The 247,282-nt window shown below is 39.2% G+C and overlaps 1 protein-coding gene across 3 annotated transcripts; it reads right to left on the minus strand.

Annotated features, from left to right (window-relative positions):
* Positions 1 to 65,497: 65,497 nt before the first annotated feature.
* Positions 65,498 to 190,520, minus strand: prdm6 (PR/SET domain 6). Of its 3 annotated transcripts, XM_008114062.3 has the most exons (9): positions 190,271 to 190,517; positions 187,414 to 188,010; positions 159,180 to 159,487; positions 106,779 to 106,906; positions 92,808 to 92,932; positions 88,756 to 89,098; positions 83,878 to 83,916; positions 71,085 to 71,261; positions 65,498 to 66,485 (listed from the first exon to the last, which is right to left on the minus strand). In XM_008114062.3, exons 2-9 carry the CDS (start codon positions 188,003 to 188,005, stop codon positions 66,371 to 66,373), a joined length of 1,827 nt encoding a protein of 608 aa, XP_008112269.1. In that variant the 5' UTR covers positions 188,006 to 188,010; positions 190,271 to 190,517; the 3' UTR covers positions 65,498 to 66,370. The 3 variants fall into 3 exon arrangements, with proteins under 3 accessions (XP_008112269.1, XP_003223027.1, XP_008112270.1); XM_003222979.4 differs by lacking the exon at positions 83,878 to 83,916; XM_008114063.3 differs by lacking the exons at positions 71,085 to 71,261; positions 83,878 to 83,916 and having other exon boundaries at positions 190,271 to 190,520.
* Between the last annotated feature and the right edge of the window lie 56,762 nt (positions 190,521 to 247,282).

Below are 247,282 nucleotides of genomic sequence, written 5' to 3' on the forward strand. Positions count from 1 at the left end.
ACAACGTCATTTCTGCTGACATTTTCCAAATTAAAGAACATTCATATCATTTGTTTTAAAAAATGTCGGCACCATCTCTATTTTTCAGTTTACTCTATTATGGCATTTTGTGAAAAGAAATAATGTTCATGTTTTCCATTCTGATTTTTAAAAAATCTTTGAATAATCATTACTAGATAAGTATACAGAGGTCACAAGTGAAATCGAGCTTTTCATCTAGATCTAAAGGGCTTATCAAACAAACGTTACTCATCATCCAACAGTAATCTACCCAGATATGATAGCATTTAGAGCTACCACGAGGCACTTTACGAGTCCAGTGAGTCATATTAATTGCAATACTGTCTCAAATCCTAATTTCATGATTGACTTTTTTTCATTCTCACCTTATATATATATATATATATATATATATATATATATATATATATATATATATATAGCAAGCAAATAACTACTTTCCTCTACTGTTCATGAAGTTTAGGGAATAGATTTAATTCCACCTCTTTTGATTAATTGGGATGGGAATATAACACCATGTGGGTAGTAAAGTACAGCAAACCTTTGGGTTTTGGTTCCAGGACCACCTGTAGAGACCAAAATTTGTGGAAGTTCAAGTCCCATTATATACAGTAGAGTATTAAAATGGTATTTTGGATATAAAATGACACAATTTTTTGTGATTATTATTTTTTGGAATATTTTCAGTCCATAGATGGTTGAATCCATGGATACAGGACCCATGAGTACTACGGGTTGACTGTTCAAAAAGAAAAGAATAAAAAACTAAAAAATCCTGGAAAGTTTATAGGGGAAACACTAGACTTAAAGATGTAAGTTGTGCTCAGATAAACTGGTGGGCAGAATGATGGATAAGTGAAACTGACAGATAACAGGGTGGGTGCTTTTTCACCCACCCTCCCTCCCTCGCTCACATACCAGGCCGGGTCCTAGCAGCAGCGATGGCAGCACCAGGACCTGGTGGGGTGAGTGAGTGAGTGAGAGAGAGAGAGAGAGAGAGAGAGAGAGGGCCTTTTCCGCCCTCCTTCACTTGCTCGCTTACTCCTTTGCCTCGGATAATACGGAGTGTCAGATTAGCGGAACTCGGATTAGTGGGACTCTACTGTATATTCATTTGGAACAAATACCAAGGTTAAGGACTGATTCTCCTTAGGAAAGTAATGTATGGCAAAGGCTAAATCATCCATGCTGTGGTGGCAATCTAGAAAGGCATAAGAAGCTGCACTGCATAAGAGAGACCTAAATCTGAATAGTAGTCCCAATTAAAGTAGACTAAAGAATCACTGAAAGTTGAAATGATCTCTTTGTAAATCCAACTGATACAATTGGGCTGCTCTAGGGTTGGATCATCCATTGGGTTTAGTGACTTCATAGATTTCAGTCTTAATGCTTGCTATATTGAATACCTGCCCATGGACTATATATGGCTCTTGGAACCCCGTATGGCCCTAAAAGCTCCATATTCCTTTTTAAAATGGTTGATTTGGGGGCAATGTTTTGCTCAAAACCACCCAAAATGTGTCCCGACCACATTGGCTTGCTTCCTCTGACCTTCTGAAGTCCCCAAAACACCAAATAAATAAAAATAACTGAAAACTTATCAAAATGACAGCTGAAAATAATGTCTGGTTAGTTTTGGCATGCCAAAGAGCACCTGTGCAGATGTTTAGGTAGGTGCTCAGTGTACAAATTGGCTTCCACCTCTTGCATCATTGCTTCCCCTTGTTCTAGACTGCACTGAAACCATTGTAACATTAATTTACCAATTATAAACATTTTGAGTGGCCTTTCAGGTTCTAACAGATCACAGAGTCAATTGCATGATAGAAAAGGCAAACATTTCATGTACAACCAGTGGTGTCCCTATGGGCACAAGAAATTCAAACTACACTGAATGACACAGTCAAAGGCATGCCATTAAAATGACTCCATCATTTTGTTTAGTGTTTCAGCAGAAATGTATTATTTTTATAGAAATGTCTCTGTAGTTCGATATAACCACGAACATATTTTACTTATGGCCAATTTACACGGACTATACCTACAGATTAAAACACTGTGCTGATCAGCTTTTTGAATCTTCTAATGTGCTAGTGCTCAAGTCAGGGCTGTCATTATTACGTAATTACAATGATAATTGCAATTCTAATCATGTGATTTCGTCTTCATGCTCCACAAAGCCTTGCTGTTGTGTCCATAGCTGCTGGGTGGTGCATGAGGTTATAGTCACTGGTTTTCTGGCATTTTACTACACTATTGTGGTCTGGTCTGGTTGGGGAGGAGGTTGTTGGGTGACACCAACCCTAATGACACCACTATTCAGAACACAGTCAAGCCAGAATAATACTAACTTGGCAAGATGATCCACAACAGAATAGTTCTGTATTGATTTGCAGTGAAAACTAGGTTAAAATCCAAAGCTATTGTCAATTAACTTTTCTCATTTAAAACAATTATAAATGCTGGGAAATACGAAATAGTCCATATCTATTTGTTAAAATTCATAAATATAACTTTATTAAAGGGGTATATTTATTCTAATTTTTTTCTGAGAGCAACTATTGTCATTGCTATTAAGCTACAGTTTTTGTGTGTTATCTTTGCCAGTTAATGTATCTAATTCCACCAGTCTCAAGGGGCTAAACCTGAAATGAAAGCCTGCAATATATTATCAAATCGAAAACGCTTTTACAGAACAAACAGAGGATTTAGCTCGGATAAACAGCAGAGAGCCTTATGTCTTTTATGTCCAGAACTCAGAACTGGAAGAAGAAAATGACTATAAATCATTCTGACAAAACAACATAGCATAAATGTATGTTTATTTAAAACTTTATACAATCATTTATCTGCGCTATTGCTCAGGGTTTTTTTTTAAGCACTCTACTATGATGAGGCAGTGTAGCAAGCAATGACACGGCCAAGAGAGATGGTCCTGCTGCAGAATCTGTTTATGGGACCACTGCTAAAATACTTATGCTCTGAATAGCCTTTGATAGATGGTTTCAACTCTATTACAGTAGAGTCTCACTTATCCAACACTCGCTTATCCAACGTTCTGGATGATCCAACGCATTTTTGTAGTCAATGTTTTCAATACATCGTGATACTTTGGTGCTAAATTCGTAAATACAGTAATTACTACATAGCATTACAATGTATTGAAGTACTTCTTCTGTCAAATTTGTTGTATAACATGATGTTTTGGTGCTTAATTTCTAAAATCATAACTTAATTTGATGTTTAATAGGCTTTTCCTTAATCCCTCCTTATTATCCAATATATTCGCTTATGCAACGTTCTGCCGGCCCGTTTACGTTGGATAAGTGAGACTCTACTGTATTTTTTTTTAAGTTGGGGTTGTGTTTTAATTGCAATGTAAAAGCCAGGTACAATTGTTTTAAATAAATAAATTTGAATTAGAAGATCAAGTATTGCTCAGATTATTTTGGAAAATAAACAGGTGGTTCTATCCTGTAACTTGTTTTTCAATAGGGGGCAGTTGCATTTTTTTTGTGTCAGGAGAGATTTGAGAAACTGCAAGTCACTTCTGATGAGAGAGAATTGGCTGTCTGCAAGGGCATTGCCCAGGGGATGCCCAGATGTTTTGATGTTTTACCATCTTTGTGGGAGGCTTCTCTCATGTCCCTGCATGGGGAGCTGGAGCTGTCAGAGGGAGCTCACCCACTTTCCCTGGATTTGAATCGCCAACCTGTTCGTCAGCAGTTCTGCTGGCACAAGGGTTTTGACGCACTGTGCCACCAGGGGCTCCAGTTGCATATTATTGCAATTCATGAATGGTATAATCAAGGAAAATCACAGTTAACTTGCTGTAGTTCTGACCCTGTAGATTCTAACTTTCTCTACTTTAAAAATTGAGATGAATAGGATGATAGAAAATGTACTAATTTGGGAGTTGTACCAGAATATTTGATCCATAGAATCCATTCAAGTAAATGATAGTTTTGCCTTTTAGGTTCCAATCTGAACAGAGATAAAGCTAAATCCCCATCTGAAGATATAGTTTAACTCTCATTCTGAAAACCTGTATTCATATTTTGACATGGAAATTGGAGCCCTTATTTCAGTATATACCCTCCAATTCAGTCTCCTGAGGAGAGTTTGATTTTCGATTTCATTTCACTCCTAACTATAAGTGTTTCCAGATTCAGATTTGAGCCAAGAATGGCTTTTTCAAACAGGAATGGGAAATAACAAAGGATGGCGGTAGCATGTGCTGGAGGAGACAGAGAAGCAGACACACTGCTATCAGTGGACTTAACAATAGTGTCTGGCAAGCCTCAGAGAAAGCTAATCTCACCACTGTTCAGGTTTTTCTTCTAAGGACAACAATTAAGGAGGCTGCAAAGATATGAGAACTATTTTGATCCATCTTACATACAGCATAATCTAATAGTTTTTCTATTTAAGCACCATTGCAAGCTATGGGGGAGAGGAATTGTTATATTTGACACTAGGTATCTGTTATTGTTGTTTGTACAGATAATTAATGTTTTTGAATACTCTTGCAAATAATTCTGTGTCTAGCTAGAAATTTAGAAGGAGTTTTATGTGTAGTCTCCAATATTTTTGCAGCTGGAAGGAAGGAAGGGCCTCATTTTGTACCTCCCTCCACATAAAAAGTGGATCAAGTTGAAATTTTAAAACTGCAGAGAAATGTATTGCAACCACAAATGCTTTATTTGTTTGATATATTGAATCCTGCTTTACAGAACAAATTTCCAAAGCAGTTTTTAGAGAAAGAAAAAGGATGCATATGTCAGGATTATAACAACGCTTGTGAAAGTTGATTTTTTGGACTGTAACTCCCAAAATTTCTGCCAGATTCTATGATTTGTAGACCAGAAGAGAGAGCCAGTGTACCGTTACACTTAGAGTATTGGATTGAGTCCAAAAGACTGGGGTTCAAATTCCCATTGGGCAGGCCACACTCTCTCAACTTCACAGGATGCCCTTCTGAAAAAATCTCATCAAGAAAACCCAGTAATGAGTTTACCTTCAGATCTCCGTATAACAGAAATGAATTAAAGACACACAATAAGAAGTCCTGAAAAAATGTTTTCCCAAATTCTGATTAAGCCTCGAGGATTATTTTAAAAAGACTGCTGATCAAAAGGTCAGTGGTTTGAATCTGGGGAGTGGAATGAGCTCCCATCTGTCAGCTCCAGCTTCCCATGTGAGGACACGAAAGAAGCCTCCCACAGGATGATAAAACATCCAGGTGTACACTCGGCAACGTCCTTGCAGACGGCCAATTCTCTCACACCAGAAGCGACTTGCAGTTTCTCAAGTTGCTCCTGACAAAAAAAAAACTGTGTTAAACTAAGAGTATGCTTGGAAATCTGCCATGATGAGTGTAAGCATTAGCAACCTGTCTTTTTAAAAATGTATTTTGTTTTGTTAGCTTAATTTAAAACCATCTCTGTGAGATATGTAGTCAAAAAGCAAATGCTTTCAATGATAGTACTGGAAGAGAAAACATTTCAAAACAGTGTATAATGTTAACAAGGTAGTGCTCATTACTGTAAATATATGGAATAGTTTAACTAAAGGTCCAATATCTCAGTGACAACAAATATGAACAGTTATCCTAAGATGACATAAATAAGGTCAAGAGGACTGGTAGCTAATCTCTTTCTTCGTTCTTGCATTTTTATTGTTTTCTTAAAACCAGTTGTATCCTGATAGGTTTTCCCAAATTTCACTGAAATGCTTAAACATAGAAAGGACAGCTCATCACAAACACCTTTGTTTCTAATATATACAAATGCTGGAATGTCTTCAACTTCTTCCGTAACGCATATATTGAGTGCTTCTCCAATGAATGTTTTATTTGCCCCAAGTTTGGGGAAATTTCTCACACTTCAGACCCCTGAGAAAAGCAGTCTAGATTGTTTTTAGAGTCTGAAGAGTCTAATCATTTATATCTGATGGTTTCCAAGTGTGGAGTTATTCCAGGGTTGTTGTCAGATTTTTTGTTTTGAGCGGGGAAGCAACCACCCAAATGGGTTTTTTTCAAAAGCTTTATATTAAAGCTACATCACTTAGTATTATATGAATTATATCTTAACATTTCGATTCTTTCTCAGAAGAATCAGATTCTCAATAGTTCAAGTGATTGAATTGTTTGAAGTCCATCAGTTTTATGTCTGGTACTCATGACTGAAAGTAAAGGACAGAGGTTGGTTCCAACCCCCTGCCCCGGTCCTCATTAGTTTCTGAATCTCTCAATAACTCTGTTATAATCAACATCATGTGTGATACATAAGAAATTGACTAAAATATGAATATGAGTTGTTAGTCTTGCTGAAGTTCAGAGCATAAATGGAGATTGTGTATAAAGATTCCTTTTATTTGCTGCATATTATTTGTACATTGTATTCTACTTAGCATCTATTCATTCATTTATTTAACTAGTTAGTACACAGTATGTGGTGCAGTTTTATTACAGTCCATAGACCCATCAGTGGACAAACAGTTGTTAATAAATTCTCCCATCTCAGGAGAAGTACATTGTCCAAGATTAATATACATGGTTTCGAGTAATATCCCTATCCGAGGTTACTTTCTTCCACAGCCTTGTTGCCACTGTGAGGAATTTTGTCACTATGAGGGTCACCCTGTGGCACTTGTCCTCTAAAAGATATCTCACAATCCTCTGCGGGGCATGGCTGGTCATGCGGGACACAATCGGATATAAAAGTTGGCTACGTTACACTGTAATAGCGGCACTGCAATAAAATGCATTCTATTGTTTCTACTTCTTTTCCCTCACAGGGGCATAGTCTTTGGGAGTAAGGAATTCCAGACAGTCTGCCTCTTAGTAGCTCAGAGAACAGGTGTGTGCAGAAACTGGACCCTTTTTCAGGGCTCAATCAACAAACATTTACTATTGCCCTCGGGTTGCACAGTGGGTTAAACCCATGTGCTGGCAGGACTGCTGACTTGAAAGTTGGGTTGCTGACCTGAAGGTCGCCGGTTCGAATCCAGGGAGAAAACAGATGAGCTTCCTCTGTCGGCTCCAGCTCCTCATGCAGGAACATGAGAGAAGCCTCCCACAAGGATGATAAAAACATCAAAACATCTGGGCATCCGCTGAGCAAAGTCCTTGCAGACAGCCAATTCTCTCTCACCAGAAGCAACTTGCAATTTCTCAAGTCGCCCCGACCCACACACACACACACACACACACACACACACACACACAAAAACAGGTATGAGAGCTAGGAATTTCCCATGTGGTAGAAATGAATTCTGGTCTCCACACATCCTTACATTCACTCACTTTAGTGGGGACCCATGTCATCAAGACATCGAAAGTTCAAAATACAAGAGATATTTTCAATCTGATAAGTTGTTTTGGGAAACTATTTTATACAAGTTGTTTCCCAGTTTAATCTCTACACCATTTCGGGTCTAAAATCCTATTTATAAGCCCGCTTAGACTAGACCCATTCAGTCAATAGCATTTGCCTATAAGTTAACTCATTATTCAAAATTACTTCAAAGTGTCTACTGTAACTGGGACTAAACAATAAAAACTAGAATGGATCAAGGAAAAATCTTTCTATTAAGTGTCAACAATTAGTATCAACTTTGTTGTTGTATTCTAGCAATACTATTTGCAGCTAAAAAATAAAGTGAACCACTCTGTAATCTATTCCTCCCATTCCTCCCATTCCCCAAACCTGGATACTCTATATTAAAGGATGATTGGAGAGACAAACAATAGATACTGATGCTTTCTCAGAACTTTCTTTCTACATTCCCAGTTGCTGAGAAACAAGTAAAGAAGAAAAATAAACCCCATGGTTGCAAGATAGAACTGTATTGGATTTCAATAGTCTTAATCCAGCTACAAATCCCAATAGTCATTGGATACAATTACCAGTAGATTAATTAGGCCCCATTTAAACTGCATTATATGGTTAGGGTAGACTCATATAATGCAGTTAAACTGACTGTATGTATTATATAGTCAGTCTGCACCAATTATACAATGCAGTTTCAAACTGCACTATATGGCAGTGTGAATGAGACTATAAATGTTAACATTCACTTTTGAGTCACTCTAGTCAGGATTAGTCATGGAATTTAATCTAATTCCTGTTAAATGCAGCAGGAAATCCAATTGCAATGTGTCTGGCAAAAATTGTTACACTTCATGGGTCATTTTCCCTCTTCTCCTCACCTTCACAGCCCCATAAGAGTAAAAAGCCTAAGCCTTTTAAATGCATTAATGAGTGCTCCAATGTTTGGGCATGTGTATTTAGTAATGCCAGACTTACTAGAATAGCATTTATATTATGCTCAGCCTCCTATATCTTTCATAAGGGAGTTTTTATGTGTCACTTGGAAGCACTGGATAACACTCTTTATTAGCCTCATGATACTGTAGCCCATCAATACCTGTCTGCACCTGATGAGATCATGCTATGATTGTTAATCAGAGTGAAAGAAAAAGCAAGGAGATGAAAAATATCTTTTAGGAAAAAATCAATTAAGAACTGGAGGATACAGGTAAATAGGCTGAATTTTCTGGATAAGTGGAAGACAGCTGATTGGCTTTATGGATAAAATAAAGCAGGAATTAAGATTGAGACCTATGGTGTTACTTTAGTAGTTTATTGTTTCTTGCAAATATGTTATTTTTGTGGTGTTGTAATACACCTTTTGCACTTTTTCATCTCTGTTACTTTATTAAAAACAACTGCCATTTGAATCATCAAAACATGATCTATGAAATTTAGTATGGTTGGGCTTCTGTCAAAGTCAGCTTGTATAACATATTTTTCTTTTCGTATCAGGAGCGACTTGAGAAATAGCAAGTTGCTTCTGGTGTGAGAGAATTGGCTGTCTGTCAGGATGTTGCCCAGGGGATGCCCAGATGTTTGATGTTTTTACCATCCTTGTGGGAAGCTTCTCTCATGTCCCCACATAGGGAGTTGGCGCTGACATAGAGAGCTCATCCGGATTTGAACTGGCAACCTTCAGGTCAGCAACCCAACCTTCAAGTCAGCAGTCCTGCCCACACAAGGATTTAACCCATTGCATCATTGGGGGCTCCTGTAGGACAATGATTTATCATGATGTCCTTCCATAGGCAGGGTCCAGCTGATTTCCTCTCACGGAACAGAAAAGACAGACAATTTTCCTGTATCACTCTACATATCTGAGAAATGATTTGGATCATTTCTACACTTATTGGAAAACTCCTGTTTAAAGGACTTCAGAGCTGCTCTAATGCAGCTCCAGGGGCCTTTCAGCAATTCATATGACTGGCTAGCCTGAGGGCTTATTGGGGCTGCCACCACCAACAAGCAACTCCTTCTGAGATGCTTGCTGATGATATTTCTGGTCCCATGGCTTAGTGCCCAACATAACCTCACTAGAAATGAGACATTGCCAGGAAGACTCCAATAGAGAGCTGATGGCTGATGACAAGGCTGTAGTGAGCCCATTAGCAGTGTGGTCAGTGGATTGGGCTACATGCAACCTTATCCAGCTGTCCACATCTCCAACACTATGGAATTACACTGGAACTTAGAGGAAGATCCGGAGTAAATCCTGTGTTATTAATATTAATTAATATATTAAAAAGTAACAGCTGCAAATGTACTGCATGTTGAACCTGTGCACCACTCACCTTAGAACTGAGTGGCGAGTCCACATTATTTTGGTTTTACAGATATGACCTTAGTGTATATTGGGGTTGTGCAGAGGGGAGAAGAAGAAAAACCAACCACATTAGGGAGCAGGTACTAGTCGAATTCTTGTGTAAATGTTATCCCCGGGTCATGCTTGGAGATACTTGTGCAATTCCTTTCTGCTGTTGAGTCCTGTAATCACATCCCCTTTGAAACAACTGTTGCTGGTACGAGATAAATGGTACTTATCACCTTTTCTGGAAGGGGCCAAAGTTTATCAGCAGAACAAATGTATTGTATGCTTAATACCCCAGATTCAGTTATGAATGTGGAGATGGGAAAAACCTTTGCTGGAGCACTGGTGTCACCTGAGTTAGACAGACAGATTTTTACCTAGGCTTCCTATGTTCGAATAATAGCGACTTATTATATATACCCAGATGCCTTTTGTCAGGGCCTTAACATCCAGTTTGTTCAATTTTGTTTGTTCAATCTCCAATTGTGGAGAAATAACTGTTTTTACAGAAACACAACAGTTATGTCTTTGGAAAACTCAATTTTTCTCAATAATACCAATGTGCTCAATATGATTTTGCATTACTTCCTTTTCTTCAAGCTCTGCATGAATTATACCCATTAACTATTACACTTCTGCTTGCGTCCCTTGGAGTTTTCTTTAAGATTGCAAACTTTTATTTAGCAGTTAGGCCAAAAAGCCTGAGACCAATGCTTCACAAAATGTTTGAATTTAAAGAGCATTTCATAAGATGTTTGCCACAGGTTTTTTCATAATGAAAAATTAAATCAATTAAATCAATGAAAATGTAATTCGATATTAACGTAAGTTGCACTGCTCCAGTGGGCTCTTCAGTGTTGTAGTTGGGATTAATGAGATTTAGCTCCAAATGTGCTGAATCCAGTTTGCCAGTGAATTTTTCTGATGTAGCTTTAAAAGGTTACTTTTTTAAAAACTTCATTTCTGGTGAGATGTGCTTAGGCTTGCTAGGACTATATATGTATCTCTTGTGGTACACTCTATCCAAATACTAGCTGAAAAAAATAATGGTGAAATTTACGGTTAACTCCATGTATCATAGGCAATAAGTCAATTGTATAGATCTAAGCATAATTTCAAAGACTCTACAAAGGTTAGACATTTTAGCTAAATTGAAAATTACCTGGGTTTCTCTGGCTCAGCAAAATGCCTCTAGAGTAAGGATCCAGCTTATGGACAAGGCAGATATTTTGAGAGCCACCTCAAGTTGTATGTTGAAATGGATTGCATACTTCATAAAGGTAAAGGTTTTCCCCTGACATTAAGTCTAGTCACGTCCAACTCTGCGGGTTGGTGCTCATCTCCATTTCTAAGCCAAAAAGCCAGCATTGTCATTAGACACCTCTAAGGTCATATTTATTTATTTATTTACAGTATTTATATTCCACCCTTCTCACCCCGAAGGGGACTCAGGGCGGATTACAATGAACACATATATGGCAAACATTCAATGCCAACAGACAAACAACATACATTAGACAGACTCAGAGGCATTTTTAACATTTTTCCAGCTTCACGATTCCGGCCACAGGGGGAGCTGTTGCTTCACCGTCCAGTAGTGGCTGTACTTCCGCATTCCTTTCCTCGTGTTTTGCTGGCAGTTTTATGGTGTTGTAAATTAGCCTCCCGCATAAAGCGTCCCTAAATTTCCCTAATTGACAGGTGCAACTGTCTTTCGGGGCTGCATAGGTCAACAGCAAGCCGGGGCTATTAATGGTCGGAGGCTTAACCCAACCCGGGCTTCGAACTCATGACCTCTCGGTCAGTAGTGATTTATAGCAGCTGGTTACTAGCTGGCATGACTGCATGGAGTGCCGTTACATTCCTGCTGGAGTGGTATCTATTGATCTACTCACATTTGCATGTTTTCGAACTGCTAGGTTGACAGAAGCTGGGACTCACAGTGGGAGCTCCCTCCACTCCCTGGATTCAAACCGCCTGCCTTTTGGTCAGCAAGTTCAGTAGCTCAGCAGTTTAATCTGCTGCACCATTGGGGGCTCCTTTTGTTTAAGACTCTTAACTAAGTCTTAAACTAAACAAGAAAGTTTCCTGATGATCAGTTAAATTCTATGCATGTTTAGTTAGAACTCCTAATACGTTTTAAAGCTTAAATCCTTCAGATACCTTAGGATTCCCCCCCCCCCCCACAAGAAGCTGCTTGTCACTACTTCACACCCCATCCATCTCCTTGCATTAGTCAGTGGAAGATTCATATGAAGAGGAAACAGCAGTTGACCCACTTGGGAGTATACATTCCTCAGGAACAGTTTCAGTACTATGGGCACCTTACCCCTTTTTTCCGAATTAAAAATATGAGCCTCTACAACCTCTCAACAGAATCAAGTGCCTGCTAGACAAAGCTCTTTTCAGAAAAGTCAGCCAAGTTTCTGCAAGTATGCATTCACTTCTGTTGCTTTCTGCTCTCTGCAAAGATAGATTCTTCCAGGGCTCAATTGGTAGGGCATGCTGGGAGCCACCCAGGAACTTGCATCTTGCATAAAGTGAACTTCCTTGATTGGATGTTGACTGGTCTGACCTGACTTGAGCTGCTTAGGAAAGTCTCCATTGATCTATTTCTTGTTCTCCTTTATATGTTGTTTATTCGTTCAGTTGCTTTGGACTCATCGTGACCTCATAGACCAGCCTACACCAGAGCTTCCGGTCGGCTGTTGCCACCCCCAGTTCTTTCAAGGTCAAGCCAGTCACTTCAAGGTTACCATCCATCCATCTTGCCCTTGGTCAGGCTCTCTTCCTTTTTCCTTCCATTTTTCCCAGCATCATGATCTTTTTCAAGCTTTCATGTCTTCTTATTATGTGGCTAAAGTACTTCATCTTTGCCTCTAATATCCTTCCCTCCAGTGAGCAGCCTTTATATACAGTAAAAGGTAAAGGTTTCCCCTGATGTTAAGTCCAGTCGTGACCGACTCTGGGGGTTGGTGCTCATCTAAGCCAAAGAGCCGGCGTTGTCCATAGACACCTCTAAGGTCATGTAGCTGGCATGACTGCATGGAGCGCCGTTACCTTCCCGCCGGAGTGGTACCTATTGATCTACTCACATTTGCATGTTTTCGAACTGCTAGGTTGGCAGGAGCTGGGGCTAACAGCGGGTACTCATTCAGCTCCTGGGATTTGAACCTGGGACCTTTCGGTCCGCAAGTTCAGCAGCTCAGCGCTTTAACACACTGTGCCACCAGGGGCCCCTTTATACACAGTACATATTGCTAAAAGCCTCAACTATTATGGAAATTACACATATTTGGGAATAATTCAAGATGAGGATATATTATATTAGAACATGAGAGAGACAGTCATTAGAGTAAAAGTATAAATAATATTAAAACAATGCAAAGTCTCAAAATTAAAACAACAATGGAAACATAATATTGGCCATAAACCCCTGGACCAAACAGTTATTTGATATAATCTGCAAAGAAACAGTGGAAATATAAGCCTGAAAAAATGTTGAAAATAATGTAGTAAAAATCTTATGAGACATTAAGTTTTAAACTGAAAAATAATTATAATATGGTTGGAAAAAGAAAGCTTGGATTTATAGATGAGTAATCACAAGGAACATTAAAGACAAAGAGAGGGAAATGTTGTGGAATAAAAAACTTACAAATTGAGAAAGAGTGCCTTGGGGAAGGGAAAACAACTGTTGATCTAGTAGTTATTGGTATTCTGGGAACAATTCTAAACAGACTGGCAAAAACCTGAATAAAATTGCCATAGAACAGACCACAATGCCACAATTACCAAAAAGAAAAAAAAAGATTTTATTTGGAACATGCCAGATTATTTGCTGATACCCCACTTCCAAAATTTGTAGACATTATCAACATCATTAATGATCCAAGACTCCACTAAGGACTCCACAACACATGGGACCTGTCTGGGTTATTACTGGGGGAATCCAAATGACACCCCCAGTTAAAAAAGAAGAAGAAATACTTTCAAATAACCACAGCTATTTTGAATTAATTCCTGAAAGACCTGAGTCTAATGGGGTATTGGGCCTGTGGGGACACATTTCTGGGTAGTCCAGATACTACCCGGGGGTGACACCCCATTTGCTATCCTGAACATTTTGGGCTCTTGTGGCCAAAGGTCTGGGATGGTGCCCAACCCCTCTACCCAGCTTCCAAAGTACCCCTAAAAACTAAAGAAGCCATTCCAATTGCTATCAGGATGGCATGGTAACTGCCGCCGCCACCACTCCTGGGGAAAGCCTGGGTTTTCGGGGTGCAGTGGGGACAGAAATGCACACTAAAGCAGGTTTTAATAATCTTGACGCACATTTCTGGCCTGTCTGGAAGCGACTTAAGTAACACCTTGTAGACTATAAAACCAAGAATAATATAAAATAAAAGATTAAGATAAAACGGAAATAATTCTATCTACTATTTTACATGTAGATATTCCATGCATTATGGCATCACATTCCTGGAAGTTTTATATTTCCAAACATGCAGGTTGGGTGCCATACATGGATATGCCAAGACTAGTTTCTGGCTTCCAAGACAGTTGAGGAAAGATTCTAACTTGGTTCTACTATGCCTTTTTGTGTGGTGATGATCTGGCAAAATGACAACCAGACCCTTAATTTAGTGGACAACTAAAGAAAGAATGGAGATTTAATTTGATTTCAGAAGCAAAGTTAAAGAAAACAATACAACTGAAAGTGAAACAGAAGGTTTATTGAAATACACTAAGCCAATTTTGGCTATAGCACGCAGAAATAACATGCATGTGTTCAGATTTATTGCTTTAGTCTTTAATTTTGTTGTCCGACTACCTGGAGAGCTTGTTTTTTGTGGCTAACCTCTATAAAACCAAAACACATGAATTGCTATTTCTGCAGAAAGGCATTTCAGAATTACACATATCTACATTCCTCAGGGTATCCATACTCCTGTGTGTTAGAGATATTAATGGGTAATCTGAAAAATGACATTCCACTTGTCTTTGATTTCCTTCCATTTGCTTACCTCACAATATGTAGCCCATACTGAGGAAAGTCTAAAGGGACAGCCAGCAATTCATGCAAGCAAAGTAAAGATGACATCAGGCTAATATATTCATAATACGCAATGCCAGGCAGTAGTGCAACATTGAAAATAAATTAGATTAATATGCCGCTTTGGGGCCCTTTTACTGCTCAACATTGAAAGGTTTTTAAGTGTCAGTGACTCCCTTAACATTTGAAGCAACTTAACCTCTAAATGAGGGACAGGTATATATATTGCACATCAGCTGTTTACTAATTGCCATTATAGATATAAATCTTGAAATTTGCTTGTCAAATGTATGCAGAAGGGAAGCGAAATATAAGCAAGCCTTCAAAAGCGGTCTTCAAATGTTTAGCTTAAAATTAACGTGGCTACTGAATTCAGCATTAATCCTAATGTGATTTTCTCAATGCATCCTGTATGCAAGTTCTATTTCCAATTTAATGTTATGTTACTTTATTTTATTTTCACTCCCATCAAAGTCTCCTTTGGACATAGTGTTCCAGACAGCAGAGGGACACCAAATACTGGAGATAATAGTCTCAATGATACAAAATAAATTGGGTCAATTATACAAAATGGACAGGAAAAAAACAACAAGGAGAGAGTGACCCAAAGTCTAATGAAGAGTGTATGGGAAATAAACAAGATGCATCAGAAACCTTAACACAGGAAGGCAAATACGATTTAATAGGCAACTTGGAGGGATTAGTCTCATTACTGGAATGTGTTAATAGAAGTGTATTACGTATTTCAAAGATATAGACCAAACAAGAATGGTGAAAGAAATATGTCAATAATGTGTGCAAATGTGTATGAGAGTCTTTGGGTAAAAATGAAAACTGAAAGAAACAACGCTGACAGACCCCTATCCATACCGATGATGTTGACAACGCCTTCCTGAAACAAAAGACCAAATATTTGAAATTTCCCATTACTGATATTTTTTGGAAGTCACACTTTTCCCAGAGTGTAAGGTTTAACCAATTCCTTACTCCTCTTACATATAATTTCAGGGTAGAAAATGTAGGGGAAGCAACAAGGCTGGTAAAGAGATGGCAGAAAATGCTTTCCACTCTGCAGTATGTAGCCCAGACCTAGATTGCTGCTCAAGACTTCTGCCTGAAACCAAGGTAAGTAGAAAGTAAGAATGCTCCATAATCATCGCATGAAATACTTTACATGCATACACTTAGCATGCTTAAAAAGCATCTTCTCATTTTTTTTGCAACTTGGGAAATCCCATACTACCATTTTATGTATTGTTGTTTTACAAGAATTTCCTACAAGCAGTTGATCTCCAGATATAGTAGACTAAAGTTCCTATTAGGTGTGTCTACTGACAAAAATCAGAGTAGTAATTTAATACATATCAAGGGCAACAGGACAAGGAAAATTTACTCTATAACCTGAAAGCTCATTCAAGAGATCTTATAAGTGATGTTCTTCCTTCCCACCAATGAACACTGTGCAGATGACAACTGAATTTTCAGAGACATACTTCAATTTGTTTCCTAGCTATTTCATTTATTTTAATGTATGTTTCCAGTGTTAAATATGTAACTGTATATTGTTACAGTGTTTTATTCTTGCAAATTGTTCTTGAGTAAATATTTAATTTCATTATAATTTATGGGTGAGCCTTCAAAACTTAACACATAAAAATTAAAGAGACTGTAACGCAGCCAGGGCCAAGAATGTAATAATAAAGGATTGTTCCATTTGTTTATCTTTCTTTTTAAAGAAAGGGTAACAAACTCTGTTTAAATTCTCTGTCGCATTCTGTTTTACCTTTCTCCTGACCCATGCAATACCAATTAATGTCAGTTTAAGGACATACAGTTTCTCTGGGGAAAATTTCCGCACCTTAAAAACATTGGAGACTGGGAAGCAGAAAGGATAACTGACGTTTCAACCACCATTCTCACCACCAGTGCCCAGGGAGTTCAGTGTGTGGTCACCAACAGTCGGTCATCTTCATCCATCAGATGGGCAGCCATTACACTGTTGTTCAGAAATTTTATGCACAGAGTGTGTTTGCATTTCTCATTAATTTGTCAGCTTCCATTTCAGAGACATTCTTGTTTAATCAGAGAAAGTCAGAAGGTAAACCAAAATATTTTTGCAGACTGTATCTAATGAGACTATTTAGTCAGCTGTTGACAGCAAGTGTCATGGGTGACAGGAATAGAAATGGACGCTAAAGAAGATTTATTCCATTTTATACAAGCACATGCTGTTTAACCCTTTGTAGGCCTATTGCCAACGAAAGTACCAGCACAAACAAACATTGATGTTGCTACTTCTGTTAATTATATCTGCCTTGTTTACAGTGGAGCCTCCAGTAGCACAATGAGTTAAACCCATGTGCCAGCAGGACTGCTTATCTGAAGATTGGGTTGCTGACCTGAAGGTTGCTGGTTTGAATCAGGGAGAGCTTGGATGAGCTCCCTCTGTCAGCTCCAGCTCTCCATGCGGGGACATTAGAGAAGCCGCCCACAAGGATGATAAAAACATTAAACATCCAGGCATCCCCTGCGCAACGTACTTGCAGACGGCCAGTTCTCTCACACCGAATTGCAGTTTCTCAAGTGGCTCCTGAAATGAAAAAAAAGTGGGAGGTTTTGTGGTTTTGCAGTTATTACTGGGTAACAATTCCCATAATCTCTCTTTTGGGTATGCTGGATGAGGCTGATGAACACTGTAATCCAACACCATTTTGTGGGCTGCCTGCTCATATCTTAATTGGAGTTTCTGGTCAAATAGTGCTATAGGTTGAGTCCCCATTTTCTGGAAATACAAAATCAAGAAGGCTTCAAAACACTGAAGTTTTTGATTCCCTTTGAATATCAAGGAAAAAGGGCTGGTTACACATCCCACCCCTACTGAGGTTTTCTCAAGGAGCTTTTGGAAAAAGAATAATAATAAAATAATAAAACTTTATTTCTATTTCACCCTATCTCCCAGATGGGGACTCAGGGCAGTTCACAACATACAGTGGCAAACATTCAATGTGGTAAAGTGTGACTAAAAACAAATAAACAAACCATAAATCAACTAATAACACATTAGATATAAACATAAGACAATGGTGAAATATTACAACAAATTAGACACCACACAGCTAAAAGACATGTTTAAACAAATAAGCATGTGAAAACAAAGCTTAGAAATTAAAACTAATAGGATGTAGACATTTAAAATTTACAGGCCAGTATAACATGCCATTTCATATTCCATTCCATTATATTTGTGCCAGGTATTTTATATGTTCTCTTCTCTATATGCTTGTGAGCATAAAAAGGTCTTTAGTTGTTGTTGTTTTCTTGTAAAAGAGTGCAAGGTGGGCATCGTTTTAATCCCTTCAAGGAGGGAGTTTCAAAGGCAAGGAAGTTCCAAAGAAGCAGTTAGGACCCTGGGTTCAGCTGCTAGATTTACAGAATTCCCTGTTAAAAACAGGCATCAAGAGAAGGAAAAGACCAAATATATCTACGTCAGAAAATATTGTGCATGTATGATGTTTTTGCATTTTTAAGTTAACTGTTCATGTTTGAATGGCATTGAATTGTCACCTATTGTTAGCTGCTCTGAGTCTTTCTACAGGGGAGAGAGGGCGGGATATAAAACAAAGTAAGTAAATAAATACAGCAAAGCTTTGGCTACCTGGCAAATCTATGTCCCACAGTCATTATGATCTGTTCCATTTCCCGGACGGACTCCAAAAGCGGGCCTAGACAGAGGAGGATAGTTCATTTTATGAGGGTGTGAGCTGAAGGAGGAAAACCATCTTCCCCATTATCGTTGGTTAGTCCCCCTCCCCCTTTCCCATATCATAAACGATGGTTGTTTGACTACAGCGACATGGGTGGGAGGAATAATGGGAAAACATAGGGAAATGGTTCAACTCCTTCAACCCTCTTCCCCCCCTGTAAAATGGTCTATGCTTCTCTAGCGCCCCCTTGTGACCTTCACCCTAATAATGGAACAGTACCTTATGGTCATGTTAGTTGTTACGTAGAGATTATGCTGGTGGAGGATTCTGGAAGTTGTGGTCTCAAAAAGTAATAGCTTCAATCTCTGCAGATTCTTATATCCTGAACATATGGCTTTGAGCATTTCTCAATATGTGTTTTCTGCTTTTTAAAATATCAGGGAGGTGATCCAGTTTATCAACTGCTTTGGGGTGAATATTCATGAAAAATTATGTTGATACAAACTAAATGCTCTGTTAACTTTTGATATGCAAAGAATTATTTCAAAAATGTGAATGTCATTTTTGGGCCTCGGGCTAAAATCTTATTTCAGAACTCTCTTGTTCTCATGTCACATTACAAAAAGAGAGAGATTAATGTCTGAAATTTCAACCATATTTGTTTTACAAATTTGTTTGACTCCCTTGAGAAGAATTATCTTATATCATTTAAAGGCTGGTAATTCCATTGGAATGACCTCTTGTGTTTTAATTATAGTAACAGAACTTGCATGTCACCAGACCAACTGAATATTAATGGATTCATTTAACTAGCCTTGTTGTTTTTCTATTATTATTGAGGAAAAAATGGGAATTGGTGGATAAACAAAACGGGAATTGTTGAGGAAACCAAAAACACATAACAATAATATAACCTGGAAATTGCCCAGAATCCTATATGGTAGGTATGTATAACCTGAAGTTATGCACTTGTAACTTATGTCTGCAACTTCTGCTGTGTATATTTTGGATCCTTGCAATTGCCAGTAATGGCCAGACTTCTACTGAGAATCTAAGTATTCATACTCGCCAGGGTTTGAATCTTTGCATGGTCGTGAAACCCACTGGCAAACCTGGGCAAGTCACACTCTCTCAGTTTCAAGGGAAGCAATGGCAAACCTCTATTTAACAAATCATGCCAAGAAACTCCAGTGATATGGTCATATTAAGGTCGCCATAGATTGAAAATGACTTGATGGCACAAACAAACAACAGCAACAACAAAGCATCCTATGTTTAAGCTTTGTTCTATGTATTTTAATATGCACTTTGTAGTAATATGTTTTAATGTGTGCATTTTTCTCAAGCTGGTCATTGACCATAATAAAGTGAACTTGAACTTGAACTACGTGTATTTTGTAGAATTATTATTATTATTATTAGTAGTAGTAGTAGTAGTAGTAGTAGTAGTAGTTATGTGGTTCTATCCAGAGAATGATGATTCCAACAATTCCCACTTCCTGGGAAGCATCTGGTGTGATAGATGAAGGTCTATTCTGTTATTTAGGAAGCAGCTGATGGGACATTTTTAGCCCTTGCCATGAGAAAGCCCTTGTGCAACAGGCAAAAGCATGTGCTGGAAATCCTTCACGCAAAGGGTGGTGGAATTGTACTCTATGGGGATAGTGAATACAAACAAGTAATGTGTTATACATTTTAACTGTCCAATAGGATTTTGATGTTTTTATATATTTTATGTATTAATTTTGGAATGTAATTTTATGCTATGTATCATTGTGTTTTTAGGGCTTGATCCCCATGTAAACCACCCCGAGTCCCTTCAGGAGATGGGGTGGGATCAGGCCCGTAGCCAGGATTTTGTTTCGGGAGGGGGGGGGCTGGGATTTTGGTTCAGGGGGGCTGAGTCTGAGTGAGAGAGGATCTACCCTAGCAAACCTTTTGTATCGTTATCCTAATACCCCCATGCATATGGGATACATTGAGCATGGCGATTAGATCATGATATGAGTAAACATAACAGTTTAAATAATAAATGTAAGGCCTTCTTGCGGACCACACTGAGAATTTCGGGGGGGGGGGCTGAAGCCCCTCAAGTCTCCCTGCCCCCGGCTACATGCCTGGGTGGGATATAAGAATAAAGTTATTTTATTATTATTGATCCTGGTGGTTTTTGTTAGATGTGGAAGGTGACTCCACACTAAGACTTTCAGTAAAAGAATCTGAAGAAAATCAAAAATTGTACTTGAACAATAACAAGAAATGTTTTGGATTTGATAAAAATGTAAAGGGAAGGATTCAAAGTACTTGCTGTGTTAACATCAGCTGACATAAGAATCATTTCCAGAATTTCATAGTCCCAGATTCACACAAAAATCAGTAGGAAACTTGAACAAAGCCAAAGAATGTAAGGTTTGGCAGAAGGAAATGAATGGGAGAGAAAAAACTAACTTATGTTTGGCTGGGTTGGACACTTCTCTTCTCTTGCTGAAATTGAGATATTAATAAACTATTGGATAATACTGGAAGCCAAGAGGGATCTTGAGATTTTTTTAAACTGTGAGTTTCATGACTGTCCTCTCTGTAAGTGCCAACCCTGAAGAATCCTGGCTCATTGTTATGTTCACCCACCCAAAGGAAGCCTGAATTAGTATTATTCTTACTGTTGAACAATCTGCAGTGCAGAATTGGGATTGTATTGTGTTTTAAAAATTGCATTGAGTATTGTATAGTTAACATTTTAATCAGCTTCCTTCAAATTGTGCCTCAAGGAAAAAAATTCAAAAGAAAGGAAATAATTTACTACACTTGCATAAGCAAGGGTCATTCTGTTTAGTGCTCTGGTAGTGATGCAATGATGTTCATGCAGCTGCCATGCAGTGGCCATATCAAATTTCATTCTGTGATGGATACCACCACACGCCAACTCTTTTAACAATTTGCCTGACATTTCTGTGGATTGTTTCTGCATGACTGATTTTTTTTTTAATGCAAGTGCATATGGTAAGGGAATATAACATTACACGTTAAATGGTTTCCAGGGAAGAAGCACTAGCCCATGAGAATCTGTCAAAGTGTACCCCACATGTAGCTGATTTAGCTGTTTTAGGTACGCAGGTTCCAGCTCTGCAGGCCCAACCATACTGAGCTGGAGTCCCATTTGATGACCTACATAGAAATGAGCTGTGGGAGAGGGGCATTGGCACCTGAGAGGGAGAGGTGGAGCTTGGGGGAGCTGTTTAGGGAGGGCAACTTCATGACTGTCTCTCTAATCTTGGTTTTGGCTCACCCACCCACTTCTTCAGCAGTGTGAGTCTGAATGGTTGTCTACAGGATGGGTAGGATTTTCCCCCCTGTTGAAGGGGGGGGGTTGCCTACCCCACACTCTGAGCTGGGGACTGAGGAATTGGCTTTGAGTGTGGTCTGTGATTAGGTTTTGGTCACTGGCAGGTTTTTGTGGAAATCAGTGATGGAAATCAGGGTGGAATGGAGTCCTCTGGAATAGCCTTGGAACTGGGGAGGTGAGGATAGAGACTCTTCTTAGGGGTGACCTTGAGTGTTACTCCCCTGATCTTGGGGTTTGGGCTTGAGAAGTGTTCCATGTGTGTGTAGTCTGGGGAACAAGCCTAGTTTGGGTTTACCTTGGAGCTCTGGTATCTTCACCCAAATTAGGTGGCAGGGAGGCTAACAGGATACCTGCTGCCACCATCTTTTCTACATCAGTACACTCTTTTCCTCTTTTTGCTTAGCGATATCTCTGATTCACAGTGACATTAACTAGCTCAATAAAGATGGCCCAGTTCACCCAATGTTCTGGTATAGTCTTATTATTTCACTGGTGGGTCATCAAATTAACCCTGTTCTGAAGGCTCCAGATCCTGTCTGATCTTGGAGGCTAAACAGGGTCAACCCTGGAAAATACTTATATGACAGATCAACAATAAATAATATGTCAAGTGTTTTATTGTAAGCCGCCCTGAGTCCCCTCTTGGGTGAGAAGGGCGGGATATAAATGTTGTAATAAATAAATAAATAAGTGCTGTAGGCTGTACTTCAGAGGAAGAATGGGCAAAACTATCTATGAGTATTTCTTGCCTAAGAAAACCCAATGAAATTCATGGGGTTGCTATAAGTCAACATGCATCTGATTCTGCTTCATGTTTGATCCAGTTACTCCAACATAATATATTCAGCATTGCTTTTTATCAGATTTAATAAATGAAGACCATCATCAAACAAGGTGTTGGATCAAAATGTCATTTTAAATTAAAAGTAGCCTTATTTTTACCCATTTTTTTCTAGTTGGCAAAAAATATTGAACACATTACCTCATGTGTGAAGTTTTTGTTTCATTACATTAGACTCTGATCGTGGAATGATCATCTGTTTTTGAAATCTGCAGGAAAAAACATTACCTATTTGCTGAACTTTTTTTTGGCTTCTTAGGGTGCATCTACACTGTAGAATTAATTAAATTTGACACCACTTTAACAGATGACTAAATGCTATAGAATCATGTGGCTTGTAGTTAAGTGAAGCACCAGAACTCTTTAGCGGAGAAAATTAAAGATTTGTAAAACTACAACTTGTAAGATTTCATAGCAGTGACCCATGTTAAAGCCAAAGTATTCTTAAATTGCATCAGTTCTACCGTGTAGAGGTACCCTTGGTTTGTTAGTTTTGCACATTGTAACCCCAAAAGAAAGCTTTTTCAACAGATCTAAGCTATTTATGATTGTGTGGTTCCATAGGTGTTTAGTAGCATAATTGTGATGAGTGACTGTGAGATTGTTTTGTACATTCTTGGAAGGGCAGCTACAGACAACCTGTGGCTCCTTAGACAGCCTTAGTGACCAAAGCAAGTCTCCCTCCCTCAGGAACCTCTGAGTGGGAAGGGGGGGAAAGGCAGAGGGAAAATAAAGGAAATGTCAAATGAAATCTATCAAATATTAAAATACTAATTGCTATTTTTCTTTCAGGAACATAATATGCAGAATGAGCTAAACATACCCTTTGCTGAATTCTGTGCTAAGACAATTATTTACTCCCCTGCATCCTTTTTAGAGTATAGTGAGTGTACTGTACAAGATCTCTCTCTGTGTATGTATGTATATATACACACGTACGCACACACACTTGTCACAACAGTGGTTCACTTTGATCATGCAGGTAATTTTAGTCCTCAACCCCCAAAACCTCCTGGTAGCACAGCCAGTGGTCACAGATTCTGAAAGATGAAGTCCAAAACAGAGCCAGTCCAACAATGAGGCGAATTAAGCGGTCGCTTGGGGCGCAAAACATACGGGGGCACAGTTGAGACTGCTTTTTCTGTTGATTTGTTGTAAAACATGATGCTTTAGTGCTTAATTTGTAAAATCTTAATGTAATTTGATGTTTAATAGGCTTTTCCTGAATTCCTCCTTATTATCCAACATTTTTGCTTATCCAACGCTTTTATTTTTCAGTGATTGGTTTGGGGGGGGGGGTGCCAAAATTCTGTTCGCCTACACTTGAAAAATACCTAGGGCCGGCTCTGGTCCAAAAATATGAAGAGCCAAAAGATGTGAAACAATGAATAGGAGCTCTAGCTAAGGGTGCTGTAACTATCACTCAAAGTACAATCCTTATTGTCACTACTGTAAGGAAGTAAATCAAACCCTGTACATCCTAACTCTCATTTAAAAACTAAGCTTAGAAGTTGGTGTCCATCATCTCCCCTGCCTTTCAGAAATATCTGTATTTGATCTGGCCCTTCTGCATACCCTATTAATGGAATGTGTTTAAATAGGAATATATCTAGAGGACTTTGAATGGCCTTATAAACAAGTAAGACAAAAATATGTCAGCCAAATTAATCTAATAACTTATTTGTAATGAATAATACCACCAACACAGTTCTTGTTTACATCTAGCTTTGTATCTTTCGGTGGCTGACTTTGCAGATGGCAATGACAGCCTGCTGATCAGCCTTCAAAGTATTGTCCTCTGACCATGATTCAAACCTTTAGATTGTAATGGAAATGGAACCTTAAATTATTGCTGGGTGGCTGATTGGAAGTTGGTGTACCTGTTTTCCAAAATGTTGTAAGTTAAAATGGATGGGATTTTGAAAATGGAAGACCATCGTAGGAAAGTCTTTAGCAATGAGAGAGCTCACTGGAATTAGGCCATAAGCTGCATTTATTTCAGTCAATTTTGCATTAATCAGCGTGCCTTGAAGATTATGTTCTATGTTTTTATATTTAGTGATTCATATATTATAAAAAGTGCCTTTAAGTGTTTGGAAGAACACATTAAAAATCCACTGTAGTGCCCTGGTAGCTGACAATTGTAATGTATTGCATATACAACCTGCTTCTGAAATCTGAGTAATCTAAAGGGAAGTAATGATTTATTATTTTTTTTAATGTCAACCAACAAAAAGCAAGTCAATTGCATTCTAAAGTAATAATGAATATTTTCAGAAATCCCTGCAAATAAATAAGTTCCTTTCTTTGGTAAAGGGGGAAGTGAAATATAGTAGAGGATTGCTTGAATTCTGTGTTCTGTATAATGTGTAAACTATGGCAAGAAACTAAAAGGTGAGAAATACACATCAACAGTCTGCTGTCTAATGTCTGATGTCTAAGATTCACACACACACACACACACACACACACAGGCATTTTATTAATAAAACTCAAAATCCAGAAAAATGAGTTCAGCTAAATAGGTAGAGATCTGAAGCTTTTACCACAACCTTTTCTTAAAAATTAATGTGTTTCCTGTGAGAAAGACAGTTCTTGCCCCAGCTGTGCCATTAAATTTACTGGGGAGTGATGGGTTAGGCATTCTTTCTCAGCTGAACCTATCTCACATGATGGTGGTGAAGATAAAATTTCCAGGATGCTTCAGCCATGGATTTTCTGGATCAATATGTGGATTGTTGTTGTTGTTTATTCGTTTAGTCATTTCCGATTCTTCGTGACCTCATAGACCAGCCCATGCCAGAGCTTCCTGTCAGCCATCTCCGCCCCCAGTTCCTTCAAGGTCAAGCCAGTCACTTCAAGGTTACCATCCATCCATCTTGCCCTTGGTTGGCCCCTCTTCCTTTTTCCTTCCATTTCCCCCAACATCATGATCTTTTCCAAGCTTTTCTGTCTTCTCATGATGTGGCCAAAGTACTTCGTCTTTGCCTCTAATATCCTTCCCTCCAGTGAGCAGCCGGGCATTATTTCCTGGACTGGTTGGATCTTCTTGCGGTCCAAGGCACTCTCAGAATTTTCCTCCAACACCACAGTTCAAAAGCTTCTATCTTTCTTTGCTCAGCCTTCCTTATGGTCCAGCTCTCGCATCCATAGGTTACTATGGGGAATACCATTGCTTTAACTATGCGGACCTTCATTGCCAGTATGATGTCTCTATTCTTCACTATTTTATCGAGGTTGGCCATTGCTCTCCTCCCAAGAAGTAAACCTCTTCTGATATCCTGGCTGCAGTCTGCATCTGCAGTGATCTTCGCGCCTAGAATTATCCACATTTTCTCCCTCTATTTGCCAGTTATCAATCAGTCTGATTTCCATAATCTTGGGTTTTTTTTATGTATAACAGCAACCCAGCTTTTGCACTTTCTTCTTTCACCTTGGTGATAAGGCTCCTCAGCTCCTCCTCACTTTCAGCCATCAGAATGGTATCATCTGCATATCTAAGGTTGTTAATGTTTCTTCCAGCAATTTTAACTCCGGCCTTGGATTAGATTATAGAATCATAGATCATATAATCATAGAATAGTAGAGTTGGAAGAGACCTCATGGGCCATCCAGTCCAACCCCCCGCTAAGAAGCAGGAAATCGCATTCAAAGCACCCCCGACAGACGGCCATCCAGCCTCTGCTTAAAAGCCTCCAAAGAAGGAGCCTCCACCACAGTCCGGGGGAGAGAGTTCCACTGCCGAACAGCCCTCACAGTGAGGAAGTTCTTCCTGATGTTCAGGTGGAATCTCCTTTCCTGTAGTTTGAAGCCATTGTTCCGCGTCCTAGTCTGCAGGGCAGCAGAAAACAAGCTTGCTCCCTCCTCCCTATGACTTCAAATCAACACAGATTGGAATAATGTGTTGTTGAAGGTCAGAATCACTGGGTTGCTGTGAGTTTTTTCAGGCTGTATGGCTATGTTAGATTAGAATACTTTTGAGACCTAGTCTTCAATGCTATTCCATTTAGGAAATGGGAACAAAACTGTCCAGCGAAGCTGATATGCCACATAATCTTAGTAAGAATGCTTGGGGAAAGTTGATTGGAAAACTGGAAGAGGAGGGAGGTGTTTTGAATGTGATTTCCTGCTTCTTGGCAGGGAGTTGGACTGGATGGCCCATGAGGTCTTTTCCAACTCTATGATTCTATGAGATCAATGTTTCAGTGTAGTTGGGAGATTGCTGTACCTATACATGCTTGTGCAATTAAATTGGGTAAGGTGGGAGAAATCCAAAGCAGCCTAGTGTGAACTGAGCTATGTGAGGCTGCCTGTGATATGATGGTAAAACAAATTCAGTGATCTCTGACAATTGCAGAATATCTTTTCAGTTGAAAGAAAGATAAAGGCAAAGTAGAGATAATTATGTAAGTCCTTAAATAGTCAGAATTTGGGAAAATTCCCTTTTTGGATTATAGCTCCCAGATTCCATTAGCCAACATGTTCATGCCAGTTGATGAATTCTGAGAACTGACTTGCAGTCTTCACAAAACTGGCACTGATGTTGATTTGCAAAAATCAACTTTTTCAAACTCTGCCAATAGTTTCAAATTGTTCGAAGATCATAGCAGGCTCTTGGGATTCCTGGATTGGGGAATGCTGCAATTTTTACAAGTGAAAACATAATTTTCATCTATGTAAGATGAATTGATCTTGGCCATAATGCATACGTACCTACTGAGCATGCCCGCAGAATTAGTGTCAGTCTTGTGAAGACTGCAAACAAAATTGCCACAGCTCAGGGCTCTTGGTTTAGGTAGTTTTTGATTTTTATGTTTGGTTTCCCTTCTGGTTTCATTTAAGATCTTGTTATTATACCCAATGGATCATGTCCTATGGTGCCCAGTCTTTACTCAGGCTAAATGCCCATTGGGGTGTCAGGAGGAATTGTGCCAGAATACAGACTGAACAAGGAGCTATATTCACACATGCAGTGGTCTGTAGATCTTACATTTTCTTCCAAACAATCATTTATACAGATCATAATTTGGAGTACACCAATCAAAAAATCCCTCCACATTTATACATTTGTTTTACACCAGGAGGATTTCTAAGTAATGAATGCATAGCAAAGAAATATCGTGTGTGTAATATATTAGGAGAAGGCAGTAGGTAAACAAGCTGTGTCTGGGAGTTGGTCGGTGAGAACAAGTGGGAATTTATTTCAGAGAACAGGACCACACAAATTCATGTGTATGACAAATCTATCTATGTGGATGACCGTAATTCATTACATTCAGTAAAACTATCAGTATTTACTTGGGCTCCTGACCCACAGCAACGGTCAAGAAAAATACAGTGTTTTTATTACACATGCAATATGAAAGAGTATAAGGAACTGGATATGTAGGCAGTACAATCCTATGTATGTTTACTAAAAAATGTAAGGCCCATGATGTTCCATGGGATTCTCAGGTAAGTTTGCATAGGATTCCATCTTTTCAGTGAGGACACGGGGAGATCTAAAGGTAAAGGAACGACTCTATTGAAAACCCAGCTGAACTTCTGCAAATTCTCTCATGCAATAAATGTGGGATGTAAATAAAATAAATCGAGGGCCCATCTACATAGGACTAAAGCCCGTGTTTGCTTCTGGATTAACTTGAGTCTAATTTGGTTTACTCCAGGTTAAAAAAATACCTATGAAGGCGCAGACCTTTCAGGTCTGCTTCTCCCCAGGTATGGGCCCTGTGGGGATTGACTCAGAATTTCCTTCCACGATTCTGAGGATCAATCTCCACAGACATCTTGATCTCCGAGGAAGCAAGGTGGAACTGCCACTAACCCCTCCCAAACCCCATTTTTAGAAAAACGTATCAAGGAGCCTACAAATGGCAGCAGGTCTCTGGTACAGAACTGCTGTCCTATCAAAATGACAGGACAGGAGCTTTGGAAAGGGGAAGAGGGATTTCCAGCTTCCACTCTCCAATGCTCTTGTCATGTCATTTTGATGAGACAGTAGCTCTGTAGCAGAGACCTGCCTCTGTTTGCAGGCCTCTCCAGTACATTTTTTTAAAAAATTGAGGGCTGTGGGTTGGTGGTGATCAGAGCCGGCCCTAGGTATTTTTCAAGTGTAGGCGAACAGAATTTTGGCGCCCCCCCAAACCAATCACTGAAAAATAAAAGCGTTGGATAAGCGAAAATGTTGGATAATAAGGAAGTATAAAGGAAAAGCCTATAAAACATCAAATTACATTATGATTTTAAAAATTAAGCACCAAAACATCATGTTTTACAACAAATCAATAGAAAAAGCAGTTCAATACATGGTAATGTTATGTAGGAATTACTATATTTGCAAATTTAGCACTAAGCATTGAACAGGGATATAGGGCAGTGTGGACTTAGATAACCCAGATAGCCCTCAGTATTAAAAAAAACCCTCTAAAATCAGGACAATAAATAAAGAACAACACTCTGAAAACAGAAGAAATCCAGACAGTAAACAATCAGGGACAGCTAACTCCTCCCAAAAAAAGATTCTCCCAGGCAAGAAGAAGCCAGGCCTTGAAGCCACAGGGCCATTAAATGCTAATCAAGGTGATTAATTACAACATTCACACCTGCTTCAAAGAAAAGTTCTTTCTCCCACCCTGGACCTTCTACAGATATATAAACCCCACATACCTAGCTTCCAAGTTCCTACAGACCTCACAATCTCTGAAGGCCCCAAAGGTGGGCTTGCGTGGTGCGAAGGTGGGTCTGTGCTGGCCGGAAGGCCCAGCGCGGCCGCTGGAAGGCCCGAAAGAGAAGGAAGTGGAGAGTGGTGCCCTCCTCCCAGGACGATGGTGCCCCCGGGACAATGGCGCCACAGGCAAATGCCTATTTCGCCTTATGGTTGGACCGCCTCTGGTGGTGATATCCCCTGAGTTGATATCTGATCGATCTGGGAAGGTATCTAGTCGCTGCCTCCACCCCCACGAAAATTATTGGGTTTGGGCCACTGTTTGACTGCAAACCTGGCATGCCAGTTTCTATTGGGATTTAACCCTATCTGGAAGGGCCTGAAGAATGGAGGCACACATAAATTATGTCTACCTGTTCTGAATAATCTGAGTTTTGATGTTGTGAAAATGCATCTTGCAAAGATTAAAGATTTGTTTTGAGATTGGTTCTTCCTCATAGTATCTCAGCAATAGTCATATTTAGATTGGGAAGAATAGTCCACCATGTCAGTTTAGATGTGGAGCCAGAGAAATTTCCACGCTGCATGTCATGCAATTTCTCCTAAGAGCGTGGAAAGAAGGGAGCCATAACCACTGCTTTGCTATGTTAGTCCTCTAAGCACGGCCATTCCAAGATGGGTCCTTCTATCCTTTTCAGGCTTGAGGAAACAACAAACCAGTGTTGGATGGAAAACCATGATGAAAATAGTGTAGAGTCTTCCCAATCCTTTTACACACTGAATTCCCATTCTGAAATCGTCTGTATGCTAGTATCCCATAAAGCTTTGTTTTCACCAAGTATTTGGTACTGCTAAATACTCTACCAAAGACAGTGAACAAAGAGGAGCTGTGTGGAGATACCTGGAGTGAGATAGAACCAATTCAGTACACACTATCCTTTCACAAGCTGCTCTTAAATTTTCTTTTCACATTTAGTATCCTTATAATCTTCCAAGCTTTTCTTCTTTTTATTCAGATTTCCTATTGCAGCCAAAACCCGTTTAAGTTTGCATCTTGAATTATGCATGTTAAATAAATTTAGCAGAAAATGCTTGATTTGCATAAATTATTCTGATCACATATTTTGAATCTGAATGGTATGGAATTCTAAACCCCCTGCAGACCCAAAGCTACAAAATACATTCTTTGTTGAACAGTTTCATGCCATTGTCCCTTCCAAGGAACAACCACAGATCTCAAACTGCCAAATATTAAAAAAACAGGATTCGTGGAATTGGTTACTAATTTGAGCAGTAATGTTGGCAAGCAAGATACAGTCAGGATAAGAAGTGGAGTGCCTAAAGAAAAACAGGAAAGCCAATTTGAAAGCACTTTCATGCACTGTTCTGCCTTGGTTTTATTTCCTGAACTGATCTGTCCACAGTGGGGGAAAACTGAATATATCTGGCTACACTAAATGTTTTTAAAACACACAAAATATTGCCGACCAGACTTATTTATTTAATTTAGCCCATCATTGTGGTTTTGTGGATTTGTTTCTTGGAGGTTTTCAAAGTGATCAATGAATACTTTCTTAATACTGAACCCCTATAGATCCTTAGTATGTGTCATGATCAAAGCTTGCTGATCAGCACATTCTGCATTGTAAGATTATGTCATGATGACTTAGTGGACTTCTGAGTCTACAACTGCTGGCATTATATGACTTACTGATATGACGATATACTGTTAGATAAAAGGAATTGGACAGGGACTTTAAAAGCTGGTTATATCAGAAAACATGTAGCCATTTGGATATTCCTAGACTATCATTCCCATTGGTTCTGATGGGAAGTGCAATCCAAAAGACAATAGATGTTTATCACCACACCCCAAAAACTGGGTTAAACTAATGGTTGTAATGTGCTACTCAATCTCTAGCTGCAATCAGTTTAAAAGTCTGAGAGAATAACTCTGCTATTATTATTATTATTATTATTATTATTATTATTATTATTATTATTAATGATGCTAGGAAATACCTCCACTTTATCTAATCAGACAACAGCCATGGAAATGCTGAGTTTTTAAACACATCAGCCAAGGCAGAAATTCAGTGTTTGTTTCCACAATTCAGAAAGAATGAAACTTATAATAATTTACTGTTGAAAGTGGCTCTCACTTGTATTCCGTGTTTCCCTGAAAATAAGACATTGTCTTATATTAATTTTTGCTCCCAAAGATGCTCAAGGTCTTATTTTCAGGGGATGTCTTATTTTTCCATGAAAAAGAATTCACATTTATTGTTGAACAAAAAAATAAACATTTATTATATACTGTACAGTAGTTGTCATCACAAACCAGCATGACCAGACAAACTGTGAAGAATCAAGAATTTCTTGTTACTACCATTATTTCCATGTAAGACATTCTATGGTACGTACATTTACCGATCCTGCATGCTCTGGTGTTCTGTTCGGCAGGCATGCTTCCAAACAAAAACTTTGCTAGGTCTTACTTTTGGGGGAGGCCTTATATTTAGCAATTCAGCAAAACTTCTACTAGGTCTTATTTTCTGGGGATGTCTTATTTTAGGGGAAACAGGGTAGTACTGGACAAAATAGGTGCCTTTATGCAGGACTTCTGCCTATCTTCCCAACTGCTTAGAATAGATCTTGAAGAAAATCATGTCCAGTTCTATTCATCACATCTGGTACCAATTCACCATTTGGGGGTCCTGGCCTGTGTACTATTTGCTATTCTAAAGTTGCATCCAAAGCTCTCAATAAAAACCTCACAGATGAATATTTTCTTGCTTGGACCAACCACTGATATATAATATCAAGGTTAACGTCTAATTGTTGAGTGCCTCCAACAGACCTTTTGAGCCCCAGAGAGTGCCAAATACTTGTGGAGGGGGTTAATACACAATGATCAGCTTTCCTCAACTTGGTGGTCTCCAGAGGTATTAGGCTATAACCCTTAAATCTAAGCTGATATGGCTGTTATCCATGTTGGCTGAGAATGCTGGGAGTTGTGGTCCTAATATGATGGTAAAATGAAGTCTTAGAATGTAGAAAATAAGGTTTTCATTCCAGGAATTGGCCAACATGTTTCAGCCAAGAATTTCCAGGAAGCTATGAAAATGAGGAGAAAAACATATACATTAGAATTTAAGCAGGCAATAAATTGAATTGAGACAAAATTCGCATGTGAATATTTGCCTCAGATTAGCTTCAAAATGAAATAAAATCTTTAAAGATTATTACAGTAAACCAAACAGAGATAAATACTAGGCTTGATCGATCCACGAAAAATTTGATTCTAAACTCATTTCAAAACTAGAGGGGGGCAGCGTTTCGTTTCTGAAGGTATTTCCGAATTTTGCCCCCCAAAAAATTCGAAATTAACGAAAATTCGTTATCTTCAAAATTAATTCGTTAATGGCGGACGCGCATGCGCAGTGGCCAAAAAAAACAGCACGAGGGGAGATTTTACAGGACTCTCCCGCCCTCATTTTTTGAGTGATCTTCTTCAAACTTGGTACAGTGGTAGAACACATTTAACACTGATAGCTCGGGGGACTTCCGGTGAGCCACGATGGCGGCAGGACGGACTTGCTGAAGCTCCTCCAGCAAGCCACTGACAAAGCGGTTGGGTCAGAGCTTTCAGCTCCCCTCTCCCCGGGGATTGAACCGGGGGGGGACGCAAGCCTTCGTAGGGCTACTGGACCAACGGGGATACCTTGGAAGAGGTATGGTCTGAAGGTTCTAGTTAGCCGAGAAGGTCCGCGAACCGCGAGTCAGGAAGCGGGCGTAGCCACGCATTGACTGCTGACCGGGCTCATTTTAAACTAAGAAGAAAGTAGCGGAAGAAACTGAGAGCTTAACAAAAAAGTCTAACCTTTTGGGGACATTAAACTGATTGGAAGACGGTAAAAACTTACACGGAATATAAGAAAATCAACGCGGAGACTCAGGACGCTTATGCGTCGGAGCACACAAGGCAAAACTAACTTGCAGGAGAAAGACAAGATATAAACAAACAATCCGGAGATAAGGAACACCTGAAGACAAGGAAGTGCTTACAGAGACAATTAAATTGACTATCGGACAGGAATGAGCAGCGCGGTTGGGTAGAGCAAAGAAGCTCCCCTCTCCCTGGTAAATCGAAGGGAGGAACGCAGGTACCCGAACGGCTATTTGTGCTCTGCCGCTAGCCTCTCGGAGGAGAGACGAGCCGAAGAGCAGGGATTAAAGCCGCGGGATTCGCGGACCGCAGGCAAGCGAGGAGAGAGGCGAAATAAGAAGGAACCAGGCCGTGACTGACCTTGACGCCATATTGTTTTGACTACGAAGGGTCCTTCTTGTAAACAAGCAAGGAGCCGAGGAGGACTGTGGGAAGAAACGGAAACAGGAAGCGGACGAAAGCGGAAAGACGTGTCGGGAAAGACGGAAGAGGAGGCGGCAAAGAAGACGACGAGGGCGGAAGAAGGGCAAAGGAGGAGAGGGAGTGCGGCAGGAAGACCGGAAGAGGTGGAATTAGGAAGGGTAAAGTAATCACACCGAGCGGAAGGATCTAAACCCGGACTCAAAGAAGGACAGCTCAGAATCCGGAAGGTAAAAACTCCGGAAGGAGGGCAGCAAAGGAGGACTAAGGGAACAGGCTAACGGAAAGTGATTGGACCATTGGAATCTTTGGGGCTAAATAAGATTGTATTGAAGAACATAATCCAAGGATAGCAGTAAGAGGGATATAGAGAGATATAGGTGGAAACTGCGTATATAAAGAAACAGTAATATAAATACTAAATTGACGCATTGTGAAAGTCCACTCAGCGACCTACATAGTCATAACCTACAAAGCTACAAAAACAGCGACATATACGGAATAGGAAAGCATTGCAGCTACTGCTTTGACAGAAAATGGCAGGGCCAAAATTTAAACAAGATTTGAAGGACCTTAAAGATACTAAGGGTATGGCAAGGAGAGGCTCCCAAACAGAAGACCTAACCTTAAAAGATATTCTCAAAGAGATTCAGAAAATTTCGGATAAACAGGACGCGAACATGGAAGATCAAAGAAAATTCCAGAAAGAAATGCACCAAGAGATGAGGGAAATGAAAAGAGAAATAAAGGAAGACATCGTCCAGATAAAAGAGGAAATGAAAGAGATGCACGAAGAAATTCGTGAACTGAAAAAAGCAAGAGGGACCATGGAAAAGATGCAAAATAAAACCCAAAAGCAGGTGGAGGACTGCCAAAATAAAAGTTTAAAATTAGAAAAAATGCAAGAATTAATGGACTTGAAAGAGATGGAATCTCAACTTAGATTCAGGAACATACAAGAGGAATCTAATGAGAATATAAGACAAATAATAATACAAATTACTGCAAAAATATTACAACGTCCAGAACAGGAAATGGAAACTGATCTGGACAGAATCTACAGAATTCAAACCAACTATTCCAAACGCAATAAAGTGGCGAGAGATGTCATAGTACACTTTGTAAAAAAGAGAGTTAGGGATGAAATACTGATGGCCAACAGTCTACAATCAAGTTACTATAAGAATGATAAAATCACGATTTTAAAAGAAATTCCTTTACCAATATTGAATAAAAGGAGGAATTATTTCTTCCTTACAGAGGAACTAAAAAAACGTAAAATCAGATTCCGATGGGAAAAGGCGGAAGGCGTCATGGTTTCGTTTAACAACGAGAAATACTGGCTCACATCACTGGACAAGGCAAAGGAATTCTACAAAAATCTGATGGAGGACAAAGGTATGGAGCCTCAAGAGACACCCCTACCACAAACGAAAAGGAAAAGATTTCTCTCACCCTTAGGTACAGAATTGATAACAGTGAAGAAAGCAACGGAACCAAGTGTAGCAGTGGGGAAATCGGACACGATTTCAGAAGAGGTGGATGAGACGGCAGTCGAAGAAGAATTGGGAATTAGAACTTTAGGACTTGAAAACGAGCATTATGAATGAGTTTACACGTCAAATAAAATGCTTCTCAAATAATGTTAATGGTCTTAACTCTCCAAATAAAAGGAGGGCACTCACACGTCAAATTAAAAAAGGAAAATTTGACATTATTTCATTTCAAGAAACACATATCTCACAAAGACATGGAGCACTTTTAGCTAACAAGGTTTACGGCAAAGAATTCTATTCACTAGACATAAAGAAAAAAAGAGGGGTGGTCACATACATAAATAACAGCATCCCAGCAGAACTGAAATTTAAAGACTCAGAAGGAAGAGTAGTGGCGGTGGAAATTACAATTGGATCTCAAAAAATATTAATATGCAACATTTATGCCCCAAACGGTCCCAAAACACAATTTGCAAAATATTTGAAGGAACAGATTGAAAACACACATTTGGACCAGGTCATAATCTTAGGAGACTTTAACGGGGTACTGGACACAAAAATGGACAAATCAACCAAAAAGAGATGTAATAAAGATATGGTAAGCTCTCTACCAAAAAACTTTATTCGGCTGAAGGAAGATTTTGATTTAATTGACGCTTGGAGAGTAAAAAACCCATTAAAAAAAGATTACACATTCTATTCGCACAGACACGCAGGATGGTCAAGAATTGATATGATTTGGACAACCAGAACAATATTTACAAAAATTGATAAGATTGCTATTACCCCTCGCGACAAATCTGATCATTGCCCCATGGAAATGATCATAAACTATAAAAAAGTAATACCCAAATGGAAATTTAACGAAAACTTGATGAAAAAAGAAGAAGACATAGAGAGATATAAAAAGATATCCAAGGAATATTTTGACTTGAATCGCAGCAGCGACATTAAAGATGCAACGGTCTGGGATGCTTACAAAGCGGTGATTAGGGGTCATTTGATACAGCAGAAAGCAAGAATAAATAAAGAAAAATGGAAGAAAATGAAGGAAATAAATTTACAGATTGAAAGTAATGAGAAGATTCTGAAAATCTCACCGAATAATAGTAAGGTAAATAAAGAACTCAAGAATTTAAAAAGAGAGAAAAGTCGAATGGAATTGGACCAGACCGCCAATCAACTAAGATTCATCAAGCAATTCAACTTTGAGAATGCTAATAAACCAGGGAAATGGCTGGCGCGGAAGATTCGTAAGAAAAAACAACTCCAACAAGTCACACAAATTAAGTCGGATAAGGAATGTATTACTAAAGATGAAGATATTTTACATGAATTTAACAAATTTTATTCACAATTGTACAAGGATGACGGAACTGATAAGACAAAAATATCACAATATTTGGGAAATCAAAAATTGGAGAAGATTAGTGATCATCAAAGAGAAATTCTCAATAAAGAAATAACAGAAAATGAGATAAAGAAAGCAATAAGCTCTTTAAAGCCTAACAAATCGCCGGGGCCGGATGGTTTTTCAGCAAACTTTTATAAAATTATGCAGGACATAATCGTTACTCACCTGAAAAGGGTAATGAATGAGGCATTGCAAAACAAAGAAATACCTGATTCATGGAGAGATGCAGATATAATTGTAATACCAAAAGAAAACCAAGACTCTTCAGATGTAAGAAATTACCGCCCCATATCTTTATTGAACACAGATTATAAAATATTTACGTGTATATTGGCCAATAGATTCAAAGAATTTTTAAACAATTGGATTAACTCAGAACAAACAGGCTTTCTTCCGGGAAGGAAAATGAAAGAGAATGTGAGATGTATACTGGACATAATAGAATATTATGATTGGAACCATCAAAAGGAAGTAGCATTGCTCTCCATCGACGCGGAGAAAGCTTTTGACAATTTGAATTGGTCTTTCTTCAAGTTATTGTTTAAGGAAATCGATATCGGATATCAATTTTACAATGCAGTAGACACGATCTACGACAAACAAAGAGCCAAAATTCTGATTAACGGTCAACACTCAAAGAATATGAAGATCGAAAAAGGGGTAAGACAGGGGTGCCCACTATCCCCCTTAATATTTATTTTCGCCTTAGAAATTTTGTTAAAAAACATTAAAAATGATCAAGAATTGAAGGGTACAAAAATAAAGAAAAATGAATTTAAATACAGAGCATTCGCAGACGATATAATCTGTGTCATCGAGGAACCGAGAGCACAAATATCCAGGTGGATAACAAAGATAGAAGAATATGGAGAGATAGCTGGTTTCCGCTTAAATAGGAAAAAAACCAAGATACTAACAAAGAATATGACTAAAACCAATCAAGAATTGTTGGGAAGCATGACAGGAATCTCGATAGTTAAAAAGATTAAGTATCTAGGAATCTGGCTTACAGCTAAGAATGCGCAGCTACTAGAAAACAACTATAAATCAATGTGGGGGGAAATAAAGCAAGACTTACAAAAGTGGCAGAATTTAAACATCTCACTATTAGGAAGAATCGCATCAATTAAAATGAACATCTTACCGAAGATGCTCTACTTATTTCAAAATCTACCCATAATAAGATCGACGAAAACGATTGCGGAATGGAATAAGGATCTTTCTAAGTTTATATGGAAGGGCAAAAAACCCAGAATCAGGTATGCAACAATGACGGAGAAAAAAGACCGAGGCGGATTTGGCTTGCCGAACCTACAGCTGTATGCGGATGCCTGTGCTTTGACGTGGATTAAAGATTGGTGTAATCTCAAAAAGGAAAATATACTAGATCTTGAGTGTTTTGACTTGAGAAGGGGATGGCATGCGTACATATGGTACGATAAAAAGTGCATAGAAAAAAACTTTGGAAATCATTTTATACGCTCATCTCTGAGCAAAGTTTGGGACAAATATAAATTACATATGTACGACAAAACACCACTATGGATCTCTCCACTGGAAGAGAATAATAGGAAACTATTAGGCTGGTCACAATGGCCTACATACAAAGACATTCTAATTAAGGAAAATAATGAATTTCGAATTAGACCTATAGAAGACTTAAAAAGAAGATACAAAAATTTAACGTGGTTACAATACGCTCAAATTAAGGAAAAATTTGTGAGGGATAATAAAGTGGGCTTTTGCTCCAATGAGAAATTTTGGGATAAGATCCTTCAAACAGACAAGAAAGAGATAACTAAAATTTATGATAAACTACTTGAATGGACAAACGCCGCAGAAGAAGTGAAAGGATGTATGGTAAAATGGGCACAAAATATTGGACATACGATTATGATGGCGGAGTGGGAAACGTTATGGAAGAAGAAAATAAAATATACCTATGCGTGGGATTTAAAAGAGAATTGGCTGAAATCTTTCCACAGGTGGTATATTACACCCCAAAAATTAGGGAAAATGTACAAAGGAACTCAAAACTCCTGCTGGAAATGTAGAGACCATATTGGATCGTACTACCACGTTTGGTGGACATGTCAAGAAGCGGGCAAATTTTGGAAAATGATACATACAGAGTCCCAGAAAATATTAGGGAAAAAGTTTCCAATGAAACCAGAATATTATTTACTAAATCTGACAGATTCAGAAACACAATTCAACATAAATGATGACAAACTATTTACATATATAAACACAGCTGCAAGGATTATCTTTGCAAAACACTGGAAATCACAACGAATTCCGGGAAAGGAAGAATGGCTTGAAAAAATGGAGGACATAAGAGACATGGATGAATTAACCTTTTTATTGAAAATGTATAAGGGACATTCAATTAAAAGGACAGATTGGGATCAATATAAAAAATATATGGACGCACAGTAAGGAATAGACCTTGTCATAGAAGTAACAAATAGAAAAATATCAATACAATCAGAATAGAAAAATAATTACAAAAACTGAATAAAATTAGACTCCCCAAGAGAGAGGATGGGAAGTACTACAAGTATGTAAATGGGAGTGTGTGGAGGGGTTTTTTTTTTTTCTTTTTTTCTTTTTTACTTTGTATTGATTTTAGTGTGATGTGTTGTAGAAACTCAATAAAAATTATTTTAAAAAAAACACTGATAGCTCACCAAAATTTGGAACGTTTCCCTTATCCTCTGATTTTTGGCGAATTTTCATAGCTTTTATAATAAACCATTTTTTAATAATTGCAGAAATCTGTTCCTGGTTTGAAAGTCTTATTTCCTGTTAAATTGGGTTGTCTTTACTGTGAAAGTCATTGTTCTACTTCAGAAACTTTGTTTTTGTGGCTGAAACTTTGTTAAATTGGTGTGTGTGTGATATATACTGTGTATATATATATAGTCCCTGCATATGTGTGTGTGTGTTTGTGTGTGTGTGTGTGTGTGTATATAGGTAAAGGTAAAGGTATCCCTTGACGTTAAGTTCAGTCATGTCTGACTCTGGGGGTTGGTGCTCATCTCCATTTCTAAGCCCAAGAGCCAGTGTTGTCCATAGACACCTCCAAGGTCATGTGGCCGGCATGACTACATGGAGTGCCATTACCTTCCCGCCAGAGCGGTACCTATTGATCTACTCACATTGGCATGTTTTCAAGCTGCTAGGTTGGCAGAAGCTGGAGCTAACAGCGGGCACTCACTCTGCTCCCAGGATTTGAACCTGGGACCTTTCGGTCTGCAAGTTCAGCAGCTCAGTGCTTTAACACACTTCGCCATCGGGGCTCATGTATATATAATATACATACACATACACACAATGTGGAGAATATGTGGAAAGGTAGATACTATAGATAAGTTGGGAGCCACAGCGAAGGCACCTTCCTGGGAGCAAGGTCTAATAATAATAATAATAATAATAATAATAATAATAATAATAATAATAATAAAAAATCCCTTACAATATCCAAGATGGCTCACTGCTACAGAATCTTGGGAGGTTTAGTTTGGTATGGTACCATTATTGGCAGAGAAAGCTAAGCTGTAGGAGTTGAAATCCAATCATTTATCCTCCCTATAGAATCAATTTTATATGCATTTTTAGCTACAGAAAAGCTAAAATCAGGACAGTAAAAGAACAACACCCAGAAAATGGGAATTCCAGACAGGAAACAATCAGGGCCAGCTAATACCTCCCAACAAAGGATTCCCCCAGGTAGGAAGCAGCCAGGCTTTGAAGCTGCAAGGCTATTCAATGCTAATCAAGGTGACCAATTGCAACATTCACACTTGCCTCCCACAGACAAGAGTTCTTTCTCCCACCCTGGACCTTCCACAGATATATAAACCCCACTTGCCTAGCTTCGCACAGACGTCAAAACCTCACCGCCGGGCCCCTCTCTGTCTCTCTCGGTCTCTCCATTCCCGGCTCCATCCGCCGCCTTCCCGCCTCACAGAGAGACACCAGGCCTGAGCTGAGGCGAGGCGGCCGCGGCGGCGGCCATTTCCCCCCTCCGTCTTCCTCCTCCTCCTTGGCCTCCTTCCCCCTCGCCCCCTCCCATTGGCTGAGCCCGTGACGCCCCTTTTGCTGAGGGGCAAAAGGAAAGGGCCTGAATGGTGGGAGTTTGGGTGATTTGCAAAAGCTTTTTTTTCCTAACGAAAAAAACGACGAAATAAGAAAAAACGGCCTCTCGCGATTTGAAACCGCGATATCCAGACGTGTGGACAATCAAGGCCGTATATTGCTTCAAAACTAACGAAAATAACGAATTAATAACGGGTAACGGGGAAATCGAATTATTTGAGCAAGCCTAATAAATACCTACTTATAAAGCAGGAGTCTATGTTTACACACAATGCTGATAATGGATCTCTAGGGATTGATTGTAACTGTTATTCTGTCACTCTGAACAAAGGGATTTTTAAAAAAATAAATCTCTAAAGTTTGCAGAGTGATTAATACTTCTCAGAATACAGTGGGACCTTGTTATTTGCTGAAATTTGGTTCCATGATCCACTGCAGATACCAACATTTTTGAATAGTCAAGTCCCATTATATACAATCTAATAGTTTAATGGTGTCCCTTATATAAAAAAGCAAAATCAAGTTATGCCTTTTGGATTGGTGGGAGGGGGTATTTTCAAGCCATAGATGGTTGAATCCATGGATTCAAAAGGCTGACTGTACAAGTTAAGAGTATTTTAAAATTAAGGCCATTGAGAAAATTTGGTTTTTCAAATAGTATTAGCTAATTCTTGAAATACAACTTCTTTTTTTAACACCCTGAGAGTCCATCTCTCTTTCACATCAGATTTCTGCTTTGAGGGCTATCAAACTTATCGGTCAGCGTCAAATCAAGGAGGGCTGAATGAAATTAATATTTACATGCAATTCCTTCTCCAATGTTCATAGACACAAAAATCAAGAGAGACATATGAGCTGTTTTTCAATTTTTACAGTTTTTAGTTTCTGGTTTTTTGTTAATTTACTTTAAATCTGGACATTTCTATTTTTTTCCGAGATTCTATGTTGCTATATTATTTTATTTTTTATCTATTTCTGAACAAAAGTCTATCCTTATGAGTTTCACTCTTAAATGAAACCTTTTCTTTCCCAATACTTATCTGTTTATAGCTGACTTGAAAGGAAATAAGAGTATGAAAATGATTGAAGCTGCTAGAATTAAATTATATTCCACATATGGTACTGTTTAATCTCATGCATAACTGTGGCATTTCCTCTCAAAAAGATCCAAATTAAGCATAGTTTGCAAAAAAAAAAGTTTTATTTTTAGTATTTTAGTGTGACAGGTCAAGAAGAAATTATTTTTAAGGGTAAAGAGACAGATCTAAGCATGCACCAGATATCATGACTGTTGCAAGTTTTGCAAGATCTTTTAGAAGATCTTTAACTTGTATAATGAATGCTGTTTGACACTACTTTAATTGTCATGGTTCAATACTAATGAAATCCTGGGAGTTGGAGAAGATCTTGTTAAACCAGTGTCATTTTGTGTATTTTGCTATCTATGCAATCTCAATTGGATTTTTTTTACCAGTCTGTTTGAAATTGCTCCTAAAGTGTCAATTACCACTGGATCCACATTTTCCCCAAAGATGCAAAATATCAATGGGTAGATCTTCCCTCCATCTGTCTTCAATTATACTGTTGCCAGAAGTGGCAGAATTTCCTGAAGATTATGGTCCTGGTAATTATTCAACATCAATATCATGATCACAGAATTTGAATTATGCAAATTTAATCCATTTATTAAATGGTATTGCCATATTGTCACTAGGGTTTGGATTTGGAAATTTCATTGTACTATATGTCAATCCTTTCTTTATCACAGCACATATATTCCCTTGCACTACTTGTCCGTTAGCATGGTTGAATTATTTTTCCAACTGCATGATAGGAAAATGCCAATATGTCCCAGAGGAATGAATTCCACAAATTTCTCTAAGTGGAGAATTTAATTTTGAGAATTAAAAGCTGACATACATATTTATTTCTTTTTTTTAACCAGAAAAAGGACCACAACACTGGCGTTGTTAATGTTCTGAATGCTTGAACAACTGTGAAGAAAAACTCTAACGCAAAAATAGAGTAAGAATATAAAACAAGGCAGTCAGTATCACCAATTTATACTCTGCTTTCCTTTGCTGAGTTTTAGAACAACATTAGAGTAATCTTCTTAGGGAATTAGGTTATTTGAGAGCAATGTTACTGACAAAGATGAAGCACATTGCTGAGATCCACACAAACTATTCCGGATTTCAAGGCTGAGTGATTTAGTGTTTGTAGCAAAGTGTCCGAAACTTGGTTATTTTGGTTGTCAATTTGCTGGAAAGAATAGCCTGAGAAGTGGGAAAAAGCAAATAATTATATTAACTGGTTACCAATCAGATTTGTTTATTTATATGTCAACACTCAGCCTTGTTGTAGAAATGAAAAACAGTTCATGCCAAGATGCAGGTACTAAAGTTCCATTAAAGTGATGTAGGACTATTGGGTACAGAGTTGTTATAAAATTACATTTTTGCTGTAAGAATTCATTATTTCACATACCATATTAAAATACAGCAAAATGAGATATTCTGGAATCTCTGAATAAGAACAGACTATTACTCAGAAACAGAATGAGGTCCACAATGCTGGATAGAAAATTCAAGATCAATTATATTCATAGCCCTTAGCATCTCACCATTCGAAAATGAGATTACCGTTTCGGTTGGCCAACTGAAAGACCAATAGCCATTTGTTTAAGGGGAGGTCCATAACGCAGAGGTGGAGTGTATTATTTGCCCTCAGAAAGTTCCAATGTCAATCCTAAATGTCCTCAATTAGGGCCAGACGTGAAATCTGCCCTAAATCCTGGATATCACTGCCAATAAGTGTCAACAATAATGGGGCTAAATGGACCAATAGTTTAACTCATTAAAAATTTCCTATGTTTTGAAGCATTTCAAAATTCTCCACCAAGTAACTGGATTCAATGACGGTTATGGCAAAAACCAGTATCTCATCACATAAGGAATTTTTAGCATTCTAGGATGCTTCTGCTCCAGTTGAGGGACAGATTGGCATGCAGCCCATCACACAATGCCCCTCAACTTCCGGCAGAGGCCCTGCCCCAACCCAGGTACTTGCAGCTAGTGTATATGTGTGTGTGTGTGTGTGTCTTTGTCTGTGTGTCTGTGTGTCTGTGTGTGTGTGTGTGTGTGTGTTTTTTTTTGGGGGGGGGGACAACTGAACAATGAAGCCAGAATCCCTAAAACTGTTTTTGGAATAGAGGGAGCTCAAGACAGAGACAAAGGTCATTATGAATGCTGTGTACTTTCCAATAGTTTTTACATAACAGTAAAAACTTAGGATGGAGTCTAAATACCCTTAAGGCACCAGATCTTGTCCGATCTTGGAATCTAAGTAGGGTCAGAACTACTTACTGCTTGGATGGGTGACCACCAATACCAGATGCTGTGGATTATATTTCAGAGGAAGGAACTGGTAAACCACCTCTGAGTATTCTTTGCCTGGGGCTGAATCCACATCTGCAAAATAATTCATCCTTACTTTGATATGTTTGAACACATATTCCTCAGGTTTTGAAGTGAGAACACTTCTCTGAGACACTTGAGGGCTTTAATGAAAGAGATGCACACATGTTTGTTAACAGTTTTGCAAGCCATGAATTAGATACAATTTCACTAAATGCAAACTTCTCACTACTAGGTAGAAGGATGGTAAAATAAACTAAGCAATGAGAATATGTGGAATGGAATGAGGACAGTAACAGAGGAAATCAAGATATATTCAAATATATGCAAGCACCAACCCATTGTAAGCTGAACAATGACCATGAGATTGCAATTCTAGTATTGCAGTTCAGTTTAATTGCTCCCAATGTTAGATTATTAAATGAAATATACAGATGAAACCACATCTGGACTCTATTGTACTGGACCTTTTCCCCAGCAGTGGTCTTCTCAGAAAAGCTGTTGGATATTATAGCAAACCATGGGCTGAATATAATACCAAGATTCTTAGAGTTTAACATCTCCATAGAAGAAACCTTTAAATATAAAAACTGCCAAGTCTATAGGGACTTCTTAAATTCCCAAATAAGAAGTCGAAGAATTTATGGCAGCACTGTTAGATGTGGAGGCCAAGTAAACTCACATTGTTGATCTTAGTTGTGTTTAAATTTCTCCTGCCTTCTGGCACTATGAACCAGTGGAAAGAAATAATTTACTCATGATGCTATGAGCATTGAGAGACTCAAGAATACCATGCTATTATTAAGGACATAATTTCTTGTAAGCGATATAGATTTAGGCTGGCAGTCTGTAGGTATGCTTTCCCTTTATTTTTTGTGGTGACACTGGTGGTAGAGAATCCAAATAGCATTCAAACAGAATGGAATGCAGCTCCATGCCAGCTTCCTTTGCTATCGTGTTTTTATAACATTATAAACAATAACAAAGAAGTTTGACATCTGAAAGCCATATTTGCCAATTTGAACATACAGTTTTCCATTGTTGTGCGAGTAGCATTTGAAGGACTATTTGATTTTTTAAAAAACTATAAATGGTCTATTTTTTGCTCTGGCATGAAAATGTAATATACAAACATTCTGACCTTTATAGTTTCACCCCCCCCCCCCTACTCAGCTTGGGTAAGTCACAAAAATATAAAGTTCCTTATATAAGCAGTATTGGTGTGCATTCTTAAAACATCAACGCTCAAATGTACCCAGTTTCAAATGAAACATTTGGATTTACAAGGATTCGTTGACACCTTCAAGGATCATATCTCAAATTCAGGTTGAAGATCATGTCAAAATGTGTTTGAATGAATTTTTTCAGGCCACATTATTTTGATCTGAAATGAACATACATGCTGCAATATTTATACTGTACTTAGTTTTAACGTTTGTTTTCTGCCTTCCTATGATTTTTTTAATGGCTGCTAACAAAAAACAGATTTGAAAACCCTTTATAGGAAAGGAATATAAAAAGGTATATAAAATGTACATATGCCATATATCTTTGCACCCAGAACTAGTCAATAATAGAGGATTATTGAACTGAAATACTCAACAAATGTATGAATCATAAAGTGATACCTGTAAGGTAAAATCTAAAATGTCCACCTAATTAACATTCATCTTAGAGTGTGAGTATCCACCAGGGTGAATAACCCTTGCTATAAGTACAAAGCCTTGTCACAAACCTATCCTAACTCCAACAAAATCCAAAAATTGACATGCTCTGGAGACCCAATGCTGCATCACTTCCCTACTATCTTTATACTTTTTACATACTTGATCTCATAACACCCTAAGTTTAGGTTCTCCTCACCTGTGCCTTTACCATCCCTAAAGGATTACACATATATCCTTTAGGGATGGTAAGATTCCACAGATATATAAATCCCACTTGCCCAGTTTCCAACAGAACTCACAACCTCTGAGGATGCCTGCCATAGATGTGGGTGAAACGTCAGGAGAGAATGCTTCTGGAACATGGTCATACAGCCCAGAAAACTTACAGCAACCCAGATTACAGGTATGTTTCAATTGCACAGTAGACATGTTCTTCAACATTATCTTTGCACAGAAGCTTAGATATCAGGGCATTGGGAGGAAGGAGGAATAACATGGAAAGAATGTGATAGGTTTCTACATCACACAAAAAAGGAAGCAAACTAGCCTTTCCCAGCAAACCTTTTATTCCAACGTAACAATATGTAAATAAGAAATGAAACAATGAACTTAGGTAACTTAGGTAAGCAAAAAGATTTGGAACCTTCTAGAGACCACTTGTAAGTTTCTTCCTAAATGCATTCATTAATGATTTTTATTCTACCAATCTTCACTTTTTTCCTGATTTCTATTCTGATGACCAAACTGAAAGATCTATGCTTTTAGGTGTAAGCTTTTTTAAAGCATAGCTGGTGAGGCAAGGTTATTTACTTCCCCCTTTTTCTCCGTTCTGCTGTTCACATGTGCTAAATAAGGGTTACTGGAGGCCACTCTTGCTTATCTTGCCTATTCTAAGAAAACACACACAGTTAAAGGAGAGCAGAATCTCATTCTTTCCCAGTTTAGGATTTCTTGCATTTTTATTGTAGACATGCTGTTGTAACTTGACATCAAAACTCTTTGCTTCTCCAGCCCTCCTTCACCATCATGCCAATACTGATGCTGCTTAGAAAACCTTGTTAAAAGGAACTTCTTTGTTATGTTAAGCATATACGTATATCAGAATGCCCAACCAGAACCATCAAAATACTTTACATTCAAATTAAAATAAAACCAATATTTTGGGGAAATGTTACATTAAATTAAATTTGGCTCTGTTTTAATCTGCATTTAAATACTATATGTCGGTATTAATGTCATATTAAATACCATATTTCAATATCAATATCATTGGATCCCCCAGTGGCACAGTGGGCCACTGATGGCCTGAAGGTTGCGTTGCTGACCTGAAAGTTGCCAGTTCGAATCCAATCTGGGGAGAGCATGGATGAGCTCCCTCTATCAGCTCCAGCAGGGACATGAGAGAAGGCTCCCACAAGGATGGTAAAAACATCAAAACATCCAGGCATCCCCTAGGCAATATCCTTGCAGACAGCCAATTCTCTCACACCAGAAGCGACTTGCAGTTTCTAAAGTTACTCCTGACATGAAAAAACTCAATATCAAATAAATAGAGTTTGTGGCATGATATAGTATGACGTATATTATTAGGCCTATTTTTAATAGTAACTCTCAAGCATCATAAATTACAGTGATCTGGCATTTACCAATCCTCAAGTTTTTTCTATGCAGGATAATTCTCCCTACCACACTTTGGCATGTTCATATACTGAGAGAAAACTATGCAAGAGTTTTTGCTCATCTATTACTCTTCCTGACAGGGTTTCCAAACTGACAGGAACCCTGTTTCTCGACCTAGGGATGATTTTAAAACAAATATTATTTCAACCCCTAGTTAATACAAGTTTGCAATGTATTTTTATTATGTATTGTGTCTGTTACTTTCTTGTCCTCACTTAAATACCACAATATATGTGTACTGTTGACATACAGCATATTGCTTATTAAAAATATAATTAGGATATCAAGTCTTAGCGACTAGTTGTTTTAACGCTGGAGATGAATGTTGTCTCAAAGTTCAGTGCACACATCCTTTGAAGGAGAGTACGATGCCTGCAGAAATAAGGCTGGCGTGACGAGAAAAAGAGAGGCTGGGTTTATTGATCAATAAATCACAGTCACTATATCTGACCTGCTGACTTCAAGTTCCTTAGGTCAAGGAACCCTATGCTATTTTGCAACTTCATGTCTTTGCTGAGCCTCTTAATCAAAACTATAAAGCAAGAAAATACATCAAACAATCAGGGCTGGGATGATGGGGCTGCTTATTTTAAATGGCGGGGTTTGTGCTCATGATCAATTCTGGGGAAAGGATTGCATTTTTCGCTGTCATAGTGCTTTATGAAAAACATTGTTTTAGATTGGGATTATACAGATTTTTAGAGGGGGAATTATTGGTGATTGAGGAAAATGCCTAAAATAATACCTTGTTCTACTTTTTCTCTGCATGGTCCTATAGTCCCATATTCTGATAGTGCAAATCTCCAATCGGCACAAACTTTCAGTGGGTCTTATATGTGTGTAACTAGTTTTAGCACTGCTTGCATTCATCCATTTAAGCATATATACGCTTTGCTACAGATTTCAAAGTTCTGACCCCTTAGTGACCCATATTTTAAAATATTGCAATCCTGGCATTGCACAACATTATATTACTTTTAAACACACACACACACACACACACACACACAAGCTGAACAAAGGATACATATGTGTGTGTCACATCCTGTGATAATAGTGAGTGAGGCATAATCATTTTCTGTTTTGTTTTTGTTTTTTGCGAAGACCGTTCCAGCAAAAGCCATAGCTAAAATACATATGTTCAATCTCATTCATGCTGTCATTAGAAGATTAGACAGAAAATATGCATTTTGAGTTTTCAAAAGCTTTTTCTAAGCCAAAATTGGTTGGATTTAACAATCCAAAATAGGTTCTTATCTCAACTTTTATCACTTAATAGATCTTAATACTGATTTATTTATTGGTCTGTGCCTAAAACAATATTTTAAAGTTAAATAGTTAAAAAAAAATACTTGCACTACAATTACTGTAAAAATCTTTCATCACTACCAAAGTCAAGAAAATAATTGCTGACTAGCCTATCTTCAAACAACATTTGTGACTCCCTTTTGGCTGCCATTTGCTTATTGTCAAAGATAAAAGTTTAAAAACTCCAGACAACATTTTGCATTCCAATGTATTTATTGTACTTTGGTACTACACCATTAAACCCGTTCTCAGCTGTATATTGCAATTTCAATCTTCATGCATCATTTTGAGAAGGGTATTACTGTTGTGCATTTTAATACAGGTTGATCATCACATATTCTAAAATCTTCCAAAATCCAAAATTCTCTACATGGGAGGTTGAGAAAGTGAAATCTTTTCTTTCTGATGATTCAGTGTATACAGGCTTTGTTTTGTGCACATAATTAAATATTTTTTTCATGAAACAATGACATTGCTTTCAGCAATAAGGTTTTTATTATCGTGTCAGAAGCGAATGGAGAATATACTGCAAGTCACTTCCGGTGTGAGAGAATCGGCCATCTACAGAGATGTTGCCCAGGAGATGCCTGGATGTGTTACTATCCTGTGGGAGGCTTTTCTCATATCTCTGCATGGGAACTGGGGCTGACAGATGGGAGCCCACCCCGTCCCGCGGAATATAAGGTGTACTTGAAACATAAATGAATTTCATGTTTAGATTTAAGTCCCATTTCCAAAGTAGATACCTTGGAAGTGGGACTTGAAGTGTGTTTTCCATTTTTAAAAAACAAACAAACTGATATTCCAACTCCCCTCTTAATCTGAAATCCAATACACTTCTGGTCCCAAGCATTTTGGTTAAAGGATACTCAATCTGTATATTTTGTGTAGATGGATCTCCAAATTGCCTGTTGACTTATGGCAACCCATTAATTTCATACGGTTTTCTTAGGCAAGGGAGATCCAATGGTGATTAGCCAGTTCCTTCCTCTGAAATCTAGCCCACAGCATCTGGTATCCTTAGTGGCCTCTCATCTAAGTACTAAGCTGGGCCAACCCTGCTTAGCTTCTGCTGTCAAGCAGGATCTGGTGCCCTTCAAGTATGTAGGCCACACTATATTATAGGAACATGTTTTTCTGAAAATCTATTCCCATTTCTAGAGTTGTGTTCCAAAACACAGTCTGAACAAGAGTGATATAGATTTCCTTGAGGGATGAGGTCCTTTATATATATATATAGATAAATGAAATATCATTTGTGATGTCATGCCTGACCCAAACTTATCGAAAATACCTCTTTTCTCTTTGGGAGCTATCAAAATCCAGGTTTGTACAGAGTTAGGATTAGTGGTCGGATCGTGTTGTAATGGTGCCACAGTTTGTAGGGCAAATGGAAAATGAAATAATTTATCATCCCTGGTATTGCCCTATTCCTTCTCAGCTATTTGCAACCCTCACGGTGGCCAGTGGGATTTTTTTTCCCAGTAAGAATATACTGAGCTATTGTTGTAATAAAGCTAGTCCTTCTGTAAATCATAGCTTTTCCTTTAAAAAAATTAACAAAAAGTTGTTTATAATATAAAACTATATTTAAGAAGTATACATAAACAGACGACATAATAAAATGACAGCTACTCAAAGAACAAAACAAAACTACACACAAAAAAAATAATACAAAAAAATCTCTTTTAAAAATGAAAAAAGGAAGTTGATGGTAAAAATTTACCCTTTAACTGGCTTCCTTAAACTTTCCTCATAACATAAACAATACTTCTACTTGTATATAACCTCTACTGTTCTTCAAATCCAGATACTGCTGTTTACTCAAGTATACAATTAACAGTTGCCAGTTCTGCATATAATTCATTAATTCTTTAATCTTTAATCAGAATCGTCAGTTTGTCTATTTCAGCCAAGTCAGTTTCAACAGCCAGTCTTTTCTTGATTGAATAGTTGTATCTTCCCAGTAGTTTTCCTGTTGCAAAACAAAATATTCTGGGGCGACTTATTTTTGAACAGGCAACTAAAAACCATTCATTTTACAAATCAATGTAGTAGAATATCTGCCTCCTATTGGTTGATTCCATGTAGAATAGACCCATTGACTCAATTGTGTACCAGTGAGTCAACACACAGGAACATCCCATTGGTTCAGTAAGTTTGCTCTAATAGGATTTATACTGAAAGCTAATAGAACTGCTTTGTTGTTGTAGAAGAGACTTTCCTGTATTTTCCATTTCTTTGAAAGCTGGGGATTGCTTGTAGATCAGGATTACTTGTTGTTTTTATGCCCACAGTTTACACTTGTCCATGTGATTACATACGGAAAAGGAATTATGGAGAACTTGAGCATCCATTGATTTTTTGTATCCATTGAGGGCCTGGTGATCCTGAATCCAAACACCAATGTAGAACAAGGACATGCTGTACTAAACAATGGGTAAAATGTTACAGCGTTAGAGGTGCTGTATTTCCTCTTGTAATTTCTAAATATACATTAGTTCCCACTTTTTAAAGCAGCATGCAACTAAAGTAAAATTTAAAATCTGTCCACTTATGTTTACAGCTTTCTTTATTCTAGCATATGAGAACAGAAAGCCTTTTCCCTATAGGGTAACATGATGGCGGGATTTAATTATTACTTTTTGCATTTTGTGAATTTTAATAAAATTGTATTACTGTAAAGCATAACATTTACAAAATGACATTTTTCAAAAAATACCCCTTTTCAACAAAAAGAGCTGAAAGAAGAAAGATGAACTTTTTAGTGCCACTTTTACAACAATGGCCATTTTTGAACAAGGTGCCTCAATCTGCCAAGGAGTTCTACATAAAAGCCATATTTAAATGAGACCAGCCTTAGCGTGGTCTTAAAAAGATTACTGGAAATCATTCCTGTAAGAGGGGTGCTTTGAATGCGATTTCCTGCTTCTTAGCGGGGGGTTGGACTAGATGGCCCATGAGGTCTCTTCCAACTCTACTACTCTATGATTCTATGATTCTATGAGAACTATGATACTAACATCAAACATCAAAGGGAGCCTTTGTTTGATCAGAAAGGATTGTTTTTGACATCACATAGCCTTCTCATGGCAGTCATTGCCAAAATAGATGGACTCTGTCTTTGGAGTGGAGGAAAAAGCAGCAAGATTCCAGTTCTATAGCAGGTACTCACTTCAAAGAGGAGTCTTAGGACCTTTTCACATTGATGACATTCTGCGTTCCAATTCACCAGCCTCCATGGTGAATCGGCAGAGCAACTGGGCAATCCCAGGCCCCGGGCCACATCTTAGTGATGCTTTTCCATCACACTTAGAGAAGCATAACCACATGGCTCCCCTCTCCCAAGCCAGCTCAATTGTTCCTAATGGAGCATGGGGATGCTCCCATGTTGTCACTGCAGCATTGTATAATGCTTTTACCTTTGCTGAGCCATGGAACCCCGCTGGAAGTGAGCCTGCATCATCTGATGGGCAACTTCGGGTTCCATGGTTCAATTGCGGGGAAAGTATCCTAGGATGCTGCAATTTCCTTGTATGATGAGGCCCTTACAAAGCTCTCCATTAGCTGACCTTCTGATGGAGATGGAAACTAGCCAGAGGAATGGCATTCATGCTATTGGAGATCCTATGGAAAGCTTTGTGCCATCTCATTTTGCCAAGAAAGGGGCAAACTAAGGGATGCCAGAGGTGGAATAATAGCTTGTTTGAAATAGTCTAAGCCCTGCATGACTCTAAGCCTCCTTGTTCTTCTTCTGAACCATGAAGGTTCTCTTCTTAGTACAGTGAGTCATTGGTATTTGCTGGAATTTGGTTCCAGGATCAAATCCCATTGCATACTGAAATAGTGTCCTTTCTATAAAATGGAAAAATTAAGCTTTGCTTTAGGGATTTGTTTTGGGGAAAGAGATATTATTTTCAAGCTGTGGATGGTGGAATTTATGGATGCAAAATCCCTAGATACAGAGAGCCAACTGTAAAGATTTGTTACTTTTCATGTTGTACAAAAAATCTGGATGACTTCTTCTAAAAGTGTTTTAAAATACAGTAGAGTCTCACTTATCCAAGTTTCTGGATTATCCAAGCCATTTTTGTAGTCAATGTTTTCAATATATCGTGATGTTTTGGTGCTAAATTCGTAAAAACAGTAATTACAACATAACATTACTGCGTATTGAACTGCTTTTTCTGTCAAATTTGTTGTATAACATGATGTTTTGGTGCTTAATTTGTAAAATCATAACCTAATTTGATGTTTAATAGGCTTTTCCTTAATCCCTCCTTATTATCCAAGATATTCGCTTATCTTCTGCTGGCCCATTTAGCTTGGATAAGTGAGACTCTACTGTAGTAAAAAAAAGTAAGGACTAATGAGAAACTGGAATTTTAGTTCTAACACCAACAGTTTATTTTTTTAAAGGTTAACACCTAACACATTAGCTTTTCCAGTGTCCAGTGGGTACACATATAATGTGTTTCTAACAATTACTCTTTTATTAAGCCTTTCCTGTAGGGCTTTAGAGCCCAAAGTATCTGGAAGTATAGGAAAAGGCTTTTACAAGATAATGCTTCTACCTGTCATTCTCCAAGTATACTTACAAATAGGCATACTATTCTTCAAGTATGCTTACATCTGGGACGGTTTTTCTAAGTGGAAATATCAGATGCAATACTTTGAAACTATCTCTCCTCCAGGTTTTAATTCTCATAGCACAAGTCAATTATATTGTTCCAGAGTTGGTAGTTTGAACTAAGACTGTGAGTGTCTGCAGTAACATTTAAAGCCCATACAATGGCCCATATTACTATGGATTTCACTTAGTGGTCACTACTGATCTCAGAGGAGATACAGTTTCATGCTGACTACATCTGGCTTAGCACTTTTATCTTTACAAAATATGAGTGATGGAAACATAAGATCCAAGGTGGACAGAAGCCACAGCAAAGGTTGCTCCCTGACTATAGCTGTGTATTCTCATTCATTATACTTTCTAAGTGGAACATTAACTTTGAATTTCCTGTCGTTCTAGTGGCTCAAGGGTTGTTTTTTCAAACCACAAAAACCCTGGCAAATAATTTCCACTTATTATGGAGAAGAACACTATTAAATAGATTCAACATGACAGCTCCATCACTTTGTTAACCCAAGGTGGCCAAATCATACTGTGCTCCCTGAAAAAAAGGACCTGGGCTCAGGTTTTAGTTGACTGTTATGGTATGAGTCATGGTCATCAATGTCTAGATTATGAGAAGGAAAATTTATTCCACAGACTTCCTGTGCCAATGCAAACAAAAGAGAGCTCTTTTCTTAGAAAGTTCATTTGATGTAACTAAAGGGAGGGCTATTGTGTGGCACAGTCAAGCCTGGAAGAGATATGTGATGGCTCATGGGAAAAATAAAACGAATGGTGGTGGTAAAAGTCAGTTGTGTGTCACAAGTGGAGTCAACAAGAATATCAGCTCTCCACAACAGAGGCGAGCAGAAAGGACTTCAGGTTTTAATAATAGGCATTTGGAAGATTTGATATAGATCAGCAGTTATTTCTGACTCCCAATGTTTCAGAGTTGAAGCAACGAACTGATACAAATGTGAGTAGATCAATAGGTAACGCTCTGGCAGGAATGTAACAGTGCTCCATGCAGTCATGACCTAGGAGGTGTCTATGAACAACGCCGGCTCTTCAGCTTAGAAATGGAGATGAGCACCAACCCACAGAGTCGGACATGACTAGACTTAATGTCAGGGGAAAACCCTTACCTTTACTTAGCATAAACCTAGTTCCAGAAATATGGCTTAAAAATAGAAGGAAGCCAGTGTATGTTTAAAAAAAGCAAATAATTAAAAAATCTGGAGTAAAGTTTTCTGTAACCATGGAAATAAAAATAATCCTAGCCCTCAACATATTATATGTTAATAAAATCTTTGGCTAGAAAAGCCAGAGCTGAAAATGAGATAGTAAGATCCTGCTGGATCAAATGGGGCATATCCAGTCTAGGCTCTTTTCCAATAGTGTGATATAAAAAAGAGACAACATCAGGGTATGTAAAATAAGATTTTATTTCTCAAAACAGCCTATTGTGATTTGGCCTTCTGGGATGGTTGTGGTTGAGACCAGAACCTAAGTTGGACAGGGCCATCTCTTTTCTCTCTCTCGTTCACATTCCCCTCTTATTTTCTATCTTTCTGCCAATCCATTTTTTTCTACATTTTATCTGGTTTTCTCTCTTGCTCCCATTCCCTCTTTCTCTCTTTGTCCCAGTCTTCTGCCTTCCCATGGTGATCATATGGCTTGCACAAGGCTTCTAAATTAGGCCAAGGACTAAAGATTGACTATTTTTCCAAGAAGGTCATACTCAGGTCATGAAAGGAACAGTGTCCTACTCCTGACCTGTTCCTCTTGTCCCCAATAGCTGACATTCAGAGACAAATTATCTTGAACATGATATCCAATTTAACTGTATGTGTATGTGCCTTCAAGTGGCCTGTCACTTCATGGTGACTATGTGAATTTCATAGAGTTTTTATGAGCAAAGAATACGCAGAGGTAGTTTTCCCAGTTCCTTCCTCAGAAATATAGACCATAATAGCTAGACTTGTCCAAGGCAATAAATAGTTCTTCTATGGGACTGGGCCAAGCTCATTTGCTGCTGCTCAGTCATTTAGTCGTCTCCAACTCTTCGTGACCTCATTTACTGCAAGGTATTCAAAGCTTCAAAAGGCAGCTGCAATAACCATAGTTCCTGCCAAAGGAAAAAAGAAGAGGACAGAATGAGGAACACAGCAGTAGCCAATCTAACAGCCATTGTATGTGGAGAGAATGCCTTTATTCGTGTCAGCTTCTCCTCTTCCTCCTGTTCCTCCTTTATGAGGAGAAAGGTAGGATATTTACATAAATATTCATGGCAAATTGAATGTACTGGTAGAGAAGGGCACATATGTAGGGGTACTGCCTAGGCATTTAAGATGGTAGTAGCAGCTTTTGAGTCACCATTCTTCGAGTTGTCTAATCCAATTTTAAAAGTGATGGCCATTACCATGTCATGTGGCAGCAATTTTGGAAATCATTTGAGTATTATGTGAAGGAATACTTTTTTTCAACTGTACTGAATCTACTGCCAACAAGTTTAATTGGAGTGACCTAAGCATTATTGGAAACTGAGCCAACAATCTCTCTCCCTCTCAACCACTCCACTCTTTCCAATCAATGAATAATATTGTAACTGTTGGGTGACCAACCATGATACAATAGGGTGAGTGTATTGAGAGATACGTAGATAAGGTTTGGGTTGGCAAAAGGAATGATAGACATTCAATTCAAATTTTCATGTACTTGCTGTATCTAAGCTTGTTCCCAAAAGTGACTTTATTTTTAAGGCAAAATCAAAGAGAAGAAGAAAAAGAGCTGCTTTTTGATTTCAATCTGTACATGCAGGAATTGCATCCTTAGCCTTAGTGTGATACTGCATTGACTCATAAAACCAATTACGCATACACAAATCTTAGGGAACAGGAATTTTCTAACCTTTGGATAATGAATAATTGCGGAGATAAATACTTTAAGGTCCGGATTACAGAAAACACATTAGTGAAATTAGTGAAGACAGATGCCTTCACATTGTTGGTTTGTACTAATACGGAAGCAACTTCATTACATAATTGCTTTGAGTTGGAACAAGTACAATGCCTGAGCTTGGAACATATTTTATACATGGCACACATTAAGCATCATAAGTACCATTGCTCTTAATCAATTGTCGATAGTGAAACTACAGTTGCAATACTGATACTATTTACTTTTGAGTGGACTTGTTGGTATGACAGAAATATATACTTTTATGATTTTATGCTGAACCAGTTTAAGGCCTTGTGTTGAGCATTTACAGTTTGTGGCTCACAACCCAGAAAACTGTGATTAGCCTCACAGTGGCAGTAAGAGATCTGTTGTCTGGTTTGCTCGGTGAGAAGCTGAACTCAACAATCTAGGTTGTGCACAGGTCTCCAGAGACTCCTGACCCTGCAGATCTGACTTAGTTCTTACCTCCTATTTGAAACATTTGTGTCTCATTAGTTCATGACAGATTGCACAGGTTGAGCGGAGGGGCGATATAATCTCTTGCAGCCGGACTCTGTACTTTTTCCTCCTTTAAAGACCTTTCCTAGCATAATGAAAGCTGCCTTGCTTGGGATGATTGACTATCCAGGCTACTTGTAAACCAGCAGGCAGTCTGTTGGCCAATTACCTGGATATTTTCTCAAGTACAGTAGTTTTACACAATTATTCTACCATGGTGGTTTTGGTGCTGATACAAAAGGTCGTATAACACGAGAATCAAAACAAAACAAAAAAATGACATATTGTTCACAGACTGAAATGGTGTTTTTTCAAGTGGAATAAAAAGGGTGAGTTAATGCGCTAATCATTGTGTCTTGACATATATGGCTGCAGTGAAAGCAAGTTCTAAAAGGCAGCAAGGGTCTCTCACAGGGGAGCCTGGTTAAAGCTTTCAGATTTGGTTTCAGGATTTTGTTTTTATTAAAGTGTGAGATCAGATATCAAACACAGCTTGAAGGTCTTTTTTTTGCCATGGGTTGCTGTACAGAGATTCTTATAAATTAGGGTCCATCAGGGAGGTTAAAGGACTGTACGTTGCTGAATAATAATGATGATGATGAAAAAGAATGTTTAAATAATAGAAAACAAACTGCTTTATGGCTTGTAATATCAAAAGGCTGCTATTTTTATCCTTTCCAGACTTGTTCTAGGGCAGCGTTTCCCAACCTGGGGGTCGGGGTCCCGAGGGGGGTGTCTGAAGTGTTGCCAAAGGCCATGAGAAAACACGTATTTCTGATGGTCTTCGAAGATCTCTCCTCCTGTCCTTCTCTTCAAGGTCTATTTTCCCCAAACTCCAGCAGTGTCCAAATTTGGGCATATTGAGTATTTGTGCCAAGTTTGGTCCAAATTCCTCATTGTTTGAGTCCACAGTGCTCTCTGGATGTAGGTGAACTACAACTCCAAAACTCAAGGTCAGTGCCCACCACACTCTTCCAGTATTTTCTGTCAGTCATGGGAGTTCTGTGTGCCAAGTTTGGTTAAATTCTATCATTGGTAGAGTTGATTGTAGGTTGACTATAAATCCCAGCCCCCAAATGACAAAATCAATCCCCCCCAAGCCCACAGTATTCAAATTTGCAGGTATCAGATATTTTTTCCAAATTTGGTCCAGTGAATGAAAATACATTATGTATATCAGATATTTATATTACGATTCATAACATTAGTAATATTACAGTTATGAAGCAGCAACGAAAATAATTTTATAGTTGGGGGTCACCACAACATGAGGAACTGTATTGATGGGTCATGGCATTAGGAAGGTTGAGAACCACTGTTCTAGGTGGTTCAAATGCAGTCCCATTGGCTTTTTTTGTTCTCCATGTCCAGAGAACTGGACATATTCAGTTGAATGGACTCTTACATCAGCACATGAACTTCAGACTGAACTCAGTCCTGCTGTAACAGCAGCCTATGAAAGAAATTATATTGGCCCTTGAGATTGGGCCAGATAATATTTGGTCTGTGACACTAAATCATAGAAAGAGAAAATGATGAAGGTATGATGAAGATGTACCTGCACACGTACCCATATGCAGTGCTTGAGCGCACACAGTCAAAAAAAAAAGTCTGTGACCCTCAGAAAACAGAGGATTTGCCAGACTTTGGTGATGGGAATACTTTGTTGGGAAGTGTTAGCTGGCCCTGATTGTCTCCTGTCTAGAATTCCCCTGTTTTCAGAGTGTTGTTCTTTATTTAGTGTTCTGATTTTAGAGATTGTCTTGTTCTGTTTTATTATACCACAGTGATTTTTATATATTCTGATTTTAGTGTTTTTGAATACTTGGAGCCAGATTGTGTTCATTTTCACGGTTCACAGCAACACAATAATAATAATAATAATAATAATAATAATAATAATAATAATAATAATAATAATGACTTTGGTAATACACAGTGCTTCACTCCCTTCTCAGCTTCCTTTCTGGAAGAATCCTTTCTTGGGAGGTGTTAGCTGGCCCTGATTGTTTCCTTTCTGGAATTCCCAATTTCCCTGCTTTCAGGGTGTTGCTCTTTATTTACTGTCCTGGTTTTAGAGATTCTATTGTTTTGTATTATTATACCACAGTAATTATTTCATATTACAGTAGAATCTCACTTATCCAACATTTGCTTATCCAATGTTCTGGATTATCCAATGCAGTCTGCCTTTTAGTAGTCAGTGTTTTTGTAGTCAATGTTTTAAATGCATTGTGATATTTTGGTGCTAAATTTGTAAATACAGTAATTACTACATAGCATTACTGAACATTGAAGTCCCTTTTCTGTCAAATTTGTAGTATAACATGATATTTTGGTGCTTAATTTGTATAATCATTACCTAATTTGATGTTTAATAGACTTTTCCTGAACCCCTTCTTATTATCCAACATATTCACTTATCCAACATTCTGCCGGCCTGTTTATGTTGGATAAGTGAGACTCTACTGTATATTTATAATCTTATATTATCTGCTTAGAACTGGATTATATGAGGCCCCTTCTACACAGCTGTATAAAATGCACACTGAAGTGTATTATATGGCAGTGTGGACTCAAGATAATCCAGTTCAAAGCAGATAATATAAGATTATAAATGGGTAATATAGCTGTGTGGAAGGACCTTGAGTCTACACTACCATATAATCCAATTCAAATAGGATAATCTGTATTTTATAGGCAGTGTGGAAGAAGCCTGGTTGAAGAGGCCCTGGGCTGAGTGGGTTGCTAGGAGACCAAGTGGGCGGCGCTTAGCCTTCTAACTGGCAGCAATGGGGAAAAAAACAGTTATTCTTCTCCCTCTAATTAGGACTTTATTTTTCTTTTATTTTTGTTGTTGGAACCTAGGGGCAAGGATGGTGGGTTGTGCTGCCAAGTTTTGTGGTTTTGTGTGTAGTTTCGTTGCCTACTTCTAGGCCCAAATTTCATTACCTTTTTATATATATAGATGGTTTGATTTCAAACTGTTTCTCAGTGGTTACCCCAGCATTATTGCATGGATTCTTGTTAACCAGGAGAACAACATGGACAAATAGCTATTTCTGTGGACTTCTGAAATGAAGCTTGGTATTTGAAAACAATCAACATCTACCCTGATAATTTTGAATAGTACAAGGGATGAGGAGGCTGTGTTTGGGATCTTTATATTTTACTGGGATTGGTGTACAATCCTGTTCATTTTGCTACAGGTGAAATCTGTTTCTGGGTCTTCAGAATGACAAATCATCAGAAACTTCTCTTTTATTGCACTGATGGTAACTATAAAATATATTGAGTGCTCCTACATATCAACTGATGAAACTAAACACAACAGTAGACTGTTGACTTTTTGATTCTGGGATGTGGCCTGCCATTTTAACCATACTACCTGCCCTGTAGTCTTGAATACATCCTACTATCCTTCTGCTCCATTGCTAAATCAAGGATGAACACTGGTGCCCCAAAAAATGTGAGAAGGAGTAGAATTAGACTACGGATGCAGTATCATACCAGTTGTTTCTAGGTTTATTTTAAATGCTTAATGGGAGGCATACAATAAATGTTTGTGGTTTATATAGGAAAAATTGATTTTCTGTGGACCAGTTTTAAAAAAAATCCAAAATAGCATATAGCCTCAGCTGTATCTTTGGACCTATCAAATGGGATAGGAACCACATGTCTGTTAAAATGATTGTGCTACTAAAATGTAGATGTTATTTTAACTTTTTAGAGTTGATTGTGTTTTGTTAGTTTCATATTGCCAAGATTTTTCTAAATATTTTTCAAATTAAAAAAATAAAGAAATCTTGACAATAAATCCAAAATATTTCTTCACTATAATTGCAATCCACAGGAAAAATGAACAGGAATCAAGTACACTAGTTAAATCTTCTTTTCACTGTAACTTATGCAGGCATGGTTCCTAGTGAGTTTGTGGCAGTGCTCAGGATAAAGGGGAATTCTGAATGGTAAACAGAGAGAGAGCACTTCCATTGCATGTAATGATCTGGTCCTCAAATAGGCTACACTGATGACAGCAGTGTTGGTAGTAGGATCACCCATGCCAGTCAGGTGTTTGCCAAGATCTCAAGAAATGGGGATGGATCATGCCTATGTAACTGCTGCTGCGGCTCCTCCTTTTGGTCAACCATGGTGCTCCATCCTCCTTCCATGGCTGCATGGTCATTTCTTTCTGACATCAGAAGAGGCAGTTGTGATGCCCAAGAGTTAAGACAGAGCTTGATGGCCAGCTAGGAGTGGCAGTGACACAGAGGAGGTGAGATGCAGACCATTCCCAACAGAGCAACACTGTCTAAACTAGTGTTTCTCAATGTGGGTTCCTTCAGGGTAGATGTTGATTGTTTTCAAATACCAGCTTGCTAGCTGTTAGGAATTGTGGGAACTGAAGTCCAAAACACCTAGAGGAGCAGTTTGAGAAACTCTGGTCTAAGCAATGGTCTTCGATTTGGCATAAAATGTGCTTTCCATTTAGGAAGGTAAACTATCATTATGCCAATATTTGAAAAGAGAGATACATTGCCAGCTATCTGTTCACCTGGAGTCAATCAAGCTGAAACAAATGAAAATTTGCTTTTGGATATGTGGTGATTTTAAAAATGAGAACTGACTTCCTGTTTCAACAATAACAACAGTAATCTGATAGATTTGTCCACAGCCACTGTCCTTTGTAGTTCTCATTTTCTTTGGGACACTTTCAGGAGAAGTGGCATGTGTTAAACAGCTTTACAAATCATGAAGGACAAACCAATACATTTTAACTGAGGGATCCACACTTTTAGCTGAGAATTGTTGTGAGCTGATTTATACATTAAGATTGTAATGCAGAGAGCATGAGGAATTAGCTCCAAAAACTTTGCTGGTGTGATTTGTCAATATTTGTGTTCTCTCCGCAGAATGTGGAATTAAGCAGTGATTCAGAGCTGAGAATTCCTCATCATGTTTTGCATGATACAACAATACGGTGAGTTCTTGGTATGTGCTAGGGTTTATTTCAAGGGATTCCAATGGATACCAAAATCTGTGGATGCTGAAGTCCCATTACAGTCCCAATGCATAACAAAAATGCCCTTTATATACATCAAGCCTTGCTTTTTGGATTTTTTTCAAGCTGTGGATAGTTGAATATGTGGATGCAGAGGATAAACAGACTGCAGATCTAAGGCTGGATTTACACTGCCATATAATACTGTTTGAATTGCATTATATGGTCATTGTAGACTTAAACTAAGAATACACTGACCATATAATGCTGTTTCAAACACTGGCATTATATGGCAGTGTAGATGGAGCCTAAGACAGGATGATGCCCTTCCACTTTTTTGGTGAAGTGCCAGGCAGAAATCTTGGGAGGCATCTTGTTGCTTCCTTGTCCAATAGTGAAGTTTTCTCCTTCCTCTGAGACAGAGATAGAATAAAGAATAAAAATACCTTAACTGAGGGAAGAGGATTGGACATTATAATATAGAATAGGAAGTTCCCAAAATCGCTTTGATATTGTACCAGTAGTTGAAAAGACAACTCAGGTGGGAGTCCCAAGGTGACATGGGACAATATGAATGGTATACTGTAAATTCTTCATGGCAGTGTGTTAAGTCATCCTATCAAATAAGACGGTTCTTTGATCTACTGAAGAGCTTCTTAAAAGATGAAGAACAACACTTCTTTGCAAGTGACCAGGTCTCAAAGAGATGATTCAGTGCTTCATCCATTTTAGCATCAAAAGCACATTCTCCATTAAATGAAGATCTTCAGTTCTTGCCCTCGCACCAGCACAGTGAATTCAATAACAACAGTAGAGAACAATTACAGCTGCCATATTCTTGTATGCACAATCTTGCTGCCTTGGTTTTCAGACTTCCTAAGTGGTATACCTCTGACTAGTATTCTTGGGGTCATTTCATTAGTAAGAGATGAAAGCAAGAAGACACACGGGTCTATAAATTGGCTGATTTGATAGCTAATGCTATAATTAGAACAGTACAAAGAAGCAACCCCAAATATTAAGACAGAAAATATATCTTCTTTTTGGACTCTTAGGTTGAGTTGACTCTATCACTTTACAGTTTAAAGCTGGGTGATGAAAAAAACAACCAGCATGATTTAGTATCTTAAATGTTATACTATCTCAGCCTCAAAGAAAGGCAAAGTCAACTCCCTTCTGAATACACCTTGCCAAGAAAACTCAGTGATCTAGAACACTGGATCAGCCATTGGAAGTTCATAGAATCATAGTTGGAAGGGACCACAAGGGCCATCCAGTCCAACCCCCCTGCCATGTAGAAACTCAGAATCAAAGCACCTCTGATAGTCATCCAGCCTCTGCTTTAAAACCTCCAGGGATGGAGACCTCACTACACTCTGAGGCAGCATATTCCACTGCCAAGCACATCTTACCATCTGAAAGTTCTAAAGTTGGCCAATGGCCATCTGGAATACTTAGGCATAGGCCTAAGCTCTTCAAAAAGGATTGTTATCCACCACAGTGTCAGATAGAAAGGCACTGATGGAGGCAGATAATATTTAGGTATGCATATTTTTCTTGATTTCATGCTGGTCCCAATTATTTACTCTGCCCTAATGTAGTAAAGAAAGGTGTTGCCAGTAACAGTTGAATTGAAGACTGCTATGAACACAGTGGAAACATATGGACACTCAGATCTATAGTAGGATTGATTGAAATGAAAATTTCTTCTACATGGCTAAGGCATAGATATTGATTGAAGATAGCATACAGTCTACAGTAACAATGCTGCATTGATGAGGAAGGGGAGGCAGTAGGGGGAGGTTATCCAAGATCTTGTAGGTGGCCAATGTGGCTCCTCAACCTTCAAAAGAGGCCCACACTTGACATAGAGAAAGGTTATGAAAACAATGCTACAATCAAAACTCAAACTGAAGTATGAGCAAGCACTAGAATTTCAACATGGCACTTTTTATCTCCCTTATTCCCTCCCCTTTTCCATTCATTTCTGACTAGAGATGATCTTTATGTTTTCAGAGAACTCACTACCAGAAGCAGGAGGGGGCAGTGAACAAACAGGGTGCCATGTTGAAATTTCTGCTGAGCTCGAGGGCATCTGAACCAAGAACACTGGTACCGTTAATGTCTATTCCAAAGTTGTCAAAGATTAAACTAATACTGATATTGAAACAGTCCTGACTGAAGAATGTTGAGGTTGACATCTTTTTTTGGATTAGATAATCAGAGAATTTAGGACAGAGCCAGACTCATACAAATTGGTCAGGAAGCTAAATATAGTGGGTGGCCCTGATCAAAGATTAGTAAAGATTCCGAAGAATGTAAAGGGAGATGTGAAATCTGGTTTAAAAATCTTCATTGGTTACATTTTGGCAGATAGGGCAAGCCAGAATGTTGCCTCTCCTCCTCAAGATTATTAAAGTGAATGTCTGACAAAGCAATTTTATCTCCAAAGTTGCTGCATCCACTGGAGAGGAACTTATAGAGATCATACAAGAGAGGGGGGGGAGGGAGAGAGAGAGGTCAGATGCCAGACAAAGAAGAAGGAAAACACATTTTAAACCATTTTTTTCAGTAGAATGTCAAACATTATCATAGAGAATGAAGAAGCAGAGAACTACTCACCAAGACTGGAGAAATAATCTGAATAGTGTTGCTTTTGCAGATGAAAGAGAACTGAATGGAGTAGATTTGAAAGTTGTGTGGTGACAAGACAGGAGAAGGTCTTCTGCCCAAAACCTACTCAGCTCTAGAAGGTTCTAGGAATGCCTCTGCCCAGGTATGTGGGTGTGCCTTCAATTGTCTGTTGGCTTACAGTGACCCCATGAATTTCACAGGGTTTTCTTAGGTAAGGAATACTCAGAGGTGAAACCATGAAGAAGAATTGTATGTTATACCACCTATGGTGGGAGCTGTGGGCCTGATTCTTAATGGAAAGAGGCAATGGCAGTAATGTCTCTAATTTCTTACCCAGAAACAATACCCGTTTTTGTGACCCTTCTATGTCATTGCTTTAATACAAGAAGAAAAGCAGTTGAATTCAAGCACTGAGAACCATGATTTTGAATGTGAACACCACTCAATGTACATTTTGGAATGCTGAAAAATCGGATGTAATTGAACAATTTTCATGCAGAAAATTGTTGATGTTTTGAAATTTGGCCTGTTGTCAATCTTGAATGAGTTTCGTCTACAACTACTGTCTCACTTCCTCTATATTTTAACATCTGCTAAAATCTGGTATACTTTCCCACCATAAACCTATGCATAATTGTTTGAAAGTTAAGTCCCAATGGACACAGAAGTGCATATCCAATGGGACTTCTGTGTTTTGCTGTGCTCAGCAAGCACTTGAAAGCATCGGGTATATACTAGACTAGACTAGTAAACTCAGGTACCAGAAGATAATGAAGAAGAAATAAAATATTTCAACTCATCTTAGCAACATCAGGAATGAATTTAAGCTACACATACATCCAGTCACCAATATTTGGCCCATAATTTTGATGCAGTACAACAGGAATAAAGGGACAAAGTATCACATGTCAAGTGGCTTCCTTGTTGTGTGCAATGCTTGTGAAAATTGTAAAGCTAGACAATTTATATTGATTTTTCATGTTAAAAAGGTAATGTTGCCATCAAAGGAAAGACTACAGCATGATGTTCCATTTTAACATTTATGTTTTCAAGCATGATAGTTAAAAGTGTCACAATTTCTTTGATACTATTATTCATCATCTATGAATAATATGTGTCATTCATTAAAGAGGACTGTATCTGAAAATTCTACATTATTTCAAATGTTTCTTTTACTCATATTTTTACAGCATGAACATCTACAGATTGTCTCATATACATATATGAGACAAAGTTTATTTAACATTTCTGGAATTTCCTGCATCAATCAATGCAACACCGGTTAATGAAAACATTTATACAAAAAAGTGCACAAATTGTGAGTTCTGAAATCATGGGAGTAAAATGTCTTCAGTTGGAGTAGGACAAAGATGGTCCTGGATCACTTTCTCTCCCATCATGTTGAAATATTTTTTTAAAAAAGAGAGAGTCAGGTCAGGGGAAATGCAACCCAACAGAACCCAGCTAAGGAGGAATATACCTGGACCCACTAAGTCATGCTGAAGAAAAAAGGTGCCACAATAAACAAGTCCATGTGCATTCACAGTCATAACTATGGGCATAAGAACCCTTGATCATTGTTCCTTTGGTATTTAAATAACAATTATAAAAGCTTTTAGAAATAAAGCAATACATGGTGAGGGGGCTAGAAATGCCCGCAGGCCCGAGTTTCTTGTCCATTGAAATCAGTTTCATTCTTAGTCATAAATAAATAATCTCTTCCCTGGTTTCACTTCCATGCCAGGATCAATATCTCTTAACATCTTACTTATTTTATTACTGGTCTTGGTTTTCTGGGACTGATTGAAAGTTGCTCAGAGGAAATCTTTGGTTTTGCTTAAGTGTCCGTGACATTTAATCATGACTTTCCTTGCAGTTTAATTCCAACCAGTCAATCAGTTAATCCACTTCAATTGATTCTGTGCTCTCTGTTATTGGCTTGCACTCATTGGGCATCCTCTGGTGTCGACTCAGCTGGGTGGCCTGTGTGAAGCTCCTCTCACACCTCTCACACCTGGAGAAGGCAAAAGAGAAAATTGAGAATGGGGGGCAGCTCTGGGTAGGGGAGGAGGCATCGGGCTTCGTCTTATCCTGCCTAATCGGAACAGACACTCAAAAGTGGCTTCAGATTTTACCAGCTCAAGAGGTTTAATTGGTGGCTCCTTCCAAGGCCTTGATGCCTATGATGGGACAAGGCCTGTCTGATTCAGAACAGAGGAATCTGTCAATAGACAGGGGGAAGGTGATTTCTCCAGAGAGGCCTGTCCTGTTACAGCTCTGATCACTGTCAGTTCAAATAGATAAAGAACAAAAAGAGATTTTTAGGAATGAGCCATCAAAGAAGCAGCTTGTCTGCAGTTTTCTGCTCTGTAATCCCTCCGAGAAATTGATGACAAATAGAATTTCACCTCCTGCTAATTTAAAAATCAGGAGCCTTGCCTATTGGAACAATTGTGAAGCCCTGAAGCAATAATCACTTTGTTTTGCAAAGACAGAAAAGCCCTGTATCTGAGATTACAATACAATTGAGTGCGTACTAAAGAGGTAGTATTGCAGATTGTTTCAGCTTTTTAAAAAAGTAACCTAGTATTCCATATAGCGTTGAGATGATCAAAAGGAAAAGCCAGCCTGTATCCTACTTGTAACTCCATAGATTTAAATGGCATAGTAAGATAATGGGCTGCTGAAGCCAAAACATCTGTACTTATTTCAGAGGAGGATCTCAAATCTTGCTGCTTTTCCATAATGTGATTTCTTCACAATAATTTTAAATTCCTGATGAGCATATTCTTTATGCTGAAAGAATCTGACCAAAAATTAATCTTCCACAGCTGCCATTAATTTCAATGACATTTACAAAGTAAAAGTATAGATTGTACTCCAGAAGTTTCATGTCATGATCCTAGAAGTAAGCTGGGTGTCAGTACTGCTTTAGCCTATTTTATCTAAAAAGAACATTTTGTGAGAAAAATATTGCTACAAAAAAATGAAGAGGCTCTGCCCTTTTCATCTGTGTCTATTCTCTTGTAAACATTATATAAAAGAGGAAGTAGCTATTTACAACATATCAGAGAAGCATTTACACACACATATCATTACAGAATGTTATAAACTACCTGATAATTAATTTTTAGGGGAAATTATGGTTTGAGGAAGCTGTGACCTGAATGTTACATACTCATTCATCTCATCTCGAGTTCCAGCACAGGATGTCAACACCTTTAAGTTGTGTTTCTTTGATTGTCTCTCTTGGAATATTTTAGCAGCTTGCTTTACTGTTAAAAACTGCACTGTGATCTTGACAAATGTAAAATGTCAGCTCTAATGTATCAGACCTATCAGCTCAATGAAAATAACTCAGAAGTATTGATCACCTAATGATTTTTTGTGTATTCATTAACGTCTGTGTGCAGATCACCCTCTCTCCAGAGTTCCTGAAATGCTGATGACACATTAGTGTATTGCTGATTGTTTATTAGAAAACTGATTAGTTACTGGATTAGTGTGTCAAAATATACTACCTTTCATTGCTTGACAAACTTGCAAATTATGATTTTTTAAATTATAGAGGCCTTAAAAACAACCCAGTTCTAGGATTAGTTTACACAATATACACCACTTTCCTCTACTTTGACTTGGAGTGATCTTTTACCTTAGTAATAACTATACACACTCAAATGCATTAAATCTGGGTATATTTAACATATTGTGACTTAATCTATACACATGGGAGACATCTGGGCTATATAGTCTCTAAGCAATGGTAATGAATTAGATGTTGTCTACAGTTTATGTTCGCTTGTAGAATAACTGCCATGCAAAAACTGTTTCATGTAACTTTCATGAAGAATTCAATAGATAGATAGATAGATAGATAGATAGTCAGGCAGATAGAAAGACAGCTCACAAAGACCTTAACATAGAAAGACTTTCCTAATGGCTGGTCTGACATTAAGGGCTCAGTGGTGAAGTGGTCCTGTTGCAATGAGCTACAGAGATGCATGGATGTTTGCACAATAATCCTCCATATAGAGCACCATCCAGTTCACTCCCATTCCAGTCTTGTAGCAAAAGATGAATTTAGTAAAATATAAAGTCTGCTGTATATATATGCAACATATCAGGAACTGCTATCATAATTGAGATTTATTTATTTGAATGCAATGCGCATGGACGACACAATACACTTGCCTGCGCATATGTGGTTCACACCTAACCTTTATGAAAATAATTCTCTAATTTAACATGAAACAAATGCATAGTTCACTTGGCTGAAGATTCTGGCATCACATTCAAGATTGTTCTTCATTTCATTGTATAACAATAATTTACATTCAGATCCTCGATAGCTGGTTTTCCACTGCATGGATGCACTAATATGATCCAGAATCCACTAAATCAGTTATAAATGCCTATAAATATCAGTTACATATTTGTGACTAGTTTGTATTCACAATCCCGATGCATTCCCTAGTTTAGGGGATACACAGGGACCATGGAAGTACCCCAGTTTCCAGTTATGAGGCAGCATCTGCTGCATTCGATGAAGATCTGTTTCCATGTAGATCGGGAAGCATCAGAATGAGCTTCCCATCCCTTCTTGCATAAATGATCTCCAGTGTGAGGGGAAACTGTGACAAGTTCTGGCTTCTGTTTGTCACACTAGAGATCAATCATGGAAGTGGGTGGGAATGTCTGTGAGCTGCTTCATGATTAACTGAGGAACAGACTTCTGTTGGTCACACAATAGCTGGCTTAGGCTAGGAGCTTCTATGCAGCTATGTAACTATAAGTTTACACATTTATAATTACCCAAGTGCATTTTAGTCACACGGAGATTAGATACTGGTTGCTTTATAGGAAATAATCTTGTGTTGAGTTACTTGCACAAATCACATTAAAATTAATATAAGTGACATACACTAAATGACACCAGTTGGTTGCCACTCTGCATATAGGGGAACTTTTTTCTTTTATGAATGGAATTAGAAGAAAGAAAAGAAAAAGACAATCAAGACTAAAAAGAAATAATGTGGTAATGACTCTAAATGGTGCAAATTGAGGCTTTATTGGAAACATGACAAAAACAGCATGTTAAGGAGGGAGAGTAAGTGGAGTCAACAAGGTTACACATAAGTAACATCTGAACATTAAAAGAAATCTATTTTCCATTTTGACCCAGAAACCTCTACAATTAATTACTAAAATCTATTTACACAGCAACTACACAAAATCAATCTGATTGCTGGCACTGGTTTTGGCTTTGCTTTCCATTGGCTCTATTACTCCAACATAATGGCACTGTGAGCACCATTTGTTGACACAGCAATACTGCATCATACTGGTAGTCCCTAGTTAGTCTCTATTTGGATTCTGACTATGCAGGACTTGGGAAAAGCTGGAATTAACTCCCTTTCATCACTGGCTACCATTTTGCAGAAATACAAAGGGCTCAAAGGGGGCAGCCCTAAATCTGACAACTAATCCATTTTAAACAGAATTTGAAGCTAAATCCCCAGACTGACTTCTATTAAGCAACATGAGTTCTCAAGTGATCCAAAATTATTAATTCTGGTGCAAATGTGCTTTGTCTGACTGTAACCCAAAGAAAGAAGAGAATCAGATAGGAACTTAACATAATGTGAACATAGAAAGCTGCTGATATTTTTTTAAAAAAATACCTGATTTCTAGTTGAAACAGAGGTAACACAACTATTTTCTTTACAAACTAGTCTTAAAAGTAAACTGAACATAATCTCTTCAAACCAAAGTTTGCAAGGGAGCTGTGCCTGAGAAAATATATTTGAATTTAGAATTCCGCACTGCCCATTGTGACTATACAATCAATGACAGGGATGGGATTCAACAGCTCATGTTCCTGCTATTCTTGTCTCCTTTGCAAAGCTATGCCACAACCTTTTCAAGGGGCTTATTCACATTATACAATTATAGCACAGTGATGCTATATTAATGGCAGTGATTACATTCTATGACATCCTGGGATTTGTAGTTTGGTGAGGCACTACAGCTCCCTGGCAAAGAATTCTAAATGCCCATCCCTAAAACACAGATCTCAGAATCCCATAGGATGTTACCAAGGAAGTTAAAGTAGAATAGTATCATTGTAATTGTGTGGTTTGAAACATTATAGGGTCTCCTTTGTATGTAAGATCCCTATCTTTTTGAAAGCAAGATGTCCAACACCACTGTTTTGGCTTTTCCTTGGTTTGGTCATGGAGCTGAAATATTTCAGATACTACAAAAATATTATGGAAATCTGATTTTTGGGTCTCTTTTTGATAAATTTACACATATTTGATGCATGCATTACATAGAGTGTGGAAAAGTTACATTTCTAGATTGCTCTGGAAGTTGCAGTCTTGAAACAGTAATGTTTCCAAGCACTGCAGTATCACCCATTTTGCATTTGATTTCCAGCAGCATTGAATAATTGTATTGCAAATGTGAATTTTGCTTCTACAGAAATAAAGTGAAAAAGATTGTCTATCAGCTATTCAGAGAAAAGACCTACTCCCACCCAGTGGCTGGTATCTACTGACTGAGCTTAGTGGTCTAAGGCCCTTTCTGCTGATCTGATCCTTTGATTACTTACTTAAAGGGCTTCTCCCCTGTATGTGTCCGGATATGATTGTTGAGTGTAGTAGCACCAGCAAAGGCACGACCGCAATAGCCACACTTGAAAGGTCTGTCACTGGAATGGGTGACTACATGGTTCCGGAGCTCTGAAGGTTGGGAGAAGGATTGGGAGCAGTGTCCACACTGATAGGGCCTGCAGAAAATAGAAACACCCGATGTGATCACTACTTTTCCTTTTTTAGTTAAAGCATATGGAAAAGAATTTGGACAGCACTAGCAAGGTTTTGAATACTAATTTCCAAAAGGGAATATAATAGTGATCTTTCTTAAGCCCTTATTTTGCTCTATCACTTTTTTGAAGGAGTGAAAATTGATTTATAAAAATACAGTTATATGTTGCAAAATCTAATATTTGATTAAGTACAGGGATCTTATGAGAAAGCTCCAGCCCTCTCCCTCCCTCACATGCGAAGAGTTTATTAGGATGTATGAAAGAAGATTCTGGTTGCAACCACTTCCACAAAGTATAAAAATTATATCTTGTTATTGCTCATTTGATCTGGTTAGGGGATCTTCATCAACTAATTAATTAATTAATTAATAGATATTTTAATATCTCTTCTGAGGATACTGTACATATGCTTAGAAGAATCAAGAATTGTACTCTTTTTTGTTTTCTCTTTGGAGCTCATTCTTTGCAGCTATTCTCTTGCGCTAGTGCTCCTTCTGGCGTTAGCTCTTAACTCAAAATACTACTCATACATCAAAGCAAACCCAAAGTGATGCTCTTAATTCAAAACACCCTTAAGTTGGGACACTCTTAAGTTGAGGTTCCATTGTACAAAGAATATCTATTCAAGACTTGAGTGCTGGTCCCAGACTGACTCCAATCTCTAAGTTTTTCCGAAAACTTCTACTGCTTTTGGAACTCAAACATAGATTAATAAAACAGAACATTCTGATGTTTCGAAATTTCAAAGTTCATATATGACAACTTGGATAATTTACTTAACATGCTAGAAAATAGGTTAAGTTTTGTTTTACTTCCTTTCCATACATTGGTGCATTGGGATGTAGCTATGGAGAGGGGGGCGAAAATGGAGGCATTGCCCCCCAGTAAGAACTCTGCCCTCCCAATAAAATATCCTTCATCCCTCAAAATGAGCACTGCTGAGAGTGAGGGTGTATCTCCACTGGCCAGAAAAGGAGATGTCAATTAGGAGTGGGGTATTTCAGTTCAATGTTGCGAGAGGTTACACTGCATACCAGTGAGCCAGTTTGGGGGCTGGATGGCGGCCATATGGCAGAGCACCATTGGCACCAGTTTGGCTGCTCAATAACGACCCTCACATTGCCCCCATTAATCTGGCATTAGCACAGAAATGGCTCTGGATACCATTCAACACCTGGAGTGATGATTTCCAGATCAATGAAGCAACATGAGAGAGGGAGGCGGGAAAGGAGGTATTGTTACCTCTTTTCCCTCCCTATCCAATCACCTGATCACTTCAGATGTTGCCACTTCATGTGTCAAGCAGTGTCCAGTACAATTTCGTGTCCATTGGACACTGCAAACAGATTGACAAGACAAAGGAGGTCCAATCCTCTGTCCCAGGTGGCCTGATTCCAGAGAAACAGTATGGTGTTGTAAACAGCCATGTCTGTTTCCCAAATAGTAAGTGGCACAGCTGCTTACATAGGCTCAAAGTCATGGTTTGCTCTGAATTTTTGGGGGAAATTCAGAGCAGCCCATGATTTTAATTAATGTAGTTCAGGGCTGTGCTAACCGGTCCAGGCCAGCATTAACCAGAATCAGTCTGTGGGTCATGAATCTGCCAAAGAACTGATTCATCTTCTCTTTAGTAATAAATGCATTCTGAGACACTGAAAACTATTAACACATAGAATGTACTACTGTGTTCACATTCCCTTGATCACTTTGCCTGCCTTTTTTCTTTGCATGTCTAAACTGCATTTTTAAATGTTCATCTGATATTTTAAGTTGTGCAATATTAGAAGTCTGTGTACTGAAGGAAAATACGTTTGACAGAACAGACTCCTTATGGTAGAGGCAATAGCCCTCATTTCTCCCCCAGCTACAACCATAGCGCTTATACACTCCTGTTTGCATTCCTCTTTCAATGGGTATTCATCTTCCACTACTATAGTAACAGGAAAGAATCCTATGCACATTTTGGGTATGTGTTTGTATGAATGATATCCAGTGTCATGCATTAAAAAAGCTCTATATTTCATTCAAAGCTGCCTGTCAGTCAAATGCAATATATGCATTGGAAGCTTTTCCTCCTCTCCTGGATTAGGATTAAAGTTACTTTTAATATCTCTCTGCGAAATATCTCCTGTCCTAGCGGATCAGCAATTTTGTACTTCCTCAGCTTTTCCTCAAATTTCCATGCATAGTTATAGTTTTTAAACAAAACAGATGTTTATTGAAAATGCGATCAGCATAGGCCTGATAAATATTTCAAATTACACAAGTCTGAAAATTGGGATCATCAATACTTTTTTTTTTTAGAAAAAAACACCCTTATTATGCTGATCTGATCAGAATTGGGTGTTTTGTAAAATAATGACCACAAATTTGCTCCTTTACATAAAGTTTTTATGACTTGCTTTTACTTTTTTATTTTGCAATATGTGACTAAGATTTTCTCAGAATATAGAGGAAACAGTAAGAGAAAAGTTAAAGTCTTCTAATGGACTTTCAAAACACTTTAATTTGCTGATATGAAACAAAAAAATCTGCTCAAAAACACTAAAAGTACTCACACTGGAACATCAACATTTGTATTTAGTGCTGAGTAACAACTGAATTGATAAAAATAATGAATTTGTGAAAGAACTTTGTGTTTTTATGATTTGGCACCAAAAAAGTCAATTAAATACAGCTACAGACTGAGTCTCTCAATCCATAGAGGAAAAGGGGGTTATTCACATGTCCAATGAGCACTGAGTTTATACCCAAGGAGCCCTGACAGAAGAAAGAGAAGAAGGCAAAATGCTGCACGACTCTGCTTATAACCGTGGGCCTCAACCTGTGGGCCATGGCCCGGCTGTAGGCCGTGAGAATGAAGATCCGGTCCGCGAACCTCCTTCCTCTTTATTTATTTAATTTTATTAATTTTATTTCTTCTCCTTTCCACAGAGCTGGCCATTGCACTGGATAGACCACATCAACTCTAGATTATTAAATTTGGTTTTCTGAGCAGATGGCGACTACTGGATGGCATATGTTCTGTAACAGAAACTATAGTTGATGTGGTCAATGCAATACAATTTTATGAATCAGCACCCCAAATAACCAAACCAGATCTAAAGTTGACCAAAAACTGATTCGTAATCCTTGTACTAATGTTGGAGAGTGGTCCCTGGTCAAGTGGGCCCTAGTCAAAGTGGGCCCTGGTCAAAAAAAAGGTTAGGAATCCCTGACTTACAAAAAGGCCTGTAAAAACAGGTCCCATGTATTTCCCCACTTGTCAACACACTTTTTGCCCTTTTAGCAAAGTGGCCAGGAAGGGAGTAGAAATTACCCCACCCTCCTGAATCTTTTTCATTTTCTCTGGGCTAGCAGCCATTTCCAGTCTTGCCATTGATTGGGCATAAGGCAAGTGCATAAACATCAGAGTCATCTCCTTTTTACAGAGAGGCTTTCTACAAGTAGAGTTGTCCCCATCTTCTCTTTCCCCATCAGAGTTCCTTGAGGGAAAACACAGAGGGCATTGGATGCACCACTAAACACTTTCCCCAAAGGGGAAATGGGTGGCTAGTGGCAAGAAGTTTTGGATCTGGAATATTTGGAATTTCAGATTTCTAAATGAGAGCGACTAAACCTGTATAATACTGAAAAAAGGTTTTTCTCCAGAAGTCTGTATAATATCTGGCAATGCCATGTAGGTTATATGTGCTCTCCAAACATTAGACCATACACAGATATCTGGTGTTTTGAGACATAGGAGAAATATGTAGGGTAAACAAGAGAACCCTATTCAGATCTATCAATTCCTCTATTTTGGCAGGCCTATCTTTTACAAACAAGGTTCTGTTTTTTATATTTCTCCCACCAACAACACTCCATGAGTGATTATTGGCTGGCCCTACTCAGGTTTGCCCAGCCCTAGCTTATTGCTTCAGAGTTTGCAATGGTTTTTGTGGTGCATACTGTATTGATCATTAGCTATCTGGTTAGAATAAAAAGAGATGGCAATAAAAACCTAATAAGGTTTGTCACTTTTTGAAATGTAGCTTCAACTAGATTCCCCCATATAGTTTTCATAGGGCTATATAACTTCAGCACATCCTAACATAAACTTTTGCATTAAAATTGAACCAAATCAAACTATTCCATGAATTTCTTTAGTTTACTCAGCAAATTGAGTACAAAAGTATCACAGTTATTGCAATGATTTTCGTGTGAAGTAGAAAGATATGAAAGATATGAAATAAAAGGTTTTCCTTATACTTCTGCTTTCCACCCCATAATTATACTATTTCTACTTCTATATTTCATTTTCATTCAAGTTCCTGATACAGTTTTAGTCTAAATTATTTATTCCTTTTAATATAAAATCAGCCTGTTTGAATAAAATACTTGATAACATTACAAACTGAAAAGTCAAAAGACCGAAATCTGATTGTTATTCTCAACTAAAGTTATATCTATGTATCAATGAGTTACATCTATGTATTGATTGACTATTCAAAGGACCTTGATTCCATGCATCTACTTTAGTTGAGACTAACAAACAGAATTTTGTCCAAAGATCTGAGCGGTAAAATGAAGGACTCTGGTTTGCTCAGCCCCAGCTTATTGCTTCAGAGTTTGCAGTGGTTTTTGTGGTGCATTGATCATTAGTTTAGAGGAGAGATTTCAGAGGAAAAATATAACTAAATATATATAATTATAACTGAAATATATTGTTTAAAATGCTACAAAATTCTCAACCAGTGTTAACATTGGTAATACATCAAAGTATGGGACTATTCTATCTCCTTTCCTTTCTCTCTATTTCATTTATATAGTATTTAATCTCTTTGCAATCTTAGTTATAAGTGTACAGACAAATAACTATCTCCAGTAACTACCCTGTAGATACCAGATGCCATCTGATCTTGGAGACAAGCAAGTTTGATCTTGATAAGTACTTGGATGGAAAATCACTAATGAATACCAGGTGCTGTAGGTTATATTTCAGAGGAAGAAACGGGCAAAACCATCTCCCAGTAGTCCTTGCCTAAGAACACCTGATGAAATTTATGAGGTTGCCAAAAGTCAACAAGTGACTCGAAGGCACGCATATACACTATGCTACACACACTGCTTTAGAAACAAGACTTTTGAAGGGTTGTGTTCTGTACAAACATATGCATGCTATACCATCTGAAACTTTGCACTGTGTTCCGTTATTAACTCCTCCATGACCGTTAGCTGGTGAGAGAAGGCAAGGTTTTTCAGTGGCAGCACTAGGGTTGATGAATTCTCTTCTGGAATAATCCAGAATTGGTTTTTATTCCACCAAGCTTTTAAGAATTTTTGAACTATGTTTTGATTCTGTCTCTTGATGCTGCTTTCAAAATGATGATTTTAGAAGTTCTGTTACTCTATATTGTATTAAAGTATATTTATTAAATCTCTTTGGAGACTGTTTTGAAGACTGAAGAGAAGTATCGGGGGGGGGGGGGGAAGCATCCCTGACCCACTGCCAATTTCATTTGTCTCACAAGTCCTTCTCCTCGCATCTACATATTGATCACCTACATGATGAGATATACATTCTGTTTCCCCCAAAATAAGATAGGGGTTTATGTTAATTTTTGCTCCAAAAGATGCATTAGGGCTTGTTTTCAGAGGTAGCCTTATTTTTCCAAATGGACTTTGTAAATGAACTATATATAGGGCTTATTTTTTGAAATAAGGCTTAGATTTCGAGCATCTTCAGAAATGCTGAAAAATCATGATAGGTCTTATTTTCAGGGTAGGCCTTATTTTGGGGAAACAGGGTATATGTCTGTGGGTTTCTAAGCCATCATAAACTGGAAATCTACATGCACATATCTCTACATATGTAGCATTCCTTTGTAGATGTCTGCAATCGATGCAGTAATGTTTGGATGAGTATTGACAGTATGCACAATGTCTGTGTAAGTGATGCTTTTTCATTGCTTACTAAGAATTACCTTAGATACTCTGACCTGTACAGCATACACAACACAATTATAACACTTGCATTCCACTTGCCATAACTGCAAAATTCTGTGATTTAAATTGCCACACACTTTGAAGGTGCTACAAAAATATCAAACGAATCTCCAAAGTTGCTTTCTGGCTCAAACCACAAAGGAATGATGGCATAGAACAATCATGTAATGAAAATTGTATAAGACCAAAAGAAAAATGTTTTTGTCCTAAAATATGCAACATTCTGATGCATTTTAGACTTTTCTCAGAAAACTATGATATGCTTGGTCTTTAAACCAACTCTTGTCCACACCCCCAAACCTATTTATCTTAACGGGAAATTCTGAAATTAAAACAAGCATTTTTGTGGCAAACCAGTACAAAATATTTAAAGCAAGCATTCAATAGGATTTTCCCAATTACCACCAATTTCAGCAGTGTGGTTTTGAGGAGTGTCTTGGGAGCACATGTAGCCCCATGACACATGTTGTTGCAACTGAAGTAGGAGCAAGAAATCACTCCCAAAATATCTGAAGGCCTGTCATGTGGAAGAAGTCAAAGATCTGTTCTCTACAAACCTGGAAGAGGAAGACTAGATCTGCTGGTGTTTAAGATTACAAGATATTTTGGATGAATGTTGGGGAAACATCTTGTTAGTGAACACAGTTTGATCATAAGACTAATTTCTGTGGGTGGTCTGTCCCTCTTCACACATCCTCAAATAGAAGCTTGACTGCTCTGGGTCTCCCGCAGGAGAAGAGCGGTATATAAATTAAATAAATAAATAAATGTTGCACATACACATTGTTTTCTAAATTGTGGTCTTCCAGGTGTTTTGGACTTCAGCTCCCAGAATCCTTGATCATTGGCCTATTCTAAATTCAGTCAACCATTGTGCTGGTATAAGAAAAATAAAGTACTGTGCATCACATCTGCAACTTAACCTCAAACATGAGTACTACATATTTTTTCCACAACTAGTAAAATACTTTGCAATCCAGGGTAAAATGTGCTGACAGTTGAATTGCTACAGACTTTATTAATGGCAATGGAAACATTAAAGCAGTTGGTGTAATATTCTAATATTTTGAGCATTCTTACCCACCTGATCTGTTCTGATATAGTAGGATACAGTTTTGATTTTTGGAAGTATCTTAAGAAAATTAGGAAAATATCCTTAGGCATATTAATGATTATAGTTCTGAAGATCAGCTCAAAACACACTACTTACTGACTGAGTTTTAGAATTAATGAACAATATAGTTTTAATTGTTCTCTCCCTCTAACAAATGTGTGTGTCTACATAGCTAGAATTCAAAGCTATAGGGAAGGATGCAATGGTGGCCAAGCATATAGTGCAATTCAATTACGTGTAAAATAAAGTATACTCTCTCATTTGTCAACTGAACTGCTTAATTGTGACTACATGCATCACTGATCACCAATACTATTATTTTACAGTGCTTCAGAGCATGGATCATAGAATTTTTTCGGTTGATTAATGACCTAGCACTAGTCAATAACTCAATACTATACTATATTTTAATTACTCACATTATAAAATCTTTCAGGAGAGTTCCTTAAAAAGTTTCAAAGAAGAACTCCTCACACTATAAGATGCCAGTTGATCTTTTAGGGCCTGAGTTCACCTCTGGATATTAGAGACTGACCTTTTATAGTGAGAGCTTTCAAAGAAGTAGCTGTGTAAATCTTTTGCAGCATAAAAAGAGGGAAAGGTAGAGGAGGAAAAAACAAATATGTCAGCACCTTTAAAATTGACTGTTTTTTATTTTAGCAAGATGTTTTGTGAGCATAAACTTACTTCTTCAGGTACAGTACTAATTAAGGACATAATCTATACCGTTGTGGCAGTGGGCTAGAATGTATTATAATCCTGAAAGATGTAAGGAAAAGATAATATTCTAAATCATGCTTTGTAATTTAATGCTTTAAAAAAATTAGAGCAAGGATCATGATCTGCACCTTCCTGGATCCTATTACATTCCATCCCACTTGCAGAACCACATAAATGCTTTATACTTTGGGCTTTAATACCATTTTTTTCCCTGCATTGGAAGGAATGGGATTATATCTACAAAAACACATGCTAAAATAAAAACCAGATAATCTGAAAGATGCAGTCATTTTTTTCTCAACCTCTTTTCCTCCTTTTTAGAGTGAGAGTCGTTTTTTCAACTACAGTAGAGTCTCACTTATCCAACACTCGCTTATCCAACATTCTGGATTATCCAACGCTTTTTTGTAGTCAATGTTTTCAATACATCGTGATATTTTGGTGCCAAGTTTGTAAATACAGTAATTTCTACATAGCATTACTGTGTATTGAACTACTTTTTCTGCCAAATTTGTGGTATAACATGTTTTGGTGCTTAATTTGTGAAAGCATAACCTAATTTGATGTTTAATAGGCTTTTCCTTAATCCCTCATTGTACCAGGATTTCATTGTACCAGGTTTAACTATTATGTTTTAAAGATTTTATTGAAATTCTTGGATTGGATTATTTTAGTATTGGTGGCTAACTGATTCGAGATTGTGTGGTGGCTGCCATGAGACTCCATCCCCGAAGAAGGCTCTAAGCATCCTAGGACACTAATTTTAGTCAATGTGATGAGGTTCCCAGAAAGGACCACAAGGGGCATCTTTGTCCAACTATGTTGTGTGGGAATACACAACAAAGCACTCCTGTGGGCTTTGGGGCCCACAAAATTGGAATTATAGGGTTGTACTGTCCCATTTCTAGTTTAAAATTACCACTACTTTGCTCTTTTTGGGAATCTCTGCTGAACCCTTATTGGAGGCTCTTCATTGTACATATAGATCATGTACTCCGGGATCAATGGAGAAACCCGCTCTCATATAAATTCTAACCATGATATGGTTGGTACAATAAACAGCCTAAACAATGTGAGAATGAGTGAAACCTTTTATTTCAATGTGATTGCTAATATAAAGAAATCAAGAAAAATATGTTTTCCAGCTTTAATTCTTTTTTCAGAGAAATTTACCCACACATAAATAATTTATTACACCAACATGAAAATTTTGGCAATGACAAAACAAAATGACTATGGAAAATTCTTTCCCACATATTCTTAATATTAAATTCTTTTAGCAAAAAACAATGTACTGAGATGTGCTGTAATCATGAGCAATTGATTTTCTAAGAGTGAATGGGATCATTAACATTTATTAGCCCCTGGTTATCTATTTTTAACTGCTACCACAACAAAGAAATAAGTCACTAAATACAACCAATTAATCTCTCTCTTTTTTTTTATAAAAAAAGAACAAATCAACATGATTAATTTTTATCCTGTAAAACCAAAGCATTATTCAGCTACTACACTGAAATGAGTGGAACCAAATATGAAAATATACCATCTATCACAAAAATGAAGGATATTACTCTTTCCAAACCATAATTTTCCACAAAAGAGATGTTCAATTGCCGTTCAGCGTGTGACACTGAAAGCTACTCCTGCAGTTGTGTTTCTGCTGCAATGAAGTCACATTTTCCTATTTAAATTGTAGTGTTTTGGAAAACAAACTCAACCTTTGTGACTTCGACTTGCTACTAGTACTCATCACTTAACTGAACTTTAAATATACAGTAGAGTCTCACTTATCCAACACTCACTTATCCAACATTCTGGATTATCCAACGCATTTTTGTAGTCAATGTTCTCAATATATCGTGATATTTTGGTGCTAAATTTGTAAATACAGTAATTACTACATAGCATTACTGCATATTGAACGGCTTTTTCTGCCAAATTTGTTGTCTAACATGATGTTTTGGTGCTTAATTTGTAAAATCATAACCTAATTTGATGTTTAATAGGCTTTTCCTTAATCTCTCCTTATTGTCCAACATATTCGCTTGTCCAACGTTCTGCCGGCCCGTTTACGTTGGATAAGCGAGACTCTACTGTAATTATCTGAGGTGCTCCATTTTGAAAACAGGCCGAGTAACCTTGGATTGCTTCTATAAAGTTTGAACTTTCTGTGTGGCTTCTTTGTAGGTTCAATAGTGTTCTCTGTGAAGATCCTGGAACTTCCAGCGATGTTGTTTCCCTGAGTGACTCTAGAAATATAGTACAAGGGCTCTAACATTATAGTCTTAGAACATTCTTGTGTGATTGATCTAGGTAGGCTAGGGGAAACAATGTCATTAACGATTTTGGAAAGCTTCCCAGAGAGCGTTATTAGACTCGCTTACACAACTTTTGTTTTGTGTTAAGAAAGAAAAATTCAAAGAATGCAAAGTCAATTTCAAGGAGAGGCTCCAGTAAATAATAAAGAGCTACCTATTGTTGATGCTGGGAGAAGGAACATTTATACAGTTGTTACATGAAGTGGAAGTACTGGGAGTTAAAGATGCTATATTACATATAAGTAACAATGTTACAGTATCACCAGTAGTACAATGCCATACCCATCAACATTTTGCAGTTGAAAATGGAACATGTCCAGATGGCAGAAGTTATTAATGAGGAAACACATACAATCTAGGAAAGGCTGCAGCACTGTTCCTTTGCCTGTGTCTATAGGCCTCTCCCTTCTATTAGTGAACACAGTTGGCACTAATAAAATAAACCAAGAATGATGGGAAATGGCAGCAAGAGGATAGAGAAAAATTGGGAAATTTTGAAAGTAGTGAAAAAACTGAAATGATAGCCTGGGCCGGGCTGTGGCGCAGGCTGTTGAGCAACCAGCTGCAACAAATCACTCTGACCAAGAGGTCATGAGTTCGAGGCCAGCTCGGAGCCCGTGTTTGTCTTGTCTTTGTTCTATGTTAAGGCATTGAATGTTTGCCTTATATGTGTAATGTGATCCGCCCTGAGTCCCCTTCGGGGTGAGAAGGGCGGAATATAAATACTGTAAATAAATAAATAAATAAATAAATATTTGGAATAATTGGAAGATATGCAATACTTCTGGATTTCAGAATGCCATTTCAATCATATTATCTAGCTATCTATCAGAAGGGAAAATTCCAGGCCGAGTGTGTGTGTGTGTATGGATGTATGTATATGTATTTGTGTGTATGTATATGGCCACCCACTTACCCCCACACACTCACACGTGGTCCAATACATATTTAAAAACATCACCTGAATATTTCCTTCATTCCCCTTTCCTATGATTAGTGCCTTCCTGGTTTCTCAGACAAGTCTGTCTATAGTGAGGTAGATCAGTCCAATACATTACAGACTGAATAAGACATAGATATATTAACCCTGATAATAACAGTGATATGATTTAGAATTTATATAGCATTTTGTGTCTGCTCGCAACACATAGTATCACATATGTTATCTGTTTTATTAATCTGTATGTCAGATAAGAGGTAAGTGCATATCTGAAAGTGCTTATCAACTTCATGGTAGACCCATAATTTGAAAGGTCTTTCCAGGTTCACAGTTATGCTACGGTAACTCTATCTCATGATCTATTGAAGCTCATAGAATTACCATAATGTATCTTGTACAAAATCTACATTGGGGTTGGGAAAATGCTGGGCATGGGCTGCATGGAGCTCCCCTGCTAAGTCCAGGAAAGGCTTTTTAAATAAGAAGGAAGCATACTGGACATGGAGTTCCATTCCCTCCATGTATTAATAAAGGTGTTTTCCTGATCAAAGACAATTTAGAGGGTGACAGCAATGAAATTGCTCGCATTGTGGTGATTTGAGTGGGAAAATGTGTTTTTAAATGAAAAAGTTTCAAGAATTGTGTATGTGGGACAACAGGGCATAGTGAACTATGGAACACCCCAAGGTTGCTCAGCAAGCCAATGTAGCCCTCCCCAACTATTGGTAGTTGCCCATCCCAATCTAGATACATGAAAGGGCAAGGATTTTAGAAGCTTTTAGTATATTTTTGTTATTTTATTTTTGGGGAAGTATTTATTTTTATGCCATATTTCTTCCAGCAATCTCATGGAATCATACATGATTTCCCTTCCCTCCTCCCTCAACTATATGTTCTCCAAACAAATCTGTAGAATATATTTGGTGACTGTCCCAAGGAACTTCAAGGCTAAATATATATTTGAACCCAGGTCTCTTCAATCCTAATGCAACCACTCTAGCCCCACCAAGATATATGTAAGATGCAAAATTGGGATCAAATATTTGATGTTATACATAGCACAGGAGGTATTTTAAGATAGCTAACAATTTAAGCGAATTACTTTAACCATAAAAAGAGCAAAACAATATGAAAAAATAACTGAGCTGCTTAAACCACACAGCTAATCATTCATGGAACATGAGAGATGAAGCATTTCTTAGAAGAAATCTCCTGGGATACACTGGCATGCAACCTATCCACAGTCCCATCGAACATGCTACATGTCTTTATTTATAGAATTAAAATTAACTATAAAGCTAAAAAGCATATAAAACTCTTGGGGAAAATATCCAGGTAACCCAAAACATAATAACCCTTAAACACTGTGACAATCAAATAATTTTTTTAAAAAATATTCAGGTTAATAGCTCATTACAAGAACTGCTCTTGAATTTAAAAATAAATTACAAAATAGTTTTTTTCAATGATTCACTGTGATTGAAGGCTTCCGCTTACCCCTTTCTGGAGCCCCCCAAATGGGATTGTTGGGAATTTCTGCAGCAGAAAAACAGAAGAGAAAAGGAATTTCTGACTCCTGGTTCAAGGAATAGTGAGTCAATTTGCCAATGGCTGGGTTAAAAAATCAACCAATGGGGGGAAACCTTGGAATTGCCCCAGCAAATTAATTCTGGATGGATTTGAGATTTTATCATGTTTATTATTTCCAGGAGAGGCACAATAATTTAACAATGCATTGTAGGGTAAGAGGAAACGTAATCAACATGGTCAAAACTATTTCAGAACCCTAAGTAATACATACAAGTTTACAAGTACATACAAACCTGGACATACTGAATTATTACCCCAAAGACAATTAACACCTAGCATGATATTTAGGCAAGTGACTTTTGCAGATTATATTAAATACTAAAAATTGCTTTATTGTAAATATGGAGTGCTCTTAATTTTAATTATTCCTCACAAAACTCTCAACAGAACACATAAGCATTCTCCAGGCTGCTTGGCTATTTCATAATCATCAGTTAATCTACAATTTGTGAAGAAATGCTACAGCAAATCTACTGCAGATAAGGAGAGCATGTTTTATCTCTGCATAGTGGATTATATCAAGGATCATGTAAAATTACCCCTTAGGAGAAGTCCCAGATGCTTTCAAACAACATGGCTACTGACCTTGTTGGCCAAGGGATTCTGGGAACTGAAAGTTATAACGAATCAATTATACATTAATACTAATTATAAGTCAAAAAAGGGAAGGGACCAGAAATCTAAGGAGAACAGTTGCATATATAGTGGGTCCTTGGTATCCACTGGGGGTTGGTTCCAGGACAACTCCACCCAGAGGCGGTCCAACCATAAGGCGAAATAGGCATTTGCCTGTGGTGCCATCGTCCCAGGGGCACCATCGTCCTGGGAGGAGGGCACCACTCTCCACCTCCTTCTCTTTCGGGCCTTCCAGCGGCCGCGCTGGGCCTTCTGGCCAGCGCAGACCCACCTTCGCACCACGCAAGCCCACCTTTGGGGCCTTCAGAGATTGTGAGGTCTGTAGGAACTTGGAAGCTAGGTATGTGGGGTTTATATATCTGTAGAAGGTCCAGGGTGGGAGAAAGAACTTTTCTTTGAAGCAGGTGTGAATGTTGTAATTAATCACCTTGTAATCATGTAAAACATGATGTTTTGGTGCTTAATTTTTAAAATCATAATGTAATTTGATGTTTTATAGGCTTTTCCTTTATACTTCCTTATTATCCAACATTTTCGCTTATCCAACGCTTTTATTTTTCAGTGATTGGTTTGGGGGGGTGCCAAAATTCTGTTTGCCTACACTTGAAAAATACCTAGGGCCGGCTCTGACTCCACCCTCCACTCAGCATACCAAAATCTATGGATGTTCATCCCATTATATACAATGACATAGTATCCCTTATATAAAATGGAAAAATCAAAGATAGCTTTGGGTTTTGTCTTTTAATATTTTCAAGCTGTAGATGGTTGAATATGTGGATGCAGAGGGCCAACAGTCCCTTATGTTTTAAAGGCTGTATTTCATTTAAGTTGTATCTGTACTTTCATAATTACCGAAAGGAGGCAAAGGCGAAGAGCATGTCCCTGTTCCTTGTATGGATATCCGATATGTGTACAATACACCCAATCATCTGAAACTTTATACTTAACCTTTTTATGGATAAATTGTGCATGCATAAAGGCACCAATATTTGGTACACAAAGTTTAGGTGCAGCACTCCCCTACACTACATATTAACCCATGCACTTGCATGGATCTCGCAGTACAAAGGCAACTACTTGGAATACCCCAAAATTGAGTTCTCGGTATGATGTAACCAACTTCCGGCGGCTAATAACAATAATTCTTTCTTTGAATTTTTAGTCATTTGGAATTCCCAGATACTTATTTTCTCATCTACAGTTTATATAACGAAGTGGACCATATTTGATTGCAGAGAGAAAAGAGCAGTAAAAATGCCAGTAAAAGTGGAGTGGGTCTTAGAAATAAAGTATTCTTTAACTGAGCTAGATTGCTTCTAAAACAAAGAGATATACCTTTGCAGATCTACCTTTCTCTTCCCTAATGGGTTATCAGGCACCCATAAAAAATGTCCCTACACAGAAGAAGAATATCCTGATCAGTCAATTACTGTGTAAAAGGCTGGAAGTCTTAGTTCACTGAGATTAAAATATACACAAATGTAGAGATTGGAACTGTTACTTTTCGAGCTACAATTTCCAGAATTTCCTAGTCAAACCTGCCATGCTATGTCAACTTAACCCTAGAAGAGTATGAATGGCATAGATATTCTTTCTTGAAATATTTATTGTGGGTGTATTATTTATCCTTGAAATATATATTGTGGATTCCATAATGTTTACTTTTTAAATGCCGTAAGATTGGGCTTTATGTATTTATCTCAATCTAGAACATGTCTTCACTATGCAGGTACTACACCAGTTTCATAGTACCATACTCCATCCTGATATATCCTGGGAATTCTCTGCTAGAGTTCCTTAAATCTGTGTGACACTGTACAGCAGTCAGGGTTCCTGAATCAGAAACACAATCTAGTGATTTCAAGCAAACTATGAACCTATAGTTTCATTTCTTGGAGCTAAGGTATGAAACTGCATAACACAGACTCATACACCTGGATCTGGAGTAGGATATATGGTTTACAAATGGAGTTGCAAATATCCTTAAAGGGGCCTCAGTGGAAGAATCAGAATCACATATACAGTATATCTAGTTGTAAACTTACAACCTTGTCACATTGGGTTATTTTTGGCAGTCAATAGTTTTATGACAGAGCCTGCCAGCCCTGATCCCACAATGCAGAGGAGGAACTTCTGGTGAGGCTCCATAGTAAAACTATCCAGGAACTAACACATGCTGCCGCCGCAGCAACACAGGAAGCTTCCCGTGTTGCACCAGAAGCAATGAGGGGAAGCCGGGCGGTCGACACTTCCTCCTGTGGGATGAGGACTCCAGCGAGTTGGGTGATGCGGAACGTTGGGTAACAGGTTCCCCATGCCCCTCAACAGGCTCCACCAAATTTGCCACACAGCCTTTGTGATGCGGTTGATTGCCAGTGGAATTAATAGGGACAGTATGCAGCTGGCCCACACAATGATCAAAATGTACATGGGCTCTGAAACAAATACTATTCTTATTTCCTATTTCTTTTCAATAAACAATATATCGACATCGAATTATTTGAGAATATTTTGTTAAATTAAGATTTCCCTAAAGTCTTGCATTTAGAGATTGCTATTGTTTGCCCTTCTAGTTATTTCTGACTTGTGATGAGCCAAACACCAATCTATCACAGGATTTTCTAGGCAAGATTTGTTCAAAGTGGGATGTCCATAGCCTTCCTGTGGGGCTGGGAGAGTATAACTTGCCCAAGGGCAGCCATTGGATCTCCGTGGCCAAATAGAAATTCAAACTCTGATCTCCTAGAGTCCTGATCTGGCACTCAAACCATATAGTACTCTAGCTGTCTTTTAGAGGTGACAGACAAGAAATCACTACAAATATATTCTTTTAAATTAGAAGTGAGCATATGTAGTGGGGCAAAGACCAATTTTTCCCTTGGAAGTTATGAGCCTCTTGTTTCTTGTCTGAAGGTCAGCTAAAAATCTGACCCAGACGTGGCTAGGTGTCTGTTTTGAATATTCACCTCTGGGAGTATTTTCAGCCCCCCCCCTCCCCCCAAAAAAGGCAATGATTGAAAATTTGTCAGCTTTTTACTTTTTAAAAATGGAGTTTGGAAGCAGAAAATGGTTAGGAACCAGTTTTTCTCCAACTCAGTGTTAAGTAATTCTGTGAGTAATGCACATAGTAGAGGGAGTAGAGATATAAAAGAGAGGGTTTCCTCTAATGTTTCCTCTAACGCCATGCATTTTCACTACTGAGGAAGTGTGGTAGCCGTACTTAGGGGATTACACCCCCAAATGATTATTCCAGGAGCACATCTTTTAGAGTAAGCATTTCTTTGCTACTCAAGACAAAAAAGAAAAAAAAAGAGCAGTCCTTTTATTGGATTAATCTGATTTTTGTCTATTGTACTGCCAGCTATCAAGGTTGTCAAATAAACTAGATTTGATTCATAAATAATAGTTCCATTATCTCTACTGGGGCAATGGTCAGAGTACCTGAAATTTTAATTCACTTGTTCAGCTAAAATTCATCCTCAGTTCATGGCCATAAAATTCTGTATTGACAAACTTTCAAACCAACTTTGACTCTGAGGTATCTAGTCAACATTTTTCTTCTGTGTGGATATTAGTTTATTGAATAAGTGGCATCTGTTTTCCTCCACATCACTGGTAGAGTAGGTATTTCCTTTTGACAGCTTTGCACGATTTATGGCTTTGCATGCTCTGAAGAAAAATAGTACTAAGCAAAAAATTCCAATTCATTACCTCTTAGTACTTAATTAAGTTCATACACATTGCACACTATAGGTGAACCCTGAAATGACTATGACAGCTGCTGAGCAGCAAGTTATATTATCTTTCAGAGACAGAATGACTTTTAATTATCTTGACCTCTTTCTTCCCATCTGAGATATCCATACATTTTCCTTCAATTTTTTCCTCTTTCCAGTGGATGTGCTATACCGAGATTATATTCTTAGCCATTTTCTCTGATCTGTATCTTTATTTGCCCAGTGTTTTTACAAATACTAAAGCTAACTATGGCCATTTATCTGTACGTTTCACACAGCAGCAGATGAATTGCACTGTACCGGTCCCTTTTAATAAGGCTATGTTGGTGAAAAGGGTAACAGCCTGATAAAATCAGAATACAATGGCACTTACTATTGGATACAAAAGTAAAGAGTTCCCATGTTTTACCTGTCAGGGTTCTGTGTACAAACATGCATCTGTAAGAGGATCCGTTGGGTGAAAGTCTTAAAGCACTGCCCACATTTCCAAAGGTGCCAGTCACTGAACTCAGAATTTAATTGGCTTGTTGATGTTGGACTTGCAAGGACTCGCTGGTTTTTCACACTGATCTGGTTAAATCCTGATTCCACAGAGCCTGTCTTATCCAGAAGAGAGAAATTCCTATTACATGGAGTCTGTGGAAATACTATGGACTGCTGTGGAATGGCAGAGGGCAGTTTGCTACTTTTATTAAATGACTGGAGGCTGTCTTGCCTTGACATGGCTTCCATTACTGTTGAAGGAACGTTCACTAAGAAAAGAAAGAAAAACAAAGATATTTCAGATATATGAAGCAATATTCCAGTTACTATAAACACACCCAATGCCAGTGTTCTATTCACTAAGGACAACAAGAATGTAATATTAACATGGATGAGAGACCCATAACCTTTTTTTAACCTGGGAACTATGTGGAATGCTGGCTGGGACTATGAGCAAACACATCCACCCACCACTCGAACAACAATAACTGGATGGAAGTGGAAAGCCCTCTCCATTCTCACAGAATGACTTATTTCAGGATCTCTGTTGCCTCACAACCATCAGCATCATTATGTGTTTGATACTGACTCCTTTTTTTTTCGTTGTTGCTAGTAATCTAAATGAAATCAGCAGGAAATGGATGGAGTGGAGACAGAACTTGCAAGGCACAGCTACATGGGATGATAATTTGGCTGCAGAGAACCATATGCATCCCAAGTGGCAATCTGTGCTCTTCTGACATAAATTAAACAGAACAACAAACTAAAGCCTGGTCTGCCCATGAGCTGGAGATGAGAGAAGTAGAAGCCTGTGGTGACAGATTTCAAATTCCCACACCACAGAGCAGCAAAGGTGTGAGATAATGTTGTGCTGACTTCCTGAGGAGAGAGGTCAGTAGTAAAATCTGTCTTGACATCAGGGCTGTAGCTAGGGGGGAAGGATTAGGGGTTCAACCCCACCCCCAAATTTTTCAGGTTTTAAAAAACCCTGGTTTACTCATGAATTTTAAACTGGTTAACCAAATCCCCATGAGTGTCCACTGAAGTTTATCTGTCTTGAGTGTCCAGTGAAGTCTATTTATGGAGCCTGATTACTAAATTATTTTGCATTATGGAACTACTCTTCATGATTCACTAAAAAAAAAAAGTTTCAACTCCCCCCCCCCCCACTCCAAAATATTTTTCTGGCTACGGCCTTGCTTGACATCACATGCCAGGATAAAGTAAGAGGAGGCAGGGCTGAGCTGGTGTTTAAAAGGCATCTCGCCCTCCATCTTTCCTCTTGGAATGCTTTGATCCACTCTCCCACTTCCTTACACAATGTAATATCTTTGGTTACTTTGGGGCTGGGCAGAATTCCCTCCACTTTACATGGGCTTTTTGCCCACCCTGCACTGTCATGGAGAATCAAACAATTGGTTAAAGGTGGTGTCTCCATGGCAAGTATTGGAGGAAGATACAATCCAGTGATACACCTTTTGAAACATTTGAGTAGGATGGGAATTTGGAACTGCTCTCATGTATCATGTGATCTTGGGATTGGGAAGAAATCCCTCAGGGCTGGTAGAGACACAGAGGTGTCTTTTGCCTGGGGACTTACACCCTTAGTCTATCCATCCAGGTTATTATGTTTTGTTTTGGGGGTTTTTTGGTTAAAAGTTTTTATTAAGTGAATTGTTGGCATACAGACTATGAGAAAGAAAAACATCCAAAGATAATTGAATACACATAATACAGTTATGCCATTCCCCCAAATCCCCCACCCGTGAACCACCACCCATGACTTTCGTCACCACCCAATATGAAATTTATATCTCAAAAAAACTAGGTTATTAGATGGACCTGGAAATAACCCTGAGTTTCAGGGATTCATCTCACGTAACTATGGTGTTTTTGCCCAGGGAGACTGGGAGCTGTGGTCTAGGGAGAAGAACCGCTCCAGCCACACCTGCACCAAATCGCTCCCCCCATTGAAATTTAGTTATCACAAAAAAAGCAATTAAATAGGTAACAGTTAACAAATCCCTTAATTAATCCTATCTTTGTTGTCTGGTCTCTTGGGTTGGGCAGCAATGGGTTTTATCCTGGTGGAGTTGCATCCTGATGTTGCTATTTGTAATGTGGCCTCCTGCAATAAATCCCCTGTAAAAAGCTATAATAAATGGAAATGTAGCACATGAAAAGAATGAGCTAGTCTAAAACACTTCTCTTTCTTGATGTAACTATTTACTTATTACATTCTTCCATAACAAAGTATGTACAGTAGAGTCTCACTTATCCAAGCTAAATGGGCCGGCAGAAGCTTGGATAAGCGAATATCTTGGATAATAAGGAGGGATTAAGGAAAAGCCTATTAAACATTAAATTAGATTATGATTTTACAAATTAAGCACCAAACCGTCATGTTATACAACAAATTTGATAGAAAAAGTAGTTCAATACGCAGTAATGTTATGTTGTAATTACTGTATTTATGAATTTATCACCAAAATATCATGACATATTGAAAACATTGACTACAAAAATGGCTTGAATAATCCAGAGGCTTGGATAAGTGAGGCTTGGATAAGTGAGATTCTACTGTAATTTCATAATGTTATCTCCCTTTTTTACCCTCTGGGCAAAGTTACAAAAATTATGCTCCACTAATTTTTTTTCCAAAACCATTTTACAAATAATACAATTTTATCCATCCCAAAATTTTGGTTTTATGTAAAAGTTTTCTGTAGAAAATACAGTAACCAGGAAACACTGGCCTTTACACTCTGAAATAAGGATGGAAATTTTTGTTGCATTTGATGTATTTTTATTGATTGCCCACTAATAAAAAGTTCTGAATAGCCTTTACTTCTCTTCATACACCCACATAGTACAGTCCACCTGCTGCATGAGTAGACCAGGGTTCAGTTCTTTTGTCCTAAAATGTTCATAGAATGGAAAGTATTTGAATGTGACACCAAGAATGTGAACTCACAATTTAATATTCACCATTTAATATACTTCACCAGTATGACCAAGAAAGCAATTAATGTGTTTCCATGTATAAAAAATGTGACCAAAACAACAGGCAGGGAGATATATGCATTTTTCCACTTAGGTAAGAGTCTACATAGGTAGGAGTCATAAATCTGCAAAACTTTGATTCTGCAAGTATTGCTCTCTGTGTTATTGGAGCCATTTCTGCACAATTCTAGCTGCTGAGCAAACATATATTTGCATCAGGACTCTTTTAAACAGTGAATAAGATATACCATAGTTTCTATTTGGTCTAAATATCAGTATGAAATTAAGTTTCTCCAAGTGATTGTATTCTGGGAAAATCCTAGTGATAATTCTAGAAGTCATATCTAGAACAAGTTTTAAAAGGTCATTTATCTTAATGGTATATCTTCACAGCATGAAAAGGTTATGTTTTTTGGACTAAAAGTCCCAAATAGCTAGTGACCATTGGCCATTCTGGCCTGTTATAACTCATCTAAATAACTTCTGTGTCATTCTGTAAACAGCATAGAGGCCTTTGCAATGACCTTAGACCAAGAAAAAATATTTCATGTCTTCCTGTCACCCATTATCCTTTGGCTTCTCTTGGCTCTCAAATTCATCTCCATCTGACTTCACAATTATAATATGCCTCTAAAACACACCATAATTCTGGCAGGAAATATTATATCCTATCTTGTTATTTTTAAAAAATTGTAGCCACCTTTTTTACTTGGAAAATGTCAAAACTGAAGAGTTTAATATTTCAACAGATATTAAACTCTTCATTTTCCAAGTGTTTTTTCCCTATTTGTTTAACAGATCAAATATCACTCTTGTGATGTCTACTTGCACAACAGGTTTATCTGGTGTTGTAAAAATGGATTTCTAACCTGGAAAACTTACATTACTTTAATACAAACTGAGCATTCTTATATTTTAAAATGCATAATTTTAATAAACATGAAAGTAATTTTGTGGACAAAATTAGACACTTACAGTTCTCATCCTGTGCAATACACTGTAAAGGGATTCCAAAAAAAGATGTGTAGCTGTCATTATACCACACCAACAACTCTGTGCCCCTAGGAATATCCATGCAAGCTCGGTAGAATATGTTTGACCTGATCAGAAAAAAAGAGGAAACAGTGAGTGAATGCTTTGAATGTAATTCTTCAGGAGGATCCATCTCATCAACACAAAGTGACAAAACAGTACAGCCTAGTGAAAGCTGCCTTCCACTAAAATACAGTTCTGTTGGCCCATGATAGAAATGCAAGATCAGGATTATATACATTATAACCTGTTTGCCCTTAGGGAAGGAAATGGAATTCAGGACTATTTATCTTCAGACAATCTGACTAAAGAGAAAAATATGAGAAAAGATATGGTAGTGCAACAAAAATCATTAGCAAGGAAGGTAACTAAAGCACCAGTTTTGAATCCCTATGCTATATATGTTTTTGTTGCTTTTATTTTTGCTTTAGGAGATTGTTTTTCAAAAAAGAAAAAAATGTGATTAATAATGATTAATTATTTTAAAAGAAATATATTGAAATAAATAAATTTTAAAGTAAAGTAACAAATCAGGAAGTAATCAGAACTCTGAATATCTTTCTAAAAGCCGGGCAATAAATCTGCCATTTTCCCAGGGGATCCTTAACAATTTTTTCTCATTATATTTTTAAAATTCCCTGGAAATTGAGAATTTTTACCATCCTTCAATGTTGTATATACAACTATGCATTTAGGATATCACATGAATCTGTTGTTTTTATATGTATTCAATGTGATGCTCACAACAACCATATTCAGAAGAGGTTTCCAATTGCCTTTCTCCAAGGCTAAAAAGTGTGATTCACTTTGGGTTTCTAAAGCTGAGCAAGGATTTGAATCCTGATTTCCTAGGGGTCAATGCTCAAACCACTGCTGGCTCATGCAAAAATTATATCCTTATCATAAATCAGTGTGATCCTAATCCTTTGATGTTGCTTGATTTGCACCGAAGGTATTATGATAAGTCTGAAACAGAGCCACACTCCATTCTCCCTACTAAGGACTTCATCACATGCAACAAAATCAGTGTTTCTACACATTTAAGAAATAGCAAAATATCTCATCCCCACAGTTGAAGCTTGCATTGTGTGAAGACACAATGCAAGCTTCAACTGTGGGGATGAGATATTTTGCTATTTCTAAAGTGTTGGTTTTTCCAATGATTCCTAACCTTTCAAATTCCTCCCATAGATTTCCCAGTGTGATATTAATCCCTGTTGCCTGCTTGTAAATAAAATCATAACGCTGTGTGTGGGAGGGGCCAAAATGCTCATTTCCGTAGGTTGCCAATGCAGAGAGGCTTGGGGAAAGATCGAGGTTAATTTAAAACCACTTCCTACAATCAGCAATGCAAAGACTTTGGGAAAGAGAAGGGTTAATTTATAACCACTTCCTAAGATCCGGGTGATGTTTTTAAATATATATATAAATAATAAAAATCCTGGAGGGACAATCTCAGTGCAAACGACCCCAGGGAAAATGCCATTTTAAGAAAGATGCTTCTGTTTCAGTGGACGTGTCTTGAGTGCAAACGACCCCATCGAAAGTGCTACCTTAAGAAAAATGACTTAAATTTGCTTCAGTGGAGGGGTCTTGAAGGCAGTACTACCTTAAAGTCCCCTGTTTTAAAAGGTGTGCTGGTATCCTTGAAATGGGAGGAGTCATCTCCTGCCCATGTGATGGGAATTAAACAGATGGTTGAGTTAGAAGCTGAAGAAAGCAATCCAGTGTGATGGGAGTGAGTAAAGTCTTTGTCTTCTTTAAACATAAAACCCATGAAACTCCACCCTTCCCCTCTCCCAACTTTCCCTCGTTTTCTCCAGCTCTTTGTGATAAAGTCCCAAGTGCTCATTGAACACTACCATTACTTTTCCCACTTGAAGTGTTCCCAAGTTGAAAAGAACTACATTTCAATCTGCTGGATTCAGAGTTGCTCCTGTTTTCTCAGCATCACTTAGTAGCTGGCATAACTTGTTGTGGTGTGCCTTCAAATCATTTCTGATCTATGGTGAACCTATGGCAAACCATTTACAGGGCTTTTTTTTGGGGGGGGGGGGTTAAGATTTGCCCAAAAGAGCTTTGACATTGCCTACTGTGAGGCTAAAACAGTGTGACTTAGTCAAAGTCAAACTGTGAGATAAATGGCTGAACAGAGATCCCTTCCATAGTCTTTTGTATGGTTCAACCGAGAGGCAATACAGTCATTTGCCTGTGGCGCCGCCCTCCTGGGGGCGCCCTCAAGCTCCCCGGAAGATGGCACCACCCCCCACCTCCTTCCCCTTCTGCCCGGGCCTTCGGGAAGGCCCAGGCAGGCCGCAGCAGCAAGGCCAGCTAAATCACGGCTCTCTTTCAGGACATGGCGCCCAGGTGAGGAGGGGAAGGGGAAGGGGCGTCTCACGAAGCCAGGGTGTACCTCTTCTCTTCTCCTCCCCAGCTGAAGCCCAAAGAAAGCCAAGGAGGAGGAAGAGGCGAGCAACTGCTTCTCTGTCTCTCTCCCCTCCTCCTCCTCCACCTCTTTCTTGTCCGGTGTAGGAGGCTGTAGCGAAGCTCCTAAGGAGAAGAAGCAGGAGGAAGGGGGGAGGAGAAGGGCTCTCTCTCTCTCTAGCTTTCTTTCCCTCCTTTACTCATCTCTCCCACCGGTGGCTTGGAAAAGGAGGCTCAAGGCACAGGCTCCAAGGGGTACCTCCTCCTCCTCCTCTTCCCCAGGAGAGCCCATGCCCTGGGGCATCTGCAGCAGCTTTCACCAGAGGGTGCAGTTGAAGTGCCTCCCCGCATCCCAGTTCAGTTTCCTCGTTTCTCCTCCCAACAAAGGATTCCCCGCCCCACACCGCGCGCAGGCAACAGCCAGGCTTTGAAACTGCAAGGCTAATCATGCTGGCCAGTTACAACATTCACATTTGCCTCAAACAGACAAGAGTTCTTTCCCCCACCCTGGACATATAGTCCAGAAAACTCACAACAACCCATGGACTCAAATCTTCTCCAAAACCTGGGAAGAAGGGGGTGGGGAGGCATTTGCAGTCTCTGGTTCTCCTTTCCACTCATTGCTGACAATTTTAGGAGCCTCTTTCTCTTTAAATGTGCCCTAACCCGGAGTGCTACCGTACCTTTAAAAAAAACAAGCTGAAAAGTGTATGCTCCCGCCAGTAAACAAGTCACATCCCTCCCCCTTACATGCCTATCACCAAACATTTAAAGGGTTGGTCAGTGTATATAGATAGATAGATAGATAGATATAGCAAGACTTGGATGAAGGCAGCAAATCTACATCAATGCTGCCTGCATCTGTCCAAGGCGATCTTGTGTCCAGTTGGGGAGAAAGCATCTTTTTCATAAGAAAACTATAAAATCGGGACGGTAAATAAAGAAGAATCTGAAAACGGGAATTCCAGACAGCTAACATCTCCCAACCAAGGATTCCCACAGGGAGGCAACTGTGGAGAGAGAGAAGTAGTGTGTATTATCAAAGTCATTATTATTATTACTATTATTATTAAGATTATTATTATTGTGTTGCTTTGAGCCATGAAAATGAACACAATCTGGCCCCAAGTATTAAAACACTCTAAAATCAGAACTGTATATAAAGAACAATACTATGCAAACAGGGTAATTCCAGGCAGGAAACAATCAGGGCCAGCTAACACCTCCCAACCAAGGATTCCCCAGGGAGGAAACTGTGGAGGGAGAGAAGTAGTGTGTATTACCAAAGTCATTATCATTATTACTATTATTATTAAGATTATTATTATTATTATTGTGTTGCTTTGAGTCATGAAAATGAACACAATCTGGCCCCAAGTATTAAAAAACTCTTAAACCAGAACTGTAAATAAAGAACAACACTATGCAAGCAGGGTAATTCCAGGCAGGAAACCATCAGGGCCAGCTAACACCTTCCAACAAAGGATTTCCCCAGGCAGGAATCAGCCAGGCCTTGAAGCTGCAAGGCTATTCAATGCTAACCAAGATAATCAATTTCAACATTCTCACTGGCCTCCATCAGAGAAGAGTTCTTTCAAACACTGGACCTTCCACAGATATGTAAACATCGCTTGCCTAGTTTCCAACAAACCGCACACACAGCCTTTGAGGATGCCTGCCATAGATGCAGGTGACACGTCAAGAGAGAATGCTTCTCGAACATGGCCATACAGCAGGGGTCCCCAAACTAAGGCCCGGGGGCCGGATGCGGCCCATCGAAGCCATTTATCCAGCCCCCACGGCACAAGGGCAAAAGGGGGTTGGGCTAAATGACCCAAGGGGTCTCTTCTTCTCTTCCAACCATCATCATTATTATTATTATTATTTTATTATTAGGTCACAGCAAACAAGACAGATATGCTGGATTTCGTATCACAAAATCGCAAGTCGAACACTTCCCAAGTGTCTAGGACTGTGTGATGTATTTTCGGATGATGCGTGCAGATCCCAGTAGGGTGGCCTTTTGCAGTTGGCAGATCGTTCTTCCGCTTCTTCTTCCTCTTCTTCTTCCTCTTCTTCTTCCTCTTCTTCTTAACATTGAGGCTGTGTGGTAATCTGTCAGGGGTGCTTTGCTTGCGCTTTGGTGCACAAAGGCAGAAGGGGATTGGACTCAATGGCTCAAAGGGTCTCTTCCAACCCTTTTTTATTGTTGTTGTTATTATTGCTATTATTATTATTGCTCGGTGGCCAACTATAGTCCGGCCCTCCAACGGTCCGAAGGATCGTGAACTGCCCCCCTGTTTAAAAAGTTTGGGGACCCCTGCCATACAGCCTGGAAAACTCACAGCAACCCCATGCTTTCCTTCCTGCCCTGGCTTCTGCCAAGAAAATGAGACTTTGTACTTGCATTGGTTTAATCTGCCGTTTCCCTGGTTCTTCCTGAGAAAGGTAGGATCAAAAAGGCTCAAGTGTTCAATGAGTTTTTCTCTCTCCCTATGGTAGGTGGTATGGAATACATTATCCTGGCCTCTGTTACATCAGCTCCAATGTCTGGATATCTGCCACTGGGCTGAATTCAAAGTGCTGGTCTTGACCTATCAAGCCTAAATGCTTCTGGTCCAGGGTTGTTTAATGTTTTCTGGGCTGAATGGCCATGTTCCAGAAGTATTCTCTCCTGACGTTTCACCCCCATCTATGACAGGCATCCTCAGAGGTTGTAAGGTATGGACTGGGTTATCTGAGTCCACATTGCCTTATATCCCAGTTCAAAGCAGAAAATGTGGGATTTTATTCAGCTGTGTGGGAAAATGATCCTTGCAGTCATAATTTAGTGCAAATGGTGAGCATGGTTCCAGGATCTCATTCTAGGTTTTGAACTGGATTATATTAATCTTCACTGCCAGATAATCTGGGATAAGCAGATAATCTGGGATCAGATCCTGGGATATAGGCCAATGTAAGTGACGGTCCTGGAGGAGGAATAAGTGTGTGTGTGTGTGTGTATATATATATATATATGTGTGTGTGTGTGTGTGTGTATGTGTATATATAGGGGGCTCCAAGTGGCACAGCGGGTTAAACCACTGAGCTGCTGAACTTTCTGACCAAAAGGTTGCAGGTTCAGATCTGGGGAGCGGAGTTAGCCCCAGCTGTTAGCCCCAGCTTTTGCCAGCCTAGCAGTTTGAAAACATGCAAATATGAGTAGATCAAGAGATACTGCTCTGGCCGGAAGGTAACGGCTGCTGCCACCACCTTCAGGTCAGCAACCCAATAATTTGTTGGCTGTTCCAATTTGGGGAGCAGGGTGAGCTCCCGCTGTTAGCCCCAGCTTCTGCCAACCTACTAGTTCAGTGATTGGTTTGGGTGGGGGCGCCAAAATTTCTGTTCGCCTATACTTGAAAATTACCTTGGACCGGCTCTGAATATATTGATCTGCTAGAGCAGTAGTTTGAGTGTTGGACTAGGATTGTGAGAGACTAGAACTCGAATCTTTGTTATTCCATAAAAAATGTATGCTAAAAATATTTTCCCAGTTAGTTTCAATGTAGCTACTGTATTTCTTATGTTACTTTAATTTCACCCGAACATTTTTCCTTATAAGTTTTGGTAGAACTAGATCCATTTTAACTTAAAGGTCAGTGATTTTATTTTGTTTTTTCTTTTTGTCATTGTGAATGTCTTTTTTGTATTTTAACTGACTTAAAATTGATATGATAAATGTATCAAGGTGTTTGTATAAATACTACAGTTTTGTAAAAGACTAATATTTTAAAAGAAACCCTAAGAACAACACCAAAAATTCTCAACAAACAAAATCTAGGCATGTCAGTTTATGTATGTTATACAGTAGGCTGTTAATATCTGCTGGGGTTTGGTTGCCGGACCCTCCATTGATGTAAAAATCTCTGAATGATCAAACCCCTTTATATATGCCGCAACAAAATTGTATCCCTTATATAAAATGACAAAATCAAGGTTAAAATATTTTCTAACTATGGGTGGTTGAATTTGTGGATACAGAGAGCCAACTATTCCTTCATTAAAATATAGTCAAAATGAAAACTATTCATACCACAGTCTTATCCATATTCATTCACAAGGAACTCCCACAGATTGAATAATAATAATAATAATAATAATAATAATAAGTTTTTTATTTATACCCCGCCTCCATCTCCCCCGAAGGGGACTCAGGGCGGCTCACAGATAATATCAGATAAAAACAGTGACAATAAACAATACATCAGTAAACAAAACATACACCAATTATAAAATTTAAACATTAACCTATGAAAATAAAAACACACATAATAAAACGCGGAATTAAAAACAGCAAAGTTGAGTAATAGACTAGCCAAAGTGCACTTTGTTATAAGTTGTAAACTCAATATAACAGATAAAGTGCTACAAATTCATTGGAGGTCAATTTGGGATGGGAAGGACCCTAAGTTAATATCAAGATTGACCAGGAGATAGGATTTTAAAATTAGAAAAGAAAGTAATATCAAATATTTATAATATATTACTTACCTGGCGGACTGAAATGGAACAGGTTAAAAATTGTATGATAAAATGGGCCCAAAATTTAAGAAGACCAGTTCAAATGAAAGAATGGGAACAAATGTGGAACAAAAAATTAAAATATACATATGCAATGGATTTGAAAGAGAATTGGATAAAAATGTTCCACAGATGGTATACTACACCGAAACAATTAGCTAAAATGTATAAAACAGCTTCTGATAAGTGCTGGAAATGTAAAGAACAAGTTGGCTCCTTCTATCACATGTGGTGGACTTGCAAAGAAGCAACAAAATTTTGGATGAAGATTCATGAAGAATCACAAAAGATTTTAAAAAGAACATTTATAAGAAAACCAGAGTATTATCTATTAGGATTTACAGATTTAGACTTACAATTGACGGAACAAGAAGATAAACTTTTTACTTATATTACAACTTCTGCCAGAATGGTTTTCGCTAGAGAATGGAAACAGCAATCAGCCCCACCAATTGAGGAGTGGGTGGAGAAGATAAGAGAAATAAAGGACATGGACGAATTGACTTTTTGTTGAAGAAAAATACAGGCAAGATAATGAAAAGAACAAATTGGGATGATCTTCAGGACTATCTGGATAATTTGAGAAAATGAAGATTACGGGAGACAATTTTGCTAATTTTTTTTCTCTTAGCAAGAAAAAATATTACTAATACTAAGAAAATATTATCCAAGAAGATGGAATGGAAGTCTTTTTTTTTTCTCCACATTTTTTTTTAGCGTGTGTTGGTATATTTTTGTAGAATGTAGACTTTTATCTTTCTCTCTTTTTCCTACTTTTCTATACCTTGGTTGTTCTCACTCTTTCGGTGTAATATAAAAAATTTAATAAATTTCTTTTAAAAAAAAAAGATTGACCAGGAGAAGTGTAACTGATACAGGAAAGATCATGGAACATAATTAATTATGGGGATGGGCGGTCTTTAACTGAAGGCCTGTGTGAAGAGCCAGGTTTTCAGGCTCTTCCAAAATGCCATCAGGGTGGGGGCTGATGCATATCTCCGCATTATGGCCTAAAATGTGTACAGGTTCAGCTTTTCTTATCTGAAATATTCCAAAATCTAACACTGTTTACATGGGTGATCTGACATATTGAAACCTTTGCTTTCTGATGAATCAAAGTACTCAAATATTGTTTTATACACAAAATCACTAAAATTTGGATAAATTACTTCCAGGTTGTGTGCTAAGGCATATATGAAACATAAATGAATGTTGTGTTTAAGTTTGGCTCCCATTTCCAAGATACCTCATTCTGTATTTGTAAGTATTCCAAAATCTGAAAAAATCCAAAATATAGAATAATTCTGATCTCAACCATTTCTGATAAGGGATACTCACAGTGTACCTGAGTAAACAGAACCAGATCTTGCCCTTAAGCATAGGCTGTTTATCCATTTGCAATTCTGTTTTTCATATTTCTATTTATCTAGCATCTCATCATGACACTAAAATTCAAAATTTGCTAAGACAGAAGATATAAATCAATAACAATCAAATCTAAGTATATAGCCAAGTGAAACCAGCATGGGACTAGGCATTTAGGAGATGAAATGAAAATGTTATTATTGCAAAGTGGCTTGTCACTTAAGCCTGTTACAGAAAAGCAAAACATCCTTATATGAGATGGATAGCAATTCAATAAATACAAGACGAGCATTCCATTCCGGCTGAAATATTACTTACCAGAATGACCATTTTCTTTTACATCACTTTGTGTAAAGTATGAATGCAAATGGCCTTTCTTTTTAAAAAGGAAGTCCAATCTCAACTGGTTTCTGCAGTGAAGAATTGCTACCAATATTAGCCTGAAGTTTGAGATAAAAGTGTAGAGGATCGGTAGGTCTTAAATTTAACCTCTTTGTGAAGAATTGGCCGTAGTGGTGCAATTTGTTTCGCATATAACACTGCCGACATCAGGAGAATCCGTAACCACATTTTTCATGGCAGTGAGATATGCACTTGTCAACATATTTTGTCACCGCAAAGTGGCTCTTGGCAACAGGATCATAAAGATCAATAAAAAAGTGCAGATTCTCAATATTTTACAAGCAGCTGCAAAAATTTCATTTATCATGTTATTTTCCTCGCTTGCTGCCACCCTGTCTCAGGAGGGCACTGCTGGGTAAGCAGAATGCATTTTCCCAACATCCTATGAATATCTGACAAAAACTCCTGCCCCTTCTCCCCACCCCTTCACCTATTTCCACCCAAGCTGTACATTTTATTAATTCTTTCCACCATTACATAAAAATAAAAATCAGGGCAGTGCAATAAATCACCCGCATATCCTGACCTAGGGGGGAAAAAAGAGTCTACTTTGTACTTCACCCTTGTAACTTTTCATCTCTCTGTTTGGCTTCACCTAACATAAACACAGCAGCCCAGCAAATGAATGTGCTAAAACCCAGTGACACACTTTGCTGCTGAAAGAGTTGAACTGTTTTCGAGCAATGGGTGGTCTCTGAGGCTTGGAGCAGGCCAAAAAAAGTGGAGGGAAATGTAAGCGTACACCATTCCTTACAAGCGTACAGAGCTTCCAAAACTTGCAGAAATCTCTGCATGCTGAAGTACATCAAAGAGATTTTTCCTCTTTCGGATAATATTTCCTTTGCTGACATGTATTTAGTATTGTGGTTGGATGACTCATAAAGATAGCTTCGTGGCGTCCCAACGCAGTTGAAGCAGAACACATGCCAACAAACATTATTGTCAGCTTCAAAATAAAAACAAAACGTTCAGCTAAGGGTCAATCAATCAAGAGTGCTTTGAAGAAAATTCCATTTAGATATTACAAATCATAACAGAATGAATTTAAACCAGCTGACTTTCTGTGAGGAGGACGTCCATGTACAATAAAAATTAGACGGTTTTTCAGTGTCCAACTATTCTATTTTCTTACACTTGGATGTTATTCCTAGTGATAGATGCCAGAGGTTTTTTCCCCCTGAAGTTTTTGTAGTTCATTTTAAAAAGATCTGAAGTAATAGAAAACAGATCAACACAGGGAACTCTAAAAACAGCTACAGAACCAAAGGAAAGTTGTAAAATCCACTTAATATTGACAGATGCTTAATGACTTTCTCATGGCTAGATTTTGCTAGAGATTTTCAAATGTGTACACAAAAATGCAAACCCTAGTCCAGTGATTTGTTGTGACCCAGTGCACACAAATACCTTCTGCGTCTACAAGCACTGCCCTACAGTCCCTCAGGAGAAACAGCTCTTCACATAAGTCTTTTCTTTAGGAACAGGTAGCACCTCCATTTATTTTATGCATCAGCTCACATAGGCACTAGGCAGGCTCTTGGCACACACAGGACTCTGTGTGAAAGCAACATTACTATACACAGAGTCTACATGTATGAATATGGTGGTCTGAGCACTCCTCTAAACCAACTGGATATTTTCTGGAAGACCAACTCCAAAGTGGTCTTCTCTAAACAATTATTTATTATTTTTGATCAGCTAAAATCTTTAAAACTTGCCTTTTATCCCACCTGGGGTCCCTAAAGAGGTGGAGCAAAGAAAAGAGAAGAAATGAAATCCAAAACTATGAAACAAATTAACAGCAGGACTATCAAAATTTCACAGATCAGCTTCAATATTATGTTTAAAAGCACGGAAAATGAAAGCAAACAAAAGTAACTTGATTAATCACCTAAAACTGAACAGAGAGGAGACTAATCACACATTTCCTTGGGAGGGAACTCATTACAGTAAATATTCTGTCCCACATTGCTAACAATGCTTTTGATGATGGGATATATAGCATACTCTTCTGTTGACACTGAGCAATATTGCAACTGACTTTAGAAAAAACTTTTGATACTGCACTTGTAGTAGAACAGATTAACAAGCTTCAAATAGGTATTATCTAGTTTAATATTTAGCCTAGAAAAATATACAATTTGGCTATTGCCTATTTATGGAACTGTGTCTAATTTTGCAGTTGCAAAACAGAGCACTCTTTCATATGGTTATAATATCTAAAAATGGCAAACAGTTGTTTCTGATTTTAAACTGCAGTGGGCCCTTGGTTTCTGCTAGCATTTGGTTCCCAGTCTCCCGGATGGATATCAAAATGAATGGATTGATTCCCATTGTATACAATGGCTTAGCAAAATGGTACCTCTTATATAAAATGGGAAAAAACAGTATTTTTTAAATATTTTGAATACTTTCAATCTGTAGATCCATGGATGCAGAATCTGTGGGTATGGAAGGCTGACTTTACTTTTAACAAACTGTTCTGATGGTAAATATAAACCTATAGCCATACACTTGGGTTCAATTTGCATGCTGCTTATCTACTTCTTAATTTGTTAGAGATTCTGCTCTTCTTCACAGGCAGATGCCAGCAGAAGGTGACCTTTAAGGTGCAATCTCTTCTTTCCAAGATTAATGGATATCTGCTATTGTGGCTAAAGACAAGTGTGCTTGCTCCAGCAAAGTACAACTAGCATTTGAAAGATGGATACCCAGTGAATAGTGCATAATAGAACTCAATGTCCCTGTATCTGGCTGCCAAATCTTTGTCTTCAAGACCTTTGTGCTCCTGTAATAGCTGCACCAAAGGGACATGTCTAACAGGTGTAACTTCTCCCAAGCCCATAGCACTGTCAAGGGAAAAGCCATGTCTGCTAAACAAACAAACCTTTCAAAAGTGTCTTTGGGGACTTATTCCCATATTGGTCTCCCTTATGTTTTTGTAATGTGTGCAGTAAAGAGGGTGGGAAACTGCACAAGAGATTCTTCTTTGTACCATCAGGATGGTTTAGTTTCCGTTTGACAGAGCTCAGTCACATATCTATTTCAGGCATATATCTCACATGTAGTTTTCTAGCCAGTTCTCTCCATTCTGGGAATACAAGCAGAAAGCATCAATGTGTGACGCGGAGTGTTTAGTTACATTTGGCAAGGAAAAGGACTTCTAGACGAATGCTGCTAAAATTGGTGATCTAATGACGGGTGTAAGTCTATGACCTATTGACTTCCCATCCATGGCAAGTTCTCAAGAATTAAAGAAACAATTGTAACCAATGTGCATAAAGATAGTACAACTCTTGAGCACACACTGGGAAAAATGCTGGTCCCACACATTAGGAAAGCTCAAGGAACACTTTTCTAGATGGCTTCAAGAAGGAGATTTATGAAGTATAGGTTTATCAGTGGAGACTAGCAATGATTGTTAAACAGAATAATTGCATATAAAATAGCTAATGAGAAGCAAATCTTAGATGGGCTTCCTAGAAGTATTTGCTTGGTCTTGTGGGCTTCCTAGAAGTATCTACTTGGCCAATGTGTAAAACAGAAAGCTAAGTTAAGAGCTTGAGACTGCAAACTTAAGCCAGATAGTAAGTATGAGCGAAGTTGTGTGTTTTTCATCTTAAGAACAGAAAAAACATCTCAAGCTAGGAATTCCACTAGAGCAATGCAGCAAACCAAAATATTTGGGAGTCACTCTGGACTGTGCTCTAACTTACAAGAAGCACTGCTTGACTATCAAGCAAAAAGGAATTATACTGTTTAGCTGGTATTGCATCACCTGATATACATCAGGAAGTAGCAGCCAGCAATAAAAGGACCAAGGCATTGACATATCTGGCACATCCTTTGTTCAGATATCAGCCAGCATACCAGCAACTTAAATCAAGAAACAGCTTCCTAATAGCTACAGAGATACTTGCAGGAACACCTCAGCAAGCGAGAGTCCAAAAGTGGCAGGTAAAAACCTGGGACCTCAATCAGTGGTTGATACTGGATGAGAAACCCCTCCTGGGCACACAAAATACTGGGCAACTTAGAAGGTGCTAAACAGACTGCATTCTGGTACCACAAGATGCAGAGCCAATCTTAAGAAGTGGAGGCAACAACATGCAAGTGGAGAAGAGCAAATCACAGACCACTTACTACTACAATGCAGCCTGAGCCCTGCCATATGCACAATAAAGAACTTTCTTACAGAAACACCAGAGAAACTTGAAGTGGCCAGCTTCTGGTCAAAGGAAATTTAACATAATGCCAAGTTTTTAACTTCGTGGTTGTTTATACATTATAACTGTATTTGCAATTTGCTTCTGACATGATAAATAACCTTATAATCATATCATTTTATGCATGAATTATTGGAAGAGTCATTTTTAAATATCAGAACAATACAATTCACTCAGTCCTTCTACTTTATGCTAAATATTGATTAATATGCTTATTTATTGTGTTTTGTCTTGTATGCTTTACTTACCTGTAAGTAGTTTATCAATATTTTTTAATAAAAGAGCTATGTAAGATAATTTGCAAAATCTTTGTAATATCCTGCACATTATCTGTGTTCACAGGCATGTATCACAAGATTTCAACAGTCTTTCCTCACAAAAAGAACTTGCACTAATTTAGGAATACTCCTTTCACTTGAGGAAAGGTACTTCTGGGTTTCACCCAGAGCCTAGTAATGAAAATGAAAGGAACTCAAGTCACCTTTATATACAGTAGAGTCTCACTTATCCAACACTTGCTTATCCAACATTCTGGATTATCCAATGCATTTTTGTAGTCAATGTTTTCAATACATCGTGATATTTTGGTGCTAAATTCGTAAATACAGTAATTACTACATAGCATTACTGTGTATTGAACTACTTTTTCTGTCAAATTTGTTGTATAACATGATGTTTTGGTGCTTAATCTAATTTGATGTTTAATAGGCTTTTCCTTAATCTCTCCTTATTATCCAACATATTCGCTTATCCAATGTTCTGCCGGCCCGTTTACGTTGGATAAGCAAGACTCTATTGTATATCAAAACTACAATAACATGTGTCTTTCACAAAATGCTTCATGATATATTAATTTCTGATGCTCATTATATTTTCACAAATGTTTGTCACAACAAATAACTCAGGCATCAAAAGAACACACTGAAAAGGACTTTACCTGTACTGGACTACAGTTAGGTTCTGCTCCCCGCAGTGCCTTGCACATCGAATATACCTCATCCAACTTGACTTACTGGGCTCCCCACCATCAATAAAGTGCTGTAGTGTCCCATCCTGGTCATATATCTGTAAAATGGGTCAGAGGGTCAAGTAGTTAGAATTAATCATCTGCAATCATTCCAATGCTTTGCAGGTGTTTCTGTGTGGCGGTTCTAGATATGTATTGCAATGAGATTTTATAGTTTATTAATGTTGTTAGAAACCCAAATGGAATAAATGACAAAATATTTTTAGTGATGAAAGTTTGTTATGCTTCTTTTATCAAGCCAATCTTTCCTACATTTATCTTTTTGGGGGTGTATCAAAGATGTAACCATATTTCCCAAAGATTATTTAACCTATTTTGACAGGCTAGGCTTAAATAATGAACTGTCGTATAAACAAACACACATTACACACTAATCTGGATGCAAGCGCTGGATGGGCAGACAAAGTTCAGCATCTTTTGAAGAAACATTGGGTTCTTTTTAAAAACAAACAATTTTGTCCTGTTCTTATTCCACAGAAACCTATCACTGATTCTCAGTGTTCCCAAAAGTCAGCTAGATAGTGAAGGAATGTGAGGAATAATCATACTAGAAGAAATGCATACTGCTCCTAGTTCACTGTATGCCTAACATAACATTTATCAATGTAACTGAAGATCCAGAAATAATCTGAAAGTGTAACATAATGCCCTATTATAGTGATTTGGGTGCTGTATGTATTGGAGCCCTTGAGATCAGGATTTGAATTCCCCAGCTTGGCCATGGTGTCCCACTGGGTGCCCTTGGGCAAGTCACATTGTCTCAGGCTTAAAGGAAAGCAACGGCAAACCCCTATTGAACAAGACTTGTCAAGCAATTCCCATTATAGCTTTGCCTTAGGGTTACCATAGGCCCACTACTACTACTACTACTACTACTACTACGTCTCATACATAATTCTATCTATCAATGGTAGGTGGACAATTATGACAAGGTTGAGGTCAATTGTTGTTATAATTCTGGCAGCCAAAAGTGATGTGACTCACTTCTAATTTCATTTTCAACCAAAACCTAGAATTATTTCCAGATTATTATTATTACTTCTAATTGTGAGGATTAGGGGGAGGGGATCTAAGGAAACAACTCTAGTCTGGTACCATTTTGCAGCAGGTAGTGTTCTTTTTAAGTTATGTTCTCAAAAAATGGGGGGGGGGGATGTGTGGCTGAAGGCTTTGGGGTATTTCTTGGGATGCTGGAGGGATAAGGATAAAAAGGGGGTTGGAACTGTGTGTGGCCTGTGAAGGCACTTTTCCTACTCCTGATGAAATGAAATGGAAGATTTGTATAGAAGCACCAGTCTCTGGAGATGAAGCCACTGGATGACAAAACAAAAACAAATCAACTCCACCCCACACCTCCCACAAACAAAACCTATATGAAAAGGCAGCAGAGCGCTGACTTACAGCATGTCAGGGGTTAGTTCCAAGGTACTGTTTGAATCAGGGATAGGTATCTCACACCTCATCCACATCGCGCAGTTATAGCAGTTTGACATCACTTTGACTGCCATTGGCTGCATCCAATGCAATGATGGATTTGCAAGTTGTTGTGGCACCAAATTTCTCAGACAGAGAAGGGTAACCATCTTTAAAAACTGTAACTCCCATCCCCAAATAAAATAGCAAATGGTCAGAATCCTAGAAAAGCCATTTCTTTGTCATCCTGAAGTCAGAACAGCCAATGGCACATCATTTGTGGTCCTGGTTAGTTGCACTTACTGCTGTTAGGACCTGAACTTGGGACCTTTTCCTACACTGTAGGAAAAACAGCTGGGAAAAACAACAAACAAATTTATTTTCTAATAACTATTTTAAACAACTATTTTAAAATCCTTCAAATGTTGGGGGAGGTGTTTCTTCAAATGAGCACTGAATGACCCTTTAAGAAGAAAGTGTCCTTTTAAAAAATCTGACATTTTTATGGGAATAAGGAAACCAGAGTTTAAAGGGTACTAGACACTATTTTTATCAAACACCTTTTCTTTTGAGCTTTGTTCTTTTACCAAGGTTAAAGAATCAAATCTTTATGAGGGCTGTGAATGTTTAATACTTCCTTTTTGTGACTCTCATAAGTATTTCATATGCTTCTGGCTCCCTTGGGAATTAGGAACAGAAGACATGAACAAACAAACAAAAAAGAACTAGGCAGAAGTATTATTTGGGGCTAGAAAGGGCCGAAAATGAATTTGTCCCAATTTGCCCAATTTTGGCAAGGTAATTTAGCCAAAAGGGGTGAGCATTAGATTAGAGTAAATACTGGTTAGGCTCCATGGCAGTGTACTTGAGAAGCTCTATAGTAGTGATTAAAAGAAAACACATTGTCTTCAGTCATCATCATTTGCTCCTTTGCAAATGTATGGTTACTTATATTAAAACATTAGTAAATAAACCTGATTTAGGGCCCTTCCACACAGCCATACAATCCAGAATATCAAGGCAGAAAATCCCACAATATCTACTTTGAACTGGGTTATCTGAGTCCACACTGCCATATATTCCAGTTCAAAGCAGATAATGTGGGATTTTATTCAGTTGTGTGGAAGGATCCACAGTCATATTCATATAAGAACAGGAACAGAAGCCCCTTCTACATTGCAATATAAAATCCAGATTATTTGCTTTGAATTGGATTATATGGCAGTTTAGACTCATATAATCTAGTTCAAAGCCGATAATGCAGATTATCTTCTTTGATAACCTGGATTATAATTGCCATATGTAAACTGAAAATTGTTTCCATGGGGAAACTAACTAAAAAGAAAAATTTAAAAAATGATTGTGCTTTTATTGTTCACATGTAATTATTTCTAATTTTGGATATTCCAGCATGCACATGTTATCTTGCATGTTGGAGTATTGTATCATTTAAATCCAATATTAGTCCTACTATGCTTTTAGTGTAACTATGTTTATTTAAATATTAGTGTTTCTCATTATTATTATTTATTATTTCTATTTTGGTAGTTATACGTCTATTGATGTTGTTTGCATTGCTTTGATTTGTTTGTCTTTGTTGACTACAGCATTGAATATTTGCCCTTTTTGTATGGAAACCACTTCGACCGTTGGGGAGAGAGGGTAGTCGATAAATATTTTTTTTATATTTTTTACCTGAAGTAGACACATTAAACCCAATCACATTTAAATTGCCACCTTTAGTTGATCTGCTCTAGTTGAGAATTCATGATGGTTTAAATCATGAAATTTTGTAACTATTTTAATGGATTGATACAATACATTGATACAAGCATGGGTTCCAACATACAGTATTAAAAATACCGTGAACTTAAAATTCTGACCATAGTGCTAATTATAGCCAGTGAGATGGATCCAGAATTAGTAATTATATCCGTTTGCCAAAAATGTGCTCCTCTATGGTCTATGGCATAGAATAAGGAGTAAAAAAACACAGGAGAGAAAAAAAGAGTGGCCAATAATTTTCAAAAACAAACAAACAAAAACACAATTAGCATCTTTATGAAAAGAATCCTGATGTTTTCAATTAATTCTCAGATATCACTCACAAATTAATAAATTCCCCTCCCCCTCCCTGTATATATGATCTCACAAAAGAAACAAATATTATTTTTAGAAAATGACAGATATCTAAAATTTGTCATGGGGATAGAAACTAACTGAAAAATGCATATTAGATACTATTAGAAATAAATGGTTTATTGAAAAAGAGCTAAACATGGTTGAATATTAAATCCTATAAAATTCTGTGAGCCATTCTTTTTCTTGATGCTGAAAGGCATTTGACAGCCTAGACTAAAAATATTTATAGTCATACCTGTATTATTTCCATTTAGCAAAAATCTTCCCAAATGGACAAGAAAAATCTATTGCTCAAAATCAGGTTTTCAGGGCTTCATCACAAAGGCTAGGCATAGCATCCCGATTCACCTGGTTTCACCAAGAAAGGCATGGGCCTCCATCCATTAGATGGGGTGAAAATGTCCTAGGACGCTAAATTCCCTCTGTCTGATGCAGTCCTAAATTATATACATCCAGATTACTTGATTTCAGAAGACAAGAACGCCCTTTGCCAACAATATTATTTGTAGCACCTCTTCACAAAGGTAGGCAAAGTACAGTCCACAGATACATGGAGACCATTTTTACAATTCCCAAGAGCCATATATTATCATTCTAAACAATTGGGATATTTTGTTTTGACCCCTAAATGGCTAAGAATTACAGCCTCCCTCAAATTTCAATCAATCAAGGTATAAATGTTTGTTTGAGACAGGTGGGTATCATTTTTGCATCCCCCTAAAAATTGGGGAGCCAGAATGGTGTAGTGGTTTAAGTGTTTGACTATACCTCTGGAGAACAAGGTTCAAATTGTCATTCAGTCATTGAAACATCCTGGGTAAGCCTAGGTAAGTCACACTCACCTAGCTTCAGAGGAAGGCAAAGGCAAACCCCCTCTGAACAAGTTGTGTCAAGAAAACCCCATGACATTTCTATCTTATGTTCACCATTCAGTAGGAAACAACTTGAAGGCATACAACAGTAGCATTGGCCTGTACTCTTGAGTTTGTTTGTTTATTGTTGTTGTTTGAAAAATAAACATTTTCTAATTGATATGTAATCATTAGTCTTGTGCATTTGTATAGAATCACTATCCGTTTCTGTGTGTTTCATTCGTATGGCCCTGTTTTTTTTTTACGATCACTGCTTCAGAAAGCGGATGCCTTTCTGAATGAGTTTTTTCATCCCACATCTGAAAAAATGAATATTTTTATCCCATTGGCAGCAATGGGCGGGCTTCCCATGCTCCCCTCCCTCACAGTTTTAGGGCTAGAGGCCAGCTTCATTGCCATTTCTTGCTGTTTCCTCTTTCAATCAGGAAACCTCCCTTGTGCTACTGCTGAGCAATCTTCATTGGAGCTAGTGGCAGACCCATGATGGGATCCTTGGTGCAGGGCTAGAATGCACTGCGTTCTCTGGCGGCTTGCCGGGGCTTGCCCTCTATTGTGTTTGCTGGCAGCCTTGCTCCGTGACTGTGCAGGCCCAGAAAGGCATTGCCGGGGCCTGCAGCTGGGCACCGAATAAGAGGCACTCAGCTGCAAGCTCTGCAGGCGAGGGAGCTTAGGGCTTGCATGCCACACACGCACACTCTTTCCAAGGAAAGAATGTGTGTGGCATGCAGGCCCAAAGCACCAGTGCCTGCACCTGCCAGGACCTCCAGCCGAGCACCTCTTTTATTCGGTACTTGGCTGGAGGCACTGGCAAGTGCACACGCTTTGGGCCTGCATGCCACACACGCACACTTTGGCAGTACCTTTCTGGGCCTACACAATCACAAAATAAGGCTGACAGCAAATACCCCAGCAAGCCACCAGCAAACATGGCATGTCCCAGCCCTGCACCAAGGATCCCACCATGGGTCCACCCCTAGCTTCAATGAAGAGACCTCAGTAGTGATGCAAAGTAGGTTTCCCTGAGCACAATCCCTCTGTGGTTCTGAAAAGCAGGTTTGGGGACACTCTCGAATGCTTTCACGTTGAGTTTATTTTCTTACCAGGAGGGGCCTTCCCATTCCATGACTCCAAATGAATGAAAGAAACTAAAGAAACTAATGTAACGGGAGAAACTAATTTTGCACACATGACTAGTAACCATCTCAAAAGCAAAGCATAAAACCTATGTACTCCTTTCCAGGATCTTTTAGTGGTCTGGTACAACTGATGTGAATCAGTACATTCAGTACCACTCAAAAAGTTTCATGCACAGGTTTGCAGGTTTTATGTCAACTGAAATGGGGCAATTCTTGCAGGAGGTTCGAATAGACACATAGACCTGCCTCCCCACCCAAATAAAATGTCCATAGTGTGATGCTTTGTGAAATACTCTGTTCTTCATTCACACTGCTGTAATTCATGCCAATGTTTATTTCTGGAACACTGATTATTTCCCAAAAATGTCACTGAGGACAAAAAAAGTTAATTCTCTCTCCATATGATTTCCTCTGTCTATGTAAGTACTTTCCTCTAATGGGGCTAAAAATAGTCACTTTCTTTGGGGATATTCTCACAGGAGAAATGGCAGAAGGGGACAGAGCTATGGATCTCCCATGTCATGTCTGTTTGAACTCTTTTAAAATTAAAGAGTAAGGGCATAAACCTATATACACGTAGTTAAGAGGCAGTTCCATTGAATTCACTTGAACTTCCATGCACAGGTACACGATTGTGCTGCAAATATTGAATTATTGTTACTGCAGAATGTGTATGTCACTAACTCATTTTTGCGCTCTCTTTACTTATAAGCATTGGTTTGACAGATCTATGTAGTTTATAGAATTAGTACTTCCAACAATCATAAATGCTTTAGCTTCATTTTTGTATTTTATGATTGCACACATCAGTTATAATAGTACAATAGAGTCTCACTTATCCAATATAAACGGGCCAGCAAAACGTTGGATAAGTGAAAATGTTGGATAATAAGGAAGGACTAAGGAAAAGCCTATTAAACATCAAATTACATTAAGATTTTACAAATTAAGCACCAAAACATCACACAAAAGCAGTTCAATACACGGTAGCGTTATGTAGTAATTATTGTATTTATGAATTTAGCACCAAAACATTGCCATGTATTGAAAACTTTGACTACAAAAACATTGACAACTAAAAGGCCGACTGCATTGGATAATACAGAACATTGGATAAGTGTAGGTTGGATAAGCGAGACTCTACTGTATTGCTAATGAATGGGCTTTTTATTGTGTAGGTTCTCCCTTGCCCCTTACTGGTATGCTTTAAATTACTCTACACTGTTTTTAATAAAATTCTGTTTAAATATTTTAATTTGGTTGGATTTTAATTTTTGGGGTTTTTTAGATCTTTTAACCAGTTTGAGTGCCATTTGGGGAAAAACAAACCCCTGGAAAAATAATCCAATAAACATATAATAAATGAGACCAGCTGGAGTGATTGTAGTAACAGTATTGTGAAGTGAGTTCCCACTTTCATTTATCCAAACTACAAATGCTAGCTTATACTAAAAGACAATATAAACACAGCCAACTTGGGTCAAATTAATGACCATCTAGCCCAGTGTTCTGTCTCCATTAATGGCTTCACAGAGATATTTCAGGGAGTTTCAACAGTGTAGGCTCTTAATAGAGTCCCTATAGTCAGTAACAAGTCACTTTGTTTAATATATTACAGTATTATGAGCACTTTAAATATTAGGATGGATGCTCTCATCATCTCATGCAATAGTTTCTCTCTTCCAGCTGTAATTTCCCAGTGCTTTTTCACAGTGCGTTAAGCTATTGGCAATTACCATTCCTGTTTAAATGAGTTCCAGAGGTTAATGGGACACCACAAGAAAAATATACGAGGGAGTCTAGGGAAATGGAACATGTTGAAAAAGGAAGAAATGATCCAGAGTACCCAATAGCCAAAATAAGAAATTCTTTTTCTACTCAAAGAATGAAGAACAGAAGCTATGTCTGCATGATATTTATGTATCTTTGTTAAGTATAATGGACATAAGGAATGCTGGGGATCATGGCCTTCTTCTGACCTGTATGCTTTTAGCCTGAGGTGGGAACAGAGTGTTGTGTGAATAGGAGTGAAACATACACATCTCTTATTGAGACATCAGGAACCCTGCTAAAACTCAACTACTAAATGCTAATTTGTCTATAGATTCTGGTTGTATTACTGGCTATTGGTTTTGTTATTGTGCTTTTATCTGGATTGTTATATTTTATCACACTCTTATTTTAATTGTTTGTGTTTTAATGGCTTGTTGTATTTTTTGTCTTGTGGACATTTTGTCCCATATGTAAGTCGCACCGAGTCCCTTTGGGGAGATGGTGGTGGGGTATAAGAAGAAAGTTGTTGTTTGTTGTTGTTCTCATCAGCTGAGTATGCAATCCACTGAGTAAGTGAAGGTTTGGAATGAGATCGACTGATAATTGTCTACATTCCCTTCCTCTCTACACATTCCACAAATTATTGGAGAAGTGCACAGAAAGCAAATGGTCAGGTGGGGTATTCAAAGTAAGTTGATTAAAAAGACCCTCCCCACCCCAGCTGCCACTGCCCTGGCCTTAAAGAGAGAGAGAGAAAGAAGAAGAAACAGGCACAGTGTGTCATGCTTATTCTCAGGGGCAGAGAAAGGACCTCCTTCCACTCCAGCTGCCACTTCTCTGGCCTCTGAGAGAAAAAGGCAGCACAGCTCCATCATGCCCAGAAGCGGATTAAAGGTTCTCCATTTATCTCAACTGCCAATACCCTGGCCTTGCAAGTAGAGAAGAAGAGGAAGAATCTGCTGGATTTAGTTCCCTCTTCAATTGCCATACCCCTTTCATTGTGTGTCCTGTCTTATTTAGACTGTAAACCTAAGGGCAGGGAACTATCTAATTAACTAAATCCAACAGATTCTTCCTCTTCTTCTCTTCTTCTTCCTCTTCTAATTAACAATATGTAAACCACTCTGAGAGCCTTTGTGGCCTAAGAGTGGGGTATAAATACTCTAAATAAATAATGAATAAATGAACAAAGTAGCTGTCTTCCTGGCTAATTATTCTCTAACAAAAAAATTGATACCAGAGCAAAAGTACCATACAAAGGACAGGGATACGTTCCTATAGTACAAAAGGAAGAGAGCTTCAACATGTTTCAGTGAACTTTCCATTTTTGTATCACATGTTCACCAAGATTAACAAGGGGCAAATGAGAGATGAAAAAATGAGGTCAGGTGAACGTTGCATAAGGAAACAAAAACATTTTGAACCTTCTAGAGATCATTTGAAAGCGCACCCAAGGAGAACTAGCTCTTTATTTAGATTCCACTGTTATTATTTTAATGTGTATATATACCTTTTTTTAACATGCTGGGGTTATAAGTGATGAAAACTGCAAAGAGAGAACGTTCCATTTTGTATCCCATACTCACCATCACACTAGAGAGGTTGGCACTGATGGCATCCCAATTTTACTACATAAGTGGGCAGCATTTGTACAAGATGCTATGATTATACATATTACAGTAGCTTACCCAAATGGTGCCTCTACAACAGCCATGGGCAAACTTCAGCCCTCCGGGTGTTCTGGACTTCAACTCCCACAATTCTTAAGAGCCTACTGTCTGTTAGGAATTGTGGGAGCTGAAGTCCAAAACACCTGGAGGACCAAAGTTGCCCATGCCTGCTCTTCAAGAATACTGCACTGCACATAACACACACAATGCAAAACACTCAAATGAATGTTAACGTCAGTTATGGGTACGAGTCTAGACTGGAGATTTAACTAATGTAAAACAAAAACCTGAATTGTATTATTTAGCCTATAAATCTTTGCTGCAGAATAATTTAGTTTAGCAGCCTAACAAAGCTTGGATTGCTTTCCCTTCACTGTAAAAATTAACATACATGGCTTTTTAAGCCAATAATTTCAAAAGCAATCTTCATTTTGCTAGCCATCAAATGCTGAGATATCAAAGAATTATAGTTCTTCAAATGCACTTAAGTTTTCTTTCTATGAGCATTCCAAAATACAGAACTGTTTTTAAAAAAGCATTTTGAATATTTTGAAATGGAATGGAATGCCAAGTTCCCAAGATGATGATTAAAAGTTCAAGTAATAAAGTAAATGATAAACTATCCCAGTGATTCCCCATAAAACAAATGAGTAATGGTTGTAAAAGCCGGAGCCATATTTTTATACTGATAAATGTCCAAAGTGTTGCAATTCTTCACATTCATTAGATTTAGCACTAGAAAATCAACATGACGTCTCCATTAACTAGGAACCCTTAAATGTGAATATAGGCTTTTTTTAGGACCAATGCTGCTATTTTAAAAAGTAAGTGAAAAGTTCATTTTCCCTTTCTGGTATCGGCAGGTGAAAGTGTATTTCCAACCCCCAACCCTTGCCCTGAGCTTCAATGTGTATTGTTTGACATCATGTAAAGTTTGTTAAGGCTGGTGCTTTTGTTTATGTGAAGATTAGAAATTAGATCAGAACATGGTCAAATCAGAGGAGCCCTCGGAGTTACTCAACATTTCTTACTTATCTCTTAGAAGTCGCAGAGGGCATCAATACAAAGTGGATGATCAATCAATTGGAGGTCTTCTGGAGACATCCCCTTGTCAGCTGATCAGAGGAAGACTTCGGGGAATTAGTTTTCCATTATCAGGATTTGGTCTGTGATCAGAACAAGCCACTGAACCTTTTACTTTTTTCTTGGCAGCAACCTCAATGCTGGGGAGAGGGGGAGCCTGACAGTTCATTCATTTTGCTCCATCCTGGAGCCAGATGATGTTTGACTGGAGAGACCCACCCTCTTTGATCTTGTAGTCTTTTGAGAGCGCCCTGCTGTGAAAAAATTTTTATCCTTCCAAATTAAAGAGAAATATTTCTGCATCCTGCTGTTAAAATGTGACATGTTTGCCATTTTTCAGTGTCCTGGCAAAGTGCCACCTTTCAGGCTGTGTTTCAACCCTATCTTTTTCCCCTCGCTTCAGCAATGATACTCACAATGTGTCCAACATCACTATATAACATCAACACCATAAAGGAAAATACAAGTAATACTTTGTATCTATGGAGTGTACGACAAATATTTACACATGTTCCTCTTGTGCAAATGCACATCTTTTTTTTTAAAGATCTTAACCAGAAAATATTTTGAATACGACATGCAAGGCAGCATGAATTATTATCAAGTTTTTCAAAATATCTTTTACCTAAGAAAAATGAATTTCACTTTAGTTCTGATTACAGAAACTAAACCATGAAGTAAAGCCAGTGGACGCTTCGTTTACAAATGAAACGTGTTTGGATGTTATTAAGAACGTTTCATGTGCACTTGAGTCCACATCAAAAAAATGGCTCCAGTTCAGCGGGACCCAGTTCTGTTTAAATTAAGACAAACTTCTCATGAACTATTGAATAAACATTTGGGTTTAAGTAATCGAGAAAACCTGTATCTTCTCATATTTATTAAGTGCAATTTTTAGAGTTATAAAAACTTCTGTCACAAGTTGTGTACACAGTAAATTAAGGATAGGACACATCATTACAGTGTTTTCCCATCTATTGGAGGTGGATGAGACACAATAGGTTCCTATTCTCCTTTCAGGGCTAGCTGATTTGCCTCCCTTTCACATGGAAGTAGACTCTGGCATGTTCATCATTGCTGAAACTTCCATCCAGTGTTTTATCTTAATGTAATGAAAACAAATGGGAATAAATGCTCTTGGATTCTTTCCATTGATATAATGCAATAATAAATGATGGAATCAGAGGTGCTCCAGGTAAAGAAGGAATGTTTACTTTCTTTTTATTTGTTGCCACTGTGTTGATGGTGACCCTAAGGGAATTTCTTGAGAAGATTGGTTCAGAGGGTTTTCCCCCCTTGCCTTCCTCTGAGGTTGAGAGAGTTTTTAACTTGCTTCAAAAGTACCCAGTAGGTTTCCACAGCTGAAGAGAGATTTGAATCTGGTCTCCCTGTGCCTTAGTCCAGCACTCAAACTACTTCACCACACTGGCTCATTTTAATGACCCAACATGAATCAAAAGCTTCTCATGTTAATGACCAAAGGACCACTTTGTTACACTAACCAAAGTGAGAAAGAATTCCAGAGTGTAACCGAACCAGAATGAGTGGAACTTCCAAGATGTGATCTCAACATAATTGTAATAATGTGTAATGATGCATCTATTTTAAGCTATAAATCATAATACCATTGTTTATCATTTTGATGTGATATAGATATCGATGTAATGGCTCATATATTTTTTAAAAAAAGAAACAACACCGTAGTATCACAGAATTTCAATGTCCAGGAGCCTGCTGTTCTAAGTTAATCTCTGCCAAATGAAGAAATAGAGAAAATTATGACATAGTCTGCCTATACTCCTTTAAAAGACTAAACTATGTAACAAAATTTGAAAGCAAATTTTGTTCCTGGTTTGAAAGTGTTATTTCCTGTTTAATTGTGTGTTACTTACTTTGAAAGTAGTTGTTATGCTTTACAAACTTTGTTTTTGTGGCTGCCACAAACTATGTTGAAGTGGTTGGGACTCCATGAGGTTTTCATTGAAAAACTATAGCAAAATGTGCTGCAGAATGTCGCACAAAAACAAAGTTTTTGTAGTTTAATAAACTTTTCCCATATTTTTATAATAGAACCAATTAGGAAATGACGTTTATAACCGAGGACCAAAATTAGTGTTACATAGTGGCATAGGCAGCAATGAAAGTACATTAAAAGTGGCTTGAAATGTTGGGTGCCAGACCTGCAGTATGCACTTTCTTGTGCCGTCATGATTGCCCATTTTCTTGTGATTCCTCTCCCTTGAAAATATTTCAAAAGTTAAATTCATCACAAAGTCCAAACTGCTTTACTCATTGCTCATGGGAGCTTTTTAAAGTCTAAATACTTCATGGATAACGGGACATTTTCTTGGAATGGTGGATGTGAGTGGAAAACACAAACTTTCCAATACAGTCCAGATCAAAATTATACACATCCTCTCAACCAGTATTTAAATTTTAGTTATTAGAGTCACATCTGGTTTTGACTTCAGCATCCAGAAAAAAAAATTAAGACTACTTTTCACAAACATATATTACACACTAAGCATGCATGTCAGTGTTATGGAAATTGTAGGCTATACAAAGGTTTTGGGCCTCACTTTTATGATCCCTGAATACCTCATCAGTCCCCCAAAGTTCCCTAACCTCTATTTTCTAAAACCTTTTTGACCTGGTTGTCAGGCAATTTTTGCTCCAGAACTACATAGAAACACCCAGTGCATGAAAACACAGAATATCCATAATGCTTCAGCTTTCTTCCACAGCCTTTCCCAAAATGACTATAGGAAATACAATGTCATTATTGAACACCATTTTGAGATAAACATCAAAGAAAATTGTGATATCTAAACTTCCTGGGTGGAGAGAGCCCACCAAGGCCCTAGTGGATAAAACTGTCCCTGACACAATTGCAAATGAGCTATGAAAGGAAATACCCAGTGTCTTATGAGAAAGGAAAGTTTCCAAATAACACCATAACAATTTAACACACCAATTTCATTTAAATTCCAGTACTAAGACAGATTAGTACTTAGAAGATAGTTCTAGACTACCAAGTGGAAATAGGAGAAATCCTGCTTGAAACCATAAAGACACTGCCTATCAAAGTGGGCAATACTGAATTAGATAAATAGTCCGATGTGGTATAAAGTAGCTTTCAACTTAACACATTGAAATCTTACCTATACTATACATTGCCATGTTGCAAACCTATGAAGCCAGCAGCATTCTCTAGGACAGTGGTTCTCAACCTGTGGGTCCCCAGATGTTTCGGCATTCAGCTCCCAGAAATCCTAATAGCGGGTAAACTGGCTTGGATTTTCTGGGAGTTGTAGGCCAAAACACCTGGGGACTCACAGGTTGAGAACCCCTGCTCTAAGATATTGCCAGCAGTCATTCATCCTGTTGAGAAAGTTCTATTCATATATGGATTCATAAAATCCATTATTGTCTGAGACTCTTTTTATTTTTGAACATAACTTAAATTAAGACTGCAGTTATGCCATACTTCTTAATATACGATTTTGCAACTATAAACATTCACATCTATCTCACATACATTCAGTTTGCCAGATTTTCCACTCATCATAAGCATTGTCTATAATGAGGGATACGATTAAATATATTATCTTACATCCCTCATTATATACAATTGCTGGCATCCTTTTCATGAGTTATGATCACAGAGATCAGACTGACTTTTTTTGTTATTGCAGAGGTCAGAATACTGTCCAATAATTGTTTCACAAGAATGCCCTTCTCAAAATTGACATACTCAGTTTTTGTTTTTAAATGTGTCATATATCCAAGGTGCTAATGGGTGCTTTCTTATATGGCTAGCCATTTTGTGTGTATATGTGAAGGCTGGCAGGGCTGCAACAAAGAGCAATAGTGAAAATCCCCCTAGCAGAGTGAGACCATTTTCACTATGGAAGCAGAAACAAAACTTAGGGATCAGAAAGGTTATGAAAGTGACCACTATAAAATTATTTTCTGCTAGTGTATTTTAACTAGAAAGTAATTTGAAAAGCTTAAGGCAAAGAAATTTCCTTCTGCAAAATAATCTACAGTGATTAGTAAATACACACATATTGTCCAATGCTGAATATAGTCTAATGAGATGTAGTATCTCTGTAAACAAGCAGACAAACTATCCACTTAAGATGTAACATTTTCAATAACCAAGATCTCTAATGACGTGTTAATGTTTGTGTAGTGTCAAAGATGAAAATTAAGTTTTCACAAAAAAAAGCACCACAAAAATGCAGCAAAAGTGAGAGCCCTTCCACACAGACATATAACCCAGAATATCAAGGCAGATAATCCACAAAATCTGCTTTGAACTGGGTTATCTGAGTCCACACTACTATATAATCCAGTTCAAAGCAGATAACCTGTGTAAAAGGGGCCTGAGTCCTCAGCAAACACAGTGTACATGCAAAGGAAGCCTGAAAGCCTATGGAGTTTTAACTTTGTTGTTTTATAGGATTCTACCATGCCCTTTTCTTTGGATGCCAAAACTGCATTTCTGAAGGCTAAACTGCAATGCTAGAACTTAGGAACAGAAGCAAAACACAATTGAAAAGGAAGAATTTCTATTTGAAAGATTTGTATCCCCCCCCCCCCTAATTTTTATATTCCTACACTGTAGCCCTAACTTGTTCTCTCTTGGTATATAAATCATTTTAAAACCCAAACGTCATTTCTAATACTGTTCAAAGATTTGAATCCAGAACTGCCATCTTAAAAGAAAATGTTACTATAGTAAAATTTAAATCTTATGCCAAAACTTCATCAAAATCCTCCAAGGCTCTAGTGTACTGATTCCAATTGGGAAATGACATTCATAGTTCAATCTCTGTATATCTGCATAAATGGAATTTGTGTTTTGCAGAAAAAACGCAGCAGGGGCCAAAGCCTGTTGAGGCAGCAGCAATAGGCACAGTAGCAGGAAAGCTCATCAACTTGACAGATCTCTGGGTTTCATCCACTCTTTGTGTTTGAAAAATGGAGATTGGTCCCCATGTGCATTGTTAGGTGTAACCAGATACATCCACACTGTGATTCATTTTGTCTTCCAGCTTCCACCTCCATCAGATCTCATGACCACAACATCTGGCTCAGTTTTAGGGCGTTTCTGACTACTATTTTGTATCTCGTAGCCCGATTAAGAGCTCTGGAAAGGTCAAAAGGTTGTAACCCTCTGTGGCATTTTAATGGATTTGCTAAAGCCATGTGTGGTGTAGTGGTTTGAGCATTGGACTACAACTCTGGAGACCAGAATTCAAGTCATGGAAAGCCACTGCATGACCCTAGTAAGCCAAACTCTCTCAACATCATAGGAAGGTAAAGGGAAACTCTCTGTGAATAGATATTGCCAAGCTTACCCAGTGATAGGCTCACTTTAGGATTGCTATAAATCAGACTACTTGAAGGCACACCTCAGCAACAATGGCACTGTCCAATTCATTGTTTTTGTCTGGATTTTTTTCTATTAGCCATCACAACTATCTTTTTCATTTCAATTACAGGCAGTCCCTAAGTTACGTACAAGATAGATTCTGTAGGTTTGTTCTTAAGTTGAATTTGCATATAAGTATACACACACATGCTTTGGATAGCATAGGGAAGGGTTAACACCCTGTTTGTTTTGCTGTCAGTGCCCCTGTTTAGAAGATTTCCCCTCTCTTTCTCTTCCTGTGATAATTGGATTTTGAAAAATATGGCATGTTGTGGAAACAAGGATGCGTGCAAAAGTTTCCGTTCAGAGATCTTTTAATTAATGCAAACTCTTCCAGAAGTGAATTCCCCTTCCAAATGGTAGATTTCTCTCACTTCCTGTTGTCTCACCCCTGTTTTTAATTATAAGTTGTTGCTGTTGTTGTTGTTGTTAGTAGTAGTAGTAGTAGTACAGTAGAGTCTCACTTATCCAACATAAACGGGCCGGCAGAATGTTAGATAAGCGAATATGTTGGATAATAAGGAGGCATTAAGGAAAAGCCTATTAAACATCAAATTAGGTTATGATTTTACAAATTAAGCACCAAAACATCATGTTAGACAACAAATTTGGCAGAAAAGTAGTTCAATACGCAGTAATGCTATGTAGTAATGACTGTATTTATGAATTTAGCACCAAAATATCACGATATATTGAAAACATTGACTACAAAAATGCGTTGGATAATCCAGAACGTTGGATAAGCGAGTGTTGGATAAGTGAGACTCTACTGTATTAGTATTAGTATTATTATTTCATTTCTATCCTGCTTTTTTCCAATGGCTGGGATTGTAAGTTGGATGTTTGTAACTCGGGGACTTTCTATAGTACCCCCTCTCACACTGTGATATACCTACCTTAATTTAATTAAGCATCATACAAAAAAGTAAATATATTGATTTTTTAAAAAATCTTGAACTTAATTTTCTGTATTCTGAAATCAGCAGTTAGGAGAGGATTGTACAAAAGACAAGATACCACCCCCTTACACTTAATGTTATAATTTCTGAGTCAACATTTATTGTTGAGGATTTGCTGTCCGGGACCCCAAAAGACAACAATTGCTCCCACATTTGGGTTGTTCTCAGTGCAACATTGTACAAATCACTGTCCCGCTTGCTAATGTGTCTTCTGTGAAACAATGCTGTGTTTGATTGCAAATAATGTGGTGTTTGGACCAGTTCTGACTTCTGCTCAAGACTGTGGTTTTGAATACTAAGCTACTTCTTTCCATTAGCTTAGCATTTTGTTTCCAGCAATGGCCTGCCAAAAGCTTACATACAGGGCTCCTGTCCCCCCTCTGCATGCATACTACACAAAAACTTCTAAAAACATGTTACAATTTGCCATCATGGATGTGAGAAGAGCTTCAGTAGAACTAGGAGTCAATTCGCACAACATGATTGCAATACTAATATTCACATTTGTTCGAGTCTAATGTGCCATGGATTCTAATGTGCACCTCAATTTTCAGAACCCTGAAACCAAAAGAATTTGCTGCCAAATGTAATGTGAAGCGGCAAAATGTGCACTCTTTATAATTTAGCCCAAAAAAGGTGCACATTATTGTTGCTACCGGCACTAAGATTACCGTATGACGTGAATGTAATGTGCACCCCAATTTTGGCAAGGTCTTTTAGCCAAAAAATGTGAGCATTAGATTTGAGTAAATACAGTATATTCCACTTCAATCCTGAGGTTCATAATATGGTGAGGCACTGGAATTCTAAATAGTCTTCCCTGAACTGAAAATGCCAGAATTTCATAAGGTGGAGCTATGGCAATTAAAGTGGAGCCATAGCATTTTAATAGTGTAGTCTGAAGGGGCCAAAGTCTAGTATCTTTCAGCACTATAGACTAAGGCCCCTTCTACACTGCCATATATCCCAGGATCTGATCCCAGATTATCTACTTTAAACCTGATTGTACGAGTCCTGACTCCCAGCTAATCTGGGATATGCAGATAATCTGGGATCATATCCTGAGATATAGGTGCAGTGTGGAATGGGCATCAGGCTGGTTCTACGCTGCCCTGTAATCCAGTTCAAGGCAGATAATCTGACTAAGGATGGTGTGTCAAAAGTATTGTAACTAGCACCATTCCTATTTGGATAAGCATCCAATGCTCCTATTGATTTATATTGTTGTTACAGCTATTGAAAAAAAAGCATTCTGTTGTTTCTAAAATTATTTTACAATTATTATTAGTGTTCTCTCACTTTTTATCTAAAGCACATATAAAAATGAAAAATACAACAAAATATCTAATAGTTGTATAAATTGAACATTTCACAATACTTTGTGTTTGTTTGATATGTGATCTACGAAAGCTACAGAACAAAAGTAAAAGAAAGCTTACTGAAAGAAACTGTACTTTAGTTTGTATCTCTAAATATGTGCCTTCAAAATGACGTTCATTATCACTTTCAAAAGAAGGCTAAGCTTGTGGATTCTTTTTAAAAGTTTCACCCCCACCACCAAATCAACAAAGCAAATCATTGTGGTAATAAATAAGATTCCACCTCTGGTTCCTAAGGAACATTTTACAGCTTCCAAAGGGGGAAATGTCCAACAGAAATGTCCTAGAACTAATCTTTTTTCAAAAACTACAGTTCTTTTTAAAAACACATTAAGTATCAACCCTAATGAAGTAATGGTTTCCAAGGGTCTTACTTCTCTTCTGAACTGCCTACAGTTTTATTTCCTTGTTGAAATATGTCACTACTTAAATTATGATGTTTTCCTAAGTCTACTACATTCTCTTTCTAACCCCCTACAAAGGACATTTGGTTGTTTCTAGGGCAAACTGACCTCTAATGTGTTATGAATAACATAAATTTCACATTTTGGATTCTGGAAACACTTGTAAACTTTATTTTTGGGATTGCCATAGCTTTTCTACCCAGCAAAAGTAAAGACAGCTGTCAAGATCTCAAGGGAAGGCAAGAAGCCCCAGCAGCAGGGAGCCTCTAATCATTAAAAAGACTCACAGCCAGCATTGATAAGATACTGTTGAAACACCACCCACAGAAATAGCACCCCCGAGCCTTTAATTTCATTTTTTTAAATTTTTGGCACAGCTAAAGTTTGTTTCATGACAGTTGACACTGTTTGGGTGCTAATAGAAAAACAGGAAAAGTTCAACATGCAATCATTTTCCCTGTGTGGATGAAAAATAGATTCATTTCAAAGAGAAGTAAGAAAGAGCACACTTTGTTCCTTTCCTTAAATGGTTTATCATTGCTTGAATAATAAATGGAATGAATGAATCAAGACATCTGTACTATGTCTGTGATGGCACATTTTATTTTGACTGTTCTATTTAAGCCAAAGTAGCACTTCATTAGCAGTATTATAATTAATATAAAGTATCATAATACATTATATTATTGCAGGTTGAGCATCCCTTATCCTATTCCAAAGTTTAAAATATTCCAAAATCGTTCAGATGAGTGGCTGAGAAAATGTCACCTGTGCTTCTGAGAGTTCAGTATACACAGACTTTGTTTTGTGCACAGGATTATTAAAAAGTATTGAATAAAATTTACTATCAAGCTATGCACACAAGATGTATATGAAACAAGGAAATTTCATTTTTAGACTTGGAACTCATCTTCATATTTCGTTATGTATGTATGCATGTATGTATGAATGTGCAAATTTCAGATAAGAGATACTCAACCTGTACTACAAAACTCTCTAAATTCCTGTTTCCCTAGAAGAACATGCATAGGAAAATTACTGAATAAATGTTATACATGGTTTGTATCTCAAATACATTTCTTCAAATGAATATTCAGAAAAATTGCATCCTTTTAGAAATATATCATTCTAGTATACTTCTTCAAGTTACAAATACAGAAGTTTTTTCACACAAGATAATTATAGTGCTATACTCCTCTTACAGGTGTGCAATTCGTTTAAACCCAATGCCATTTTTGGTGGCTGGATTTCAGTCCCCCTCCCCCTCCCAATTTGTTTTTCATGAGCCTCTCAAATTCAGGTGGACAAAATTCCATTTTTCGATCCGGCAGCCAAAAGATCTGTTTTCGCTCCAGCCCATTGGTGGCAATGGGAGAACTTCCAAGGCTCCCCTTTTCTATTATGTTTAGGGCATCAGTCTTAAGGAAGCACCTTTTCTTGGGTATTTTCCCCTAATATCCTTCAACTAGACCTGGGGAGGAATTAAATTCTCCCTGTGGGGACTCAAGAGAGTTAGGCTATCCCCTCCCTTCAGTAAACCAATCAAATATTTAAACAAATACCTCCCAATGCCCTTTCACAGCCCACCCAAACGCATACCTACCCTCACTTCCTTAGCAAAATAATAAAAAAAGAAATAAAATAAAATATATTAAACTAAGAAAAATAAATGAAATCGCCAAAAGAAAAGATTGGAGTTGAGTCCAAAAGCAAGCAAAGTGATCCTAAGAACAGCAAAGGCATTGAAATAGAACACTGAGCTAGCTAGTATGTGAGCAGCTTTCTTCTTCTGATGAGCTCAGGTAGGCAGCAGGGCTTACAGCCTCACAGGGAAACCCATGCGGGTGGAAAATGGAAAGCAGCCATTTTCTGCAGCCACGTGGTTTGTTGCAGCCAGAAAAAAATGGCAGCAGCACCTGTGCCATTACAGCTGTCCTAAACAGCCAAAATGTCTGGAGCCCGTTTTGAAAAACAGAACCATGCATAGCCCTAATTCCTCTTTGACTTCTGTATCAACTATGGAATTCTAGGAGTTTAAGGAAGGACATTCCGAATTCTAGGAGAGCTCTACTTTTCAGCAAACTAGGATGTTGCTATGGCAGTTGAAGTGGAATACGATGCTATTATTGTATACCAGATTCTGGCACAATGTTCACTTCAACACATGAATATGCAGACATTAAAATGTAATAGCATTTCGCTTGTTCCTTAAAAGGTACAAATCATTTCCAACAGCAAGGTATGTGATAAATGCTGGAAGTCTCCAGTATTCAAGTGAGAAATCACTCTTGCTAAAATCAGTTTAATCCAATGTCTAAGACATGTTCCCATCCTGAATCTGATATGGGTTCAAGGGTGACAAACAGCTGTGATTGGTAAATCATTTCTTTTATTCAGAGTTCCATGTACGAACTGGGATTGATTATACTCTCTGAGAGATTTGCTGTGAACTACAATTTCCAGGTGAAAGAAGGGGCAGGGCTCCTGTGTCTTTAGTGATTGTGCATGAGTGGGAATGTTGCAGGTGCTGGTTATCATCAAGCAACTTGTGTTAAAACTCCCTTTTATACACAACCATTAAAGGAGCAGGAGTCCTGCCCTTTTCTTCACCTGGAGACTCTACTGTGACCTGAATATAGAAAGGATAAATGATAATTAGAATATTTACTTATTCAAACATATTATAAGATTCAGGACATCATTCAGTACAGAACTCTTACATTTGAACACAATCAATAATAAAATTATAATTGTAATAAATGGAAGTAAGGAAGGGTGCATCCACGAATTTTGAGACATGGTGGTTAATGTTGTGTCAAACTACTATAATTCTGCAGTGTAGATGCACTCAAAGAAAGGGATTCAAATGTAAAAGCTCAGAGACAAAAACTATCAAACCAGTTGAATAAATAGAATTTATATAAATAGTGACTAGCCAAATTCCCATTGTTTTGGGGATCTATTTTATATTGGATCAACCATTTGATTTAAGATGGAAGCTTTGCCACGTATTTTTCCAATTCATTTTCAAAGCTATCTAATCTTGTAATCCTCATGACAATCTGAGCCCATTAATTCCATAGCTATACTGTACTGTGATGAAGGAATACTAACCCGAATCTTCTACTATTCAGCTACAATTCACCTTATTTACTGCTGTGAGCAAAACGTCTATGTATCCACTTTGTCCACAAAAGACAATTTTATTTGTCTCTATCTTGTCTTTCATTACTTGCCTTTTTTTTCTAAGTTAAACAGGCCTAAAAATGTAACTTTTCCTCAAAATGGAGTTGCTTCTTCAGCCACCGATCATGGAACGGTGTGGAGGAGATTACTGCATCTTTTACAGTCTACAGTATTCGTTAATGGATTATTTTATTACAGTTTATCATGCTTAATGTTTTTAAAAACCCAGAATCAAAGCAACTAACAAAACAAACCATTAAAATAATCAAAACCATGATAAATCATTGCAATAATGAGTAAATACAAAAAACAGTTGAAAATGTAGCTTGATACAGTGTGTACTCACAGCTTTCCTAAAGGCAATGAGAGTAGGATTTATCACAGCTCTGAAAAATATTACATCCCACAGTATGGGAATAATGCAATACATGGCCATCTGCAGATGATGGTATAGTAAAGTCTCGCTTATCCAACATAAACGGACCGAACCCTGGATAAGCAAAAATGTTGGATAATGGGGGATTAAGGAAAAGCCTATTAAATGTCAAATTACATTATGATTTTAAAATTAAGCACCAAAACATCATGTTTTACAACAAGCCTGCCACTGGTTTGGGTGCGTGGCTGCACTTGTGTTGTTGTTGGGCCTGTTGGCCCGCTACACTTTGCTGCCTAGAGAAACAGCTGTGGATCTGGACAGGAGGCAAACTGCATTGGATAATACAGAATGTTGGATAAGCGAGAGCCTACTTTATTAACAAGAGGTTATCTTTAGTGGAGCTTAACATCAGAATAGCTTCATAATAAACTAGGCAAGATCATTGTAAATTCTTCAAAATGAAGATAATATGTTCTGGATATCATGAGTGAATCAATTTAGCTGACATGCACTCAATTCAGGCCCCTTCTACACTGCCATATAAAATCCAGATTATCTATTTTGAACTGGATTATATGGTAGTGTAGACTCATATAATCCAGTTCAAAGCAGATAATGTGGATTATCTGCTTTGATAATCTGGATTAAATGGCAGTGTAGCAGGGGCTTCAAGCTCCCACACATTCTTCAGGGATAGCCCCTTATATTGTTCATTTCAGTAGTTAATACACAATGCATCTTTGATATGGATGACTTTAGCACACAGTGAGGTCAGCTCAAGAAAAATCGTAGTGGGCTATTCAGTACAACTGCAAGCTGTTTTCTTGCTCAGTCACTACCAGCTCTATCCTGTATCAATGTATGTATGAAGCTAATATTATTTACTACAATGTTTATCATTTTATATTCATTAACTTTGAACTTCCTTTGCCATTTTATTGTTAAGTCATTCTCTTTGGACAGATTCTTTCAAAGTTCTTAGTAATCCATTAGCAATTTCAGTAAGGGGAGAATTTAAAATTCTCTGCCAGAGAACTCCTTTAATGGCTCACCAAACTACAATTTAACTGCAGTAACTGGTCATTCATTCCCATTCTCTACTTCCGATTTTTTAACTAGTTACTGAGCCATAAAAATACCTCCATTTGCAGAGGAGCCTTTCATAATAAACTCTGTCAAAACATTTTTGTATCAAATTTGAGTGTTTCTATCTCCATGATTCTCCAAGAAAGATATACAATACCAAACTTGAATGTGTGGAAGCTATGCTGATAAGTTTCAGCAATCCCCCATAGGTTTCTTATTTTAGCTTTAATAATGTGTTTCACCCGTTTGTCCAGAAAAGCCATTGAGTCAATCGGTCTTAATTTTCTTTATTACTTCTTAAAATTTGCTATCACACTGACTGCTTTCCAGAAACTTAAACATGTTTTCATATGAATTCAGGGGAAAACAAAGTTCTCTGAACTGTTGTTGTTGAAGTCTGAAAGTGATGGAGAAAATAAAAGCAAGTGGTTTCTAAAAGCATCATTTTTGTTTGCTCACAAAATGTGAGCTCAGATAGTGATGGGAATATAACAGTTAAACCTACTCTGGGAATTAAAACACTTTTGTACCAAAAACATTATAGCCAAGTTTTGAATGAAGCATTTTAGGGGAGGTTTGCCCACTGCATGGGTGGCGGCCGGGGTGTGTGTGTGTGTAAAAACAAAGAAGGGCTGGTGGCTGTCTATTACTAAACCCATGTAGGGACTTAATTTTTATATCTGCAACACATTTTCTTATATCCAAAATGTCTACTTCAAAAAGGATGTTAATCCTGCATGCAGTGGACATTTAGTGAGACATTTAGGTCAGTCAAAACCCTTAGGAATGTGAGTTTTTGTCAAAGAAGTGCACAATAAGTTTTAATTTAAAAAAATATTGTGAGCATGCAAGGGCTTCACTTATGCATGCTCTGGTTATATCCAAGTTAGATTACTGCAGTGTACTCTCCATGGAGCTATCTTTAATAATAATCTGGACACTTCCACTTGGGAGTAATATCGCACACAAGCATTTAATTCCATAGCACTAAATTGCAGTTGTGGGTACAGGAGAATATATACATGTACTTCATTGGTTACAGCTGTACAGGCTGTAACCTGTACAGCATATCCAGATAGCAAACAGCCTGACAGCCAATGGACCTAGGCTCCTTATCCCACCTGCCAAGCAGGAAACCAAGGAAGGATATCCATGAGGTCCCATACAAGTACTAGCCTCTACTTTAATAAGTTGGGACCAACAGCACTTGAGCTGATCTTGCTAACTTGGAAGAAAAACATCAACACCAAAAAACAGAGTAATCTAAAATCATAGAATAGAGCATGCAAACCCTAAATCAATGGAAGAGATAACAAAGAATATCAAAAGAGCCTAAAGGGCAGGAGGTTAATTAGATAAATACTTTTTTAAAGTTTCCCAGATACCCTCTGGGCCCTGAGGGTCCTTCCACACAGTCATATAACCCAGAATATCAAGGCAGATAATCCACAAGTATGTTTCAGTCTACTTAGAATACACAAAGCGTGTTTAAGAACTGGTCCAAGAGTCCAGAAGAGCCTTGACTCCCCATATTTATTTATTTATTTATTTATTTATTATTAAACTTATATACCGCTACTCCCGGTTTGGCTCGGAGCGGTTTACAAAAATAGATTAAAACAATACACTTGGCTTTAAAATAACAATAAAAGCAACAATAAAAACAGACATAGCCCCGAGTCTTTCACCCATTGAACGCTTGTCAGAAGAGCAAGGTTTTGCAGGCTTTCCGAAAGGCAAGTAAGTCTCGGGTGGTTCGAGTTTCCACTGGCAAGGCATTCCATAATTGAGGGGCTACAATCGAGAAGGCTCTCTGCCTAGTGGAAGACAAATGATAAGTCTGTATGTTAGGGACTTCAAGCAAATTTTGGTCTTCGGACCGAAGTAATCTCTGGGGTTGGTAGGGTGATAAGCGGGCCCTCAGGTACGCTGGCCCCAGACCATGTAAGGCCTTGAAAGTTAGTACTAGTATCTTGAAAGTAATCCGGTACTCAATCGGTAGCCAGTGCAGCTGTTGAAGAATTGGGGTGATACGCCACCTCGCTGGCACCCCGGCGAGAAGACGAGCCGCTGCGTTTTGCACCAGCTTCAGTTTCCGGATCGCTGACAGAGGAAGGCCAATGTAGAGGGCGTTACAGTAGTCGAGCCTCGAGATGACCGTCGCCTGGATCACCGTCGCCAGGTCGTTCCTAGATAGGTAGGGAGCCAGTCGCCTAGCCTGACGTAGATGGAAAAACGCAGATCTGCTCACAGCAGAGACCTGGGCCTCCATTGTGAGCAGAGGGTCCAATAAGACACCAAGACTTTTTACCGAAGATTTTGGAGGAAGGAGGACACCCATTTCAGGGGTATCCCCCTAACCCCCGTCATGGCTAGGCGGTGGGTCAATAGATTGTGGTTGACCGTATCGAATGCTGCTGTGAGATCCAATAACACGAGCAGCGCTGATCCGCCTTGATCCCTCTGGCAGCGAAGTTGGGATATGACCATCACCCCACTTTATTTGCTAGTTAACTTGAACCCAGTATGTTTTATTATGCCAATTGTTTGCCTTAGATCAGGCATGAGGCAAACTTTGGCCCTCTGGGTGTTTTGGACTCCAACTCTCACAATTCCTAACAGTCTACCAGCTGTTAGGAATTGTGGGAGTTGCAGTCCAAACACCCGAAGAGCCAAAGTTTACCCCATGCCTGCCATAGATAGTTGAGCAAATAGTTTTCATGGTTGCCCCTCGCTGTTAGGAATTGTGGGAGCTGAAGTCCAAAAGAACCAGAGGGCAGACGTTTGCCTATGCCTGCTGTAAAGTAAACAAATGCAACTTGGCAGCCCTTTTAACTGCCATGACTCAATGCTATAAAATCCTGGGAGTTTCAGAAAGTCTTCGGGCCGGTGACTCCCTCCCTCAAGCCCAGGTATCTGAAGCAACCCATCAAGAGGCCGCACCTCAGCCTTCCCCGGGAGCACTCGGAGAGCTCCTTCAACCCCCTCCCAAACCCCCTGCCCGCCCCAAGTCCCGGCTTATGGCACTGAGCAGTCAGGCGAGGACTTGGGGCTGCTGCAAGAAGTGCCACAGGTTGAAGGAGCTGCCCGCCTTGGTCACTCCATAGGCGCCCCCGTTGCCCTGGCCCTCTCTTTCTACGCCACCGCCCTCCATTCCTCGCCAGTGCTGGGAGCAAGCTGCGGCCGCCATGCCCGAATTTGAGTGGCCTCCTCCTCAGGCCACACCCCCAGGGAGGAGACTTCAACTCCCAACATCCTCACTGCTTTGGCTGATGCTCAGGGTTGGTGGGAACTGGAGTCCAAAACACCTGGGTCACCACCAAAGCTTGGGAAGCACTTGAAGGAAGTGACTCTGCGCCTCTGCTTTAAAGTGAAGGCACCTCAGCGCCACTTTTAACTGCCATGGTGGCCGCAAATGTGGAGGCAGGAAGGCCAGGCCTGGGCGGAGGTGCCTCAACGGTGCCCCCTAGAGGATGGCACCTTCGCTTAATGGTTGAACCGCCCCTGCCTGGAACACAGCCTTTTCTGTTGTGTCCCCACATTTCTGGGATAGCTCTTGAAAGAAACTCCCAAGGCACATTTCTGTTGGTGTTTTGGACCCTTCAAGACTTGATTGCTACATATTTGAGCAAATATAGAGTTTTATGTTTTATCTGGTAATGCCAGTTCTAATATAGTTATGCTGTAGTCTTTTTTTACTATAGTTTTAATAACGTTGACTTTTTATATATTCCTTTATATAATGAATAATGTTGTGAATCAATATGTGAAGGTAAATACCGAAAGCAGAATAAAATACCGTATATCAATTACTTTTCTCTGTAGGTTTACTAATCAAACTAAAATATTTAGTGTACACAAACATGAAAAACACCATCACAAAAATTCTATAACACAGCTCAAAGATTCTGTGGCTGCTTTGAGAAGGCTTGTGAAATAAAAATGCTTGGAGGCAAAGGAGTTTAGTAAGTCTGTGTCACGGTTTCTGGTTAGATCACTTTTCAAACAGATAGATAGATTCCATCATGTCATGCTGAACTTCTTCTGACCTTGTTGGAGAAAAAAGGCTAAAATTAAGAACAAATGTTTAGTATAAAAATATTTGTGACTTCAGAGTTGCAAAACATAGACTGTTTAAATTATAAAAATTTATTCAAGTGAACATTTTGTATGCATCATCAAAGATACATAGGAAAACCACATTTTACTCCTGCATATGCAGTTGTAAAATCAGCATTAACTTTTTGCTTTATAGTATTTCTTTGGATTTACACCAGTATGAATTGGCATTAAAATGGAGCTAACACAAAGGGCTTCACCATGATATAAAATGTGCTTTGTAATTTAGTGTTGTGTCTGGGCAAGCATGGAATTTGGCAGAGTCCACATCCTAAATTTTCATGGTAAGAAATGTTCTAGTGATTATGGTGTCATATTCAACTATAATTCTACAGGAACAGAAATGCTGATTTCAAAACAAGTAATTGGAATTTTATTGCTGGAGTAACAAAATACTGTTGGAACAACAGTTGGTGGATACAGCTGTGTCATTGTTATACATTCTTGTCCTCCTTACTTTCCCCCCGATAACTCTCATTTGATCCTACCATATTATTTTATATATTTAGGTTGGAGTTTAATAGGTGTTATGTACTACTATTACTCGCATCACCCCTTTTCCGCACAAAATCCCCCCCCCCCCCCGCACCCAGTCTGATACTTGGACTTCAAGGTAATCTCTATAACTTCGACTCTCCAGGTGTTCTGGACTTCAAGTCCCACAATTCTTAACAGCCTACTAGCTGTTAGGAATTCTGGGAATTGAAGTCCAAAACACCTGGAGAGCTGTGGTTTGCCCGTGTCTGCTCTATATGGACCAGTGGTTTTTAAAATGTGTTCCTCAGGCTAGATTTACATTGCTTTATATCCCAAGATCTGATCCCAGATTATCTGCTTATCCCAGATTATTTGGCAACATAGACTCATATAGTCCAGTTCAAAGGAGATAATCTGGAATCAGATCCTGGGATATACAGCAGTATAGATACAGCTTCAGTGGGTTCATGTGGTAAACGTGACCAGTCTCTGTCAAGGAACAACCAGGCACAGATATTAAAAAATAAACAAGTGAAAGTGTATTAATGCACAATTAGATCACATATGGACTTATGACCTACAGCTTCCCAAAACAATATGCTCTTTCCTCTAGTTGGCTTTCTTATCTCTAGTCTAGCTTTCCCTATCTCTATGCATCTTCTACATATCTCTGTGCAATCTTTTCCATATGTCTTGGCCATCTTTCCCTTGTGTATGTACCTTCAAGTTGCCTGTTGATTTATGGAAACCGCCATTGATTTTATAGGGATTTTTAAGGCAACGAATACTCAGCAGTGGTTTTACCAGTTCAATCTTCTAAAATATAGCCTACACCATCTGGTATTTGTGGGCCTTCTCCTATCCAAATGTTTGCTTAGCTTCCACATTTTTCTACAAACTTTCCTTTCTCTCTGCCATCTTTGCCCTATTTGCCTTCTGACAGATACAAGTGTCAGTTTTGTATACTTCTCTTCACAAAGCCCCCCAAATGAAAGCATTCCCTGAGTTGTGTTGGCTTTCATCAACCAGACTTGCCCAGCAACTCCCTCCCATAGGTTTTTGAGTTCTTCCAGGAATCTGTACATAAGAAAATGCAATTCTTCCAGGTCCCTTAAACGGAAATGAAAGTGAAAACATAAAGATGTTGTTTTATATTACAGTTAAAGCACTGATTTATCTAACCCAAAGTAATCTACTCTGAAAGCCACAGGTTCTCTAGAGTTTATGGGAGAGGCATATTCTAAACCCTGGCATCTGACAGAGTTGCACCCAGGGCCCTCAAAGCATATATACTACAGAAGTATAGTGATCATCTCATGAACCTATATGGTACACCAAGACCCACATTTGGAAGTTGGGAGTGTGCTAATAGGTCATGAATTAAAACAATAAAGTGTTATAAGACCTCTTCACACAGGGCAAAATAGCCCTGTTTTGCTGCTTGGATAGGGCCTGCCGAATGCCATCAGATGACGCATAGCAGGCCCTGCCCACATTCCTGCCAAAGGTGTTTCCTCCACCACCATGGGAAGGAAAGTGAGTTTTGGGTAGCTCCACTTTCCTCCCCTTTTCCCAGTATAATGGGGAAATGGGTGGCGTTGCAGTGCTTTCTCCCATCTGAGGAGAAGGACAGGGTGCCAATGTACCCTATCCCGTCCTCACTGTATGATGGGGGAGGGAGGGCACGTGGCAACTGCCAGTGAAACAGCACTGCCTGAAAGGGCCATGTGAAGAGGTAAATAGAGAAGAGTATGGAAGTGTATCAGTAATGGCAAGAACAAATATAAATTACAGGATGGTTTTCAGTTATCAAAGCCCTTCCATATTTCCAAAGATTAAATATGGTGAATTAAATGCCATGCCAAAACAACAATAACAAACAACAAACAGTCCCCTTGTAGTATAAACATGTGGTCTGCATCTTCTTTTGAGGTCTGGGAAAGGTGACCGCAATGCATAAGAGAAGCTAGTGCCAACAAGCACTTTCTATTGTACAAGTATCTTGCTTGATTGAATAAATGCTATTGTGCTAAAATAAAGTACTTTCACAGCCAATCATTTTGTATAAGATGAAACCTAAGAATTTTATTTTGAGTTACTTTTTGGTAATTCGTGTATTCCTTTCTAAGCTGTAAAGTTCTGTACAATGTATTGGCCATGCCAAAGAACACATCCAAAGCCTTTTTCATGGTGTTATGTTAACGTTATCTATAACCAAACCACAAGATACAAAGTCCAAGAAACAGTCAAAAACTAAGAAGCTGAGGTGGGTACTCAGGGTTATTAAGTAAGGAATAAAATTTGGTACGTGAACTCAGTTTAGTGACACTGTAGAATCCGAACACTATTTTCCATTTAAATAAACTAGTAGATGTTGCTTTTCTTCTTACGTTTCACTCTAAAACAGTAGTTAGATTTTTAGACTACATACATTTTAAACCATCCAATACAAGTTCATTTATGAATCATGGATTCAAAAGTTGTGTTTGATGAAGAAATCCACAAGCCCAGCATTGCAATTATCCAACACCATACCAATTTACCTCCCACAAATTCAAAAGCTTAGTTTTTATCTTATTATTACTGTCCAATTCCTGTTCCATATAAACAGATTAACTAGAACAAATCAACTGGCATACCAAATAAAATGTATCTTTAACATAAGGTTTTATATAGAGCTGCCTTGGTATTACCATAGTTTTGTGGGAGTTAGGGGGTTTTCTGTATGTGTTTTTTGTTTTTAAAGGAAGACTAATTAAAACCACATACATATGGATGATAACATACAGTATACATACATTTCCTCAGTAGATAAAGAGACTTTGAATTAGACTTCGTTATTTTAGACTAATCTTAATCTTTGTATACTGCTAAACTCAGTTGATAAAGGGAAGGTATGCAAGTGACAAGACCGCATGGAAAGTTCTTTCTGGTTCTACAAACCACCCAAGTCGTTAAATCAATTGCCTTCTGTTTAATTTTGCTGTGTACTTTCTCTATCTGAGCTGCCTATTGTCAAACATATTAGAGAGGTCTTTTGATTGATAACAATCACAAATGTTTTTGTGTCAGACTCACAGAGGTGTTTTGTTTTCTAAATAATTATTCAGTAGGTTGCCTCTCCACTGTTTTCTAAGCAGCTATTCTTCAAAAATTATTTAAATGTCCTTCATTTAAAAAGCTGCCTTGACAAGTATGCCATAACAATTCACCTCACCCTTGACCTACAGTGTGTACATCATCTTGTCAACATATAAACAAACACATGATGGGTCATATTTTAATAGATTTTGTAAATATCAGGATCCAATTTATCAAGTGGTTCACTAAAGTGACAGCTGTGGCAGCTGCTGAATAATAGCTGTATAGTTCATCCACACACTTATTTCAATGGAATTATAGCAATGGAAGAATAATTTACTGTTGCTTTTAAGCATCATGATTTTGATTCCAAAGGTCAAATATTTCAAAGAGAGAACTTTATCAGTAAACACCTTTGATAAAATAGTATCTGCCCCATCACCAATATGCAATCCAAATGTGGTGTTTGATTAACATATTTATAAATTCAGAAACATACCCCATATTGTTGTAATATTAGTTACACTTCACAAAACTTTTAAGATTGCATTGGCACACTTGGAGACCTGGATTTTCCATTTTAATTACAAGTCAGTGAAATGTGGGACAACAGAGATTTAGCATAATAATTCTGATGCCTTCTATTGCCTTAAATTATGATATCTAGGAATCTTCTTTCTCTTAAAAACATTGTGTATTTCAAAGAAGACTCCATTAATCTAATAATCTCCATTTGTATTATCTTCAGAGATTAATCCCAAACTCATGGACCTTTATAATTTAACCTAAGAAGTAATCCCTTCAACTGATAGAAGAGCTATCTTATCACTTCTTTAGGCCATTGAAGACATTACAAACACTCTTCACCATGGTTTACATTTACAGCTCTATCAGTATTCATATACTACTCCTTGTTGTAAACATTCTAAACATCTAAAATAAATAGACAGATAGAACTGAAAACTCTGGAGGGATTAGAATGTTATTTATAAGGAATGGAAAACATACATCTTGAGGAGTAATATCTTTTATTGCACCAAGAAGTCTTTAAAATACTGTGAGAAAGATCTCAAACTACATTTTGTTTACCATGAGAGCTGTGTCAAAAACACCTTCCCCACCACATTTTTCCTTCCAGCAGCAATATATCCTTTCCCTACAAATCAGTAAGCCCTATTCTACAATTTGTGCATTCAGAATATACAAGGAATAGTGAACAAAGCCTTCCCTGAGATAAAAGAGAAAATATACAAACTGTTGCTAAGAAAATCACTACTAAATAATGCTTCAAGTCACTGAATGTCTTTTGCCAGACAGGAATATGGAGCATAGTTAATATGTTATTATTTTATATTTCAACAACATACAACTTTTCACAGATGAAAACAGGGACATGTGTGGCCAAGCATCATTGGAAGTCAGTCAAGATGGGAAATTTATTAATGAGGAAGAATACACAAACTAGGAGCGGTTGCAGTAATTTGCAGTAATTAATTGTTTTAACCATAAAATCATAATCATATTCTTCTTCAATAAAGCTCTTCATAAAGATTTTTTTCTTTTCTGAAGAAAAAAAGTAAGGTATTGAGAATCTGACAAATGAAAGCAAAAACAAAGCCTGGAAAACATTCCAAGCATTGTCTTTCTTCTTTAACATACTACCAACTGAACCCAAGTGAAGACACTATTCAGTTTTAACATATTATAAGGCATTGATAATGCCTCAAAACATGATGATACTATTTTCAGGAATGAAGAAAAATGTATTTTTCTCAATGAGGCATGTAGATGTCTAGCTTACTGACCAATTTAAGAAATAATGAGACCAGATACAAGAAATAGGATTTGAAAAGAGGCAACATTATTAACGGTTACCTATGCGATTGTTTTTTGGTGATAACAAAACGAATAGGGGTGTGTGATTTGGTGTGGGAGCAGGTGGAGTAACCCAGCCCATACACCCGCAGCCTCCCCTAGGAGAAACCATCGTTAGCCCCTAAGAGAAATTCCTGAAACTCAGGGTTGTTCCCTCACCAGTTAGTAAACTTTAAAGCTGGCCAGATGGTGTAAGTCCTCAAGATGCAAGGCCCCTGATGAGAGCAAAGACTAAGAGACCAGCCCCAAGGCCAGTAATTTTTTTTCACTTTTTGATCGCTTGATACTCAGGGTTTGTTTCAAATTTCCATCCTTCACCAAATGTGTCAGAAAGGTGCTCACTGGTTCAATATCACCCTTCAAAACCTGCTGCGAGGACCTATTGACACTACCATAAGCCAATTAGCAAGGAGGAAAATTCCTACTCAGTCTCAAAGTAATCAGTAAAACCCACTGTGAAAGAAGGTGGGGGGGGGGGTGGATTGAAGATTCCAGAGAAGAGGAGTAGAGGGCAGAGGCACCTTAAATAGGCTACTCAAGCTCCATCCCTTATCTCCCATCCTCCATCTCATTTAAAATTAGCCTCACTCCTCAGGAGGCTTTAGGAGCCCAGCAAAATTATATCTCCCTTGATTTTCTAATAAGATGGGAAAAATCAAAATATCTGAATACCTAAGGGCCCCTGGTGGCACAGTGTGTTAAAGCGCTGAGCTGCTGAACTTGCGGACCAAAAGGTCCCAGGTTCAAATCCCGGGAGCGGAATGAGCGCCCGCTGTTAGCTCCAGTTTCTGCCAACCTAGCAGTTCAAAAGCATGCAAATGTGAGTAGATCAATAGGTACCGCTCCAGCGGGAAGGTAACGGCGCTCCATGCAGTCATGCCGGACACATGACCTGGAGATGTCTATGGACAACGCCGGCTCTTCGGCTTAGAAATGGAGATTAGCACCAACTCCCAGAGTCGGTCATGACTGGACTTAATGTCAGGGGAAACCTTTACCTTTTTACTGACTACCTATGTTATTCATTTTATAATTATGACAGCTTCATAATGAAGTGCAGTACTTTAAATACTCAGAAATCAGTCCCATTGAATTATCTTCAAGTATGATGCATGTAGGAATATGATCTAGGTCAGTGGATCTCAACCTGTGGGTCTCCAGATGTTTTGGCCTTCAACTCCCAGAAATCCTAACAGCTGGTAAACTGGCTGGGGTTTCTGGGAGTTGTAGGCCAAAACACCTGGGAACCCCAGGTTGAGAACCACTGATCTAGGTAGACATCACAAAATCTGTCATTATTGTTTACTACTATATGTTTTGCTTAATGCAATACATGTTTATGCTTTAATAAAAAATATAAAAGGAACATAGTTTCTCAAGTCACTTTACAACGTGTGTGAGACTGTACTGAGCACCTTGTCTGTCAGTGAAAATAGCTATGAGTTCAGCACAATGAAGTGACTGTTGGTTCTAAATAAAATGAGACAATATCCTTGCACTATTTATATCTTTCATGCACTGTGGAGGAAGAGATTCCTGCTGATCATTAGCCAGTATCACCATTGATTCTTTTGAAATAGTGTAGTTACCAAGACTTTTGAAATCAATTACTTGATACAGTATCCAATTTTCAACATTCATTAATCATATAGATTTATCAAATTTAAATAGCAATTTGACCACACATGATGCAAGTAAGTTTCAACACATGCGCTTCTGGACATGTATCACTTAGTTCTGCTCCAGATAATATAAAATGTATATGTTGAATAATCATGGACTTTCTCATGTTTATTGGGTAAATCAACAACAAAGTATGCACAAATACTCCCACTGACATTGATTTTTTTTGTATATATCGGTCTTAGTATCTTGGTCCAAGAACCAATATGACAATATATGCTTATGTTTCCCAGAAGAGTAAAAAAATGACAATATAAAATTACATCAGTAGGGTTAAAACAATAATACATCTATAACTTCTTTTTAAAATGTCAGTATCACTATTAAATATATATTAAGGGCAAAATAGGAACCAGAATGAAACAAAAAACCTCTGAAAGGGATGAATATTTATTTATTTACTATATTTATACCCCACCCTTCTCACCCCGAAGGAGACTCAGAGTGGCTTACAAGTAGCCAACAATTAAATGCCGCACAAACAGACATACAAATAAAATACATATACATTAAAACCAAAAAGTTAAAAACATCTAACATTAAAATCAATAATTAAAATTACACAACCCAAAATCATAGTCCAGGATCCATTCCTGTTGTAATTGCACTTATCCACTTATTGCACAGAATTATTGTTCAAAGGCTTGGTCCCACATCCACATTTTTAATTTCTTTCTGAAGGTTAGGAGGGAAAGTGCTGACTGGACTAACTCTTTAATAAATTTGAAACAGCTTTCATTAAGTTTCTACTGAACTGTTTCCAAGGATGTGTGTTTCTCTACCATGACTGAATGAGGCAATAACCTAGAATAGATAAACAAGCATAAAAAATTAAGTCAAGAAAATATTCACTAGCATGGTGAACAAAGTAGAAGGCATTCAGTATGCCAATAAGCAAAGGTATTCTCTCAGTAAGGATCACATTTCTTAAATGTTATAGGAAAATGTATACCACTGTTCAACTGAGGGAATACAGTGTATACTCAAAAATACTTAAAACCAGGAAAACTGATTCCGAATACCATGTCTGTTCTCAAATGTTTCTCCATTCATATCAGCAGAGAAGAAATGTTTACTCACAGCTGCTCTTATATTTAACAGCAGAGAAGAAAACCTTTATACAACACAGAGCCCCCGGCGGCACTATGTATTAAACTCTTGTACCGGCAGGACTGCTGACTGAAAGGTCAGCGGTTCAAATCCAGGAAGCGGGGTGAGCTCCTGCCTGTCATCTTCAGCTTCCTATGCAGGGACATGAGAGAAACTTCCCACAGGATGGTAAAACATCCAGATGTCCCCTGGACAACGTCCTTGCAGACAGCCAATTCTTTCACACCAGAAGCGACTTGCAGTCTCTCAAGTCGCTTCTGACACACAAAATAACCTACATACATCAGGGCCATATGCTCAACAAAATGTTTTACCATTCTCTGAATCAGGACAATCATGTCCAGGATTGGAAATAGTCTTCTTGATTCAATGTATATCTGATAGAATACATCTAAAAAAGAAACAATTATAATTTGTTTTCAATGAAGTATATATTGCTTTACAGATTTTTGCATACTGCCAGTTACTGGCAGACTGAGTCTGTCAATGACTCTTGCAGTAACTAAAAACAAACCGGCATTCACTTTTTTAAAAAACCTGCATATCTTCTTTTTCTTTTCTTTCTTTTTCTTTTCTTTTCTTTCTTTTCTTTTTTCTTTTTTCTTTTTCTTTTTGGTGTCACAGAGACAATCTATAGGTAGTTATAATGATTAAGGCCTCTGCAGATGGGTTTTATTCAGTGCAAAATCCATTTATATTAGTGATCTTATAGAATACTTTTTTCTATTACCATGACAATTTGAGGCTGGAAAATATATAATTAGGAACAGACTGGCAGAGTGAATTTTCCAATTGCAAACCTGCTTTCTCAGTTATCATAGCTTTGATGGAGGGAGAGATGGGTCATGCTTGCAGCTTTGGTTTCTTTGCTTGCTTCTATGTTAGATATTCCTTGGGTGTCCTTTTTCCATCAGCCTTACCCTGGAGGGGATGCACACAAGTCCATGGGCTCCAAACAGCCAGAGACAAGGACCTGAATTGCCAGCAGGGGACAGTTTAGGTAGACTTACTCTAGGGGCCCAGTTCTAGTATTGAGAGGATATTGGACCCCATCAATGATAGGCCACAATACTTCTCTATTTTTTATCATGTGCTGCATTATTTACTATCAATAAAGCTATTCTATCAGCACTAAAGTCAATCTTCAGTACTAAAAGAACTGTTGGGGAAGCCTGGAAGTATATCTAGAAGTATCAAAGCAAGATTCAGTTGCCAATCCAGTCAGCTTATGTTACACAGACCAGAGAGGAGATTTTATTCTATCTTCACGGCATATCTTAGGCCAACCTTACAAAAAGGAGCCATTGAATGAGAATGCACAGACACATTAGATCAAGGAGAGCCTTTTGTGTAAGATCACCCAAGGTCTGTGAACCCAGTTCTCGTCTGTGCTTTCACATCATTTCTGACTTATGATGACCATTAGATGAGCCTATCATGCAGTCTTATTTGGCAGAATTAGTATAAAGGGGCTTCCTCTGAGGTTGAGACAGTGTGACTTTTCCAAGATCACCCAGTAGGTTTCCATGGCTGAGTGGGGTCTCAAACCTCGGTTTCCCAGTGTCCCATCCAACACCTAATCACCATATTATGCTAGCTTCTGGTTCTGGGAGTTTTTCTGCCCCTATTGAAATCAGTTGATTAAAACTTTCTAGTGAAGTTATTCATCCAAAGTGCAACATCTGTATGGAATAGCAACCTGGAATAGCAATATTATATAAAGAACTTGGTTCAGAAGCACCATGTATAAATCAGAATTGTCATTTTTCTATGCCGTTTCAAACAAAAGGAGTTAAAAGTCAAATTATTATTCTTCATTCTATATTAATGTTTAGATTACATCCTCATACACCTCGGGCATTTTACATGTATTTCTACTTCAAAGAACAATTTTAGAGAACTGGATATATTAGAAAACATCATGAGGAAATACTTAAATATTATCTGCCCTTCAAAATAAGCTTGCCACAGATGAACACAAGATGTGACCAAGATATTTTTAAAAAACCTTCCTGTTATGAAAACTCTTCAACACTATCAAAACCATGTCAATAGAATTAGCTCTCATCCATTATACTCTCAAAATACAAATCTGATAATAATAGGTACATGAGTCATTGTCTGGAGGTGACATAATTTAAATTGATTTAACTTAAAATGATGAACATTTGAAAAATTGAGGCCTTATGCTTTATGCTGTCACTACATTGGTTAGAAATTTCATCACCACCGAGGAAAACTAGCACCATTTCAGAAGAACATTTCAATAAATAATAGAAAATCCTTTATATTTCAGTATTTGCATCCACAAATTTCAGAGTCATTTACAATAAACTCAGTTAGCTCTCCTTCACTTACAGCAGTGTTTTAAAATGTAATGTATTAAGTGATGCATGTTTTTAAAATACAATTTAACAAAAGGGTATTAAAGTTTACCTTTGCCACCAGCAATGTTTCATGACAACAAAGAGGTTATCTTTGTTTTTGGCATAAACACCTCCAAATAGTTACCTATGCTCAGAATCATTCTTCATTCCCACAATTGTTTATGCTTGAGTGCTTGTGATAAAAATATGTTTTGAATGGAAGAGAGTTCAAACAATTAAGGACATGCAAAAAGAAAATATAGTAAAAGGTAACAAAATTATGTTATAATCCTGAATACAACTGTTCATGAGGGTGGTTCCAAACAGTGGTGAAGTCCGTTTCGACCTGGGTTTAAAAAACCCAGGGTTGTGGTGGACTGTAGTCCACGCACCTCCCAAAAAGTCTGCACTTTCTGTGGGTGCTATCTTTGTGCCCACTACCAGGAGAACAGGGAGACAGCCCACCTCCCCAACCTCCCCCAAAACCCTTTTTAAAAATAAAAGAACTTACCCAGCCTCCATTCGCATGATGCTGGAGCTCTCCTAACATGTATGAATGATGCACCAGGAGAAGGGGGGGCAGGAGTAATTTTCCTACTTCTCCCTTTCTCCTGGTGCATTATTCCTACATGCCAGGAGAGCTCCAACACCACGATAATGGGTTTGGGGGGCGGGGGGCGGATCTGATTCAGCATGGAAAATGCGAAACAGCTGCGTCCCAGGACTTCTGATTAGCCAGTCCAGACAGTGGCCATAGTGGGTTTGCCTTGCACTTTCTAAGGAGGCACAGAACAAATTCACTAACAAATTAATTCACTGCAAAGCAGGGTTTTCCTGCTTTGTGGTGAAAGCATTCACAATTTCATGGGACATCATCAGGATGCCCTCTGCGAATATCCAGGAGGGCACACTTTTTACGCCCTGTCTAGATGCTCCCTGAGTTTTAGGCAAAAGCATTATTTTATTATATATAGCCAATGGAAAGAAACAGAAGACAACAACAAAAAATAAGAGACTTATTTGAAAAGTCCCAAAAAATCAAAATCAACTCATTTGAAATTTGCTGAAGGAGTGTTCTACCAAAAAGACAAATGAATGTGTCTGAGTGCAAATGAAGCCTGATCTTTTACTAGAAGCCAAATGACTAAACTTAGGCTGTAGTCATTCAGATACATCATGAGACAACATAACTTATTGGGAAATATATCATTTGTAAAGTAAAAAAAGATGAAGACCTCATTGCAGATGGATTAGCTCAATCAAGGAAGCTTGCAAACCTGAGGAGGGCTATTGATGACTGGGATTCTTACTAGCCACCACTGATCATGTGAGCAACATTTTGTAGCTCTAGTTTTGGAAGTGAAACCCATGATCCAATCCTAATCACGGGATTAGGAGTGCCAGAACATAGGGCTGGCTATAGTCAGCTCTCTCTATGTCCACAGATTTTGAATTCATAGATGTAATCTTCCACAGTTGAAAATATATATGTGTTTAAAAATCTTTAAAACAAACCTTAATTTTGCCATTTTATATAAGGGACATCATTTTACTGTGACATTGTATATAATGGGACATGAATATCTATTGATTTTAGTATCTACAGAGGGGTCCTGGAACCAAACCCCAGCATATACCAAGGGCCCTCTGTACAATAATTTTGTCTGAGACTTAACCGTAGAACAATTCCTTATACTAACTATGTAGCTATGCATCTTGGTTTATATTTATTTGCTGCCTGCGATAGTTATCTGAAAATAATTATTTTGTGGGAAAGGTTGTCATTTTGTCTAATATTTTAAAGCGCTAAATTTTCAGAAATTCTGCACTTTATGTATGATTGATTATTTCTATCATACATAAATGGGAAATGAGGTTTTATAGTTAATCCCTATATAGGATTTAGTTAAGGAAACTTAACTAAAACATACATTCCATCTGTGACATAATATTTTTATTATATCTTCTAGAGGGGAAAAATTGACTGAGATCAAGTTACTACACGGTATATCTATTGGTTAATTAGAACTTGCGGACAAAACAAATAAAACATGTTATTGACTTTTATATCTTCAATCAAATAAATATTTACTACTGCAATTTACAAAAATTATTCACCTCTCAATAACAGATCACAAAGAGAATATGCAGTACAGACACTAATGAATGTCTAAGACCATCAGCAAACAAATTAAGGATGAAAGAAAAAGAAGAGCTTTCTTGCTATCATGAATGGTCTATAAATAGCATCTGAGCCTCTCTTACATTAAGAGACTTATTTCAGGGCATGATTGACCTTGAAGTGGGAAGAAGAGCCACAGTCGAGAGCCATCCTGTTTTCCCAAACAATGAATATAGATATTCAAGTACATGCCTCTTGTCAATGATCATTGTTGGAATCTGCCTATGCCACACTGGGACAATCAATTTTGTAAATGGTTGCAATAATCAAGGAAATTGCCTAATTTATAAATCCCTGCATACAGGATTTTAATGGATGTCTACGTTTTAATGCTGATGCCTTCAAAGCTGAATGAATTGTTGTCCAAGCTGTCACTGCATAAAATGATAAAAACATCCACTCTTAGAAGTTAAATACATCTCATGGATATTCAAACCCTCAGAATATAATCACTCATTAGTGACTTCTGCGGTAGTCTTCCATTATAAAGTAGCAAAATGAATGAAGAATCAGTTTCCCTTTAAACGAAGCTCTGGTCAAAGCAATGAATACAATTATATGCTTTGGCTGTTTTGCTAATGCGAGAAAATCGTTACCCATAAAGTGAAATAAATACTATCATTTCCTTGGCAGCATTGTGGTTTGTTTTCCAACTACAATACATCCTAAAAAACAAGAGCTACAACAACCTTAACAACAATTTCTTTTCCCATCAGTAAACTATCAGGCGTTGACACACAAATATAAGCTCAGTGTTACAAATAAAAATTCTGGATGAAAATATCACGGCAGACACTTTGGAGCCACTGTGACATTTGCTCAAGGGGCCTGACATATACTGAAGCTGAGGCCCAATCTTTATATTTTATAAAGCTATGACACCCATAAGATGCAATTGTTTCCCTTGAAATGATGGAAATTCTTATTATGACGAAAACTACTTTCTGTTATCAGCCAGTAGATATGCACATTCTACTATGAGGCTCTTGCTACATATTTAGATGCAGTTATGCATAGATTGCTATTCACAGTGAAATCTCAAGCAATTGATTTCAGCCAATGGTGGGCTGTCAGTACTTTACTTACTGCTCAATCTCACTAACCTGACATTTATGGTGTACTGATTGGCCTCTGTCAGTGGTGGTGGTTGTAAATTCACTTTGAAAAGCTTTGTGTTAACAGCCTTCAACCAGAGCTCCGAGAAGGGTATGAGCAGGCAGGCTGACAATTGCTCGACCTCCTGCCCTTATTACAGTGAGTAAATCAGGCTTTGAGCTATTAAGCTGGAGCCTGAGGCCTACACAAAAAGGATTGACATGACTAAAGGTCAACCTCTGTCACACATGTGTAACAATTTGGATAATGGAATTCTGTAACTTATCTGAGTGGGAAAGAGGAGGTAGCAATGGCTTAGAAGCAGGGCAAACGTTTGACTACATTTCCTTGTATAGCAAGCGGGTAGAGATTCAAGAGCAACTACATAACATGCTCATAAGGAATTATCTTCAGGCTATGACATTCCACACTGTTAAAACTGACAACAAGTATGCAGGGCAACTCTACAATACATTTCAAACACACAAGCCTTTATATGTCATTTCAGCATGAGCAATGTGATTGTAATTGGTGTATACACTCAATATGAGAGCCAATGTGGTGTAATGGTTTGAGTGTTGGACTACAACTCATTATACTAAAGGTCAAATCTCTCACTTGGCCATGGAAACCCACTGGGAAGTTACATTTTCTCAGTCTTTAGGAACACGTCTTACCAAGAAAATTATAGTTTTGCCATAGGGTCACCATAAGTCGAAAGTAGGCACATAACAATACCATCAATATTATTCTGGCATCAGAGAGAGTCTAGTTTGACTATCCATACTTTATTAAAATTCTGCTGCTATTTATTCATTTAAAATTGAAAGATGATAGAAATAATATGGCATTTCCTACATGAAGTAAAATCAGAATTTCTTCCATATCAGCACAACTCCCGATTAAAGAGCAACAATGTTTCAGGAGTTAAAGTCATGTGACAAGCGGAAAACAAGAAATGATGATGACCCATGCCTTGCTAAAGATTTCTCCGTGGTTCATTTTTATCCTTTTGATATATCATCTTTCCTAAAACACAATCCTATATTAATAGTTCTTAACTGTGTGGGATCTATGTAAGCAAAATGAAGTTTAACAGTGCAGTCCTACAAATGTCTATTCAAAAGTAAGTCTTATTATGCTAAACCAGACTTCTAGGCAAGTTGAATATGGGGCAGATGCCTAAATGGCTTATTTATTTGAGGAATAGTACTCCTGGGGGCTCAAGGCCTATTTCATTTGTTGGCATGATCCAGTATCTTATGCCAATTACTTGAATTAAAATTGAAATAGGTCCAATGATGTGCTATATATTTCCCCTCTCAAAATATGCTTAGATGTTGGATCCAGATGAAATGTGCAAATACAAATAAAAGTAGTATTTCCTATTTATTTCTCTTTGTACTACATTTATAAATTTTATATTCAAAACATGTTTTGAAACACTTATATTTCATTAAAACAAAGTTTCTGAACTGTATATAAGGGTTAGCTTTCAATGATTTGCTTGAAAACTTAATTTAATATATCATATTTCATCAATTCTAAGACACCAAGATACCTCACAACCTCTGGGGATGCCTGCCATAGATGTGGGCGAAATGTCAGGAGAGAATACTTCTGGAACATGGCCTTACAGCCTGGAAAACATACAACAACCCTGTGATCCTGGCCATAAAAGCCTTCGACAACACACCATTAATTGTAAGATGTACACTAATTTCAGTACTGCCATCACCAACAAAAAAAAATACATAAAATGCACTCGCGGCTCTAAGACATACTCTGTTTTTAGAGATGTTATATGGGGGGAAAGTGTGTCTTAGAATCAAAGAAATACAGTAACTCATATATGAAAGCACAATTTGCCCAAACAAAATAGGATTGTAGCTATTTGGAGGGAGGGTGGAATTGGAGCATTGCCCTCCAAGTAAGAATTCTTCCTTCCTTCCTATGAAATGTTCCTTCAGTCCCCATATTTCTAGCATTGCAGAGTGAAACCCTGAAAATCATTAACATGTTGAACTCATATTTGCTTTATTCACATTCCCTTGTTAACTTGCACGCCTAAGCTATACTTCCAATTACTCAATTGATATTTAAAGTTACTTCAGTGCTAGAAGTTTGGGGACTGTAGGGAATTTTCATTGGGAATCAGAATTCTTATTTGAGGAATTATAAAAGCAAGCTACTTGGCACAATCAGATTAATGATAGGTATTCAAGCTAGTGCGGTAACCTACATTCAGACTCTCATTTTTCCCAAGCTCAGGATCAATGTTGACAAAGCTGACCACATCAAGCATCTTCTAGGTGCAGCTATATACACTAACAGATGCATTAAAATAGGTATTTGCAATTCACTGAGTCCTGTCTAAAAGTATTTGTGTGCCTCATACATGCATGCACAGAAACAATAGTTGCAGTCTTGTACATGATTACATGGGTGCATGCCCATTGAACTCAATGGCTTGAATTCCATAAATGAAAAAAGATCATATTTATGGAGCAGGTTTTTCTCCTCCCTGTTCCTTTTCTAGCCCACTATGGTCTTTGAACATTCATTTCTTGCTTTTGTAGCAGCCTTAGCAATGTCTCAATATGGGAATCTTTAGGACGAAGGAGAACTGGAAGAAAATATTGGCTCATTTACATAAACTATGAAGTAATTTAGAATCTAAGCTAATGGAATTTCTTACTTAATAAATATGCATGAGATATTATGATGATTATTATTATTAGGTATGATCTCAGTAATACCTCGGATAATAAACTAAAATATCAAAAACAATGGTAGTAATTTAGATTCTAAACTAATGGAATTTCTTAATAAATATGCGTAAGATATTATTATTATTATTATTATTATTATTATTATTATTATTATTATTATTATTATTATTAAGTATGATCAGTAATGCCTCAGATAATCAACGACAATATCAAAAACAATGGTTGAGCAGCAAATAGTTCTAAGGAAATTTACTTCAGCATATTAATCATTCCAGAAGAAAATTAGAGGACGGAAATATTTCTAGCAGAATAATTTCATAAGCTACATAGTGCTCCAAAATATGAGGAAATATATTTTTACACTAGACTTTTTATTGCACTTTTAAATGTCTTTTTTCTCATTACAGCAAGCATAAAGTGTACCTCTTTTGCTCCCCCTATTACAAATTATAATGCTAACATTACCAAGGTTTATTTTCAAGACAGAATCTTTTGAATTTTATGAACATGACATATTTGAAACCAAGCTGACAAGCAGTCTAGAATATTAGCTGATGGATTGCTGAGAAACATAATTTTCACCTTAATATAGCTGTGGTTTGCACATAATGTTATGCTCTTGCACTTTCCCATATCAAAAAATTAGACTAAAATATAGCTTAGAGAATACTGAGGCACATCTATCATGGCAAGTGTTACTAGTTCCTTATTTGGGTAATAGGTAAGGATTCTGTCTCTTTTCTGTTCCCACGGTTTTAGGAAATTAATCTACTGAATTTGCTGTATCCACAGCTTAACTGCATGAGAAGCTTATGGTTAAATTTCCCATGAGCAGATCACAACATGTCAAGTAAATGATCCTTTTCAGCAATTTTAATTAAGTCAAATATGTAGGACCCATCAGATGTAAAGATTCATTTATAATTCTTGGACCATTTTATTTCTTTTCTAATTCTTCATTGAGGAGAACACCCTTATGAAAACTAGGTGAGTTTATATTCTATTCAAATAAGAAAAATAATCTTGAAATGTATATATCTAGAATATGGATATATATGTATAACCCTAAGCATATGGCCCATGCTAGAGAAAGAAGATAAAGAAATGTACATTTTCACAGTATATTTCTATTAATTTGTATTTAAAATTAAATACTTTTGAATTGGCTACATTGTCAAAAAAGACAAACTAATATAATTATTTCAGCAGGCTTCAACTCAACTTTCTATGTAATAAGAACATTTTTTTAAAGGTAATAATCTTAAACATGCTTGTTTAGATTTAGTTTCCATTAGAATGATTGCACGTATTAATTCTTGTATTCGAATCTGGGGAGTGGGGTGAGCTCTTGCTGTTAGCCCCAGCTTCAGCCAAACTAGCAGTTTGAAAACATGCAAATGTGAGTAGATCAATAGGTACCGCTCTGGCAGGAAGGTAACGGCGCTCTATGCAGTCACCATGACCTTGGAGGTGTCTATGGACAATGCCAGCTCTTTGGCTTAGAAATGGAAATGAGCACCAACTCCCAGAGTCGGACACGACTAGTCTTAATGTCAGGGGAAAATCTTTACCTTACCTTTTATTAATTCTTGTAATCAAATATTGTTTTCACTTAATCAAATTATTTCAAACCTTCCCACAGTGTGAGGTATTATCTTAATGCTATGTGAAATTGTCTCAGTAGAGTACAGTTTTAATTAAATCTCAAGAACATATGCAATTATAGCTGTGGAAAAGAGGCAAACAAAACATCTGTTGTAAAAAGGCCAATACTGTATACATTCAGATAACTACTTTGCAACACATTTTACTCTGATCTCTTTATCTTGTGCTTAAGTCCATTCAATTTCTGTGGACATCTCAGAAACTGAAGCTGTGGCAAATCAACACTATTGATTTCAGTAGGGTTTAAGCCCAAGAGATATTTCTGAAATAACTCCCTTTCACAGTGATGATCTCAAACACACTTCCTTGGATTTAATTTTCACTAAATCTATGAGGCATTGTTACTTTTATTTCTTCTAATAATGTGTGTGTGTGCTTTCAAGTTGCCTATCGTTTTTTGGTGACTTCATGAATACTATGCAATTTTCTTAGATAATGACTACTCAGAGGTGGTTTTGACAACTTCCTTCCTCTGAAATACAGCTGAAATATACGGCAACTGGGATTCATTGGTGGTCTCCTATTCAACCACTAACAAGTATAGACCCTGCTTGGCTTCCAAGATCAGACAATATCAGGTGCTTTTGATCTTCCTTAGAAGAACACACTTGTAAATGAAACTTAATTTTTCAGGTCTTCCAGCATTCTGAGATGTTATCATCCTCATCATCACCCCTGAACTTTTCTTGATATTAAAGAATAATTGCTGCCTTAGCCAACACAAGCTTACATGTCTAATAGATTGTCGCACATACCAGAGCTTTAAGTATCTCAAGTAGAAAAAATACAACCTTAAACATCTCAAGGGAAAATAAAGCATTAAGTCATTTTGGGCACATAAAGATTTATGGCTAACAATTTACAGTCATAAAAATTAAGATTCAGTGCTTCCATAGATCTGTCAATGGAGTTGCGGCAACATTCTCATCTCAGTGCCCCAAATAGTTACAATGTGCTCCATAACATCAGTGTTATGGGGGTGGGAGGAGAGAAAGAGGGGCTTAATTTGCCATTCACAGCTTTCCAGACCTTTATAACTAATGCCTTAAAGTCTGAAAAACTTCAGTAACAAGATCATCCAAACCATTTAAATGTCTGTATTTTACTCCTGTGGAATTTAAAGTGTGCCGCCTATGCATTCCTTAAGTCTAGTCTTATTACAATTTGATGTTAAACAGAAAGGGGAAACCTTGTGCAAGTAGATTAATTTATCTCTTGGGGGAAAACACATTAATAACTGAGATAATGTTTTCATATATGTTGGGAGCAAGTGCAGTTTCACTGCTTTATGAGAAAACACATTAAGGAAAAATTATCTCATTCTCATCAATAAGTCTCCATTTCTGAGAAAGTTTCTGTTTTCTTTATAGGATAGAATTGTTTTCTTTAATCCAAAATATAGAATTAGAAAGATTATTGAATTCCGATGGAATTAATGCCTGAGTTAAAAAGAGCAGTGTTTTTTTTCCCTTGCTAAACCCAGAAAGCTATAGAGATGTGTTTGTTTTTGTGTGTGATAGTTAGAGAGAGAGAGAAATTAGAGTTTATGCACTGACTTAAAATGGGTTCAAGGAAAATTAAAGGAAACACGTATAAAATGATTCATATTTTTGGCTTCCTAAAGAGATGATCTTTTCTGTACGACATAAAAAATGACTTGGCTGATTTATAAAGGACTGTATAATTTTCCCAATGAACACCCATAGGTGTCAGGCCATGTGTGAGGTAATGGAATGATGTTTAATTGACTTCAAACCACTGCACATTGAACTGTATGGATTAGATACAAAGCAAACACTGGTGCGTGGCAGGAACTCTCACACAGACAAGCCAAAAATATGTCCATAGTATTCAACAATACATCAAATGCAGAAGCCTCAATGTTTTCCAGTACAGAGTAAATAAAAGAGTGCTACATTTGGAATGGTGTTTTATTGTCCTCCAATGTTTTTGCTGCTTGATTAGGCCTGGCCCCACCACTACAAGAAAAAGAGCCACTTCGTTTCCCTGTGAGTTACTGGAAGATGCTCCCCATCTAAAGTGGCCTGGATCGACAGATTCAACTATCAGTTCAGCCCAGTTTTGTACAAATAATAGGAGAGGACACTATCTTGCCTTTAGGCAATGCCTTTTGCTAGTCCTACTCATACTGAAAAATACAAGACCATTATGAATCCAAGTTTTCAGAACATGAAAAGGCTTAAGACATAAGAAATTAAGTAATGATCTTTTACTGATTTGGTACACAATCTTTCTCCCAGGAATGAGATGCAACACTTACACGAGTTATGAATCTATTGGTAAGTTTTTTTGGAGAGCAGGAAGTATGACATAAATGCAACAGGACTACTATTTTCTCTCCTTTCCATCACATAATTAACCTTTCATATCCTCCAGCTTCTTTTCTCTAACATTTATTGAACCTCTATCTGCCAGTCCCAAATATAGTCTTGACCTATCCACAGTCCAATTTCCCTTCTACATTTGTCTCCACTCTGCTACTACATACCCTGATTATTTTCACCTATTATTTCTCAAAATTTTGAAAATGACCCCTACAATCTGGCCCTTTGGGGAGATACGGTGGTCTACAAATACAGTTTTATTATTATTAAAGTTTTATTATTCTGTTACTTTCTGTCGTCATCTCATCCTATTCCGACCTTTCTAACATATTCAACCTTTCTACAAAGCAACATTTCTCCTGTGATTCCTTGGAGTATGGAGTCTGTGACCCTCCAGATGTTGTTGGGAATAAATTCAAGCATGCCCACCATTGGTTATGTTGGCTACGGCTGATGGAAGTTGTAGTCCAATATCTTGAGAGCCACACACTCCCTACCCCTCACCCTCACCAATGATACAGTAAGACACCACTAGCTATCAGGGATATGATCCTGGACATACTGTGGAAATGCAAAGCCATTGATAATAGCGAACCCCACCTATATAAGTCACTTTCAGTGGAAGCATAGGATAGAATCACATCAGAGGACCTGGAAAATGCGATAACTCCTGTATGACATTTCTAGATTGTCCAGCATGATTCTATGGCTAACTTCCAGCAGAAGCATACCATAAAGGTATGTTGAGGAGCTAGAAAATGCCTACAGAGAACATACTTTTTCAAATGTGGATAAGTAAAATTACAGGTATCAATTCCATGAATACAAGGGTTGTACTATATTTAGCTCCCACTTCTTTTATTCACACTTTCTTCTCTCCACTCAATGCTCCAGATCCACTCCCCACCCCAGCATTATACTGCTATGACAAAAATGGGGGTGTGGGGGGGGGGGCAAAAGGATAAAAACCATATGGAACTGGACATCTATTTCCCAAGTCTTCTATATTTATTGGCAGGATCACAGTCCATTCATTATAATGCAGAAAGCCTTGGCTTTATCTTTTGATTGCCCCTCACCTTTGCTACCTATATCCAGTACTTTTCACATAATTCTTCCTAAAGAGTATTTTCAAAAATAACACTCTTCCTCTTGAACAAAAATTATGATTCACGCGCCTGCATTGACAACTGTTGTTTTTTTTCTCCTCTTTTTTTTTGTTGTTGTTGTCATGCTTTAGCCCAATCATCACTGTTAAGGGAGGAGCCAGACAATCATAGTTTGGGGAATGCTAAAAAGGGGAAGAGGACTACAGGGAAGACACAATATAAAACTGAGGCTTGTCTCAGATAGAAAAGATGGCTGAGAAATAGGAGAAAGATGACATAGAGATAAGGGGGGAAAGAGACAGGGCAGTCAGCAATGAATAGAGTTTTAGGGAGCTCTGAAGGATTAAATAGTTCAGAGGTTAAAGGGTTATCTCAACATGTCTTCCCAAATTTGTTTATTCTTTTTTTATAACTGTGTCTTGCTGTTCCTATTAAGCTTGATAGGAATTCTGGTCACACATACCATAGAAACAACACATGAGGATCATCTTGTACCCAATCCAGGGAGGAATTAGGAGGGGAAAGAGGCAATGAGAGGAGCCCAAGGGTTGGAATTGTGGGGTCAGCTTGGAGAAGTTATCCATTACAACCCCTATATAGTTAGCAAGAGACACAAAGCAAGAGACTCTCTTCTTTAAAATGCCTACACATGCACTTTTTGTTTATAGCTTAGCTCTTGACTCCATGGAACTGACAAATGGTGTAGTATGCACCACATATAGACCATGTTTCTCTTTCTGCCCCCTTGTGAAAATTGACAGAGGTGTCATCTGAATCCATGAATAGCTTTGGGATCTGTATGAATCCTAGAATAGCTTTGGGATCTCATGATGTGCCCAAAGAATGAGTCTCGGTTTAGTTATACAGTAGAATCTCACTTATCCAACATTCGCTTATCCAACTTTCTGGATTATCCAACACAGTTTGCCTCTCACTCGGATCCACAGCTGTTTCTCTAGGCAGCAAGGATTGAACTTTCTATGGATTTAATATCTGGCAATGTTGTTACTGTTAAGTTCATTTTATGCAATTCTATCTTTGTTTGTAGCCAATTTTTAAGTCATTTTTTAAAAATACATTACGATGTTTTGGTGCTAAATTCATAAATACAGTAATTACTACATAAAGTTAATGTGTATTGAACTGCTTTTTCTGTCGATTTGTTATAAAACATAATGTTGTGGTGCTTAATTTGTAAATACATAACATAATTTCACATTTAATAGGCTTTTCCTTAATCCCTCCTCATTATCCAACATTTTCACTTATTCAACGTTCTGCTGGACCGTTTATGTTGGATAAGTGAGACTCTACTGTATTTAGAATTTGGAATTGATTCGCTCTAGAACCCAATTATTTGTCTTTTTAGTAGCCCACGGTATCTGTTGAACTCTTGTGCATCATTAGTATTAATATTAGATTGTCATTAAGAGGCAGGGAAGGGAAAAGGAGGAACAAATGAGCCCTACACTCCTTCCCAACTCCTTAAACCAGGGGTCCTCAAACTTTTAAAGCAGAGGGCCGGTCCACAATCCTTCGGACTGTTGAGGGGCCAAATTATCATTTGGGAAAAAAAACCGAACAAATTCCTATGCACACTACACATATCTTATTTGTAGTGCAAAACAACAACAATAACAATGAAAGAACAATACAATATTTAAAAATGAAAATAACTTTAACCAACATAAACTTATCAGGATTTCAATAAGAAGTGTGGGCCTGCTTCTGGCCAATGAGATAGTCAGGTTAATTAGGATTGTTGTTGTTGTTGTGTGTCTTCTTCACGTCATTTCAGACTTTGGGCGAGCCTAAGTCCAGAATTATTTATTTAAGTCCAAAATCATTTACTACCTTTATTTACTACATTTATATCCCACCCTTCTCACCCCGAAGGGAACTCAGAGCAGCTGTATACAATATATTATATTATTAGCATAGCACAATATTAGCACTATATTGAACTATACCACTATACTGTAACATTATATGTAATATATAACATATAATTAATATTATTATATGATATTATTGTTAGTTTTGTATTGTATAAAATGATATTATTATCAATATTATATGTATATACAATATATTATATTATTAAAACTGATATAAAAATATTATATTATAAATGAAGGCGGGGGCCAGGTAAATTACCTTGGAGGGCCGCATCCGGCCCCCGGGCCTTAGTTTGGGGACCCCTGCCTTAAACCATTAAATAGGAAGCTAGGAATATTGCAGCTGAAAATGCCTTAGGAAATCGTTGTCTATCGGTTTCTTAATCAAGCTGACTTTTCTTTTATCAACTTTATTAATGTATCTTTTAGTAATTAATGCACTGGCAAAAAGAGAAAACAATGTTTGCAAGGTCATGGGGTACTTTGTCAAGGTCTATGTCTATATTCACTAAGTACAGAACTTTGTAGGACTAAACAAAATTGTGTGTCTACTAAGGTGAGCATGAAGAGAAAACCCCAAAGTTCTAGCAATAACAAGCAATTCACAGAGAGAGAGGGAAGAGAAGGTTTTTCTCACAGACAAGAATTCGAAGATAGTTTTTAAAAAAAAAAGACAGCCCAATATGAATGAGTCAAAAGAGTACTGGACTAGGTAATTTACTGCGCTATTTATTATTAATATTGATTATTCAGACTACCAAAAATCTTTATTTTTCATTAAAACTGATTGTATTTACTTGTCGATAATGCACATTTAAATTACAATGTAAACTAATGATAATATATAATTTTACAAGTGAAAATATAAAAGGTGTGATCCTCAAGCATTTAAACTAGTCAGATCTGCTGAGCATCACATCAGTCGCCCACTCCTGTTACGCATGAATAAAACTATGACCAAATCTCAATAAAACATACCTATTTTTATAGGAAAAATAGAGAATGACACTCAAGTTTGCATTGGAATCCTATTATTTCAACAGCCATAATCACCAGTTGCTCAGTAAACAATGGTTCTATAATGCAATTGTATAATTTTATGATTAAAGACTGAGCACCCTTTATCCAGAATTCTGAAATCCAAAATACTAAAAATTCCAAACCACATGGGTGACATCTGTGACAGTACACAAACTTTGTTTAATGCACAAAATTAGTAACAATATTGTGTATAATATTGCCTTCAGGCTATGTGTATAAGGTGTATATGAAACATAAATGAATTTTGTGCTTAGACTTGGATTCTGTCTCCAAAATACAGGTACTCTAAAATCTGTAAAAAAAAATCCTTAAATCCAAAAACAATTTTAGCCCCAAGCATTTCAAATACGAATATGAAGTCTATTTTGCTATCATAAATGTATAGGAAGTTGCTTTATCCTGCTTCTACTGTCATCTTCAGACTGAAAATGTAAGAGCAGACTTGACAAGCTCACTTTTAAACTTTGAAAGCTTTTAAATCAGTGGGAGCGTTTGATAATTTATTTTAATTATAAATAAGATTAAATAGTGTTAAACAAGGCATCTCATGAAAGAAAACTTGCATCTTTTGTAATATTTTAATTGCCAGATTCCTTTGAAACTTAACTTACTTCCCAGAGGTGCTGTGTATTTCTGGTTCCTCCTGTTTGCACCTTTTCTGGCAGAAGAAGGATTCCCTGGAAAGGGCCGATCCAGGTGCCCTGCTGAATCCTCTGAGCTGCACAGATGCCGTAAGCCAGCCCTGGCACTGTGCTGGTGCAAAGACACACTTCTCGTGGCAGATCCCGAAGCCACTCAGGGATTTCTGGTGGAGGTGCTGCTGCCGCAGCACTACTGGTACCGACGAGGCGCCGCAAAGAGTGCAGAGGACCATGCATGGGACACTCCCCATTACGATTATCCGCACACATATCACATCCTGTAGAGAAAAAGATTAATATGTTAAAAATCAGCTGATGACAGCTAAATGACTACCATCTTAGCCCAACATTAAATTACTGTATTGCTTCGATTCTAAGACACACTTTGTTCCCCATATAAACATCAGTAAAATGAGGTGCATCTTAGAATCATGGGATATATATATATATATATATATATATATATATATATATATATATATACACACACACACACACACACACACACACACACACAGTAGAATCTCACTTATCCAACGTTCTGGATTATCCAACACATTTTTGTAGTCAATGTTTTCAATGCATTGTGATATTTTGGTGCTAAATTCGTAAATATAGTAATTACTACATAGCATTAATGTGTAATGAACTACTTTTTTCTGTCAAATTTATTGTATAACATGATGTTTTGGTACTTAATTTGTAAAATCATAACCTATTTTGTTGTTTAATAGGCTTTTTCTTAACCTCTCCTTATTATCCAACATATTCGTTTATCCAACATTCTGCCGGCCCATTTATGTTGGATAAGTGAGACTCTACTGTGTATACACACACTATGTGGAGCCCCCAGTGGCATAGTGTGTTAAAGCACTGAGCTGCTGAACTTGTGGACTGAAAGATCACAGGTTCGAATTTGGGGAGCAGAGTGAGCACCCGCTGTTAGCTCCAGCTTCTGCCAACCTAGCAGTTCGAACACATGCAAATGTGAGTAGATTAATAGGTACTGCTCCAGCAGGAAGGTAACGGTGTTCCATGCAGTCATGCCGGCCACATGACCTTGAAAGTGTCTACGGACAACACCGGCTCTTTGGCTTATACATAATAATAATAATAATAATAATAATAATAATAATGTTTTTTTATACCCCGCCTCCATCTCCCCCGAAGGGGACTCGGGGCGGCTAACAGATAATATCAGATAAAAACAGTGACAATAAGCAATACATCAGTAAACAAAACATACACCAATTATAAAATTTAAACATTAACCTATGAAAATAAAAACACACTTAATAAAACAACAGAATTAAAAACAGCGAAGTTGAGTAATAGACTAGCTAAAGTGCACTTTGTTATAGGTAGTAAACTCAAGATAACAAATAAAGTGCCACAAATTCATTGGAGGTCAATTTGGGATGGGAAGGACCCTAAGTTAATATCAAGATTGACCAGGAGAAGTGCGACCGATACAGGACGGTCAAGGAACATAATTAATTATGAGGATGGACGGTCTTTAACTGAAGGCCTGTGTGAAGAGCCAGGTTTTCAGGCTCTTCCAAAACACCGAAAGAAATGGAGATGGGCACCAATCTCCAGAGTCGGATACGACTGGACTTAATATCAGGGGAAACCTTTACCTTTTAAATAACTACTAGCTGTGCCCAGCCACGCGTTGCTGTGGCATTTTCTGGTGGTGTTGGTGAGAAATTGTTGAGGTAGTGGTGGTATTGAATGTCTGTTGTATGGTAGTCTTTATGTTCAGTATGCACACTGAAGTGGATTATATGGCAGTGTGGAGTCAAGATAATCCAGTCCAAATCAGATAATGTAAGATCCTAAATGGGTTATATAGCTGCGTGGAAGGGCCTTGAGTCTACACTGCCATATAATCCAGTTAAAATCTGATAATCTGTGGAAGAGGCCTAAGTGAGGCCTAACTGTGCCTGTCCCCTGTGCTGAGTAGATTGCTAGGAGACCAAGTGGGCAGAGCTTAGCCTTCTGACTGGAAGCAATTGGATAAAAACTATTATCCCTCTCCCTGTAATTAGGACTTTATTTTTCTTTTCTTTTTGTTGTATCAACCTAGAGCCGTGAATGATGGGCTGTGTTGTCAAATTTCGAGGTTGGGGGCCCTGTAGTTTTGTTGTTTTGTCCGCTGCCATCACTCTTATATATATATAGATATATATGGTTTTTTCTGTTGGTGGTTTGAAATTAGTGTGTGTCTTATAATCAATGGCATCTTATAATTGAAGAAATATGGTATATGATTGCATCCACCACGTTTTAAATACTGACATCAAAACACCCATATATACTTGTTGGTCTCTTTTTTTGTATACCTATTTATAGTGATATTACACCTTGTCAGACGTAAATTGACCTTAGATCACAAGGACACTTCCCCAGTAAACATGTTTGGAACTGATGAGTGAAGCTTATCAGAGGCACACAGAAGATTCAAATAAAACCTAAAGAGATTATGACTTTCTGAGCTTTGACTAGTCATAATTCTATTCAAGAGTTCCATCATTTTCAGATATTTACTTCTGAAGAAATGTTTACTCCAATTTCTATAATTCAGTAAAACTACATTTGTCTCCATTGTTATTTCAATTACAACGCATATTGCAATACATAATACACTTTTATTTAAACAAGAAAATGTATACAGGGTATAACAAATGTATCACATGTTATATTATATTAGGGAAAACATTCGTGAAACTTTAAATGAATAAAGAGAACTTCAGAAGTTTCATTTTATTCCATTTCATGTTAATGTTTTCCACATTCATTACATGCTGTAAGTTCCGGACTTCCAAGAAAACACAGTTAATTCTCAGGAAAATATTTTGCAAATAAAACGAACCTCTTTGAATTAATCACAGTCTTTGGCACATTTTGCATATTATAACACATCTAAAGGTTTCAAACAACTTCAACCCATAAATATATTCAAAAAGTAGTACTTGTTCTTCATTATTTACACAGCAATTCCCTTTGCCCCTATAATTTACATTATATACATCAAGCAGCTAAAAATAAAACAAAAATATTAACCCGTTGGTTAGAGATTTGATGGTCTAAACCACAAATCTGGAATAAGTAAACAGCTTGGAACCACTGGGTATAAACCCAGCAGAACATAGACAGACTTCCTTCCTTCCATATTAGTTAAACTTCAATATAGTTTAATATTTCAAAGTGACACAAAAAGGTTCTACGTGTTTGACAGGATTATGACTCTCATAACTAAAATGTGGCCTTCATTTCCACCATTCAACAATTATGCACACAGAGCATACAGCTAGTCAGCCACCATTTGTTTATTGTACATTTCTTTCTCAGTGTTAAAATATATTACATGCCTTTTTTTAAAGTTGCCTATGTGCACATTGGGTTAGATATATTAAATTATAATACTAATTGGAATAATGTGTTGTCGAAGGCTTTCATGGCCGGGATCACAGGGTTGTTGTATGTCTTTCGGGCTGTGTGGCCATGTTCCAGAAGCATTCTCTCCTGATGTTTCGCCCACATCTATGGCAGGCATCCTCAGAGGTTGTGAGGTATGGTTGTGAGCTAATTGGAATACTTTTTCAAACTGTGCTTGTTTACAGAAATACAGTGCTAAGTGCTAAAAGAGAGTGACAATTATTTATCCCGCTCCTAAATATGTTGACCAAGATCCACCCCATCACCCATTTGGTGTGTAACAGGGAAGTTTGCTGTGTGAAATGACATTATAATTTCTTTGAACAGCAAGTCCTTGTGGAATGACAACTAATTCCTTTTTTAAAGTCCCATTATTTTCAATATCAGTTTGCTATGGAAAATGAAATATTTTATTTGAGAAACATGAGTTCCCAATGACATTTGGCATATGTAGGTTTATGATTCTTTAGATCCCAGTCAGTTACTTGGTAGCAAGTCTATATAAAGTGGTGCATGCATGCTGCTAAATGGGTACATTCAGCATTATACCGGTATGTGTGAACAGACCCACAAAGATGCAAGGTATTTTGACTGTAGCCAATTGGATTTAAATGCAGTTGCTGCTCCCAGTTATAGCAAACACAGAAGTATAATTTACCAAAGTGCTGGTTTATTCTGCAGTTGATTCAATTGGTCTACTCCAGTTGAGACTAGCAACTGGATTTAGATCAAAGATCATAAATCCTGTGAAGAATCCAGAACAGCATAGAGCATTTTAAATAAATCTGGAAATTCCTGTAAAAATAAGCAGGCATCTCCATTCATGCAGTTAATATTCAGTCAAGAAGTATTTTATTTCATCAATATTTCCTAGCAGGAATCATCATAGTTATCCATTCTTATTCTTCTCATAACCTCTCCCTTTCTGATCATAACCTTATGATTTTGCAGATGTGCAGACACAAGGAAATTTCTCACTACCGCTTATCCACATACTGTATGTCAAAATATTCAAATAAGGATAATTTCTTTATTTTGGAACCATATTACAAGGGATGTGGTGGTCTTAAAATGTCGTGACTGCTCACATAAATGCAAGAGAGAATTGAAAGAAAGCTAGTTTGTGGAGGTGGCTTTTAAAATCTCAAACATGCAGGAAATGTTCTCAGGTGAATTGCTTCCAAGTTTCCAATATATTTGGTTTAAATTGCCATGCCTCAATCCATAACTCAATTAAACCAGCTTCTCTGAACTCATGCTGTTTTAGTTCTATTCCCTTTTGTGAGGCTATTAACAGTTTAAGGATGTAAAGGGTGTAATTCTAAAACCCTGAACTCAATGAAACTTGCATTTAAGTGAACATAGGTAAGACACAGTTGCACATGCAAGATTTTAAGTAGTTTGTGGACTGACTTGAGTTTAATTGCAAAGAGAGGTGTGAAAGATCCAGCCGAGACAGGAAGACAGTTTAGATAAGAAAACATCTCAACAAACTATTTGCTACTACTTTTTCCAAGGAGTCTAATGTGGTGGGATGGGGGTCATCTACTGAGGCTATCTCAAAAAATGATTGGCTTTTTAAAAGCAATTCTGTATATTTCCTTAAAATATCAGAGAATGCCTGTCAGTTATTGTGAGCTTGAGAAGCAGAATTACATTTACAATTATGTCACTAAAGCTTTTGCAGTGTGTGCTAGTGCTATTTACTCCCATTTATTTTGTTGAAAACCATCCTGAGTCCCTTCGGTTAGATAGGGCAGTTTACAAATAAATTATTATTTTATTATGACACAGTAAACAAGATAGATATGCTGGATTTCGTATCACAAAATCACAAGTCGAACACTTCCCAATTGTCTAGGACTGTGTGATGTATTTTCGGATGATGCGTGCAGATCCCAGTAGGGTGGCCTTTTGCAGTTGGCAGATCGTGATTTTGTCAATGTCTATTGTTTCCAAATGCTGGCTGAGATCTTTTGGCACAGCACCCAGTGTGCCCATCACCACTGGGACCACCTGCACTGGTTTCTGCCAGAGTCTTTGAAGTTCAATCCTGAGGTCCTGATAGCAGCTGAGTTTTTCCTGTTGTTTTTCGTCAATGCGACTGTCACCTGGGATGGCAACATCAATGATCCAAACCTTTTTCTTTTCCACAACTGTGATGTCTGGTGTGTTGTGTTCCAGAACTTTCTCAGTCTGGATTCGGAAGTCCCACGGTATCTTTGCGTGCTGATTTTCCAATACTTTTGCAGGTTTGTGATCCCACCAGTTCTTTTCTGCTGGAAGGTGGTACTTGAGGCATAAGTTCCAATGAATCATTTGGGCCACATAGTTGTGCCTCTGTTTGTAGTCTGTCTGTACGATTTTCTTACAGCAGCTGAGGATATGATCAATGGTTTTGTCAGCTTCCTTGTACAGTCTGCATTTTGGGTCATCAGCTGATTTTTCGATCTTGGCCTTAATTGCATTTGTTCTGATGGCTTGCTCCTGGGCTGCAAGGATCAGGCCTTCTGTCTCCTTCTTCAGGGTCTTCTCCTTATCAGCTTTTCCTTCAATTTTATCAAGGAACTTTCCATGCAATGTTTTGTTGTGCCAGTTGTCAGCTCTAGTTTGTAGTGTGGTTTTCTTGTACTGATTTTTTGTCTGCTGTGCTTTGAGGAGTTTCTGGTTTTTGACTTCAATCAAAGCAGGTTCTTCACTTTGCTTTACATATTCTGCCAGGGAATGTTCTTCTTCTTTGACTGCTTGTTTTACTTGTAAGAGTCCTCTGCCACCTAATCTTCTAGGCAGATATAGTCGGTCAACATCACTGCGAGGGTGCAGTGAATGATGAATGGTCATGAGTTTTCTTGTTTTTCTGTCCAAATTGTCCAGTTCTGCCTGTGTCTAATTTATAATGCCAGCAGTATATCTTACGACAGGTATGGCCCAGGTGTTTATGGCCTTGATGGTGTTGCCTCCATTGAGCTTGCTTTTGAGAATTTTTCTGACTTTTTGTGTGTATTCTTTGATTGTTGTTGTTGTTATATTGGAGTATCTCCATCGGATCAAAGACACCACAAAATACCATCATGTACTATCATGTGTCCCTATGTCCTAGCATGCTCATTTGATTTATGTCAATCTTCTTAAGAAAGAAGAAGAAATTGATAGGTTGGCAGAAGCTGGGATAACAGCGGGAGTTCACCCGCTCCACAGATTCAAACTGCCAATTATTATTATTATATTGGAGTATTTCCATTGAATCAAAGACACCATAAAATACCATCATGTGTCCCTATGCCTTAGCATGCTTATTTGTTTTATGTCAATCTTCATAAGAAAAGATCGGTAGTAGGCCCAATCCTTTGTTCCTTATATATCATAAACTCATGTTGACTAGTCCTATAAGCAAAAACTGTAGAACCTAGGCTGCAAATAGCAGCCACAACAAAAAAATTCCATCCTGCCTACATATCCTCTTTTTAACATCAAATTTCTCATAATCTAGTTCATAAAACTAAGCTGAGGAAAGCCTCAAGATTTAGGAAATGACTGATCAAGATTTTAGTTATTTCTCTAGCCAGACCCCTGATTCTGGAATAATTTGTTCCCTGCTGACAATCTTTTAGATGTGTAACCTCCTCCCAACTTCCTGATTATTAATGGCTCTCTTGGAGACGCCAAGTCTACTGAGTGAGCAGCTTCAATTAAATGAAGCCAAAGCCTTTTTTTTTCTCTCCAGCCAGCCAGTTTGAGGATCAAACTCCTATATTGGGCCACTAGGTACGTAACATCATTCATTTCTACAGATGCCCTTGGCTTTCAGAACTTCCAATAAATATGAAGATTGGAGATGGTTGTACATTCTAGAACTGAACATACTTTTTGGGATCCTTTCCTCCTTTCTTGCCCAACAAAGATAAGTGTTAATCATAACTTACAGACCATATGCAAATAAGTATTTCTCATCCCAGAAGTAGATGCCACCTTGACAGTTGGGAAACTGTGTTGATATATGTATTATATTACTAATAGAATAATAGCAATCTACTTGAGTATCTCAAAAAGAAGATGTTTCTTTGTACATTTCTCCTTATCTGCTATCCAAGTAGTCCTGCTTAGCTTCCATTATCTCGTGGGATCTGGTACCTTTACAATAAATGTTGTGGCACTATACAAACATTAATAAAACATTAATAGTAGCATTTTTCATATTGTACACACACACACACATACATCCCTAAACATAACTCTATTTAATTCTACAATAGATGAAGCTTTTAAAAATTATCAGTATGCATCTTTTGAATACATTTTTGCTCTGATTCTGGAGCAGTCATATAGGAATTATTATTGTATTTCTTGTGTTTATAAAACTATTATACATATGATAATTATTGATGCACAATTTGGTTAGTATTCTTAATCTAAATTCCAGTCCAGTTAGTTGGGTTAGCACCAGCTGTACACATACATACAGGAGACCTATTACATGCAATTGTAACTAAGTTAAAAACCAATCCTTTAATTCCAGTTGGTCTATCTACCTATGATAAAGTCTGGGAAAGGACTTTAATTAGAAGTAAAACCCACTTAATTAACTGAACTATGTTTCCACCAGAATAATTAAAAATCAACACATGCATTGCACTCAAGCCAATTTAAAACTGAAACTAAAATGACCACGACCCAATTAGTTGTAAGAAACTAGTTTCCTTTGGCTTCACTTGAATTTGGATCATATAATTGAAAGTATATAAGTTCTGCAAGACTAGTGAAGTCTGTTTTTGAGCAAACACAAATATAAGGTTTAGGAACAATATATAAATGTGTGAGCATATTGTTATGCATAGTTTAAAAAAAGAACTGCATAAAATAAAAATAACATTCCATGTTAAATATTACAAATGGCATAAGAAGTCATCAGTTAAACCAAGACCAGAGCTATGCATTTTCTTATTTTCCCAATGATTTGCTTTGTTAACCAGTTACTTGGTTTTAGTAATAGAATTTGTTTTCTGGCTGTAGAGGCCGTGGTTGTAATTCAGTAATTCATTACCCTTCAGAACAGAATAGGGTGTTTGTCTGTTTTTCATTAGGCAGTGGGGATAAGAAAGGTCTGTGAGTAGTTGCCTGGTGCTGTACTTGGGAAGGACCAATTGTAATGTCCTTTGCATTTTGCTCAGACTATTCAGCGTGAAGTATCTAAGTTAGCCACTTTGGGGATCCAAAGCATTTGTATACATTTTTCAAAGGCACAACAGTTAATAGTAATTTATTAATAACAAGCAGTTTAATGAGATAGCTTTCTGGACAGCAACAAAAGCATATAAACTGTTGCATGATCACAATAATTTGGTAAATACAGTATTCTCTCAGTTAACCAGAAGTCAAACAACCAGAATTCTCAAGCAATTGGCAATTGTTTTAAACTAAAATTGCAGATTGCATTCACAAAACTTTTTACAACACAGTAAAACTGTGTTACATTAACTGGTGATGTTCCATTATCTGGGTGGAGGTCACAAAGGAACGCGAGAGAGAGAGAGAGGGAGAGAGAGAGAGAGAGAGAGAGAGAGAGAGAGAGAAGGACTGGCCCATAATTTTGGGGGGGGGGGGGAGTTGAAGGAGGAAAATCATTTTCCCCATTTTCACTGGTCATTCCCCCTCCCACCTTCACATATCATAAATGAGGGTTGTTTCCAAGATAGGAGAATTTTGCCTTGAGTCCCCTATAGGGTGAGAAAGGCAGGGTATAAATGAAGCTAATATTAATACAATGATGATGATGATGATGATGATGATGATGATGATGATGATGATGATGATGATGATGTTCTGGCCTACAAGAACTTGCCTGTAAAAGAGCTAGGTCGAATGAATTTTCTTTTTTTCTAACAACAGAAGGGAAAAAGTTTAATATTTGTGCATATTTTGTCCCAAATGCTTAAAAGCCAGCAGCATTTACCTGCATTAAATTGCCTTCCAACACCTTCTTAAATACAACTTTAACATCTTAGGAGAAATGCATTTCTGTGGCTCTTCGTTGTCACATTTCTTTCCCTAAAAAGACTTTAAAATTCCATGATCTTCAAAAACTTGAATAAATCATTTTGATCCTTTTGGCTACTACATGGTCTTTTTTGAATTTGCTATATTCTAAGATCTGGGAAACACAAGATACAATTGCAAGATATAAAAATAAAGCAGAAGACTCCAAAGGAGAAATAGCAGAGTTTTGTTTTGGGTTTTTTTTGTGTCAGGAGCAACCGGAGTTGCTTCTGGAGTGAGAGAATTGGCCATCTGCAAGGATGTTGCCCAGGGGACACCCAGATGTTTTGATGTTTTACCATCCTCGTGGGAGGCTTCTCTCATGTCCCCGCATGGAGCTGGAGCTGATAGAGGAAGCTCATCCATTCTCTCCCCGGGTAGGATTTGAACCTGGCAGCCTTCAGGTCAGCAACCCAACCTTCAAGTCACAAGGCTTTAACCCACTATGCCACCGGAGGCTCAATAGCAGAGTAAGAGAGAGCCAGTGTGATATCCCCACTCAGTCATGTAAACTCACTAGGTGTCCTTGAGCAAGACACATTCTCTCAGCCTCAGAGGAAAGCAAAGGCAGATACTCTTTAAATCAGTGGTTCCCAACCTTTAGTCCTCCAGGTGTTTTGGACATCAGCTCCCACAATTCCTAACAGCTGGTAAGATGGCTGGGATTTCTGGGAGTTGAAGTCCAAAACACCTGGAGGACTAAAGGTTGAGAACCACTGCTTTAAATAAATCTTGACAAGTAAATAGGGATTATCGTAAGTCAGAAATGAGTTGAAGGCACACAACAACAACAACAACAACAACAACAACAACAACAACAACAACAACAACAACAACAGAGGGGCCTGAAAACCTAAGAAAATAAAACAATATTCACCAAATAGATTTTCCTGGGGAAGGTATTTTATAAATGAGATGTTACTCCTGGAAATGTCCACTCCTAAGTTGCTACCTACCACACCTCACCATATCCCTGCAGCAGTTCCAAGCTGGTGTTAGGTCCTGTCTATCCAGAGGTTCATTATTAGCAGCTTGGAGTAGTGCAAGACAGTGGCAGTAAAATCCAGAATAGATTTCCTATTTACACAGGAGTGTATCAATTGTCTCCTCGGGTGAGAAGGGCAGGATATAAATGTTGGAAATAAATAAATAAATAAATACCCCATGGCCCCTCCATTCCTTCACATACAGGGGCCAGAAAGCTGTGATGGGTTTTATTTTCAGGAGCAAATATCTGATGTGGAAGTTTGTTCCTGTGAAATCATTCGGCTACTGGCTGTCATTGTAACCTCTTTTTTCCAAAGTGTATATTTATATCTATATTGGGGGAGGGAAGACTTCTCATTGTATAATGGAATACACATCTTTTTTGTTTCAACAATTTCATTTTGTGTTCTACAGGTGCACAAATCAGAAAACGATGGCAGCTATCAACTTCCATTTCCGAGAAACTAAAATGCATGCTATTCTATATATTAAAAAGATGGAGTCTAATTCTAAGGCGGCAAGTGTATTTTAATTTATTTGTTTGTTTAATTTATATTCCACTTTTCTGATGCATTACCAAAGGCAGTTTATAATCTAGATTAAAACATGGCACAGCTAAAAATCTATTAATCAATATTGTTAAAGCATTAAATAAATAATCATATTAAAAACAGTAAAAAGGTGATACAAATGAGTTATCCTGAATGAAGGAGAACTCAGAGGGGGGAAATTGTAACACCTTAATTGCACATAATCACATTTATCTTCACCCATCCGAAAACTGACGCCATTTGCAGTTAGATGTAGAACTAAATCTGGAAAACAAATTACTTGCATTGAGGTTCCTTATGGTGCATTTTGAGGGACTGCCGTGATTTTTACATAAATAATCGAGCAAGACTTTTCAAAAAGCCAGCGAAAAAATCAGTGACATATGACACTGCTTTTTTGCTTACACTCTGACCACAGGATTAACTGTAAATTGACAGGGAGTCATTCTGTTTACTTCAGGAGGCTTTTTGATCAGGGATCTAATCAGCAAAAGAAAACTGGGGAGAAATTGTCACTGCCTATCAGATATGTTAACAAAATAATGACATTTTTGTTTTGGTAAATGCTGCAAACAATGAAATAAAAGAAGCAAAGGCAGTGCAATAAGGGTTGCAACATAGGGTGGATGTTGCACATAACTAAGTGAATATTTAAATTAAAGCCATGAACAATCAATAAACTTACTAACGTGAATTGGCATTCTCTTATAAATAAATGTTGGTTTCGGTTTAGATCAGTGTGTAGATCCAAAATATTTCAAAGGAAAACATCCCTTCCTTCATTCTTCACATTCTCTCAATTCAAAAATGAAAAAATTAGAAATGTTACTGTTTCCAATAGAATTATTAACAAAAGTTTCTTACATGAACTATTTAATTGTGTATTTTTAAAACCTCTCCAAAATATGCTAGGCTTGCAAATGAATTAGAGGTTTTCAGTTGATTAACTATTGTGTTTTTACCAATTAATCAATTAATTAACTAGATGTATTAAACATTACAGTCTCGATATAAATGATTGCTGTTAACAGCAATAGCAATACATTTTCTTGATGCTTACAATTACCCTAAACATGTTTAGCCAGAAGAAAAGTCCTACCGACATCAGATAGTTTAGGAGCACAATCCTTTGGATATATATCTGGCAGTCTCAGGCCCCTTCCACACTGCCCCTATAACCCAGGATCTGATCCCAGATTATCTACTTTAAACTGGATTATATGAGTCTCCACTGCCAAATTATTTGGAATAAGAAGATAATCTGGGATCAGATCCTGGGATATAGGGGCAATCTGGATGGGGTCTCATTGAAATCAATAGAAATTACTTCTCGGGAAACATGCACACTTTTGTGCATATAATTTATAGGTTAGAAATGTATCCAAAGTAGCTTGCTATACTAAAAGGTTACAGGTGGAGTGGGCCCCACATCAGCAACGTGGAAAAACCATCCATGGTGGCCCCCACTTGCCATAATTTTTAAATCCACATATGAGATTTGCCATTAATAGTTGTTGTTGTTGTTATATTTATTTATGTTCGCTTTATCTCCCCAAAGGGGACTCAAAGCAGCTTGACATAGTTTAATCCATTTGAAACTGCATAATTATACTCTTGACATACAAAATTTCCAAATAACAATTGACCTACATTCCCTGTCATTTAACTGTTCAGCCCTACCACACTCAAAGACAGCTGATTGCTGGAGAAAGTTTGAGAGCAGAAAGTAAATGTAATAGGCTCAATTTTCTAGTCAGTATTTAATAAGATCTGACATTTACATAACTACCATCATCTTTACAATTGTGCGAGGAAAATGCCTCGAATATTGCTAAACCAGGCTAAAATTCATTAAATGTGAAAGAGTTTGGCATCTGAATGTATTGCACGCAAGTCACCAACTACAGTGACAAATATAGACTATTTACAGTAGAACCTAACTTTAAGGTTCACTAAAGCTATCAGTCCTAATTGTGGAGGCCCATTTTTGCATAAATGAACATCTATTTAAGAGAACATTTTAAATAAAACACACATTACCTTTGGTGTTTCATCAACTTACACTAAATCTATCTACACTTATCCACCAAAACTTAAGAAACCCGCTGGTCTATAAAATGCATTACATTCTAAGCTGTAAACATTAGCTCCTTCAACATGAAGAAGTCCAAGGGTAGACTGTACTACACAAGGAAATTGGGCAATGCAACAGGGAGTCAGCATCCCATGCTATATGAATGTCTTAGAAGGGACCACTATGTGTCATGCAAGCAGAACCAGACAGGCTCATCAGAAAAATAGTTTTGAGGCTCATCAGCAAAATAATATTATAATTCTCAACATAACAGGGATTGCCAGTAGCAAATACATAGTAGCTGGGGAGGAGCAATCTTCATAAAGAATGAGGATGAGAAGAAATGTTGACCTCCTCCCCAACACACATACACCTTTGAGCTGGTAATTGCAGTATCCATTGACTACCATTTCCACTCCTAATGAAAGATGTTGGTATTCAAAAATGATAAAACATGAGTAGATGGTCACATCTTACTGTTTAAAGGCCACGTTGGTTCCAGATATCACAAGTCTTTCATCTTCCTACTAACTGATATCAGCTTAGCCAAATGTCCTTTACTGATAAAATGATAAGATACCCAATCCTTTTTAACAGATTACTCTTCTCTCTTATAAAAGAGGCATATTTGCACTTGAAGGTGAGACCAGAAAAGTTTAAAATGTAGACATTTGCTCTGTCATAAAACTTCACTGGCACAGAAAAGAGGGATAAGTGTGCAGAGTTACACAAACCTAAATACAGTGCATACACTCATGCTCTCTCTCTCTCTCTTTCATACACACAACAACCACAGCTTTCCAAGACAGTCAGTTTCCAAGTTATGAACAAGATAGCTTCTGTAGGTTTGTTCTTAAGTTGAATTTATATGTAAGTCAGAACAGGTACATTTTATAAGGATAATTCCAGCCATATATGTACAGCTATGGATAGCATAGGGAAAGTTTAACATCCCTGTGGTGTTTGTTTTGCTCACCTAACTTTCTCTCCCTGTGATAATTAGATTTTGAAAAATTTGGCTTCTTGTGGAATCAGAGATTGGCGATGAAATTTCAGTGGTGACACCTTTTCCCCATGATAATTTTCTCAGGAGTTAATTTCCCTTCTTAGGGGTAGATTCCTCTCACTTCCTGTTGTCTCATCCCTGTTCTTAACTATGAGTTGTTTGTAACTCAGGGACTGCCTTTACCCAATCCAGTACTTTCCCACATCTTTCTAGCACTTACACCAGACTTTCTCCTCCACCTTGAAAGACAGCTGTAGGACACTATGAAGGCAGACTGGGGTCTTTTTTTTTTTAGTTTTTTTTTCCTTTGCTGATATTCGTTTTATTTGTGTGTTCATTGCTTATCTCCATAAGAGCTCCAAGAACATATTTCCAATTTACTCAAATAGATGAGACCATTATGTAGATCTAATCTACACATTCACATCCTTGGAGTATTTGTGGTTTATTTTTTATTTTTGCATTGATTTTGGTTTGGTTTGCTTATAAATCAAAGCCTGGACCCAAAGAAATATACTGCTATGCACTCAATGACATTTGAGGCTGGTTCATAGAATCATAGAGTTGGAAGAGACCTCATGGGCCATCTAGTCCAACCCCCTGCCAAGAAGCAGTAAAAACACATTCAAAGCACCCCTGACAGATGGCCATCCAACCTCTACTTAAAAGTCTCCAAAGAAGGAGCCTCCACCACACTCTGGGGCAGAGAGTTCCACTGCTGAACAGCTCTCAAAGTTAGGAAGTTCTAAATGTTCAGATGGAATCTACTTTCCTGTAGTTTGAAGTGTTGTTCCACTTCCTAGGGCCCCTCCACACATCCCTATATCCCAGAATATCAAGACAGAAATTCCCACAATATCTACTTTGAACTGGGTTATCTGAGTCCACATTCCGATAATGAGGGATTTTCTGCCTTGATATTCTGAGATATAGGGCTGTGTGGAAGGGCCCCTAGTCTCCAGGGTAGCAGAAAACAAGCTTGCTCCCTCCTCCCTATGACTTCCCCTCACATATTTATACATGACCATCATGTCTCCTCTCAGCCTTCTCTTCTGCAGGCCCAGCTCTTTAAGTGGCTCCTCATAGGGATTATTCTCCAGACTCTTAATCAATTTAGTCACCCTCCCCTGGACACTTTCCAGCTTGTCAACATCTCCCTTCAATTGCGGTGCCCAGAATTGGACACAGTATTCCAGGTGTGGTTTAACCAAGCAAAATAGAGGGGTAGCATGACTTCCCTGGATCTAGACACTATATTCCTATTTACGCAGGCCAAAATCCCATTGGCTTTTTTGCCCTCACATCGCATTGTTGGCTCATATTTAACTTGTTGTCCACAAGGACTCCAATATCATTTTCACGCGTACTGCTATCAAGTCAGGCATCTCCCATTCTGTATCTTTGCAATTCATTTTTTTCTGCCTAAGTGGGGTATCTTGCATTTCTCTCTGTTGAACTTCATTTTGTGAGTTTCGGCCCATCTCTCTAATCTGTTAAGATCGTTTTGAATTCTGCTCCTGTCTTCTGGGGTATCAGCTATCCCGCCCAATTTGTTCCTCGGCTAATAGTTTCATGTATGGTCTTGCAATGTCAGATTTTAAATGTTCATTAACATATATTAATTATGGTCACTGGAAAGGGGGAAATTAATTGTTATTCATGTTGGAGAGGGAAAAATGTATTGTTCCATCACTAATTGATAAAGAGTTTTTAAAACAAATTTTAAGTTGTTCTGCCCAGTGTAAAAATGTTTTAAAGGCTAGGAATCACAAGTATATAAATTAAAGAATTTTAAGCATGGAGGGAGAGGTTCTATGCAGACTAGAAAAATCAGATTTTATTCAGGCAGGCAAATCTGGGGGAGCCTTTTGCTTCTTCATTCTCTCCTAAATAGTCCCAGTCCTGTCCTCAAAAGTCTCTCCAGCTGTTTGGGCTCTTCCTGACATATACCTTCTTCCCTTTTTTTAACACAACAACCCAACTCTAAGCCAAGTAATCCTCCCCCTTTTGAGATCATTCACCTACAATTTATTAAGAAAAATCTCTTTTTCCTTGCAACATAGGAATCATAAGTGTTCTTAGTTCAATGTTTGTGGAAAAGAGAAACAGCTTAGCACACAAGTAAATTCAATGAGTTTTAAGTACTAAATGAAGCTAATTGTTTTCCATTTCTGATAGCAGGTGTCATTAATGGACAGATTAACTCATTAAGCCTTGTAAGGGGAAGTAGCATCTTGTTAAATTTATCTAATTATTTCTGAATTCTATATATTGACAACTTAGGTCACAAACTGAAGAAGTCTGTGGCACAGGATGAGAATATACAACATGCTCTCTGTGTATATGTGTGCACCTTAAGGTTACCTATGTCCATCTATGGATTTCACAGGGTTTTTGCAGGCAAGAAACACCCAAGAGATAGTTTTGTCAGTCACTTCCTCCACAGGATGTTGTTGTTGCTGTTGTTGTTTTGTTTGTTTGTTTTTGATAGTCTCCCATCCAAGTACTGAACTCTGTTTACTTTCAAAGATCAGATGGAAACTGGTACTTTTAGGGTACTTTTGGCATTGCAATATATTTACTGCTGCTTTATTATTAAGCAGTACTGATATAATTGCAATATATATCTGGTGTATAATAATAATAATAATAATAATAATAATAATAATAATAATAATAATAATAATAATACAAGGATATTTTTATTAGTTAAAATCACTGAAAATATATGTGGGGGACCAAAGACACTGACTAGCAAAAATAAAATAATTTCTGAACCAACCTTGATGAATCAACCTGGACACAGCATATTATTTGAGAACACAGAAATGCTGGACCACTCTAACAACCACCATGTCAGACTACACAGAGAAGCCACTGAAATCCACAAACATGTGGACAATTTCAACAGAAAGGAGGAAACCATGAAAATGAACAACATCTGGCAACCAGTATTACAAAAACTCATACATCAGGACAGTAAATAAAGAACAACGCTCTGAAAACAAGGGAATTCTAGACATGAAACAATCAGTGCCAGCTAACACATCCCAACAAAGGATTTCCCCAGGCAAGAATCAGCCAGGCTTTGAACCTGCAAAGCTTTTCAATGCTAATCAAGATGATTAATTGTAACATTCGCATTTCCAACAAACAAGAGTTCTTTCTCCCATCCTGGACCTTCCACAGATATATAAACCCCACTTGCCTAGTTAAAACAAACCTCACAACCTCTGAGGATGCCTGCCACAAATGTGAGAGAAACGTCAGAAGGGAATGCTTCTGGAGCATGGCCACACAGCCCGGAAAACTCACAGCAACCCAGAAATAATTTCCATTGATAATTATACTAGAGAAAGGTGTGCTGCCTGACCACTCTGTCAAAACCGGTGAGTTCTCAGGTTGCAAGACACGGCTGAGATTTTTCCAGAGACCCTTCGGAAAGAAGACCCCCCCCCCCCCCCACAACAATCTGGACCCGAAATTGATTCCCAACTGCTCTGTTTGACACACGCCCCCTTCCCTCCCCTCCCCTCCCTCTGAGCCCTGTGTTAATGGGGAAGTTTCCTGAAGAGAGCAAGGCCCAGAAGGGAAGGAAAAAGGGGACGATCTGTGTGCAGATAGTGGTCCCTTTTGGAGGCGGTTCCTTCCTCGTTTTCTTTAGGCTGAGCCCCCCCTCGAACTCTCTAGGATAAATTCTGAGTAATCTGGGGCCCCATCTACACTGACCATTTAATGCGCTTCAAACTGCTACAAAACACTAACACACTACTACAAAAGCGCACGAAGAAAGAAAGTTCTTCATGCGCATCAGTGGTTTGTATCATCCCCACCCGGGCCTCTCTTGGAAATAGCACCCCCCAAGTCTTTCACTGTTTGTTAATGTATATATTTGCTAACCTGTATTATATGGGTATGTTGATTTGCCAGTTTGACTGTACCTCTTTGTTGTGGGAGGGGTTATAGACATGTGATTGTACTGAGCATGTTCAGACTCAGGACTCCATTTTGTATTCAGTGTGTTAACACCTCAGTGGAGGGGAATGTGTAACTGCTATCCCCTCAGTGGAGGTGGATGCATGCTGCTGTTAGGACTTCAATACAGAAGTATGACTTATGGACTTCAGTGAGTACTATACTTAAAGACTATGGACTATTAATTAAGAATGATACACTGTGTACTCAGCACAAAGAAGCTACATCCTATCTATAACTAAACTTCAATAAGAAATGTGCTTGTATGGTGAATTAAACAAGATCTGTTATTTTTCAAAGACGACTTTATTTTTTTTAAATCTCTGAGTGCATGTTTTAAACTAAGAGGTTTTAAGGGAGTGTATAGCTTATGGGAAAATTACAAATTACAAACTGCAATTTCAACTTCAAAGAAACAACCATCCTCTGCTAACCAAATATATTTTTGTAATGGCATATCTTTGTCCTTAGCAGTTCAAAGACATGGTTCTTCAGTTTAACAGCTGAGTTACTCGTGTGCCATAACATTTATTTACTTATTGTAAACCAAGGGTACAATTATAATGTATTTAAAAACACAAAGTTAAAAACTTGGCATTACACTAAATGTCCTTTGACCAGTAGCTGGCCGCTTGGAGTTCCTCTGGTGTTGCTATAAGAAGGCCTTCCATTGTGCATGTGGCAGGGCTCAGACTGCATTGCAATAGGTGGTCTGTGGTTTGCTCTTCTCCACACTCGCATGTGGTGGACTCCACTTTGAGACGCCATTTCTTAAGGTTGGCTCTGCATCTCGTGGTGTCAGAGCGCACCTTCCACGTCACCCAGTCTTCTGTGTGCCCAGAGGAGAGTCTCTCATTCGGTATCAGCCATAGCTTGAGGTTCCGGGTTTTAGCCTGCCACTTTTGGACTCTTGCTTGCTGAGGTGTTCCTCTCTGTAGATCTTAGAAAACCAGAAGCGACTGCCATTACATGAATGCTTATGAATATCCCTTGTTCAAAGGGTTGACGTCTAACAAGGTCGTGCTTTTCGTGACTAGTGGTTTTCAAACGGTGGTCTCCACAAGTTCATGGAGATTCACATTTGCCAAACGGATACGACATCGTTTTTATTTTTCGACAAAGTTATGATTGCCATTTATTTCCAAAGAGCTATCTGCCCAGTGACTGGGTGCAGTTATTTCCAATAGGTTATGTCCAACTGGTTCCAGGGTATTAATCTGTAATCATCTGCACAGAGGATTCATCTCCTGGGGGCACTTTCTTCAATACCGGTTTGAAACTGCATTAAATGGTTAGTGTAGATGGACCCTTGTGGATTAACTCGAAGCAGGTAGAGAAGGCGAGCTTCGCTTTTCCTGTGGTCCCACTTTCATGCGAGCTTTCAAAGAAGGAACCTCCTCTGGTCGCGGTCTTTGAGAGGAAGCTGTGGACCCAAAGCAGTCCTTTTCCTTTCTATCGGAGTTGCTGGGAAGGGAAGGCGCTCTTCGGGGCTGGCGTGGCGCCGGGGGTGGAGTATTTCGGCCCCTTCGATCGGGCGTGCGAATGAATTAAATCCCGGTGTCAGGTACCCGAAGGTTGGGAGAATATTGTGTGCAGATAAACCTTGCCAGCCCCTTGGCCCCGGGGGAGCCCCATATACAATGTGGAGATGATGAATGGGCTCGGGGAGAGGAGATCGAAGCCCCCGCCGCCTCGCCTCCACTCGCGCCGACAAAACTAGAGGGCAATTAATTGTGCCTTGTCCTCTCATCCTTCATCTCCCGGTGGCACATATCGATGGAGATTACTGCTGATGGACCATTTTATCACCTTAAATAAACAGTCACCACCTTTTCTAACCTCAATCTAATATTATGGGCCGGGAGCCGCTCTCTTGAAGGCGGCGGGTTCAGGGGAAGCGAAGCAAGAGCGGGTTCAGAGAGAGAGACTCGAGGGAGGAGGACACGCATGGCAAGCTTTGGGGAAAGAAGGGCTCCTTCCTCACAGGATGAGAAAGGACCCTGGCATTGGCTTGAATGAGAGTAAGCCACCGATGCCTCCTCTCTTGCGTTCACATTTGGCTTTCAGATCAAGCAGAGGAGCCACGGGACAGATCCCCTTTGATTTGAAGCGCCCTGGGAAAGGGAAGAGGGTTGTTTCGCTTCACAAGACCACAGATGTCTCAAGAAAGACCACAAACCTTCTCTTCCCCCTTCTTTAATCCGTCTATGCTCCACCAAACTTACTATTTCGCCCGGGGATAAACGTTCAAAGATAATTGTAAAGCATTAAGGCTGCCGAAGGGCTCTAAATTGGAACTAAAATTAATTTCCTACTGCTCTGTTTAGCTTTAGATGTCCCCGCCAAGATAACGCTTAGACCAGGCATGGGCAAACTTGGGCCCTCCAGGTGTTTTGTGGGAGTAGTAGTTCAAAACACCTGGAGGGCCCAAGTTTGCCCATGCCTGGCTTAGACCCTTCCAGGCTCTTTCAATTGTAATTTGATTAAAAGGCAGGTGTAACAAACTTCCTAGGCCTGGAACAAAAGGGAAAAAAAACCCTTCAATTTATTTGATTAAAACTTGATTTCAATTCCTGTACTCATGAAGAGTACAATTCCTGTACTCTTTACAAATTGGGGCAACAACATATATCACTAATCTGAGGGTTAAAAAGAAAAAAAATGTGCACAATCCTAGTTTGACCCAAATGACATAATGTCACCATCCCGCATCCATTGACATGAGGATACGCCCCATTAAACTCAATGGAATTTATTGAGTAGACATGCATATAGGGTTGGGTTGCTGTGAGTTTTCTAGGCTGTATGCCCATGTCCCAGAAGCAATCTCTCCTGACGTTTCGCCCACATCTATGGCAGGCATACTCAGAAGTTGTGAGGTCTGTTGGAAACAAGGCAAGTGGGGTTTATGTATCTGTGGAAGGTCCAGGGTGGGAGAAAGAACTCTTGCCTGTTTGATGCCGGTGTGAATGTTGCAATTGGGTTAGGTTTAGGGTTGAAGGGCCTGGACACAGAATATTGTTTGAGAACACAGAAATGCTGGACCACTCTAACAACCAACATCTCAGACTACACAGAGAAGCCACTGAAATCCACAAGCATGTGGACAATTTCAATAGAAAGGAGGAAACCGTGAAAATGAGCAAAATCTAGCCACCAGCATTTTAAAAACTTTAAAATTAGGACAGTAAATAAAGAACACCTCTCAGAAAACAGAAGAATTCCTGACATGAATCAATCAGGGCCAGCCAAAACCTCCCAACAAAGGATTCCCCCAGGCAGAAAGTAGCCAGGCTTTGAAGCTGAAAGGCCATTCAACACTAACCAATGTGGCCAATTGCAACATTCACATTTGCCTCAAGCAGACAAGAGTTCTTTCTCCCACCCTGGACATTCCACAGATATATAAACCCCACTTGCCTCGTTTCCAACAAAATTCACAATCTCTGAGGATGCCTGCCATAGATGGGACGAAAAGCCGGGGGAGAACGCTTCTGGAACATGGCCATACAGCCCGGAAAACTCACAGCAACCCAGTGATTCGGGCCATGAAAGCCTTCGACAACTCAGTAGGATTTATTGAGTAGACATTTTATAGGGTTTCTTTGCTCACCTCCTAGATACAATTCGTACTTGGATGGAAGATTGCCAAGGGTGTTGTAGGCTGTATTTCAGAGAAAGGGACTGGCAAAACCACCTTTGAATATCCCTTGCTCAGAAAACACTATAAAAATCCATAAAGCAACTTGGAGGCACAGACACACACATTGTTAGGCAGTGTCATTTGTTTTCTTTTAAAAAAGAAATCCTGAAAATACAAATAAAATATGCTTGCGACAAATTAGCATGCCTATAACTTTCCTTACATTGGCATCATCCATAGTTGCATCATCATGCAACCTTTCAAAAATAAATACATCAACATGAAGGCTAAGTGTTGAAGCATTGCACATTGGTGATGGTGATGATGGACTGAGGGATTAAGTACACCAAAAATGTATATCTCTGCTAGAAATTTGAGTAAACATTGTTGTTATGGCAGGGGTGCAAACCGCAGAGGGTCTGGACGGCACAGGTTTTCATGCTTCCTGATTTCTGTCACAATAACTGAACTCTCTAGAGCAGAGGTGCTGTCCTCCCTTGGGGCCATAGGTGTCCCGCTGAAATCAGCATGAGAACCGAAAACAACACACTTAGTCTGGATCTATACTGCCTTATATCCCAGGAGCTCATCCCAGATTATCTGCTCTGAACTGGATTATAAGAGTCTACAATGCCAGATAATCTAGCTTCTGCCAACCTAGCAGTTCCAAAACATACACATGTGAGTAGATCAATAGGTAACGGCGCGCCATGCAGTCATGCCGGCCACATGACCTTGGAGGTGTCTACGAACAACGCCGGTTCTTCGGCTTAGAAATAGAGATGAGCACCAACCCCCAGGGTCGGGCATTAATGTCAGGTGAAAACCTTTACCTTTACTTAGGTTCATCCTAAATTTCACTGGATTACAAGGGTGAAGAATGCACTTCTCCTTCGCACTTTAAAAAAAATCTGAGATGGTTACTATCAATTTATTTAAAATCGCTTCACAGCAAACAGGATGGGATAAATGGTGAGAAAACAGGCAAAGCTCCACCAACAACGCCAACAGGTCCCCCTCGCCCTCTAAAAATGCTTTATGTGATGAAAAAATCATTAAAGTCTCTTTAAAAGTGAACTCGCTTCAGCCCAGAAGCGAGTTCATCCTTTGCGCCTGTTGCTCTATCAGGCACGCCGCGTGTCTGGCTTCCAGGGGACAGTCAACACCGCAAAAGAAAACAAACACAACTGAACCAAGTGGAACCAAAACATCTCTCCAGGCAGCCCTGAAGAAAAAGAATGGCTCCCCTTGAAAGAGACCTCCACCTCGGCACCAACTCTAAACTCAGCTCTATTTGGAGGTGGCTTTAAACGTCTCCATGGTACCCAAATCCCTTCTGGTCTTGGACGCTAAGCAGGGTCAGGCCTGGTTAGTACTTGGGTGGGAGACTGCCAGTGAATATACCTGTATATTCAGATGAAACCATTTCTGAATACTCCGTGCCCAAGAAAACTCTACGAAACGCCTAAGTGGACAGGCGACTCGAAGGCGCACGCACAGATGGAGAGGCGCCTTGACTCCTTCTCGCTTTAGACTTTAGACTGTTCCTTCTCGCCTGCGAAGGAAGCCCTTCCTGCTCTACGTTTGACAGCCTTCTCTGCCCACTCATAAGAGACAATCGACTGTGTGAATGAACTTTATGGTGTGAGAGAGAAATGACCTGCAGAGCCGCCCTCCTGACGGTGGGCTCGATCCTCACTCAGCGCTGCGATTCCTGGCGAGTTGGAAGACACTCCGCCTGAAATCGATCTCTCCTTCTTCCGAGGGGAGAGCGAGTGGGGTTAAGACGGCCTAACCCTCGCCCTAGACCTAATTTGACCTGACAAGAAGCGTCCCTGAAAGCACTTCAGAGTAAGCATAAGCATGCACGCCGCTTAAGTGTAAATGGTTCTGAAATCAAAAGACTGCGGGTCGAAGGGATTGTGGAGTAAAGTTTCTCTCCGATTCAGAATCCACTCAAAGCCTTAGGCTGGATTCTGAAGCTTCCCTCCAACACAGACGCCATGGGAACCCTTTCCTGCTCGAGGAGAGTTGTGTTCTTGGGAGTTTTCGGAATTTTCGTTGAGCGAGACACTGGAGTCCCTTTCAGTGCTGGGAAGTAGGAGCCTGGCGCTTGTCTACACGGGTTAAAACAACTTCCCCTCCTCCTCTTGGTCTTGGGAAGCCCTTTATCTCTTAGATTTACGGGGCTCTGTCCCTGAGAAGTCAGCCACGCCGTGCTGGCGATTAAAAGTGCGCCTCCGAGTCCATTAATTTATGAGCCCGTAATTTATGGGAGATCAGCTTCAAGCCCCTCTCCTCGCTCGGCTCCCTCCCGGCTAAGCTCGGGAACTGGATGGAGCCAAAGGAGGCATTCAAATGGCAGGTCAAACGCGGAGAGGCCAGGATCCGAATCGGGGAACCTTCGAGAAGCCAAGAGCAGTTCACGGGACGAGGAAAACCTAAAAGGCTGAGACTGCAGTCCTGAACGGAGGGAGCACAAACACAAGCGTCCTCACGTCGAAGGAAACGGGCGCAAGACTGGCCTGCTAAGGCTGCGATCCTGAAAGCATTTTCCTGGATGCCTGGCCAATAAAATAAACCTGTTTCCGATGTAATACCCATAGGATCTTGCTTTGCAGAGGCACTCCTATATATGGTTGCTTATTTAAAATAATATAGCCCAACTATCTATCTATCTATAGTTATAGTTATATAGTTAAAGTTATATAGCTATAGTTTTATAGTTAGTTTTATACATCTATATAATATGTATCATAATCTATCATAATATGTGATATCATATATATATATATATGATAATATATCATAATATCTAAGAAACTAGAGCTGAATCAGCACCACCACATATATATATGAGATTACATATGTGTGTGTGTGTGTGTGTGTGTGAAATATATATATATATATATATACACACACACACATACACACACACACACACACATATATACATCTCCTGGGTTTATTGGGATGCTGATTCAGAAAGTTGCATTGCATCACCTCTAGTTCCTTAGATGTTATTATGGTTTTCTATGGGCGAGCAAATGGCTACTGGTAGATGGCATATGTTCTATCTCGAAAACTTGGGATAGATGGAAAGTGATGCAATTTTTGGAATCAGCAGGTCAAATATACCCAGAAACAGGGGTAACATTTGAGGCATCAAAATGTGTGTTGGCCAGTGTAATCTGGATTAAACCCAGGGAGGATATGAACCGAAGTACTGCTGAGATTTACTTTTGGAGAGCACAGCAGTACTGTACAGCAAAGTCAGTGAGATTTTCTTCTCAGCAAGTGTCTCAAAAGTAACTCTTTACAGTACTGTATAACAGAAAACAAGTTTTCAAAGGTTGCTGTCGTCGCTTCCAACCCTGTAATTCTATGGTTCAATTCCATGATTCAAATGAGTGGATTTAAAAGGCTTGCCCTTGCGCCTTTATACAAGTTATGTATACGAGCGTCCCCTGGGACTGTGCCATTGCCCACTTAAATCCACATCTGCTTAGTCGAAAGCAAATCCTATTGAAATTGAAGGATTTTTCCTCAAGGGAAAACTGTGAAGCACACTTTCAAGGGGATATAAAATGCAAAGACCCGTGTTTATTATTATTATTAATAATAATAATAACCATATAATAATAATAAAAAACTACAGCGTTACTGAAATATTTGAAGGAAGGAAGCAATGATATCGAAAAGTCAAAGGCTATGATATTAACGATGTAATTTCACAGCATTTTTGTCAATACTGCAATAATACATCTCAAGTTAATCCAAGTCTAAGATATTTGGGGGGAAACGTTAAAACAGCGGCGAATGTGTACACTATACACGGAAAAGGAAACTCAGGCTAGTTGTAATACATACAAGCGAATACATACCCCCCCCCCCCCAAAAGGGGGGGGGGAGAGAAGCTGTCAAAACTCGTAATTGCTGTTTTAAAGATGACTTTTTAAAGAGAAATAAGCCTTAAAAATCAAAAATCGCTGCTGTGGGTTCGTTTTGCAAGGAACACTCTGAAATCCCCCACAGTAGATTGGTTTTGACACTCAATTAGGCTTCTGACATTTGTACTTTTGGAAGCAAACTTCCTGCGGAATGATCCTGCCTCCTTTTGACGCTCGAAAGGGCAAACCCAGTGGCATGGCGTTATTGATGGGAACAAGGCCTGAAAGGGAAAGGTGTGTGTGTGGAAGGGGAGCAAATAAAGTTAGGCTTCTTCCTTTCTGGAGGAAAAAGCTTAACTTCATTTGCTCCCGAGGTATGTTCTCCGCATGACAAAAAAGTAAAAGCTGGCTTTCCCACAAAAGCAGCTCGATAAGCACACCAAAAACATTTGGACTTTAGAGTTCCAGAAAGCTGCGTCCCTGGTAAGAAACTTGTCGGTGGTTCAACCCACCTTCCTATGCTGTTGGGATATTCCAGACCGATTTCCATGGAAAGTTAGTTTGGGAAGTAAGTTCCCCTAAATTGAGCCGGCTGCTGCTAAGGGAAGATCTTCAAAAGGAGATGTCAGGATCTCCTTGAAATAAAAACATTGTATTCAAGACAAGTAAACAATCAAGGCCAGTTAACACCTCCCAACAAAGGATTCCCCCAGGCAGGATTCAGCCAGGCTTTGAATCTGCAGTGCTTTTCCTTGCTAATCAAGGTGATTAGTTGCAACATTCGCACTTCCAACAGACAAGAGTTCTTTCTCCCACCCTGGACCTTCCACAGATATATAAACCTCACTTGTTTAATTTCCAACAAACCTCACAACCGCTGAAGATGCCTGCCATAGATGTGGGTGAAACGTCAGAAGAGAATGCTTCTGGAACATGGCCATACAGCCCGGAAAACTCACAGCAATTCAGTGATTCGGGCCATGAAAGCCTTCCAGGACACATGGCATCTCTGTTTCAGGATGAGGCTTGCCTGGGAATATCTTTCCCATCTATGTTTCAGGATCAGAAAAGCAAGCGTCACCCAATCCAATTTCATTCTGCCCTGCAGGAAGATACAACCCAAGCATTCTTAATAGATGAGGATCCAGGCTCTGTTTATAAACTTCCTGTGAAGGAGACTCCAGTTCTTCCTAACGTTTAGGGGGAATCTTTTTTCCTACCCACCTATGTGCAATTCCCAGGGAATAACCTACCCATCTATGAACAGCTGCATAGAATCCTAGAGTTGGAAGAGACCACAACAGCCATCCAGTCCAACCCCAATCTGTCAGGCAGGAATGCACGAAGTATTTCTGACAGACGGCTATCCAGGCTCTGTTTAAAAACCACAGGAATAAAAGACTTCACCACACCACTAGGAAGTCTCTTTTCCTACCTTCTATGCACCATTAACTGAGACTCTACGCCCCATTTCATAGAATCAAAGAGTTGTAAGAGACTACAAGGACCATTTGTCATGCAGGGAGACACATCCTGACAGATGGCCATCCAGTTTCTGATGGAAAACCTCAAGAGAAGGAGACTTCACCACACTGTGAACCAGCTTTCACGGTCAGGAGCTTCTTCCTGATGTTTAGACGGAATTTTTCCTACCCACCTATGCTCAATTTGGGTTGCTGTGAGTTTTCCCGGCTGTATGGCTATGTTCCTGAAGCATTCTCTCCTGATGTTTTGCATCTATGGCAGGCATCCTCAGAGGTTGTGAGATATATTTATTGGAAACTAGATCAGTGAGGTTTCTATATCTGTGGAAGGTCCAGGGTGGGAGAAGGAACTCTTGTCTGTTGGTTTCCAGAGTGAATGTTGCAATTCAGAGTGAATGTTACAGTTGGCCAACTTGATTAGCACTGAAAAGCCTTGTTAGCTGGCCCTGATTGTTTCATCTCTGGAATTCCCGTTTAGAGTGTTAATATTTTATTTAGTGCCAATTTTAGATTTTGTTCCAGTATTACCAATATTAAAAAAAACTCTAAAATCAAGACAGTAAATAAAAGAACACTACTCAGAAAACAGAGGAATTCCTTCCAGACATGAATCAATCAGGGCAGCTAACACCTCCCAACAACGGATTCCCCCAGGCAGGAATTAGCCAGGCTTTGAAACTGCAAGGCTTTTCAATGCTAATCATGGTGATTAATTGCAACATTGACACTTGCCTCAAAGTGTAGGTTTTTTCCCCACCCTGGGCCTTCCACAGAAATATAAACATCACTTCCCTAGTTTTCGATATGTCTCAACCTCAGAGGATGCCTGGATAGATGCAGGCGAAACATCAGGAGAGAATGCTTCAGGAACATGGCCATACAGCCCGAAAAGCTCACAGTGATTCCGGTCATGAAAGCCTTGGACTAGACATATGCTCAATTTCCTTGAAAAAACGTGCATAACTGCGATGTGTTGGCAAATATGCAAAGCAACGCCAGGCTCCCTTTCTTCCAAAAGCGCCCCCTCTGCCCGCTTCACCCTTTCTATCCCAGGCTCAAAGGGCACCCCGAGTGTGACGCCGGTGCCCCAAAGGCTGCGAAAGGCAGGCGCGATACATACGGTTGTTGGGGTCCCCGGTGTGTTGGTTGAGGGGGATGATCTCCATGCGCTGCTGCCCGTAGAGGTAATAGTCCAGCTCTTCGGCGGTGCAGCGGAAGCGGGCCGGGGTCCTCTCTCCGCCGCCCTTGGCCGCCCCCAAGTCCTTGCCCGGAAGCAACGAGACCGGGCCCGGCACCACCGGAGCCTCGCTGCCGCTCTGCAGGGCGCCGAAGACGGGGATCTGGGCCACCGGCAGCGACGTCAACGAGGCCAGAGACGCCGCGGCGGCGGCAACAGCGGCGCACGAAGACGGGGCGGACGACGGCGTGGAGGAGGAAGAGGACGGCGCCGAGGAAGAGGAGGAGGAAGAGGAGGCGGAGGAGGAGGAAGGGGGGCCCGGGAGGTGTCGGAGCGGGTCTGCCGGGCTCTCGGGCGGAGGGAGCTGCGGGAGAAGGTGGTGCGGGAGGTGGTGGCTGAGGAGCCCCGCCGCGCCTTTGAGCTGCTGGTTGCTGCTGGTGCTGCCCGAGCGAGGGAAGAGCTGCTGCCAGTGCTGGAGGTAAGCCGGGTCCACCTTCAGGAAGGCCGACCCGCCGGGCTCGCCGGGCTTCAGCATGGCGCCTGCAGGAGGAGGAAGAAGGGCAGGAAGAGGAGTGAGACCACCTCTCCGGGATGGCTGGCTGCTTTCAAGCTGGGCACAGTTATGTTATTGGGTTACTGTGAGTTTTCCAAGCTCTAGAAGCATTAGTGCCTGACGTTTCGCCTGCATCTATGGCAGGCATCCTCTGAGGTTGTGAGGTCTGTTGGAAACTCGGTAAGTGGGCTTTATTTATCTGTGGAAGGTCCAGGAAGCACAATTAAAGCCCTGGCAGACCGTGCCAACCCGAACCCGACCTCACACTGAACCACCTAAACTGGGCTCTTCAGGCCAATTGAGACTCCGCCACACAGACATCAGAAGAGCTGCAAGGCCAAGAACAAGCCATGAGAGTAAAGACAAAGATCCACCCTAAGGAAAAGGGTTCTTACCCTACACCAAGGGAACCACTGACCGCATAGGGAAGCTCAGGAAGAAACACAGCGTACAAACTATCTACAGATCCACTAAGAAAAGCCAACAAATGCTTTGTCCAGCAAAGGACAGGAGAGCTCCTCTTACCTCTGCAGGAGTCTACCGTATACCATGCAGCTGTGGACAAGTCTACATAGGAAGCACCAAACGCAGAATTGCCCAAACACGTATTAAGGAACATGAAAGGCACTGCAGACTAACTCAACCAGAGAAGTCATCCAGAGCAGAGAGCTTGATGAACCAAGCTGGACACAGCATATTCCTTATATAATCATCAGCAGAGAGAAAACACTTTCTTCAATACCGGTTTGAAGGTCAGGGAAGACTTTGAGCTTCAGGAGAGCACTTGACGAACCAACCTGGACACAGCATATTGTTTGAGAACATAGAAATGCTGGACCACTCTCACAACCACCATGTCAGACTACACAGAGAAGCCACTGAAATGCACAAACATGTGGACAATTTCAATGGGAAGGAGGAAACCATGAAAATGAACAAAATCTAGCTAACAGTATTAAAAAAACTCTAAAATCCTGTCAGTAAATGAAGAACAATACTCAAAAAGCAGGGGAATTCCAGACAATCAATCAGGACCAGCTAACACCTCCTAACAAAGGATTCCCCTAGGCAGTAAGCAACCAGTCCTCGAAGCTGCAGAGCCATTCATTGCTAATCAAGGTGGCCAAATTCTACATTAACATTGGCCTCCAACAGACAAGAGTTCTTTCTCCCACCCTGAACTTTCCACAGAAATATAAACCCCGCTTGCTTAGTTTTCAACAGACCTCACAACCTTGAAGGATGCCTGCCATAGATGCGGGCGAAACGTCAGGAGAGAATGCTTCAGGAACATGGCCACACGGCCCGGAAAACTCACAGCAACTCAGCGATTCCGGCCATGAAAGCCTTCGATAATTAGAATATTCATTCATTCATTGATAGCCCACGTTTTCTTCTCTCTCAAAAGGGACTCAAAGTGGAGAAGGGGCTGTCGGCTTCCCTCGCCCAGCCTCACGCACCCCGAATTTCAGCAGCAACGGAGGAGAGAGAGGGGACACTCCGCAGGTCAGTTCAACTCTTCTTACGCCCTCCCTGCTGCCTCCGAAGACGCGCTTTCCCTTCAGGGCTCCCAGATGCCTCTTCCCAGGGAGAAGGGCGAGGGGAGAGCGGCAACTCCGCTGAGTGCGGCAACTAAGAGTCCTCCTCACTCTCCGCGCGACCCTAGAAAACTTTCCCCCCCCCGCATTCGGTCTCCTTCCCTTCCCTTAAAGAGCGCTCTGCCTTGCGCAGTCTCTTCAGAGACTGAGAAAGCGAGAGAAAAAGAGGGAGAAAGGGTTTATTTTTTCGTGTCAGGAGCGACTTGAGAAACTGGTGTTAAAGAATTGTCCGTCTGCAAGGACGTTACCCGGGGGACGCCCGGATGTTTGCTGCTTTGCCATCCTGTGGGAGGCTTCTCTCATGTCCTGGCATGGGGAGCTGGAGCTGACAGACGGGAGCTCACCCTGCTCCCCGGATTCGAACCGGCAGAAGAGTGTAACTCATTACGCCACCAGTGAAAGAGAGGGGAAAAGCAGGGAGAGCGAGGAATAGAAAGTAAGAGAGAGGGAGAAAGTGAGAAAGAGAGCTCTCCGGCCAAGGCTTTCTCCATACACTCCCTCCTTCCCTCCGGCCAGAAAGCTGCCCACAATCCTGTCCCCCTCTTCTTCGGTTTTCTTTGTCCGCCGCCTGGAATGGGCTTCCTTGGGCCGAGTTTGCCACCTCTCCCCCACCCCCAAAGTTGTCCCTTACTCCGCGCTTCCACTTTACCTGAGTCCCTTCGGATGGGCTTGAGAGGAAGTTCCTCGGACCGCTCGGAGCTGTTGGTGGGGACAAGAGTCAAGGAAGGAAGCAGCGAGGCCGAAGTTGCCTGGGAGAAGCTCAGAGTGGGCGGGGAGACGGAGGAAGGGGGGGGGGTCTCCGAGAGGACAAGGAAGCCCCCCTCTTTCTCTCTCGCTCGCTCTCTCTTTCCTGGCGTCTTACGGAGCGGAGAGTGTCGGCCGGCTCGGCGGCGCTGGGCGCTCTGGCTGCTTTGGGCCGAGACACGTGGGTTTTACGACAGCACTAAACACAAGCATTGGGGGGGGGGGGGGGGGAGAGAAAGAGAGAGAGATGAGGAGGAGGAGAAAGAGCCTCCTTCCCTCCCTTCCTTCTTGCACCCAGACAGTTTCTTGGGTGACGTTGTGGGGAATGAGAAAGCGGCTCTATACGCCCCGTCTCTACTGGAGGCATAGACTGGAGAGAGGCAACCGGAGGAGACTTTTCTCCCCTGAAGCTAGAACGCTTCACTGGCTGACCTTCAAATCTGTATTGACTAAAGTGTTCTCTCTATGTAGATGGGTTGCTGGGAGTTTTCCGGGCCATGTTCCAGAAGCATTCTCTCCTGACGTTTCGCCTGCCTCTATGGCAGGCATCCTCAGAGGTTGTGCGTTCTGTTGGGAACTACTTAAGTGAGGTTTATATATCATGGTGGGAGAAAGACCTCTTGTTTACAACCTCTGAAGATGCCTGCCATAGATGCGGGCGAAACGTCAGGAGAGAATGCTTCTGCAACATGACCAACCCTGTTGTCTGTTTGAGGCAGGTGTGAATGTTGTGTTGCATTAACATTGAATGGCTGAGAGGAGACATGGTAGCCATGTATAACTATGTGAGGGGAAGCCAGGAAGGAAGGAGCAGACTTGTTTTCTGCTGCCCTGGAGACTAGGATGCAGAACAATGGCTTCAAACTACAGGAAAGGAGATTCCACCTGAACATCAGGAAGAACTTCCTCACTGTGAGAGCTGTTCAGCAGTGGAACTCTCTGCCCCGGAGTGCAGTGGAGGCTCCTTCTTTGGAGGCTTTTAGGCAGAGGCTGGATGGCCATCTGTGTGTGTGTGTGGGGGGGGGGGGGGGTGCTTTGAATGAGATTTTCTTGCTTCTTGCAGGGGGTTGGACTGGATGGCCCACCAAGTCTCTTCCAACTCTATAATTCTATGAATGATGTTGCAGCTTCAAAGCCTGGCTGCTTCCTGACTTGGATGTCCTTTGTTGGGAGGTGTTAGCTGGTCCTGATTGTTTCGTGTCTGGAATTCCGCTCTTTCCAAAGTGTTGTTCTTTATTTACTGTCTTGATTTTAGAGTTTTTAAAATATTGGTAGGCAGACTGTTCATTTTCATAGTTTCCTCCTTTCTGTTGAAATGGTCCACATGCTTGTGGATTTCCATGGCTTCTTTGTGTAGCCTGACATAGTGGTTGCGAGAGTGGTCCAGCATTTCTGTATTCTGAGATAATATGCTGTGTCCAGGTTGGTTCATCAAGTGCTCTCCTGAAGCTCAAAGTCTTCACTGACCTTCAAACCGGTATTGAAGAAAGTGTTTTCTCTCTGCAGATGATTACTGTACATAGGAAATCTTGGAAGCAGTTTGAGACGCTGACAGTGCGGACACAAACCACAGAGGCGCATGAAGCACCGTCTTTCACACACTTTTGCGGGATTTTTGTTCTCCGACCGGCGTATTTTGGAGCTTGCTTCCAACCGTATTCAATGCTCAGTGTGAATGGGGACTTCGAAAGAGAACCTCTGCGGGAACTTTCCCCAAACGGGAAAGAAAACTCTCCTGAAAGCAAAGCCTCACGCCTGCAAAGGAACAGACGAGGGAAGCCTAGATTCTAGAAACCATGACTCTGAAATGCTTGAACTAGCTTAAACATCTGAGAGGAAAAAGGAAAGGTCCTGAAGCTGTTAGGAATTGTGGGAGTTGAAGTCCAAAACACCCGGAGGGCCCAAGTTTGCCCATGCCTGGTGTAGATGCACCCTTAATGGCCCCTCCCACCCTCCAATGCGCATGTGCGAATATCCAGTCACACTTTCGGCATGTGGTGTGGTTTACATCTGTGGGCGCACGAAGGGCCCTATTTCATGTGTAGATCCATATTATGTATGTTGAAGAGGCAGGAATGCAGGGAAAGAGGAAGCCCTGACTGTTTTCCATCTGGACAGATATGCTCTTCATGGGAAAGTGTTGGGGAATCTGAGCTGTTAGGCTCACAAAATAACCCTCAGTTGGGGCAATTCTACCGAAATATAGCAGAGCACTAGGAGTAAACTCCTTAACCAGCAGAAACTTACCTGTGATGCGAAGGGATAAGCTTCTATTCCTTAGGATGGTTTAGGGCTGCAGAGTCAGAACTTTATTTCAAAAATATTTATTGAAGTAAAAAAGAAATACATTCTTGATAGAAAAGGTCTTGGAGCGAACTAGCTCACTAATCTCGTCTTTTAAAGAAGGGAAAAGTTAAAGGTAAAGGTTCTCTGCCATTAAGTCCAGTCTGTTCAACTCTGGGGGTTGGTGCTCCTTGTCCATAGACACCTCCTAGGTTATGTGGCCCTTACCTTCTCGCAGAAGCGGTACCTATTGATCTAATCACATTTGCATGTTTTCAAACTGCTAGGTTGGCAGAAGCTGGGGCTAATAGCAGGAGCTCACTCCGCTCCCAGGATTGGAGCCAACTTTTCAGTCAGCAAGTTCAGCAACTCAGTGGTTTAACCCGCTGGGCCACCAGGGGCTTCCTAAAGAAGGTAAATGGTAAAAATATCCATGCAGCTCCATTTTGCCTAGAGAGAGGCAACATGTGCATCTTCACAGGGAGAAAGGAAAAGCAGAAGAGACCCTAAAAAGGGTGGAGGGAGACCACGTGGTCAACCCACGGCAGTTTAAAGGGAAGAGGAAGTTCCCTCACAGAAATGCCATTACTAGGGGCCCTTCCACACAGCCATATAACCCAGAACATCAAGGCAGGGAAAGCCCACAATATCTGCTTTGAACTGGGTTATCTGAGTCCACATTCAGATAATGTGGGATTTTCTGCCTTGATATTCTATTTATTTATTTACGTCATTTCTATCCTGTCTTTCTCACCCGAAGGGACTCAAGGCGGCTTACAGATCTGGCAAAAATTCAATGCCAATAAAACAACAATGCAATCCAATAAAAACATAAAGCAGTTAAAAAACAATTTACATTAGGCATTAAAATACATGAAACAGTATACAAAACTTAAAACTTATAAAATGCACAAATTTATTAATCCCAAAACCTTGTGAAGTGAACGCTTGTGCACATAGCCAGATCTTTAGTTTCTTTTTACAACCCTGGGGAGGGATTTCCACAGCCGAGGAGCCACCACTGAGAAGGCACTGTCTCTCCTCCCCACCAGTCGTGCTTGCAGGGCAGATGGGACCGAGAGCAGGGCCTCCCCAGATGATCTTAAAGTGGGATATAGGACTGTGTGGAAGGGCCCTCAGATAACCCAGTTCAAGGCAGATATTGTGGGATGTCCTGCCTTGATATTCTGGGTTATATGGATGTGTAGAAGGGCCTTAGGTCATGAAAGGGGAGGAGACAGTGGCTAGTAGTAAAGAGTAAAGACAAAGCCTTTTTCGGAAAGATGCATAGGAAGGTGGGGGAAGGAATCCTTCAGCCTAGTCTCTAGCCTAGCTACTCATTGAGGACCGGAAACTTATTGACACAAGAAACTTGTGCAGTCCAGGGATGAATCCCAACACTAACAGCAAGTCCCTGTGGCTCCAGAATAGGCTTCACAGCCATCTAGGGCTCTACCACCAAGGACACCACCAAGACCTTGCTCCGCGGTGCCTCTTCGTCTGCCACTTTCTCCCCTCGCCCATGGGGCTGTTTTTTCTCCCTTTTCCCAGCCTGGGAACAGCGAGGCTGTTTAGTTTCTGTCTGTATCCCGGACAGGACATTTTCGCACAACTCTGAAAGCTAGTGGGGACGTCGGTGTTTGGACTGGCGTCCTTTTGACAAGGCCATTCGTCATTTTGGGGGATAGATTGATAACACCTCCGCTCAAGGCAAACACAGAACGGGAAGGACTGAATGGGAGAAAATAATGATAATAATAATACCTTGCCATAATCCCTGTAATGTTCGGAGATATAAAAGGGATCGTCAAGGCCTCGGTTGTGTCAGATTATGATGAACTTCCACTTCTTTCTTTCTGGAGCGTTTCAGATGTTGCTACTGGAGATGAAGGAAAAGGAGACAGGCTCCACTAAAAAGGTCAATAATAGAATTACAAATATATTGGGATATTAAACCTTGTCTTTAAACCGCAATCCCCATGATGGCGGATTTACTTCACCTTCAAGATGCTTGAGGTGTGGAGAAAAAGCACAACCTGCAGCTCTTGGTGAGCACTAAAAGGGAAATGGGCTGCATGCAATACAGGTCGATGGTTTCCGAGGACTCTTAGGTGTACTGAAAACATTTTTGTTTTTGGGTTGCTGTGAGTTGTCCGGGCTGTATGGCCATGCTCCAGAAGCATTCTCTCCTGACGTTTCGCCCGCATCAATGGCAAGCATCCTCAGAGGTTGGAAACTAGGCAAGTATATATATATATATATATGGAAAATCCAGAGTGGAAGAAAGAACTTTTGCCTGTTAGAGGCAGGTATTAATGTAGCAATTGGCCATCTTGATTAGCATTGATTGGCCTTCCAGCTTCAAGGACTGGTGGCTTACTGCCTGAGGGAATCCTTTGTTAGGAGGTGTTAGCTGGCCCAGATTGTTTCATGCCTGGAATTCCCCTGTTTTCTGAGTGTTCTTTATTTACTCTGCTGATTTTAAGAGTTTTTTTAAATACTGGTAGCCAGATTTTGTTTATTTTCATGGTTAATAATAATAATAATAATAATAATAATAATAATAATAACTTTATTTTTGTACCCTGCTTCCATCTCCCCGAGGGGACTCGGGGCGGATTACATATGGCACAAAATAAAACCAATAGTAAATAAAACAACAATTTGAGCTCAGAACATCGCCAGTTTCCTCCTTTCTGTTGAAATTGTCTACATGCTTGTAGATTTCAATGGCTTCTCTGTGTAGTCTGACATGGTGGTTGTCAGAGTGGTCTAGCATTTCTGTGCATTCAAATTGAGACAGTAAATAAAGAACAACACTCAGAAAACAGGAGAATTCCAGACAGAAAACAATAATGGCCAGCTAACACCTCCTAACAAAAGTTTTCCCCCGAGCAGTAATCAGCCAGTCCTTGAAGCTGCAAGGCCATTCAGTGCTAATCAAAATGGCCAGTTGCTACATTCACACTTGCCTCAAACAGACAAGAGTTCTTTCTCCCACCTTGGACTTTTCCACTTACCTAATTTCCAACAGACCTTACAACCTCTGAGGATGCCTGCCATAGATGAGGGTGAAACGTCAGGAGAAATTACTTCTGAGACATGGCCATACAGCCCGGAAAACTCACAGCAAGTCAGTGATTCCGGCCATGGAAGACTTGGACGACACGTTTTTGTTCTTTCTTTTTTTAAAGGAAAGATTTCGGCTTCTCTTTTAGAGGCACGCGAGAGTGACACCCGTCTTCGTGGTTGGTTGCAGAAGGAACGAACCAAGGCACGATCCGTTCTTTTTTACGGCAGGAGGAGCAGATCTCTTTGCGTTTACACCAGAGAAGAAGCTTTGTAAACATCTCCTCCCGGCCTTCCCGCTATCCCCCCTCCTCCGTCGCCAATAATAATGTCCATAGACACGAAGACCTAGAATTTGCGGACGTCAATCTTTCACCCCAAACCCCTTCAGTCGCTTCCCTGAGCCTCCCCTTCTCCGAGTGCATCTATACTGTTGTTAAACCATAGTTTGACAACACTTTAACTGCTCTGGCTCAATGCTATGGGACCCTTGGAGTTGTAGATTGGTGAGGCACCAGCACTCTGTGACAGAGAAGGCTAAAGAGCGTGTAAAACTACAACTCCCAGGACTTCATAGCATTGAGTCAAAAGAGTGTCAAACATTCATTCTCTAGAGATGCACCTTATCTTTCCTCGCTTGTTTAAGTCCAGCAAATATTTCTGTACAAATTCCCCTCACCCTTCCCCAAGGTTGCTGTGAGTTTTCGGGGCTGTATGGCCATGTTCCAGAAGCATTCTCTCCTGACCTTTCGCCTGCATCTAGGTTGTGAGGTCTGCTGAAAACTAGGCAAGTACATATCTGTGGAAAGTCCAGGTTGGGAGAAAAAACTCTTGCCTGTTTGAGTCAGGTATGAATAATATTGCAGCTGGCCACCTTGCTTAGCATGGAATAGCCTTTCAACTTTAAGGTCTGGCTGCTCATTGCTGGGGGGAATCCTTTGTTGGGAGGTGTTAGACAGCCCTGATTGATTTATGTCTGGAATTCCTCTGTTTTCTGGGTATTGTTCTTTATTTACTCTCAACTCCCATCATTCCTAACAGCCTCAGACCCTTTCCTTTTTAAGCGGCTGAGGGGGAAAAGGAAAGGGCCTGAGGCTGTTAGGAATGACGGGAGTTGAAGTCCAAAACCCTAGGAGGCCCATGCCTAGGCTAGAAGCGGCCCAATTTGGGATAACACTAAAACAATCCCCATCGCCTCGCGACCCACATCGATTGGCGAATCTTCCTTCGTTCTGGAATCCATTCCCGGAGAAAGGCAAGAAGGAAAAGCCAATTGGTCGCATTACACGCGTGGAAAAAAAAGGTGGGACGCGCTGGTGTTTTTCTTTCATTGATTAATGACCTCTACAATAAAACGAGCGGGAAGAGGAGCCAGGATCGATCAATTAACTACCCCAAATCCATCATTTCCTTGCCCCCCGGGAATGTCGCCTCTCTCTTCCCCATCCCTGGACTCCCTTCTTCTTTTTGGGGAAACTAGGAAAAGCAAAACCGCCAGAAGCCGGCGCCTTAGTTCAAGCGTATATTGAGTCGAGGAGACCCTATCTGATTTCGTTTGACACACAATTAAAAAAAGTTTCCTTTCATATTAATTAATTCTGCCGATCGGAGGGAAGGGGAGGAGAGACAAATGGTGGGAGGCTTCTGACAGGAGGCCGATAAAGGCTTCAGCGGTTTCCTCTCTGGCCCTGGGCGCCTCTTCATCCCAGTTCATAATTCATGGAGAGAGGCATCGATTCCCTCGCCACCCAGGCCCCTTTCTCCAAGGCCCCATCCACTTGCCACCCAGGCCCCTTTCTCCCTTTCTAGTGGCCAGGGAAGGCGGTTCCAAGCCAGCCTTAGACTGCAGTGGCCAGACAACAAACTCCCATAGAAACGCAGGAAAGGAAGCCCTTGATGCACATCAGCGCTTTGTGTCATCATCACCATCCGGGCCTCAAACTGGGAGCTAAATTGGGTTGCTGTGAATTTTCCAAGCTCTATGGCCATGTTCCAGAAGCATTCTCTCCTGACGTTTGACCCACATCTATGGCAGGCATCTTCAGAGGTTGTGAGGTCTGTTGGAAACTAGCAAGTGGGATTTATATATCTGTGGAATATTCAGGATGGGAGAAAGAATTCTTGTCTGTCTGAGGCAAGTGTGAATGTTGCAATTAGCCAGCTTGATTAGCACTGAATAACCTTGCAGCTTCAAAGCTTGGCTGTTGCCAGGGAACCACTGACCACATTGGGAAACTGATGAAGAAACACACCACAGACATCAGAATTACTGCAAGGCCAAGCAAAAGGCATGGGAGTAAAGACAAAGATACACCCAGAGAAAAAGTGTTCTTATTTATTTATTTTATTTCTTTACAACTTTTCTATCCCACCTTTCTCACCCTTGAAGGGACTCAAGGCAGCTTTACATACAAGTAATGATTTGATGCCTTAAAACACAATGTACACTTCAATAAATATTAAAATACAAATTGAAAGTACATTAAAAATAATACAAACATTTAAAAGCAATACAATTCAGAGTTTAAGACATAATCCACGAGTGTAATCTAGGCTGTTCCAATGGTCATTGCACATTCTTCCAAGTCTATCTATTGCACAGGCTCTCTAAAGGCTTGGCCTTACCAAACATCAAGGGAACCACTGACTGCATAGGGAAGCTTATGAAGAAACACAACCTACAAACTATCTACAGACCCATGAAGAAAATCCAACAAATGCTACATTCAGCAAAGGACAAGAGGGATCCTCTCTCCTCTGCAGGAGTCTACCTTATACCACACAGCAGTGGACAAGTCAACAGAGGGACCACCAAACGCAGAATTGCCCAGACACGAATCAAGAAACATGAAAAGCACTGCAGACTAACTCAACCAGAGAAGTCAGCCAGAGCAGAGCACTTGATGAATCAACCTGGACACAGTTTATGATTTGACAACACAAAAATGCTGGACCACTCTCACAACCACCATGTCAGACTACACAGAGAAGCCACTGAAATCCACAAGCATGTGGACAATTTCAACACAAAGGAGGAAACCATGAAAATGAAAAAAAATCTGGCTACCAAGTATTTTAAAAAAACGTTAAAATCATAACAGAAAATAAAGAACAACACTCAGAAGACAGGGGAATTCCAGACAAGAAATGATCCTCTTTGAGTCCCCTTTGGGATGGAGAAAATCAGGATAGAAAATGAAGTAAATCAATAATAAAATAAATAAATCAGGGCCAGCTAACATCTCTCAACAAAGGATGCCCCCAGGCAGGAAGCAGACAGTCCTTGAAGCTGCAAGGCTGTTCAATGCTAATCAAGCTGGCCAATTGCAACATTCACGCTTGCTTCAGGCAGACAAGAGTTCTTTCTCCCACTTTGAACATTCCACAGACATATAAACCCCACTTGCCTAGTTTCCAACAGACCTCACACCTTCCATAGTTGTGGGTGAAATGTCAGGAGAGTGTGCTTCTGGAACGCAGCCTTATAGCTAGGAAATCTCACAGCAACCCAGCTTTAGACTGCAGTGGGCAAACAACAAACTTCCATAAAAATGCAGGAAAGGAAGCCCTTGATGCACATCACTGCTTTGTGTCATCCCTACCCAGGCCTCAAACTAGGAGCTAAAGCTTAGAACCAGACCCATAAACCTGTCACCTGACATTAAATGCCTCCTAACAATTGGAACTTTTTAAAGAAAAGACTGGTAGCAATAGGATGGAAGGACACTATGTGACACGATTTTTGTTCCCGGGTAATAAATGCCATTTTCTAATTGATTTTATCATGGGGAAGGTCTATTACACCACAAAAACATTGTTTTTGTAGGACATTCTGCAGCACATTTTGCTATAGCTTTTCAGTGAATATCTTATAGAGTCTCAACCAATTCAACATAGTTTGTGGCAGCCACAAAAATAAAGTTTCTGAAGTCTAACAACTACTTTCAAAATAAGTACTATACAATTAAACAGGAAATAGTACTTTCAAACCAGGAACCAGAATTTTTTCAAATTTGTTGCATAAAAGTTGATAGTTGCTATTGTGTGCCTTCATTTCCAACTAATGACCTATCACAGGGTTTTCTTGACTTCTAAAGAGGCTTGCCATTGCCTCCCTCTGAGGCTGAGAGTGGATGATGTACTCAAGGTCACACTAGTGGGTTTCTATGGCCAAGTAAAGATTTGAACCATTACCTCATACTGGGGACCCTTCCACATAGCTGAATAAAATCCCGCATTTTCTGCTTTGAACTGGAATATATGGCAGTATGGACTCAGATAACCCAGTTCAAAGCAGATATAGTGGGATTTTCTGCCTTGATAATCTGGGTTATATGGCTGTGTGGGAGGGACCTGGCTTTCTCTTACTCCACGCTATTTCTCCTCTGATCTCTTTTGCTTTACTTTTATACCTTATGATTGTATCTAGTGTCCCCCAGAGCTTGTGAAAAAGCAAAATCCAAAAAATAAAAATAAAAAAATTAGCAGGGACACCTACCAAAAGGTGCAGAATACTTAAGGTTACTCAGTAGATTTCAAGACTTGAACAGGACTTTGAACCCTGGTTTCCAGAATCATAGTCCAACACTCAAATCACCACTGAAGAGAAAAAGACATAATTTACTAACAGTTGTGAGAGATGTTCGATGAGCCCCTTCTCATGGCTCCAACTGTTCCTGGCTATACAGTAGTTCCTTTGCACAAGGCTTTCAAATCCCCTTGGGTACAAGAAATTTGCTATCATTTGCCCAGAAGTTTTTTTTTTAATTTCCAAAGGAGTTTTTAAGAGGGGGCTTTTATTGTGGAGGCATCCTGCATTAAAGTCATCTTCCTCACATAACCTTCAATTTCTACTTTGTTTCCTCTGAAAGACAGGAAAGGGGAATCGATTGGTAGTGCCAGCGGATGCCCATTTAGAGCCCAAAGTCTCAGTTGAGCTGAATCCCAAAAAATACAGTATATTGGCCTGCAGCAGCCAGCTTTAGCCATGAATTAACAAGCACTGATGCATCCTTTCTGCCTCTTGAATAACACAGTGGGTGACCTGATTCAAACACAGCCAGGTATAGAATTGATGCAGCATAGCAACATGGGAAAATAGACTGGAGAAATTCTGCATGCTTTAAAAAAGATTTTCATTACAGATGTCAGGTCATACATAGCAGTCCCATCAGAGGTATTATGAGAACTATTAGTCATGGTGGTATGTATCTGTCATTGTCAATTCTCATGTGCCAGCCATCACTTCATATTCTTGCCTTCAGAGGAAGTAATATGCAAAATTAAACCTGATCATCAGCAAGCCACAAGGGGGATTGCGAGAAGGAAAGAGAAACGAGAAAGGAGCAAAGATTATTCTAGACCAGACTGCAAGTTATAGAATCTTACAGGTTTCTGAAAAGTCCCCATACATTGGGAAAATGGGAAACTGTAGCAAAATGTACCTTTATTTACAAAATATTATCTATGTGCTGCATGTCTGAAGTATAAAAATATTAAGCACACAAAAACATAAAATACAGCCAGTCCCTTGGTTGTGAATAAGATAGGTTCTGTAGGTTTGTTTTTAAGTTGAATGTGTATGTAACTTGGAATAGGTACATTTTGAGGTATAACTAGCCTTTTTCAGTTTTGGATGGCATAGGGTAAGGTTAACACCACTGTAATGTTTGTTTTGCTGTCTGTGCCCCTGTTCAGAAGATTTCTCCTCACTTTCTATCCCTGTGGTAATTGGATTTTGAAAAAAATGGCTTGTGGAAACAAGGATTGGTGACAAAGCTTCAATGGAGACACCTTTTCCTCAAGATAACTCTTTCAGGAGTGAATTTCCCCTCTTAGTGGTAGATTTTCTATCACTTTCTGCTGACTCACCCTCTGTAACTAGGACCTAGATGTAAGTAGAATACTTGTAACTCTGGGACTGACTGTATAATATAATATAAATATAATATGAATTTGTTAATTTGTTAGAAGTATAGAGACACCCTGCAGAATCATAAAACTGGAAGAAACCACAAAGGCCATCCAACCACCTGCCATGCAGGAAAACACAAAGCACTCCCAACAGATGGATACCCAGCCTCTGCTTAAAAACCCCAAGAGAAAAAGACTTTACCGCACTCCAAGGCAACATATTCCACTGCTCAGCAGCTATTACTGTCAGAAAGTTCTTCCTAGTGTTTAAGTGGTATCTCTGTTTTTGCAATTTGGAGCCATTACTCCATGTCTTAGAGCCCTTCCACACAGCCATGTAACCCAGAATATCAAAGGAGACAATCTCTGCTTTGAACTAGATTATCTGAGTCCACGCTGTCATATAATCCAGTTCAATATGGATTTTATACAGTTGTGTGGAAGGGGCCTCAGTCTCTAAAACGGCAGAAAAAAAGCTTTCTCCCTCCACAATGTGGCAACCTTTCAAATATCCTTTCAAATTAAATATGGCTACCATGTCCCCTCTCAGTCTTCTCTTCTCCAAGCTAAACACACACAGCCCTCTAAGCCATTCCTCATGGGGCTTGACTTCCAGATCTTTGATCATTTTGGTCACTTTTCTATGGTCACATTCCAGCTTATCAATACCATTCTTGAATTATGGTGCCCACAACTGGACACAACATTTCAGGTGAGGTCTCACAAACACAGAATGAAGTGGCAGTATTCTTCCTTTGAAGGAATGGTACCAATTGAAGGATGTTCAAAGTGATTGGAAGCCACAGTTCCTACGGGCAGGAGGTCTGTTGTCTTATGCATGTTTCCTTATGGAATAAGCCAGATATTTTTGTTCAAAGCACATTAGAATCAGTATTGTGGAAGCAGTGTTGCACCTGTGGGGCAATTGCACATTTATTGTCCTTGTCAATTCTTCAGCACTGCCATTTGGCACAAAGGCTGTACAAATAATGAATGCACATTAACACTTGCTACAAAATCACAATGTAGGATTTTACCCAAGGTTTAAATTTGGAGCTTCAGTTTTCCCTTACTCCCTGCTTGATTCCTAGAGAGAAATTCTCCGAGGCCAAAAAAATATAATGATTTATTTATTATTTTTCTTTTGCTCCAGGTATTTTGTGTCCCTACTCCCTACTTGATTTTGAAATCTTAAGTACTAAAGTTTGATATTACCCACATAGGTGGTTGAGATAGTGGTATCTATGCTTTCTGGTGGTTCCAACAAGCTATGTGTATAACGTGTATGTGAAACATACATGGATTTCATATTTACATTTTGTTTTATGCACAAAACTAATACTATATTGTGTGTAAAATTACCTTCAAGCTCTGTTTATAAGGTGTTTATGAAACATAAATGAATGTTATGTTTTGAATTGAGTTTCATCTCCAAGACACTTCTTTATGTACAACAATGCAAATACAGGTATTCAAATATATGATAAAATCTGAAATTCAAAACACTCGAACATTTTGAATAAGGAATATTCAACCTCTACTAGTACATGCCAACAAATACAGTAGAGTCTCACTTATCCAACATAAACAGGCCAGCAGAACATTGGATAAGCGAAAATGTCGAATAATAAGGAGGGATTACGGAAAAGCTTATTAAACATCAAATTATGTTATGATTTTACAAATTAAGCACCAAAACATCATGCTTTACAACAAATGGATAGAAAAAGCAGTTCAGTACATGAAAATGTTATGTAATAATTACTATATTTATGAATTTAGCACCAAAATTTCGCAATTTATTGAAAAATTGACTACAAAAACATTGACTACTAAAAGGCAAACTGCGTTGGATAATACAGAACCTTGGATAAGCAGAGCTTGGATAAGCGAGACTCTACTGTACTACTGCTGCTAGTGTGGTAATTATCAAAACCTTCAACCAGCAAAAGTCACACCAGCCTTGCTAATCGGTAAAAATGATACAGCTATATGCAAGAATGGAGGAGAGATTGAGAAGGCTTGTTCTGAACAAATCTATATTATACCTAATAATGTTGAGTTGCATATTTCACTCAATTAAAATATTTAAATCACTTTAAAATATAACATAATCTTTTCATGAATTATGCTACATGTGTCTAAGGTTCTCTGGTGCCAGTGTTATGAGATACAGACACTAAGGAGAGCAGTTGAGTTTATGCTAAGGTAAGTGAGGAAAGGAATTCAACTCAGGTTGTAGTTAAGTATTTTGTGTGTTCCTAACATGGTAGATAGGTAAGCTTGTGCAAAATATCTTTACTCCACTTCTGCTTATAGCAACACCATGTTAAAACCTCTCAATTGGGGCTGGGAAGAGCCCAGTTCAATACAGAATATTATGAAATGGCTGCAATGAGAGGGAAAGGTGAATTTTTAAAAAAGGAAACTTGACAGGAGCAGTACAGGAGCCCTCTGCCCGACATTGTATGTTTCCCTGCTTTTCGCTGCACAGTTTATCACCTCTTGGCTCAGTCTTCACGATCACTAGCACAGATAAGAGTAATCGCTCTACAAACACATTGTGAGGAGAGGGAAACTTGCCTTTTTAAAAACTGCACTTTAATCACTGTACTAATGAAAATCTGGTTACTGTTTACAAGCTGAGAAGTGTGTTAAATGATCTGGAAAATGCATTTCCAGACAAATTATGGATCTAACATTCAGTTTCTAGGTCAGGTGCATAGCAACATTTGCTAATGAAGAGAAAGAATGCATTACCCATTCGTTTCCCATCTTCAGACGTATGGCAAATGGGAGGATTTCTTGCAATAGTGGTAGTAGTAGGAACTAGGCTTGTGCACAGATTCATTTTGGATGCTTGCCTTTGGCTTGTTTGGATGCTCGTGTTGGCAAGGGTTCTGCCGCCATGTTTTTTCGACCAAAACGGACCACACAGCTGCCGGTCGCAGCTTCCTCTGTTCTATTTGGGATCACGCAGCTCGTGAAGAGGCTGTCCCATCCGCCCACGGGGTTTCCCTGTGAGACCTGCCTGTTGGGTCAATCAGAATGGAAGAAAGCCATGACATGTCTTATACAAGTTGTGTCTATGTAATGGGGTGAGCACCTCCATTGCTCAGTTGCATCATGACTCTAAAGAGAGGTGCTTCAGTTTGATTACCTTGCTGCTTGCTCACAGCTTTAGCTCATTGAATCTAATTTTATTTTTTGATTTTCCTAGAATATTTTCTTTATTTTTTATTTAGGACCTGGGAGCTGGAAAGTACAGGCGGGTGCACGGCATTTGTGGGTGAGTGTGCTTTTCTTTTAGGGTGGCTCTGAGCTTTGAGTCATCATTTAGCCTTTACTAAAGCCTTTAGCTTCTTCTTTCTCCTTCCCCTCTCTTTCAGAAATTACTCTTAAAATATTATTGTTATTAATAATTATAAGAATTGCAGCAAACAGCACAGCCTTATTTATTTATTTATTTATTTTATTTACTTTCTTTTCTATCCTGCCCTCTCCCTCTTGTGGAGTGACTCAGAGTGACTAACAATCAGCAACAATTTGATGCTGTTCAAGCATAAGATAATATCAACTCAAACTACAAAACATCACATATACAAAAATTAAAATGAGAATACATAATAAAACAGTATTAAAAATCAACAATATTTAAAACCAGATCTCTCTCGTTGCCACATTGCCATTTAACACAGTCCATCAAATGTCTTCCCCAAAGGCTTCCTTCCAGAGAAAGGTTTTTATTTTCTTTCTGAAGGACAACAGGGAGGGAGCCATTCTGATGTCCTTAGGGAGGGAGTTTTAGGTCTGAGGAGCCACCATCGAAAAGGCACTCTTTCTTGTTCCCACCAGCCATGCCGGAGACAGGGGTGGGACCAAGAGCAGGGCCTCTCCAGCAGATCTTAATGCTCGGGCACTATCATATCGGGAGATAGGGCTGGAAAGATAGGTTGGGCCCGAACCATTCAGGGCTTTAAAGGTTAAAACCAGCACCTTCAGTAGTGGACAGAGAAAGACTTGCAATCTAAAATGAAATGGTCAAAATGTGTTTTTTATAGTTCATGTGAGCTTTGTGAGATCTGCTTCTGCATGTTTACCAGAGTAAGCTCCAGTTGTCCCTCCACACTTGTAGTTTTGACTTTTGCCAATTTAATTGTTCAAGGATTTGTTTTAAAATGTCCTCTCTAGGATTCTCTAGGTCCTGTAGTGTAACAACTTCCTCTAGTCATGGTGAGGAATACCTCTCCATCAACCTCTATGTCCTTCAAAGTGATTCTATGGTCAGCTTCCAGTGGAAGTTCCTTAAAATCCCTAGAGAGGTATTCTCCCTGGCAAAAAGTAATCACTTCTTTATTTATTATTTTTCTTTTCCCCCAGGTGTTTTATGTCTCTAACCTAGTTAATGTAGAGGGCTGATTATATTTGCATTGGTCTGTAGGAAGGAGCATTCTGTTTCCCAAATAGAAGGGAAGGGGAACTTAAAAAGCATAGGTGTTTTTCTGTATGTTCTCAATATAATGATCAAGGGTCCGGAGAACAAGCCCTAGGAGGAGGAGCTTAAAGAGCTGGGCATGTTTAGCCTGCAGAAGAGAAGGCTGAGAGGAGAAATGACAGCCATGTATAAATATGTGAGGGGAAGTCATAGGGAGGAGGGAGCAAGCTTGTTTTCTGCTGCCCTGCAGACTAGGACACGGAACAATGGCTTCAAACTACAGGAAAGGAGATTCTACCTGAACATCAGGAAGAACTTCCTCACTGTGAGAGCTGTTCGGCAGTGGAACTCTCTGCCCCAGACTGTGGTGAAGGCTCCTTCTTTGGAGGCTTTTGTCAGGACCCTGGCTGCAGAGCACCAATAACCTTACACAGAGGCCAGTCTCTATCTAATATCTTTATTAAAGAAATATATAAAATCAATAAAAACAAGTGAAGAATATAGTTCAGAAGCAGACCTTTCAGATAAGGTCAAATATAGTCCAGAAATGTATTGTCCAATATAAGATATTAGAGTTCAAAGTTTTAATCCACTTGACCGAAACACACACTTTGCCAAGCAATAGTGTGGGGAAATAACAGAGTCTTTAGAGTCCAATGAAGCTTGACAACAAGGCTGGAAGTAAACTTGATTCTCGACTAGATCCGTGACTGGAGGCAAGATGAACATGAAGCATGAAACAGAGTCCGTGGTAAAACCGTGAGACAAGGCAAGGCTTGAAGCTTGATCCGGGAAGCAAGGAACTGGGATTACGAAGTCCACACACGATCTCTCTCCTCAAGCTGATCAATTGACTCCGCAAAGTATCCCTCGCGCCAAACACCTATATTGGGTCTCGTTTTCCCGCCAACAGAACTCTTTCCCTAGAGAACGAGAAGCGAAACCCAACTCTGTCCAGATGCATGACTCCTTAGAATTTCCCAAGGGAAGCAGACCTAATCAGCCATTTGTTTGGCAGCGATTCTCAGGCTTCTGCGATTAGCCTCCCTGGCTCCCCTATCTTTAGAATAATTTTCCCTCCTGGAAAACGGGGGGGGGGGGGGGGGAGTTCTGCCCAAGGCCTGTTTGGCTGAATTCTTGTGGGCAAACATCAACATCCTGCAGGTGAAGAGGCTCCGGCTCTTGCTGAACCGGCGAAAATCCCATGTTTTCCTCTTCGTCTGCCACAATAGTACTAGGAACAGGACTACAAGGCCCATGAGTCATCACAGCTTTTAAGCAGAGGCTGGATGGCCATCTGTCGGGGGTGCTTTGAATGCAATTTCCTGCTTCTTGGCAGGGGGTTGGACTGGATAGCCCATGAGGTCTCTTCCAACTCTATTATTCTATGATTCTAAATTAATAGTTCATTAGCTTACTTTATTGTTTTAAAGGGTTTAATAAGTGTATGAAGTGAGGAATCAAAAAATATTTCAGAGAGTGATGTGGCAGGATGCCTTGTGTACTTTGTTGGTGAAGAGCACCTGTCCACTAGAAAATGTCAAAATCCGTCAACTGATTGCATAAAGGCCACCAAACAGATGCCAGAGATGTAATGACTTTCTGCCACTATTGACCTAATACGGATGTGATCCAGTGACCTTAGAGGTGAAAGGTCATGTATCTTATTGCCAATTTCCTTGGCCTTTCCTTATCAGAGTCAAATATTGGTGTCCATCAATTTTGGAAACTGGCAAGACTGGATGTTTTCCCTAGGTTGATATGAAATATTCAGGCATTGCTTTTCAAAGGCAACATTAATGATGAGGAAACAGTGACGTAGCTTTTTAGTCTTTTAATAGGAACACCCAAATAACATTTGCTACCTCTAACATACCATACATAGAAAAGCAGAAGCGTTTGATAATATTGAACATTCATCCCATATACTTGTGAATAGAGATGTGCCCCATAGAGTAAGTCTCCATGACATGTGCAGAGGATGTCCTCAGATAATGAAACAGTAAGAGAGAGAGAAGAATCAACATATTCTGGCTGGTATCTGAATCCATGTCTAAATGAGAATCTGTTTTAAAAACAGCACTTCTGTCCCAGTAATGCATTTGTCAAGCATAGTAGTGCTAAATAAATTCAGTATTTTTCTATTGCAACTTTATTAGAAATACTGCAAATTGTAGTCACAACCATAAGAAGGTTCAACATACGCATCACATTTCTCTTCTATGATTTTTAAGATTTCATTAAAAGAGAAAGAAGGAGAGAAAAGGAGAGATGGATATCATAAAAAGTTATTTAGACAGTAAGTGAACTCTAGAAGACAAAATAAGCTGTGCAAGATAAAATCAAAAAAGCTTGTTGGGAAAGCATCTTGCACTTGGAAGAAATATTTCAATTGAACTAAGATACTATTTCTAAATTGCTGCATCATACAAAAGAAGTGCATAATAAAGCTACGAAAAAAATATAGTAGATAGAATTCTAGAAGAATCAGAGGAAATAAATTACTTGTCATTATTGAAACCAGGATTGGGAAAACTTTAGGTCTGTTTATATTATTTTCTATTAGGATGAACAGTCTGGGGCAGAAATTGCTTTCCCCTATCAGTCTAAATACCTGGACCCTGAAAAGGGCCATGTGGTATTCGAACAAACGGCTGTTCTAACTGCCTTAAATAATTAGTTCTGCAAGCAATATGGTAGAAGCCAGAAATTATGATAAACCACATCCACATGAAATTGTAGATAGGCCTTCTCTTGAGACGTTATGAAAACAGCAGTCTTTGAAATCTGTAATTGCACTTTACAGCAATAAAGTATTAATTTGTATGGGGATTGCATTTGGAGTAAAAAGAAATGTGTCACAAAGGTCAGATAAAATGTAGTCATATGTTTTATGAGAACCGATTATTCGTCCGGGTTTGAAGAGAGGTGAACTGGGGTGAGGGGAGGAGAGGAGGTAAAATCCTCAGGACATGGACCTCTGGAAGGTCTGAGCCTATGAGGGCTTAGAAATGAAAAAACAAAAACAAACCAGACTACAGATGACAACAATAAAATAAATTGTTATCTAAAGAGACTAGAAAGTGGCCATATTTCAGCATCTCCTAAATCTCATCATATCAAAGTTTTATAAAGGCAAAGACATTTATTAATGTGATTCAGGCATGACAAAACGCAAGATACACCTTGTGATCAGAACTACTAGGTTCTGGTAAAGTTTAGTTTGTAGAAAGTTTTAGGACAAAATGAATAATGTGGCTTGTTCCAGGGGCAGGGTTACATTGTATTTCCCAGCATTTGTCAATCTGCTGAAAATAGCCCTTTGAAATGTACAAATTATTGTGTATTTCAATAGTCCTTATTTTTTGGTGTGATTATGAAATGTGCACCATTAGAAATGTGCACTTTTCAAATGTTAAAAAAGTCAAATGGGGTCATTATTATAAGCATCCAGCAATTCTTATTGTGGAACAAAGTATTTCCCTCCACCCTGTACAGTTGTAGCAAGATATATGGTAGAGAAGATGAAGTGCCAGGAGTATTTATTTATTTGTTGCATCACTTCTACCCCGCCCTTCTCACCCATCAGGGGACTCAGGGCGGCTTACAATATAAACATACACATGAAAAAACAGTTTTCATTAAATTTAAAAATCCATTGAGATTAAAAATTACAATAAAATTAAGAATATACATTAAAATATACATAATTATACATCTAAATATACATATAAGGCGCTTTCCATGTCCAGGTGGGGTCTGTTAATAGGTCATATATTCATATCTCATTTTTGCTGCTACTCATGCTCAAATGCCTGGTCCCATAACCACGTTTTTGTTCTCTTTCGGAAAGACAGGAGGGAGGGAGCCTGCCTGACTTCACTGGGGAGGGCGTTCCATAGGTGGGGAGCCACTACTGAAAAGGCCCTGTATCTCGTCCCCGCCAGCCGCACCTGTGAGGCTGATGGGACCGCGAGCAGGGCCTCACCTGACGATCTTAAGCTTCGAGGTGGGTCATAGCGGGAGACACGTTCGGACAGATAAGCTGGGTACCAAAGTAGAACCAGCTAGGATTTATTTAACAAAGAAGTGGGGAAAGAAGGAAGAGAATAAGAGAAGCAGTTCCTTTAACATATCTAAATGTAATGAATGTGAGGAGAATGGAGTCCAAGAGTTATCTAAGCTAAGTGCTTGGAAACAGTCAGGAATACCAGGACAAGAATGAAAGGTAAAGGTAAAGGTTTCCCCTGACGTTAAGTCCAGTCGTGTCCGACTCTGGGGGGTTGGTACTCATCTCCATTTCTAAGCCGAAGACATCTCCAAGGTCATGTGGCCGGCATGACTGCATGGAGCGCCTTTACCTTCCTGCCGGAGTGGTACCTATTGATCTACTCATATTCCATGTTTTCGAACTGCTAGGTTGGCAGGAGCTGGGGCTAACAGTGGGCGCTCATTCCGCTCCCGGGATTTGAACCTGGGACCTTTTGGTCCACAAATTCAGCAGCTCAGTGCTTTAACACACTGTGCCACCAAGGGCCCCAAGAATGAAAATGTAACCTCCAATCTCTCTCTCTATCTCCCCTCTCCCAACTTCCCTGCAGTGGATGTGGGTGGACAGAAGAAAAGGAAAGGACTTCTGCTCATGGTCTTCTGTAGATGGATAATCCTACTTATTATTATTTTTATCTTCTTAAACTGTTTCCATCTCTCTCATCTTCTGTTCTCTTTCAGTGAATCCTTCACTGACACAAAGCCTCTCTTGGAATCTCTTGAGCAATTCCATTTTACTCTGAAAATTTTGCCAGAGCTACTAACATTAATACCAGTAGAATGTAGGTCTGAGCATTGGGCTAAAGCTCTGGAGACTAAGGTTTAATTCCTCACACTTCCTAGGAAACCCATAACTCTCAGTACAGAAAACCCTGTGACAGGTTGGCCTTAAGTCCCTATCAGTCAGAATCAACTTGAAAGTACACAGCAACAATCAATTAACAGTAATATTAATAGAGTGCTCTAAATAACCTAAAGGCTCCAGATATTGCCTGATCAGGAAACTAAGAAGGGTGAGCCTTGGTTAATAATTCTGGTGTGCGATTCTACCAGTGAACACCAGGTGCTGTTGGTTATTTTCAAAGGGAAGGGACTGGTAAAACCACTTCTGTGTATTCCTTACCTAAGAAACCCTATTAAATGGGAAGGGGAGCACAGGGGTGAATGTAAATAAAAGAGGGGGAAATGTATAGAATATGTTTATATAATTGTAACTTTTTCTCAATAATAACAATAAAAAATATTTTAAAAAAAAGGAAATCTCCCCCCCCCCCAAAAAAAAAGAAACCCTATTAAATGAATGGCGTCACCATAAGTGCAGAGAAGGCACATAAACACACACACACACATTCTAAAATTAATGTCATGGGAATTTGTAACTGCAAAGTATATTTATTTGGGTCTACAAATATCCAGGAATGTCATAGACAACTTTTGTGTGACATATTTATGTTAGTGTTAGGCAATAAATATTTGAACTCTGCCCTGGATACTTTGGCCTGAGCATGCTAGCTTTGAAATAAGAACAGATCATATTATGGCTTTTCTGTGCATGTAAGATACATACATACATTCATATTTATATGCATGCATACTTACATACATAGTATTTTTAAAGGATGCAGAATACAATATTGCTTTACATCAGGAGTGAGCAAATTTCAGCTTTCTAGATATTGTTAGACTGTCATTTCTAATTACTGTAATAATAGCCAATGATGAGGAATGCTGGGCACTGCAATTCAACAACATCTGGAATACTGCACTTTGTCCATCTTTGCTACATATACTCAGGTCCCATCTACACTGCAGTTTCAAACTGGTATTGAACAAGGTGGTTTTGCTGTGCAGATAATTACTTAAGAAATCCTGGAACCCTTTGAGGCCCAGATGGTGTTGGCAAAAGTCACAGAGCATCAATGAGCATTAAGGACTTTCTTTCATGTGCTTTTGTGGGACTCTGTTGGTTGTCTACATTTAATCAGTTTAGATGGGGCCTCAGAGTCAATACCAACAAAAGGAAGACCAGAAACTGTACAGAAAAACATACTAACAATGGAGGAAAATATCTGGTCCTCTATTGATTATGCCCTGAATAAATTTAAAGAATTTGTTGTCATTATGTCAATTCTTTCCTTTATGAGAAATGGTTCAGTTTGAGCTCATCTCAGAACAACAATTTATGGAGTGTTGATAAAGACATATTATGTCTGGATTTTGTTTTATTTTGTATTACTTTTTTGATAGTGTGATAAAGTATCAAATATGGTTTTAATTATGAAATGGGCAGTAATAGGGAGCCAGTTATCAGTACCAGAAAACGGATGGTTGTTGTAGATAGGATCTTTTCTTAAAAATTGCGGAACCATTTTTAAATTTGTTGTCTCACATGCTTAATTGTATGGTGTCATATTAGAAAAAGCTCTTTAAAATTGATTTGACTTTTTTGTTAGTTCTGGTTAGGACAGTGCTGGGAGAGAGCCTATATTTTCCTTTTCTTCACTTGGTGTCATCACTACCACTCTTACTTTCAGAAACTTTTATCTGCAAACATAATGAAGGTATACTTCCTCCTTTTTATTATCTAACTGTGCTTTATTTCTGTCTAGTTAGTCTAATAAACTAACTGCTGGTTTTGCCAAACATTCAGGAAAGGAAAAATTGTTTTCTTAATAGGTTAATGAAGCATATCCCCCTCTTTCCCTCTGACATAACTAGAATCACAAGAGACAGTACAGACTTGAAAAACACATAGTTAGGCACAAGCACTGTGAAATCATTTTAATAGAGACTTAAGTTATGCCTGGGGACATGAGTAATTCCCTAAAATAGCATTTTAACTGAGGGGAAATGGTTCACTCACTCAACAAAATAGCCTAAAAATCACAATTACTTTTTCACAGCTTTCCCCCATAGTATAATTACACACAAAAGAGGAATACCAGCCACTTGATAAAATACTTTGTTTTATTTTGATTCACAGGAGAGAAAAATAGTATTTTTCTATTCTCTTAGCTTACTGATCTGATGAAAAAGTGGGGATTTTGCTTCTATGAGCATTGATTTTTGAAGAACCCATGACAAGCAATACTTGAAATAACAAATTATTACCAGGTTGACATTTTTGCACAAATAGTTCATGGGGACACTTAAAGTTGGAACACTTCCGCTGGTTGATTTATATAATGCATGTGCTGGTAGCTGATTTCTCAATGACTCAAAGCTGAATCTGTGAACTGTCTTCATTGGCAAATACTATTTCTGCAATATGGTAAATGTGATATGAAGATGTTGGCTCACATCCTATTGGTGGATTGTCCGATGTAAATCAAGCATACTCTGCGTTACTTCCTCTTTGGGTTGTTGTGAAGACTGGAGTTTTCTACTGACCACACTCTTCCATGCAACACAATCATTTGATGGTTAGGAAGAAGGCTGGGTGGTGTCAAGCTAGGCTCCTATATGGGATATCACCATCAAGGACTGGGCTGTGGCACAGCTGGTTAGTAGCCAGCTGCAATAAATCACTACTGACTGAGAGGTCATGAGTTCGAAGCCAGCCAGACCATTAATAGCCTAGCTTGCTGTTGACCTATGCAGCCAGACCATTAATAGCCTAGCTTGCTGTTGACAATTGTATCTGTCGAGTAGGAAATTTAGATACCGCTTTATGCGAGGAGGCTGATTTAACTAATTTACGACACCATAAAACTTTCCAGCAGTGTGCAGAAGAATGAGGAAGTACTCCATCAAGGACTTGGTGTCACAAGTGGATGGTGAAGCGGCAGCTCTCCCTGTGGCCAGAATCGAGCATACCCTCATGAAGCCGGAAGCTGGAATGTTAAATTGCCTCAGTGTCTGTCTATATATGTCGTATGTCTAATGGCATTGAATGTTTGCCATGTATACGTGCATTGTGATCTGCCCTGAGTCCCCTTTAGGGTGAGCAAGGTGGAATATAAATACTGTAAATACATAAATAAATAAACAAATAAGGACCTCCAGAGAGCTTCCAAAGGACCAGAGCCTGAAAGGTCCTGGAGAATGCATGGATGTGTATCCCAAGAGCTAGATACTTCTCTGCCATTTCTCCATTCTTTGCTGACCAGAAAATGGCTGAGAAATAGCAGAGAAGCAGTTAACATTGTATCTCCTCAATTTCTTCATTTTGGGGAGATATGGTGTTATTCCTCCTTGCAATATCTCACACTCTGTTTCTAGTTTGATCAGTTTTATGTTTTTATGTATTAATTAATTGAAATTGCAATTTATTTTAATGCTCATACATTTTATTGTTGTTATACTGGGCTTGGTCCCCATGTAAGCTGTAAGCATGTGGAATGATGCAGGGTACAATATTGTTCTTCGTCACAGTCAGCAAATTTTCTTGGTTATTCTTTGGCTGTTTCTATTTTGCAGCTATCAAGTGATCTCAGTGCTCTTGGTTCGATACAATATAGTTGAAGTGATTTCTTTTTGTTTGCTTGCTTATGGCCTTTATTTTAAAATGTGCGTCTGACTTTTCTTTGATAAAATTAAGCTGCCTTACTGAGGTTAAAGGCCAGCCTAAATATTTTGCTGTTTTAAAAGCTAATCAGAATCAGCTTTGGTTGTTACTTGGATGGGACACTGTCAGCAAACACCAGGTGCTGTAGGCTGTATATCAGAGGAAGAAACTGACAAAACCACATCTGAAAATTCCTTGCCTAAGAAAACCCTATGAAATTTAGAATCAGGACAGTAAATAAAAAAACAACACTCAGAAGACTGGGGAATTCCAGACAAGTAACAATCAGGGCCAGCTAACACTTCCTAACAAAGGATTCACCCAGGCAGTAAGCAGCCAGTTCTTGAAGCTGGAAGTCCATTCAATGCTAATCAAGGTGACCAATTGCTACATTAATACTTGCCTCAAACAGACAAAGAGTTTTTTCTCCCACCCTGGACATTCCACAGATATATAAACCCCACTTGCCTAGTTTCCAACAAAACTCACAACCTCTGAGGATGCCTGCCATAGATGTGGGCGAAATGACAGGAGAGAAGGCTTCTGTAACATGGCCATGCAGTCAAGAAAACTCACAGCAACCCCACAACAACAAAACAGCCCCAATAGATCTAAACCCAAAATACTCTATTAAAACAGAATTAGACCGAATGTCATATTACATATTTGAAATAAAATCAATTTAAAAACCACACCAAAAATCATATACAACACCCACTCATTGCTAAAAGTGCACCAGAATAATACAATTACCTGCTGGGAGAGGAACAACAAAGAGGTCAGATTTGCTTCCCCAGCAGGGAGTAAATACCACAGCTTAGGGAGCATCAAGGCCAGTCTAATGTCCTCTCTTAGGGAACTGTGTATCTGTTTGAAATCTCTGATCAACGTCAAAGACTTGTCAGTGGACTGGTGTCTTTCCAAGGTAGTGGCTGCCAGATGTTTTAGATGCCAACTCCTATCAGCCCCAGTCAGCATGGCCAATTATCCAATATAACAATTGTGATCCAAGCATATGGAGGGCACTACAATGGGAAAGGTTGATCAAAGCCTTATATCTTAAAAGGAATATAAACAAGAAAATATTTATTGAACATGCACTCATAATCAGGCACAGTCTTCAAAGCTATGGATGTTCTTGGGTATCTGCAGCACTACAGACGTCTCTCTTGACATCACATGAGTTCTCTGGCAAAAACCTATTGCTGTCTGTGGAGCTGGCACTCTGGATTGTGACAATTCTCTTTAAAGTTAATGTAGCTCAGAATGGAAAAGAATATGGGACAAATTAACATGGATGTTTATAGCTAAAGTTGGATTTTATGACATCATAGAAAAACAACCCCTTTAATCAGTTTGCAGTTCTTACCCTTGCATATACATTATAGGGAATGTTTAACATTTGATTAATATTGATATATGAAAGCAAATACTCACACTTTTGGATCAATGTTATGAATATTTGAACCCACATATATCACCACTTACTAAAGAGATTAACAAATGAATGCTAACAATTATAAGCAGGTGACTAATCATGCTCACTTGTGCATTTTTAAAATATTATTTGGCACTGACAGCACACATGGGCCAAAATCGTATTAGTCTCAATTAGAGTAGACATACTGTATCTGTTAGATTTATTTATGTGCTGACTTGCTATTCAATAATTGCTGCAATTGGTTTACTTTATTTGGGATTAACCAACAGGATTCAAGACATAATAGAAATAGTATATATTATTTATTTATTTAAAACATTTATATTCTGCCCTTCTGATACCGAAGGGGACTCAGGGCAGAGCACAACATGTATATGACAAGCACTCCATGCTGGGTCATAAAATAATTATAAATATACACAAACATTAAAATCAGTTATCATTTTGTTAGTTTCCACCCATCACTCTAATCTGTTAAGATAATTTTGAATTCTGCTCCTGTCTTCTGGACTATTGGCTATCCCTCCCAATTTGGTGTCATCTGCAAAATTGATGATCATGCCTTCTGGCCCTCTCCAATGTACTAAGTGTGCATATAAGGCAGGAGTATGATGGCCAGATGCAAAAATGAACAGGGATTGTTCACTTTAACCATTATGTAGGGGACAGGACTTCAGTAGATGTATCCTTAGAGAAGACAGTATTGTGTAGTGCAAAGCTTTCCAAACATTTCATGTTGGTGACACACTTCTTAGAGATGCATCATTTTGCAACACAGCAATTCAGTTTTACTATCACTCTTATAAGTGATAGAGACACTTATTTATGGGGACATAACATATGAAAACCTTTCATCTATATTTTTAAAATACATAATTTTAGATAATACAAATTTCCAAGATTTTTGTCATTTTTCTTTTAAGTCCATGAGGCACACCTACACACTACAGCTGACACACTAATGTCTCACAAGAAACAGTCTGGAAAGCTATGGTGTAGTGCTTTGAAAGTTGTGTCTTCCTGCATGGCAGGGGGTTGGACTGGACAGCCCTTCTATGACTTCAGGAGACAAGGTTTTGGACTCTACTCTTCCATAAAAATCCACAGGGTGACCTTGGGCAAATCACATATCCTCTCAAAATAAGATGAATGAATCTTGTCAAGGAAAGCTTGTGACAGTCACAGTTGGAATCAATTTGAGAGTATACAACAGTAACAACAAAGTTTGAGATCATTATGCTGTCAGAGTGAGTTCAGTTACGGGAGGTGGTGGATGCTGCTTCCTCTTCCTTGGAGTAACTGATGGGTGTGTTAAAATCATTCTGATCACCAATCTTCTACAAAACATACTTGGGCTCATTGAGGATGCTCAAGAGCATTGAGGGAAGAAAGTAGCAGTATCTTCCCACTATGTAATGTGGTTCTATCTACTTTCAGTGTTCAAGAGCAGACAGAATGAATTCAGGTCTCCCCCAGCAGTTGGTGAATGTTCAGGAAGATGAAACTGAGTCGGTGAGGCCTCCTTAGCTATTGTTGAGTAGTGAAGTGGGAGCCTTGCAGAGGCTGGGAAAGGAAATTGCCATGAAGTCTGAAAAAGTATATATGTGGGTGTAATGTGATTTATACCCTTATGTCATCAATAGGATGGTGGCCGTCACTGGCATTACAAACTTGTTGTTATGTATCTTTGAGTCACTTTTTAGTTATAAAGACACTAAGAAGATCCCATCACAGGATTTTCTTGGCAATATTTGTTCAGAGAGAACTTGCCACTGCCTTCTTCTGAGGTTGAAATATAGTGACAAGACAACCTATTTAATAGATATCTTATGGAAATATGTTTTAATATGTGTATTCTACAAAGAGTTTTAAAATGATTATGCGTTTTAGCAATGTTTAACCCACCTCCAATTGTGAGGAGAGGTGGATAATAATAATAATAATAATAATAATAATAATAATAATAATAATAATAATAATATTTCTGCAGTTGAGCAAGGATTCAAACCCTGGTTTACAGAGTCATTATTCAATCTTCAGACCACTATAATACTACAGTTCTGAATCTATATGTATATACAGATGTAATCTAGACTCTTCATTGTTTCTATGGGAGCCACCGGTGGCTCAGTGGGTTAAACCCTTGTGCCAGCAGAACTGATGACTTGAAGGCTTGGTTGCCGACTTGAAGGTTGCCAGTTCAAATCCAACCTAGGGAGAGCACAGATGAGCTCCCTCTATTAGCTCTAGCTCCATCGGGAGCATGAGAAAAGCCTTCCACAAGGATGGTAGAAACATCAAAACTTCCAGATGTCATTGCAGATGGCCAATTCTCTCACACCAGAAGCAATTTGCAATTTTTCAAATCGCTCCTGACATGAAAAAAAATGTTTTTATGGATACTATGAGAGTGGTACCTCATCCAAAGTAGCAAATTTAGCATGACTATGGTTTCAACCCTGATAACTTATAACCACAAATAATTTACTTGGCTTGTTAGTAGTAGTGCCCTCTTTATCTTAAGCAGAATAGAGTATTTCTGTTTTGTTAAGCATAATGAATACATTTTAAAAATAACCAAGTTGCTATTGCTAATTTTACTTAAGGTTTACATCTGTCATAAGTAGAATGATGGGCAGGTTTGGGACACACAGGCCTGATTCTTCATTGAATCATGAAACTCACTAGGTTGGGCAATTCTCAATCTCTCTCTCTAAAGTCAAAATTAACTAATCAGAGCCAACAGTAAAATTAAAACCAGTCCATAAACTACATACAAGTTGGTAACACCCTAAAACTAGTTCCTCTGCATGTCTTAGGTTTATGAAGTCAATATGCCCTTGAGATGCCTGCACAGATGGACACTCAATTTGCTGTCTCTGGATTATATCCTTAAAATGCAGAATTTAAAAACTTTGGGAGTTCTGTATGTTTTCTTTGAAGTCTGTGCTATTTCATATCTGGCAAATTTGACCTTGAAATACCATCAATTAAAAACACACACATCCACACCATGATATCACATGTTGCCATTTATCCAGAACAATTTAACATCACATGTTCCCCATTTAATTGCCAATTCTAAAAATTTCTCTTGATGTCACAGAAATAATACTCGAGGTCTGTTACTGCACATGGCATATGCAGCTTTTCATTTGGACTCACTTGATTAACTTTGTGTATGCACTCGAGATGCTTGGTATGCATGGGAAACAATGAAACAACCTGTCTGGAACTGTGATTTCATTTTTGAAAAAGTGCCTCAAAGAACTCTGAAATGGCTCTGCTTTGGTGACATCATTTTCAGCTTGATGAAACTCAGATCACTTATTGGAATGTCCCGGACAATTTCTAAATATTGTGGCAAATTAATGATGACATAAAGAGGGCTTGAGTCTATAAGACATTTAAAATAATCTAATCTACAAAGTGGAATGAATCAGCAATTTGGCAGCCCTTTCAAACATGCAAACAGTGCAAACCAATTCCCAAAGTTTGGGGTTGGGATTCAGGGAGAGGAAATCTAAATCACGTACCTATTCAAAGTTCATAGCGTGATGACAATACAAAACTACCCTCTTTTACAGGGCCAGTCTCAAATCATTCTGCAAGAATGCAAATAAGGAAATTGGCCACAAGGTATCTGGAACCAATGACTGACCATGTAACTCTTCATGGCTACAATCTTAAACAAGCCTATTACACATTGTTGCATTGATCATTTCCACAAAATGTATGAGTTTAAGTAGGAATGCCTGAAATGGAGTTGTCATGTAGAGCGGGATTATCCTGTGGACATGGCAAGCATTTGTGAAGTTGAAGAAAGATCATAAAGACAAAACACAATGGATTTTTAAGTCCAGATGCATTTAGACATAAATCCGTTTAAGTAAATTATATCTACTGTTGAAAGATCTCTACTGGTTAACAACTGGATATGGAGCCATATGCAAAGTGTTGCTTTGGACATATAAGGCTCTGAGAGACTGCCTTGTTCTTTACATTCTGATGGAGGTGAATTTGACAGGTTTTATTTTTCGTTATTTTATCCATTGTTTTCATTATATTTGTTTTCATTGCATGTGAACCACATTGAGATTTTATTTTTTAAATACAAAAGATATAGAAATGGTAAATGAATAAAAGGTGACATATAATGAATGCACCATTGGAAACAAGGCACAAGAGGGGCAAAAGGGGAAATGATAGGGTTACAGAATGGTGAAGCTGGTGAAGTGCTAAAGGGGATAGAAAGTAGGTGGGAACTGAACAACACCTAGTTTGCCTACATTTCCCCAAAGAAAAACAGCACTCAGTGAAGTGGAAATGGAATGATGCAGCAAAAGAACCTAGAAAAGGACTATACATAGGAATACTAAGTGAACAGTGGAGCCCCTGGTGGTGCAGTGGATTAAATCGCTGAGCTGCTGAACTTGCTGACCGAAAGGTTGGCAGTTCCAATGCGGAGAGCAGGGTGAGCTCCCGCTGTTAGCCCCAGCATCTGCCAACCTAGCAGTTTGAAAACTTGCAAATGTGAGTAGATCAACAGGTACCGCTCAAGAGGGAAGGTAACAGCACCCCATACAGTCATGCTGGCCACATGACCTTGGAGATGTCTATGGACAATGCTGACTCTTCGGCTGAGAAACGGAGATGAGCATCAACCCCCAGAGTCAAACACGACTAGACTTAATGTCAGAGGAAAACCTTTACCTTTACCTTAGGTGAACACTAGGGGCCCTTCCAGACAAGCCAATGTCCCAAGACCTGTCTCAGTTTTACTTGAGGTGTCCAAATGATTCCTCAGGTAAAACTGAATTAGTCAAGAGAAAACTGGGATTTTACCTTGACATATCCGGACTTTAAGCTAAGGTTGGAATATTTCCTGGTGAGGGCCCAGTGAGGATTGACTTTTGCAGTCCTGGGGTCAATCCCCACAGCGATCCCAGTCCTTCAGGCTCTAAGAGCTGTTGGAACACATGGTCATATTTCCCAAGGTCTTGTATGGGCATGTTATTCAGGCTACGGCATCATGATCTTTCTCAGAAAAACTTCTCTTCTCTAACATTTGTATTGAATCATGGATTTTAATTGTTCTGTTTTACTCTTTGGAAAATTGGAAAGCGTAGTTTCTCCATGTACCCAAATGCATATTATTATTCAAAGCCACACTACAAAAACCGCAAGTGCGATTTTTTCTATTTTATGTGTTCTTCAAATTGATATACAAGTTAATTCTACGCCTATGTTTTACATATTTATTATTCATGTTAAAATTTATTCATCTTGTCAACACATCCCTTCTTTAAAGGAATGGCTGCTTTTTCTGAATCTTTGCTACTTTCAATTTCTGGTTTTAAGGCTATAAACATTTCTAAAAGTGTCCAAGTGCCAATGAATAAAAATACTTTAAGTGGGAGATATTAATTGGAAAAATGTTCTATTAATAGAATGGTAAATGAATCACCTGGATTTGGAGATTTAAGGATTATTGCACTTCAAATATTTTGGTTCTAAAAGCAATCTCATGATATCTGATTAATTGTGCCCTTATGTTCTGCTCTACAAAAACTATGCCAAACTTCTTCTGAACAAATCTTGCCAAGAAAACATTTTTGTCATCATAGGTCCAAAATGACTAATGGTAAAGTCACACAATAAAAAATATAATATTTATTTTTGGAAGTTAGACTCAACTTCCTGACACATAGGTTTCATATCCAGTCTTTCAACAGGCAAGAAATAGTGATTACAGATACATTTCATGTTCGCTATTTAAATTGTTATTGAACACCCTCAACCCCAACCCTAATAAAAAGAAGACATTGTTTGTGGGGAATGTAGTTTCCCAAGGATGGAAGGCCAGATGAACTGAAAATGGCCTCCACCCCACAACCTCTCCCGAGCCTCCCAAGGACCACCAGATGCCCACACACATAGCCCACTAAGCCCCCACACCTGGACACACACTCGGGCTCAGCTGTTCAACCTGAGCCAGTCTGCTCCAGCGAATCTCTGCATCTTTGATGGAGATTGCCTAGCAGATCCCCTCCCTCCTTCCCAGCCAAGGGACAAGCCAGACAGCTACAATATATCTAGAACACCTCCATTACCCAAGCCTTTGCTACTATGTATCTTTTTATGTTTTTTCCCCTTTTCTTTATACAAACATGTGCATGAGCAGAGATGAAATATAAACAAATAAAGCTAATAACATTTTTCACCTCATGTTCAGCCATGAGGAGACCCTCACTCTTCACCCCTTCTTCCCTCTCTGAGTCTATACACAGCACCACACAAACTCTCCTTTATATTTTATCTATTATTATTATTATTATTATTATTATTATTATTATTATTATTATTAAACTCTATAAATGAAGGTGAATGTACATGAATTCCAGAAAACTCTCTTGAGCAATTTCAGATACCCCTTCCATGCCCTGTGTGAGAACCTTCAACCTGGTGAAATTCTTGGTTCCTGATTCCCAATTTGCGCCATCCGTAGTTATCTAAGGTTGCCAGGCATCCCTTGACATCCACGGGACTTGGAAAAACTCCAAATTTTTGGCATCAAAATTATATCTAACTGATGGTTAAACATCTGAGAACATTGGTTCACTATGTTTTTTTAAATCACAATACCAGAAAGTTATTGCTATTGTTCAAAAGTTCCCTTCCTGCAAATGTATATTTTCAATGTAAGAACATAGTCCTAATTGATAATAATGGCCAAAGGCCATCTGCAGCTTCACTGAATCAAAACCAACCCATTTTTCAAGTGTTAGAAATTTTTGGAATTATCTTGACCTAGACTAGATTTGTGGCTGCATTGCTGGACTGGATAAATGATTGGTCTGGCACAATTTGGTTCCTCCTTCACCCCACTCTTTTCTATCCCATTTTTTGTTCTTTCATTGAACTCAAACTTATTCAGCTGAACAACTGAATAAGTAGATTGCTCTGATAGCAAATCTTTGGGATCTGCCAGCAGAAAAGGCAGATCTGCTGGCAGAAGAGCATTTCTGATGGCAGAAGAATGTATACCAACTAATATAGTTTACATTAGGACTGGACTATAAAACAGTGATGTCTTCACCATCAAAATTAGGGGTGCCCAACGCTATAATACAATATCAGTTATTTGAGCTTTTGCCATAAAAATGTAGGATTTATTTATTTATTTACTTTGAAAATTTACCCTAGTCCTGAATTTGAAAACTCCTAGATTTGGTAATGCTGATTTTAGCTAAGATAGTTTAATAATTTTAACTTGTTTTTTTAAATAAAAAAAATGTGGTTATGATCCTAATAAAAGTAATACTAATGGATATCTACGCAGTGAATTTCTGTTTAATCCCCACTTACTGGGAAGCAGCCCCTGCAATTGACTGAGGTCCAGCTCACTGATGTTCCCACTCTCTCCCTCTTGCTGGCTGCATAGATACCTTAATCTGATATCACAGACAGGAGAATGAACTGAATCAGATCCAAACCATAAGTGCATCCAAGCCAATAAATATCTCCAAATATGTCTTCTTTTACATAATATTGGAAATCCTATGACTATGTGTTTAAAATTGTGAACTTTATATATAAACATTGCACATCAGCATTTCTTTTGCATTAGTAATCTTAGTGATGTCCTGCAAGTGGCATATAAGTTGCTCACAAATTTCCATTGAAAGAGGAAAAGTTAGATTAGACAGTTTCTCTGAAGTAAAAAGTTGCAAGAGACCAGGGCAGTCTGCCCGTTCTGCAATTAAGCTGGAAGAATAAGTGGCTCTGGCTTGTCTCAAATATGCCTGTGCACGTTTATACGGCTCAAAACTCTAAATGTACATGAAGTCAAGAAGTCCTCAAACAACATTTACCTTATGGCTTAAAACTTTCAAATTTAAAAGCTTTCACTAAATTGAAATGAGAATTCAAGAGGAGCTGCCACTTACAGGAGTAATGATACAAAGTCCCATCAGTATTTATTTCTACAATGGAGAATGTTCTCTGCCTTTGGAAGTCACATTTGTGAAGACATTATGCATTCAGCAAATAGGTTTAGGATGTGATTTGCCCAAGGGTATCCAACAAGTTTCATGGATGAGCAGGGATTCAAATGATCATCTCCAAAGCTCTAGTTCAACACTCAACAACTGCACCATTCTTGGCTCTTGACACCATGACAGAATAAACATGTAGTTATTAAAACACCAGCACATTCCCATCATTTTGAAAAACTGCATGTCTGTTCAAGTCATAACATTAACATTACAGATCAATTTCCTATGCAGCTCTATTCAGAAGTGAGACCCATCGTGTTCAATAGGCCTCACTTTCAGGTGAATGTGTGCAGGATTACAAATGAATGTTTTAAACCCCCAAAAGTTTAAATATTTTGAAAAATGCTTAATCTTATTAATTTGACATTAAGCTTAACACTCATCATTCTCTTGCATTTTGCTCTGGACAACAAAAAGATTGTCCTTTATAAGGAGTATATTATCAGTCTTGGTCTGAATGTATGAGTTCTGCATGTATTAAAAAATAACAATACAGTGATACATGGAATTGTTATATGGGAAACAGAACCAAAAACTTATTTTTCATGTATGATTGAAAGTCAGTGCAACAGATAGAGAACTGGAACAGTTAGACCTTTCTCCCTTTCCTGAAGTGCACAAAGTCAGTTTTGACCAGAAATGAATCAATTTCCTTTTAATACACCTTTAAATTTGATGAATAGAGGCTTTGATTATAGTGACTGAAAGTCCTATTTAGTATTACTGTTCTTCCATATAAAATGGAAATGTTTCCTTTTTAGGATTTAGGTGGTTTTATATTGAAAAATTGTTTCAGACTGGAATTTGGGTCCATGGTGATTTTGCATGATATTTATTTCCTTAAGCAAATAACTGCTATACAGTTTGGATTCTTGGGGTAACTACATGGGGAATATACTAAACCTTTCTTACTGGCATTTGAATTAAATATGTGGAAATCATATTTTTAAAACCCATTTGTCATTTCCAGTAGTACAAATAGTTAGTTAAAAATTATATTACAAAAGTTATAGGACGGCATCTCAAGAATTCTCAAGAATTGGTTTATCTAAGTGGTGGAAAAATTATGAATCTTAATACTTATCATAATCCGCTCTGACTCCCCTTGGGGAGATAGGGTGGAATACAAATAAAGTTTTATAATTATAATTATAATAATTATTATTATTATTACAGAAATTACATATTTTCATTATGATTGTCTTCAATAAATAAAAACTACTTTTCCCCTAAGTAATTCTTAGTCCTTTGAAATAAAACAATATATAAATTAACATACATATTACAAATTAAGTAACAATTAATACATAGGAATTATGGTAGGTTCAAAATTAAATGACTCCCTAATTACATCAACTGATGTAAAGACAATAATTAGAAATGAGCTCACAAGATTTCAAGTCCTCCAGGTATTTTGGACTTCAGTTCCCATAATTCATGGGAAGATGGTTGGGATTTCTGGGAGTTGAAGTCCAATACAACTGGAGGACCAAAGGTTGGGAACCACTGGTTTACAGGATACACTTGGAAGCCCTCCCCCACTTCATGGTAGAATCTGAAGATTTATCAATTTGATCTTCAACATATAGTTGTATAGAAATGAGGCATGCCACAGTCAAAATATGGCTCTAAAGACCTCAGAAAAGCAGTCAGAAATGTGTTATAAAACCAGTTGTTAAGATCCAATGACAGAAGGTAGTGTTGGGGGACTTCTGTTCAAACCCTTGGCCTTTGTCCTGTGGTCCCTCAGAGGTCTGTTCTATCCCCATGCTCTTTAACATCTACATGAAACCACTGGGTGAGATCATCCAGAGTACTGGAATGCGGTGCCACCTCTACGCAGATGACACCCACCTCTTTTCCACCCCATTCAAAGGAAGCAACACCGATCCTAAACTAGTGCCTGATGGCAGTAATGGATTGGATGAGGGTGAACAAACTAAAATTCAATCCTGACAATACAGAGGTCCTTCTGGTCAGTCAGAAGGCAGATCAGGGTATAGGGTTACAGCCTGTGTTAGATGGGGTTACACTCCCACTGAAGACACAGGTCTGTTGCTTGGGTGTTCTCCTGGATTCATCACTGACCCTGGAGGCCCAGGTGTTGGTGGTGGCCAGGGGAGCCTTTGCGCAATTAAAACTTGTGCACCAGTTGTGCCCGTACCTTGAGAAGTCTGATTTAGCCATGGTGGTCTGTGCCTTTGACACATCCAGATTACTGTTATGTGTTCTACGTAGAGCTGCCCTTGACGAACATTCAGAAGCTCCACCTGATTCAAAGATCTGTGGCCAGGCTGCTCACCGGATCACTGTACAGGGAGCGGTCAATTCCCTTGTTGCGGCAGCTCCACTGGCTACTGGTTTGCTCTGGGTGCAATTCAAGCTGGTTTTAACCTTTAAAGCCAAGTTATCTGTCTGACCACATCTTCCAATATGAGCCTGCCCGAGCCCTGCAATCTGCTAAAGAGGCCCTACTCTCGGTTCCACCCCCTGTCACAGCTGGTGGGAACGAGAGAGAGGGTCTTCTAGACAGTGGCTCCTCGGCTCTGGAATTCCTTCCCTAAGGACATCAGAATGGCTATCTCCCTGCGTTCCTTCAGAAAGCAAATAAAAACCTTTCTCTGAAAGGAAGCTTTTGGGGGAAAAAAATGAGTAATCATGTCAAATGGCAATGGATTCCTACTATAGCAATGAGTTGGAACTGGTTCTTTATATAGCTGGTTTTTAATACTGTTTTATTATGTGCTGTCATTTTATATGAGGTGTTAAAATTTCTGTGTGTTTGATTTACATGTATTTTGAGTTTGTATTGTCCTAGGTTCGAACGGTATTGAATTGTTGCCGAGTGTTAGCTGCTCTGAGTCCCTCAATGAGAGAGAGAGGGCGGGGTATAAAACAAAGTAAATAAATGACAAACAGTTAAAAGTGAAGAAAATTCAAAGCTACAGTCATTTTACCCAGGAATTGTCATTTTACCGAAATCATCAGAAACATGGGGGATATATTTTGGGTGCCTGAAGTGGGGCTGAGTATATCAACAACAGCTATTTTTAATAAAATCTTTCTGCATAACCTTCTGGAGAGCAATTTTTAATAGGGGCTTATTGTAAAACCCTAGACTGAAAAAGGAGAAGAAGGAAAGGAGGGTTTCCTCTCTTTCTCCAGTTTGGTTAATGGAGCCATAATGGGGAGGGGCAATTTTTTGGCCAAAGTATGAGTATATATGGTATACTGTAGTCTTTTAAACTTGTATTTTGGGGAAAAGGTGGAACATAAATGATGATAATGATGATATTATTTCTCATTTAATTGCATTTAAATTATTTTATTACAACACACAGTATTGTTAATACTTGTGGGCTTCAAAAAAAACTCCACTCAAATTGTATCTAACAAAAATAGCTAATAAAAAAAACTCCAGTAAACTATAGCCAAACATCTCTTCTTTCTCAAGGGTCACTCAGTAGAAAGAACAGCTAGTACCCAAAGAAAATAACCTCTTAAACAACTAGTCTTGACATTGTTGGGTTTCCTGACTGTCAGGAGGTTCTCTGACAGAGACATGAAAATGTTTTGGAATTATATCTCAGAAGCTACGCTAGTTGTCATGTAAAAGCTTGGCAATAGAACAGAGAATTTGAGGATATTGAGTATTTGGCTTTTAAAATGAAATGGAGACCCAGGAGATTAAAATGGGGAATGCATCTGCTGAAACAAAGAAAAGTGAAGCCAAAAGAATGGCATGGAGATATTAAGAAGTCCTCGGCTAATGCCTGATGGAACCAAGGGAAGCATTTCTCATCAGTATTAGTGAACTGGAGCGTGATGGAAGGAGTTGAGGGAATAATTTTTTTGGAAAAAAAAAAGTACCACTACCTGTTTATGTTTCAAATGAGCCAATTTCATTCAACTTTCCTTTCTTTGGGATTAACTTTTCATAGTTTCCCATTGAAAGCAAGGTTGTACAATGGCCAGCATTAAACTCTTCAATAGTACAGTATTAACAACAATGAAAGGAAAGTCACACTAGGTTTAGAATTCATAGATATGGTGTGTTCCTAATAGAAGCAGGCAGTTTTCTTTGCTCTTTTCTAATTCAACCCCCCTTTTCAGGCTGCTTATTCTTTTTCCTCATTTATATTTCTTTCCCTATCTGTATTTAACACAAATACTCTAAAGGCACCAGACCCTATCTAATTTTAGAAGCTAAGCAGGGCCAGTCCTGATAAGGGGCAGGCCACAAATGAACTCTTGATGCTATGGGCTGTATTTCAGAAGGAGAAACTGGCCAAACCACCTTTGAGTATTCCTTACCTAATAAACCCCTAGAGAATTTGTGAGGATCACCATACATCAATAGGTGACACACACACAACTCAGCAAAAGAAAAGGCCAAACGTTTCAAAAAGCATACATTAGGAGAAAGGATAGTTTTAGATCAGTGTTGAAATGTCAATAAAGGAAATGAGATGGGGGTCTTCTCATGATCAAGAATACTCTAGCCAACTACCTCTGAGAATGCCTACCATAGATGTGAGTGAAATGTCAGGAGAGAATGCTTCTAGAGAGAATTCAAGGTGCTGGATTTAACCTATAAAGTCTATGAAGTCCAAGATGGTTTGGGCCCAGCCTACTTGAGGGACCGCAACTCCTCCTATCAGCCCACACAAGCCCTGAGATCATCAGGAGAGGCCCTCCTCTCGGTCCCGTCACTGTCACAAGTACAGTTGGTGGGAACGAGAGAGAGAGAGAGAGAGAGGGGGAGAGAGAGAGGGAGAGAGTTTTCGGTGGTCCCATGGCCTCTGGAACTCCCTCCCCAAAGAGGTATGCTCAGCCCCATCGCTATTGGCCTTCCACTCCCAGGTAAAAATCTTTTTATGGAAGCAGGCCTTCCCTGACAACACATAACAGTAGCTATCTCTGTCAGATAGTGCTCATATGGCTAAAGACTTGGAGCTCTGAGACATTTTGTTATGGTTGAGCCTTCTGGCTCTGGTACTAGGAGACGGGGTCGTAAGACTCCTCGAGAGTCAGACTCTTTTGAGGAGCGTGAAAGGAAACGGCTCCGGGACTTATTTGCAGAACCAACAGATGAAGACTCATTTGAGGGTTTTACCGAGGGAATGGAGGAAGAGATGGTTAGCTCAGAGGAGGATGACATGGAGTTGACTCGTGTGAGGGAGGATTTGGGTGTCACCGGCAATGATAGTATGGGAGGCGATTGGCGGGTTGCAGGATCAGACCCATGGACGGGCTGGAGGGATGGAGCGGGATCCACAGCTGGGGATGCTGTGGGGCGTAGTCAAAGGTGTTTTAGCTCTGATGAGGATGATGATGATGAGGCACCTGGAATTAGGATAGCAGCTGACAGCGATGAGGAGTTATGAACTGGGATAAAATGGGGTTTAGGATCAATGGCTAATTGCGTTGGGCAAGGTAATCTGGACGAACGCTTGGGCTCTTGTTGGGGAACTTCCTGAAGACGGGTGTGATTCGTTGCTGGATACGTAAGTTACTAAGGACACTGGGCATAGACGGCGGGAGGAACTGTGTGGGGTTTTTCTGTGCAACTTGTGTTTAATCTTGATAGCTTGGACCTCCGTCGTCTTTTTGACGGACATTAATTACCTACTCTGGATTGACGCTGGACTGACTGACTGACTACGACCTTGGACTATCCCTTCTGTGGCTATCGGTGGAACTTGTGGAACTTTAGACGTCTGCACTTGGCTTTCGACCTTGGACCGGATTGGGACCCTGCTGACCGCAGTTATCCTGATTGATGTGCCTGGACCCGGATTTCGCTCGTTGCACGGAGGAGTAAAACAGCCTGAGTTACTCATCTGTAGCTTTTGAGTAGCAGAGAGGAATCTGCTGCCAGTTTTTTGTGTTCATTTTGACCTCTGTTTACCAACTTTTGTTTGTTTAAATTGCCAGGCTGAAGTAAGCACTTTTGATTTAATCCGGATTAAACTCCTGTTTAATCCGGTTTATCCTTTCGAACCGTTTTAATTCAAACGGAGCTGTTTCTGTTGCTTTTCACACTGAAGACAAGTGTTTGCCTAGTCCTTTGTTCCCTACGGGCATTTTTTAGTTCTGTAACTTCAATAAACTGTGTTGTACTCTATTTGGTGGCGTTCTGTCTATGACACATTTAGTTTTATGTTTTAACTTGTGAGGATAACCTCAATGGCTTGAGTTGTAGTGGTTTTTAATGATAATGATATATGTGATTATTTTTATGCTTACTTATGTTTATGTAATTTGTCTTATGTAATGTGTTGATTAATTGCTTATACATGGGATGATGGATTTCTATATTATGTAGTTGTTTTCTCTATTTTTTTCTGTTTGTTTGCCACTTTGAGTCCCATTTGTGTGAGAAAAGAGAGATAAAAGTAACAACAACAATTCTGGAACATGGCCATACAGCCCGGAAAACTCACAGCAACCCAACTACATGCTACTTTCTGCCCTTTGGTAGTTGATCAGTTTCAAGAATATAACAGTAATGTATGGTATCCAAACCTGAATAACCCATGTTCAGGTATGACAATATGTAGGGTTTTTTTCATTTACACATTTAAAATGGTCTTATAAGGAGCAGGCAAAGGTGAAACAACTATTTTGTTAATATTTCAAACACTTCATTTTGTTCCTACCATTGTTTTGATTCTCATTTCCTAATTAATGACAGTATAATTTATTCCTCAAGTTTTAAAAGACAACACTTTTGATGAGGATGACAATGTTTACCTTCCCTGGGAACATGGATGGCTTAAGACATAAACACATCACCAGGATGTTTAGGAACTGACTGCCAATTAGATCTCTGATTTCAAAAAGATTTACCGGTTTTGAATCTATAGATTCAGATTGGATGAAAAGAACGAAAAAAAGTAGTTTGCACTTCATCTCTCACTTCATTCTGGTTTTTATGGGTCTCTCTTCTCACAACAGTTGTGAATATAGCCTGGATTTACAATTGTACGAAGCTCTCCTACCAAGAGACATACATAAAGCTGTCATTTGCCTGCTTATGCTGTCTGAGGTTAGTGGATGTTGACAAAGAACATGACTAAGACTGAGAAAGCACTGAATTTTCTTCCAACTGAGGGTGAGACAGGACTCCGGCCCAGGAGTGGGGAAAACATTATTGCCGAGTTTACTTAACCATTCAAAATAACCTCCCTGTCTCGACAAGCGTCCAGGACTGGCAATCTTAAGAATGACTTTTTTCTCACTTGTCAACTTGACGGAAAGAAAGGCCTTCAAGGAAGAACTAAAAAAAAAAGCTAATTTGTGTGAAGCTTGTGCACGTAATGGGTCCGATGTAATGATTAGAAATGCTAATGTTTAAAAAAGCTTGAATGTTTTGGAACGGAGTGGAATATGGACTTTATCAAGCTGATGTTTTAATGAGGAGAAAAATGCCACCAGTGGCCCTGCCAAGCCAAAATCTTTCTGCTTCTAAGAATACCATTGACATGCCTCTAGATACAATCAAAGACACATCTGCACTGTTTTGCAGACAGTGATTGCTCCTGCTAGAAACCAGGGACATATTCAAGACAAATGCAAAAATGGATTTGAGTAAATCATCCACAGATAGACATTTAAAGCCTGTGTCTGCATCCCTACAGCTATATGTTATGAAGGGAGGAAAAAATGAATTGAAGACTTCAGAGAATGTAAGCATTAATACTTCTAAGCTGATTTGATAATGTGGGCATGATTTCCTAGCATTATAAAAGATTCAAGGGTTTTGTAGTCAAAATTGACATTATTCAGGTATATCTGCAGAACCTTTTAATTTACTATTTATTGATTGCTGGTCAGGAAAAGATTAGGGAATTCTAAGCACTTGAGTTATCTTCCATCATCTAAATATGGTCTCCATCAAGTCAATGATGTTAGATTTCGGGTGACTGCAATCCCCACCTTAGTAAAAGTGGGGAACCTGTGGTCCTCCAGCTATGAATTATGGAAATTGTTGTCTTACAGCACAAGAAAAACCACAGGTTATTCTGTTATAAATGGAATTTAAGCCATTTGTGGGCTTCAACTGAAATTAATTTGCATATCAAAAGCAGACAACTCCATGGAGCTTGTTCTTCTTCTTGTTTTTGTACCTTAGGCACCTTTTGTACCTCATGGCAACCCTAAAGCTGAAGTTATCATGGGGCTTTTCTTGGAAATATTTGTTCAGAGAAGGTTTGCCTTTGCCTCCCTTTGAAGCTGGGAGATAACAACAACAACAACAACTTTATTTTTGTATCCTGCCCCATCTCCCCAGGGGGACTCGGGGGCTGCTTACATGGGGACCATGCCTACGGACACCCAGTGGGTTGATGTAGGAGAGTGGGGAGTCAAACCCTGTTTTCTAGAGTCATCATTCAACATTTAAACTACTACACAATGCTGGCTTTCTATTCCATCGGGAATGAATATGATTCCCCCATTACCTTGTGATAGATGGAAGTCTCTCTCAAAATTGTGACTGGAAATAACATTGGGCTACTTCTAGTTGCCATTTTCAGAAGGATTGTGATTACAGCTAAGAATATAATGGTGCCATTGGGGTCTTTGGAGATAGTGCATGGTTTTTTTTGTGCATAGTTTTGCACAACTGGGTTGCTTTCTGTATTCCCTAAACTCAGAAAATTGTCTGAAAAATAATGCTGTAAAATTCTAAATGTGGACATTGGAGAGATTTTTTTTGTAAGTGTGGAGCAGGGTGTTTGTCTTCATGGGTTGTACAAGCGGGGTCTGGGGAGTTGCATGTCACCCATGGGATATATTTTCCCTGGAACATAATATTCCTTTCAGCTGTACTGAAAAAGTATTCTCATTCTTATGTGAAAGGATATGAGAAAACAAACTACAACAGTGACTGCCTTTGCTCAGAAGATTTAAACAGTTGTAAAGCTTCTGAAGTTCTTGCTTTGTTTCTGTGGTTCATCCTAATGTAACACAGGAGCACATAACAGTAGCATAAAACATGACTTGTAACAGTGTGTAAGGAGCAAACATTTACAATAAACGCCGTACAGTAAATATAGAGAAGTCACAATATTTGGACACTAAGACCTTGGACATTAAGTCTTATTCGAATGATGTGTCAAACATTGTTTTACCGTTTCTTTTCTATTTAAAGCAGGGAATCATTTTTGTTGTTGTTTGATGGCATCCAATTGCAATGGGCAGGTTTACTAGGAGATGTTTGCCATTATAGTAAGAGAACCTCAATTTTTCTAAGGTACTGGGTTGGATCTAGACTCCTTTCAACTGAGTTCCATTGAAGAAGGGAATGAGACATATTTTTTCTTTAAGTCCTCCCACCTACCCAATTTTTCTCTGTTGTAGCAGGACAACACCAAAACATAGTAGTTCAAAAAGGTCTTCCAACGATTATAAGGTTTTGTGAAGGTCCATTTTTAAAAGTGGATCTTCTGTTGAAAGCCACTTTGCAGTGATGGCAGAAATGATAGCTCCAGTCTAGCTAGTGACTTCAATAACAGTGGAAGAATGAAACCGCTCTGAGTTTTAGACAGAACTTTAAATGAGCTATCCAACTGAATAATGAAAATAATAATAACAATAACAACAACAATCTGCCTCTCCCTGCGGCTTGAGGTGGATACAACAACATTAAACCAAGAGATAAAGCACTATTAAAAGACAAACAACAAGATACACAGAATTAAAATACAAGTTAAAATCCACTAACCAAATGCAGATTAAAATTCACAACTTAAAATTGACCAGGTAGGCCTGAAAATCTATGTTCCAAAGCTACCATTGGCTGCTGTTATTTCTACTTTTTCCCTTTCTTCTCACAAGTCAAATGATAGTGAAGGCAAAGAGGAAAGGGTGTTTCAGAGGTAGATCAGAGATGAGTTCAGGTCAGCCAGATCCAAGGCTTTCTTGTTGCCCTGACGTTGCCCTTGGAGGAGAGAGAAAGTACTTTTTCATTGGAGCAGGCATATTGGTTCTCCTTCATTATAGTGTGCTCTGAAATCTTTCAGAGAGGACTTGTCTCTGGGCCTCTGTGGGCTTCATCCCACACAGGAAAATCAGTGTATCTACACATTTAAGAAACTGCAACCCATGGTGCTCTTCACATGACACAAGCTTCAACTGTGGGGTTGAGGTATTTTGCAATTTCTAAAGTATTATTTCCCCAATAATTCCTAAGCTGGTTGGCAATCAACTTTTTAAAAAAATCCTAGATAGAGACAGGCAAAATGACAATTTCCCAGTGTGATGTTAATCCCCGTTGTCTGCTCGTAAACAGTGACACTGCGTGTATAAGGAGCAGTGTATTTATTTATTTACTTTTTAATATCCTGCCCTCTCTCCATCACTGAGGGACTCAGAGCAGCTAATACTCAGTGTAAACACTGTAGGTCCTTTTTAATGCTCAAGCTGTGTATGTCTGTTTTTAAAAAGGCCAAAACTCTGCACTGAGAAAATGTGGCATAACTTTATGCTCAAGGATGCATATCTTGGTTGCATTTCATTATAGAATTGTGATACATCACCAAATTTTTATTGCAGATACATTATACATTAACCATACACAACCATGCAATCATTGTACACGAATGCATAATTGTAAAAGTGAGCAATGATGTATAATACATTACTTTCATAACCTTCAACTGAATTCAGATGTTACTCATCTGCAAAAAAAAGTATGACTGCATGTATACAACTTCAATGTGCATAAGATACCAACAAAATGGCAGTCAAATGGTCACCACAAAGCTTCAGGTAGTGTCCACTAATTTAAATCAAAGGAAACCAAATCCTCAGAAAGCATCGGAACACCTTCAAAACTTCACTGGGTTACTGTAACAACATTCAGGTTTTAAAAGACTTCTCAGGATTTGAAATTTTAAGGTCAGGATTTGAAGTCAGACCTTAATTTGTTATAATTCACAAAGCCATGTCACTTTCTGGATAGATGTGTGTGAACAAGAAATTATCACATAAACTTCTGAAAAAGAAATAATTTCAACTTCTCAAGAGATTTTCACAGTGCTCTTTCCAATCTTTGAACTCCCTTGACCTTTGTGGCTCCCATGTGAATACCTTGTTTTGTGGTTGTGATTCTAGTGCTTAAAACCCTAGTACTGACCTACATTTTGTCATTCCTGGACACATGCCAGTGAAAGCGGAGTTCTTGGAATATATGTGTGTGTGTGTTTTTAATATATTGTCATAAATTATCTCTTAAACTGATGTTATGTGTTGTATTCTAATCTGCTGTTGTTCTCCATTTTGATCCATGGAAGAGGTAGGTAAGAAATAAAACAAGGCAATAACAATGTATTCTCTCTGGCCAAAGAATATGAGGTACCAGCTCTCTTGCTTTCTCTTTCCAACACAGAATATCTAAAAATAGTACATACATAACTTGAAGGTTTGACTGAACAGGAAAACTACAAACTGTAACAGCTTGGTGCAAGTTAATTTTGAAACAATTTTATTGACTAAAACGTGATTAATATTTTTAGTCACAGCAAATTTTGTTTTAGTCTGCCTTTGCTTTCAAAGCAATGACTTACCAGCCATAAATATATATATACTTTACTTAAGACTGCTGCCAATTTGATAGTGATGATCTAAAATTCCTGGCAACACTGGTTTAATAACCTCTTAAAGAGTGAAGTTTCAACATATATATATTTTTCTTATGTTGAGTATGTATGTGCATGAACATTTGAGTTAGTAATAGGTTTTTGCCAGTTTTACAGTTCTTCCTTTTATAAAACAGTTAATCTTCTTCCAAAGATAATTTAACTATCAGAGATTACATACTCCTCAAGTAAATTTAAAACATATTCTATTCTATCAAATGATTTTTCTTCTGATGCTCTCCAGAGTCTCAAAAGATGTAATGTCTATACAGTGCTAAGTTGAACTATGCTCTGCAAATCCATTAAAACACATCTGGTGGAAATCTTTTCAAGGGTATTTAAGAGTGGAAGTGTAAATTAATCTGGAAAATGTCTATCCTTAAATGTGACCAATTTTGCTCAATTCCTTCTATTTCATTAGCCAAATCACTTTAAATTTCCCTATTAGAGCTGTCCCCACCACATCCCCCCAGTACTTTTAAGCATTTAGAACAAATGTTCTGGAGCAGTGACTACATTCATGATGTCTAAGCAAGGAGCTCTTAAGTCTCGTGTTCTTAATATATTTCACTGTCCCTCTTTTTTTTAATTAACATAGTATTGAAATATCAAACCAATAATTTAGAAATGTCTTTGCAAACTGGAGGAGGATGAATGTTATCCCCATCATAAAAAGGGGACCTGAGCAACTACAGGTCAATTTGATGTCAATACCAAGAAGGCTTCTAGAAGAGATCATTTAAAGACTCAAGGTGCATTTAGAATGGTTGAAAAGGCAAAGATTTTCAAGATTCCATCCTTTCCTGTTTTATACTGGATTTAAATAAACTGACCTAGTGTGCATGAATGCAGTTTGATCCCACTTTAACTGCCCTGGCGCAGTGTTATGGAATCCCAGGAGTTGTAGTTTGGAGAGGCACCAGCAATATTCAGCAGAGAAGGCTGATGGCTTTGTAAAACTACCACTCCCCTGATTCCAGAGCATTGAGCCTTCTCCGAATTAAAAAGGTATCAAGCTGCATTAATGCACCCTAAGTCAATTAATTTTAACCCAATATAAACTTAAAGTGGTGTCAAACTGCAGTGTAGACACAGCTTTAGAGGTTCTCTCAGGCCTCTTCTACACTGTCATATAAAATCCAGATTATCTGCTTTGAACTGGATTATATAGCAGTGTAGAAGGGGCCTTACACTACACTGCTAAAGCACTATTATTCTACTTTAACTGCCATGGTAACATAGGGTGACTCTACACTTAATGCATCTTGACACCAATTTAATTGTCATTGCTCTATGTTATGGAATCCCCAGAGTCTCCAATATAGGTTCTGTAGGTTTGCTCTTCAGTTGAATTTGTATGTAAGTTGGAACAGCAACATTTTTAAAGTATAATGTAAAGATAAAGGTTTTCCCCTGACATTAAGTCTAGTTGAGTCCAACTCTGGGGGTTGGTGCTCAGCTCCATTTCTAAGCTGAAGAGTTAGCGTTGTCCGTAGACACTGATGAGGAGATCAAAGATTTGGGGGTCTCTCCGGAAAAAGAGACCCATGCCAGACCCAGAAAGAGGGTAATGCAGCACCTGGTGAGCTTGAGAGAAGCAAAATAAAAATTTCCCTCTTCCCAATAAAAGGCTCACCGAGTTTGAAGCAGAGGTCACCAAGTTTATTCTGGTCCAGCTGGATCAGGATGATGGCAGCAATAAATTGCAAGAAGAACCAGCATGCCATTACACAGAAAAATACACATTTTATACTTTTGCATTTTGAATTTCCCACTCTCGCCCACCCGGCCAACTTCTCGCTGATTGGTCAGGGTAGTCCCTGAGGTCAGGAGGCAGGAGGAGTGGTCTGAGAGACTAACACACCTTATCCAATGGGAGCACGGGCCTCGCCTGTGACGTCTCTCCCTTGCTGGCCAATGGGGGAGATGGAGATGCAGCAACAGGAGAAACAAAGGCAAACATATGTTGATGACAGGATTAATGAGTGACCTTATGTTAGGTCCTTTGTTAAGTCTGGTGAGAGCCTCAGGGCCCTGCAAGCTGGACCTGTCTATTGATACATTGATTGAAATAAAAAGTCTCTTGGATGGGGGTCCGACACTTGAATGCCAGTCCTATTGTCAAAAGAGCAGCAGCATTGGAAATCTTGATGGGATTAAAATGATTCAGAGTCCAAGGAAGGGAGATGGCTTTGTCCTGACAGCTGTGGCTTGCCCTTGCCTCCCCACAGAGGAGGTAAGCCATTTAGGTGAATGATTGGAATGTCCAAAGGTTTCTTCTTTCTCAAATGGCCTGGCATCACCCTCTGAGGTTTCCAGAGGGTGATCATGGTAATCCATACTTGTAGTATATGGCCTGAATTATCTTGGTGGTGCTGAGGTCAGGATAGTGTGCTGGCCCCAAAAGTTTACATCAGGGTCACAGTGCTTCTTTTATAAGGGGCAAGATATCATAAAGTATAATAATAAAAAATAAAATAAAAATAAAATTGATAGGAGACACATTGTGGGATTCACAATGGGGAGAAACACAAGATCCAGCATCCCCATGTATTGGGAGACAGGTGCAGGTAGTCCCATGAGGTGTTCAAAAGGCTTCAATTGCCTTTGTGTTTCTCATGGGGGGGGGGGGGGAAAGGAATCCCAGAGGTTCTCCAGCAGCCCAGCAGGCAAAAGGGCTTTTTGGGGTTCCCCTAGAACTGGGAGATGGCACAAGGGATACATGGGGTTCATGCAGGGAAAGGGGAAAGGGGTCGCTTTGCCCATGCTCATTCATAAAAAGGCAAACTCATTCATGAAAGAGAGCCAATACATTGGTCAGGAGGTGAATTGGGGCCACTTTGGCAAAAAGCGAGATAGCAGTTTAGTTTAGAAAGTGTGTGAAATGGAATTGGTCCGGAGTGAATCCGTTGAGTTGCAGATACGGGGAACCAGTGGGTTTCCATATCCGCAGTTGAAAGAACTGCATCTCCTTGTTCCTGAGGTGGTTCTGGACCGCCTTGACCAAGTCGACTGAGATCTGTGGCTTGGAAAGGGGTTTATTGTTAATTTTTGGTTCATGGAAACAGCCTGCAAAAGGAGCTCTTTTGCAGGCAGGGAAGTGAAAGCAAGCAGCGGATGCAAATTATTACTCTGGGTTAATATGTAACAAAGAACAATGGAGCCTCAATGGAGAGAGGCTGCCTGTGGTTTTCAGCTACTGTAAGGGGGATACAATGTATCTGTGTGACTGAGGTCTATCTGGAAGGGAAAATCAGGGTTCCTGTGAGCCTGTGGAACTCCTGGCAGAAATCAGCTGTGTGTCAAAGCAATGTGAGTGTGGGGGCTTATGTGCTCGACATCAACACCTCCAAGGTCATGTGGCCTGCATGACTGCATGGAGTGCCATTTTAAAGTATTACTCCAGCCAAAAATAAATATATCTATTAGCTGTGGATAGCATAGGGAAGGGTTAACAACCCTGTGATGTTTGTTTTGCTGTCTGTGGCCCTGTTCAGAAGATATCTGCCCGCTTTCTATCCCTGTGATATTTGGATTTGGAAAATTTTGGCATGTTGTAGAAACAAGGATTGGTGAGAGAGCTTCAGCGGAGACAACTTTTCCCCATGATAATAACTCAGGAGTGACTTTCCCTTCCAAGGAGTAGATTTCTCTCACATCTTGTTATCTCACCCCAGCATTTGTAAGTTGGATGTTTGTAACAGGGGATTGCTTACATGTGTGTGTGTGTGTGTGTGTGTGATATTAATACATATTTTGTAAATAAAGGTACATTTTGCTACAATATCCCATTTTCCCTATGCATGGTGACTTTTTGGGAACCCTTAAACTTGCATCTTTCAGGTTAAAATAAAAATAACTTCCTGATATTAAGGAAGGGCCCAATACCCAACTTTTCTTCCTTACTCCCTGAGCAAGCCATGGACCAGTGGCTCTATAGCAGTGGTTCCCAACCTTTGGGCCTCCAAGTGTTTTGGACTTCAACTCCCAGAAATCCCAGCCAGCTAACCAGCTGTTAGGAAGTCCAAAACACCTGGAGGCCCAAAGGTTGGGAATCACTGCTCTATAGAAGCCCTATCCCAATCCAATGCAAGCCTGTAGCCAAGGGGGCGGTTTAGGGGTTCAAACCACCCCTGATATTTTTCAGGTAAAAAAAACACAACACATTGTTTACTCATAATTTTTTACTGGTTTACCAAATCCCCCTGCCAAATATATGAGAAGCAAAAATGAGAGTCTTTCCAGAACTGCAAGCACTATCTCAACCAAATATTAATTATTCACACTATCATTACCTACCTTTCTACCAATTACATTGCAATAGCAGTGTGTGATGTTGTCCTTGTAGTCCTGTTCCTAGTACTATTGTGGCAGACAAAGAGGAAAACATGGGATTTTCGCCGGTTCAGCCAGAGCCGGAGCCTCTCCACCTGGAGGATGTTTGCCCTCAAGAATTCAGCCAAACAGGCCTTGGGCAGAACTCCCCCCCGTTTTCCCGGAGGGACAATTATACTAGCGATAGAGGAGTCAGAGAGGCTAATCGCCGGAGCCTGAGAATCGCTGCCAATGTGATGACCCATGGGCCTTGTAGTCCTGCTCAGGACATTGTAATTCCTGATGAAGATGAAAACTTGGGTTTTTTACCTTCCCAGTCTGAACTGGATTCCTCTCAGCCAGATCTTTCCCAGGCAGATCTGGGAACCTTGCACCTGCAAGAAAGTTGTCTCCCAGAAGTATGTCAAACAAGCCCAGAGCCTACTTCTCCCGTATTCTTGCGCCGGGAGTTTTGTAAACAACAGAGAAGTTTGGATTCAGCTTCGCGCAGGAGTGCGAGGATTGCAGCTAAGAATGTGGCCAATTAAGACTGCTTCTCGTGAGAATCTTTGGGGAGTCTCACATCTGGTCTCAGAGTTAGCTTTCGGTTCTGATTCCCAGAGAACTGCTTCGGCGGGAAGCTAGACTCTATTTAGGTGTTTTACCCGCGTAGTAACTTCGCGGAGTCAATTCGTCAGCCTACGGAGCGAGTTGTGTCTGGACAGCGCGCTCCGGTTCAAGCCTCGCTCCTGCTCAAGCCTTGCCTTGCTATCCAGCCTTCGCCTTGCTTCCCAGCCTTTGTTTATCTACGGACTTTGCCTTGTTTCCCAGGATTAATCCTTGCCTTGTTCCACGGATTTATCAAGTTATTCCACGGACCTTGTTCTTGTTCTTAGTTACCTTGTTCCACGTTCAAGCCTTGTTTCAAGTATCAAGTTATTTCCTAGCCTCGCTCAAGTTTCATGGACTAAAGGACCTTGTCATCTCCCCTCACTTTGCTTGGCAAAGTGAGTGTTTCGGTTATTGGATTACAACTTTGGACCTTAATATTTCTTATTGGACATTGCTTTTTTGGACTAATTCTGACCTTTCCTGAAAGGTCTAATTCTGGACTATTTTCTACACTAGTTTTTATTAACTTTATATAATCCTACAATAAAGATATTAGATAGATTCTGGCCTCTGTGTATGGTTATTGGTGCTCTGCAGCCTGGGTCGTGACAGTTTGACTCCGCCACCCTAAGCACCAATTAACCTCGGCCAGAATGTCTACCGGAGTCGTACCTGGGCCGAGCGGCCAGCCGATTACCTACACCATCGACAAGGAAGAGGTGGACCGAATCCGTGATAAGCTCAATGCACAGGATGGAGAAATAAGGGGTTTGAAGGAACGCGGAGTTCGTCTTCCGGCCATGGCGTTGCCAACCAAGTTTACTGGAGAAGCTTCTAAGGTTCATGTCTTCCGTCGCCAATGTCAAGCTTATCTGGAGGCCCGTGCTGCCGAGTTTCCCCAAGAAGACATCAAAGTGGCATGGGTTTACAGTCTTCTAGACGGGCCAGCGGCCAGCTGGGCGACGGCACTGTTTGACCAAGCCTCTCCACACCTAAGATCAGCGCAACACTTCTTGGACCACCTCAAGGAGACTTGGGGAATCGAGGACAATTTGGAGGCAGCCGGTCACAAACTCCGTCGCCTTTTCCAAGGAGACAGACCTATGTCTCAGTATATAGCCGAGTTCCGAGTGCTGGCCCACAACACCGGCTGGAACGATGTAGCCCTCAGGGGACAATTCCGGGAGGGTCTCAACATTGAAATGCTGGAAGAAATCTCCAAGGTGGATCCTCCCCAGACCCTCGAGGCACTCATTGATCAATGTTTACGGGCTGAAGTCATGATTGCCAACAGGAAACAGTGGGTTCGAGGCCAGGGCAGTAGAGCCGGGGCAAAACCCCCCGCTCCCGCCAGCGTTCAGCCACGTCCGGTGTGGAGACCCCCACCGCCAACCCCATACCCCAGAGGAGGCGAGGAGGTGCCGATGCAGTTGGGCAATGTGCGTCCCAGACTAGATGCCGCCGAGAAGGCCCGTCGTCAACGCTTAAACCTCTGCTGGTACTGCGGGAACGGGGGCCACTTCGCCAGAGAGTGCCCAGCCAAAGGGAAGCCTGCCGCCCGTCTTGCGGCGGCGTCCTCCACGGAGACGAAGGCGTCTGAGCCGACTGGCACACAGCCGGCGGGGGAAGCCAACGACCGGGTGTAGAGGGGCTCGCCAACCCGGTCAAAAAATCCATCCAAGAGCCGCCAACCGGGGTCCTGTTCCTTCTCGTGGTCACATTATGGTCAGCAAAAAGGGGACCCGTCATGATCCACGCCATGATAGACTCTGGAGCTACCAACAATTTCATCGATAGAGAGTATGCCGACTCTCTGGGATTACAATATCATGATTTCAAGAATGCCCGTGTGGTGCAAGCCATAGACGGCCGTCCCCTCAAGACGGGCCCCGTAAGTCAGTGGTCGGAACCCACCAGGATGTGGATAAGGGAACATATGGAAGAGATTTCCTTCTTTGTTACCGAGGTTCCCCATTTCCCTGTGATTTTGGGAATTCCATGGCTGACTCTCCACGACCCTAACATCTCCTGGTCCAACAGAGAACTGCAGTTTGCTTCACCGTACTGCCAAAACCATTGCCTCGTAGCCAAGGTATGCCATGCCACAGACACCGAGCCCATCATCACCTTGCCAAAGAAGTACTCCGAGTATTGGGATGTATTCAATGAGAAAGAAGCCGAAAAATTACCCCCACATAGACCTTATGACTGTGCCATTGACTTGGTGGAGGGGGCCCCGATCCCGCGAGGGCATCTCTACTCCCTGACTGAGCCAGAGCAAGAAGCTCTCAGGGAATTCCTAGAGACAAACCTTCGCAAGGGGTTCATCAGACCCTCTCAATCCCCAGCCGCCTCCCCAGTGATGTTTGTGAAGAAGAAGTCAGGGGAACTACGCTTGGTGGTGGACTACAGAGCATTGAACAATATCACCAAGCGGAACAGCTATCCCCTGCCTTTAATCTCGGATCTACTGGATCGGCTTCGAGGAGCCAAGGTTTACACCAAGCTGGATCTTCGGGGGGCTTACAACTTAGTTCGCATCAGGGAAGGGGACGAGTGGAAGACCGCCTTCCAGACCAAATTCGGATTATTTGAGTCCCGAGTTATGAATTTCGGTTTATGCGGAGCCCCCGCAACGTTCCAGCATTTTGTCAATGACATTTTTCAGGACTATCTAGACAGGTTCTTGATAATCTACCTGGACGATTTTTTGGTGTTTTCCAGATCACAATCAGAACATGAGAACCACGTCAAAATGGTGTTACAACGATTGCGGGATCATGGACTTTATGCCAAGCTGGAAAAATGCGCTTTTGATCTACAAGAGGTAGATTTCCTTGGTTACCGCATCTCGCCTCTAGGGCTTTCCATGGACCCAGCCAAAGTTTCAGCAGTATTGGAATGGCGGGCGCCAACTAACAAGAAAGAGGTGCAGCGTTTCTTGGGGTTCGCGAACTACTACCGCAAGTTCATTCCAGATTTTGCCCGCTGGTCCGACCCCATCACTAGCTGCATCCGTGGAAAGCAGCCTTTCCGCTGGACTGATCAAGCAGAGAAAGGGTTCCAGCAACTAAAGAAACTATTCACCTCCCAGCCAATTCTACAGCACCCAAATCCTGGAACCCCTTTTGTGGTGCAAGCGGACGCCTCTGATGTGGCAATTGGGGCTGTACTCTTACAACCGGTGGGAGATCACCTCCACCCCTGTGCCTTTTATTCTCGTCAACTAACCACACCAGAGAGGAATTACACCATTTGGGAAAAAGAACTACTGGCCATAAAGGCAGCCTTTGAAACTTGGAGACATTGGCTAGAAGGGGCCAAATTTCCCATTGAAGTCCACACTGATCATCGTAATCTAGAACATCTAAGAACTGCCCGCAAACTAAATCAGAGGCAGCAACGTTGGGCTTTATTCTTTGAACGTTTCAACTTCCAGATCCATTATGTGACCCCAGCCCAAACCAAGCAAGCAGACGCCCTGTCACGTAAACCGGAATACGCTGCAGGACGCAAGGAGACCTTTGAATCCCAACTGCTACAACCTGAGAACTTTGCCACGCTCACGGTGGGGAACACCAAATCCATTCCCATTGGTTCAACTTCCCCTACTCCAGGACCCATCTGTGCTCAAGAAATCAGGGCTAGTCAGCAAGCAGATGCCTGGGCGCAGGACCAACTTCGCCAAGGTCTGCATTTCCCCTTTTCGCTTAAAGATGGGCTGCTCTGCTATAGAAATCATGTCTATATCCCACCCGGACCGGGCAGAGAAAAAGCGCTTCGTCTGTGTCATGACTGCAAACCAGCAGGACACTTCGGACTATTTAAAACTATGCATTTGATCCTAAGGGATTTTTGGTGGCCCAAGATCCGCAAGGATGTGGAAAAATATGTCAACACCTGCCCAGTATGCCAGCGCTCCAAGATACGAAGGGAGAAGCCCTCAGGGCTTTTACACCCCCTTCCTACCCCATCTCGCCCATGGGAAATAATTTCCGCGGATTTCATCACTGACCTACCACCTTCCTGTGGATTCACCACGATCTTAGTGGTGGTGGACCTATTCACCAAGTTAGCCCATTTCATTCCCTGCGAAGGCCTCCCCACGGCCAAGGAAACTGCGGATCTATTTCTTCAACATGTCTTCAGACTACATGGATTGCCCAAGAGTTTAGTCACAGACCGTGGATCTCAATTCACCTCTCGTTTTTGGAAGGCACTACAAAAACTATTGGGCATAGACTCTCGCTTATCTTCAGCTCATCATCCCCAAACAGATGGGCAAACGGAGCGCACCAATGCCACTTTGGAGCAGTATCTTCGCTGTTATGTAAACTATCAACAGGACAATTGGGCTTCTCTGTTACCACTGTCTGAGTTTGCCTACAACAATGGAGTTCAAGCTTCTACAAAAGAAACGCCGTTCTTTGCAAACTACGGCTTCCATCCACGTTTCTTTCCCCCTGTCATTGAAACTTCAGAGGTTCCCGCAGCAGAGGATTGGCTGCAGGAACTCACAGCGGTGCAACAACTTTTGCTCCAGCAACTGGACCAAGCCAAGGAGGACTATAAACGCCACGCTGACAAACATCGCCAGCCGGGCCCTGAAATCAAGGTAGGAGATCGGGTTTTCCTGTCCACTCGCTTTCTGCCCTCCCACCGCCCTTGCCGGAAGTTAGATGCCCGTTTCATTGGTCCCTATCCAGTGGTGGCGCAATTAAACCCCGTGACTTTCAAACTCCAACTTCCGCGTTCAATGCGCATTCACCCAGTGTTTCACCGTTCCCTGCTCCTTCCGGCGGATGGTGTGCGACCTGATACAGACCAACCGGCCCCCCCTCCTGTTTTGATGAATGGGGAGGAGGAGTTCGAGGTTGAGGACATTTTGGATTCTCGCTTTCACCGCTGCCGCCTACAATATCTCATTGACTGGGTGGGTTTTGGCCCTGAGGAACGCTCTTGGGAAGACGCCTCCACAGTCCATGCCCCTGATCTAACCCGTCGCTTTCATCAGACCTATCCCACCAAACCGCGACCTCGCGCCTCGGGGAGAGGGCCCCAGTTTGGGAGGGGCCTTGAGGAGGGGGATAGTGTGATGACCCATGGGCCTTGTAGTCCTGCTCAGGACATTGTAATTCCTGATGAAGATGAAAACTTGGGTTTTTTACCTTCCCAGTCTGAACTGGATTCCTCTCAGCCAGATCTTTCCCAGGCAGATCTGGGAACCTTGCACCTGCAAGAAAGTTGTCTCCCAGAAGTATGTCAAACAAGCCCAGAGCCTACTTCTCCCGTATTCTTGCGCCGGGAGTTTTGTAAACAACAGAGAAGTTTGGATTCAGCTTCGCGCAGGAGTGCGAGGATTGCAGCTAAGAATGTGGCCAATTAAGACTGCTTCTCGTGAGAATCTTTGGGGAGTCTCACATCTGGTCTCAGAGTTAGCTTTCGGTTCTGATTCCCAGAGAACTGCTTCGGCGGGAAGCTAGACTCTATTTAGGTGTTTTACCCGCGTAGTAACTTCGCGGAGTCAATTCGTCAGCCTACGGAGCGAGTTGTGTCTGGACAGCGCGCTCCGGTTCAAGCCTCGCTCCTGCTCAAGCCTTGCCTTGCTATCCAGCCTTCGCCTTGCTTCCCAGCCTTTGTTTATCTACGGACTTTGCCTTGTTTCCCAGGATTAATCCTTGCCTTGTTCCACGGATTTATCAAGTTATTCCACGGACCTTGTTCTTGTTCTTAGTTACCTTGTTCCACGTTCAAGCCTTGTTTCAAGTATCAAGTTATTTCCTAGCCTCGCTCAAGTTTCATGGACTAAAGGACCTTGTCATCTCCCCTCACTTTGCTTGGCAAAGTGAGTGTTTCGGTTATTGGATTACAACTTTGGACCTTAATATTTCTTATTGGACATTGCTTTTTTGGACTAATTCTGACCTTTCCTGAAAGGTCTAATTCTGGACTATTTTCTACACTAGTTTTTATTAACTTTATATAATCCTACAATAAAGATATTAGATAGATTCTGGCCTCTGTGTATGGTTATTGGTGCTCTGCAGCCTGGGTCGTGACAGCCAAACAACTAGCTGATTAGGTCTGCTTCCCTTGGGAAATTCTAAGGAGTCATGCATCTGGACAGAGTTGGGTTTCGCTTCTCGTTCTCTAGGGAAAGTGTTCTGTTGGCGGGAAAACGAGACCCAATATAGGTGTTTGTCGCAAGGGGAACTTTGCGGAGTCAATTGATCAGCTTGAGGAGAGAGATCGTGTGTGGACTTCGTAACCCCAGTTCCTTGCTTCCCGGATCAAGTTTCAAGCCTGCCTTGTTTCACGTTTTGCCACGGACTTTGTTTCATGCTTCATGTTTGCCTCGTTTCAAGTCTTTGATCTAGCCAAGAATCAAGTTTATTTTCCAGCCTTGTTGTCAAGCTACATTGGACTTTAAAGACTCTGTCATTTCCCCACACTATTGCTTGGCAAAGTGTGTGTTTCGGTCAAGTGGATTAAAACTTTGAACTCTAATATCTTATATTGGACAATACATTTCTGGACTATATTTGACCTCATCTGAAAGGTCTGTTTCTGAACTATATTCTTCACTTGTTT

The sequence above is a fragment of the Anolis carolinensis genome, chromosome 2 (assembly GCF_035594765.1).
Source record: "Anolis carolinensis isolate JA03-04 chromosome 2, rAnoCar3.1.pri, whole genome shotgun sequence".
Lineage (NCBI taxonomy): Eukaryota > Metazoa > Chordata > Lepidosauria > Squamata > Dactyloidae > Anolis > Anolis carolinensis.

Excerpts from the sequence above, each read along its gene's own strand:
- prdm6 (XM_008114062.3), bottom strand. The coding sequence starts at position 188,005 with ATGCTGAAGCCCGGCGAGCCCGGCGGGTCGGCCTTCCTGAAGGTGGAC. Across the intron at positions 159,488-187,413 it reads CACCGGGGACCCCAACAACC|GATGTGATATGTGTGCGGAT; the intron begins GTATGTATCGCG and ends TTTTCTCTACAG. Across the intron at positions 89,099-92,807 it reads TATTGCACAGGATGAGAACT|TGAACGTTCCTTCAACAGTA; the intron begins GTAAGTGTCTAA and ends TTCTTTTCTTAG.